Genomic DNA, 288358 nt, shown 5'->3' with positions numbered 1-288358 from the left:
ATCCTCATCCCTTGCCCCCAAGTATCAGTTCCCGGGGTAGCATGTCAGAAACATGGAAATAGTCAACCCAGTGACTTCAAACAAGCTATGAAAAAAATACTTCTGACAACAAAAGTCTCATCATGTGCAAACTGCTGATCCTAGAAGTAATTCTAGATCAATAGGCTTCTTGGCAATTTCTGTTCTTTGCCCATTGCGTTCTCCACAGGAACACTTCAGGCCTGACTTTTTTTAGCTCTAGTCAAAACCAGAAAGTATGTACAACCCTGACAAACAACAGCCTCATTCAAAAAGTTATGAAGGGCCAGATTTAGTTTAGCACAAAACACAAGCACTGTTTGCTTGAACTAACTGCAGTTTATGAGTGCAACTGAACAACTGTGTATGTATATTGACATATATCAAGTAACCATTTGCTATTGGGACTACAATCTTTCCAGCCCACTCAACAGCCTAGTCATGCTCCTGGTTGGTCTTCACCATCTTGCTGAATGTTTGAATTCATGTCAACAGGAGTGCTGCAATACATTTCTTACCCTGCACAGAAAATAATATAATCTTGAAGGAGGGCATTTTTATTGAAAATCAAAGCCAATACAACACTTGGTCTTTCACATCTTGCACAACTGTAATGCCTCTGTAACAAATGCAAAAGACAACAGCTTCTTCCTCCAGCCATATTTCCAGTAACAGTGGTGACAGCTACTGCTGACATGCATTTCACATTAACATGACTCTCGTGCTTTAAGATTTTTTTAGAATTAAAATGTGTGAGTTTGCTTCAGTAGTAAGCTTTAGGATCTAAATTGATGGACTCTGACAGACATTGACTTTTTCAGCCCTTCAGAGAACAGCATTTCTTAGCATGTATACCTTTGGAACTTCAATTTCAGTTGAAAAATATCACACTCTCTAAACACAGTAAACTTTCACTTCTGTATTTGCAGTGCAGAATTTCTTGAAATACCTGGAAGCGTGTTTTCCCCCCATTACTCCAAAGCTCTCTTTTTATATAACATGGAAATGTATTTTCATGCTTCCTGAGAGACTGCAACTGTTCTCCAAACAGTTGCATTACTTTCTGAATTATGTTCTGAACCTGTAATACCAAGACAAAAACCTCTTTCCTGCTGAAGTATGAGGGTAACTAGTTCAGTCACAACCTGCTACTGCCCACCCAGCAGTTCATAAAGGCCAGTAACAGATCTATTTTTTAGACAAGTTTCTTTGTAAAGAACATCATGAAAGATCTTTAACAAAAACTAGGAGTAGCATCCATGGTTAAATCATAGCACTGGTTTACACACAATATATTCACATTCTTCAGAATTGTTCTTTGTAGTACTTAATCCAGTCACTGGAACATTTTATGATACATACAGCATTTTAATAAAAGGGAAGTTCCAGTTTACAAAGTAGAGAGGCTAAAGAAAGTCCATTTCTGAGCTGTAAAATAGAACCTGGGTGTCTGTTCTGCCTTTATATGAGACATGAAGAAGAAATGTCTTGAAGCCATCTTTTTCCTTTGTTTACACAAATATTTAAATATATGAGCCACATACAGTGCTCTCTTGCTATTATGCTGAGCTCAGAACTCTGAAGCTCACTGTTTTACAGATAAGATTAGATTGAAGTCACTAATCACATAATCACAGTAATCTTTGGTGGAGTTTGGAGCTATATCATAATCAAAAGCAAAAAGAGTATGATCAGCAATGCACAAATTAATTAAAAGTACAGTTTGGTTTTGGAGAAAATATAAAGACTGACACAGTAGCATAAGGTCACTGGCCTATAACCCAGCCCTACCCTTGATCATATTTCATATTCTGAACAAAAATAAACCACTTCCCTAAACTTTATTGCTACTAAGTATTTGTCTAGAAAATGCAGGAAAAGATTATTGAGATACATATATTTAAGTGCCCAGCCATGTTTGCAATTTTATCCCAAGACATATAGAAGAATCATGCAGTAGCAAACATGCCAAGTCATTTCAAAACTGTCAGCAACCAGTTTATCTGCATTTAACAGGGATACATCTCTCTCTTTATATATAGTACTATAAATAATAGTATTTACATAAGACTATTATGTTTACGTTGGCACCAAGCCTTAACCACTCCAAGCTGAGTTCTACTGGCCTAGCCAATTTTAGGCAGAATAACTTGAAGACAAGCCACAAAAAAAAAAATACACAGGATAGGTGAATGTAACCCATGGCAAAAGCATTGTTGTCACCCTGATCTTTGGAATCTCACTGTAATTTACCATCATAATACAACTTGGCATGATTATCACAACTGGCACAATGAGATTGCCATGGCCATACAAGTTAATGATTTATTACCATCCAGCTCATTTAAAGATCAAACTTCAACGTTAACAAGTTTATCCATTTTCAGTGCTGCGAAGCTGGCACACTGGAGAAAGCCAGGAAGCCAGTAATACACACCCTCAGTTCTCGTGACTTTCATGCAACCATCAACACTAAAAACTAAGATTTACAATGCACCATTTAAGTGAAATTGTAGTTTTGAAAACTACAAAAGGAAGAGGTAGACAGAAGACAGAAAAAGGTTGTGGGATATTATAACATTTAAAAAAAAATCTATAAAATCAATTTTTAATTACAATTTTAGGAAGAAACTCAGCTTTCATAGGAACTCAAAAGCACCCTGAATAAATTATATACCATGTGATTCTAGTACATGTAAGAAAATTGAAACCAGATTTTAGTGTGTTCATCATTCTAAGTAACCCATGTAAATGGTGAGGTTAAAAACATGGCTGCTTGTTCTAGCACTGCCATTCCATCAGTCCTCAGAGAAGAACAGTTCTTTATGCTGTCAACACTACACCAATACAGAGACACCAGGAAACTCATAAATATTTACCACTGGTGGAGATTCTTACATAACTGACAGATCTGTGGGGCTGATCTGAACAGGATCCTAAGGGTTTGTGCCCAGTGAGAAGAAATGTTAAGGAAGGAAAAAATGAGACAGAAGCAGAGCAACAAATTTTAATGTGGAAGTCAGAACTCAGATACTTGCAGCTCCTGTGGTGAAAAGGTTTGGAATTGGCTGGTTAACCTGACTTCTGAGGGAGACCAAAGAATCACAAGTAAAGAAAAGCAGAGATAATGAACAGGATGAGCACATCTGAGAGACCTTTCTGTTATTGAGGAATCATTCCAGAAAAAATGTTGTAGTAAATCTGATGTAGAAATTCATACTTAATTTGCAGAATATCCCTACTCTGAGGTTTTTTTTTTCAGCAGTTAAGAAGATAGACTAGATTCAAAGAAAGTAGTCAAGAACATTAGTTTTTTTAAAATATATAGACACTACTTCGGATACCTCAGCATTTCTTCAATTAAATGAATCAGCAAGTTCTTGGAGAAAATGTAGAACCCATCTAAAAAGTAGAAAAGCTTTCTTAATATCCTCAATATCCTGATTGTTTGATTTCATCATTCACATTATCTCAGGCCTCAGTTATCTACTGGATACAAAGTGGTTCAAAAGTTGTACTACACCCCTGTCACAAAGAACCCTTATGCAAAGACTGTAACGAGAGTTGATAATTTTGTTAAGCAACAATAAATTGGATGAACTATAACCAGACATCAGGGGGGGTTGTTCATGTATATATACTAAATAATTAATATAGATTGACAATGATAGCTACTAAGGTCAAGATACATTCCAATGCAATAAAAAGAGATAATGCAACTAACAGAAGCTCCTCTTGCCCATTTTCTGAGCTGGTTGAAGGGTAAGGTGGACATGGATGATTAGCATAGCACTGGACATAGGCTACGACACCCATTGAGACTTTCAGATAGGATTCTTCATATTCCCTTCACTTCCCCACACAGTTGAGACAAAGCCCCCAGGTTTGAAACATGCTGTGCAAGAGAAGGTGGCTTGCTTCAAATGAAATTAATTCAGAAAGACTCATAAAATTATCTTTGTTGACAGATCTGATATAACCTCTGCAAATTACTTCTGGGAGAATCTTGACCGGAATAGCTGTAGTTGGAACACAAGGTGTTCACAACTACAAATGACTAGCTTGCACCAAATCCCATCTTCCAAAAGACCAAAAGGTCTGTCTGGAAAAGTTAATTTTAACTCTTAACACATGGTCAGCTCCTTGCACCCTGTTTTAGCTGCAGGTATAGCACTTTGCCCTACATCGTCTGCAACATTTTCATTAAGTAAGAAATACTTGTTGAGCTATTTTTCCTTCTCCAGTCTGTTAGCCAGATTACTATTGATTTCAAAGTGAAGCTGATTGGAGCGAAAAGCAACAATATTCTACTGTCACTAGCAAAGCCCTGAATGTACAGTTACATTTCAGTAAAACCGCTTGTTTCAGGATGCAACTTATAGGTGCACAAGATTATGATAACATGAGGCACTGTCATCATTTGGTAAGTACAGCACAACCCATCATGTGTGTGCTAAGCAAAACACAACTAAGTGTTGAGGCTAACAATTTTGAAGCTAACAAATAACAAAGCTGATGCCAGTCATGTGAACAGAATAATTATAACCCTAAACTTGGTCAAAACAAAAGCTGGGTCAATAGTTTTGCTCAGCTTCAAGCAGCACTAATTACTGAGGAAGGAGAGTGGGGAAAGAAGCAGCTAAGTTAGGGGAAAGTAATTTTCTGCGCTAACCTGGAACTGGGAACATCTAAGTTATATGGAAATCAACCACAATGAGTAAGTTCACTTAGCTTGCGTATTTTCTGTGGTGGGAATGGGTTTGATGCACATAGCATTCACTGAATGTGTTATAATGAAAAAAACATGTAGAAGCTGCCCAGAATTTAAACTCTATATTAAAGAGTGAGTACATTAACACAAAGTATCATCCCAATTTTCATTGCTCTGCACTAGACAGGAAGTGAGTGGATAGTTGCCTGAAACAACCTGCAGACATTCAGCAAACCCTCTGCCTCATACTTATGTTGAGCAAAACAGAAGTTGTCTATTAAATTAAAACAAAGTATATTTGTGTTTAGTTTGTTGGGCAAATATATTTTCTCCAGTTGCATAAAGATTCTCTCCCACATGCAGGAAAACAAATAGGAAATAGTCATCTTACTGCTTTCATGAGATAGCTGAATTTTACTACAACTCAAATATGGTGAATAAAATGAATGCATTAGCAGTTCTTTATTAGGATGAGCAATAAAGATAATTCCATGATTTGTGGGCAATAAGGGAGAGATTCTGCAAGCAGTGTGGTCATGATTGGAAATTTGATTAAAGTACAGTAAACTTCTCCTGCCTCAATGACCTTTAGCCAGCCACAGCACTTCATAAATTGCTTTCAAGATAAGCCAGTACATAAATTCTCTTTGTAAAGCTTGGCTACTTCAGACTGGTTCCACTACAGAGAGAATCATGGCATTTAACGGTACTTGGAAAATAGACAGAAATGAAAATTATGAAAAGCTAATGGAGGCGATGGGTAAGTCTTACTTTTCCAGTGCCGTCTAGTGGGCTAACACGCCTATGGCTGAATACAGACTCCAGCAGTCTGTGAACTACCTTCTGGTTAACCTCTCCCTGTTTGCTGCTCTACCCGTGCATGGCGTGCTGCATTTATTTTCCAAAGATTACAATAGAGGGTGAGGGGTGTAAAGATCCTGATAAATGTTCTGATTTTAATTATGTTAATCTTAAGCAATATATTTCAGCAGAGGAGAGAATCTCTAAGTCTAACTTCAAGGAAAAAGCAAGAGCATTTGAATGATAAATTTTAAGCAGAATTTAACAGCAGGAAGCCTCGTTTGGTAACATGAAACTAGTTAAAAAAATCACACAGGAAGGAAATCATCCTCCTTCAATTTTATAGAAATACGATTCAAGTAATTTTAACATCCTGATACTTTAAGTTTGTAAAAAACATGTGTTGTAGGGATATAAACACAACCATTCCAGTTGGATAGTGGTTTGCATTGTATTAGGACTTGTAAATACGGCCTTAATAAAAAGTGAAGAATAAATATTTGGGTCAGAATGCTGCAATAATCTCACTTGACCACATAAAAGTCACTAAAAAGAGACTTTTAAGTTGTTTTTTTTTTTCTGATTGATGCTAATTGATTTTTCCAGGTGTTAATGTAATGAAAAGAAAGTTAGGACTCCATGATAATCTGAAGATGACTATTCAACAAGATGGAAACAAATTTATCATCAAAGAATCAAGCAACTTCCGTACTCTAGATATTGAATTTACTCTGGGAGTCAATTTTGAGTACAGTCTGCCAGATGGAACTGAAGTTTCAGTAAGAAGCTTTCCTGTATAAGCATATACTTATGATATGATAATAACTTTATGAAGTATGGTTTCAAGATGAATAATTTCTCTTCCTAGTTTGTAATTTAAATTGCATATTTAAAGTGTGACTGTTCAGCTTATACAAAAACATCAGTTAGGTTTTAACTGTTAATGGCTCAACACAGTACCGTGAAACTCAGGATTTCACAGAGAGCCCAAAAAGTAGAGTATGTAGCAATTTGCACATGATGAAACCTTGGTGACTGAAGTTTTGCTTCTTACAATACTCAAGTCCTCCACCTAGATGGCAGAGTGGGTATTCAGAAAAAATTGCCTTTTCTCTTTTGAGACAATTAATTAAAACATGATGTATTAAGAACTAAACATGTAATTAAATAAACTAGTGGGATTTTATGAAAATTCCACTTTTAAAGCTTTTCCATGAACATTAAAAAAAAGGCATTATTACAGTTGTAATCTCTTCTCACTTTTAGGCATTTTTAAAATCTCTTCTCACTTTTAAACATTTCTGCAGTCTTTAAATCAAACCAGTGTCACATCTATTGCAAAATATTGGAGGCTTGTTATCCTATTACAGGGTTCTTGGAACATAGAAGGAAACAAACTTGAAGGATCGTTTACCAGGAAAGATAATGGAAAAGTGCTCCAAGTATGCAGAGAAATTGTAGGTGATGAACTTGTTCAGGTAAGTTAAGCAGTCACTTACATATAACTTTACAATATAATTAACTGTATAACTTTTTAAAGCTATTCTGAAAATAGGAAATATTCTTTTCAAAGCCAAATATGGTTTATCTTTAGTTAATTTTTTGAGTAAATTATCAAAATTTAAATCTGTGATTTTTATGCTTTTGTACCAACGTGAACTGTATCTTATCAATACACTCTGAAGGTGGTGAATACAAGCTTTGTACAGAAGAAAGAGAGAGAGATGTGTTGTGGCTGAATGCCCTTTTCCAAGTGTGTGTCTTGTAAAAGCCCTACCACAGGAGCTTTCTACAGGGCAACACTGTTAGGGGCTGAAAAACGTCCTTTTAAAACCAAGTTTGGGGCTGGGGCAGAGGTGATGGCACAGAGAGTTAAGTTTGTGACAAAAGGGAAGTGTTTCACAGCTCTGCAATAAACCCAGAAACTGAACTGAAGTCCACTAGCAGGTCACAAGTTTCTTAGAAGAATAAATAAATAAATAAACCTCATGGACAGGTGTGAGATTTGAGGTACGAGAAACATCCAGTCCAACCCGGCAGTACTTCTTTGTGCTTTTAATAAAAGCAGACCTACAGATGAAACTTGTGAAGAAGTGGTATTGGGAATACAGCACTTCAACACCTGGAGGTTTTTCTAAAGCACTCAAGAGCTGTCCTGTAGTGGTTCAAATGTTTGCATAGAGAATTCATGCTTATCGACGACATGCCTTTCCTCAGAGCCTGCCCAGGGGCTAGTAGGCCTCACATAACCACCATTCACAATTAATTACATCACTGTTGACCATCTCTCCACAGCAGCTGTGAAATGTGAACCTTGTAATAGCAGCCACTGATTTTTCTTCTTAATTTTTAACAGACTTCAGTGTATGAAGGAGTTGAAGCCAAGAGAATCTTCAAAAGGGGCAGAGTACTTCACCCAGAACAGCGTTAGAATCAGAAAACAACAAAAAAAGACTATTTTCCTACATATCCTCTGCTTTTTTTTTACCCCCTTTTATTCATGCACTGCACCTCCTAAGGTGGAATTACTTAGCTCTGTTGAAAACACAGGCTAGTTTCTTATGTTTACTGTTTTGCCTTGATAAATTGATAAAAATACTAAGATGTTATTTGTACCAAGTCCTGCCTGAGTGCTGTACTGCAGAACCCAAATACTTTTGGAACTGGTTTTCAAATGGCAACCTAGTTTCCCTACCATAATATGTGTTATGTAATAAGGACCTTGTTTCAGTTTCTCCGAGTAGTTGAATATGGTACAATTAGGATGAGAAAACCTAAAACAAACCTGACAATGCTCAAGCCTCTAAGACTCCTCTATGTAAATATAAATATGGAATAAAAATATGATGTGATAATACAGTTCACTTGGAAGGCTTGAATGATACCCCATTGATAGCTTGCTCATATCAATAGGAACAATACAAAGCACATACTGATGAGATACACATATCCCATAGAAAGTAATTTCATTGTGTTTGTTTCTAAAAGTATGACCATGCTTTTAAACACATAGATTTTAAGTTGTTCCAGTTTATTAGGATTTCAGTCATTCTGTGTGAGGAAGAGTATCAGCAGGCCCTGAGTGAGTTCCTTTCAGGACATGAATAAAAATACTGAAGGTATCTTAATAAGATAAAGAATGATGTCAGAGTAGGTTGACTTCAAACACTGGTGTTTCTGATGGGTGACATTATGCTGTCTCCTAAGGGCTGCAGTAAATCTGCCTCTCTAGGGTCAGTGCTAGTTAAGATCTGCTGAGCCCTTCTAATTATGCTTCTGGGTGATCAGCTACCCCTGTCCCCATTACTGCTTTCTGGCCCTGGACCCTTTCTGACATATCAGCAGAACAAACCTGTGTGCTGCCAGCATTCTTGTCCTTCACCAAATATGCCCTGAGTTTTTTTGGCTTCTGAGCTTTTTGTCCCCATGCCTCTACAGCTGTAGTTAGAAAAAGACTGATTCATGTAAAGCTTTGCTAAAAGGTCATAACGTGGGCCTAAGGAGAGCCCTGAGGTCTAACCCAAGATATGAATACAGTGATATCTGTCAAGTCTCACAGCACCTCAGCACAGAGTTCCCTGACAATGGTGAACAGCTAGATAATATGCCCAGAAGATTATTCACATGCTGCTACAGGTCCAATTTCAAATCTAATTTCTGAACTGGTATATTCACATTATGTTTTCAATGGTTGTTTTTCTTTTTTAATATCTCACAAAATTTACTCGCGTTTTCACGGCTCTCCTTGATTCTCTTTCCGGTGGCCACAAACACAGAAATTCCTATGGTTCTCAGCGTCTCACAGCTCCCTCTACTGCCGAAATGCTCCGGACACAAACACTATTTGAGCTAGGAGTAGGTCAGACCACAGCTCTCCATGAATTTCCTCCCGGAGGTATTGATTGTACCCAACTTTCAGCGTAGGTATTCTTTCCATAATCATCTTTCAGTGGATAAATATACCATATACATCACAGTGAAAAGAATACAATTTTAGTCCTTCAATATTCAACTGCAAAGAGATCTGAAACTGAAAAGCAAAGGTCTGAAAACATAAAAAAACAACCAAAAACATCACACACTGTAAAATCCGGAAACAACATCATTACAAAATTCTGTTAATCTCTAGGCCATTTTCTCTAGACACTAAAACCTTTAAAAGAGCAAGGGATAAAGAATACCAGCTTGCAATAAGCTAAGTGAACAGGTTTTCAGCTGAGCTACACACACTGAAAAGTGAGACTAAACTGTAAGACAGAAGCTCTAGCCATTGAAGTGGTGTTATACAATTTGACCTTCATTATCAGCTGCTTAGCGTTACACTTCTAAACTGCACAGAAATATCTCAACAATTACATGTCAAAGGTTTCATGAAAAAGTGGAGCTCTAGCCCATGCCTGATACCAGTATCTCCACCACACCCAGCTCAGTAATGCCCTGATTTATGCTTATTTTGGTCTGCTACCAGATTTCTTTGATTAATTTGCTACAATAATGAGTAGGGCTTGGTTTTTTTTTTTTTCAATCAAGTATTTCAGAAATTATTTTAATTAATTCTGCATTAAAATCAAGGCCACAAACTAAAAGTAACATGATAATTATTTATGTTTTTAAAAACAGAAAAGACGGGATCTCAAAAGTATTTAACAACTCCAAATACTTTACACAGATGCAGTTCAAAAAAGTAAGGAAAAATCTTTAAAGAATAAGTCTCCAATACTTGAGGTAAATTCATCAGTTAAACAGATGGAGGAGAGTGGTACAGTTTCTGTAAGCTAATGAGAGCATTACAGTAGACAGTGAATTAGATGTCTAGTAGATTTGACTAGACTTTTGCTTCCTAGGCAGCAACATCAGAATTACATGACTTTGCAACCTAATAGGAAATCGTTTGCTCTGGAGAAACCTGCAGTGCAGTTCCTTTTCCTCAAATGAGAACATGAAGGGGAGGTATTGCCAATGTTTCCTGCAAAAATCTTTATACTTCACCTAACACATTCAGGCTTAACTGGAACTTGCTATATGAAGACAAACTCATGTTTATCCTTATGTCTAGTGATAGAACTCAGTAAGAAAAATAGCTACCCCTAACTGCATGCTTAGAAGTTCATCTGACTAGATCCATATGATCTTAATTCTGCAGCAAGGAATGCCTTTTTTCTCAGTATGAGGCTAAAAGGGCCTTAGAGCTACAACGAGGAAGCCTTAATTTAGTATGTTTCTAAGTTTCTGGTCACTGTTCTAGACACAAAAATAATTGGGCCCATTTCAATACTGAGTGAACTGGCTGGACTGAGGGTAAGCACAGCACCGGGTTGTGCAGCTTCTCCTTCTTATGCAGCTGCGTATTATGAAAATAAAGCACACAGTATCTACTGCCAACGTGAACGTTCATGTTTGTTTAGGGTGTACAAGCTTCAAGTAACCTTCAAGTGTATCTTAAAACAATGTAAATTGTCCGTATCTTCATCACAACTGGATTTCTCAAAAGGTCTTTTAGTTTCTTACAGGACATCATCTGCTCTCCAAGAAACCTCATCAGAAAGAGCTTGTGAAGGTTTATTTCCACACAAGTCGCAGTATAGCTTAACAGAACCAATTCAGTTTGACAGGACTGACCACCTGCTTTTCCCCACACTCCTGGCAGAGAGCCTCCACGGGCTCCACTCCTCCCCACATCAGCAAAAGAAGCGGGAGCTCCCTCACCTTCGCCATAGAGTCCGGACGGCCCCTCAGCAATGGGCGGGAAAGGCGCCGCTGAGACACGGCAACCCCGCTTACACACAACCGCCTTCAGCCGCCCACTGCGGGCGGAGCGCTCCGCGAGTTGCCGAAGGCGGTACCGCCGTGCGTGAGCCGCTGGGCGGGGCTGCGATGCGTATAGTCCGCTCCCATTGGCTCCCTACCCGGAAGTACCGCTGCGGCTGCTTGCGCGCTGGGCACAGCCAACTCTGCGCCGCGGTGCGCACCTGCGGCGACATGGAGGTGGCGGCGCGGCGGCGTGAGCAGCAGCAGCAGGAGGGGGAGCATCCGGGTGTGGTGGCGGATAGCGGCCAGTCGCTGTCGGGAGAGTCTTACTGGCTGGACCTGTGGCTCTTCATCTTCTTCGATCTGGCGCTCTTCTTCGTCGTATACTTCCTGCTCTGACGGCGCCGGACCCAGGTTAGCTGCTGGGCCCAGGGTCCCGTGCGCTGCCCTGGAAAGGCCGGCTCTCAGCAGGGAGGACAGCTTCTGGGCCGGCGCGGCCTTCCACCCGCGTGTGGGCGAGCCCGAAGGGGCGGCGGGCGGCCGAGGGGTGGCCATCTGGGGCAGGGGCAGTTCCGGCTGTGGAGCTGTCGGATCTGGGCCTCGCCGGAGTGCTCACGGGTGACTCCCGCGGACGAGCTGGGTAGGAGGTACGCGCTGGGAGCAGCCTTGGCTTTCCTTGCCTGGAGCGTCCCAACAGGCCTCAAAAGGCCTAGAAAGCACTTGTATAGCTCCGAGGAAAGGCAAAGCTAATTTCAAAGCACCAGCAGCTTTAGTATTTATTACTTATTTTTACGAAAAAAGAGTGTCAATTCTTCGACCAGTATGCTTGGTGCTTCTTCCATGTCTGCTGCATCTTCCACAGGCCTGTGTTAGCAGTGCAAGAGTAACCAGGCTTTCTCTGTTCTCTCTGTAGAGCCACTATGAAATCACAGGATGCAGCTTCTGGAAACAGGCAGTGGCACAGGAGCATTTGTGCAGCATAACTAAGAACACAACTCCCTCGCCTCTAAATTCAAGATATATACATATATACGCTGTATCGTAATATATCTCTGGCTGTATTGTGTTCCCGTTTTTACCTGTGTCCTGTTTATGCATTCTAAACTATGCCTTAAAGGTCACATAAGACAGCTTGACTGTGCTTTTATAATTTGTGTTGAAAGGTTTGTTAAGCAGAAATGAAAATACACAGTTTGAGTAAAATCAGCTGTAAAGATAGACTGTAGAGCAGCAGAGAATAAAATCTCTTATGTAGACTGATGTTGTAACTCAGATCTTTTCCCTCAGTACATGAAGCTTACCCAACTGTTTTACTTTAAAAACGTTCATGAGGATTTCTATATAAGATTCTAGCTTCAGCAATACCTTCTGAAATGTGCCAGTGTGTAACAGAAGGAGCAGCCTACTGCTGTTCCTTATTAGGATTTTAGATAAAAGAGGTTCTGATTTCTCTGCTGTGAACACTGAAGGAGTGAGCTTACAGGAACAGTTCTTGAGTAGCTGGCAGGTTAGATGTGAAGTACTGTCCTTCCAGGGGTGACCTGTAATAGGTTTTAACATCCATGTGCCCCATCATAACTTCACCCTACAGGCAGACTTTCCAGTGTTAAATTGAGGAGTCTTTTCTAGTCTCAGGAGGAAAAAAGGAAGCCAAGTACACATTGAGTAGGCTTTTGACAGGACCAGGTTTTGAGGAAGACAGTCTTCAGCTATGGCTGGGGGTGTGTGTGTATGTCAGTTAAGTTCTTGAGTGTTTTTATATTGTGAATACTAGTTCCTAATTCTGAGAGGTACAATTCATGCTTGTTGTTTTTTCTTTCAGGAATAAAATAATCATATTTCAGACACTGAAGTGTTTCTAACACATTAAATGAAACAGGGCAGTATAAGGTTAAATAGGATTTGGGAAGCCAAAGTGGGCATGTAATCTTTATTTTTCTTTTAGAGAAATTCTTCCAGTGACAGGGGCTTGCATTCTGTACCAGACTAGCTCTGCTTTAAGAACTGGTTGTCTTTACCCTGCTGGCATTTATAACCTTGGGTACTGATAAAATAAGCAGTTTTGGAGTTCTGGACTCATGGTGCAGAGCAGCACTGAATTGATTGAATTCTCAGAAGCAGAAAAATGGGGTTTCCAAGTGAAGCTGTTAAGAGAGTTCACTCTTTTTTCTCTAACATGGTTTCACCAGGGAAAGCTCAAGGGAAGAGCCTCCTAGGAAAGCATTCTAATGTTGTTCCATTTCTGGTTTTGGTAAGGAAAACAGGTGATAATGTCTTGACAGCTTTTAGAAGATTAAATTTCAAGGTACCTTCTAGTAAATTAGTTTTCTCTTTCAGCCAGATCTGACATAGGTTTTACTTACCTCAGAAAACTTAAAGCTAACAGTGCAGGCTTGTGATGCACTAGGCTCAAAAGTATTTCGTATGCTCTCAGAGCACATGAATATATAATTCAAGCAAATTTTACTCATCTGACAGAGCAAAGGTCATAAGGTAGGAGGATGGCCTGTGTAACTCCGTCAGTTGTTACCAAGTCTGTAGGATTATGATAGTAAAATTATAATATGCATTTTATAGGTATTTAAAAGGCTAAATCTATTTAACAGCTTTATAAACAAATACTTCAGAAGGTGAGTTTTACTGTTCAAGAAAGTAACAACTACCATCTCTGCAAAATTTTCAATCATTAGCAGCGATATCTGTCACAGTTTGTCCTTCTGGAAAGCCCACTTTTTCAGAAAAATGAGTACAAAAAGAACAGAAGACAAAAAGATACTTTACATTTTTATCTGAGAGTTTGAACAAGCAGAACTTCGCAAGAAAATAATTCTGAAGACTGAAAAATATATTAATTACAAGACTTGTTAATGTCTTTACTGTTACAAAAATTGGCTAGGCTCTTATACAAATCTATAGTTGGAAGGGGACATTTATAAAAAAAATAAATAGGCACCCTAGGCAAGTTAAAACAAGTTATCACATATTAGTTTGAAAATATTACATACATACATGGAGTGCAGAGTCAAATATAAAAAGGAAGGTGCCTTGATTAGCTGTCTAATTAAATACCTGGTAAACATGGGTCACATAGGAAGATGAATGATAAGATTGTTTCAAGCAAAGTAAGGAGACTCAAGTACATCTAAGTTACTGCAGCTACTTCAAAAATAAGTTTACCAGTTGTGCCTACTGAAAGCCAGATTCATTGGTATCAGTAATAGGCATTCATACTGCTCCTTGGACAGAAGTATCAACATTGCTATGCAGGTTTAAAAATAAGTGGTCTACTATCATTCACAGTTGTCGCTGTGCTGTTCATACATAAAAATACTGTCATTTCAAATACAAGATCTTGGCAAAACATTTTACAAATTATACATTATTTACAAATTCCAATAGTCTTTGTTTTCTTACAGAAGTATTAGACAACAGTTTTAATTTACTGGCTATGCATATTATGTAACATTACTAGATGACCTAGAAAAGTTAAATTTACAGGTTCTGAAATGCCTCAAAAATACTACAATCAGGAATTTTCCATTTGCAGGGTTCTTTCTCTGTATTCAATTGATTTCCTTACTAAAGGATAAATTTGAGTTGCTGTTTACCAGCAGCCACACTTCAACATGCATAGTTATTTGCACTACAAATTAGAATTAATTTTTTAAGAAGTGCTACAACAAGTTTTGATCAAGAAGGTAGAAGTAAAATTCCTCTGGTTGGTTGCATATATCATCTTCCAGTTCTACTGTAAATTACATGTAGTTTTAAAACCCAAACCACTGTTTAAATGTATACCTTGGATAACTGCTAAACAATTACCAATACGTGGTTGAAGCACTAAAACTCACATAAGGTTTATAAACATAAAAAACCTTTCTGACTAAACAGTGCAAGTAGAAGCATGAGTGTTTATTTGCACTATTTTCATAACTAAAAGGCATTGATCTTTAGATGTAAATTAGCAGCACCTCAAGTTAATACTCGAGTGTGAATAATGGCAAAATTTAGCCTTTTTAGATTGTGTCAAACTTTGCTGACATGAATTGTAATTACACATTGTTCAATGTTAGGATCTAAGACTGAAACAACTAACTCCCTGCCATTGACAACACAAGACAGTGGTTCCTTTCAAATGCTCACGTGAAATCCTGTTCTCTTTCCTCCCCAGCCCTCTGTAGGCCATGTGCTGGCTATCAGTGCTTGGTAGACAGTTCTGTGCACTGATTTAACTCATCAAATAAAAGCCAAATAAATTCTCTTTGTTACGGAAAACTGATGTTAACGAATGATGTGGTAAATACCAGAGCTGCCAAAACTGCAGGGCAGAGTGCTAGAACAGAGCAAGAGAGAAACCTCTTCTTTACATGCTCCCTCAGCCACCACAGCCTGAATGGCTGCAGCTTCACCCAGCCTGATCTGCTCATTTAAAACATGTGCAGGACTGCTCCAAATCAGAAACTCTCATCAGGAAAATCAAATGTCTGATCCCCATTAAACATTGCTCAAAGCCAGCAAAAGACAGGAAGGTCAATAAATATCTAAACCTTGCAAATATATCTAAAACCTTGCAAAATTAGTCTTTCCTAGTTGCAGGATAACTCTGCATTGTAAAATGAGCCATCCTATCTTGCTATATCAGTTTGTAGCTTATGTGGTTAAATTTAATTGTAGTAGGTTTACAGGGTGAACAGATCCGATAAACGTGTTGAAAAATGTACAGCAGCATACAACAGGTATGTTAATAGGACAGACTATTACTGCAGCTTACTTGAATTCCCTTTGAAATAAGTTAATGTTTGCAAACCAGAACCATTTTACAATTATTAATTATTATTATTATTAAGGCTTTTCAAATAAAAAGTTAGAAATTCTCTGGGTAAACTTGTATTAAAGACACTTGAAGGTTTGTGAAAGCACAGACTCTCAGAGAAGTCAGTTGAAAAAGAAAAACAAAAAACCCATGTCACCTCCTGCTACCTATTGGGACAAATATTGCTCTATTACAACTATATTTATTGCATTACATGTAGTAATGTGTTTATCCCTTTTGTTAGTCCAGGTATGTAGTGACCACAGTCTGAAGGAACACTTTTTAAACTGTAATTAAATCTTCTTACAAAATCAGTAACATCTAGCTCATCCCACTGCTGAAGAGGCGTATGCCCAAAGGGACCATTTTTAATACAAACTGTAGAAGACAAGCTGGCTAACAGAGGTAAGCATTAAGGCAACTAGTGTAACAAATCAAAGAACCAGAAGTTTAGCACCTCTTCTCCTCTGTTTGCATATTCATTTAAGCAGTCATAACTCCTAAGCCAAGTACAGTCAACTGGGTACCTTGTTATCACACAGAGGCTCAGAGTTTGTGCCCATTTACAGACTGCATGAAATGCAAAAGTCACATCTGGATTTTATGGGATTTTGAAGAATTCATCTACTGCAGTGGATGCCTTCAACATTTGCTTTGTATCTTTGCTCAGGCATGGGATGCCTGGGCTCAGGAGCATGGTATGTTGCAGTCAGTTCTCCAGCTGACGGAGGATGCTTTTCCTTGTGGAAGTTTCCACTATCTGTAAAATACAGCTTGGGTCTCTGATGATATTTCATCCTGTACGTGTCAGTCATACAACTATCTACTGAAAAATAAGTTGTTAGGGCTACACTATCATTTCCATCCACGTAGCCAGGACTTGGTCCCATATGGCGAGATCCTTTCTTGAGAAAGTTTTCAGACACCATCCAGAAGTCATTAACTGGTAAGCGAGATGGAGAATCCTGTTTGTGAACAAACAGCTCGTTCCCTTGCAATGGCTCTTTAAGCCTTTGTTCATTTGTAAATATGCCTGCTTCTGATGCAGATTTCAGAGGTGCGCCGGTTTGCCTCTGCGGGTTATTGTGCAACACTTCTGCCCATTTCACATCAGCTGCCGAGTTATTTTCTGATCCTGGAAAAGTATTCAGGGCATATTTCTTTGGTGGTAAAGGGGGAGGAAGATTCTGGTACACTGCTTCAGGTACCCAAAGAGCATCCACCTTTTGGGGTGGGTGCCCGGCATGCTCACCCAGAGGAGGGGGAAGTACCACAGGCCTTTCTGACAGGTTCTGTGGCACACAAGGTGCCAACCCCATCTTGGGACCAAATGTTCTTGCATGATGAGGCTGTGGCTGGGAAGAGGAGTGAGGGTCACTGTTGATTGGCTTCCTTCCACAGAGAGTATCTGCATAGGGCTGGGACACGCCATCAGCGCTATAAACTGACACATTCATCTTCTCAGATTTGTCTGGATTGAACCACTCTGAAGAATTCTGTTCATTTACCTTACTCCTACTCTCTGACTTAATAATCTCTTTAAGAACTGGTTGTAGAGCTGACGATGGAAAAAGTTTCCTGCTGGTGTCAGGCATTTCAACTCTAAAATACAAAAGCACACAGGATGTATCCATCCATAAAAACAGAAGAAAAAGCTCAAATAACTCAAAGGCTTTTTTTCCAAAGACATCCTCAGTAACATTGCCTACATATTTGAACTGACTCCAGAATTGGGAGCTGCTTACCCCATAGCCATTTGATTAAAAGTTGTGTTAAATCACTCCAAGGTTTCTTTCATTTGAAACACAAAGTGCATCCCTCCCCCAAAGCTCTGCAGGAGAGTGAGTATTTGTAAGGTGAAACAAATTCCAATATTCAGGACTGTCAAACATGACCTCTCCTCTCTTCTGAGCATACCTGTTGCTGAGTCTGATACAAGTCTAATATTTGAAAACTGAACATACTGCTAAATTTGTATTTAGATTCTTGATTTTTAGGAGGTACCAAACACTACAGTTCAGATTAGAAACAACAAGTATGCAGCAGCAGCTTCTAAGCAGAAGGTACCTTTTCCTTCCCTTCCAGCCACACTTTTCAATACTTTTATGAGATTGCTGCACTGACCACAAATTGGTAATCACTGCCTGTTGTAGTACATGAAGTCAATATAGAAAACTCCTAAAACCCTTTGCACTGCTAAGACGATTTAAAACAACGCAAGCCAGTTGGTGCCCCCCTGACAGCACCAAAATTACAATAAAGACAGAGCACATTTAATCCTGGCACTTATGTAAAACACAAAAGGCTGTGTCTGTCAATAATATTCAGTGCATTGACTTTTGCATGCTGAATATTGATTACTCTCATGTAACAGAATTCAGTAGTTCTGAAACTGTTACACAGTAAATTAATGGGAGTATAGGTTACCTTTTCACCAGAGGGCTGGGCACCTGCACATGTAATTCTGCTGGGAAATTAACATGAGGTCTGCAGTTAACTTCTGAACTGATCTGGTCTTTCCTCAGGTCTGGGGATAGAAAAAAAAATATTTCAAAATAAGTAGGCATGTAGTCCAAGTCCTTCTTTCTAATTCCTCAGAGGTTAAAAAAAATCAAGACACACAATAGGACAATTAATTCTTTTCAAGATTTGACATTAATCAAAAGTAACTATTTTGAAGACAATTTGTCACAGGTCAGATCTTGTACTCATCTAGAATAATCTGGAGAAAATGTTCTCTTTTCTGAAATGTTACCTTAAAAATAGGTAATTGTCACAATTTCAAAGTCCTAAAGATATGTTTTCGAGGTCATCTTAACATTTCATCTAATTAAAAGCAAATTTTCAAAAGCAGCTTTTTCTCAAAGAATATTTATTCAATCATCCAAAGTCATATGAATTCTAAAATAAAAACTGTCTAGCTTTTCTGACATTTTACATGTAATAATAATTAAATGGAACAAAAAATGTAGGGATTGGGGGCATTTGGGTTTTTTGTTATTTGTGGGGTTTGGTTTTAAGAAATGCATTATGCATTGTTTGAAACAGATGTAAAACGAGCAAACTGCACGGTTCAAAGAGGTGTGGAGCAGACAGAAAATTAGAGTGCCTGCATTGGCATTGCTACACTCACACTCTAGAAGCTCCTTTTATTTACGGGCAAAGAATCACCCTCTAAAAATGCCTAGTTTCTGAACATTGCAGCTTCTAGGTAACAGTAAATAAAGGATGCATTGAAGTATTCATGTCAGCACCACCTAAACCGAAACATTCTCTAGGCAAGTGACAAGCCCATTTGTCCAGAGACAGATACTCTAAGTCTTCTCAGTGCAACGACTGGCCCAATACAACCAGTCACCTCCTCTGAAGCCATTCAAAGAAAATCCACACAACTGCTCTTTAATTCCCCAAACTGCCTGATGTGAACATTACAGACTAATGTTTTAATTTTCACTCCAAGCCTTTCAGCCCTTCCAGAGGCAGTAGCACAAGTGGGTCAGCAGGCGGCAGCAAAGGCTTAAAGTTCTCCTGCCCGTGAACACAGCACACTCAGCCAAAGCTGCTCCAATAAGACCAGGTGGCTTGTGCCTTCAGAATTCCAGCTAACTTAAAAATAGATGTGTTATTTTCTCTTCTGCTGACAGGATATCCATGCATGGTTAAAACCAGATGCAGACTCGATTGGGAATTTTGGCTCAATGCTCTTTGCAAACCTAAATATGGGACACAAGCACCGTGCTCGGCTGCAGACAGACATCCCTATCAATGGCTCATAAAAGCCTACCAACAACTCAAATGTAACTGTTTTCTGACATAGATCTTTTACATCTGTTTTCACATCTGAATAGCCAAGCTAGACTTTCAAAGATTACATAGCCATTCTACAGCTAACAGGATAGACAAGTTCCCCTCTATTTAATCTCGCTTTACAGGTACACATTTCCAAAAATCTGCAAAGCCCAATTTCTGAGGGGGTGGGAACCATATTAAATTCCGTTTCCTTCTAATATGCTATAGCTTCATGTCTCATGTATTTTTGATTACCAGATTTTATTATTTATTTTTTGTTAAGTTGCAAATAGAAACCCAAGTTATAATACTTTCTGTAGCAAGTACTGTGACAAATTCCTCTCTCTGAACCCAGACATCATCTTACCCAGCTGAAACGACAAACTTACTGGAAGCTTTCAAAATGTGGAACAACAACATAGCTCCAGTCATATATGTATTAGTGGAATTTTTTTCAATGGTTTTAACAACTGGGAAAAAATAAAAATTAGATTCTGTAGATTTTTTTTTTTTTGAGTGATGGTGCATACTTGTATGTGTGTGAGAGTTTCACTAAGTTCTGAAATGAAGCAATAGCTGACAACACCAGCTATGACTCTGCCTTCAATCTGCTCTGCCCATCTCAAAGTTTCTCAGGTCTTTGTTTCTAAATTCCACTCCTGAATGTCTGCATCATCTACTTTGAGTTGCAAACTTCTCACATTAATAAAGGAACTACAAATATAAGAGCACTTTACATTTCAGTCTTCACATGCTGCTTGTCTCCATTTGGAAGCCTTTAAGTTGGGTTGGGTTTGGTTGTTATTTTTTTTTTAAACCAGTAACTTTAATCTATTATTTATAGACACTCCAGAAAAGCATGTATTTTGGTTCTGTTTCATATTAAGTGAATTAAGTAGCTGCATGCGTTAACTCGCTATTCAGTTCCAGTTAAAACTGAGGAACTGGTAAAGCAGTTACACAAATGGTGAGCACAAATAGAAGTCTAACATTATTTCCCTAAAGAGTCTTCCACACAAAAAATTACCCAGAGATTTTTTTTGAAGTTGGTATGAGAAGCTACCTAAAGTCTCTTACAAACCATTACTCTCTCAGAAAGGACTGGGCATTCCTTTCTTACAGTACTACTTTCTAGGAGTCTATTTGGTATTTACCTACCAATTCAGATCTTGTTCATAATATTCAGAGATACAACATAAGGTAAAACAACTGATACCTGCAAGCTGACTGCTATTGTCTCCTTGCTAAAGAGACACTTTTTTAGAGAACCAAAAAATGGATTCTGATCATGAATGTGAAACAATCAAATTTTTCAGATAGCTTTTTAGTCCATTATTTCCACTAAAACTATTGTTTTCCAAACCATGCACACGTGAGAGCTTCACATTTGGTTCAGAATACATACATTTGTTATTCAGAAGCTCATTACTAAATTAGAATAATTGAATAAATGGGATTTTCACATCAATGTTTTATGATCACTCTAAGGGTCACCTGTAATCACTATGCTTTTTTTAAACAAAACACATGATACATGCTGAAAGGTTTAAGTACAGGACATGGTTCTCTCTGGAGAATATTCATTACTAAGCACAAACATTGTTTGAATCTATCTATTTTTCATTCACATAGAATCCCTTACGTATTTTTCACTGCTGGCTTTTTTTTTTCCTTTTTTCTATCCAAGTGTTGGGGTTTTTTTTCCCTCACGAGTATAATAAGCATAGCACAGAACTAAAGCAGAATAAAAATCATGCTAAATGTTCTTTGAATTCCATGCAAACATCAAGCTTGGATTTGTGGGGTTTTGGCTTTTTTTGTAGTCAAAATAAACAAGCATCATAACAGTTGTATGACCAAAACTTAACTTGGAATGATGACAGAAAAGATAAGAGATATGGCAACCCCTCCCCCCAGTTTAAGCCTTAAAGGAAACCATGCTATACATTATTTGAAAAGAAGTTCGGTATCTAGAAAAATCAAACATTTCCTGGGGAAGTGGCCCAATATTTATTGCACCTCTTTGTAAAGCACCATTCCATTGTTTCAGCAACATTAGATAATGATTTTGGCTGGCCTCATGCTGACCTGTAATATTTATATGCCAAGGCATTTATCAACTTTCTAAAAACTCAGCAGACATATTAGTATGTAAAAGGAAGTAGATTTCCTTATTGCTAGTGTTTCTTCCTGATATTGCTTCATATCTTGAAGGAAAACAAATGGTACTAGACATTTAAAAGTCTTCCTTAATGTCCACCAAGAAATCTCATGGAGATAAATGCTTTTGGGGGGAGGTTGTGGGGCTGTGGGGAGAGGCTGGGAAGACACATGCATACTTGGTAAAAAACCAACATTCAACTAAAAAAATATGTTCTCAAAGCAGAATACAAGCAACAGAAACGGAGACCTGCATTTAATCATTTCCATCAAATTAAAAAAAAATTTACAAAATTAATTATACTGGATATTTTATGTCAACAGTGTGTCATCCAAATATCATAGAATGGTAGAATCTTTGGGTTGGAAGGGACCTTAGAAGATCATTCAAATCCTGCCTCGCACTGCAGCAAGCCGGAGCATCATGAGCCTTAATCAGGTTGCTCAGAGTCCTGTCCAGCCTGGTCTTAAACATTTCCAGGGATGGGGCATCTACCACATCTCTTGACATTAACTTATGCAGCAAAATTATAACATAAAAAAGGCTAACTAGAAACCTGTTCATTTCATGTAATATTAGTAAGTTAGTGTTAAAATTCGAGTACATCAAAATTATTTTTAGAAAGCTTATTCTTTATACAAGTTAAAGTTCTTACCATAAAAATTTCTGTTCTGCTGTGATACTGAATGTAACACACCGTCAGCTTTTTTGGTTGACAAGCTCTGTTCACTGTAAAAGAAGCACATGCATAAATTGAAGGGTTAAACTATTAATGTACAATCACAAACTTTATTGCCTTGAGTGCACACAAGCATAAAAATTTTGACAATGTGAAACTGATTCATTATCAGCACTGTGACATATTTTACTAACACACAGACTTCAGAGAAGATACCCAGAGTAGTGGTGGTTCTTAATACTTTTAACATTGCTCCTATACACGACAATCTGTACGGATGCAGAGAAATATAGGATGACCTGAACCCTTTAATACAGATGGACAAAAAACCCACAGTCTGCAAGGCTGGTGTTCCCAGTTTGTTCTGGAAACTGGGTGTCCACTCATCCCAGCCTTACTCTGGAGTACCATAGCAGAATGCCCAATATGCAGCACATAAACCAGCACATCTTCTTGATCTTAATATCACATCAGCCTGCTTAATAAAGGTCTCCAAAGATATAAACACTAGAAAAGTTGTGTGTCATCTCTAAGAACCAGTGCTTTCTCTCATCGTAAACTAAAGAATTCGATAAAAGTTTCAAGTAGTACTTACTAGGAGATCACCAAGAAAGCTTGACAGTATTGAAAACATGCTTTGTATCATGGTTTTCAAAAGGAACAGATACCACTTGTCACCTAATTCAATTTATTTGTAGGCTTTATTTACTAGACATTGTTCTGAAACTGTAATAGTATACAAGATTCACCTATTGCCATTTACATAGCCCTATCTGGGGCCTGTCTGTATGATTGTTACAGATACGATTTATATAGACACTTGTATTCCATTACAGATGACAGGTTACTCACAGTCTAAAAGCTCTGTAACTAAAGAAGTGCAGCAATTATTTCAAATTAACACACCCTGCCCTTCAGCAGGGCTTGGCAGTTCTGGCTCAGTGCCAAAACAATGTGACTGAGTGTCTTCCAAAAAGAGCTAGTGCTGCAGCCTGAAGGTGAAGGTACAACGTCACACGTCATTTTTAACATCCTTATGTCTAGATATGTTCCTAGCATTCTACATACCTGGACTTCAAGCATATTAAGCTCCAAAGAATGTTTTCTTGAGTTTTGAAAGAACAAATGAATGTTAGAACAAACTTTTCTGTAAAGAAAATCAATCAGTTCCAAGAGCATTACCTGCAGGAAGCACTTTCTTTAACGTTCTTGACATCTGCTGGAATGATTCCTTCAATTACAGGTGAGTCTGGATTTGCAGATCCATTGCTGATATAATCACTGCTTTCATATCCAGATTCTGTCCTCTGAATTTGCCCGTTATCACCATGAACTTTCCTTTCTGTAAATCCTTTGCTTTTATCAGCGTTCCCTTTGCCCTCTGAATCCAGTGAGCTTCGACTTCCTGTATCCTGTTTTGTTTCATCTTCATATATAGTCATTAAACCTTTCTGAATATAGTTCTCCTTTGGCCAATGGTTAAAGCTTCGCTCCTTTTCATGCTTAGATTTAGTGCTGGGATTTGCCTTATGCTTTGGGCTATGCTGTTTTTTCTCAGCCTCACTGAAAATGCTGTCTACGTTTAGTGTCTCTCGCATTGGTTTCCAACCTTTACTTCTGCTTCTGCTGCTGATACTTCCTTTGTCCTTTGAGTCTTGACTGGTGTCTGTATCATAGCCAGTGACACCATCAGTCCGGGTCCTGATGACTGGCTTCTCCCCAGCAGGAAAAGCTTCTGGTTTGTGTGATCCAAGCCCCTGTGCAGAAAGCTTTGCTTGATGAGGTGCACTGTCATGCTTACAGGAGCCTTTTCCCTGGCTGCTGTATATGCGCTGATCAGCACAGTGCCTAAATCCATTCCCAACCGGAGGAGATCCTGACTTGACACTGGAACGATCTTCCCCAATCAAATCTTGTGACAAGAAAAACAGAAAAGTTCCATTGAAGTCCTCATTAATATTTAACTGATACTGTTACAACATTTGTGTCTCTTACACTATCCAAACAAATTCAGTATGTATTTCAGAATACTGAAAACTAGCAATCTCCAATCTTACAGTGTGTTCTCTTGGAAGGAGAGGAAACTCCACACAGCTGGTATTGATGCTAAAAGCTACTTAACCCAATGATTTAAAGATGTACCTCTTAGTTTTCCAGACTCTTTTCTTGGTCCTCTGTCTGCATCTTTTCGCAACGATGAGAAGCTTTTCATATCAGCAGCTTTCTGAGCACACTCTCTGGATATGTCTTTTAGCCTGTCCTTTTGATCACTGTAACATAACTTAGCTGCAAAAAATACTTACTGTCAAAGAACATGACTAAAAAGTCATCAGTCATTAAAAGAAAACTATATTTATGTACCGTAACATGAATGATATAACACAAGCTAAGGAAACTGATGTCTAATATAGATTTACATGTATAGGTATCTCTGAGTTCACTCAAGTAACCAAAGCAGCAGTATGTCAATCATGTCTTACAAACACCTCTTACTAAAATTGAATGCTCAAGCCATTTTCAAAGCATATACTATTTACATCACATTTTATGAATTATACTGTAAAAATGAATCTAAGTTTAATCTTGTCTAATTGTGAAGGTTTTTTTAAATAGAACAGTGGAGACACTGGTTATGAAAAAAAAAACTCCTTCTATTTCTGAAAGGGTAAACACTGACCACTTTTGAGACACCTCTCCATCAAGAGTAAGCTACCAAGCTAAGCACTGTCTGTTTTAAAAAGAACTCAGCAATAAAGACAGAGGAGAAATTCATCTCAAGAGAAGGCAGCATCTCTTCACCTAAAAAGTATGCAGAGCTCACAGCAAAGGCACTGGCAAGTAATGTATAAGTCACTGCCTCATGACTTCTTATAGCTTGGAAGTCTAGTGTACAGATAGAAAGGATTTTTAAACAGGTAAGACTTTTTTTTACTATTCTTTCTGAACATAAGATAAAGTCTGTTAATACACAGGACTACAAACAATGCTGTATATCACAATACTGCCAGGGAACGACATTCCTCAAATAGCCAATGATCCACAAAGCCACCATCTGCTCCAAAATATCAACTGGCTTCAAGTTTCTAATGTGCCTTTTAACCAACATCATAACTGGAAGGTATGATGGACAATGTTTAAGAACCAGATCAAGGCCTCAAGAGCCACTTTATGCTGGAAAAATGAGGAACAGTAAAGAAAATTTTGCATTTACAGTTCTCCAGAAAAGTCAACATTCCATGGCAGCCATTACTTAAACGTCAGTTGCTATTCAAAGATCTGTTCAATTCAATTAAAAAAAAGGATTTCCTCCTTTAGAAATAATTCTAGACCTGAGGTTAGCATACATCAGAAACTAGTAACTGAAATATTTCATAAACAGAAACATTTGGGGATCTTTCAGAAGTGGGGAATACATACCTGGACCTCTACCACCACTAGCTTGAATATGGCTTCTACTGAATGCTGAATTATCTGGCTGAAGTTTTTTATTACTCCTTTGATTAGTGTGGTCTCCAGTTCCATTCTCTTTCATGTGGTCTGATTTAGGAGCAGCATGCTTTTCAAATCCTATCAAATAACATATGTATCTTTAGAAATTAAAAGTTTCCTAATTTAAAGTTTCCAATACCTAAATTAAAGAAGGAAGTATTTTAATTTGTGGATTAAAAACAATCAACCAAGCAGAAAACATCTCACTAAAACCCCAAACCACATCTCAATATGCTAAGCAATAATATTCTCTAACATTTTATATACTGTTGTATTTATAGTCATACACTAGTGGAATAGTGTCCTCAGTTCTTTCTTCCCTGAAGCAGCCTATGTCCTATTGTTACTCACCATGTGAAGAGGAATGTGTCAAACTCAATTGGTCTACAGAACCAAAACACTGGACTCTTACACATTCAGGTTTATGCTATATGAATCTCAAGACAAAAGAAGTTTCCCTCAACTCCTTTCCTATTGTTTCCAAAGCTCTCAATTGTGTTCTCTGTGTGCGTGAGTACATATACACACATACACAAACACACCTCCAAATTTATCTCCATATTTGTATGAAGCTTTAAAATATCTTCTCACAGCATTTTAAAGGAGTTTTCAATGTATCAACACACACATATTACACAAATATACTATGATTTTCTTCCAAAATTACTGAAGTTGTGTAGTTATGAATAACCTGCACATTTTTCCCCATTACCCAGAAGTCTCAATTTATATTCCCTTACTAGACACAAAACAAACACTTCCAATACTGACTATACACACAAATCTCTTCTTTTGAGACCCTTTAGATAATTTTTGACAAAGGTATTCAAGAACAAAGTAGGCAATCCATTAACCTTCTCCTCTATAATCCCCATTTCAGAAATATAGTCTATACTGGTATTTAAACAAACAAAAACTCCATTACCCAAGTCTTCCCCATTTCCTCCTGCTGCTTTGCATTGAGACCAGTGAATAATCTGCTTTGGAGCATCTTCTGGAGATACAGCTGTGCCATTTGGGTTAGCATAAAAGAGCAACAATGGCTGAAAGTGACATCGAATGCATCTGGAGACTACATCTTTCCATTTTGTTCCAATCTAAGAAAAAACAACAAAACAAAACCCCCAAAATTATCACCAGCATTGAACCCAATTATAGAAAGAATAATATGAGCAACACATACCAAATGCCCAATTCCACAGGTACATTAAAATTAATATTTTGGTGCACAAATTTATATAATTTGCAGACAAAAGCTAGAATCAGTATTACATGGGCCAAAGAACATCAGCTCTATGATTACAGCTGCCAGTAATTAAACGTCTTTCATTAAAAGAAGCAAAAATTAAACACTTTGGACAGCAGAACCTTAGTGAGGTCAATTCTGAAATTCATTTGTGAAAACTGATTTACAAAACTAAATGTTCATTTTAAGAAATATATTTATTTGATTTAAGTCTGGTGTCATTAGAATGAACTCTAGAAAAGGAACACTACAGTTGATAGCAGGAAACCAAATATTTACCTCTTTTACATTAGCATCATCAAACAGGACCCATTTGCAACTCTTGGTGTGAAAGGCAAAGGCACAGTAATGTCGGCTTGTGTAGCAAATCATTCCCACAAGAAAAAGTTCACTGTTTTTGGCATTTTCATCTGTAACCCTATAAAACAGCTGGGAAAAAATTGTTATATTTTAAAACACATGTAAAGCATTTAGCCTCAGTTTCCAGACCTACTACTGGCACTTCACCGAGGCAATTGGTGTTAAATATCCTGTTGCATTATACACCTTTTCATGAGTATAAATAATGATTCTTGTACTTATTAGGTCTATTTAAACACTTTCATAAAGTTGAAAGGGTAAATTAATAATGCTGTGGAATAATTCCACAAATTTCAAACTGAACATGATATTCCTAGATTTTCAACTAGGAGTTCAGCTATATTCATCTTTGTACTTAGACGTAAGACCAGCACTTTTTTCTCTCACAGAAACTACATCAAACAACACATTATTCAAAATGGTAAAGTAGACATAAGCTTTGAGGTTAAACTGTGCTTTAAAAAAACACCTATGTATATATAGTTCGTATTTTGTCTATATTTACAGATACATAAAATATAGTAAGCAAATAGTAAGTTTTAGTCCAGATACCCCAGGAAGATAAAGCTGTGTTGCCAGATTCCGCATGACCTCTTCCGTCAGGTCAGAGTGCTCTGAATCCCAGACTAAACCAATTGTGACAATCTCAGGACAATTCATAAGAACGCGACGGATTTTTATTTTTTGACCACAGTTACTCTAGAAAGAGAGCAAAAAAATGTGATGGGAGGGAAATCAAAGATATCTAAAAAATGGAAGTTTGAAGTTGAGTTACTAGACAAGTAACAGTGCAGCAAAACAAAACTTCTTCTAATTTTCAGATTGCATTACAGCACCTGTTTCTAACAATTTAAGGATGAAATTCCTCATCATAAAAGCTCTCTGATGAAGACTACACAAACTTCTACATCCAATCACCACTCTAAAACAGGATTCTCTGAAAACATTCAAGTCACCATCACAATTTCTCTTTTGTTCCCTCTCCACTTCATCATTTAAGCTTGAATCTGTATGTTCTTGTGTACTTTGCTATGCTTTCTAAACTAACAGAATTTACACAGACCCATTTAAGGAAGAAAGGAATTACACAGAACAAGGTAAAAAAGAAGATACTTTTTTTAATAGAAATGCTAAATTATTTCAAGAGAAGACAATGTAATCAAGCTATCACGTGTATATGAACTAAAGCTGCTCCACTCAGAAAACAGAGCTGCTCCAACTAATCAAAACCACTGAGCTCAATGTTGAGCCCACAATGAAGAACAAAACACAGACCTAATAACATCACCACTTGCACCTACAATACCATGTTTCTCTATAACTGGAGCAATAAAACATAAATTTTAAGGGCTTTTCTACCCTAAGATGACTGTACTGATGTGACTATGGGTAATCCTAGTCTTGGGAGAACACTTTTAGTCTGATTTAATATCCTAGAAAGTTCTCCCTTGTTTCTTGAAGCAATGCAACATTTTTGTTTACTTACAGGACACTTTCTGTAGTCATCAGCAGTATTTGCTGCTTGCAGCAATTCTGCAAACATTTCTGGCTTGAGACGTTCATGCCTCTCCATCATTCTTTCTACTTCGTTACTGTAAGAAGACAAACGTAAACAACTGTGGAACTCCCTTCTTAAGAGCTAATCTATTTCAATCAGTTCGCAATTAACTGTATCTTATGACTGAAAAGTAAAGGCACAGAGGCACATCAGTATCAATGCATACTTTTTGTCAAGCCTTCTCTACAGCTTGCTTTTCAAAGTCAGTGTTACTTTTAGACATCAAAACCATATCTTAACAAAGGAATACACATTCATTTTTAACACTTAGAGAATTTCTCTGGCATGCTTTGTTTATTATTGGAAGGATGTGCGCAGAAAAGCGAGAACAAGAACAAAAGCTCTTACCACAGGGCTGTGGTAGAAATGTAACGCACAAATTCTGTAAAAGGCAACGGGTCTGATGACGCTCCACAGCTGCGACATACACACTACAAAAATAAAAACACTGTTATTTTATTTACTCAGGACAGTGGAAACAAATTATTTGTTAAAGCAATCAAATAAAGGTCTGACCTGTTCGTACAGCGTCATAGCAAACTTCTGGTGAGAAATGCAGGATTTTGAAGTGCACATATCTGTTTCACTATTTGGCACCAAGTGAAAATGAATCCTCTCAAGGATATTTTCCTATAGAAACATAATAATGTGAATATAAACTGAACTGAGGAAGTCAGAATAGAACAACGACATTACAGTTTAATATTCCAACTATGCCCCCTTGGCTACAAATAGTCCACCTACAGATTTAATGTGTATTTAATTCCATCCCTATTCTCAACCCAGTGGATCAAGGTTTCCAAACATCTTCCAGAGTGCAGTCTCCTTTGAAGTGAATCTTCCAGGAAAATTAAAAAAGCTGTTATTAGACTAAGACATAGTATTAATGTCATTGCATGCAATGACTGAAATATCTTTTGATCAGGCCTCTCAGTTGTTCTTCACTGCTTTTTCTCTACATATCAACCTTACCAAGTTTAGCACATGCACCAACACAAGTACCATTGACAGAAACAAGGAAGAAGCTCATAGACAGCACATGTATGATCCCAACCCAAATCTCACTTTTTAACCTTAAATGAAAAGGGAAAAAAAAGTTACTATGATTGTCATCAGTTTGGTCCTTGAATGAGCATGGCCATTTTTCCTTTTCCTTCTTACTCCATGTGTCTGTTCCCTTACATTGGCATAAAAAAGGTCAATAGCATTACATCATTTGTATCCTACCTGTGGGTCTGAAGCTACTGAAACAACCAGTCAGCTTGACATCCACAGAATTAATGTAATTCTACTCAACTATCACAAAGAATACATACAAAGCATTCTGCTGCATCATCCATGAATCCAAGCTGGAAACGCTGCTCATCCTTAAAACTTTCTGCCAGGGCATGTCTCATATTATCTGACGGGAGTGCTTTTTCTCGACTGTGTTGGAATTGGGAAAATATTGCCTAGGAAAGAAATACTATTACTTAGCTTCATTAGCCATTGACCAGAGACTGTGGGTCTACACAAATCCATCAGTTCTTGGATTATGGTTATAAACATTTACGGAAACAAACATTTATCAGTCTATGTAACTTAAGAAATTACTTAACACTAAATAACTTAGAGTGACTTCCGTTCTCTGCTCCATTACTCATTCCCTTATAAGAAGTTATGCTACCAAACTGAACAGTGATCCAGTAGAAAAACAACACAGTAGTATATAAAAATCCAAGTGATTTACTCAAGCCCCCAGATGCACCACAAGCCCTGGTCTGGAATTACACGGCTTTCTTAAGCTGGGCACTTGAACAACAGTTCATGCATATGTATCTTATCTTTGCAGATGTTTGGATTCCTTAAGGCATAACATAGTATCACTTGTGTTACTTTAACACCCATCACTTATTAAATAATCTAACATTTACATATACTCCTGTCTAAAATAGTAGTCTTTATTAAAATTAGATATATAAAAACACTCCCATAAATTAGATAGAATACTGATAATCCTTGCAATTAAATCTGCTCTGCTGAACCAATACACACAATGCAAGACAACAGGTCCATATCTGCAGTTCTAGAACATGAGAATAAATTGCACTTGATTTTTATTTCATTTCCCAAAAGATAGTTGACTACTACGTTTGTTTTCAGCAGAGATAGGTATGCAAGGGACCTCACTATTTAGCAGGTAAAGGAGGTAGATTTTGAAAGCACTGAAAGTTAAAAGCTCTTAAATTAATGAGAAAACATTTCCAGATATTAAAGGGTGTATTCCATTGCCAAGAATTCTAAGTAAATCTTCTCTCTAAAGTAAAGAAAATGAGGGCAAAGCAAATCAGAAGCAGCCATGTAAAATATAGACATCTTATGATTAAAAAATAAAATAAAATTTAAAAATCTGTAGGACAGAAGGCAAAGATACAAATAAGAAGGGTCAAAACAGCCAAGATGACAAAAACAACAATACAAACAAAACAAAACACACCAAAACCACCCCCAAGTCACAAACAGGTTACTGAAATGCATCCTCATCCAGCATACACACTGTATGAAAATCAGAAAACCCCAGGTTCTAAACAGAACAAACAGAATCATCAACCAGTATTTCTAAAAAGCCAAGAAAGCAAAACCAGTAGCATACCTAATGAGTGAGGATGGATACTTCCAAATGACTTAACCACAGTGTTTTGAGTTCAGCACCAAGGCCAATGGGCATGTAGTTACACAGATCGCAACTATACTGTTAATAACTAACTCCATTCTAACCAATGTCAAAGCAGGCAGCAGTACCACTTCTTATCAGTACTCAAGAGAATATGCCAAAATAGGAAGACATGATAGTTCAAGCCAGGCTATACATTCAGGTACAGCAATTCATTTGGATAAATCACACAGGAAGATGCATTGTGAGAGTTACCAGCCCCTCAAGAACAGACACTTGAAATTTTCTTTCAAGACCTACATTGCAGCAGCCTTAAGAAGCAGCTGAAGATAGTGTACTGCTTTGGAAGGTGACTTAGTCATGCAAAACCTACCTTGCTTTGTAATGAAGCCCCAAAAACTATACTAAGAGATAGGGTATTCAGGTACAGCAAGTGGTGTGTCTAGCTTGAAAAAAGGAAGCAGCTGGTCTTCACAAGTGCACCATCAGAATGGAACAACTGATTACTTACAAGTTCAATTGCAGCACACCGTGAGTGCTATCTTCTTCATGTTATGAGTACACTGATGCTACCACACTGTTTTTTACTGTGATTTCACTGACCTAGCTAGTCATTAAGAGCATGCGATGTTGCACAGATTCCAGGAAGTCACCTTTCAATTCCTCTTCATTTCTTAAAGACAGTTCCAGTGCAGCATTGAACAAGACTGTACATGACCAGGACATCACATGCAACATGAGTCAAAGGAAAAGGTGATAAGAGTTTACTCTGTATTATGACATCAGATAGGAGCATGACTTCCTATACACACAAGCCAAGCCTCCAAGAAACTAAAGCTATCATCCTAAGAAAGGGAAAAGATTTTATCTGAAAACATAGGTGTGCCCAAGTTATGCTCTGGACATTATGTATGAATGCAATCAAGCATCCAGCACACAGAAGAACATGATCTACATCAAAACACTGGTGAAACAAAAAGTCCCAACAAGTTCTGTAGAGTCAAGAGCTTTTAAAAAGGTTGGAATAAAAGACTCAGGAAGTTAGTCTGAATCTGTGTAGTCTCAAATCTGGGGTTTGTTTGGTTTTTGTTTGTTTTGGGTTTGGTTTTGCTTTTTGTTTGGTTTTTTTTTTAACCAAAGAAATAAAATGGAACCTTTAGAAAACACTGTTTGGAAAAAGACAGACACATTCAAAGCCAACTATACCATATTGCAATAGATGAACAGTAAAAATGGATCAAAACCTACACAGTACACCTCCTGAAAGATTAAACAAATGTCTTGTCTAAGAGACTTATTCAGTAACAGGGCTTAGTCTGAAATTCCCTGATGAGAAAACTCTAAAATTCTTGGCTCATTCTTGCCTACAATTTAGCATTGTCAAAAAACACTTCCTCAATGAACCACATTTTCAAACAGTGTTGTCCCTTTCAGCTCCCACCAGATGAGTGATTCCCAGTTCTATCACTGTACCTACGACTGTGTTTAAGTATACATTCGACAGTCCTATAATAGAATCCCCAAAGCATCTTTTATAGTCGAATTGCAGTTCACACTACTAAAAAAATACCCCTACACATATTTCATTGGTATTTTTACCCTAATGAAGCAGAGGTATCATGCCCACAGTAACTTATTACCTAGTAACTGCAGGCAGCCAAAATAGCAGTGGTAAAAGCAGTAAGAACCTAACAGAATCTGACATTTGTTTACAGACTTCAGATGAGTTACAAAACTGTTTGAAGAGCAAGTTTTTTGCATTAAGATACGCAGATGTGACTTAGTTTCAAACATTAAAAGGTGCCATCTTTCATTAGCTTTCCAGTTCCACTACTTGCAAATTGAACAACTACATCCCACACTGTTATTAGCAATTACTGAATCAAAAGAATCTTAAGATCTTAACAGACAGGAATGCAGTCACTGTGTAAAAAGCATAATCAAACTCTATAGGAAAGAACAAAAGCATATGCATGCAAATAAAATTTAAAAAAAAAAATCTTTGAGAGGTTAGATGGGTGTTTTTAAATAGGTTACACTGTCTTATTTTAAGAGAGAAAAGTCTGCATGATGCATACAGTTTCTTCTCTAAACACAAGAGAATATTTCTGTTAACAAGTTAAAAACGTCCTTAAATCTATATTGCCTCTTTACACAGGATAAGTGACACAAGCATATGTATGATAGGAATATAAATGAGTAAAAAATTACATTTTCCTATCATTTTAAAGGATGATTCTTCCAAAAATTATTTACCTTTAAAGCACAAAATATGCAGGCATCTCCCTGACACACATGTCCAGTTAAACCTCTTAAACTTCGGCGAAATATGTCAAGTTGCCATAACACCTGTAAAAAAGTTTTACAGAAAGTAAGTAATGAGTTCTGAAGACTCTGTACTTCACATAGCAACATATGCGAAATTTAAGAAAAAAAAAAAAGTAATCTATAACACATACAACTTGAGCACCAATGCTCCTACAAGAACTGCAGCCTTTTTCCATTAATTTAGTAAATTGTGAAGGTGGAAGTGGAAGGGTTGCATTCACCACCCATAAAATTTGGATCTTTTTAAACATTTTGAAAAAAGGTACTTCACGTGGAAAAAAGGGTTGAAGTACTCTTTATCGAACAAGCAGGAAACAAGCAGCAAGCTTAATTTGTCATAGTCATTATGGCTTTACATAAGAGGAAGGCAGATATGGGGTTTATTTCATTGTTTCCTTCTCTCTCAACAGTTTCTTCCAAATAAAATTTAAGAAATTAAACATGAAATATTAATTGCTAGGTAAAATGCAAGCATCATTCCAGGTCAAGTCCATACTTCCTTATGGTCTCTTACTAACAAAACAATGTCTGAAACACGTCCTTTTCCATGTATCAAAATAACCCTGGTATGTTTCTACCTTTTACTGTGTAACTACTCTATATAAAGGTCATGTCAGGTTGGCTACACTACTGCTTTCAGTATCTACTATCTTAGGTACACAATCAGTGCAGCAGTTTAGAAAGTTGACCATTAAAAAAAATAAAATAAGAAAGCCCAAAATGAGCTCTCAAAAGGCACAGTAACAACACAGCTGCAAATCCATAAAAAAAATTAAAATCATACCTCTGAATATACAAGCTACAACTAATTAGGATGCATCTGACAATGAATGTTGGAACCTCTGTTCTGAAGGTTGAACAGAGGTCAAAAGAGGAGAAAAGAAAGGAACACATTCCTCCTTGTACAAGGGCAGTTACGAATCATCAGCCCGTTGCCTGATAAACAGCAGTAGGTTGTGAAGTAGTAGGACTGTCTGAAACCATAACCAAAAATGACTTAGGGTTTAATTTTAGGGCAGCCTAAGGGAAAATAACAATTCTCTCTGCAAGAGAATATAGGTCATGTTGTTCCCATTGAATTTAAAACAGCAAACTCATTCTACTAAATCTATTGTACATTTTGAAACATATTTAGATGCAATACATACCATGCAGATATCTCTCTCGTATCTCCTATATTTATATCTATACCATTTTAAAGACCTATGATTTTAAAGTCTACACACCTATGAAGTCCCCTGCCAGTTTGACAGGTAATTCTGATAGTTTGAAAATGATCAGGTCCAAAATCTAAGCGTTACAAAAAATACATGTATTTTTCTGCTATTTATTTGCACTGTCTAGAAATTTGTTAATACTAATTTCTAGATTTAAAACAGACTACAATAAAATCTAAATGGTATTCTGACTTGCATACAATGTGGAAAGGCTAGCACTGCTCCGTCACAGAATTAAGTGGATCCTCACATTCCCTGTCACAAGGTGGCTTGTAAAATCTCAGTATTTTTTTAACATGCTAATGTCACTGTACTGTTAAGCTAGACTTGAGAGATCTAAAGAGCCAAGATGTTTTCAAATACAGCTCATGTGAAAACAGCACAGTGCATAGAGAAACACACACCAGAAGCTGGTTGGTAATACACATGCATAGGAGCAAACAGTAAAAAGAAATCTAAGTCGTATTTCTGTGGTATCAAGTGTACCTCCTACACTAATTCCACAAATATTTCCTGAGATCAGAATTAAAGCTTTCAACTATACGTGCATCTTCCAATATGCCTCAGTATCACAGACTTGTGCTGAGTCTGAGAAAATAGTACTTTAGTCAAAAGAGTCCTATTCAATACAAGTAATACTACCAGTTGCCCCACATTAAAAAAAGTGTCCTGTGAATTTTGCCAAAACTGTTGTTTAACATTCGTTTCAAAATTCAAGCAGCAAGTTTTAAAGTTGAATCATAAGCTTCCAAATACAAAAGGAAAGTTTTCCTGATGTTCTTAATGTGTGAAAACAAATTAACATGATTTTTTTTCCAAAAATGAAATATATAATCTCAATCAATTCCTTAAAATTAAATGCTAAATAAAATTACACGGGTTTTTTGTTTGTTTGTTTCTTTGTTTTTAATCTGTGACTGCCACATTTCTTTTTTTTCTTTTTGGAAAAGTCCATTCCAAAAAAGACATGCAATTTTGTCTTACTTGGAATCACTAATAAGTTTGAGAAATTAACATCATTTTTAAATGTGTAATACATGTATTCTGCAGAAAAATACAACAATACAAGTGGTAAAAAAAGCACTGTTGAGAGAATGATTTGCCTACTATGACCATCTAAGCTGCTACAAACCCAGAACTGTTTAGTAAATTTTTTTTTCTTACCTGCACAGCACTATTAAGGAAGCAGCTGTTTTGTCCTGGTTCATTCAGCAAGCCTTTGGTAGGGGCCAGGGACAGTATACTTCCAGGCTGATAAACTTTTCCAAGGTTACCTCCAGGTTTCCTTAAGAATTTCACCCATGCCATTATTTTTTAAACTTTATAATTGCAACTATTTACACTTAAGTATTTAAGGATATGATGGGTGCAAGGCAAAGAAGAAGGTCCTATGGGAATTGCTCTAAAGTCATGGCATTCCATCCACCTCTGTAGAAGAGTAACCATTCATGGGTCCATTTTCCATGAGCAGCTGCCAGCCACCTATCAGCATCAGACTCAGTTAAAATACAGCTGTACAAAGTCTTTAGCTCTCAGACTTAAAAAAAATAAAGTGTGTCCAGTTTGGGTTCAAACATGTTAAAAGTTATTAGCGTTCTTATTAAAAAAGTAACACAGTAACTGACTTCTTCCAGGGATACCAATAATCTATTACTATAAATCATTAGTTGTGTTATGTTACAAGTTTATATAAATATCACAAAAATGAACAGCTCTTGATGGGCGTTATACTCCTGTTCTTCCACTTTGTTCCTTCTTTTTACTTTTGACCGTGACCCATGAAACATATTCCAGTTTAGACGACTCCATGCTTATTTCATTCTCTTTCCAGTGAATCTGAAATAGGAAAAAAAGAGAAAATATAAATCCGGGATTTTTTAAAATTTTGAAGACCTTCTATATCAGAAAAGATCGTGGCCAAAACACCTGTTCAAGGTCATATTGGATAAGGCCTTGAACAATCTGGTTTAGTGGAAGGTGTTTGAACTAAATATCTTTAAATTCCTTTCCAATCCAAACCACTCTATGAAAAACAATCTCTTTATCTAAAGGCAGATGCAATAACCAGAGAAGAGTAGCAGAAACAATTGCCACCTAAAAGTTAGTTTTTCTGTCTCAAAACCCTTTTAACTGTCATAATAAATTATCTTTTAACGTGCTGTACACCTCTGAACACCATAATAAAATTACCACAAAGGTTCTGCTAAAAATATGCAACAGCTTATAAAAACACCATAGAATTATTCAATTTTGGAATCTCTAAGTCTAACAAAGAATACCAAGAAATAAATATTTTTTTCAACACTTGAAAGCATAAGATGTTTTTTATTTCAATATTGCAGCAAATCACATAACCGGTATGTATTTCTAGGTCTTAACCTTACTAAGATGTTACAGATGGATTCTCAACTAGTACTCAGCTTTCAAATTTTGTACTACCTAGTAAGCAGATCACCAATACATCATTAACCTTGCTGCATTCTTAAAGCATCCAGAAAAACGTAGCAAAAACATTCTTGTAGCTGCTCCAATAACTGACTCCAAGATTTTCACATTCCAACAATAAGAATTGTTCCTCTCACTGTTGAAGTTACATATTTAAGGTTAAATGACTCATCACCCAGAATACCACCACAGGCACATGTAAAGCCCATGCAGCAATCATTTAACAGCAACGGCACTATCTGCATCAACTTTAGAAGTAAAAGCACAGAACAGAAAGAACAGAATAAATGTAAATAAACCAAAGCAATTAAGGCTGCATATTTGGGAAAGAAAAAAAAAAACCAATCCCTGAAATTTGGGCCTCACACTACAACCAAGATACTCACCTTAGATTTTACATGAACATAAATACTAAAGAATATACTTGAAAACTTGCACTCTTCTTATGACAATTTTTTTCCACTGTGCAAGCCTTTCAAGACTGGTGAGCAGCATTTAAAAGGTAAAAACTAAACCAAAGCTTGTATTTGGAGTGCTGTATAAATTGGAAGGGAACTTCCCCAGCTCAGAACAACCAAGCACACATTCACATCAAATGATTCTATAGCTGTTAAATGCTGTCCAGCTGGAATACCACAGAAACTGACCACACGACCTTCAAAAATAGGTGCAGGTAGTCTTACACCCTAAAACCATTCTCCTTTATTTGAAAGAAGCATTGGTAATTGCTTGTATTTAAAAAAAAAAAAATAAAAATCAATAACTGGAAGCTAACCAAAAGTCCCTTTTGCCCCATGCATAATCAGATGGGTTTAGTTTGTTTACTGATGTTACTGCATCTCACCCGTAAGTAATTTGATTTAATAATACTGGAAACAGTAAGTGTGATTTGTGACAGCACTGAGCAAGGAGTCTGAAATCTAACTGGAAACTGACCTTGGCAGAATATCATGTGATAATGTTTTTTTCTTTATGTTTACTTAAATGAACCCAGAAAGGGGAAGAAAAAATGTAACAAGTAATTGGAAATGCACAATGTGAGAACTTTATTAAAAATAGCAGGTGAAGGTAAGAATGCAGCAAAGATTAACAGAAAAAGATTAAAGATTCTCTGAAGTCAAGTATGCAGAAGTATTAACGTGATCTGTGCAGTGCAATTAAAGGAAATATTTTTAAGAAGTATTTGCACTAGGAAGTTTCAGTAGAGTACATAAATAGAAAATAATTAATCACTGCAGTAAAGATTAATAAAGAGAAGCCAAGGAAAAAAAAACCTGAGGTGTCTAGCTGTTTATAATTAGGTAATGATATATGCACATATACAAAAAATTCATGTATATATATTCAAGAAGCCAGTATTAGACATCAAAAGAGCTTAGTAATATGAAGCATCATTTGGCTCAAAGTCTCCCACTGTCACAGGGAACCAAAACTTTTCATTCCTATAAATACTATGCTTTTAAAAATAAACAAATCCCAGAAGAATCTTACCTTCAACTCTTTCAACCATCAAACACTTTTAACTGGTTTTTGATTTACTATACACATGCTGAAAAACTGACTTAACACATTTTTGTCACACAAAGAGTTTGCTCCTTCACATACCAGAGAAGCTTCTTGAGCTCCCATTTTTCTAGCAACAGAGAGTTCTTGATTCTTCTTTATATAATTTCCCATATGGACAATTATGTATGGTATGTATGATTTTCTCCACCCTCCTGCTGCTGTCCCAGAAGCCAAAACTGAAGTTAAGATGAACCATTTTTGGTACTGAGGAATATCAAACTCAGTACATTGAAGGGAAAAAAAAAAAAGCAGGAAAGAGACTGGATTTGGAACACTACAGATGGCCTGTGGTAGCCACAAGGAAATAGATGGAAAGGTAGACTGTATGCCAGTGGTAAAATACAGAAGTTACTGGGGAAAGACAGGTTTCTGGTATTTAAAGTTCATCTGAAAACAGATTTCACATGCTCAGCTGTGAGGTTTGACTAACATTGGCTATTTAAAGAAATCCAAGGATAGACAGAAATGGCAGGATTTATTTTCAACCAAAAAAAGAGAGAAGTTGAGTCCTTGCTTCAGAAGTAAGTTATTTTCTCATCTGAAGTGTCATGATAGACGCAAAGTCATGTTAAATTTGGGAAACATTTGTGTTCTTTTTTTCTTTAAATGTTAAGAGTTTCACACCTGTGAAACCGACCACTGAGACCAGCAGATAAAAGTTATAAAACATGCAGAAAATTTTTACTTCTGCAGTTTTCACTGTCAGCTTCAGGACTTACTTCTAAATAGTCGTGAGGGTGGAAGAGATTCCATCAACTTTTGTATTTCTTTCTCACCATACTTTCAAGCATGATTTCCCCATGTTTCTGCACAAGAGATTTATGTGTTAATCTGGTAGAGGAGAACCCCTGAATTTACCTAGTCTGTATTTTGACTGTTAGGAAATACACACGCCGGTTTGGAAATAAGAGTTCTTCCAGAACAATTGAAATCGAAGAGCATTAATTCACTGAGAACTTCTAGAAAGTTATTTTGTCTTGTGTTTCAGGGATGTCCCAGAATAAGAATCCTACATACTAAGCACTTGGCTGTTGGGACAAGTTTCAGGGGAGTTACGCTGAGTCTCTGCAAAAACGTAATACAAAGTGATTGTGGAGCAGCTCTACATTACTGACACATTACATTAAGACATTTGCTGTTTAATTTCTCACCCATAAAGTTGTGAATACAAATCTATCACACCTGGTAAGTGCACACAATCTTTTTCCAATAAATGGCAGAATACATTCATTGTCCAGTTTTCATATGTGGGCCAGATACTCCTTTTCCAAAGCACTGTGATATTATCCCTATATGGCTTCTATTAACTATCCACAACATTAGCACACCTTTTCCCAAATATTTAAATATGACACTATACCCCAAAACAGTCACAGCCAACCCAAAGAACAGACAGTAGCTGTGAAAGAATACTATCTTGACACACAGTTCTCTGGCCAAGGTGACTAGCAAGTTCTACCCTGGAGTAGAAAGTTCCAGTACCTCTCCTTTCTCCACTGATCTATGTCAAATACTTCGGTGCACAGCTGCTTATTCACTAGTAATAAGAGGGGCACTGCAGATGAGCCTTCTGATGGTGCCATACACAATGGGATTAACTCCTCTCATTTATTTGTCATCACAGCCTCTCCCTAAGGTGAAAAAGTTTATAGCAGCATCTTGTTTTGAAATTTACTTTGAAACCAAACTTTGAGATACTTGTACAGAGTCTTGGGTTCTTTCGAAGAAGAAAGAAAAATGGCCAAGATCAAAGAAAAGTGTTGTGGAAGACGCTGACAAGGATGAATGCTCTTTAGTCAGAGCAAATTTTTCTGGATCTGGACCATCCCCAAGAGCATTTTTCCTCTGCTGGCAGGTCTACCCTTATTGTAGATTTTTCCATGAACCAGAAGTGATGCAGCCTCTCAGCCTTGATTCTTTCCACCTCCCAGAATGTTTGGTTAAGCTGGGATGCAGCTCGCTAAACTCCCTTAACCTAAATTCAATACTCTATAAGATTATAACTAGGAACTGAAGACTTTTCTTAAAAGTCTGTGGTAAGCCAGCATTGCTAAGAGCACTATAATAACTTATTAGCCACTATGGTTTACCAGTTCTTTGTAAGTTCTTGGTTTGATTAAGGTGTGGGTGACTGATCCTAAGTCACTGACGCATACAGTCTTCAGCAGGTGCAATTGTTCAGCAAAAGCAGTTATTTCACATAGCCTTACGGATGTGCTGTTTAAGATTCTTAGCAGCTGAGACTTAAAGAAATATTCTTGCCCTTGAGATTAAAGAGATCAATTTTGGAAACTGTTCTCAACCAAAGATACTAAGCAAGGGCAATGAATTTTCAAACCAGCATCTATTTATCAGCCTAAATTCTTTTACCTTGCCCAGATTCAGTCACTTTTCTTCAGTCATCAATGATCTCATCAAGCTCCTGGCTCCCCTTAGTTGTACAGCTTCACAGGACAAAATCCATGCCTGAAACAAATTTTGGAACTTGCCTCTACAGCTTCCAGAACAATAAGTACACAGATCAGCAAAACTACCTGTTGTCACCTGTTTTGGCAGTACACCATAGCACCTAAGTAGCTGCATCTGGTACAGACTTCTTGAAGCAAGAAGTAATGTCAGTAAATTAGCTTAGAAATCAGGGCAGTTACCATTCTATCAAAACAAATCACTTTCTACAAGTACATTTTAGGCTTTGATATTAATTTAGATGAAATTTATGAGATAAGTTGGTTCTGTGAATACTGGAACTCTTCAGTGCCTGGCTCTGAATAGTTTTACGTCTCAGGGTTGAGCTCTCACAGTTTACTCCCAAGTTGGGGCATATGCCAACTCCACTCCTTACATCATCTTACAAGGTCTTTCTCTCCCAGCCAGCTGCCTGTTTTCATGCACTCTGTAAGTACATAATCATCTTTAAGACTTCTATCCCTTCTGTTGAATTGGCTGGAAACCTGCCAGTGGGCTCAGAAATTGTTGGTTATATGTGTCTCTGAAAACTGGCTGAAGAATTTTACTACTTCTCAGCTTCGTTTTGCAACCACTCTTAGTGTCTTGTAAGGCCAAAATTTTCTCATGTCCAATGCTAAGGTTACTTTTAAGCAGCACAGTTTTTTGCTTCTGCTGGTGGTTCATGCCTCTGTGCTGAGACTGCTAACCTACCCAATAATCTGATAACCCCAGCAAATCAATTCCTGAACTGATATATGTATAATTGATTCTCAAAGTATAAGAAGACAGAAGAAGTTGAAAGGAAAAGTGATTAAATATATTGCAAGGGAATAAACTTATGATGGGAAACCACTAGAGATCTTTGTGGTGAGACGAGTGTTTTTAGGACTGTGGTTACTTTCTCCTCCTCAAGAGAAAGAAATCTATCACAAATTCAGCAACTTACAACTGTAAGAATCGGAGTGTTTTCTGCAGCTCAAAAGGTTGTAATTTAAAATTGCCAAGTTTTGTCAACAGAACAAAAGTCTAATTTGTACTGTGACAACGTGAGGTTGCAGTGATTTTCCCCTGCATTTGGAAAAAAAAAACAAAAACAAAACAAAAACCCCCAAACCAACCAAAAAACACAAGAAATTTATTTTAAAACACAGAGATTGAAATTAGAAATTAATGAATTCTTACATCTACCTCAGTGAAAGTGATTCAATTTTTCTTGGTCCCTGCACAAATCCTGTCCCCTTCCACCTTTACCACTGTGCTGAAGATATGTCTACAGATCTCATTTGCCATAAGATACTCCTAATGCTTTTTTAAGTCTTAGTATTAACTTCAAAAGCCGTCACAGAAATGTATTTACAAGAATGCATACTCTCACTATTTGAAACATCAGATGGAGAAAAAAGAACCACCTGCATTAATAGCACTTACTTGCGACACACAACATGAAACAAGAACACCACTCAGACAAGACCAAAAAAACAACTCAACAAAACCACATTCCGAGCAGTGACAATTAGCCTTGATTTTATAGGCGATCTGCAAGTAAACCAGCTATTGGTCTGACACATTCCTTCTGCCTTCTGTCAGTGACTCAAGAAGTCCCTAGGAGCCAAAAGGGGTGTTTGTCTTCTAGCAATTCTTCCAACCGATCCCCAAAGATTTAAAACCCAGTCTTTAGCTATTTTAAAGTTGCCTATTGTCTCTTTTCCAGCCCTTTTCCATTTACTTGTCCCTCATATGCCAAACCACCGCTCCTGCACGTCGTATTTCTCTGTGTTCTTTCAAGATGGGAGAACCAGAATTGTAGATGCTATCCCAAGATGGCTTTTGTGTAAGTATACAATTTTTTCCTTAAGCTGTTCCAACAAAAACTTTCCTGTTTGTGTCAAAAACTAAACAACAGGTTCACAGCTCAGCATCTCTAAGCTGTTGCAATTAGAAACCAACTTTAGAACTAGCTACAATGGGAACTCTGAGTAAGGACCTTAAAGAATATGCATTCCGAGCCCATGACACGGGGCCAGCATTTACAGTGAATCATCACAGAGAAACTACAGAGAAGGAGATTTTTGTGTCCCCATCTTCCTACTCCTTTACAAAGTGCTTTGTTCAAAGATTACCATGTACTCTTTCTTAAGCCTCAAAAAGATAAAACGTATCTTTACAAGGATTCATTCTCACACTTGCCTTTTTATCCCACATTAACCACACGTCCAAAGTGTAACATTTTCCCTTCCAAGTTCTGTTCCTACCCAAAAACCTTTCTGATTCCCTAAGTCTCCAGGAACTACTATGTAACTAAGTTATAAGGATAGGCAACATATGCATCATCTTTAAGCCCACCTATACTTTATAGAGTAGACAAAATATGCTCTGATTTTTACACATCATATATTTCTTCACTAAAAAAGCTGTATAAACCTATTTACAAGCATTTCACTCAGACTGGATCAGAATTTTAAATGTCTGGACTATCTCCCTGTTAGAGCCTCAATTCACTATCATTTAACCTGTCTCCAACAAACTCCAACTTATTTCCCCTTAAATTGTAAGGATGTTTTAGAAGACCTCTTTGAATGGTCTTCATGACCCTCACTACATCACTCAAGCATCTACACTGTTTTATCAAGAGGCATTAAGCAAGGGAAAAAATTACTAAGTATTGAGACCAAGATCTTGGAAAGCAACATAACTGAAACACGTGATGGTGCTAATGTCCTGACCCTGAAGTCCTGTGGGTCTCATACCCAAACAGTTCTGTCAGTAGTACATCACACACACTGTATGACTGGAAAAGATTCTACACTATCAAGTTCTGATATGAAAGTCAAGTGCATATTTTAGGTGTTTTTACTGTCAACATCCCACTGATTCAGGATAGTAACTTTTCATACAAGCAATTTGGTATTTAAAAACAAGGAAAAAAACCCAACCAGCAGATACATCTCACTCTGCAAATATTTTTTAGGGGAAGAAAGGATTATGTATCATTTAATGAGGCTAACGTTTGGATTATAATGTGATAAAAATCATCCTTTCACTTTGCAAGAACACTTAAAAATAGTCACTCGAGGTAATTTCCATTGCCATGAGGGGGAAGGGGATACTGCATCATCAGCCAGACATAACACTATTCATGCAATTCAGTTTTTGCTCTTAAAATAATCCTAATAGCTTCAAAATTAAGCAAGAAGGGATTTTTCTTTTTTACATGCAAAACAAAGTATTAAGTAGACATGCGTGAAACATTTATTTTGGAAAGGGAAAAATACATGTCAAGAGAACAAGATGTGTTTCCTCTGAAAAGCTGGTATTAAGATATTTGCATTGAAAATCAAACAGAGCAGACGCTAAGCAGACAGTTTGCATACATCTACCTACGTGCCTCTAAAACTCCGTATGAAACTCGCAAATCACACAGCCTCCAAACGCTGTAAAGTGATTAAATTTCAAACAGCTCCACACTACCTGTACTGGCATTTCCTGTTCCAAGCAGTCTTTGCAAACACTCCAGAAGAACTCGCTGCCGGGCATGTGCCCCCACGTTAAATATTAACCTTACACCGGCGCTCGCAACCCCAGACACGACAGTCCCTTCCCTCTCCGGAGCAGCTCACCCCTCCACTTACAAAACGAGTGGCTGACCCTCACCCACGCCGTCCACAGGAGGGATTTCACCCCAGCGACACCCACCGCTGCACCGCATCCACGCGGGGTCCCGTCGCGAGTGGCCGCCACTCCCCGGGGCAGCGGCCGCTCAGTGGGCTCTGCGCGGAGCCCTGAGCAGACGCCGGATCCCGGATAAACCAGTCAGGACCCCGTCCCGGCCGCCGCCAGACGAGTCGGCAGCAGGTGAATGGCCCGCGGCAGATGCCGTTTTCCGGCGGCTGCGGCCAGGCACACCTCACCTCACCTCGCAGGGATGAAGAGCAGGTCCCTGCTCCCCTCTACCCAGTACGAGACCACTGCTGCCTCCCCCGCCGCCCCCCCGGGACATGACCCTGCCCGACCTCCGCCGGCACCCCGTCACTCACCTCCCACCGCCGGTGACCCACACCGCAGCTCCTCTCTCGCCCCCTCCCGGCGACGACTCCAGGCACCGCCCCGCCCTCACTGCAACTTTTGCTCCCCCCTACCCGCTCCTCTCCCTTAGTCTCGCGCTCCGGGTCGGGAGGCGGGAGCGGCCCCGCGCTCCTCCTTCCCGCTCCTCTCCGCCCTCTACCGCCCGGCAGTGCGCCTGCGCACCGAAGTGGCAGCAGCGGTGTATCCCGGATCTTCCCGAGCGTTCCCGGTGCCAGGAAGAGGGAGGAGGTGCCGAGGGAGGGCAGCTGGAGAGGGGGAGAAGCGGATTGGAGAGACTGGACCAATCACATCGCCTTCACCTCCCGCTGCCGCCGAAGCGGTCCCGGTGGGTGGGCGTGGTCGCTTCAGCTCTCGTGCGGGTGCGCGTGCGCAGGGGGCGCGTGGGAGGCTTCACCGCAGACGTTGCGAGGGCTCGAGGCCGGCAGTGCTCTGTAGGAGCTGGGTCTGCCCGCGGCCCGCCCGGGCTGAGGGCGTGGGGGACTGCGGTGAAGTAAAGTGCAGCCGCAACCCCCGGGTTCCTTCATCCCTGTTCCAGCACTGGCATGGGCTGTGTTTGTCCCGAGTGTGTAACGTACTGTGGTGGCACCTCAGGTAACTGGGAGCAGTTCTCAAAGTTGTCTAGGCACGCCCCAGGAAGCCTTGGTTGGGGGTTTTCCAAACCCGGTTAATAACCCGTTAAAATGAGCAAGGCAGTGGTTGTTTTTCCAGTAATTGTTTTCTAGTGTTCACCTCAGGATATCTGTCTACGCACATTGGCTTGAGATGCCTGAGTGGCACAGGCACGCAGGCGTCTGGTGGCGCGAAGGCTGCTTTCAGTCAGTTCTCACAGGCTGAGTGTATATACATCTCAAAGCTGTGTTGCGTTGGAGTTCATGCTGCCCAGAAAGATCATATGCTATGTATCATCGTCCCTCGGGGTCATAGCCCCTAAGACATGTTCCCTATTTTCATCTGGTTTATTACTTTGGGGAGGGAGGAGTGTTTCCTTTCGTTTTGCAAAAGAAATTAGATGTTCATGAATGCTCATATTTCTAGTTGCTCAAGTACCTTCAATATTTCACTATTATGAACACCTTCCTGGATAAACATTTAGTTACTAGAACAGTAATGCTGTTTTAAGTATTACCACAGCCAACATGAGTCCTTGGCACAAGCTGCTGAATGTAACTTCTGTATTCTCTTCCAGTTGTGTTTTTTAATGTTTTTTCCAGAGTGGAGAAGTGCTTATGTGTGTAAAACCATATTCAGTTTTCCAATAGCATTTTCTGCAGCAGTAAATTAAATAATTTTCCTGTAAAGTTCCCTTCCTGTAACTCCTTTAGGCTGTCCAGATTGCAGTAATATTTCACTCCAGCACTGTGAAACATAAGAGACTGCATCAAGAGACTGCTCATTTTTGTTGATCTTGTATCCTTTTTCATTAAAAAGTCAATTTTAATACATTTGGATGAGATTATTGTTGGTAGTGTTTCTTCCATTATCTTGCTAGTGTAAGAAGCCCACTGGCAAAGGCAATTTTCAAGTGGCCAGCTATTTACTTTTTAAAAAAACGAAAAATTCTTTGGGAATGTTTTCATTACATTTTCCAGGCTTTTGTTTTATATATGTGTATTCTGGCCACACTTTGATTTGGATAGGCATTTTACATTCACAAATTGGAGTTACTTTATACATGATTTCTATAAAGTGTTTTTTCTTGAGGCTTACAGAATTTCTGGCCAGTAATTGACATGTAAATACTTTTTAATTTTCTAACAGATACCGCATTTGTTTGCCTCTCATTTTCTAAAAAGCTTCCAAGGTTTTGTGATTTTTGAAGGGAATTGAATATCTGACTCTCTCATCCTAAGATTCATACAGTATATTGGCACAGTAAGCATTCTTAGGATTTTTGTGTAGTTCTTTCTTAGCTGTTTATTGCTAGTATTTGACTTTCTAGTTCCCACTAGGAATTTGAAGACAAACATGTTGAAAGTCGGTATGTTAACTTCGCCATTAAAAATCCAATTTTGTTTTAGTGGTGCATCTTGTTATTGTGTATTTATAAAATCATGTATGATTATCTTTTTGGTTAGTGTCAGTTTAGTCCTTGATCCCTACATTACTTCTTTGCAAAGCCAGTCAAGCAAAGGCATCTGTGAAGCCCAAAGTAGGATTATGACCTCATTCTGATTATGACCTTGTTTTGATATTTTTGCTTCTCCATGGACTCTGTTTACTTGTTTGCCTTTCTTCGGCACAGATTTGTTTTTCACTGCTAATCTTTTAGAATTCTCTTAGGGATTTATATTGGTTTCTTTCATTCCTTTTTTCCTCAGAGTAAGTGTAGTCTGTGAGCTTTAATTATGGTATATTTTAAGATTCTCTGCCAGTGAATCTTAACGGAGTCTTCCACACAGTTCTGAAGAGAATGACACAGGTGCGGCACAGGAAGCCATGGATGAGCTAAAAGAAGAATTTTAAAATTAGAATAAATGGTTCAAGTACAAAACAATGCTACTAGGGCAAATGGTTTCCTGTTGCAGTTATTGTCAGTACAGGATATGTGTTATGCATGATGAAGGGATGCAGAGGAATGTTTACATGATTTTATTACTGATGTTTTTATAAATTTTGGTAGTATTAGTAACACGTATTGTTAAACTGGAGAGTTCACTAGAGAGGAGGACACATGTTAAACTTGAAGGAGAGGGATCCAGAGTAAAGTAAAATAGATTTTTACAGTTCTGTTCGCTAATCTGAGTTCAGCTTGCCTCCAAGCTAAGAGGCCAATATTAAGATTTTCAGAAGGAAGAAAGAACAGTGTGGCATAGTGGTCAGGGAGGGGCAGTTGGGGTGTGATGCAAAACAGCTTGAAGAGAATGAAGGGAGGCACTATCTAGGGTGCTGTGGTTTTGCACATGTCTAATTCAGGTTAAAACATAATTATGGAATGTTATGTGCCAAAAGAAAAATCTTAACACAAGTAAGACATCAAAAGGTTTAAAAGTAATTTCATTAATTTTTTCCCCCCCATGAAACTACAGACATCATTTTCATTGATAAGTGAGCTGCAAATCTGTGTTTCACAGCTGGACCCAAAAGGGTTGATTTTTGTGTCAAGAGTTTTTCTGTTCCACTATCATCTATACCATTGTTGCCACAGGCTAATCTGTAAATAATTCTTTTTCATTCCTCTGAAATGATTTTACTGCATCATGTATTTTGTATACATAGTGTTACTAAGAACATTTTCATACCTATAGCTGTTGCGGAGTACTTCTTTATTTTATTTCATGTTTCTTAACACTTAGAACATGCTTACGACACCCTCTTCTAACAGTCATTATCCTCTTCATATTAAAGTGATTCATAAAGAAATTATGTTTGCTTCAAATCTTTTCAGATTGGAGAGGTAGAAGACTACATTTTTATTTTTTTTTTTAATAGATCAGTTAAGTCATATTTTATTGAGTAGCTAATTGAATTTGTCGTTGTTCCTTGTTCTTCTGCACCAATATTTTTTCCTCCATATAAGCTAATAATTATGTGAAATCAACTTCCATACTTAGTAGCAACTGCGTCTGTACTTAACTGGAGGATTTTACAAAAAATAATTAGCAAATTTTGACTGAACATTCCTCATACTAATGCAGAATTTAAAGTGTGTTTTATTAGGTTGGTTGGGGGTTTTTTGTTTTGTTTTGTTTTAAAGAATTTTCATTGAATGTTATTCAGCACTGCACATTATATACTGCCTGGTGTGTTCCAGTGTATTTTACTAGCCTATCACGCAGAATGTTACATGATCAAGTACCATTTTTCACTGTCCTTGAGACACTTGTGGGACATTCTCATTCTAATTGAGAAGTGCATTTAATTTCAGTATCTGGGAACTGCTATCATGATTTTGTGAAGTAACTACTGTGCTCTGAAGAGTGTGTCGGGGGGCTGTGCTACTCTACTCAGATGAAGCAGAATGAAGAAATTTTTTCTTCTGTAAGAACCTGCAATTTGAAAGATACCAAGGACCTGGGCCCTATTCTGCATAGACAGTAGCAGGATAAAGTTTAAGTAAGATAAGGGTTACCTAAGAGCTGTATTGCTACACTACTTAAGAATACATGACTTTCCTTGTTTCTAAGCCTCTGGGGCATCACTAGGCCATATAGTTAAACTTTTCTGCATGGAGAGGAGAAAAATCTTTCAAATTCCAAGACACTCTTGTGGTTGTCTTCAGGATCGGTGTTTTTGTCACTGAGCAAGTTGGCTCAATGTTACCTTCAGGAGTTACCCATAATAAGGAAAACAGATTGGTTGGGAGGGAGGCCACAAAGGAGTAAAAGAACGTGAGAAAAAGTAAACAGTTTTCAACATAAAACACTAATAATTTACATTTGCTAGGGAGACTGAAAGGAAGCCCCAAGAACATTTTAGTCCAATTTCTCTGGGTCGTGTGCTCAGCTGTGTTATCACAAAAAGATGCAAAACAAGAGCAGAACAAGTGAAAAATACATCTTCGGCTTGCAGTAAGCAAAGTTAGGACACGTTATTCCCTGGGTAACTTCATTTACTCATATTCCAGTCCTCAAGTCTCTCCTGCCATGAGTACCTATTTCCTTTTAAACATACTCTAGCAAAGTTTTCCTTAGGTAGCCTATAGCAAGCAGTCACATGAAGCTTAGTCATCTGATTGCTGTCATTGCCACATCCTGTATAGTCTAAAATGTGTACACACATCCACATCCATTTTCTTCTTCAAAATAGGTTAGTGGAGCATTTCTTCAACGCCTCATTCAGGCAGACTCAGGCAGACATGTTCAGTGAGCTAGTTTCCTGCTGTTTTTTCATCCTACCTGGGGCACTAAATTTTAAAGCATTTTGTGCTTTCTGGCTGCGCTGCTGTGGGCCTGCTCCATGTGCACTGGGTCTTGAGAAGGGTAAGCAAGAATGAAATAGAGTTGAGAACAGAAATACAATTTAGAGGAGGATATGGAATAATGGTGACAGAAGGGTGAAAAATCAGAATAAATTAATGAAACAAGGATTAGTGTCAGCAGGAACTAGAAAGAGGGAAAAAAAAATTGCAGACATAAGACATGAATAAAAGGAGAAAACTGAGCCTGTCTGAAAAAGCATTACTTTTTTTGACCGTAAAAGCTCTAAGTTAAGCTTCAGAAGCAATGACAATGTTAAGAAGTGTTGGTTTGTTTTAGGTATGTTTAAAAAAAGTGATACAAAGCACAGGAGATCACAAGACAGTTTAAATAAAGTGGCATTACAAACTTAGAGGGAGGAATCTGCTGTAAGATTGCTCCCATGGCCTGAGATTCTAAACTTGCAATTTCTGTTCAAGCTTCTTCTCTTTCCTCCTCCTATCTATCAACTGTAGAAACACTTTCACAGAGAGTTACCACTATTTTTTGTGTTCTTCCCTTAGGTGCAGGAATAAACACAATATGGTTTGTTCTTATTTTTCATTGTGTGTTATCCTGACTATAAATTTTCCCCAGCACTTTTTCAAGTGCTAAAATGTTCCGTGGGGTGGCAAAAGCAATTTCATTGAAGTCATGTAGAATTTCACCCTGAGAAAAAGAAACATTGATTTTCATCCTTCTCCAGCCCTTTTGATGATAATAGGCCTGGAACAAGATCTCTGTGCACATGATTGTGTTCATTCTCTAGGAGCCAGGGAAAGGGTGGGGGTTGTGTAAATCTTGCAGATGAATATTTTTCCTCTTTGATAATCCACTTTCCAGTCCAATAATCTACTTCTGTGGAGCAACAATGCAACTGAAATCCTTTCCTATTTTTGGCTGTTCTGTTTTAAAAGTTAGTTTCTGGAACAGTAGAAGTATGAGAAAATTCTCTGTGTGCTGTATACATCAGGCTCCTTTTTGAACCTGTGTCCTCCTCTGGGTACTCTTGAAAACTAATGATGATCTTTGTTTGCATTGAATCGGTCTTGCACAATCCTTTCAGATTTGCAGTTCTGGTTTATTGCTTTCTCTGGATCTCTACAATAAAAAAAGAAAATGAGAGAGAGGTTCCCATAAAAAGTCTTTCCTTCAATTTGCATAGACAATTTCTGTGGTTAAATTGAGCTTTTTGGGTGAAACCCAACATAAAGTAAGGTGAAGACGAAAGAGCAGGGTTCAGTGAGTATAAAATTAGGAGTAATACAGTGGTTAACATTACATGATATATACTCTGTCTCATTAAAAATTGAAAATATATGAAACAAGCTTTTTGTAGAGGAAAGGCACTTTTTAACTTCTTACTGTAGAGATTTAAAAATAAAACAACAAAAACACAAACAAACAAGCCCACAAACAACCCACCCCAGGAGGAGGACGGAAAAGTAAGGACTTTGAAGTAAATAGGGTAAAGCATGTTTTTCCATAGACAGAATGTACCAAGCTTTCCTGCTTTCTTTCTGTGATATAGTAAATGCTTTTCTAGACAAACAAAATTGGTAAACTGAAGAAGAGGGGAATTAGTACTTTAATTGTCAGATAGGCAGAGATACCTCAGAGGAAAAGGTGGCAATACATTATGTGGAATGGCAGGGGCAATTTGTTAGAGCTCTGTCCAAAAACTGATATTGAAACTGGTGTTGTTTAATATTTTCATTAGTGATCTTGGCACAGAAACTAGAACTTGCTAATGAAATTTGTTGGCATCAGAAAGTTGGGAAACAATCCCTGCAGGCTTTTGTCATGCTGGAGTAATTGGATGACCTTGAGGAGCAGAGAAATAAAATGGCATAAAGTAGAATGGTACAAAGTACAAGGTCATGTACTTGGGGGGTAGTAGGAATTGGGCTCTGATAAAAGGTCAAAGCTTTTTGGATGGAAGATGAGGGAATTTGGAAGATCTGAATGTATAAGTCAAAGAAAGAGTGACTGACCAGGAGCCACTGATTGATGTTACTGTGGAAAATGTAAATTCAGTGCTAGCCAAATTTAGTCCTAGGTAAATTAAGCCCAGTATTTCTTGTACAAATAAAGTACTAATGCCATGTATGGTACATGTGGCTGGTGAAACTTTATCTCTACAACTGAGAACAGAACTGGAAATCTACATCTAAGAAGGGCTGGGGCGAATGCCTGCAGTCATCTCATGGAACTGTAGAGCTGCAGGTCTGCTTTACTTCTTCCTTTCCACTGATGTTTCTGATTCCCACATTTTCTGTTCTCTGATCCTACTCTATAAGCTATATATAAATGAATAACAGTGTCATCAAATATATGGAGCCTTTTTTTGTTTGAGTTGTATGTGTTTTCACTCTTCAGAAACAATACATCACAGCAAAACCCTGCTGGAAAATAAGCACATTACATTTAAGTTCAGTAATGTTTGCTGTAACTGCTCAGCTTGCTTTTCTCCTTCCTATTTGAACAGCATATTATTATTTCTCCCTTGCCAGCAAATAGTCAAAGTGTTGTCAATGAGAACTTGAGGAATGACATATTTGTAGAATTCAACCGCCAGAATTAAACCTTACTTGGCTATTTGACATACAGTAGACCAGCCTAGGAAGAGCCTGTCATGCTGCAAATGTTTGTTTATAATCATTTGTAGTTATCTTGCATAGTCATCTTTCAGTAATCTTGAGTATAATGACTACAGTAACTACTGTTTAAACTTGGTATTTTGCCTGGCTTGAGTGACTTGGCCCTCCAGTGAAACTACAAAGGGAAAGGAAGTAGAGTGATACTGTCTAGACTGCTGCATGGCTGGTCGCCTTCCCACCACAAGCATTCTTAGCCTGCTGCTCTAGATACTACCCAAGATCTCCTTCCTTTCTCATTGTCCTTTTAAATCCTCCTCCTTTCTTTTCCCACTCCTACTGGATATATTTTCTTTTGCAAGAGGGTCCTGTCATGTTATATGAGGAAGATTTGAATGTCTTTCTGAACTCCAGAGAAATTAATTTCTAAGTTATACCTTTCATGCAAAGCAGCCTGAGGACATTCCTGCATTAATCAGTAAAGCCGGCTCTGAACTGACAAAGTTCAGGCTGTTCTTTGTACAAACTCCATTGAATATTTTAATCTCCGTTTGCTTTGAAAGAATGGTTGGCTCATGATATTCAAGCTTAGTTTTACTCTTACAGAGTTTTTTTTTTAATCCTCTGCCTCTTGCAAGTGTCATTTCACTTTTCTTACGATGTCTCTTTGGAATAGGGAAGCATTGCAAATGCTGGGCCAGGTGTTTCAAATAGTTTGTTCACAGGAAATGCAATTGCCATCTGAAAACAAAATATTTGTGAATTCATCCTGACTTCAGTTCATAGTTTTGGCCAAAAATAACTGTAAGGAATAAGTGATTTGGACTTTTTAAAAACCAGTGCTAAATCTTTCTATTTAAAAACATCAAATACTAATTTGTTGATGTTTTTAGCTGTTAAAATACGCCCACTCTAGAATTAAATGTCTTATTTCAAGTGAAATGAAAGTAGAAAGTTATTCTACTAGTAACAGTTCTTATATTCATTATAGGCCATAGCCTGGATTATTAAGCAAGTGCTCATGTACAAATATGTTTTACTTTCTTTATTTTTACCATGAAATTTCTTGGTTTAAGAAAAAGACAAACAACAGAGAAAACAACAAACTCCAAAACCCAACAAAACACAAACAAAATCCCCAACAAACTCCAATAAACAAAACTGAACAAAGCAAAACCTATACTTATACAGCCTTCATTAGTATTTCTATTCTATTAATGGGGAAACTGAGAAATAGATTTTTATATGTTGTATATGAAACCCACTTGTGATAGACCTAGGTACAAAGCTTAGCATTTTCAGACATTTTTACCCAAGGCTCTTCTTGTGTTCTAATCAGTAAAGAGAAACTTTATCCATTTTCCTTAAACTTTGTATAAGCATAACTTACTGAAAATTTCCTCTCATATGCTGTGAGCTGGTCTGTACTAAACATGTGAAACATGGTGAGTGTGGACGCAGGAGGGTGAGGTCTCGCTGCATAGGATCGGGAGTCTTGCCAAAGGCGTAGCTGAGGTTAGGCTCTTGTGTTCCCTGCAGCACCCATGCTCTGAGGTTTTCAGTTAACCTGGACTCTCTGTAGTTCTAACTTAAATAAGAGTTCTCATTCACATTTGGAAATTGACTTTCCTCTAACTGCTCCGAAAATGGGTATTTTGGTGTAAGTTAGTAAACATCTGCACTAAGGGCACTTGCTAGAGTTGTCATAATGCTTTAACACATGGAAGGCAGCCAGAAAGTATTCACAGGACTGCCAGATCCTTCTTTTATTGATCTTTGACAGTGATCAATAGGACATATTTATAGAAAGACATCGACTAAATACGTGCTGATCATTCTCACACAACTTTCTGTTTTCCAGTGGTAAACCCCAGATTCAGATCCCATAGTAGCCATTATCCATAATAGGCATGGTTACCACTAGTAATCCATTCAATCCTGTTAGCAAGCTATTAATAGTTTTTGACCCATAACATCCTATAGTACCAGATTCCAAACCAGATTTTAAACTTGGTTCCTTATCATTTTATTAAGAGTCAGTTTGTTCCTGTGTTATTGTTCCCTCCTCATCTTCTCCATAGCATTTGTGGAGACCTCTGTCATAACTTCCTTGGTTTGTGTTTAGATAGCCTAATTCCTATTTCCTTGCAGAGAAGTTTTCTTTGTCCTTTTTTTTTTTTTTTCCCCTGCGAGTCTCCTCTGTTCTGCTCTTAAGCCATACCAACTCTTTTGGAGGGAAAGGTTATAGCTCTGTAGTAATTTTTACTTACTCTAAACACTTAGCCTGCAGGCTATTTAAAGTAATAGATTCTTTCATTGAAATAATTTAGAGCACCGTGTTTGGGTTTTGAACAACATGTAGCTTCTGGGAGTAGTAAAGGGGCCAGCATGATGTGTCTTGTCAGCCCTATGGATCTTCTGCTATTTCTGCTAATAGTTTATATGGATTCAATATTGAGAAATTCTTATCTGACATGTATGGGACTTTGTATTCCAGAGTCTTACTGTATTTCAGGAACTACATTTTAATTCTGTTGTCTTAGGTATGGCCCAGAATATTTTGTGCTGGTTACTTAGGCCATCTAAGAACTGAAGCAGAGTACAGGTCTGAAAATGGTTTGCATGGCTGGTCTGAAAATAATGTTTCAATTGCAAATACGCATTTGAGATGCTGTAAGTGCCGTGAATAGTGGAATTCCACCTGCACAGAGGTCAGTGTCAAAACCCGTGTTTGATTTCACCAGGGTCAGAATTCCATCTCTGTTGTGTTTTTTTCTGCTTTTGGTGGAGACAAAGTGTATTAAATTAATTACAAAACAGACATACTTTGAGACAATAGAATAATAATTTATCTCCACAGTTGTGGGTTGTATGGATTATGCAGGAGGGAAAGCAGCCCAGACATGCTGATATATTTGAGACATCTAAGAAAGGAGTAAGCAGTTACAAAAAATATACATCTAAAGTACAAAATTAGGTATAAACAAAATGTTTCTGGACAGTAATAAAGTAACAGCATGACTTATCTCCTGGGGCTGGCGCATAATCTCTGTTACACAACAACCAGGAAACAAATCAACTGCAGGTTTTTTGTTGAAACTGGGAGAGAGACCATATGGGTTTTTATTACCCCATTCATGCAAACATACCTGGTACCAGACATAAGAAAATAGTACACCATCAGAAAGCAACATCAGAGAATGTGGCTTGCTGGATTCAAGAATAAATTTCAGCTCATCTAGTCTACTGCTGAAATTATTTCAGGTCTGCCAGTGAAGGACTTGCATATTAGGGTAATTTGGCCTGTTAGCTTACCTAAAAAGGAAATATGAATATACAATTTTTATGAATCTGAACAAACTATGTGAAATAGGAATGTCATAAGTCACACCAGAAAGCATAGTTCAATTTATCCTCAACAGTGCAGACAATACAGGCCATGAGCTCTGGCCTTTCTTGTCAAAAGAGGTTTAAGGAGCTTGTATTTTAACCCCCTCTTATATTCATAGAGGCGCTCAGAAGTGTACATCTTACTTCTTTTTTACATACTGTCACCGCAGAGTATTTTGTGTATATTAGCAAAGAGGTGCTATATTTCCTCAACTCCCCACTTTTTTAAATGAATTTTCAAGTTCCCTCTGCAATGAGTACCTTAATATATATGAAAACAAGGCCAAATAAAATTTTAGGAAAAAAGACTTTAGATATTTAAAACTATATATTTACTTCCACCACATTTCTGCCTTTTTATCATACCCTACAGTCCCTTTCTCTTTTGAAAGCAGATATGAATGTCTTGCGATTAATCGGGTAATGTGATATTATATGCACATTTTCTGAAATATTTATAGATCTGTGTTTATGATTGTGTAAAGCTGCTGCTCATGTGTGTTTCCATTTTATCTATGCTTTCAGTTATATTCCTTACAGCTAAAAGAAGCTTTTAGAAGCACCAATGAAAATGTATAAATATGTATTTGTTGATTGCTCCAGACCTATAACTGAAGAAACCTTTATTTTCTCACTTCAGAGACATCTCTTTGTCTACAAAAATTGACACAAATCTTGACCTTTAAAGCTGTTTGTCATTAGTTACCCCAAACCAGTTTTTCATCTAGTTATACAATAGGTTCCAAGTGCCATGTTAAGAGTCTCACAAAACAAATGTGGTGCTAAAACCCATTGAAGTTAACAGTCTCTGGATTCCCAACCTAACAAGAGATCTTTCTCTGTGGCAAAGGAATCGGTTTTTTTGGCAGAGAGATTTGTTTATTGCAGTGAGACTTACACAATAAGGCTACATCAAGGCTGATGTAGCCAGGGAACATTCCTGGACACTGGCACTCAGTCCTTGGTGCTTCTGAATGCTTAGTACATTGCGCAGTCCCAGCGACTGCCAATTAACACTCTCCCAAACAGTTTCCAAGCATGGTTCAAGAGTTGATCATGGTGAAGGGCCTGCTCCCAATAGGCTGTCTGACAAAAGCCACCCATTACAGGAAGTTTAAAGAGTCTGGCTGCTGACTCCTCTCTGACAGCTGGCCTCAGTTTTAAAAGAGCGATGCAGGCACATCTGCTTTATAGTGTATAAATAGCTCTGTGGTAGCTGAGCTAGAAAAGCAGGAGGCATAGAGTTTTTACTCTGCCGCAGCAGTTGGTAACTGCATCAGAGTGTTGAATCAGGGCTACCAGTTTTGCCATGACACAGTTTATTTCAGGCATCTCATCCAGAATTAGGGGATTTAAGAGCTGCTAGTAATTTCCAGCCAATCTAATGCTGTTATTTGGGCCATCAGCTGAACACGTGCATAGCAATCTCAGTACTTTGCAAACATCTTAAGCCTGCTGAACCCATTCTAATGCCAGTGGATCCATTTATGTATAGGAATCTACAGTTCCCATCGTGTCTGGTGTTTAAGAAAGAAGGTGGTGTGCTTTGCATGTATAGGTTATATTTACAAAGTATAGCATAAAAATGATGTATCACTTCTTCACAGTCGTCGCTGTGTATATGCTGTGCACCAATTTCCTCATATTTCTGTTCAAATAGGCTTAGGAATGCTTATGCATTGCTCCTCACTATAATTTTTTTCTTTAGCCTTTGAATTTTTATCCTTGAAGAAGATTTTTATCATTGTCCATATAATTGTTGTACCACATGTACGGTTAGGGTCCCCAAACTAAACCCTTGCTAGGAAAGTGTTCCCAGTCAATGACATTGATTTTTTTCTTTTATAGATTTGTTCAAGACATGCATATTTGTTTGTGTGACAAAGTAAATTAAAGAAAATAGGTGACAGAATTTCCTTTGCCAGCTACCTGTCTTGAAACCAGATTTGAAACATGGAAACCACTTTTATAGACACAGATTACTGCCATAAAAATATAGACAAAGATTTGTTTTAATCTTTCTGCTTTAAATCTCACTCTACCATTCTTGTCTTCAGATACTAAGATTCTTTCTGAAATTCTTTCATAGCTCAACACGACCAAAACCATTAAGAAAATATCTGGAAAAACATATTTGCTTACCATCATTCTCTTCTGTGGGTTTCATTTTCAGATAAACATGTTGACATAGAGCTTGCAAAATTTATTAATATTCTGATTTAAAGAATAAATTAGTAGCTGAGATACTCAGAAGTCTCTTGGATGTTGCATGCACACTTAGAGATACCCTGGAGAAGCATCTAGGGTGTGTGAGAGTGGCCTACTGGTTGAAGTTAGGAAGTATCCAGCCTACATCTAGATGTTGGATAGTTCTTAAACATGAAGGCATTTCAAAACAAGCAGTGATTGAAGAGAAGCTTGCCTTTTGCTAGAATGTAGTTGTAATCTGAAAAGTGACACTGAAAACCATGTCCTGACAGATTTTTAGCTTCCCCTGTGTAGTTACAGGTGCTTAATAAGATTCTGATAAAACATCAGAGCTTGACAGTGTATGATGAGCACTGAGTTCCAGTGTATACAATGGTTGTAGGGGAATAGTCTGTGAAATGTCTTTCTAATAACAAAAGCATTTGTGGTAACATAACTCAATGGTACTAATTTGGTATGTTTAACATAACCAGTCATTGGTGAGTTTTTTAGTTGTGATTAAAATAAACATTCTAGACTTACTCAGGAAATGCCTCTGCACATTTTCATACCAGTACATAATCATTGTCATTGCCAAACGTACTGCATTTTCTGTACACATCTCCAGGTAACATGGATATTGACATACATAATTAAAGCTGAGTAAGTGTCACAAAGGAGGAAAAGGCTCTAAACTTGCTGTCACTGAAGTAATCAATTCTTAACTGTGGCTGAAAGCAGGGTTGGGAAAAAAAGGTTGATTTGTCAGAGCTTCTCTTGAGCGGGCAATACCTGGAGTGTGCTGAGTGCACTGTTGTGGTGTTTCTTGGTTGTTTTACCATAATCAGTATACCTAGGAAATCAAATAGTATTTTGATAGTAGCATCACTTTTTTTCCCCCTAATAACACTTGGTCTTAAATCACAAGCAAAGATTTTAGGAAATAAAAGCAGGAAAATAAGACATGCAAACACAAATAGAAAATATCTCAGCCACATTTGCCAAATCACTTTATTTATAGTGTGTTTACAGGTGAAACTATGTGCCAGAAAAGAGACACTGCATCAGGCATTATTATTTATACCCCAGCTGCCAAGGAAAAGCGTTGTCAGTAGCCTTTAGTAATATTTGGACCAAAAATACACAGATGTGCAGCATTCAGCATTTTGTATGATGCAGAGTGCAGCTTTTCTCACAGATCCTCTGTTTCTGGAACATTGTTGGAGTCTGAAGGTTGAATGGAATCTGAAGGCTGAATGAACACTACAGGAATATTCTCTGATGTCCATCCTTTAGGAGTCCTATTGAAGGATCTTCTGGTAGCAAGAGGGTTTGCAAGGATCATGAATCTGGGATCATTTAGCATCAGTAGATTAAAATCTGGTACCTTGAATTTAACCAGCTTTGATGCTTTCTCGAAACCACCAAAGGGAGTGGCAACTCTGTAGATATTAGAGAAATAAAAGTAAAATGTGATTTTTAAGATGCCTGTTTTCCTCCCAGGAGCTGAAAAGAATAGAAAATATTTTAATAACACAGATTTGTTACAGTTTCTTGTATACATTTTCAAGCTTGTGGGAAAAATATTCTGTTTGTCTAGGAAATTCTCTTTAAAATCTAATTTTTTTCCCATAGGTAAAACCTTCAGACATTGTCAATTCAAATGGTCAGAAAAGCCAAGGGAAAAAGATGTTGGAAGAAAACTTTGTCATGGGTGAGTCATAGTTACTAAACTTATTTTGTTGGAGATAAGTAGGTAAGTCTGAAAACTCAGTTCAGCACATTCGCTGTAACAAGTAATTAGTTTAGGAAGTTCTCACCCCATTTTCTCCTGTCCCTAGTTGCTTGTTCCTCACACTGCACTGTATTTCAGCACCGTACTGTACCAGTTAGAATGTATGTGGGTTGTGCTATAAACTTGGATCACTTATGTGATCTGGATTAAACAAAAGACCCTTCAAAACAAAGGAGCATTTTAAAATCCACATTATTTCAGCAATCTGGTTTATATCACTGTGCTCAAACAATTGTAGTGAGGAGGCAGTAAAGCCTAATGTGAAGCAGAAAGGAACAGCCAAACACAACAGGCTCTGGAAAGGAGGAAAATGGGTGAGGACTTTGTACTCCAGCTTTGTTTCTGAAGAAAATGTTTATGTAATGAAACCTTGAAACGCTGGCTGGAACTGGCCCCTAGTCTTCGGCCAGTATTTTTCATGTTATTTTAAGTAAATGTCCCCTCAGGCAATAAGCCCCAGAAACTAGAAGATAAGAAATATTAAGTATGAACTGACTGTTTTATACATTTGCAAATATTTTAAAACAACAGTGTTTCTAGATACCTCCCATGATTCTTCTAGGTTTCTAGGCTGAACAAATAAACAACCTCATTTTTTTGGTGATTTTTCTCCTTTATTTAAGGAGTATAATCAAATGTGACCGAATGACACATTGTATGTGCTCTGCATTTTGATCAGCTGCATAACTTTGCCTGCTAAAAGTGTCAGATTCTTAGCCTACCTGAGCACCAGGTTTCTGCAAAGATACATACATAGTGCCAAGAGAAAGTGAAATGGAATTTCACCAGATTTTGTGTTTGATATAAAGTGAGAGCTCTGCTGGTATGTATTTCCAGGGGCTCCAGGTATTACAGCAGAAGCCTAGAGAAATTAATACCAACAGAAACTAAGAGACATCATTTGAGGATCTGGCTAGGATTTTCAGCAAGATAGCTATAGATAAAACAAAACCTCAGGAGAATTAAGTACACACACACATAAAAAGAGATAAATTCAGAAAAATGAATCCCTGACCTAAAAGAAATGAAACTGCTGTGTCATTACAAAGATAATTCCCTGAATTTCAGTACAAGCAACATTTACTGAAGGAGATTGGTGTTAACTCCAAACGGTCAATCCTGTAAGATACAAAAATCATGAGAGTTCTGGGCATGCGTTTTTATTGAGAGAAGAGCACTGCTTTGGATTAAGCTCTGAAACTGTTTCTCAAATGAGACAAGATTTTGCAGCAGCAGACAGTCCAGGCATTAAACTTTCTTGAGGTCAAAGGAAATTCTTTATACAACGTGCCTGTGGTATCAAGCTTTTCTTGTGAAACTGTCTTCTAGGTCATGATGTCAAATTGGATACCGTATGATACTGATTAAAAATAATTGCTTGGTAATTGGCACAAAGTGAATGTAGTGATCTACATCTTACAGGATAATAAAGATTATTTTAATTGCTGCTCTAATTAAGATACACATTCTCACATTGCTGCAATATTTAATTCTCATCAATATGTAAGTTCAAGGGATAATCGATATGAACGGGACAATGATGATAAAGTGCAAACCAGTTCTAGTCCAAAACTTCCTCTTTGTAGTATTTTTGGATTTGAAATATAGCATGTTTCTGTAGGTAACAGAAACAGGAGGGCGTTTCATGGATATTCATGGATATCTTCTCTGGGAAAACCCCCCATGTGGTTCCTATACAATGCCTGGCCTCAGAGAATGATGCATTCTTGCATGCTAGGCAGAAGCACAGGATGATTGACATAAAGGAGAGTACAGTAATTGGGTAATAGATATTCATTTGCTTTTAGTGCAGCAACTTGTCTGACAACATGGTGTTATGCACACATCAACTGTATCACTTGAGGTCTGATTCATTGTATGGAAGCCTGAAACTCGTGTGTAACAAATTCCAGTAGTCATTAATCATAACAAGGGTGGAAATGCTGGTTCAGAGCCATAGTAAGTGGCAACAGGAAGTGTAAGAGATTGTTTAATATTCACTTTGCATATTCCTAAAAAGTAGCTGCATAATTTAACAATAGCAGGCCCAGTAACATTTATTTTTAGCTGTTGTTTTAGCAGAGCTTCTCTCTTTTTTTTTTCTTGCAGTCTTTCTTATTGAACGTTGTATTGTGTCAACATAGGAGACTACTTGTAGCTGATATATCTGAAGATATGTTTTAACTGTGTTAGATTAGCACCTTCAATAACATAATTACAAAATAAAAAAAGTGAGTTTCACATTTCAAAATGAGACTGCCATTCTTCAAACGTTCTGCTTATTGCTAATTATGTGCAAAAAGGAGACATAGCTGCAAAGAACCTGACCCTGAAAAATGCTCAGAGCTTCATGGTAGCTTAGTGCAAGAGCTAATGCCAGTTTCACAGAAGTATTTAGGTGCTAAAGAACTGGCTAAGCACCCTGTTTCCACTAATCTCACATCACTTCAAGTTAGCACCCAAAAGTCCTTTGAGGATCTGGATCTCAGCATTTTTCCATTAGAGTGCAAAATCCATTAATCAATAAAACCAGAGCCCAGTCCAGATGGACTGGATTCTGGTAGTGGTTTTGAAACAGTATTGGGAATTGAGAAAGCTAGGCACAAATTTATCTGGTAGGAGAGGAAGAACTCGTCAGACTTGCTTGTCTTGTGTGAGTAAGGTGTAGTAAGATGTATGTAACTCATAATCCTACCTTTGACATTTTGTCCTGCTCCAAGAAAGCAGATTAAATAAAGATACTAATTTATTTAATATTACAAACTGCTCAACAAATGTAGATTCGTGCTCTCTTTCCCACAGATGATTACTAGGTGCTTCCCCACTGGTTAAAGAGGCAAGAAATTTTTCACCAGTAACTAGTTCTTCAATCCCAATAGGAGTTAATCTCCAAGAAAAAAATAGATGGCCTGGCTATGTTCCAGAAGGAAGAAGGGTAGCCTGGTCTGAACAGTCTGTTCAGAGATCCTCCATTCCCAGTTTCTCTGATCATGCACTCTGTCTAGTGCTGTTAAACTATTGCTGGCTGTCTCACAAAGCCCTGCCTCAGAAGGAAAATGTGCCTGACATTTGCTGCACTGGTTTTTCCCTCATTGACCTGCCAGCATCGCAAGATTACTGCAGCATAAAATGCCTGCTAGACACCAACTAAAACCTCTATGAATGCCCTAATTCTGATTCTGCTACTGTTAAAAAAACAATACTGCTATAGAGTTGAGAGTAGCCACTTCATTGCTGCTAGTTGCAAAAGTGATGCAGTTTAGTGCTGAATATACTTTGAATATACTTTTAAGCCACGCATACGTGCATCTATTCCAACACCTCAGACATCCCTAGCTACTGAAGTTGTGATGTTTTTACAATTTATTGTGTAACAGGGAAAGCTGGAAGGAACTTGAATACGGCCTGTAAAGTCTGAGTGCTGTTTTAACAGAATCTGCTGTAAACTGGGAAGAATCTCAGGCCCATTTCCTTTGGGAGTCCTATGCATCACACTTACTGTTAACCACACCCATTCCTGACTAACGATGACTGTACCAGTGTTTTGCAGGAGAACAAACATAATGGCACTTTAGTGAATGATGAAGCATGATAGAAAGCCTTGATTGAAACCTTCAGTGATAACAAAGGGGTGCCATTGTATCACACTTTGTTTAATACAGTATCATTTGCTTTCTCTCCCCAAACTGCAATTAGTCAAGGATGCTGTGACCTAGATGCACAAAATAACTTAGTAGAATCTAGACACAGAAGTCCAAAGAGATATCTCACCTTATGTGCAAAGCCCATAGGCTGCTAAATTCCTGAGACACCTAATGACCTCTGAATACAAATGCTGGGATCTGCCTTATCTTAGCTTCACCTATCTCACAGCAGTTCTGTTTGTGATTCTCTAATTAATGATCTTTTGCCTAAACTTTGATGCTTGAAAACACACATAATATGCTTTGAGCAAAATAGCATATCAAGTAAGTTTTGAGCAAAATAGCCTATCAAGGCACTCAAAATTCGTGGCTGTTAGTGTTCAATCTCTGTGTTAAATAGCAATATGTCTGTGACCAGAGATGTTCTGCAAAAGGTTGGATTCTCAACAGCCTGAGAGCATCTCTTTGTAAAAGTGGACATCACTGCTCATATGCAGACAAAATTAGGTGCTGATGGCTTTAGCAAAGAGAAATCACATTTAGTCTTCTCTGTAACGATTTCTGCTGGTTAGCTTGGCTTGAGGTGTAGTATCTGTTGTGAATCCCATTATCGGACACCCCACTCTCTTGCGCATTTTTAGGAGTGTAAACACCTAATTCATGGATGTACAATCCTCTCCAAGAGGTTAGTATCTTGAAGTTCAATATTGCACATTCTTCATAGCTTTTTTGATGTTTCCTCTTGCTAGAAACCATAAATCTGAGTGTACTGCATGTAACAGTTTTTCTGGATCCACTAAGCATCCATTTATTTTCTTCTGGATGTGAATTTTTTCCATGAGAATGAGAGTTGTGGTGGATTGTACTTGTATGCTTTGTGTTTTGAATTTGCCAATTTCACAGTCTAGAGCTGGGTATATGTGCCTGATGTAGATTTTTATGGCAGGGAGAATATTATCCTCTCCATTATATGCATGCCCTCATCTGCAAGAAATTGGAACTGTGCTGAGCTACAGTTTTGCCATGTCATACATAGAGAAAATATGAATAGAAAGAAATCAAAGCATTTATTGTTGTAAAGAATACAACTAACAGAATCTGGGACCACAAAGCAGCTAAAAATCCACAAAGAAGCCATCAGATATCATCTCAAGATGGTATCAGATACCATTTCCCTGTTAATGGAGCCTCTGTGTCATCTCTGATCTTGTCTTTCACAGTAGCAGCTCATATGCTGGACTCAGAATCTCTCTTGTGAGTGGGAGAACTGATTCTGTCTCTTTTCCATGTGTATATATCTTTGGCGGGCTTTGTTGTTTGGGTTTGGGGTGTTTTTTTGGTAACAATAACTGTAGTACATAAACTGTGCTGCTACTGTTCCAGTGTTAGCAGCTGTGTCAAATCTCATGGCAATGTATATTGTTGTTAGGAACTCAGAGTAATGTCTGCAGTGCCACTTTTGATGTGGAATTGTGTAATTTGTTAGTCCTTACACTCAGAGTTGAGGCTCACCTCAAGGGCAGGAACAGAAGTGATGTTTGACGTGTGTTTCTCTATATTGTCATGAGCCATTTTCTTTTTTTAATAGAGTGCTCTCTGGTGTTTTGAGGAAGGGTTTTGGTTTGGCTTAACTCTCTGGTACTCAGCAGAGGTTGTTTAGAGGAAAATTGTCTAATACTTCAATAAATAAAGATAATGTGAATGGTTTTAAGGAAAGCAAAAGACATCAGTAAGAAAGTGTTTCAAAGCTTCCAAAATAGTTCAAACCCTAATATTATCCATATATCTGGAGGTTCTGCTGAAAGACTTAGTATACCAATTAATACGTAAATAACTCACTCTCGAATCCCATTCTACTTTAAATGGATTTTAAGTATGCTTGTAATGTTTTCTCCATTAAAACTTTTACCAAAGGTCCTTGAAGATAAAAAAATACTAAATGCAATAAAATGTTCAATCTGCTAACTATTTGGTGTAGGGATTGGTTGAGGGATAAAGTTCATTGTACTATCATTGCCTGAATACCAAGCCATGTGGGTTGTATTAAAAAAAAAAAAAAAGGAAGCATTGCCATAGTCCATGTTTCCCATTTATTGAGTATGATGGATTCTGATAATTTGTTTATTTCCTTCTTTGAATGTTTTCAACAGTTCATCTTACATTCCTATTTCTACAGTTTAATTTTGGGTCCATACTTTAGCAGGAGACTAATTTCCTCCTTGATGCTCGTGTTTGCCACTTGTGATCTATGTGCATGTTCATGTTTATGCATAGACTTGCAAACACAGGTGGTAGGTTTTTTTACAGCTGGTGGAAAGATTTCATTTCATATTAATTTTTCTTTACACTGTAAAATTCAGTGACCATTCAGAATTACCTGTTAAAGCTCCTGTAGTCAGGCAGTTCTGGCTTTGCTTCAGGTTTAAAAAGTTTAGGATATAAAGCTTCCAGTAGCTCTGGGTCATCCCTAATGGCTTCTATCCAGGGAGACTGATAATATTTTGGCACGGAAGTAGTGTTGAACTTTTCAGGAGGAATTTCTTTCAGTGGTCCAGAATATCCTGCAGGGTGGTCAAGACAAAACCATTTTAATTTTACTTTGCTTTTTCTGCTTCCTCACTACTGTCCTGTGTAACCAGGGAGTAATGTACCATCATTTCACAGTAAGGCAAAATGAACAATTGGATCAAGTCACCTGGCCAAAGCTATCCAGAAACAGAAAGCTGGCAGGGAGAATTTGTGGCCTTTTAGATAACTGCCTCAAAGTATTCCACCCTATTTTGAGGCTATGTTTACTCTAGTTTTAGATAAATTTGTTTCTATCATTATGAACATTTGTTTGAAACTAGATCTACACACCCTGGCCTGAATTAATAAAAAGATTTTTAAACCACCCTTTTGGTTAAAGACTAAGACAATTCTTTAGTCTATGGGTGAAATTTTCAAAAAGTATTAAAAGGAGTTAGGGTCACATTTATTACAGTGGAGTTTTTGTCTTTGCCTCTGCCTTAGATGTTTTAATGTATCCTACCTACTTGGTTCTGTGGTCCTTTTCATCATCTGAAAAAATGAAGAATCAGTTGTTTTCTCTGCATAATCATATGGGGATCAGGCTCTGTTCAGAATTTTATGAAATAAATTCCATACTCAGTGTGATTTCTTCTACAGCCAAGTGCAATATGGCAGGAATAAATATTGTGTTAAACCAGCAAGGGATTAACCAGTTATATGAGTTACACTATTTATTTGAAATCCATGGGGAATCTATACTACTCTTTTACCCTTCAACTACATCTAGCTCTTTAAATTAATACTATATGCTTAAACCCTACTGTGGTTTAATACCTACTCCTTTTACCAGACCATTTTGCCTAAAGCAAGGCTTGAAGATTTCTATCATGTCTCAGCCATGGAAATTACCTCTGTTTGCATTGTATGTGACCAATGGATGCAGAGAGTCTTAGCAGTCACTAACAGAGTGGCATTGACCTAGTTTACATAGACAAGAAAAGGTCTGCACAAAACATGCATTGAGTAATTCTGAACAAAGAATGAATTTGTGAAAACCCCAGTCTGCTCATGGATAATTCATAAACAGGAAGAAGGGCTATATCACTGAATAAATTAGTTGAAACAAATTAGCCTTCTCTAGGCTTTAAAGAATACAAACTAAGGCCTTCTTGTAGCTCACTGCTTTCAATAAAGACAACAGTGCCCTCACAGTTAGGGACTTAAAAAAGAACAGTTTATGTAGCCAAAGGCAAATCCCTTTTCAAGTTACTCCTCTGCAAAGGTTTTTAGCAAAACTTACAGTGACTTCAGACTTGCATTTATGGGTGATTAATTAAACTAAAATAGATAACGTTCAGACTGTTGAGCAATGTGTTGCATATTAGAAAGAAAGGTTTGGCAAAGAAAAATTAGTATACTAATTTGTTTTTAAATCCGAGGATCTGTTTCTCAGTGTTTATAACACCAATAAATACAGGAGTCTATTCTCATATGAATCTATGTTTTCAGTTTGGGGAGAAGTAGTACAAAGGCATATCAAATCATTAAAAATGAAGAGAAGCCACTTTACATTTCTGTGAGAGATTCTATTATCTGACTCAAGTTTATTGTTTCTTACTCAAATTGTTGTTCTATAAAGAGACCCTTCCTCTGCTGTGTAACGAGAACTAAATATATTTAATATGTGTAAACTCATGTATTACCTGGGGCAATGTTGTCAGGGTGTGGTGGACTCCGGGGATCAGGTGTATTAGGAGGTGTCATTGGGGCATGCTGGGGAATTCCTTCCACACTGAGGCCGTCCATTTTAACACTCTGCATAGGTTCTCCACGCTGCATCCAAATAGAGATAAATATTGACAGCACAACAAAAAAAGGCTCTGTGATTCCCTCTGAGACTAGTAGTGATATTCTGCTTTACAGCCCAGATCTGAGACCTGGGATATCCTATCTGAAGACATCCTGTCCTGCAGTCTGGTGCTGTGTGTGCAGGATAGCAGCCCCAGGATTCTCTGGCTGCTAGCCACAGCTCTCTTAAAGTAGCTGTGTAAGCAAAAAGGACTCCTTTTTTGGTGTTACGAATGATAGCCCAGCACAATGCTAAATGTCTCCATTGCAGTGTGTAAATACTTTATTGAATGGATTGGAGGTGTTGGGAGTTAGCTCAAGATGACTCCTGAAGCCTTATGACCATCCAGCTAAGTTGTCTGGCCTTTTCCTAAGGGTGAGGGTATTTCAATATTGATATGCAGTCTATGAAGGGAGTTCATCCCATCTGCTGCTTACACCAATCACCACAAAATCCACCTGGGCACCTGGGCTGTGTGGTTTACAGCAAAGAGTAGATCTGGGCACTTTGGCAGCAGGGCCTATGAAATGTGTCCCTTGGATCACTGGACACTAGAAGCTGTTATGTGCCAGACAGAGCATACTTGCTACCCAAAAATTCCTGAAATCTGGCAAGTTTGAGCTGTTTGAGTTTCAAAGCACTGATTCTTCAAAGCGTCTCTTCCTGTATCAGTCAAAAATTCCCTGCATTTGTTGAACTTCTTTTGTTTGGGATTTTTTTTCCCTTCATTTGTAATAGAAATAAAAATTTCAGTGCAGGTCAGTTTCTGGAGATCCATGATATGCTGTTATTTTCCACCCTCCTATTAGGTCATCAGTTCTGAGGAAACATCTAAAGGCTTAATCATTGTTGCATAAATATAGAATTAGTCTCATAAGAAGTCAGAATCTTATTTTAGCTATGACACATAGGCTAAAAGCAATTTAAATATAGACTGGTTTAGAGAAGAGTTTCTTAAAGTAGGAGAACAAACAAATAATACTTGTTTAAACTTGAAAGAAGAAAAGATCAAGTCACAATATTTTCTACCCATCCTGAAGTATGTCAGAAAGACTTTTGGCAGGCAGAATCATGAAGATGATGAAGACAATGTCAGTGGTGGCTAGATAAGCATTTATGGGAGTGGAACAGAAAACAAAGAGGCATCGTGCATTTGCATGTCAGAGTGTAACACTCACTGCCAGTGTGTGTGCTCTGTGTGTGCTTGTGGGAAGCAGGCTAGAAGGGAACTGATCTGTCAGACTTCACAGCAAAGACATGGTACTGGAAACAGAAAATCTAACAAGATTGATAGTGTGCTCAGAATTTATCTGTGCAGCTTCTAATGCTTTTGTGTATGGGAAATGTGAAGGCCACGTAATTACAAATGTGTTTACAGCCATCAAACAGAGAGAATTCCTTCTTCAAGAAGGGAACAAAAATGTTTTGGAGATTGGAATAAAATACTCACATTTCTTGGCTTGTTTACTACATAATGAGAATTTTCATATGTGTATTTGTCAGATCTCCGCTGACGTCTCTTGAAGAGTCTTGCTCCTCTGTTGCTGAGTGTTGACAGTTCCTCTACCATGATGTCTCTGGGGGTGCTGACCTTTTTTCCAAGGTCTAAGCTGGGCGAAACTGCAATACAATGGATAAATACATACCTCTGTTTTTCTTAAATGCCTGATGTTGCATACCCTACACCTGACATCCAACAACAGGCTAATGCACGTTTATCTAACACAGCATATCTTCGTATTGTGTTAGAGAAATTAATCATGCTTTCAAAGTTTTGGAGCAGAGTATTGAGCACCACAGACCTGTCTCTATGTAGATGCTTAACAATTCATGCTCCAAAGTTATTTCAGTTGAATGGCATTCAGCTTATTAAAATAATATCCTACACACCGCCTATCATAGCAGACTAGTTAAAACTGGCTTCTGCTGAACCCAGGAACACTCCAGGGTTCAGACATCAAACCTCCGGTTAACTTTGTATGTCCTGCATTGGAGACATTATCAGGTAACCCCTTTTAAAGCAGTTTCTTATTGCTTATAAATACTCTATTCCTCATATATCCTTATCATCTACAGGATTTAAAATTCTGAACGTTGGCATCTATTTTGATACACTGAAATGAAAATATACACAGTAAGCATATAGGAAACCCAGTTCAAAATTAGCATTACACATGAATTAAGTGCAAAAGGTAGGTGATATCAAGTGTTAATACTGCGTATGCAGAGTTTCTTTTTGAGTAAATCACATGCTCAGCATGGCATATGTCTCCTAGTAACTGTTGGAAAACCAATGGGATTTGCTGACATATAGGAAAGCTTAATTGAGATAGGTGTATTAAATATTTAGCTGAACTTGTATAGACAAGAGTTCTCCATGTAGTAAATCAAACAAGTCTATGGGCCCTGGAGTGCATCACTGTTGGTCCACTTGTGTTCAGGTTGATTTCAACTGAATGTTTGTAATGTTAGCAAGCTAACTGTGTGGTGAGCTGGGACGTGCACTTCTATCTTAAAAATAGTGTGCAAAGAATCCTAACAACCTCCTGTTATTTAAGAGGGAACAACAAAACAGGGAGAGTCAGTGACAGATAGTGGTGGGTTTTTGGCTCTCTGATTGAGATAAGTGCAGTAGTTATTGGCCTGTCACCTGAAATTTGGACCCCCAAGTCATATCTTGATTGTATCATTTTGCCACATTGCTAGAGGAGTACAGAGTGTTGGATGGGTTTATATTAGAAAGAAATCTATCCCTTAAATCAGCAACATTGTCATGTAGAAAAAGCTTTTCTTCTTTGTGTACAAGTGGGCAGTATGTACATCCTTAGAGGCTAGGGTGCCAAGATGGCTGCAGATCTCTGTCCAAACAACTCTGTTCATCTGGAACATGCTGGATGTTATCTATTTTGGGCCTTGCTGTTCCCTTACACACATACTGTTCTTGTTAATGTTAGCTGAAGGCTCCAAGGTACTTTGTAACCCACGTTGTATCCAGGCAGCATCCCAAAAATGTAAGTGTGAAGTTCATTTGAATCCCTTGCCAACTAACATCTAATCATCTGTCTAGTTTTATGATGTGTCTAGGGATTGTTTCAGTGTCAGCTCAGAAAAGGTGAAGAGGAATGAGAAAAGGAGGACATTTAGAGGATGATAGAAAGAGAACATCTATGTCTTAAATGGACATTGTAAATGAATACTGGAAGTTTAATTCATAGTTTAACCCTAATGTTAACCTTTTAGCTTTGTTTCTTAATTTGTTCTTGCCAAGTATTTCCTGTCTTGCATTTAAAATTGTGAAGGACTGTGTTTCAAATTATTTATATAGTTCCTTCTGCATTCAATGGCTAAACCTTCTTTAATCTCCCAGTTTACAGTCTTCTAAAGACCTTAATCTGGATTATAAATTTTAATAATGAGTATCAGTATGTTTGTTGTAGCATCAGAAAAAAGACTTTTTTAAATATAAAGTGAAAGTAGCTAGTGAAGAACGCATTTAAGAACTAGTATAGAACTGGACATGAGATTTGAGTATAATTGAAGGCTAACCTGATGAACTCCAAGGGCTTCCTTATATATAAGTATTTACATATGTTTACCTCTGCCAAGTAACCTTAGAAATGTTATGATTAGTCCAAATCTGCCAGTGAAAAACCAAGGGATTGAGGAGGCCACAATATCTGTACACTGACTTTAGCCTCTGTTCTGAAACCATAGAAGTGTTTATAGTTAGTACTTGTTTCTGCAGCATTTTATGACATGTTGAACTTCTCTAAAACCCAAAGTCATGTCCCACAAGCCAGCAGGAGATGGTACTTTCAGTCACAGAATCGCAGAATTGTCAAGGTTGGAAGGGACCTCAAGGATCATCTAGTTCCAACCCCTCTGCCAGGGGCAGGGACACTTTCCACTAGATCAGGTTGTCCAGAGCCACATCCAGCCTGGCCTTAGAAACTTCCAGTCATTAGTCTTACCATATGACTGGTAATCTTTGAGACAGTGGTAAAAACTTGGCTGATTTTGTATCTTATCAACACCTATTTCTGCTATGAATATCATTTAACAAGGAATTTGAGATTGTTTACCTGAATGCATTTATAATAAAATAGGGCTAAAATAGTAGTGCAGTAAATTTGCTTTCTGTGAGTCACACCAATCTTCTGTTATTGTCTACCTCTGTTAACAGTTGAGAGTTTTGTGGGTCCATGAAACTGCTTGGAACAGTACTTTTGTTTTACATGGATGCCAGGTACAGGACCATCACTACTAAAAGAGATGCAAAACCTAAAAAGACAGCAGTTGCCCTTCCAGATCTCAGATTAAGCTTGTTGAATTAACATTTAGGGAGAAAATAAAATGTAAAAAAATAAAAGAGCAGAAATTAGCCATTTAAAACCAGATTTCTCCTTGATTTTTCCAAGAGCTCTTCAGATTTGGTCCCAGAGAGGCAGCATATATTTTTGTGATTACAACTTTGGTTATCCTTCTGTTTCTTAACTGGTTTCACTGAGCTTGTACAGGTGTGAGTTTACTCTTTTCAAACCTAGTTCATGGAATTTCATATTTTTTTAATATTTAAAAATCTCAGGCATCCAAAGAAGATGCAAAAGTAGATGTACACTTAAAGAGGTAATACTGCCTTCAGTGGCCACGTATCACAGCACAAGCACACCTTGTCAAAAATGTTACGTCTATAGGTATGAGTCTAGACAGCAAATCTGCTAGTATGTTCCTAATAAAAAGGGCAGATTATGTGAGGCAAATGCCAAACATCAGCACAGATTATCCAATCATGACAATGATTTCAGGGACTGTGTAATGGAATTATTGCAATTATTTACCATGTGAAATACCTGGTTCCAAAACCCATATGAAAGATAATTGGGGTTCTTTAGCCCTGAATTGCTTACAGGCTGTTTCAGACATATATGGGTTTACAATACCAAAAAATAGTGGAGTTGTATGAAATCAGTAAGGGCATACTGTCTTTCAGACTTAAGTGTATGTGCAGTGGAGAATAGAAAGAGCAAAGAGGGATTTGCTAAGGAATAGAGATTACAGGAAAAAACACTATGGAAGGACTGGGACCGGGTGCTGAAACTTGTAGCTTCTTTTTCTAAAAACCTTATGCCTTTTGTCCTACTCTTCATGCAATCACAGTGATCAGTGAGTGAATAAAGAAACAATCCCCAAATTCTTTGAAGCAAAAGCCCACAAGAAAGGTTTCCAATACTGGAATTTAATGTTCAGAGATTTATCCTATGTGAGTGTTATAGTTTTCATAAATTCTAAATATCAACGGAGCTCCCTGTTTCTTCAAGTCAGGTTTGTGAGGTACTTATAAAAAGATTATCTTTTACATAGGTGGTAAAAAAGTCTTCATGAGAAGGATTGGAACGATCTCCAGAAGCATCCAGAAAATACCTAATGTAAGCCAAGTGGATTTGTATTCCCAACTGAGTTAATTGCTTCTTAAGGTGTTAGACTAGAAATGTAATTTTAAGAACCTATTTTTGAAAATCAGACTGCCTTCTCCTAAGTGTCTGCATTTTCAGCAGTGCAACAACAGAAAAGTAAAATTTCTTCAGATAAGATTAATCGGTGGCTGTGCATTAGTGGGAATTACCAAATGCTAGTAAAATTTGTTAGTTGCAAAGATAGAGAGGAAAGAACAGAGATGTAACATTTGTTTCAATTTTTTTTTTATCATTCATAGAAAAAAACCCAGAGTGAAACAGAACAAAAAAAAAAGAGGTTACAGATCATCACGTTTCTCAGATGATAGCCTTTTAAGATGGAATGAAGTCATGTTATTAACCCCAAATAAAATTCTGAAAGGCTATCCTAGCAGAATGTACATCAGCTGCTAGATTACTTCATTCCTCCACAGCAGTTGTTCATCTGAAAATAGCTTTCAAATGAAAAGGGGCAACTACAAAAGGATTAGTAACCATAGGCAGCATGATACTCCCACAAGATTATTTATGGCAAAACACCCAGAGACAAAGCTGTAACAGAGTTAAACTCTATGATTAAAAAAGTATATTAGGGAGGACTAGAGGACATTGCATATACAGTAAGCTGGGTTCAGTGCTATACCATTTCTGTGTATTTCATCCATAATGGCTGATGCTGCTTGTTTCCTCTCTTTGACCATGGCAGAATGTGATAACATTGTGATTTTCTGATACGATTTTTCCTTGCTGAAAAAAAACAACACATTTTTACATTGCAGAGCCAGCTTGCACAATTCAGCCAACTTTCATTTCGACCAGCCTGTTTAGAATGGCTGAATAGTGAAGTTAGTTATCTCTGATTTAGGAAAGGTGCACTTCTAATGGTGCAAAAATGCACTGGTAGTTCTTCTTGCAGGCAGATGTTAGGGCATTTGATGGGCAGAAGATTTGAAGGAATGGGCTTCGAGTTGGCTACATAAATTCTGTATCAAAATCAGTGTCAAGGGTCTAGGCCTTCTCACATCTACACATTATATTAAAAGATGGAAATTCATAACTAGTATTTTAATTACATCTTTGGCTTATGATTTCATAAATGTTACATTTTGACATGTCTCAAATAAAGATTTTGAGGAACTAAAGGAGATGCTCTGGCATCTTTAAAGAAAGAAATTGCATTTCTGCCTAAGTAAAGAAATAAACATTGTTTTAGTTGCAGAGTTAAGAGATTACATAAATGTCTTTCATATGACAGTTTGAAGGACAGACAATGTCAAAATATTTCAGGAAACAATACACTTACCCTACTGTTTTGGTGTGCAGAAAAAAGGCGATCTCAACTCCTTAGTTGAAGCTTCAGGAGTTAGTTATGTATGGGGATGACCTGCCTGGTCCAGGATGGTTTCTACCCTTGTGCTTGGATCTGCATGGTACCTAATGCCGAGGCAAACTGGGGGCTGATCCTCTTCAAAGGAATTGGCATCCAGCTGACATCAACTAGTTATATATAGAATCAAACACTCCAGCCACTCATATCTTCCTGGCGAAAGAAGAGAACAGAAGAGATTCAACTGCACCCACAACAAAGAGAGTTTATATCCCTGTCAGAGCTTATTGGCAGATTTAATAGAATGCTGCCCTCATACTTATACAGATCATCTCCTCATCACCTCTGAGAATAATAATCTCTACGTTATAACTAGGAAAGAGACATTTAAAAATAAGGTGTTAAATATATGGATGGACAAGTCTATATCAGATGAGAATGGCACGGGCTAATCCTTTAGTGAAAGATGAAACCGTGCTTCAGTAGGAGCTGATGCCTAAAGTTGATGGCAGATGGCTGATATGCAAAGTCTGTGCTTGAAAAGGAATGAGCAATTTTTCAGTGTTATATGTGATAGGGAGTATTTGCTCATCAAGCACATGCTTTGCTAACATTATTCAACATCTCTTAATTTTCTTTGTGCATTTGGAAACCTGCAGTAAATTGAAGCTTGGTAATATTGGGCATTCCAGAACACTGTTGAATCAGTTTATAAAAGAAATGTGTGATACGTAGAGCATGGGTATTTTATGGCAGCAACCAACTTTGGACAGGAAGGAACACTGGCAGAAAGGAACATTCCCCCCTTACCCTCCAGTCTCAATGCAACTAGCTGATGCAGTGTCCTGAAGTCTGCTTGTCCAACCAAAATGCTGCATTATTTTTGCCTCAAACTTTCTGTTCGTAAGCTATGCAAACCTTTTTTTTCTGAGACCCTAGACATCTCTGCCCCAAAGAGGTGTTCATTTTAATTGTCACTATCACAAATTGCCGGCTGCTGTTACTCATTGGAAATTCTTTTCTAGGTTGTGTGTTTGAATCATCCTCTTTCAACAGTAGCAGTCGTGGATGAATCTTACCTTTTCAGCTGAATGCCAAAAGTGTCCTCAGTGGTTCACCACCAAACTGTCAAGTGGGATTGCAGCAGGATCTGTCAAGGATTCGTGCTACTTAGTATTTTCATTACTAACTTCAGTAAAGAAGCAGAGAATGTTCCTTAAATACCAAAGTAGGAAAATTAGAAGTGATCTGCAGGGAAGAATTTGAATGTTAAATTAATTTGACAAACTGGTAAAAAAAAATACAATTCATTAAAGCTACATCCAATTTAAATTATACACTGGGCAATCAATGACTGGCATCATACTTGTTCTTAAACTTGAATTCAGGAGGAAATATCAAGAGGCATCCCAAATGGAATAGTCCTGAGTTTAGTCTATTCCACTCTCCATTAACTAAGTACTTGATAAAATAAAAAATACACTAGTAAGCTAAATTGTATTTTTTCACAGCCAACTGTTACTTCTGGATGACTCTTACCATTCAAAAATTGTTATAATAATAAGAAATGAATAAAATTTTAAAATAAAATGCAAAGTAGTTGCACATAAGGTGGAAAAATCAATTATAGAGAAAGAAGCTAAGGAATAATTGCCAAACCCAGAACTATATTAAATCACAAATTAAATATTAGTCATCATTGAACACAAACATTGAGATGTTCAGAAGTTTTATGGATTCAACCTACTTATTTGTGATATTTGTGTACAAGTCCAAATATTTACAGCAATATCTGTGGTTCAACAAAGTGCTTCAGATTACAGAGTTTTAAGAATGTTTTTCAGTACTTTTTCATTTTTATTTTGAAACAATTTTCTCTGTTATCTGTTGTCATTTACTCCATTGCTTAACACTGAAAGTACATTTTATTCCAAACAAAAAGCTGTGACAGCAACTTACAGATGACACAAACTGAAACTTCAGTGACATATTTTTTTCCCATAAATGTTATCATTTAGAAGTTGAACTTTAAAAAACTTTGTAGAATTTAATTTACTACTAATTAGTATGTCAAGATTTTGCCACTAACTGGAAATAAGTGTATGTCATTGCAGCTGAGCTAAAGAATGTTTAACTGTCAAAGCTTCTGCACAACTAGAACTGATGTTGTTGAAAGCTACTACCCTTTATAATGCTCAAAGAAGTCCAGGGCTCCATAAAATACACCAAGTTATTAAAACATTATTCACTTATGCCTGTGGCTAATACAATTCTATTGTAATGAGTAAAGGTGAAAGAATTATAAATGTGACATCATAACAAATCAAATCTTGCACTTCAGTGAGAAATATTATCGAACAAGTGGCAGATTAGGATGATTAAACCAGCCTGTGAACAAAGACAACATTTATCTGTCTTTTTCCTTTAGGTCATTTTTGTTTAACCAAGTGAGATTTTCCTTTTGGTCTTGTGTTTTTCAGCACCTTGCGGGATGTTTCCCACCACCTCTGCTTCCTCTGAATTGCATAACTGACCAGAGAAAAGGCCCAGGCTGGCAAATGGATAAAGCCTGAACTACATACAGTCACCCACTTCTGTAACTCGATTCTCCCTCATTTTCTCTCATTTTCTGTCATTTGCTTTGCTTTACTTCTTCTCTTTTCACTTCTCTTATTAAATAATACTTCCCCACATTGAAGTGCCTGGTTTGGTAGGTACTGGAGGCTGTGGTCTGTACTTGGCGGAAGTTAAATAACCCATAATAGCAGGTACAAGAACAAGGAACATTTTTTTCAACAGCCCTGAATTTAGGGCAGGCATATTAAAAACATATTTTCTGCACAGAGGTGGTGATGGAGTAGAGCTTCATTCTCTTCTGGAGGCACAATCACCCCTTCTCCTCACTGAGAAGGGTACAATTGCCTCAGCAGCCCCAAGGATGTTGTGGTATGCTGCAGGGGTGGCTGTAGTCTGGGTGACAAGAATGGCAGATTAGGGGTGACTTCTCAATATTTGTCACCTATGGTTGGCTCACACTTTCGTGCTTTACTTCCAGTCTTTGAGAGCTGAAAGATTGTCATTTTGAGAAAACACAAAACAGAGCTGAACTTAATCCCAAGAGCTATGGCCACAATCACAGGCCTGTACTGTCAAAGACTTCCTGCAGCTGGGCAGGAAGCTCTTTAATTCACTGTGTACATTTTCTGATGATCTGAAAAGTGTAAAATCCTCTTGGCAACTCTAAACTTGGTCACCAGACATAAAATGTTGCTCTAACTTCTATAAATTTTGTGTTTTGAAACTAACTCAGAAAAGAGAAAAAGACTTATGAGAAGGGCAAAGGTCTTTATATATTTGTTTTTAAGTCAAGACAGTGTGAACTCTTAAAAATAAATGGAGTAAAAATTAAAAAGACGAGTAAAAATCATCTTTAAAATGGTAAACATTGGTAAAAATAGTCAGTAGGGAAGATAATTTGTGTTTATAGAAAAAGAAATTCCTGATCCTACCAGTATATTTTATATTCAATTTTATGTGTTCTTGGTTTGCTGATTGCTGGGGGGGTTAGACTTCTAAAGCAAGACTGGACTAATTGATGCACAAGTTCAAGAACACTTCAGAAGAAGTATGGTCTCTGGGACAAAAAAAGGGGGCTTCTAGAGCTGTAAACAGATTCAAACAGAAATAAGAATATTTGAACTATCTTTCTTACATCCAAGCATGGGCAAGCCTGTGTTTATTAAGTGTGGCTTTATATAGCTTTTCATACAGAAATAATTTTAAACTAAACGTAAAAGCTGGCAAGATGAGAATGTCACCTGAGTGTAAAGGCAGAGTAGCTGAGATGAAGTTGTGGCTAAGGGGGACCACTGTGGCATGCACTCACAGGAACTCTGTTGGCAGGAAATAGTCAATAAAAATAAAAAAAGAGTCAGGTGGCCAAGTGTTTTCTTAGGAAAAAAAAAATGGCAAGAAAAGACTCTTGTATAAAGAAACCCAGTACAAATAAGGTGGAAAAGCTTACTTTAGTGCTTCCTTTTTTCCACCCTAGAGAAAGAGAACAGTTATCAACATTTTGACTCACTTCAAAAACAGGCGGTCTGGCTGGCAGCCATGGGTAGCCTTGCTGAGAAAACATTTCTGTGACTGATACTAATACTTTTTGGTAACCATTACCATCTGGCAAGAAGCACTCTATAGGAGGTTAATACAGTAACTGGTTTATTGCTGACGTGTTTCAATTATTTTAACCACTTTTTCCTGAAGCAAATATATGAAGCAAGCGTGTTTTCTGTAAAACAGGAAAATAAACAGAGTAATAGAGATGACACAAATAAAAGAAGCAAGACACATTGGTTTATTCATGTTCCAGGCACATTCTTCTGTCTATATGAATATAATCTAACATAACTTCTAATTACTGCTTTCATGAGACCCTAGAGTCTATCAGGACCCACTTTATTATAACCATTAACTGAAAAAGATTTTGCTATGTTCCCTTGAAGAAAGTAACAAATCCTTTTTTTTTGCTAATTAAAAAACACCACTTCTATCTGTTTTATGATTACTCCTTAACTGAATTCTTCCCAGGATTAGAAATACAGAAACCAAATCATAACACAGTCTTGCAGCTTCACAAGCACCTGGTATGCCATATCATAAGTACATAGCTTAAATATAAACGTGGTTTATATCGGCAAATGTTCCACCAGAAGAACTGATAATCTAATGTAGCAGCTACTTGGAGCTTTCATAATTTTTTTAATCAAAATATTCCCTATTTTCTTTTACAATATGTCCAAACAAATTAGGACAAGTAGGTGAAATCATTTTCATAAATGTAGTAAATAAATTAATTTCATATCTGACATACTTTCCAAATGTACTTTCTAAGAATATTTTAGAAATGTTTTCTTCTGTTGTACTGTTTAAGAGTCAGCTAGATATCTTACCAAAGGGATGCAGTGTTGTAAGCCTTGTATATCTGTGGGGTTTATGGGCGTTCTGAGTTTTGGAACGTAACAGAAGTATGATACTAAAAACACTAACAGATTTACTTGTAGAACTTCAGACTGTGCCATATAACTTAAATTTCCTTCTTGGCTGGCAAAGCAAATGTTTTTTGTACTTATTGCCAGTGATGTAGGGGCTAAACTTGTGAGATGCAAAAGCTTAGGCTGTGGGTTCAAGTTCTGCCTCCTCTGGCATAGGAAGTCATTTGTGTGTGGTGAGGAAGTGGGGCATCCAATACATCTGCCATGGTGGAATTTCACTGGACGAACCCAACTTCTCTCCATGCACATAACATTGTCTAAATCCCCTAAATGGGATTTAGGCTGTAACCTTGCAACAGATTTCAGGGACAAAGGAGTTGTGTTACCCAGAAGCACAGCATCTCCAATTCCCTCCTTTATGTAGCAGTGATGCAATCTGTAACTACTGTGTCAATAAGAGACCAGCCTTCTCTGTATCAGCCTGCCTGTGCCCCCACAGGCCCTTGCTGGTGCCACAGTCTCAAAGCTTCTCTTTCCACACTGCCATGACAGAGGAAGGACGAAGAACATCACCCCTCTGTCTTCTTGCTGAGTTGCAGCCTGTAGTAGAAAGTACCTAGATAATTTTGCATCCCTTTCTTAGGTCACTGCTTAGGCTGTAATACAGGTTTGAAAGGTGACTCCAGTGAGCTAAAAATTATGTTTCTTAATTCAATCTTGGATGAGCACCTTTGATCAGGTTCCTAATCCTATTTTAGAAGAAAAATTGAGAAATTATTCCTGCTGCCCTGAGTTAAAAAATGCTGTGAAGATGTCTTACAATCCCTTGAACTGAGTCTGTCCTGGAAACTTTAGCACTATTCCAAAAGAAGTGTCATCCTGGGTAACAGTGATTTCTTTCCATGACACTTGTTCCCCTGGTACAGCTGCTATTTCTAAGTGGTTCAGACTAATGGCTCAAAGTCTGGAGGAGCTGTCAGTCCTGACACAGGGAATGTGTTAACCTTGCTTTAGCCTGCACTGTTTTGGGCAAGGCAGCTCTTACACTTGTTGGTGTCACTGAGCTTCAGGCCTAAGTGTCACAGGGATCAGGTAGGAATACATCATGCAGCGGATAGTCTGATATTTGGTGTAGTAGTTTTTAATTCTTCTTCCTTAACATATCCCTGATGCAATACAAGAATATTTTACTGCAAATTAGAATAAATCAGGGAAAATTACTTTGTGGTTTAAGAACACTGCAGCATCAGTGGGAGAGCTCCTGTTCAGAGAGAGCAGGATTGTGCCTCCTTTCAGAGTCATATAGAATATTTCAGTAAGCACGTGTTACATAACTTGCCCCACATTTCTTTCTCTTTTTAGTATTCCAGTGTTATGAAAATTACATTCCTATTAGTCATTCTAGCTGCTCATCTTTTTCTGTGAAAATAAATTCCCTTCTGTTGCTCTTCCTGCACAGGAACGTATTTAAATCAAGCCACATCTATAGGCAGGATTGGCTCAGAGAAGGGAGGGTTTCATACTTCAGAAGTATGAAACCAGGATTTGCCTCTGCACTCAGTGGATTGCAATGCTGGGTGGTAGTGTCACTTGCCAAATAAGATTTCCCATTTAGCACATGAGTTGCTTCTTTGAATGCTTTGGAAACAGTGTGCATTCATTACAAGGAGACCTGCAGTTGAGTCTTAAGTCTAATAGTGAATGCTGCAGCCTATTATGTCCTATCTACAGCTGAAACGCTTCGGCTGGAAAAGCAGTACTCTCTAGAAAGCACCTGTACAACTGGGAAAACCCAGCAGGCCTCAAAATGCCTGTTTAAGGTTGTCAGCAACTTTATTGAGACTGGTTTTAGAAAGTAATTAAAATCTAGATGTCTAAAATTATGTATGCAGAACCATAGTCAGGCTATAAACCAGTGGCTGATTCTAAGACTTGATGGGCACGTATGCATGTTATTGTTTTCAGGTCTCAGTGCTTCTGAAAAGTAACTCATTTTTATTTACATGCCTTGAACACGGATGTAGGCACTTATCTCACATTGTAAATATAGAGGCTGGGTTATTTTTATGCTTCACAGTCCGATACTGGGCAAAAGGACTTTTGAAACAATGCTTAGAAAACCACAAACTCGTGCCAACATTTTTCAGTACCTATTTCTTTTTATTCAGGATATTATTTGAGAAGACTGAAATAGCAAGTTAAAGGTTGGTTGCAGATGATCCTCAGGGAACAGATCCTGTATTTAGAGCTCAGTTTTCTCCAGTGAAGAGATCTGAAGAAGGTTCATCCTCAGGTCAGGTTATACTTCCTTTTAAAGTATATTTAAAATTAATTCAGGATTATTTGTACATGGAAAATGAGTTTCTTATTTAGACTCTGAAAAGAAATGAATTTATACTGGTCTTGTGGAAAAGCACATGTTATATTTCGAAAAATAAATATGCAATACAGAAAAGCCTGGAAGTTTTAGGGCAAAATAGGTTAATTTCAGTCAGATAATGAAGTACTTAGGGATCAAGCTTCCCTGCTGAATTCCTCAGTTTTGTGATGAGAAATGAAATCCTTACAAAGTGGAGGTAGCAGAAATTCAGAAGTCATCTAACTAAACTTTCTGGTCATCTTCAGCTGACAATCATGTGACCCAAACAAGTGATGTTCCTTTTGCACCCATGACATTATAGGTATTATGTGTCAGTTAACATCCAGGCTTGTGAAGCAGGGGCACCTGGATGAGTTCCAAAAGGTTTCAGAGACTATTTTTTAAAATAAAGTAGCAGAAGGACTACTAGTAAGGAAACACCTCTAAAGCTTAAGTCTACCTCTGGCATGTCAAGGTTATTTCCAAGGTGTCTTTGTATAGGCAGACTCAGTACTAGAGAAAAAGAAGGGGCTGTTTGTTCTGTGTTTTTTCTAGAATATGAAAGGAGATGTAGACCCTATTTTTGAAGTTACAGTCTGGCTGAACTTGTTTTCCATTTTGGAGTTTCATTATCAAAGAAGCTTAAGAGTTTCTGTCATATCACAGTTAATTTTGCTGAGGAAAAAGGTATGCCTTTGCCCACCACCAAAGCAGCCTCCATTTGAAAATGCTGATTCTTCTTTCAGAAAATAAAGCCCAGCCTTGAAAAGACTGAACAGTATTGTTGCCACCTTTAAAAAAAAAATCCATAAACTTTCATATTTGGGCTTTTTTCTTCAATGTCTCATATGTAGGGAACTGATTTCTGCACTTAGTGGTGCAACACATTAGCACTCATCTTCAGTGATTTTTCACTACACAGTACTGTTGATGTTGCTGTTGTACCTTGTGACGTTTCCAGTGTTTGGGTAATTCCTGTTGATCCCATTAGCCTCTGAGTTCAGTGCAATACTTCGTGGCTGAAATGTAGAAAGTTGGGCACCTGTTCCTTTTGTAAAGTTGGTGTTAATTAGGAATACCATTTCTTCCTTGCTGTGTCATGACCTTTATCTTTTGAAGTGTTAACATTGTTCCTGAATCCCTTATCATTAACTTATTAAGTATAAACTTTAAAACTGTAGCACATCAGGGGGGGTTGGCTGACACCCCATCAAGCTGTGCAGCCATCCAACATGACCTGGACAGGCTGGAGGCTTGGGTGCATGCAAACCACGTGAAGTTTAATAAGGACAAGTGCAGGGTCCTACATCTGGGGAGGAATAACAACAGGCACCAGTACAGGTTAGGGGCTGCCCTGCAGGAAAGCAGCTCTGCAGAGAAAGACCTTGGGTGCTGGTGGACAGCAGGTTCTCCATGCAACAACAATGTGCTCTGGTGGCCAAGAGAGCCAATGGGATCCTGGGATGTATCAAGAAAGGTGTGTCCAGCAGGTCGAGGGAAGTTCTTCTACCTCTCTACTCTGCCCTGCTGAGACCACACCTGGAATACTGCATCCAGCTTTGGGCTCCCCAGTTCAAGAGAGACAGAGACCTGCTGGAGAGAATCCAATGGAGAGCCACGAGGATGATGTGGGGACTTGAGCATCTCCCCTATGAAGAGACACTGAGATCCCTGGGGCTATTTAGTCTGGAGAAGAGAAGACTGAGAGGGGATCTCATAAATGTGTATAAATATCTGAGGGGTGGGTGTCAAGTGGAGGGGGCCAGGCTCTTTTCCCTGCTTCCCAGTGATAAGACAAGGAACAATGGGTTCAAACTTGAACATAGAAGATTTCACCTCAACATGAGATACTTCTTTACAATGAGGGTGACAGAGCCCTGGAACAGGCTGCCTGGGGGGGTTGTGGAATCTCCTTCCCTGGAGGCTTTCAAAACCCACATGGATGCATTCCTGTGCAGACTACCCTAAGTGATCCTGCTCTGGCAGGGGGGTTGGACCCAATGATCTCTTGAGGTCCTTTCCAACTTCTGATATACTGTGAGACTGTGATACATCACAACTGAAGAAGTGTTATTATTAGTATATCTCAAATACATCTTTCAATGTCACCCCCAAAAAGTGAAAAATATTGCAGGAGTTTTCATTGAGTAGAGCACATCTACTATGCTACTTGTGCAGATGTTTTGGGGTCTAAGTTTGTGATTAATTCTTGACATTTCTTTTATTTTTTTTTCCTTTAGCTCTTATTAGAGTCCTGCACAGAAACCTCCCACAGGGAGCAGATTGTCATAGTAAGTATGTATTGTACAGTATTTTTGGAAGATGTAAAATAGGTCGGATACTTTTTTTTTACCAAGTATGAGCAACAGCATTGGTAGTAATCTGTGCTTGATTACTTTACCCAGATTACACCATGATTAATCTGTCCCTTCGATTTTTTAAATAAAAAGTAATTTACTATATCCAAGTAACTACAAATTGAAGTATATAACTCTTAAACATGGAGAACCAAAGACCAAATTTTGATCCATAGTTCTCTCTTAGCATGAAGGCTGTAAGAAGGAAGAATATCTCACTCTTGAAACATTTTTAGTTCCTTCTTAATGTTTTTGCTCAGATTTCTTTCTTCACAGATTTTCTTACTTTAGAAACATTCCACTACTGGACCCTTGTTAGATGATTAACAGAAAACAAAACTCCAACCATCTTGTATTTTCCACTTTCCAAGAGTCCAACCATGCCATAGATATTTTCCATTCTCAGTCTTGATGCACTGCAGATGTTGAATTAAAACTCCTTACACTATATGGGAATGAAACATGGAACTGTGCATGTGTGTTTTACTGCATGGAGTCATTTCTCCATTGCTTTAGCTATGCCAGGTGTGAGCATTGTGCCCAGTGGGATAACATGTGCTATACCAGCACTTTTCTACGCCTTAATTGAGATAAAGCTTATCTGTCAAATCAAATAGAAACCACCATCATTTGAAAATTATTTACTTTTTCAAATTCCTCTTTTGCTTAGGATAGTGAACACAACTAAAAGGAACAAGAAACTATTGAATACAGAGGTCTGGAACTTCAATTTGCCTTTATAGTTCCGCACCCCTTAGAGCTTTGTTAATGGAGAACTAGGAATGTAAAGCTTATTTCCCCAGAAATGTGGACTCCCATTCACCTGAACTGTGGCAGATATTCTTCAATGTGATTTCACAAGGAAAAAAGAATATTTATAATATAGAGAGTACATGCATAAATACAAAGGCTGAAAGGTTTTTTCCTGTGGACGTATTTATCTTGATTCTGTGATGTTTGATTTAGAACAGATAGCCATGATCTGTAGCCATAGGAAAGAAGCATGGGTGAGTCATATCTTAGGGAGAACAGATACAGTTTTGGTTTTTTCCCTGTGTTGGATTTACTGTTAGAAATGAAATTAAAATAAACAGCTATATGATATTGTCATTATCCTATTTGGAAGTGGAGATAACCTGAGCATGCAGGGCAAGGAGGCTGGAAACACTAAAGTCTGCATGATTTTTTACAGTCCACATAGTGCATTTTTAATTAAGCTGACTTTCTTCTCTTTCTCCAGTCTGTGTTGTGCCACTTACTCTTAGTATCTTGCATAGAAATGGCTGGTGTATTCATGTGAACTTACTTATACCTGTGTTAGTTATCCTAAGGCTGTTCCTTGTTCCTTTGCTTTTGTGGAAGCTTCATGAGCAATTGGTGTGTTGTTTTCATGTATAAAAGTCTTTTCTAGATTTCTGTTTCCAGGAATTATCAAATTGCTAATGCATTAGAACAGTGGGGTTTTGGGTTTTTTTAAAGCTTCTTGTTTATATAAATACTGTGCCAGCAAACTGCATTTTGTCTGCCACCTGTTTAGAAGCAGAAGTTAACTGTTAACTCCTTTGTTAGCTTTGTTGAGAAAAAAGTGACAACTTTGACAAATTCTACTCACTAAATTTGAAACTAATCATGCAGCTTCTTATTAAAACAGTTTGCAAGGAGTCACAAAAGAAACTCTTACACCACCTTCCGTGACATAATTTTTCATGTATGTCACCTTCTGCTCAGGTTAATGGAAGAGACTCCTGACATAAACATGCCTTCATTTGATGCCTTTATATATGGCTGTGCTATTCTTTTCACTTTGGTAACACAGCTGAGTACCTTGGCAGCAGCTGAGTATCTATTTTGCATTACTGTTAGGGTAGATACATAAAAACATGTGCCTTTTAGTAACAGACATCATCAAGACCATGTAACTCTTAATTTAAGACTAAAGACATTGCCAGTGATAATTTGGCAGTGGCTCAGGAGGAAACTCAAAGATTCTGTTATTTTGGATGGGGTTGGTTTGCTTTATTGTAGACTTCAGCTGAGACCAGAGTGGGGACATGGGAGAGGACAGGTGCATCCATTATGATGGGACAAAAGCAGGCTCATCTTTTATTTCTTCCAATTTTTTGAAGTAATCCTTCTACTGCCCTTTGAGGTTAATCTCTATTCACTCTGCTGTGGTTACTATCAGTAAACAACTTACATTCTCTCTCATAGAATTTTTTGGTTTATGTCTGGCAGCACCAGGCCATAACTGGATCAGTTTCTTAAATTACTAGATTGTTTCTTCAAAGGATTTGGAACTTCCTTGCTCTTTCTTTTCTGAGCTGTAAGAATGTAATTGCACTGGTTGTTAAGTTTGCACTACTACTATAAATAGGTGTTGGATTATAGGTGAAGGTAAGAGCTAGAAATGCCTGAATTGACGTCTATTGTTACCATTGTCTCAACAGCCTTGAGCAATTCACTTGTTCTTTCATTCTCATATTTTCTTCCATTTGATAATGACATCTGTCCACCCCATGGTATAGAGGTCAGGAATAATTAGCTAGTATCTTATTAAGGAGTGCTACATGAGTATTTCATATATCATCTTATTCATTCCAAACTGCAAAATTTTATGGCATTTGAGTTCTTTTTCTGCTGCAGTATATATTTAACTGGCTGATAATTACCTCATTTGGCCTCTGCTGGCCAGACTGATCTCCTTTAACTGTACCGTATCTTCTGTATTGAAATAGAGACCCTGTCAGGGAGAGCATACAGTGTATTAACATATAGGGATTGTGTGCCATTGCCCTCTGTTGGACAGCACTAGGCTTAGTTAAAGTGTTTATCTTGGTTTGGGCCTGTGGGTCGGACACTGGAAGAATACACTGAACATTTCTTCAGTAGCTGTGCTCTTCAGCACCTTCCACTTCCTCAGCCATTAGCAGAGATGAGATCTTATTGGTAACAGAGATTTGCAAATGATTTTAGATTCCACTGTTCATGAATATTGACTTAGCAATTCAGCAAGCCTGAGTTTTGTGTATTTTTTCACCTAAGGAAAGAAAAGCTTCCAACACCTACAGCCTACCCCAACAAAAGAGAACTCAAGGTTTGGAAAAACATATATTCTCTAAGTAAATTTGAAGTGTTTAGTGACAAAATTACCATCTCTTAGCAGAAAACAAATTACGTTCACTAGCCAGTTTAATTATTACAGCTAACTAGAGGACTGCATAATAGGCTCTTCTCATTGCTGAGTGTCCAAAACTTGCTAGTCTGCTTAGCTTTGTCATAAAAGAGAATAAAAAATAAATATTATCTCTTTGATTTTATTTTTTTACTTCTGTGATGTGCCAGTATGACTTGGTCAGGGGATGAAGTCTCCAGTAGCAGAAAGATACTGTGGAATGGCAAGTCTGTTTAGAGTACTGCTTAGCACTGCTGCCTACTAACTTGTCTTAGCTCTGTTTTCTTGTACTCCCCAGCTGTCTTTCTGTCTGGGCTAGGTACTGTGTGACAGGAACCAGGGTCAGGTGTTTCAAAGATTGCACAGTACCTAAAATGCAGAGAGAAAAGAGAAGCATGGAAACCTACCATGTCCTACAGTCTAATCTAATAGTATCTTTCTGCTTCACTGTTAACACATGATTCCTTGGACTTTATTCCTGCTCACTCTGCCTGTCTCATGTCTTCTATGGTCTGTGAACATTCTGTGTATATTTAGGTGAGTGCTCATTAAAATGCTCTGGTTTTTCAGGAACTATCTATGCTTTGTCAAAAGTTATAATGCATCTCATTCACACTCTAGGGTCTGAAAGGGAGATCATGAATAACAGAAAAACGGTAAATGGGGGAAAATTAATAAATATCAAAATAAGACACAGTCAAATTAACATCTGGGGAAAAGGTTACAACATGCCCTAGAAATGCCCTCAATTCTCGTAGTAGTCAGGAACTTAATCCTAAAGCACTTTGTATTCTCTGCTTTCTGATACAATTTGTGGCAGAGCAGTCAAAGGAGTTGAAACTATTACAAAGGTCACAAGGAAGAATGAAGCTACTATTGCTATTCTCTGAATGTGTCCATCTAAACACCTACCAACTATCATCCAAACCTGTATTTATCCTGCTATTCATCTGAGGTTAAGTACAGAGGAGTCACCTCTAACTCCAGTAATGCCCATCCAAAACACAGTGCTCTGTATCTCATTCTGCCAGGGTAAATAACAGCTCATTAAAACACAGGAAGGGATGACTAATGGTCTGTTCCTTTGGGAAACCTCCATGTCAATTTTGAAAAAGTATCTTTCTGAAGTTCAAGGTCTTTATGGCTACTGAAATAACAACAATCAGCTCTTCATTCCCCTTCAGTGGATGATCTGATTTGTTGAGGATCTGTGTCAGAAGTACAGAACTATCCAGTCTGACCTCTGCAAACTAGATGAGTTTGGAGTGGCATAAGGATAAGTCTGGGGTCCTGGGACTTGGTTTTTCATACCAGATCAAGTCTGGATGAGGAGCAAATTCAAGTGTGGTTCTGCATTAACTGGGTTATGTGGCTTCTGAGACTGAGCTTTGTATGCCCAGGCAGCATGGTTCAGAGTTGTTAAGTCCTCTCAGAATTCATTGTACCACAATATCACAGAATCACAAAATTGTTAGGGTTGGAAGAGACCTCAGAGATCACCTAGTCCCAATGACTTAGCTGGAATCAGGATTTTGCTCTATGTGGTCAAAATATTTTTGTCGCCTTGTTGTTCTGTTCTTAGTGTTTGTTTGAGCTGCATTTTTTCTCACGGCAGACTGATTCCATAGGTAGACTTCTACATTTCTACACTGATCTTTGTATTTTCTTTTACTACCATGTAGAAAATTTCATGGGGTTTTAAACTGCCAGAGGAAGCAAAGAATGAAAGAGAACCCCAGAGAAATAGTGAAGAATAATATCAAACTTTCACATGACACCATAAAATTATGTGAATCCATAGTGGGGAGTTTCTTGAGAACTAGAAAAGTTGTCTATTTGTTTCATGTCTTCTGAAGCTTCTATTTAAGCTTGGAGTTTCAATATACAAACAACTTAATAGGCAAGAGATTTGCATTTAGCTGTAGATATTAGCTGTCTTGAACAGACCTGAAAATCAGAATAGCTGGTGAGCACTGGATTAAAAATACTTTGTGCTGTATATGCTTATAACCTTTTCCGTTAGAAAAAAATTATTAGTTGAGCGTATACTCACTTTATGTTGATTCTTGTTTTCCAGAAATAGTAATTTTCTGAGATTAAACTCCTATGCATCCATTAGTAAAAGGAGGTGAATTGTTAAAACTAGGATGGTTTAACAAATTGTAATACTACTGAAAATTGGCAATTGTCTTACAACTGCCATAGTCCTGTGAGGTCATCAATGCTAGGCAAGGATACCAGCGTATCTGTAATTCTGATTCTGAGTGCTGTAAAGCAGCTTGTTTTCTATCTTTACTTTGGGCAAAATCTGCTTTTCTACAACCTACTTAAAATTATCGTTTGCGACACACAGAATTATATTCCCAGCCACTAGCATATCCTTAGGTTTCTCCATTACCCTTCTTTCTCCAGAAAACACCACCACCACCACCACAAAACAACAACAACAACAAAAAACCACACCAAAAACCCCCACAAACCAACCAACCGACCAACCAAAACTCCCCACAACTTAGGGAGGGCATTTTGGTTTGAATAAAAAATATTTGAGTCTTTTTTTTGGGGGGGGGGGGGACTGAAAATGTGTGAACAGCCAGCAAACATTTTACAGCTTATTGAGTGCTGTTTCTGACTCAGCAGCAACACAAAACTTCTCTTTGAAATCCACTCATACATCCAGTGAATAATGGAGAAGCACCAATGTTCAATTTGGGGCAAACTGAATACTGGCCTGGAAACATCCACCTTTCTGAACTTAAAATTGCTCATTACACCAAAAATTCATTCCACTAGACTCACATTCAGTAATCGGGTAGTTTGCCACACTGTAGTCATTTTAAAATGCTCTTTAAGTGTGGATGAACATACCAGAAAATCTAGGGTGTTTCAAGACACCCAAAGTACATTCCCTGGAGAGTGAATCGTCACACAAACCCCATCACTGTTCGCCTTGGAGTGAGATTTTTAAGCTATTGCAAATAACTGAAGTCAAGGGAGTTATGCCAAACTGTGAATATGGCTTATGTTTACTTTCTTTAGGATGTATTTAAGAATTTACCAAAGAAGAATGAAAATACAACCATGAAAAGGAATAACACTGAGTCTCCTAATGTTGTAAACCATTTGCGAAGCGAAGCTACTCAAGCTATTGTCAAGCTTTATCAGTTCCCCAAATTTTACTTGCATCAGTCATTTTCTTTGTATTGGGAGCAATATCCTGCTTGCTTTACAAATGCAAAAGCTGCTTTGTGATTCATTTCACATAAATAGTGAAAGATTGATCTGGCTTTTCACAGATGGCTTGTACATGCTATCTTTATTTCCTTAAAAGCTATTGACCTAAATGACCTCAATAGTGTGAAGACTGAGATCACAGTTCATTCTCAATATTTATTTATTCTTTGAATAGTATGCTTCAATTAAGAATAAACAGCAAGAGAATACAGCAACGCAGGACCAACCTACAGGAACTAAACAGAGGTTTAGGTGCACAGACGGTAGACAAGGATTTGTAGTAAGTAGATGTTAGTTGCAGCTTTTCACAGTGGGGATGACAATGTCTGAACACTAAAAACTGCTCTGATCATATTCTTTTATCTGGGTGGATTGTGCTTCACTGCATTTCCTTCCTCTGCTTAGTCAGTATTAAACCAAAATTCTACTGAATTTGAGAAGTTGGTATTTGACCTGATGTTGATTTAAGCTTCTAGAAGCTCATATCAGCACGAGGTCACCGTCAGGCAAAGTCAGTGAATCTAAAAATGGTGCAGAAAAAAAAGATTAGGCTTTACTTGGCTTCAGATTATTTAAACAGACAAGAATTTAGGGAAAACAGAATTGTGTTTCTCATCGGATTGGTCAAATCACTTTATTAAATGATGCAATTTACATCTCTGCATGCACTCTCAAATAAAGTGTCCTCTGCAGTGAGCAAAAAGTCTTTAGAAGTGAAAAGCCTTTTATAAAGAGAATACATTTTTTTGCTACTAGGCAGAAACACAATGTGAGTAGATATTTGGTTGTATTAAAGCAAACCAAAATGAAAACAAATTATGAACAAGAATTGTGAATATCATCATCTAACATAAGAAACTAAATTTTCAGTTATATCGTGTATTCAAATACCCTGCATATCAGCAGAGACAGCTCTGAGGGTGAACACAAAAACAGCGTAACTAAAATACCAAGAGATTTTTTTTCCTCTTATTTACTGAGCAGTTCTGTGCGTTCAAAAACAAATGTAAGAAATATTTGCATTAATATATTCAGAACTCACACGCAATAGTCACAACTATATGATAGAAACATGCCTTGATAGTGGAGAAATGGGGTGAAGAACAGAAAGTGCAAAATGCTGTGTGGTTCTTCCTAAAGTTCTGCCAAAGGCATTGGTGGTTTTTTGGTAGTGGGGTCCTACTGCTTCCATTGAACTTAGTGTACAGTCTCAATCTGATTTTAGCCTGATTTCCTTTGTGATCAAAGTTGTACTCTGTCTGCACGCCTCTCTGTGACTGTCCTCCCATAAGAACTTTGAAAATGTTCATTTGATTAATTTCTGTGTCGGTGGAATAGATCTCAAAGACAAACCATTGCCCACAGACTTTGTAAAAATAGACAGCTGGGTGGAGGGCAGATACACTTACCAGTGTTGCTATTGAGGGAAATGCTGCAATGTGAACTCATTCCTTATTAGAGAGGAGAGAATCTATATGGGAAAGAGGGCTAGTAAATCCTCAGCAGGAGGAAGAAAAAATCTGGAGGAGATCATGTTAAACATCCAAGTTAACCTACAACAGGATACAAAGCCACATGAAACTCAACAATGGTCATTTTCTTGTTCACAGAAGTATTTAATGATTAATTTCTTCTTGTAAATAGAAGAAAATCCTTAGGCTTTGTTTCTTTTGGGACACTGGCAGAAGGGCAGTGATTCTGTCTGGAACTCTTGTTTCTGCCTTTCTTACGTGTTGGTTGCATATTTGAGGGAATGAGCTAGAGACTGATCCTAGAGTATGCTTCCCTGTATTGCTCTGTGTTATCACAGCATTAAATCCTTTTTCAGTTCACTTTTTATCATAATTCTTTTTTTTTCTAATATAAAAATGTAAAGATTTTTTTTAGCAATTTTTAATTAGAATGAAGCAACATTTCCTTCTGGTAGGTGTACAACCTTAGAATTCACAACATTAGTTTCAATGAGAATTCAGAAGGTAGAGATCTGATTCTGAGAGTTAAAACAATTATATCGTGTAAAAAGATGCCTTAATGCAAACACATTTATCTGTTTTCCTGTTTAACAAAGCGAAGGCAGAGGTTCAAAACAGAAACCTGAACTTGACTTGAATACAGGGAATCATTTTATTATGGCAATATGGACCACAGTTCAGCAAAGTAGATAAGCATGGTGTCAGTTTCAGGCCTTCTGCGGTACACATGCACCAGAATTTCTTGAGGAGTTAAGGCATTGGTGACTTTGAGTTATAAAATCCACTGAATTTCATTTTGAGTTATGATTTCATTGAAATTACGTGAAAAGTTGACATGTGTTTCCAGGGAGATGGGTCAGGATCCAAAGACAAGCAGTTAAGGCTAATGAGACTACCACAGTCCCATGGTTTTGGTGGGAATATTCCCAGTAATAATGAAAAGGAGACAACATGGGACTTTGCAGAGGAAAAGGTAATTTTTGCCTGTATGGCAGACAAATTTACTCCAATGATGTGCATGTATGGCTCTGAGGTGCAAAGCTGATTTTCAGGCATATGCTGGCAGCCTTGTTCATGTAATTTTTCTAAATAATATTTTCTCTGTAATTTCATATTTGTGAAATCACTTTGTAATGTGCTGCAGCAATATGATCCCAGTTTAAAGGTTTATAATTCCCATGTCATCATTTCTTGCTTGGTCAATATGATCAGATGATTTCAGGGAGGCTTCTGTTTGACTAGATAATTACTGCCAACTTAAACTCATTGCGGGTATATTTTTCATCTAATTATTTATTCTTATGGCAAGTTCTAGCTCAACTGACCTTGGGTTTAATTTTCCTCTTCCCTTTATACCAATTGTATTTTATAATTGCTCTAATGGACATGGCCTTGCAGAGGGTAATGTTTTGTAGTGTATTCTTTCTTATTGCATATATGCTTTAGTTCTTTCTAATCTAATCACTTTACTCACAGTAGACAACCTTACTGAAACTAAGCACAGTTTACAATGCTGCTGCAGTGATTTTAGTTGACTCTGCATAACAGATCTTTGAAGAATGCTCCACAAAATGAGAATGCGGAGCACTCTGTAAAACTTGGGGTTTTCATTTAATGCTTGAACAACATCTAAGCTACCCAATAAGCTTGGAATACATAATTTTTTAGCCACATATTTATATTGTTTAAATATGCTGTAAATGCAAGATATATATCACCAGCAAAAATTATTTCCCATCTCTTCAGATCCCTCAAGATAGTTTAATTGTAACCAACTGCCCCAAGATTTGCTACTCGTACTAGACTCATACCATGTAACACATGTCATAAACCCTCTGTCACAATTCAACATCTACATAGAACAGGTATTTTTCTTGAAAAACAACTAATCTTTGTCTTCCCAACTGAGAATGCAACACTGTACCTTGAGCTACCTAGATACTAAGAGTAACTGCCCAGCCAGTCAGATTACCAGACACTGCAGCAGTAAATGCTCAGCAAGTAGTACACTTCACAAAGAAATGAAGGCTGTTCAGCCTTGGACTTGTTCGATAGTTTATTACAAAATTAACTTGCAATCCAGTTTAAATATGGTCTAAGTATTTCCCTCATCCTTTTTGCTGTTCAAGTATCATGGTACTGATCTCTGTTAATAACACCTTTCTTCCTGTTGTGTTCAGATTATTTGATTGATTACAGTGTAAAAAACATCATCAAAACTGTTTTGAAATCCATCTGGGATGGATGACTGCATAGATGGTGTACATCTAGCGTGTTCTAGAGAATCAGGTACCATGCCCACAAACATGTTCCTACTTTTGCCACAGTACTTTCTTAGCTCATTTTAAAAATGCAGTAAAGAAAACATATGGCAAATAAGCCAGTGCTTCCAACTATTCCACTTCCATTGGAACTTTCCCAAGTCTGGTTATATTTAGTACCTTGGAACTTAGATGTCAAACACCCACAAAACCAACAAAAGCCTGTAAAATACTTCTTGCTTTAAATGCCCTTGTACTGTCTCCATCTACATCCTTTATAGGTTTTTGTATTGAGCATTAGTTGCCCCATTTTCATGCCACTCCTCACCCCAAGAATAAGTATTTTTGCCTTTTGACAAACAGAACAATCTTAGGTTAGGTGTAAAACTGAGTCTATTCTAGAGGCTGCGAACCCTGCAGTCATGTGATAACTGTGCTCCATTCAATTTTGCCCCCTCATCTCTTTAGTTCAGAGAGCATTAAACCAGCAAGAAACTTTCCTTCTCCAATTCAAATCTAAGGATTTTAGAGTTGGAAGAAGGGAAAATGCACCAGGCCCTTCAGCTGCTCATGTTGGACGCCTCCATCCCCTTGGCTGTGGATTGTAGTTTGAATCAGCTGTTGACAAGCAATAGTCAGACCTGGAATCCATGGACATTATATCAGGCTCTGTTCTGGACTGTTGAGTGCAGTAAGCATACTGCAGCTGAGAGCCAGCCTGCGTGGTGGCACTTAGGGCAGACACGGAGCTTTTGCGGGGTGATACAATACTCGCTTGCTTCCCTCCTAACAAAGCTAGGCTAGGACTTGGGGCTGGAGGCTCATAAGAAACTTTTTGTTTCCATTCATCTGGTGGCTCAGGAAGTGTTTTCCTGCGAGCAGCTGATACTACATTGGCAGCAATGGATTCCTGCATACTTTGGGGCCCAAAAGCTTCATCCACTAGGCCGAGAGGGGATCTTGCTGCTGCTTCCCAGGGAGTCAGTCTCTTGACAGGCTTGTCAGCCACTGTGTCAGGCTTGCTGAAGTAATCAGGGGCAGGCTGAAATATAAGAGGAGAAGTAGGAGACGTGGCTCGAGAAATGAATGAAGGTGGTCCCCCAGGAAGTGATAATGAGCGTCCACTGCTTCTTCCCTAGGAAAACAGAATACCAAATACAGTTAAAGTTATCAGTCAACCAAGAAAGTAGCCCCTTCTCTTCACTTTCAAGCTGGAACAACAGACCCTGAAAGCGCATGACATGCATGTCTGTGGTACTTTTTAATACTGTAATTTAGTGGAAAAAGAGGAGGTATTAAAGAGGAGGCAGACAAAGAAATAGGAACAAAGACAGAACAAATTGAATTTTTGAGGAAAGTAAATTGATTAAAGATAGGCTTTTATTGAAAAGGTACAATTATGTTAGGAGCTGTGCAGCTTTCCCTTTGCTCAGCTAGTGTGACTTGTTCTGAAAAGACCATTCTTAATAATGAAAAAGGAAGTCATCTTGTGACAGTTCTGTGTTTACAAGATTCTTTCAAACATGCAAGCACAGCCTAATTTATTTGATAACAGACCCTAAGACATCTGTCTGAGAACATACCTTTGGCATTTCTTACTCTAATAATTTTAGACTTATGCTGGTTTTCACCTTTTGGGGCACAAAAATGAACAAAAAATACTAAAGACATTAATGCAGTCATTCACTTAATACCCTTACATGACGCTACTTAACCTGGCTTCTTTAAAAGGCAATGCCCTCAAAATTTCGGTACATTCCGACCCATTTATAGGATCAATCCATTCATATTTGGCAAATCCTAATCTTCTTAGTAATGCAGCACTTTGAAACAAAAACTGTGTTGATGAGAAGATTCTGCTGCAACAGTCGTTTGGCAGTGTATAAAACAGGTACAGCCATTTCCCCAAGCCAGAGACAATCTCTGAGTGGCACAGACAAATGACATTGTGCTCTCCAAGTAGTCTCTATACACGTGGTTCCTAAACTCTTTGATTTACATCCATTGATTCATATCCTGAGGTATAAGTGCCGTTACTTCTGAAATCCCGTGTGAAATTCCAGGCTTTTTCACCAGAGGCTTTGCTAGAATTAAATTCAAATATTGGCCTGTGTTACTCTTCTTAATTAGCTTCCAAAACTTAAAATACTGTAAGCATGATCTAGATACCAGCCAATATGTATCTGATCATACAAGGTAGAGCTGTTCTAGCAAAGAGTCACATGGAAATGTTGTGTCCTACAGACTTTTCTGTCACAGTATCTTACTGCATTTAAGAAACATCAAAGATCTCTGCTTCACACAGCCTTTTAAGTTCTTTTTCAATATCAGCCTTGGATGTGAGAGATGGAAACAGGAAGTGACTACCGATTTCATTGTTTTCAGTCAGTTTGGTGGTGCTTAGTCTGAATCAAAAATAGCACAGAGATTATGTAATGAGAGTTTTGACAACTTTATAACAGGACTATTCTTTGAAATCATAAATTCAGCATGTAAGAATTGTTATAGGAAAAGCAAAATCTCAAATACTGATAATCCAAAGAATATGATAATATCATTTGAATTTGTCCTTATCAAAGGGAGATGCAGTTATTTTGAATTACATTCTTCCTAAAATTCACAGTGGTTGTCATCATCATGATGTACATTCCCATAAACCTAGACAGAAGGAAATGAAAATTTATATTATTTTTATTATCAATAAATCTAGGAAAATTAAGGAAAATTAAAGACCGTTTTGGGATTGAAACAATTCCCCTACGTTTTGTAAAGTGGTTGCAAGTTGAAGCAGTTATTAACCCTTTGGATTGAGGGGAATATTTTTCTAATTTTCACATCAATTCACAGATAATTGTTGAATTTCTTTCATCGCCCATAGAAGAAATGAAGTGAATGCATCAATATTGTACAGTATGCCATCGTGCTTCAGTGTTTACCTCAAGGAGGAGAAATTTTGTCTGTAAACCTGCTGACTGCTAAGACTGTTGTTGCAACACCTGTCAAAATAAAAGTAATCCAACAGTACAATGCACAGCAGATTTTTGTACATTACGTAGCAACTTACTTTTGCAATAGTTTATTGGGATAAAAGCCATTATCTCCTCCAATGTTATTCTGAAATTGATTCAGAATATATAATATCACACATTTGTTTGACACTCCGTGGTAAATAGGTTTTAAGAACTTGCAGAAAAGTATGATTTTTGCTAAAATATAAGCATATCTCAAATGCAGGAACTGAGAGATGCTCAATATTGCCTTGTTTTTGTTGCAGCTAATTTTTATGGGGGTAGTGGTGTTCCTAGGCTGAAAGTCTAGGTCTGAACATTTTTAAATTCAAATCAGATCTCTGGTTGTTATTCATATACTGATTTCTGTCACTGCTTTGATGCTCAGCCCCTTTAAAACTAAGAAACATAATCTTTGGAATTAAGGCAACATTTAGTCACTAGAATTCATCATTCGTTTACTGGACTACAGCAGTCAGGTGTTGTGATCCTTTATGTTATTTTCTCTTCATATTTAATTTTTGGAGATTCATCTTTTGACAAGATGTGAAAAGAGTACTAGAAAGAATGTACAAACCTCAGCTCATAAATGAGACAGTAGGAAATATGAAGTGCAAGTAAGGGTGGTGAGACACTGGAACAGATTGCCCAGGGAGATTGTGAATGCTCCCACTGTGGAGGTGTTCATGGCCAGGTTGGATGGGGCCTTGAGTGACCTGGGCTAGTGGGAGGTGTCCCTGCCTATGGCAGGGGCTTTGAAACTAGATGATCTTTAAGGTCCCTTCTAGTCCAAACCATTTTATGATTCTATGAAATAGAGAATAATTGTTCTATTCTCTCTCTCCCTTACGCTACAAGAAAATCATAAAAAGAGGAGTAAAGATTTTCCATTCTTCTCCCAGAAATCAAAGGAGATGGGAAAGAAGAACGATATCCTGCCAGTATTATTACATTATCATGTATTATGTTACTATAATCTTGTTGTAAAACAACCATAATGCACCAGCACTTGAAGTACACTGCAGAACAAACCAGAACCCTGCAGAGTGATTAACTTCTTGTTTGTCATTGCCTTGTGAGAAAAGTCTTTTCTACAATAGTTATTGAAGGGAAAACTATTTTTAGATGTCAAGAAGAGGAAAGGCACTTCAGACCTGTCCATTGCAATCAAAATGCCTGTGTTGAAAGGAAAGAGAAGGGTGCTGCCAACCCTGGCATAAACTAGTTCCTCAGCTAAGTCTACCCCCCTGTAAATGAAAGAAAAGCACTGCTTTCCATGAGCATTTAATCTTTAACTGTACATGGTTTTCAAAGCACAATACAGCTATGCCTGTTAAAAGCACATGGCTGAAAACTTTTCCAGGCACAGGCATCTTAGCTTTCCTTGGAGTAGTTAATTTCTTGTAAGGAGGAATATTTGCTGCCACCTTCTGGACTGTCTATTGCATAGCTTAGAGGAAGATGAAATACAAAACCTTGTGAACAAACATTTGAAAAACAAGTGCAAAGCTGGTCCTAAATTCTGGCCTTGCTGTTCTGTATGAACATTGCAAGGGTTTTAAGTTGATATAAAGTAAACGGTAATTGTGGTTTTTTTTTATCAAATAAAATAAGTATTAACTATATTGTAATATTTGAAGGGGAAGGCACAATTGTTGCTGAACATATCCAAACGAAAAGATAAATTGCACAGTTTTTTATATATTTTTGTATAAAATCTTTTCTAACTGAAATTTTCAGTCTTAACTGTTTGGGGTTTTTTCTTATTCACTTCATTCCAAGTGATGCAACCATTTCAGATTCATTTCAACCAAATGAATCTATATAGTTCAACTATATCAAAGAGTGAGAGTAAGGACAAACATTTCTAGTATCTTTTGCATTGAAAAGTGGTGCCTTTCTAAAGTGCATTCTTTAGAACCGGCTTGAGACTGATCTTTGTATCCAAAGTTTCTCATATTTCCATGGAAACTTGCCTATATAGATTGAAGGGTGTATGTGCCACACCAAGACTATAGGAAGAAGAATAATTGCACACAGATGCCCACACTGGCTTCTGTTCACAGTGTAAAGCTGTGTACCAACAGCAACCTGCAGTGAGACTGTAAGTAGCCTCCTCACAGATCAAAGGAAAAATCAGTAGCAGTTATTCATGGGTTTTGGGGGGAAAAGGGTGCATTTCTTTTCAAAGTCGTTCTTTAATAAATTGAAAATATTTGTCCATAGGTTGTTACTGTAAGGAACATTTTTTCTTCTAATATGTGTACTATATTCCTTGCTTTGCAATCAGTTAAAGCTCATACTGAAATCAAAGAGCATTCTGCTGCCTGTCAGCCTTTGCAATCTAACGTGTTACAGTGGTTGGGAGCGCGTTTGATTTCTGTAATGTTTTTTTTTTCTGTTTGTTGTGCAATTCTTAAATCAGTTAATATCTATTATTTCAGATGCAGATGGAAACATCAAGAGAAACACTCCCTCTGTTCAAGAGTTGAGTCTTAACATCTGATTAGAAACAACCTGGTTACTTTCATAGCAGCTTTTCTTTAATTGCCTGGAATTATAAAGGGACTCCCTGACCTATCTGTCTTAAAGACATTAAAAAAAAAAAAAAAGGATTCTTGGTGAAAACACTTACTATTGTTATATTTATTATCCCACACAGGAAGCCTTCATCCAGATAGTCAAGCATGGTTCAGGAAGTTATTTTCCTCATAGCTGAGTTTCCTCAGCCTAAAGCACTGTGAGTGCAGATATTATGACATACTACCAAATATGTCTGTGCAGGTTTCACATGCACTGAAATGAGCAGCAGTTTGTCAAGATCATTACAAACAGGAATAGATTCTTTTTCCTTTGAAAACTGCAGAGGATAACAGGAGACTTGATTAGCATGCTGTATAAAGACAAACTCTTTGCTTGCCTTACTCAAGGAAGCATATGTTAAAACCGTGGAAATATCATCATATGGTTATTTTTAGCTGATAATGGAGGAGTTAAAGTGTGTTTCTGTAGAGGTGTTTCCAAGAAAATATTTCACTGAGCTTCAGGATTTTTTCCTAATTTTAAAATAATTTTATAAAAACGCTAAAGTGCCTCCTGTAGAACAGCAAACAACCTGGAAAGCACTTGTCAAGGAGCTTGTGAGTGATTCCAGTTCCTTCCTTGTGTATTCACATGCAAAGGTAATGTTTGCTATAGAGTAAGAGCAGTCGTTGTCTCGGGTACTAGGAAGTTGTGATGCTGTGCTATGAAATTGTCAGGCTCACATTTTCCCGAGAAATCTACCAGCAGGGAGTCATTCAGAGCTTCTGAATCCACAGCTTTCTGAAGATCTTATTATATTTCTTCCTTGTATAACATTTCTGTTTCAGCTGAGTAGAGTCATTACAGAATATCATTATGTCAAGCCTCGTAGTTAAAAGTTGCACTTGCCATGCTGAACTGCCAAAGCAATCAGTGGAATCCTGGGTATTTGAATTCAGACAACAAAAGTTGGATCACATTTTGTTAAAAGGCAAGACTGGAAGAGTGGGTCTTTTTAGAACCAATAGTTTCTTATTCTAAAACCTACGAAATTCGTAAAAATATCCTGGAAAAAGAGAGGAGAGAGATTTTGCAGACTGTTAGTTGTGAAGAGTGCTGTTGTTTTCACTGGTTATTTCCCTACCTCATGGCATACAGAGGGTTCCCAGCAGAGATGCGGGAACAGCAGAGAGTGATGGCAGGTCTGGTCCTTTGTTGAGGTGTTGTCCTGGATACTTGATAAACAGTGCTCCTCCCACATCACATCACCTACTGTCAAGTTCTCTTTGTAATTGCTAATACTCTTTTAGCAGAGTTCATCTTAGTACTTCCATGGAGCTATCTATGATAATGACACTGTTGTTGCTCAGAGCAATGATCTATTAATAGGGCCTGATATTTTTTTAAAGCTCACTTTCTTGTGTTTGCTGGGTAGTAGCATTTTGGTTCTTTCACAATATCATTTTGTAAATAGTAGAGGAAAAAAATCATGGCCAGTGATGCAAGCACTCTGTTAGCTAAGAGCAGTCTAAAAAATTTCAACGAAAGGCTAGAAGCACTCAGCCATCTCTGTGCAGAATAATTAAACCCTTCTTGCTGATTGCTTTCTTTCCCTGTACCTTCAGTATTTAATGATCCCCTGATAGGTATTTGATCCTGTGCAGTCTTTGCTTTTTTCTGGAGTTTCCTTCCCACTCCTTGGCTCCCTTTAATCTTAGTACTTTTTCCTCTCAAAATTGCTGCTTTGCCACTTAGCACTGATTTTCCTTTCCAAACCACTCATCAACCCCTCACCTTGTAATTTTTGGAGCCTCCTAGTGTTTCTTTACTTCAAATACAAATTTGTGTAAATTATGAATATTTGTTTTAGTGTGAACAATAACTGAAAACTGAAAGCTGTTTTCATGAAAGGGATGTCTGGAATGTGATATGCAAACTGGTGCAGTATAATACCTCCAGTATGTGCTGTAATTAAATGTGCTAAAACCAACATAAACCACTTGAATTCCTCTTTTAACGTGAACATACTAGAAATATTATTATTAGGGGTGGCCTAAAATTTACTGTTGAATATGATTACAGAATCAAAATAACAAATGTGTCTTGGGAGACTTGCCATAATGTATTAAAATAACTCTAATAGCTTTGTCAGAAAACCTTTTACAAAAACTCACTGTCCTTTCAAAGTGAAATTTCAGATGCTGTCTCTGTACCCAGACCGTCCATTTTCTTGACGTTTCGGCTATGTTTGACATCATCATTAGCTTTTAATTTGGACCCAGGACAATGAACAGCTCAACTTTTCTCTAAATACCTGCTTCACAAGAGATTCCATGTTGGAGAAAGCTGTTACTTTTAAGTAGACTGCTTTTCTGAAACATTAGGAAGAATTACAGACTTACCTGATCAGTAAAGAGTCTTGAAGCCAAGCTGGATCCAAGCACTGTGCATGCAGAATGATGTGTGTATACATGGAATTGGATTCCCAATTGGACTTGGAATGGGATCTGAGCCAAGTTAAGAGGACCAGTTCGCTGGGACTTTTGCTCTTAATTCTTATCTGTGCTTTACAAAATCCTTCTGTTATGCTATAGGCCACATGAAATACTTGTATTTGTAACAGAAAAGAATCCAAACCCCAGATTTTCAGCTCAGATGTGCTTCCTTTGCTTCTGCACAAAGTCAAGAGAAGAAAGACTAATAGATATATTTTACCTTGCTATCACAGCAGCTGACCTTTTGCTTATCACTGTAAACATGCTTATGATTTAATTGACTTGGGTTGTGCTAAAATGGGTTGTGCTAAAATGAAAGAAATGGCAAAATTATTTTAAAGATGACAATTATGCATTTCTGACTTTCAGGTGAATTTAGTTCCAGACAGATGACTCAAGGAACTGAAATATTCTGGTTTAGGCCATAGCTTCTTTTAACATGAGTCTATTTTTTCTGGAGAGCTAATTTCCTTTGCATGAGAATATACCATAGCTTTACCTCTTGTTTCTTCTGCTGATAATTAGAATATTAATGTTATTATTGCAAATTTGTATGCCATAGAGGCATATATATGCTAGAAGTTTGATTTCAGTAATCCCCATATTTTACTCAGGATGCTCAGCAGCTGGGAATGAATTCCGAAAGTTACTGACCTGTGCCATGATATGTAAGCTGCTCTTATCTTTTTAGTAGACACATGCATTAACATCAACAGTTGTGGTGGAAGTAGAAAATTGCTTAAATGTCCTCATAAAGGAAATATTCTTGAGGCAGGTGGGTGAACAAGTACAGAAATGTGATTATCATTTACAGATGTGTTTTACAGGAGGAGACTGTGAGTAAAAATGTGTAAGGCAATACGAGATTGGATTTCTGTGTGTCTCTCTAGCAACACTACTTGTCTTTGTTAGGGTTCTTTGTTCCATGTAGATACTGGTATCTTAAACTTCTACCTAAAATAGTGTATGCACCTTCAAATAAAACTTTTACTAGAGGGGAGGAGGGAGGAAAGAGAAAGGAAGGGGAAGGGGAAGAGGAAGGAGAAGGGGAGGGCAGAGAAAGGGACAGGAGGGAGGAGATCTCTTATTAACAGGGTAGCATAGAAAATAGGTTTCCCCTAAAGTATACTGTACATATAAATGAAGCAAAAAAATAACAACCAAGCCAAAGGAAGGAAAAAAAATCAAACAGGCAGAGAGGAAAGATACAAGTTTAATGACAGAAGAAAAATACAGATAGTGACAGTGGAAAACAGGTAGAAGGGAGATCTCCAAAGGATTAAAATATTGCTACTTTCTATTTCCAGGTAAATTCAGTGTAATTCTTTCTTGAGTTTTCCAAACTTTTCTTTTTTACAGATTCACAGATTGGTTCCATCCCCCCCCAATTTCCCATCATTCTCCCGAATTTTAATGGGATGGTCTTTCTTCAAATGCAGTCAGTACCCTAATACAAAATTTAAAGGAGAAAGTAGGATTTTGGAGGCCTAAAATTAAGAGTGATTTTTATTGGCTTGATTAGACTTTGATTCCAAGTCTACTTTCTTCATGTACAGCCAAATGCATTCTTCTCAACTTTGAGTGCAGTCTGAGTTACCATCATGGGACCAAGCTAAGGTGATTCTGTTCATACATGGGGAATGTTTTCTTCATCAGGATAGACCTGTAAAAACTCCTCTGATATAAAAGATCCGTATCTGGTCTGTAGCTAGTTGAATGATAGTTTAAATGAATACATCAACACATTCTGCCATCTTTACTCACTGAGTGATGCTTTTCTCTGTAGTTTCACACTTGGGATGGATTTTGGTATTCTTAGTTGTGTGAAACAAGACCTTTTTTTTAGACATAGCATCACTGATGTTAACAGTGCTGCTTACTGAAAAATACTCTAAGCTATTACTTGATTTCAGCAAGACTGCAGTGATATACAGCAGGTTTCATGAGCACAAACACAAGAATTTTCTGCAATAGCAGTATTTCAATCCTTAGTCCCCAATACAAGTAAAAGGTGAAAGTATAAGACCAGAGTAAAAAGATTTCGAGAGGGAAGAAGCACCATAAAGCCCCAAGTGAAAAGAATAAAAAATGTATGACGGACCAAAAGGAAGACGTTGTATTTATGATTTACTGTTAAGTGCTACCTTCTGTGGCATATACTACTCTGGTTGCAAGAATCAGTACTCTCCAATGTATGCATCCCTTCAGTTCTCAATCACTGTGCTTTCTCAAGAAGCTGTTGCATTACATTGCAGCTGCATAACCCAGCTCACCTCTCTGGCTGTTCAGTAATTTTGATTTACTGGCTTCTTTCTTACTTACCGGATTCAAGGCCAACTTTGACTAAACATGTCTGCACTTGGGATGTCAAATTTCCCCAAAATGGGAAATCTTTCCAGCTGTCTTTCCACCTCTTTTAGACTTCAAAACACTCTAGCATGTCTTATAGCACATTCTCTGTGAAATCACAGAGGCAGTTCATGATTTTGGATCACAGCTGATCCACATAGCTTACAAACTAAATCCCTGGCTGATCAATCAGATTCCTGTGGAAGGACTTTTGAGCCAGGACAGATTCTGATTGAGTTCTGTGAGGCTTGCACAGGCCAAAGGTCTATCCAGTTGTATTCTGCTAGTGATCAGTCAGAGTATGTATTTCCTCTATGTATCTATTTTATGCTGTGCTAGTAATACATGTTACTATCTATTAATATAATTTAATAAGGCACTTTTTTTTTTTTTTTTAAAAAAAAAAAGTCCTCAAATCCCTAGGTCATTAGAACACAGATGGAGAGGGGGGCAGAAAGAGAGCTCTTCTCTATTAATTCGATATACCAGGAATATGGCTTACTGTTGTTGGAGTCCTGAAGCAAAAACCTAGTGTCCTGCTTACTTAATGCAATGGTATCTATTCATTTCAGGATGTTCTATGTATAAAACATCTGACAATAAAATTTTTATCTATTTTGATTCCTTAAAAAAGTTCAAATATTTTGGACCCAGATTGGAGGTGATATATCTGATACCTTTGGCACTGGTTGTGTGCCAGGTTTTACCACTGCAAACAATTGATTGCAAGCAAAATGGACACTAAGTTTCAGCTATAAGGTTTACTCTTCAATAGTTGATGGCTTCCACACCTGTGCAATGACACCAGCTTTCTTTGCTGAAAATTTTGGCCTCGGAGCAGTAAACAAAGAGGATGTCGTGGTGGTTTCTGGCTTAGAAAATGCAGAGTAGCCTGTAGGTGAATAGGATTCATTGACTGGGAGAGAGGCATTTGACTGGAACGAAGGTTGTGTGCTGTAGGCTGGCACGGAGTACACTGAAGATGCCCGAGCATGAGGAGGAGAGCCAGCAGGAGGTGGTCTAAAAGGTAGAGGTTGCTTTGAAGTGGACAGCTTCGATGTCTGCTTAATAGCAAAGCTTTCCTTAGTACTAGGAGGTTGAAAAGTAAATAAAGATGCATCAAGTTGATAAGGTTGATGTTTCATAATATCCAAAGTATTGAGACCTTTCTTAGGTTTTCTTTTTGTATTTTTGGTAGCAGCATCGGACTTAGAAGAAGGCTTCGTAGCACCAGGAGGATAGGATGGGCTGTGGATGGGATTATAAGCAACAGGTGGAGGTGCTCGGACGTTAGGTGAATATTTCCAAGAGGCTGGTAAGGATGGAGTTGGAGATGAGGCTCGTGCCATGTTTGCTTGCACAGTCTCTGAATCTACCACGTACTTCTCCATTCGGGAGTGCCTTCTGGCAAATAACTGTGCTCCTTTTCCACTCATTGCTGGTGGCATCTCAAAGGGTGGCTTTGTTTCTCCAGCAGCTGGTGTGACTGGTGTCTTGGGTGTGTGGTTGGGACTCGCTAGCATTGCTTGAGGCCCTTTGAAAGGACCAGCTAAGTCAAGAGTACTTGGGGGACGGATAGGAGAATGAGGATCCTGTGGAGATTTGAGTGGTGCAGGATATGCTGTCTGAGGTGAGGCTGGTGCTGGGAAAGAAGGAGCCTTGTTAGGAAGTACAGCTGAAGGTGACCAAACTGGTGAAACTGGAGTACCAGCAGCAGGAGGGATCTTGAGTGAAGGCTTTGGAGCAACAGGAGGAGGTGCCTTTTGTTTAGATGCTTGAGTCTGCATGAAATTGCAAGCTTCTGCTCCCAGACTGAGGTAGTCTTCTTCAGGTCCTGACTCAAAACCAGCTCCAGTACCTTTTTTGCCTTCTGCATTGTGCACAAGGGACAACAGGGCAGGATTAGGACTTACTTTAGGTGCTTCTTTGAAAGAGAACATAGGTTTTGAAGTGCTTCTTCTCTTTGCCTCTTGTAGTATCCCAGTTCTCTTGGCTGGCACTGCGATCCTTTCATCCCTGGAGGCTATGCGCTCTGTGGGCTCAGTGTGTGACCACACAGAGGGGGCAGCTCTGCTGGCCACAGGGGCTGAAACAGGTCTGTACAGAGCCTCTGGGGGTGGGCTAATGGAGCAGTAAGGAGGTGGTGCTGGTATATCTGAAAGAGGACTAGTGACATTTCTTACAGGTGAAAATGGTGCAGCTGCTCGGTTTTGAACCCCAGAAGAGAAGGGCTTAGCTGTTTTATTCAAAGATGCTGCTTTTTGACCTTCAGAGGTCTGAAAAGAGAGGTTTGTGTCTGGTGCTAAGCCAAAGCCATTTTGTTGTACCATTTTGTTATGATTCTGGCTCACATCTGTGTAGCTTTTGCTCACACAGGTCTGCTGTCTTGACATTTCTTCCTGTTTTGTTTGATAGACTGAAGAGCTTACTTTCTGGAAGTTCTCTGACATGGTGGCTTCCCTTCGTTCCTCGGTGTGAACTGTGTGTGTCTTCATCTCCTCCTGTTCAGCTGTAATCTGATCCATCCTCTGCCTCCTCTTGGCAAACATGAGGGCCCCTTTACCTGTGCTCTCTGGAAGCGTCTGCATCTCCTCTCCACTTTTTGTTTTCTTTTCAACCTCAAGTAAACCACTGTCCCAGTCAAAAGTCACAATCTTACCGTCCTTGTCAATGTCAGAGAAGAAATCTTCATCTATTTCTGATTCACTTGTTGCAAGCAAACTCACTTCAAAGGCGTTTTCTTTATCTCCCTCTTCACCTTCTCCTTCTTCACCCTCGTCTTCGTAACGCTCTAGCTCCCCAGTACCGTAGCTGACTAAAGTATATTTCCTAGCCCTTTGACGACGCTTCTTGAACATCAACACCCCCTTGGAATTGGGGTTGGGGGCTGCTGTCAGCAGCAATGCAATACTTTTACATTTAGATTTGGCTTCTTTGACCTGCTTCTCTGACAGACTCTCACTTCGCCGGAGCCCTATGGCAAGAATCAAAGCACACAGTTAATTGCATGGAGCCCATGAAACTACAAGGAGACTAACAACAAATAGTTCTGCATTTGTCTGTGCTGAAATTTACCCAGTGTCCTCTTCCTCCACCTTAAAATATTTATTTTCTTTTTGTGGAGAGTTCATTATACTTAAGCTTTTCCCACAATATCAACTGTATTGTAAATTCCATACCCAGCATTCCTTAGAGTCACACCCATGCAAGTTCAAAGGCTATATCACTTTCATTAGGACATCAAGAACATTATGTGTGTCTTTTTTTCTAGCACTCCTGATTTTTATTCCCATAAGTAACCTCAGTAGTAACAGGCAGATGATATTTTGTCATTTATTCCATTTCTGTGGTCTGGTATTTACCAAGTGTTTGACCACAGTTCCTAAGCTCACAGCAGATGCTCCCAGCCAGCCAGGCCCATGACTAACATCTAAGACCAAGTGAAACTGGGTGTAATCTTCCTGACAGTGGCAACAGTTTCTGACATTTCTGTGTTTATTTTACTCATATGAATTACAAAATGTGTGTAGCTGCTGAAAGTCAGTATGCTTCTTTGTACTATCTATTTAAAAGCAAGTATATATCCACAAAGGCATACACAGAAACTGTTAGCATTAACTTTCAACCCTTGGAAGACACAGGATTTTGGCTATGATGCTCAATGAAAGTGAGTTTTGATCTTGTAACAACCCAAAACATAATTAAAAATTGTGTAGGGCAGTGTGGCTAATTGTATAGGAAAATCTGGCAAGAATCAATACACATTTAAGAATTAAGCTCAAGAGTATCCATGAGCATATATAAATAATACATATTTCTTAAAGCCTAAATTACTGTTTTTCATCAAGTCATGTGGAACAGGACTAGATGCAGCTGTAAAGCTGAAAGGTGCGCTGCAAACATCAGCATGACTGCTTCCTTGTTATGTGACACAGAGAATGTGCCCCATGGGGCAATGCTAGTCAGGTGGAGTCCCTGTTATTCCCTTTCCTTATATTCTACATTGCATCTCATGAATAATAGCCTCCATAGCTTCTCCCTTTAAAAAAAACTAAAATTTAAAGCAGTTACTGCCTAAATCAATGGTCTCCTTCCACTTAGTTTCAAAAGGAAGAAACGTGCCTTTGATACATGAAAATAGAAGAGTAAATGATGTGGTATCTTTTGTTAGCATAAAGCAACCTCTTTAATGAAAGCCATGTGTTGTATTTTCTTTCTATTAGTGATCCTTTTAGCCATGTCAGTAGGTGAAGTCTAATACTTCTCCTATTAAAGACAATTGGACTTTTGCCATTATGCCAGATGACAGCATGACTGGACCAATGGTTCTCACAAGAACCTACAAAAGAGAAAAGAGTGTGGCATCCAAGCCAGCAATCTGTAGTGTTCTGTTGTGTGAGGATCAAATCCCAAAATCCTGGGCTCAGTCCTTTGACAATCCAAACACTTGCATCAGTTGCTGAAGAGATTTTCCAAGAGTATGGGGTTCAGTGTTAGAGTGCCTCTGCAAACAGAAAGCCTGTAAATTCTTTGCTTTCAAACAAGCTATTTGCATCAGCAGTGTTTTTCTGGGAAGCAGGTTCTGTCAGTACCGATACAGTTCTGGGGAAAGCAAAAACTGAATTTTCATTTTGCTAGCATATTTTTTCTTAATTCATCTGTAGTTAGTTAATCATTAGTTTCAAAAGAAGGCAGAAGAGATGTTACCTATTCATCTCAGTATAATCTGATGGCTAGTTACAGAGAAAGTTTCTGCTAAAGAGATCAAACATCTATAACAAATTTCTTCTCTTATAGACTTAAATGCCGCATTATAACTTCTAATTTAAAAGAAATATGCATAGTACTTGCTGCACAGAGACTCCCCTATTCTTGGCAATTTGTTTCTTCCAAAGTATATATAGAATTTTGTAAATAACACAAATATTAGTGATTTTAAAAGCAAACATTGTTATAGGTGAAGTTGCTGGCTCCTAAAGATAATGACCTGCTGCTAGAGCAGAAAGAACTGAGATTGCCATAGCTGAGATAGGAAAAGGACAGAATCTGTCCTACAGTTCATTCTTTCTACTTTTGCCTTATCAGACAGACATTGCAAGCAATTCTCTAAAAAGACAGGCACAGTCCCACAGTTTCTCACTTCACAGCCAAAATGTAAAGCCTGGGAACTTTTCATTTATGCTTCATTTAATATGCCAAAAATATGTGGATTGCATACAGACACTCAGGCACAAGTAACTGCTTAACCCACTTGCCAATAAGATACAAATGGTTATCATGCTAAAAATATGCTTACAGAAGAATTAGCAGTGGGTTAGCAGACTAATTCCAGCACTGCATATGAAATAGCTTGTTGCTACAGTATATCACTGCACACATTCAAGCACCTTTGACATACTGCTGCTAAATCCCCAGACAAGATTCTTGACATTGTTGGGAAAGAGCAAGCAGCCAATAGAGAGGTCCTGAATGAATAAAATAATGAATAGATAAACAGGTAAATAAATAAGTAATATATATCTACACTCAATTAATTAATATTGGTTCCAATTGGAAATTTACTTTCATGTAAACTTCTCAGACACATTTTGGAGCTGACCTCTGGGTATGGAAGTCAGAAGAAATAGCATGTTCACTTTACAGTCTAGAGAAGACTGACTAAACTGAAAGGATCACGTAACAGTTAAGCATATGCTGGTGTCTGTCAGAACCCCTTCTGCAGGCAACATCAAACTTTTATACTACCTTTTTTTATTAACTTTTAAGAGCAGTTGCATGGCTTTGATTTTAGATGATGGGAATGGCAACATAAAGTTTTTTTCTGTAAAGGAGAAATTCATAGGATTCACTTCAGACATGTGCAAGTAACTCGGCTGTTTTGTTAATATTTTACAGATTGCCTCTTGAGTTAGAAGACCAGTGGAATTCAGCTCTTTCTGAAGATGTAAGTGTTTTTATTTGGATAAATTCATGATTTAATTTCAAAGTGGAATTCTACTAAGCAAAGTAATTAGGCACAGTTAAGGCATGGGTATACTCTTGGCTCAACACCAGGAGCAGTGTATTACACTGAAAAAATATGTAAAGCAAGAAGGAAAACTACTTTTAAAAGAAAAAAAAGAGAAAGTTAGAAATCTGCAGAAAAAAAAGCCCACAGAAACCTTTTTTTCCTAATGCATTCTAAATTCTGAAATTCTGTTTCAAGTTACAAAAGATACCCTCAGGCAGTGCAAACGATTAGATGGGACATACTTACTTGCGTGCCTTGCTCTGTGCTTGAGAGGTCTGTGATCCTTTTCTGAGTGCCGGTTGTCCTCTCCCTGCTCTGTGCCTTCTGCTGAGATTGCAAAGGAGGGGAGGGAAGGAGGTGCTTCTGACTGCCCTCCTTCCACTTGAGAATCAACACACCCCCTCTCAGCTAGAGACCTGGGTGCTTCCTTTTCTCTGTCCGAACAGTCCAGGATCACCTCCACCCTGGGGATAGATGGAGCTGCACCTTGGATCTTCTTGACCTCTTTGCTACTAGAAAACTGGACTACTTTGTTTGACCACTGGATGTTGCCCTCTTTCACACCCAGGGGAACTGAGATTACAGGGCTAGTCCCATCTTGTACACTGGGTCCTCTTCCTGAAGGGGTGCATTTTTCTGCCCCTAAGAGAGTCACAGCAGGACCACTGATGTCCTTATGCACGTCATTTGCAAAGGACAACTGCAGTTCAACCATAGTACCTGGCTTGCTTTCTTCTGTCTTCCCTCTGAGAGCAGCCTCATCCGTCATGAGCACTTTGGAGGTGCCTATCACTTTAGAAGTAATTCTGTGGCTTTGTGTTGTCTCTTGTTTCGTTTCAGAAAGGTATGTGTTGCTTTCTTTTGCTCCCTGGTGAGTCTCACTGCAGATCTCTGTGATGCATAAATCTCCATGGGGGATCTCTTTAGCTGTGTTAATTTGCAGCGTGGTGCTCTCTCTATAGTCCTCCTCATTTTTTATGTTCTTGTGCTTTCCATTTTCAGCACTCAAGCTTTCATTTATTCCACTGGAGGATCTGCACATATATAAACAAATAATTCAAGAAAATAAGCCTCTGTAAACACAGCAATTGTAAGTACAATTACAAGTACAAGTTACAAAAGCAACTTCTGAATAGTATTTTTTCTCCTGTATTAATTGTGGTACATGCTAGCAGGTCCATTGAAGAATTTTTGCAGCATATAGAGGTCTTAAATTGAAGCATCTTTGTATTTTTCAGTTCAGTAAGAGGGATATTACACTACTGCACTAGAAATATGTTCCTACTGCCATCCTTCTACAGTGTTGAATTATGTCATTCCTAACATCAGTATGTTCTCACAGACACTTTTCTATTACAGTGTTTCCTGACAAGTGCTGCTGAGACTTCTGGAACAATGCTTCTTCATATTTCACATGTGTATGAGAAAATTAACTTTGCGTGACACCAGAAGAGTGGTTTATTCTTTGCTCTTTGGCTACTACTGCAACTGTTTTAGGCACCATCCACACATACAGGTTCTCTCCCAAATAGTTTACTCTGTGAGGAATAGCTAAGTACTGGGTAAGGATCAGAGGGAGGGGAAAAATACTTAAAATATGCATTCAAAGATTTCTGTGAGGATCATCATCCTTATATATCACAGAATAATTAAAACATTCTGGGCCTATTCCAATGGTCCAATCTAAAAAGGCAGTGAACCTATACAATATTCCCTAGTCATTAAAAAATTATCTATTTCCAATTGGAAAATGTTACTCTGTCTTCCTGAAGCATACTATAGACCTCCATGTAGCTCTTTTAAACTATTCCTTTTTCTGGCCCAGTTAGGCTGTTTTACTGGTGTTAGGACTCCTAGTGTACTCTCTAGCTTCTTTCAGTACTCTGGGACATATTGATAACTATTAATTTGACAAGAAACCATTTTTTGTACAGCAACATTGCAGCATCTGATGAAGGCTTTCTGCTGACTAGAAGTCAGCAAATCACTTTTTCAATAAATGTGGGGATTTCTGAAATCAAAAGCAGTTCCTGGGTATATTGAGACTTTGGAATCCCCTACAAAGAAAGGTTGGAAGATGCAACAGAAGAAATAAATCTGTCAGTGCACTGAAGAAACGTCAATATCGCTTGCTTTACTAGACATGCAGCATACTGTTTGTCACAGTCTGAGTCTGCCTCAGATAGCACAAAATGTGTAACATTCATTAAACCACATGGGGAGCTACGTAAAGGTCAGACATTTTAATTTAGGGAGCTCCTTGTGAGTGCTGCTGGATTCCATCATATTATGCTCTTTGGATGATCAATTGCACTGCTCTGAAGTACAGATAAATTACAGAAATCTGTAAACATTTCCTTGTAAGATATGAGACTGGGGGCTGGGCCAGCTAAATGTTAGCCTTTATTGGTAGCTGAATGATTGTGTGTATGTGTGAGAGAAAGATTTCCACCTTAAAAGGCCCTTGTTACTTATGGATATATTTCTACTCTATATAGACATAAAAGCCTATCTGTGTGTCAGGAAGCAGAATACTGGGTCTGATCTCTATTTTGTCGTTTAAGATTCTGTTTTGTCAAATTATTATTTTTGTTTCAGGTCTTTCCAGCTTGCTGCAGGAACAACACCCCTGGTGTAATTCCAGGAAGGAAGCAGAACTCATGCAGTCAGCACGGCAGGGTTTGTCTCAGAGTCATGTTTTACTCCCTACATGGTGCATTTCATTTTGGTATGCACTGAGCACACTCCCTACTTCCCCCTAGATACTTTGTTTCTAGACTCAGCAGTAGCCCCAGAGTTGCTAACACTGATGCAAAAAGGGCAGGCTAGTGTTTCTGTTTCCGTCTCCACTCTCCATGTTTCCTGAACACATCTGTTCAGCATTTGCTGGGAAGGTCAGTAGGATGCTCCCCCACATGGCATCTGGAGAGCGCCCGCCCTGCAGGATGTCTCTTTCCTCTGATCCTCTAGACCAAAGATTTTGTAGGCACTGCTGGGCAGTAACTGACTGTGCTTTGCAGGGGATTGAAAACACTTTTTGTAGACATCAAATGCCAGCTATCATTTTTGAAACTACTTTACAAGCCAGATTTTCCTCCCAGTAAGCTTAGTAAGAGCAGAATTAGGGCAACAACAAATGCCTATGGAAATCTCATCCTTCATGAAAACAGTGTAGGAACGGTTAGAAGCTTCCTAAGGAGAAATATTCTTCCTTGCTACTGAAAAATGCTTGGATACAAAGATCACCACTGGAACACCACTTTAATTAGGCAGTATTCTTTCCACATGATTTCCAGTATTTTCTTGAGATGGCTACTAACAAATGGCTAATTGGGAAAGGAAGAATTTGCTTCTTGTTGCTCTCTGAGGGTGCTAAGACACTTCCTGAAAAATCCTTGTGGTGGTATTACTGAGTGGGGCTACTACCCGCAAAGGAGGTGGCAGGGGAAGACAAATGTTCTATTTTATTCTCTTGTACCATGAACCATATTGACAGGAGGTGCTGGGAGCTGGGTGAGGTGAACTGATGAGCAGAAATTCAAAGATTCTCATGGTGAATTCCTGAAGAACATTTCAGTCACTCTCTGTGTGTTGAGCAAGTACAATTTTTGTAATATTTATAACAGACACACTTTCCTTCTGAGAGACTCCAAATGATGCAGGCTAAGCACTCTGGTTTGATTCTGATTTTCAGGATATGTCTTGCTGCTCATCATCCATTCAAGCAGGGCCAATGGAGTGAATGGAAGATGTGCTGTCACTTTCAGGTAGAGCCTACTGTGGCCTTCGGACCCACTGAAGTACCAGTTATAGAGCAGCAATAGGGAGGAGTCAAAGCACATGGAGCTATTTCTACGGCTGCAAAGAAGACAGCTGGTCAGCCACAAATACCATTTTTACAAGTGCAGTTCCAGTAGTCATGCTGTGAATTAAAAACATGAGAATGCAGATATCACATGAGGAGCATTCAAACGGTATACTGCTGAATTAGAATCAAGAGTTATGAACTATGGAGAAGGTAAATTGTAATCTCAGCTATCACTGTTTCCCTGATCTCATCACATTGATCCATTACTCAGCCCAAAACAACATACACAGACAAGACATACAAAATATCTGTTATAAATAAAATTAATACTCCTTGAGAGCATGTTAGTTTGAAGGCAGATTGTACCTGTGAACTGCTAGACACGTCAGAAAAGTTCCTTTGCACAGAAGCCACAGAGGAATTTCGTGTGCTCTTTAGATATCCCTGGTAACCAGAGACAAGTGTCTTTTGTTTTTTTGTTTTTTTTTCACCAGAGTCCTTTCAGCCTCTCTAGTGACACTACTGTGATAGCTGTTGTGATGATCCTGACCCCTCCTATCCTCCTGGTCCTGCCTGTGGGAGAGCCGACACAGGGAACTGCAGCAGCTCAGAGGGTGTCATAATGCCTTACAAGGATGTGGAAATCTCAGGACTTTTGTTCCTCTTCTTACCCACACTGAAAGCAATTCAGAGTTCACCTTGTTGAATTCACAGGGTCTGGGGAGATGTGCTTGCTGTAGGTGATTCTGAACTCCAGATAGCAGAGATTACACTGATGACAATTAGAGAACAGTCCTTGGAATAGACTGATGTGCAATAAGCAGGAATGCTGGTTTGCTGGCAAATTTACATGAAGGTTCTCTACGAAGCTTGAAGCATTTTTAATCGAAACTAAAATCCACTATCATTATTTTATAAATGGAGAAGCTGAGACCCAGAGAGCTGTTACTTCCCCCACCGCATCTAGTGTAGTGATAACAGCTACAGAAATAGAATTCATGACTTCCAGACCCTCTCCCCCTCCTGACTACTGACACATTTTGCCACCCAAGAAGACCATTTGCCATGTCATCATAAAGGCATATCTGTGTAACACACTTTCTCCATCTATGCAGCCTTTGCTTTCTGTAAGCCTCACTTCCCTATCTATGGGGAATAACAACACTTCACTACTTCAAAGGGGTGGAAAGAAAAATTGAACTCAAGACTCTGCTGTATGAAGAATGGCAGTGGACACATTGTAGACTGTACTCTTAATTCTGTTCAAATTACATACATTAATTCCCTCAGATTGAATACTCTAACTTCCCTCCCTTTTCAGTACAGACAAGCAGAGTTACAGACATTAATAAAAGGACTATCAGGAGCTCACAGCAAAAGTCTGCAAAATGAGTGCATTCAAAACCAGCATTTTCCATGTGGTTCACTTAACAGAATTGCACCAAAACATTCTGAGCATTCCTGTACCTCTTGATAAGCATCTGCAGGACGTCAGTCAGGCTTTCCATCAGAACAATAACTTCAGCATAGGATAAGTCTCCACAAGGCTTGCCATTGATAGATATCACCTCATCTCCCTCACACAGTCCAGCCTTGGCTGCTTTGCTCTTGCTGCGGACCTACAATGAGTCAAACACAAATTCCAAATTGCACAGTTAGTGTTCAGTTGAAAACAGCAGCAGCCATGTCCTCAACTTACTTTTGTCTGTACAGAAAAAAAAAGGATCAGTAATTGATCATAAATACAAATTAATAACCTGTCCCAGTAGAGCTTAATATTGTTCTGGCCAGTATTAACAAATAGAAAACCTTTTTCTTTACTAAGCTTGTGAGCTAGGTGTCAAACAGGCTGGAATGTTTTGTTTTTTTTAAAAGGAAGACACAGAAGTCTGGGATAATGATCAATTGGTCAGAGTTTAGCAGAAGTGCAAAAGTTCTCATTAGATTCTCCCAAAATGAAAGACTACCAGGGCTATAATTTATGCCAAGATTTTAGAATAAGGATGTCTAACTTCAGGCTCCTCTGGGCAGAATGTCAGTATCTACATGCCTTCAGAGCTGTAGGGACATGGACCTCTGCTATGCTGGAAACTTTTCCTTAGATGCCCAACTGTAGGTTTAGTTGCCAAGCTATAAACATCTGAATCACTGGAAATCCTAAATCCATGTTTAGTCATCTGAGTAAGCACCCTGATTCATTAAAGTCACACCTCTTATGGTTTACCCTGCCCTATTAAGTACTCATTCAAGAATCTTCTGCAGCTCAGTTTTTGCTGTTTTACTTCTTTTCCCACTGTCAGCATGTTATAACTTATGGTCTTTGTATGAGACAGCTTTAACACCACTCCAGGTATGCCATACAGTTGACAGTATGTTATATTAACCAGGATATTTGCAGGAGTCTATTTTAGAATAAAAAAATAAAAGGGCTGTCCTTGGATTCTTTGCTCCCAATCTTCCACCTGTTAGCGTGGGTACTTTGCCCTTATACTATATTCAGTTGATGGGTTAATACTTTATCCTTATTAATTCTCATAGCATTACCTTGAAAATGCTTAAAGTTGTGTAGTTCTACCACACAGCAGCAGAGTCATCCCTACTGACTCCAGGAAAGTTACTTCTGATAGACTCCAGACTGGAGCGTGTGTCTGTCCCACATACTCATGGAATTATCCCCAATATAGTATTAGGACACTGGGTTGGTACCTAAGATGCATCTCTGGGGGCAGTTCTGAAGAGTTTCTTGAGGTCAGGATAATAAGTGGAATAAAGAGTGAGATTGCACATTTCTCTGTGGTGGGGCCACCTGTCTTTGTTTCAATTTATACATATTCATGTCATATTATGGCTTTTTGAGCAGTGAAGAAACAGAAGCCTGGTGCCTACAGAAGCCAGTTTCTACCTTGCAGTTAACATTGACAAATATGGAGTGGTATGCTGCTCTGTTTATCTCCCCTTAGGCAAGAGCATAAACATCCTTGTACTTCAGGAAGAAATGACAGATTAAACAGTGTTAGAATGTTTTGTTTCATATATGTGCTAGGATTTGGGCTGAGGGGTGGTTAGTTTTTACATTGGAGACTTTTAGAAAACATCTTAGGCCTGGATGTAAATATTTCATGTAGATGCTAAGAAAAAATGAGTGTCTCTTTTTCAAAAACGTGAACTCTTAAGTGGCATACTATGATATCTAGACTGTACAGTAAATTATAGCAGGCTGATGCTAGGGTAGAAATACACCATCATCATTTGTGTCATTTTAGCCTCAGGATATCACCAGGTTACTCAGCAATATGTAGACTGCCTTGCCAGGCAAGCTGTAGTTGTTTCTGGTTTTGTTTGTTTGTCTTCACTATAAACCCAGAAAGTGAATAAATAATTTACTCATGTAACCCAAATCTTTTCAGATTTCTGAGAAAAAAAATAAAAGAACAAAAAATTTCCCAAGAAGATTTGTGGAAATCAGAATCTTCCTGGTAAAATAAGTGTTTAGCAGATAGTTTTCTCTCAAAAGAAATTTTCACAGAAAGCCTTTGATGAGCCCACTGGGAAACAAAAATTGTTAATGTTAGCAGAAATACAACTTGATCATGCAGGGTACAATAAGAAACCTTTATCTTGGGAATTTAAAGAAAGGCAGATTTGGTTGTAAAGCAGAAGAGACTCTTTTGGAACTAGTGGTAACTTTTGCCTTACAGTGCAGCCCAGTTCCTTGGTTACTTGTTTCTCCTATCTGCCATGAGCCAGAGTTTCCTTTAGGAAGAAACATTGGATTTTCCTGTAAAACTTTTGAATGAGAGCCCACTACTAAAAAAAATACCCATGGAAAGATTTTCTTAGTTTTTGAGTGCTTGCAATATTGGTATAAACAGCACAGCTGAGCCTGCCACCATTAGTGCTGATCCTGTCAAGAGACCAGCTGATTCTGGGGCATGCACCTGTGGGGCTTTTCTGCTCCCCTTTGGTCAATCCTCTTCCTTTTTATTATTCAAGTACTATATCATGTATTTGTTAGAATGCTTCAGTTTGCTTCAAATCACTAAATTTGCAAAGAAATGGCAAAGGAGATATTTACTCTGGATACTATATGGTTTAAGGAAAGCTTTGAGCAAAGTGTGTCAGCCCTGCAGCAGTACTGACCTTAGTCAATCCTGTGCATGCTCTGCCCAGAAGGAATTCTAGATTTCTGATCTTTTAACAGTATTGAAGTGTTGTATACAAATAAAATCTAAGGTCATTCTAAGGCATTTGTTACAATATTCTCTAATTTCAGGTCTTTAGATTGCTGTTGCTAGAGGGTGTGAAGAGCAGTGCTGGATTACTTGGGCAATTTACCTGAAGTATGTAATTTCATTTTGTTTCCAGATTACTCCTGTATCCAGAATTTCCCTCTATCAGGAATGCCTCTTGCTGCTTAAAATGTCAAGTGCTGAGCAATTCCTCATTCCAGTACTTAAAGGGGGCCCACAGGAAAGACTGGGAGGGTCTCTATCAGGGAATGTGGTGATAAGATGAGGGGTAGTGTTTTTAAACTGAAAGGGGGTAGATTTATATTAGATGTAAGGAAGAAATTCTTCACTGTGAGGATGGTGAGATGCTGGAACAGGTTGCTCAAAGAAGTTGTGGGTGCCACCCCCCTAGAAGTGTTTGAGACCAGGTTGGATAGGGCTTTGAGCAGCCTGGTCTAATGGAAAGTGTCCCTGCCTGTGGCAAGGGGATTGGAACTAGACAATCTTTAAAGGTCCCTCCCAACCCAAACTATTCTATGATGTCCATGGAGATGTTAATTTTAGGGGAAACTTCCTTTGTGAAGGATGCTCAGTGTTATCTGAGCACTGTGGAGAAGCCAGGACCCCACTGTGAGGCTGCACAAGCAACAGCAGCACTGCTCCCTAGAACAGAAGGGCACGGGGACTAGTGAAGGGCTCCTCAGCCCCTTGCCTGGCATCTACTTACAAGCAGCAGCTGCAACAAGGCACTGGGGGCTGGCCAGAAGCTCTTCAGATGAGCTTGTAAAGACAGGCTGGAAACCGTGAGTAAGATCTGGGTGCTGTGATGCACTGGTCTCATCCCAAAGGCACAGGTATATAGGGGGGAAATGTGGGGCAGTAACACACTGTGGTTGATGGTAGCTGTGGGATGCTGCTGAGGCTGGAGTAGTCATGGGTGCCTGCAGCACATGGCAGCTTCGGCAAGCTCTTTAACCAGGGAAGATAAATAAACTGAGGGGTACACAGTGGCTATGCTTATGCTAGTGTGGGGCAAAGGAAGGGCTTGTAAAGCAAGCTAATGCTGAGTGCCCAGCCTTTGTGCTGTGTATGCTGTAGTGGTCTTAGTTTAAGTTGGCTCTAGTCTACAGTTACCTGGAGACTCCTTCTCAGGTAGCAGGTGTTGGATCTGCTCCTTTGGTTTCATATGAAAGCAGTTTAACTTGTACAACCTGAAAGCATTTTGTGGTATGAAACAACATCCAGTAAACCAGGGTAATAGGAAAACTCGCTTCAAAAAATATCATCCTGATGAAGCTACAAAGCCAAAGTAGATGCACCTGTTACTTGTTGTGGCTGCAAGTGGCTGGACAGACAGCAGCTGGGGCTCAGCTTACCAGCTGATGATCTTGGTTGTGTGTGTGAGCCCTATAATAAGCAGATCAGAGAGCTGAGGTATGTTGAACCTGGTAACAAGGTCAATGAGTTGTAGTTTATAAGTGAGGCAAATGAACTTGAGGACGCTCTCCAGTCCTGGTTTTGTACAACTACAAAATTATTGATATTTCACAGTCTTGCTTTTACCAGTGACTTTTGGGAAGCACCTAATAGATCTTAATCTTATTGTGGTGTGCTGCTAGGAGTACATAGCTGTATCTGGGATGTGGGTCTAAGTGGTATGCTTCAGATATAGCTGACTGAGAATCTGGCTCAACGATTGCTGAGACTAAGCAACTAACCTGAGAAAATGAGCAGTTGGAGCATAACCAGGATCCATGCAGCTAAACCTTTATCTACTGAAGTAAGACTTCTGTGGCTTTAAAGTAGACATATACTTGTATACTTGCACAGAGATATTCTCCATTCAAAGGAAGCCTTCTAAACCATGAGTTATTCTCACAAGTTCTTGCTGATCCTTTTGCTCTTTCCCAGCAGCTTTTAGACAACAGAACAGGAAATACTGCGCTGGATGCAGTGGAAATACATTTCCCTACTTTTTAAGGTCCCTTGCACAACAGAATAGTTTCTTTCATTGAGGGCTCACTGGAAGACCCTATTCAGCTGAATGTCCTGATTCCTAAAGCCTCTTCTGAACTGTTGTATGGTTCTCAAGACTTGAAGCTGGTTTCAGTTTACCTTATTTACACATCTCTGTCCTCAGTGTGTTAGTCCTGAGCCTTTGATGGCTGGCCTTATGTTTTGTTATGATGAAACATATTGCGCCAAATAGCACAGATGACCAGGCAAACAGGACTTCTGTAGATCAGTAGTCCATCTTCATTATTGTTTACTACTTTAGTTATGTCAGTTGCAAACCTTACTAGCAGTCACATTGTGTTTTCTTATAGACTAGTAATTAAACATCAATAAAAAAGGGTTGAAGGATATGTCCTTTGACTGCCATTATGCCCCTGCTGAATAATGATTTCTAAATGAAGTTTACCTTCTCAGACCAAACAACTAGCCAGCTTTTAAAGCAGTATTTTTTACCACTGTAGCAAACTGCATTTAAGAAACTAATGCCAAACTGTATTTAAGAAACATCTACTAAATAGTGCTTTCTAAATAAAGTAGTCATTAACTTTAATCATGGGTTTACAACCCTTAGTGTGTACAGTCACTTCAGTCTCACCAATAACTAATAAAAAAATCAAAGTGTTTAAATGTGCCTAGTGGTGAGGTATTTTACATTTTTCCTCACAAAAGCAGTGGCCTATTTTCTGTTTAGAAACGCATTATCAGCTTTCCCATTATTAAGCCTTCCATAATACAGAAATTGTGTGATTTATTCTTTTTATATAAGCAAGTTCTATCTCATTGCAACTTTACATGATTTTCTGCATGCAATACTAAGATTTTGCTATTTATCTTCATAGATTGGTTGGCAGATACCTGACTAACCATTAGTGGATTTTTGATACAAGGAGGTTTGTAATGGCTTTTTTGCTCATTTCTCCAGGTTATGGCATGTGATCTTTACTCTAAATTTGAGGTGGGAATATGCAAGTGGAAAGCACAGTTACAGCATCTCACTTGATGTCAGCATATTTGAAGAACAAGTGTCAGTTTTGTCTATTAGTGTTACAAAACGTTTCTGGATACAGAAGTATGTTGTGAATGAAATTGTTGTTATAACAGGGTTTTTAGTGAAATGAATGGGTTTTAACTTTAAACCCCCTTGATCCAGTTGCCAAAAAGTTTCTGGTTTTACTTACTAACTCACAGCTAAAGCAAAACTCTGCTCGTGGTTTACTCCTGTAAAACTTCATAGGACATTCTTGCAGAGAGGTGCTAGTACCATCTAGTTATTAATTTACATGTTGTTTAACTCTGTCTAGTCCACCTGTTGCACTGTACATGTGAAATCACACTTCTTGAGTGCACTGTTTCGATTTGGTAACTGTTGTCTTCTCTCCATAACATGAGAACAACTACCATAGAGGTTCAGTTCTCTTCATACTATATTCAACAAATGCAGTTTGGTCCAATTTCTTGCACATACTGTTGTGGGAGGGTCAAACAACACATCTGAGCATTTATATATTAACAGAGCACTTGTGCCATTTGGAACCAGAGAGCAGACTGATCTCAGTGAAAAGAAAAGCCTGCTCAAATTCCCCCAAGCTTTGCTAATGTGCTAGTATCATCTTGCTAGTGGTTGCCTTTCTCTGGCAGAAATCCAGAGTTAGCAGCTGAAGAAGGGATGAGATAATGACCTCTGAAATATTGATCCGGTATGCTGGCGACACAGCAGATTTCCCAGTAGTGAGCCTGGGTACAGCACTTAAAGTCTGTTATTCATTTTGCACAACACATCTAGTGGCTATGGATTATATTTTTTATGTGCAACTTCATACTTGTAGATGATGTGTCAAAACTAAAATGTATTGATTTTCTTTCTTTACCAGTGCTGCTGGTGAATAGGTGAACATGTGACAAGAGGAATGATGCTGTTGCCTCTCAGTAGTGTGGCTGTGTATTGTCTGCTTTACTTCCATTCCCCTTTCCTTCTTGCCCTGCTTGAACAGTGACTGGCTATGTGCTTCCTGGCTTATTTTTAAATTCCTAACCAACTCTGGTTTCTCCATGAAAATTGTAGCTATGTTTCATTTCTTTTTTCCCACCACTCCCTGTGCATAGAGAGAATGGAATTGTCAATATTTCTTTGGGATTAAGAAAATAATGCATCTTTACTGAGTGCTTTAGTACACAGCATTAAAAGTCTTTTAACTACAGAATAGCTTATGCCCTGGAGAAAAGAATTTCTGTGATGATAAGTTTCAGGGACAATAAATAGAGAATAAAAATATCTCTATTACCTGCTACTGAACAGTGTGAGGCAATGTTAGAAATACTACATCAGATAGTCCTTGTGGTAAGCATATCCACTGCTTGATCTTGGGTTGAACTTTTGTCACTGATGCAGCACTGGAGCTGCTATATACTTGCACTATTAGTGTGGTTCTTAGATCATCATGCACTAGGTGTTTCCCATAGAAAAGTGCACAATTCTTATACCAAACATCAATCAAAAGACAGGTGAATGAAAGGTAAAAAGCAAAAACTGATATTTGAAAGTACTTGTCCTCTAACTTGCAGACAGTTAAAAAAAAGAACAGCATTTCTAGCCTTTCTAACTGGTTCTAGCTTGCTGATAGAAAGTAGCAAAGGTGTGTGAGAAGTAGCTAAAAACTGAAATGCTTTCAGACCTGCACTTCAGTTTCTTAAAAAAACAAAAGGGAAAAAAATAAAGAAAAAAGAGTGGATTCTTTTCCTGTTCCTTCACATAAATGAGAGGGAAGGAGGAAAAGTGGCTGTATGCTTCCTGTTTTTTAACTGTGAGATAAATGGATGTGAGGTATATTTTAGTCCATTCTGTGGAGTTTGTATCACATCATGGAGTGCTGTAAAACAAAGATGTAAGGGTTAGTTACAGAACTGGAAAGTGGGATAATAGAATGAGGAAGATACTGAACAGATATGCCTGAACCATGCCAGCAACTGCCATCCTCTTGGAGAAGGAGTTTCAGGTGCTTGGATGCAAATGGAATCTATTAATTTGCAGTTTTCTGCTAGGACAACTTTTGGCTGCCCTTTGGCACAGAGGTATAGTAGAGTTTGCATCATCTCAGGAACATCACTGGGAGCTTCAGACCACTTTCAGCACCTTCCTTACTGTAGGTCAAAAGTAGCAAGAAAGAGCCTATTTGAATAACACTATCACCAGCTGGAAAGCTGCCCGGTGCTGTGATAAGAACAGTGCCGAGGTATGAAAGTCTGTCTTGGTGGGCAAATGGTGAGGTTGGAGGGAAAGAGATTGCTGGAGACCTTCGTGCTTTCCTCAGTTTAGTCCAAAGCATTCTTGGGTAATTTGATGATTTAGCCTGTGATCTGCCTTTCAGACTAAGCAATGTTTGGGAGGGGGACACATGAGGGGTGTGGGGGGGTTTGGGTATGACAGGGCTGGAGGGATGTCCAGATTCTTAATTAGTGACATACAGACCATAAATCCATCCTACTAGCAGGCAAATAAGCCACTCAGCTACTAGTGTGCACTTTGTCAAACTCAGTCATTCCTAGTTTCATATCCTGTATCAATTACTCTGTCCTGTGTGGCTCCCCTGTCTCATTTTCACTCTGTTGGTCATCTGCCCAAATTCTCTTGATGTGGGAGGATAGAGAACAGGCAGAGAGGGAAAGAAGGGAGGGAAGGTTCTCATTACAAATCAAGGTATGAGACAACACTTTTAATCCTTGAGCAAAACCACTCCAGTGACAGTTAAAATGAAGTTGTTGTTCAGTCTCCTCAGTCCATTCCCTGAAATGGTATTGTTTATGATAGTCTCCTAACATTATGTCATGCATTTGCAAATACACAAGCATGGCATATGATCATCCTCCCCAAAGAAATAGCAAAGGCAGCACGAAGAAACCAATGCCGCCTTGCAGGTTTCTGTTGCAGCCAGGGCTGCAGCTATCACTGTCGGTGATGTCAAGGTTATACCCAAATGTGTGCCTGGTGATGTATTTCTTGCTGCTTGCCTCACTGCCAAGGCAGCAATTCAGTCAACATGAGAAGGATCATGAAGAGGTAACTAGAAGCGTTGCCTCACCTCCATTGGAGAAAGCAACTGTGTTTATAGTGAGAGCTTTCTGCACATACAACGCTCAGCACAACTGGGCCAAGACTGAAAATTACAGGGTGTGGGGGCTCTGGGGGCTGCATTAGCACAAATGAGTCAGGTTGTTCAAAGAAACCAAATAACACAAGCAGCTGGTAAATGCAGCATGTAGATGATATACATTAAACAGTTATTGTGTTGTGCACAAATAAAATGCCAATGCCTGATCTTCAAAGGAAAACACAAAGCTCCAAGTCATTGGAGAAGTATGAATCAAACAGTGACCCAAACTCAGATGGGAGCTCAATAAGGACTGAGTTCCAGCTCCTATTGCTTGCAGTCATCTGTTCAGATGAATACAATTTGCAGTTAGACTAAAGAAAATGGTCCTCTCTCAAAGCTGGTAGCTTTAGGTACCAGGATTTCACATTAACTCTGCCACATTCTTCTCTCTTGAACTGTTTTCCATTTCTTTCACTTCTTGAAATAACTCAGCTCCTCTTCCCTGGGAAGTTCTCTACTGACCAAGTTTTAGAATTGCTTGTTTCACTGTTCCACCCAATTTCACTATTCCCTGGCATTTCTCTACTTGTCTGGCTCCTCATATCTTAGTTTATGGACAAATTTATATTGGCTAAAGCCATTGGCCATGAAATAGAGTTTCAGAAAAATTTCCTAGGACTCACTATTTAAATAAATAAAAAAGCATGCAAGCTCAGTTGTCAGTCTCCTGATTTACTTAGCATTTACTTCACACTTATGGTGTGATGTTATGAAACAACCTTTTAAAAGCAAAGGCAGTATCAGGCCAGCCCATCTTGGTGCTTAGAAAGGAAAGCTCTGCCAAATCAAGTGAACATTTTGTGAACAAAAATACGCAGGTTCATGCAGAGGACCTCCAGTGTTGCCTGGCTGCTGTCCTGGACAGCTCCTTTTCTATGACTCATCAGAGAATGTGGCTGTTCAGCAGCCTCACATCTCCCTGGTGGCCCAAATAAGGCTGGCCAGGAAAGCAGTAATGATGGCTTGGAGGGCAGATATACACCAAGCATATCCATGCCTATCACAGGAAGTGAGTGGTCTTCCTCTGGTTTGTTCTCCCAACAGAGGAGACTGGATGCGCTAGAGCCCCTAATGAGGGGCTGGAAACTCTCAAGAAATATTTCCCAAGCCTTCAGGGAAAATAATCTTGGTGGTGGTGGTGTTTTTTTAGGCTTAGAATATATTCGGAATGTACCTTAGTTTAGTTTGATCAAGCTTTGAAATGGTCATAATCGAGCTGATGCAGTCAGTCACTTAAAATTGTGACTTCTTTTTTAGTGTCTTGGTCTGAAATGGCTTTAATCCAATCTCATTATAAAATAAATAGGAATAAGCATGTCTACTGCAAAGATTCACTTTGTTGCCCTCTCAGTCCTTCCTGGTGTAGGCAGTTCCTGAATCCATTGTCAGTTCGTGCATGTTTCATAAAACTGACATGGGGGTTGGAATTCATGAACTGCCTCTCAGCTCTCAAATAACATACTGTGTAAGGCTGTGTAGCAGAATTTCAGTGTGGGGCCAACCAGACTAGATCTTAACTATCTTGCAAGAAGAGTGTGAGATTTGGCCTGGAGTTGAAAGCTGAGAGATTCTCTCTCAGGGTAGGTTAGAATCATATATCCATCTCCTCATGTAGATATTAAGATCAGTACTCACTTGTATTTGTTAATTTGGAAATAACAGCACTTTCGTGTTAAATATGCTGCCAGGGAATATTACAGTGATGGAAGAATAACTTTTTTTGGTATGGCAGATAGATGTAGAATGGGTAGTTGTAGTCAGAACATTGAGGAAATACTATTTTACTCAGACTGCAATTGTGGAAGCTGAGCCAGAATTCTGTCCCCCGTGTCAGTTGTCTGTGGCTGTTGCCCTTGCACAGTCATGGCTGAGCAAGCCTGACACAGAGGTGCTGAGCTCTGTTTAATACTCCTGGACTTAGTGCTCTGAAGAGTTAGACCTTCTATTCTTACAGTCTTCAGGCATGCTGGCAGAGTTGGCTTTTTGTGTCCCTGACTTTCATGAGAGCAATATGTCAGCATCCTCAGAAGCTGATGAAAGAGGTTTTGTGTTCCTCCTGTCCTTTCCTTTCTGTGTGTTCCCAAGAGGAATGTTTGTCTGAGAACCTGGAAAACTGCTACACTAAGTGTGAGATTTCTCTTTACTTGTTTTCATCAGTCCTTCTGTCCCCAGTGCAAGTGTTGGGCTTAACTCAGGGTATCTTGCCCAGCCAGGCAGTCTGGGAAGGGCTGGTAGTTGTGTATGAGGGTGGGGGTGGGGAGAAGAAAGAGTGTTATTTTTACAGAGCTGTAAATCCAGCCCCTTTTGCCAGTGATGCATTCTTTTTTATGGCTTGTTTCTAAGAAGGTATTGCTGCAACAGCACTGGGTGCAAACAAACTCTCATTTACTCAAGGTTCATGACATGACAGGTCATGCATTTTGCACGTTTGTGGGACACTTGTAAAGGAAATACAGAGTGCACTTTCCAAAAGCTTCAGCTTGAAATGCAACAGTTTCCATGCTGCCTGGAGCTTCAATGTCAAAGAGATTTCTATTTTTAGAGAGAGATTCTACTCAAAGAGCTATATAAGGCTGTGCTGGGAGACCATTACTATTTTATAATATATGAGAATACATGTTACTTAGTGAGGGAGAAAAAAATCTATGTAAAAGTGGAAGCCAGAAAGAATTTCTGACTTGGATTTCTTTTTTGGGAACAGGGATATGAGATGAGGACTGCAGACCTACTATTTGTTTTTTAATATTCTTATTTCTTTCAAGTTCTTGAAACAAGTGCTTTAAGCCAATAAAAATGTCAAAGAATGCTCTTTATCATGAGTGATGATGCAAGAGGGAAGAGAGTTCCAAGCACAGTTTGGTGCCAAAGGATGTCCTATGCTAACAGGTGACAGCACTGGGAACACCCAACAAATTACTGTCTGGTCCTTCAAGGGAAACTAGGTAAAACTTGATGATAACAGATTCAGTCTTTCCAACTACAGTTTTCGTAGTTATCCTGACTACAAAGTGCACCTAAAGTGACTGGGTGCTGCAGAGAAACAATCAGATAGCATGGTCGGGGGTGGCTAAGAACAGTAATCACAATTAGTGACAGAATGGTGCAGTGTCTGAAATGCTGGCTTGCGAGGGAGCTTTCTTCTGAAGCCTGTTTTGTTTCTCACATAGAATCATCAAGCAAATGCACACCTGTTACCTTTCAAGCCCTATTTTTATATGAATATATAGGGGAAAGGTCTGAGCAGATCAGTTAAATCTTTGTTCTCAATTAACTTTCTCCATGTCATTTCTACTGCAGTTTTAAAAGGAACTGTTTGGCTTCCAGGGAATAATTTGCCTATGTAGCATGTGAGACTTTCTGGTCTGGTTGAACTTTCAGAGGCAACCCAGGTAACATTGGCTTTAAGATCTGTTGTCAATGTTAGCACAGCACTTGGGGCTTTGCTTGTGTAAGGACTAGATGAAGTAACAGAGCTAAATTAAGGACAGTGGATCAATTTCTGCTGTAGTCTGACACATCTGTGATGAACTCTGGCTGTAGGCAGGACTCAACTGATGCTGATCTTAACTTCTCTTGGGTTTCTGCATCTGGTTTTATATTGTCTAGCTATCTGTTTAACTTCAGGAGAATAAAATTGTTAACAACTCATCTAAATAAGGGGTGAAAAAACCACAGCAATTGGAAGTGATGTCTGTGTTGCAGTAACATAAAGCAGTCTGGTGGTGTGCAGAAGATAAGACAGGGCAGACTGGTCAGTGTCAGAGCAGAAATACAGGCAGTAATTGGGGAACAGTTTGGAGTAGGGAAATTCCTTCATCCATTCACTGCATTGAAGCAGGAATAGCAGGAGAAATAACACTCTCTACTTTAACATTTGTTGTTCAAAAGAAATAGAATTTTTGAGATTGAAATGTGCTTTTAGAATGCTTTTGAATATGTTGACATACTAGCACTGTCTTATTACTAAAAGTATGAGAAGCAGATATTTTGGGGAACTACTGCTTTAGCCAAACTACTGTGCACACAGATACCTTTGCAGATTTATTGGTGAAATCATCTTTAATTCCTAACTGCTGGTTTTAAATATAGGGCAGAAGCAGAACAATTAGATAGCACTGCTGGCATTGTGGACATTGTTATAGTGTAAGTACTGGGTCTGCACCTAAAAAAAGTTTATTGGAAAGGTGAACTGGATTGGAAAGAGGTGGGATAGCTGCAGGGGCAGGTGAGCTGTCCCGGCTTCCCAAGTAAATGGATTGGAAAGAGACGAGATAGCCGCAGGAGCAGGTGAGCTGTCCCAGTTTCCCGCGCTTTTACCAGGGCAACACCGCCCCGAAGCGGCAACGGCCGAGAACTGCAGTGCTAAAGGGCCTAGAACTGCAGCGCTAAGTGTGAAGGGGAGCCCAGCGTGAGCTATAAAAAGTTTAAGGTAATTTCAGGAATGAATCACTATAAACTGAAGGAACTTAGTCATAACTCCACAATATGGTTCTGCTAAAGGCCTTTTACAATGTCATATTCTTTCCTGGAGCAGTGCCAAAGAAAACAGCTCCTCATCCTTCCTAGTCTGTGTCGAAGCCGTTAACTCCGCTTGGAGCTGCAACTTCCCGCTTTTCTGTGAAGTACCTCTACACTTTCTTTCGGCTCACTGAGAAGGCACCCAAGAAACCTTCCCATGGCTGCCCTTCTTCCTTCTTAAATGTCATCAGTACTTCTGGCTTACTCTGCAGCACAGATATGTTCCTAACTTGATCTACTTTGCAGCTGTCTCAGGCAGGAATCCCAGGCTGCCTCTCCCTAGTTCCTGAACAGTTTCCTTCTGGGATTAAACAAATCTCTACACTGCTTCCCAAACAAGTAACTGCTTGAGATTCTAGATGTTAATTCTGACTTTTGTTGGTGATGCATTCAGGTGGCAGTGAACCTTATCCTTGTCCTTTTTATTAAAAAAAATAGTAATTTTGTGATATTCTGCAAGATTTCAGCAAATTTTGTTTCACGTGGTCAGTCAGTTATCTCAATGTATTCTCTGTTAACAGGGTATTTTGTTCTGAGATTTTGCTGAAGAGTTCACTAATATATTCAGCCATACAAATACTAAATGTTTGGACAGAGCATCAAAGTTTCTTTATATGGACGAAGATATTTTCTATTCTGAGAACTGTGTTAGAAATCATTCAGCAATGTGTCACCAGAAATAGATTACTACTGTCTGTGCAGCACAAGCCTCAGGGTGGGGAGTTTCCTCTAAATGTGTTTGAGACCACCAAGATAATAACGGTGTTAATAGTTGTGTGTAGGTGTTTGTGGCCAGGATGGCTTTGGTCACTGTATGGTTACTGTGTATAATAGTATATGCATATAGAATCTTACGTTAGAGGTCTGGGTGCTAAGCACATCTATACTGTAACTGACAGGAGGACAATGACTGACCTCAATTGAGCTCTTTAGGTCTTGTGTCAAAATAGGAAGTAGTTGAAGTAGCTGATAGTGATGATGAAAATAGCTGAAACTGCATTGAGCAGCCAGACATACAGCAAAGACAGAGTAACGTCTAGAAAAAAGGCCATGAATTTGACTAAGACAGTAAAAATAGGATCTGTAAAGGGAGAAAAGACTCTTACAGCTACCTAGCAGGGAATGGGCAATGTTCAGTGTGAGGGAGTGAAGAGGATTTTCCAGACACAGTCTGAACATGGCTGCTTAAGAAACAGCATTAGCAAGGACTCTTACAGAATACAGTGTATGATGGCTGCTTAAAATGAAATCTGTTTTGACAAAAAAAATATAGAAAACCAGCCCTCAGAGCAGAGCACTTCCTGATGATTATGAACTGGCTGGTGTTAGCCACCTCTTTTCCTCATCAGTTTCTCTTGGCAAGTTTCTGTGATCCCCAGAACATCTTAAGCTGCAGTGTGATGCTACTTGCATATTTTGGACAGAGTGAGAAGTGCTCAACAAGCTGTTGAATTGGGATTTGCATATTTACCATGTGGAATTACACTATTGGGATAGGCATGATGATATTGTCACCAGCTGCTGACTTGAGATAAAAATATACTTGCTATTTTCACCTTTTTACTGCCCTTGTTGCTGTTCTTATACTCGTGAACTCAGTGACCTAAGTACCGTTACATGATGCCATTACATCTTAAATACATCAAATATTTGTATATGTCATGTTTTTTTCAGTACAGTATATGCTGTGCTGAGAATCTCCCTGTATATTAAACACAGTATGAAAGCTGCTTGCACTTTTAAAATCTTGATCTATATTCCATGTTGTCACAAGAAGGCCCCGATTTTTTTAAACAGGATAGCTTATGTATTAAAAGCAGGATGGAGCCATATTACCTTATAGTAAGGTGACATATTACATTATTTTAGTAGATTTTAAAGGGCATGTCCAGAGCTGGAGCATGGACATTCTATTGGGAATGGAATGGACTGTATGGATACACACAAAGTCTTGATTTCAGTTGTGAACATCTAATTGTCACCCTAAAAATCAAGCCTTAAGCCTAACTTATTACTCTGAGCTTACATTTCTCAACCTCACATTTCAAAAGGCCTCAACCTCACATTTCAGAAAGTTTCAGCCTCTCATTTAAAAAATAAGGTTTTGTTTCCCATGAGCTCACTACCTGTTTTGAAATATCTAGAAAGTTTCTCACAAGCTGTAGAATAAGACTGCTTCTTGAAGATGCAGTTTTTGATCTTTTTCTTCAATTAGTGTGTGAGTTAATACGTAATAGGTAGGAGGAATAACTGTGTTGGGTAGGTAGCTCTTGTATAAAAAAACGCAAAAACTTCTCCTCAGGACCCCCTTGCACTTTTGGGAATGATCCTGCAAGGGGTGCCTGTTTAGCACTAAATACATGGAAATACCACTTCTTGCGTAAGATTTTTTTTTTATTCTGGCCCCATGATTAGTTGATTAGATTCTAGGTACCTTTATAGTCAGAGATGACTACATCTCAACTTTAAGTTAATGCTCCTGTTTCGACAAATTAATGTATTGACGAGTTCTTCGTTTACTCTTAGATCAGAAATCTTCAGAAGTACTGAATATCCAAGACTCTCCATTTATTGATAATGAAATTTTTGGATTCCTGTTGCTTGGGTGCGCACATATAAAGTACCCTTTATACAAAGCAGGATAGTGTAGTTCAGACTCTTTAATCAGGTAATAGCAAAGACCTTCACTCTGATTGCATGCTGTTATAATGGAAACCTTTACTGCTAGTACAAAGTTTAATTCTCCTTAGGAAGCAGATGGGACTACAATTTTCTTATTTGAGGTTTTTCAAGTCAACTTATATTAGAGATGGCTTGTTGAGAGTTGTTCCTTAATGGCTTTGTTCCCCTCTCAAGCAGTAGAGGGCAGCGAATCCACTGCACAGAAAAATAAAAATGTCTGATTTAGGAAAGTCTCTTTCCCTACAATCCCACTTCCTAGTCAGTCCCTATCAGAATTGGCCACTGCAGGGTACATGCAAAGTGAATTACAAACCTGTGAGGCATCAGGATTATGTTGGTTTTTTTTCATTTAATGGAACCAATGCAGGCACAATTAGAAAAACTTTTTTTTAAAGTAACTGTTACTTGCAGTCTGTTTTGCTGTTTGCTGCCCTACATAATAGTTTAAAACTATCCTATGAAGTTTGAGGTTTTGTCTTGATATATTACAAAAAGGAGTAGAGGAACAAGGCAGAAGGAAAAAGAATGGGAGATAAGGCCAAAATTAAAACTCGGGGAATGTAGTACTGAGGTCACAAATAATATAGTATCTGCAGCTACAGTTCTGGGTTGCTTTTTTGTAATTTTCCCTATCTGAATATTTTTTTAACAGAAGTGAAATATGAACTTTTCCTCATCGGAACACAGACATTCTCCCCAAAACTGCTGAATTTAAAACTAATTTTTTCAAAGAGGAATATTTAGATGTGGAATAATCAAGTAGCTGTATTGAGAACCATCCAAAAATAATTTGTGCTGAAGGTATAGCAGGTTCACATTGCACATTAAATGTATTGCTACTTAGTACCCTTCTCACATCTCTTACTATGGTTTGAACAGTCTCTTTAACAGCAAGAATCAGAAGTTGGGTATAACCGAGAGAGGGACATTTCATGGGTTTTTTGTCCTCACTAAGTCTATTTTGAAACAGCATTTTTTGTCCTTCACTGTCTTCTCACATATTGTTTGATGTGGGGACGTAAGGATTTTCACCAAACCTCTCTAGACAGGAATAAAATCCCCACGGGACTGAAAATTGGCTATTATCATTAATAACAAATCTCCCATGAGCTTCTGTAGTTCCTTACACAAAGCATACCACGCTTTATTGCTACAAGATTCCATCTCTGATTAGAAAACTATTAATGTTGTGCTCATAGACACCAGGGAAGGATTTTTCTTACAAGACTTTCAAGGTATTTATCATTATTATCTGGCTGGACTTAGCAAGGTTAGATCCTTTAGAAAACAGAACGTGTCTTGCTGACACCAGTTTCGCTACAAAGGTTTTGAACAATGCTTAGTGTGTTTCTAAACTAAATAAGGAAAGGCTGGGGCAGGAGGTAGGTGGTAGGGTTTTTGTTGTTCCTTGGGTTTTTTTCTTAAGAAAAAGGGGAAACATGATCCTGGACCATATTAAAGGGGCAGCACAATCTGTAGAACATAGGAGGCAATTATTAATTTCTGTTTGGCACTGTACTTGTCAAGTTCAGAAAGATGTGTGCAAATTGAAAAGGGTCCAAAATAGATCAGCAAGTGTTGTAGAAGAGTTAGAAAGCATGACCTATAACGAAGCTGTAGAAGAATTTAGTGTATTCAGTCCTTCTCTTTTGTTTAAAAAAAAAAAAAAAAACCACAACTGTAGAGATGGGAAGGAGAATTTAACCTCTTCAGCACATGAAATGATTATAAGAAGGCAGTACAATTATTTATTTAGGTTAAAAACAGCAAGAAGTCAACTTGACAGCAAAGAAAAATTAAGCTTACTTACTCAATATTTCTGAGAACCATGAAAGACTTTGCTAAATTAAGGGTCCTGGAAACTCCTTCATTGGAGGATTTTAGATGAGTTTAAGCAAATTTCAGTCAGGAATTGTGTAGGCTTACTTAAACCTCAGGCTAGAAGCTGCTTTTCAGTGATTCTCAAGTGAATTTTTAGATACGGGTTCAGTCTGGCTCAAATCAGTGGAGCGTGTAATCTCTCAAGGTGCAAGCAGGCCCACACATCTATGATCAGTGCTAGCAGCCATCTAAATAACCTTATAGGAAAGGGGAAGCACAACCAGAAGGCCGGTTCAACAGGACTTTACCAAAGCTGCAGTTGCCACAGTGACTGAAAAGGCCCATACAAACATGTCTTGAATTGTACTCTAAACACAGCCATGTTTCATCTCAAACATATTTTTGAGGGAAAGAGTGCCTTTAACATGAATCCTTGAAAATGACAGCCAAAGCAGGACCACTTTACCTCTGTGTCTGAGAAAATGACATCAAAGAAGAGAAACACATTCCTTTCTGGAGCTTCCTAGACTCCATAAGGTCCAGACCTGCACCTGGGTTGGAACAATCCTCGTTATCAATACAGGCTGAGGGATGAAGTGACAGAAGGCAGCCCTGTAAAAAAGGACTTGGGAGTTCAGGTGGATGAGAAGCTGAACATGCTCTCCAGGTTTTGCTTAAACTCCTGTTAAGGAAAGATGACAGAGTCCACGTATTCAAAAGTATAGCATGTAACAGCAAGAGACAGGGAGAATTTGCTACATACAACCTTAAGCACAGATATTAAGATGTTTTCTTACAATTAATCACTGAATAAGAAGCATCTGGTTCTGAGTGAAGTAAATTTATGAGGGAAATCAGAAATGAGATGACATCTTAGAGCAAGGCTATATCTTAACATAAACAAATAACTCTTGTATTTCTTTTGGAACTCTGGTGTTCCAAGCTAGATATGAGAACAAACAAGGCATTAGTTATATTTCCCAGTATGAAAGTCCCTTTAATCAGTCTACTGGGAAAAGTGGGTCTGAAAACCACTGGCATTGTTTCAGCCTAAGCTATTGGGGTCGCAATGAATTAAAAAGGGTAACATTCTAATTTTAGTAGAGTTTTAAGTAGACTTGTGAGAACTCAAAGGAGGATTGAGCTTGCTTACTCATATGGAGATGACTGTCCGTTGTTTTTTTTTCCTTAGATTCAATGGATATTGATTAGGACATTGACACATACCCCGCTGTCATATCAGCAGATAAGTAGATGACCAAGAGAAGGCCTGCAAAAGGCAGATAGCATTCCTTCTAGCCCTCAGTATGGCCTGAGAGAAAAGAGCTGCAAGTGCAGTTCTAGCAGGGAGCTTGACAACCATGATGATGATCCTACAAGCAGTTTCCTTGCATGTTATGTGCTCCTCCACAACAGACTGCACCCCATAAGTACATGAGAACTCCTACTCCATTCTGTCATCAGGAATTTATGTTAGAATGTTAGAATGTAAAGGATGATAAGCTGGATTTTCTATGCAGCTGGAAGAGGCATTGGCTGTAGAAGCTAAATGTAATGTAGATACCGACAAAAAGGCTAAGCAAAAGAAGTCTCTTTTCACTTACAGTCTAGGTAATGGCCACCACTGTCAACAGTCTTGGATGTTAGGAAGAAGTTATTCATCATGAGAGTGGTGAGACACTGGAACAGGTTGCCCAGGGAGGTAGTAGAAGCCCCATCCCTGGAGATTTTTTAAGGCCAGGCTGGATGTGGCTCTGGGCAACCTGACCTAGTGTGAGGTGTCCCGGCCCATGGCAGGGGGGTTGGAACTAGATGATCCTTGAGGTCCCTTCCAACCCTAATGATTCTATGATCTGTAGGAAAATGTCCCTATACTTAGATTTTGCTTGCTAGATCAAACATCTGCCCTACTTTCCACTTAGGCCATCTCTAGCTCTAGGTTGTTGAATCAGCAGTATTTGCGTTGTTTAAAAGAAATTAGTCAACCCCATAACAAAACATTCCTCACTGTTTTTCCTTCTTCTGTTTAGCCAAAAGTGCAGGCTTTTTCTTCAAGCACAGACTCCAGCATATCCAAAAGCTAAAGGTCAGCCTGAAATCTCCCAGCCTACTTACTGCACAAAAGCCAAGCAACAAAATACTCAGAAAGTCTTTGGAGAGCTTAGCCTAACATGTAAACTTCCAGCCACTTCAATCCCATGTGCCTCATGGCTTGTCTTTTTTCTTTTTTTTTCACAGAACATGTTATTAATAGGAATTTCTTCATTTCCTGGAATCTCCAAGTGAAACACACTTAAGAGATCATTTTTCTAATTCTTCCTTTTTCCGCAAAGAATGGAGATACCAACTTTGAGATGAGACTCTGTGGGCTGTTTTAAACAGGTTAGATTGTTGTTTTTATTTAATGGTGAAATGAGACTAGACCTTTCACTGTATTTTGCCATGAAATACCTCTATTGATGTGTTCATAAGGTAAACAGACGAGGTATTGAATACATGCTTTAATTTTCTATAATTACAGAGCATGGTCTTAACAGTGCTGCCTGTCCTTTGTAATGCTGTTTTCAGAGAACACACTGGGATCTCTCTACGCTCAATAGGCTCAAATAGGTGACTTACCCTGATAATAAAGATATTTATTGATATTTTGGCTTATTTATCACTGCTTGAAGCCATCAGGGAGAGTTCCTCACTGAAGTATAGAAAAAAAATCAGTGTGTAGACACCCACACATTTTCAGATGACAATTGTTGCTGAAAAGAAAATGCCTCCAACTGCTGATAATTGGACCTGACTCAGTGCTGACTCCTCCAAAGGATATTAAGAAAAAAAAGATACCAATGAGAATCAGAATTGCTCATACTCTACTATGAGAGAGTGGAACTTATTGTTTATTATCCATAATACTCTCCACAGAAAGGTGAAAACAGCTGTACAAATTGATAAAAGAAATATCTCAGGAAAATTGCACTCAATGCATCTCAGTAGCACTTGGACAATGTTTAGTGAAATGGGAACTTGAACAAAAGAAAGAAGACCCCCATGAAACTATTGTCTAAATATGGTGCAAACAAGTAGTATTCAGTTTGATTGGAAGTCTTGTTCCTGGTGGGTGCACTAAAGCTAAACAGCAGGAGGTGAATCTGTAAATCACGCCAAGGAGTAAAGTAAATTGGAAAACTGTAAAGTCATAGTGTACAGAAGTCCTCACCAGCTCACTAGTGGGTTTTCGTTGCGCTTTTTGGTTTGTTTGGTTTTGGTTTGTTTTTTCTTTTCTCTCCAGGTCAATCACATATAAATAGATGTGCAATATGGGGTCAGTCTTGCAGTGGCTACCATGGGAACAGAAACCTTGCTGTATATAGTGGTTTCACATTCTGTTCAGAGACTATAAACTCCTCTTTCCAAACTTTTGTATAAGCTTCCACTCTGATAATTTTAAATGTTAGACCAACTGTAGTTAACAGACTATGTTGCCTGTGTTTTCATACGTCACTGCCCTTTTGGTACTCAGTATCCTCTGAAAGGATTGCCCAGAGTTATATCCTCAGCATTGCTCAATAGTCTCTGTGTGCACAGGAATTCTGAGCTTCAATTCAGCTCAAGCTACAGGTTTTTGAGTTCCCATCACCATTGCTTTAAAAGATAACTTATGATTGGCAACCAGACCATGCCAGCCCAGATCTGGGATGCAGCACTCATGTAAATCCACAAGGAACCAAGGCTCAGCCACACAGGCGGCTTCCAGACAGCAGGCCTGATTCTAGTTCTCTTTGATGTAAAAATCACCAGATGAATTCTGTGCAAAGTGATACGTGTATAAGATTAAGGCAATAATTTTTAATGCTTTACATCTATATTACACTTCTAAAGTTTAACAAGACTCAGAGTTTTTCTCTCTCCTTTGATCATTAACCAGGGCTCCTTGTGCAAGGCTAAGGTTATTAACTCTTACAAGTTTAGCACCATTATATAATTTTTACCTACTAAAGTCTCCTGCTGCTAGAAAATCCTTCACTCAGCTCTATTTTCCACTTTTTCCATGCTTATCTTTTATGTGGGTACCTTCAGGTTATTTTAAGTTTTACATTCTGATAAATATATTGATATGTAGCATAGAGCTCTGTGCATGAATCCATCTCTGAACATTAAAGAGAAATGATACAACCTTCCTATTACTGTTCTGATGAGCAGGCTATGTAAAATGACCGTTGTCATTCTTTACAGTTAATTTTTTTCCACATTTCCATTTCTAAATCCTGTGACTGGAAACCTAAACTCATGGCACTGGTAACACAGCATCTGTACCTAGCTGGCTCCAGATCTTAACTGCAAAAACCTACCTTTTCTGTTGTTTTTGGCAATGGGACTCAGCATTTCCCCAGTGGTCTGTGTACTTTTTGTTCTGTCCTATTCTTTCTCTAGTTTATGTAGAAGCTGGACACTTGAATCATTTTAGCAGATTAAATTTAGAACTCAAGTTACGATTCTCTTGCAGAAGGTAAAAAAAAAAAAGGTCTGTTGGTGCTGTGAGGGTGTGCTTTTTGAACTGGTATAACAAATACCACAACCATTAAGTTGAGTGTCTCATATGGTCATATGAAATCATTCAGTTTCGTGGCAATGGAATCCATAATAAGAAATTTTTACTTCTGTGGGCTCTATTTTATATTTCACTATGTTCGCAGGAATGTGAATGTGTACTGCCTGACAGCTGTATGTGCTGTGGTTCAGCCAACTATCCCAGCAGGAATCTAATTATAAACAGATAGCCTTTGTGTTAATTAATGCCTGTATATTTATACAAATTATGTGCTTGAGCACTCTGCTGGGTTATGACTACTAGGGCCTGTCATATGCTACTTCTGGCTGAGAAGGTAGATAGGAATCAGTATTTATGAGTTGTAGATTGAGCCCCAAAAGATATGAAAAACAAAACTTCAACCATTTTGGAGAAAACTGGTCTCTCAAATGGATATGCAAAAGGTAACACTTTGTTGATTAGCTGCACATATATTGTTGTATGGATATTCTACAATTGCTGTTATGTAGCCTGTGCAAAGATGCTTGTTCTAGGAACGTAACTGATGCTAATGTTTAAGAAAACAAGTATTGTGTTAAATTGACACTAGTAGCTCTATATTTTATGGAAGTTTAGAAGAGGAAGGGTACTTGTCCTTCATTTAGTTATGAACTCTTAAGTAGGCAGCTTTTACACCTTCATGTTTCAAAGTCATAAGCATGGCTGTAAAAACTTGAGTTCTGCCTCCTGTGTATATGGCCATGCAAATTTAATTATGAACTTCATTTAATTATGAACTATTATTATTAGTATGTAGCTTTTATAGCTTCACATTTCAAAGTCACAGGCATGGCTGTGAAAACTTGAGTTTTGCCTCCTGCGTATATGTCCATGTAAATGGCTTATATGTTTGGAAATTCACATTGAATTTGAATTAACTAAACCAAATCTCCTTGGAAAACTCAATTAAAATTGCTCTGTTTCACTTGGTTCCACATGAAAACTGAAGAAACAACAAAGCGTTTTCAGGCTCATTTGAAACTGAGGTAAGGTTCTCCTAGCTTGCTTATTTGTGAAAGGGTTTGTGCTACTATGTACTCAAGTCTGCTTGGGTTGTTTGGCATTCCTTCAGGGGATCCCCACAGGAACATTTGCTTCCTACAAAAAGAGAAACCACAGTTTTAAAACTGATATTAAATAACTTTTCTGCTTTTAAAGTATTTTTTACTTTTCTTTTTCTTTTTTTTTTTTAAATGTATCTTAAGGCAAGGTTACAAGCTCTCCACAATTAGAAAATTTGTAAGCTTGAATTGCTTTCCAGGGCTTGTAATGAGTTCCTGTCTCATAATTCAACAAGCAGAACTATTTTTGCAGCTAGAATCTGAACTATTAGAGATCAACTAATTTTATGCACTGTGTTGTAACTGTAGTGGGCACATAATGCTTAGGATTTATTATATGAGGAATTTGGTTTTAGCTTGTGGGCTAATTAGCACTTCACATGTTGAGAAAACATACATACATTTCTGGACAGAAGAGAAATCAGAAAAGCTGTTTTGGTTAAGTTCTATCAGTTGAATCTTCTGTCTGTATCTTTTTCATAAAGAAAAGGCCTTCATGTCTGACAGCTTTTGTGGGGGGACCTCTAAACAAAAAAATATCAGTGTCGATATTTCCCCACAGGGAAAGAGAATTCATAAAGGGTGGTCTTAGGTACCTAAATGTGCTCTGTTTCAGTGTGACAATGTGGCTAGGGTCATGTTTGTCTTATGTTGTATAGCCTGGTACCATATTTATTGATCACAGGTAATAAATGCAGAGTAGTTCCTCACAATTCTTCTTTAATAATTGTACAGTTACTAGTGATGGCAGTTGTGTGTTTGTATGCTGTTGTTTTTTTTTTTTTTTCATATGACTTATCCAATTCCCCAAAGAGCTCTGTTCCTTCTTTTTCCCTCCTCTCCCTTCTACACAGTGACTTTTGGGAGGGACAGGAATAGCCACTGACTTGAAGTCGATTATTTCATCTCCTTATAACCCCAGGGAAGATAAAAAGCGGTTTACTTCTGAAGAGAAAGAGACTGGGAGATCTCATCTTATAGGAAAAGATGTTCTTGGTTTTAAACTGAAAATTACTCTGCTTTGCATTTAGAAAGGAGTGTTTGTGATTGTAATAACTGTCCTCGTTGGCAGTACATATTTTTGATGTAGGAGAACACAGAGGGAGATACCTGTTTTTCTAGAGACAGCGCTGAAAGGTTCCTTCTCACCTGAACTCGCAAGTCACTACACAGGCTCCATGCTGTCTGCTCTGCAGAACAGTCTTGTATACAAAGTAAATCAAGAAAGAGCAAAGTAGACAGTTATTACTCTTTAGATACTGAGATTCTAACTTTATAAATGCTAGGATTTTTCTGTTTTGCTTAAGAAATATATAGATAAAATGCATATAATATATATAGAGAAAAAGGTTTCAAAAAACCTCTTTTTCTTAGAAGAATAAATGTGTCACTCCATACTTCATTCGTGATCTTGGTTTTGATCTAGCTGCTAGTGTACTTCACAATTCTGTAACTGGTTTGGGGATTGAATTGTGATAGACAAAGTTTACAAAAATACGACAGACATAAAGATGTTTAATGTAGTCTTAGTAAAGGCTTTCTGTGTGTTTGAGGACAGCAGGCAATACACTAGTGCAGGGTTACAACGATGAACTTCTTTCACGTGGCTTTAATCAAATCTGGGATGTTTGGAATTAAGGGTCACCACCCTGCGAGGCACCTTGAGAAGAACTGCTGTTTCAAATAAGGCCATTGCTGACATGAATGTGGACTGAAAGTTATGCTTTGTTAGAAACCGGGCATAACAACCAAACCAAACAAACCAGAGAGAAAACCCACATATCAACAGAATATCTCAATTTGTATTTGACAGTAATTTACAGTACATTAAAGAAGGAAGATGGTTTCATTGTCCAAGAAAACAATAAACGTGACTTGTTCAAGCACATCTGATATATTATACAGCAATGATTCTCAACAGTTCTGTAGCCAAGCCATACTTGAAAAGAAAAACTTGGCAGGATGTGTTCTCTATTATAGCTACTTCCCCCTCCTCCCAAAGTTGGCTGTAACATCCTCCTTGCCTCTGCTGAGTGCAGCAATAGCACTGAGCTTGGGCTAATAAATCTGGTTACACCTAACTGTCCATGACTGAGTGGCTCCTGTATGCATTGATTGTGCTCCCCAGTTTTTCCCTTTCCAGAACTGTGAGACAGGAACAGCTGAATCAACCTTATGAAGTGAATGACATGACAGCTCCATGGTATGCCTGGAGATGATAGACCCTCTGTGCAGAGCCACGGCTCATCGGGTACCACAAACTTCTCTGGCAAGAGCTCATTTTCAGTAGCCAATAGGTCACAGTGCATTGCCCTCAATGTATTCTAATGAGTAGATAAAGGTTGATCAAAAAAATAGATCTTCAGTTGATGTGAGTTAGGTGAGACAGGTCTGAGTTAGGGTCTGCAGGATTTGGATCAAAAGTTAAAGTTACCATTGTTTGTGTCAGTGCACTGGATAAAGAGGTGAAGATAACATCAGAATCCCAGGTTTGGTCTAGATTTTGCTTTCATCTTCTGAAATAAATGAAAGCTGGACATGTACAGCTTCATACAGTGCAGTTTTATCAGGTCGTGAGTGGTTGTTGTCCATTTATTGCCTAGCTATCCTGAGTGCAAATAAACAAACCATCCAAGGTAGGAATAATTCTCTGTGGTGGGAAGAGCTAAAATCTTGTTCTGGAAGACTTAAATAAGCAGATGAAAATAGGTTCTGACACATTATACTGGGCTGTTCTGGCATAAAACTAGCCTTGGGTTTTGGCCAAAATTTATATCAAAATTGTGTTAGCATTAAAAATATAAACCCATCCAAGGAAAAAAGCTCAAAGATAAGATTGTAATAACATATGACAGACCTCTGTGTAACTTTTCCACCAAACTCTGCAGTGCCCGTTTATTTGTAGAAGAGGGTTGTTGGATTTTTCTGTGAGGATGGGAGCAATCTCCCTCACAGTGACCACAGGAAAACTAACAGCACAGTTACCAGTAGGGCAGGCTTCATATAAAAATTTCTACCTGCTTTATCCATTGTGTCCTTCTGAGAGTGAAATGCAGGTTTTAACAGAGTACTGGAAGCTTGAAGTTTCCAGTTAGTTCACTTGACACAAAAGATTTTGTGATGAAGAAAGAAGCGCAGAAAAAGGGAGGAAGGAAAGGAAATATCTGTGTGGCCAAAAGATAGCTACACGTGAAGTTCATTTGAATCTGAATCTCTAACAATTTAAAATCCAATACTAATTAAGTATTGTAAGGGAGCTCTCATGCAGACTGCTGAGAAAGCCCCAGCCATGTCTGGGTGTTCTTTGCAAGGAATGATGCTGCCAGTGCTAGTGTGAGGCAGCTAAACTGTGTTCACTTCAGCGGGCACCATGAACTCCCTGGGCATATGAAAGCCAGTGGCTTATGCCATGGGACAGCATTGACCTGACTTCTACTGAGTAGTGTAATGATCTTGGTACAAGCACATAAAACACTGCAGAGCACATATGGGGTCTCTTGCTTTCCAAATTTAGCTACACAAGAGGAACTGTAATGTTTTAATTTATTTTTTCCAGTGTATTGAATTCAATCCAGCCCTTCCAAACTGAATGCTTAGAACATTGGTGTTGCATGAGAATTTGCTCCACTGTCTTGAAATTTATGTATGTTACAATTTTGTGTACAGATGTAGTAAACCAGTAATGCTAGCAAACTGTCTGAAAGGTAGCTGCCAATAGACTACTCTCTTTAAGAGTCTAGCAGAGCCTTTACAATCCTCTTCCTGGATAAGCAATGAAGTAGCATCTGTGACTGCACACTCATCCTGCACTTGGAACGAAGCTTACTGTCATTTTGGATCAGCTTGCAGTTATATTATTGAACCCAAACAAAGAAATCTAGGCAAAAAAAATTCCTAAATAGGATAAGATGCTTCCATCAGTTAATGCTGTAGGATTCAGTGTGCTGTAGTTTGCCAGGATATGAGTGTATTTTTGTTTTTACTTCTCCCTACCAGACTACTTAAATACTGATGCATACTGTAATTGGACATTGCTGTTTGCAAATATCTATAGGTGATTTTTGCTGGGAATTGGCAACTTCTATATTTCCTATCAATGCTTTCAAAGATGTGTTTGGCTGATGGTAGTTTGGATATATAATACATAAAACAATCCAGGTTTTTTTGTGTGTACCTGGAAAGGGATTAAGTAATTGCCCTTAACTAATAGGCCCTACCATGACAGTACCATGCTATTTTGTGACCAGAATGGTTAAGGAGTTTGTGTATTGAGTCATAAAAATGCTTATGTGACCATTCCCAATGCTGTTCACATTTGGGGTTTTTTTGGTGTCAGGGATAGAAGTGATATTAGGATTCCTTTAGAAAAGCCATAAGTTTATTAAAAAAGGCCAACGAACCACAAAAATCCCCAAACAAATTTGGCACATCTTCAAAGCTGTCTCAACTATACAGATGTGTTCTTGTTATGCAGTCCAAATAGTTTTCTTAGACCCCCCACTCGCTGGCTGAAGTAAACTTGCTCAGCTGCATAAATGAAAAAGAATGTCATACTGAGTATGTTTGAAGGCTTGTGAACCAAGTTTAATCTACTGTCATTATCACTTATATCTTCTTGTGCACAGTATTTGTAGCAAAGCAGTTAATGCATTCAAATTACTGCTCTTCCATGTTTGATAGCCCTCACAATCCCAGGAACCACTGTAATCTTTATTGCCTAATATGGCTTCCCAGTACCTCTACCCAGAGCAGTTTCTTTCAAAGATGCTTTTCCAATTCTTTTCTTTAAAAGCCTGAGAGACTGGAATAAGAAATGTCAGGAGAGATGCTTATGTGCCAGTGAACATGAGGGAAGCACAATAAAGCTGTTTCATATGGTAGAAATTTCCAAAAAGAGGACCCTAACACCACAGTGTTATGAGATATATGAGGAAGGGTAGAGGAAAAGGCTTGAAAAGACAAGGTGAGAGTAGAAGAAAATAGCTGAACACCTGGTTTAGGATGTAGCTGGCTCTAAGCAATGTAAGATGTTTGAAGACATATTTTTAGAAAATTTTATTTAGAAGTGGATTATGTGATGTCTCTGTGTGCAGAAGGAAACAAGAGCAGCACACTACAGGTGTTAGAGTCTGAGGAGGGACGAGGAAAAAGTGAGAGACTACTTGAGACTATGACTGTAAAATGTGTTCCATTTAGTATCTCAGATGTGATGAAAGGCAGACTTGCAGATAAAGAGCAGTAGTTGGAAATCAAAAGTCTTAAATAATCCCTGAAAAAAAACTGTATCTGACTCATATGGGACTATTCTGTGTTGACTCTTAACTCATCCCTACCCCTCATCAGCTCTTTCTATCTGCTGCAATAATCACTGGAACCAGCTCTGCTACTGGAGCTGTTCAGCGTTATTCCATTGCCATGTCCTGCTGATCACATCCATACAAGTGCTGAACATCTTTATAAAAAGAGTTTGCTGGAACAGCCCTGGGCCCAAGCTAAGAATTTGGTCCTGGCATCCAAACATCTCAGAATTTTTAAGTGTGAAATTTTACAGCCATCTCACCCAGAGTGCAGAAGGTTTGAAACTAGCCATGCTTTCCCTTGGAGCATGCTAAAAGAGTGGTTGTTTACAGATGTAATTATATCTTGCTTGTGTACTGTCAAAACTGGACTAGATTGCCATGTAGCTCCTGGCAAGAATTAGGCATTTGTCAGCACCATTCGTCCATAACCAAAAAAGGTATTACTTGGAAGAAAAAAAAAAACAACTTTGAACCATTTTCAGTTTCTGCTGACGACTGCAAAAATAAAGAGAGCAAAAGAACATTTTAAATGTGAACATGGAAATTTTCCTCCAGTAGAATAAGCTGTTAGGTTTTCATAATAATTGGTTTAAATCCCAGTGCTTGGTAAGTTAACCTTCATATATAAATTCACATTATATAATGGAACCAGTTTAAGAGCACATTTGTACTCATTAACTTGAACTAATAGAACTATTCTCCCCTGTCCTCACACATACTGAAATATACACTGAAAGCCTAGGACTGGTTTTATTGCTTTTCTCAATTGAAGAGTTTAGGCCTCCAAAATCCACCAAGTTGGAGTTCTGCTGGTGCTGTGTGTAATTTTGTATTGCTGTGAGCTGCTAAATAATGCATAAGGGAACTCAGAAAGCTGTGGAATGGCTCGCTAAGAGGAGACAGCAACAGGAAAGGGACTAGTGAATAGGGCTTAACTTTCAAACTGTATGTTTGACCTCTGTCAGTCATTTGCTTTGCACTGACAAAAGTATAAATTAAACCACTGGCCTTTTGCAAACTTTGAGAAATCTGTTTTGCAAAAATTTGCCATTCTGAACCTTGGAGGGAAAGGTGAACTTAACCACAAATTCCAGAACAGTCTGAGGTAACCTTTTGTTATAGACTATCACCACACTTTCTTTGAAGTATTTTTCTCTGGATACAAAATGTATACTTCTTCCTGCACAAACCTTTTTGAGATGCTTGTTTCCTTCAGTTCCCTTCATTTAACTCATTCAGCTCAGGTTTTTTGTTTGTTTGGTTTTGTTTTTTTTTAAGTAGGAAATCTCTAATTCCAGAATACCACCCAAAACCAAGTTACTTTTTTTCAACAATAAGGATCTATGTCGTCTCCATAGAGAACTGAATATATGACATAACAATCTCTTGCAATATATGTCCTCCTCTTAACTATTCTTACATATCAGTACAGTTTTCCACTGTGATTTTTCACTCAAACATAACTATCTAAAAATTTTATTCAATCAAAAGAAATCTAAGAGGGAGGAAAATATATTTCTACATTGTTCAAAAAGCCTTGTCTCAATTACAAGTAGTACTTTGTCACTTACACCCAGTTTCTTCCCAACTCTCTGGCTTTGGTATGAAATGCAATGCCTGTTATAAATTAAAATCAGACATTTACTTACTGATAAATACCTGCACCACTGATGAACAAATTAAATCTGCAGTTTGCAGGAAATGTTCAGGATACTTCCTTTTAAGTGAGAAAATCTGTCTTATTAAATCAGTTAGTTAACAATTAGAGGAAAAAAATCCAGAGTATCTGAAAGTACTAGCATATTGTTGGGTGATTTCTACTGGATTTGGCTTAGTGGTTTGGTCAGGATATTTTTAAAATCTGGAGTTGTTCTTCTAGAGCCCTCTCTGCAGGTGGTCATCATGAGTCCTCAGCAGAAGAGGGAAGCAAGAGTTTGCTCTCTGTCCTGCTCTCTCATGCTGTTGCTTCTGTTTTCCTTTCATCCACAAATTAAGGCAGCAGCCCTCAGACTGTGGGCAATAAGAGCCTTGCTATGGATCCTGAAAAATGACCAATGTCAGCAGGGCCAAGGTGGGCCAATGCCACGTGTGCAAGGCTGTACGTAATCACATCCTGAGCACATTTGCAACTGTGCCATGCACTGTCTCATGCTAGACAGCACTAATAACTGTCTAACATGTCAATATACCACAAAGCAAGTCTAGAGTGAAGACTCTGATGTCTGTGGTCATACCCAGTTCTGATTTAGGGGGCCTGTTTATTTTAATAGTTCCCTTAGTTCTACTGCTGCACTCTAATTGAATTCAACTGAATTATTTCCCTGTCTGCTGCCAGCCTTCTCCCTCCCACAGCTCTCTGGCAACCATGTCCAGGAAAAGCCTTTAAAAGAAGCACAGACCCTCTTCTGCAGTCTTGTGCAATATCAGTTCCCTTGCTACCAGGCAGAGCACTAGATAGGCAAAGAAGATCTTCTTGGTCCACCTGGCCTTCCAAATACTAACCTTGCAGGTCTCCATACTGACCAGTGTTGTGTAACAGTAGTAGTAGCAGCAAGAGTTTCACTCATATGTGTATTTTTAAATGCATTTAAAATATGCAAATTCTATTTTTTTTTTCTATCCACAATCTACTGCAATGGTTAATTGTGGCTGCAACTGTAGATCTCTCAGCATCAAAAATAACTCACAAAGCATAGTATAGCTTAAGACATACTCTAAGGCATAGAGTCATCTGAACTTAATGCAAGATTCTTGGGTTTGCAAAAACCTGCATGCTTGTGATACATTCATAAACCCTATCTGGCTAGAACGTTCTCAACTGATGAAACATTAGACAGGTGGAAGGGGAATGGAGAGGGCTTTGAAGCATTTCTTCTTTCAAAATTTCCCTTTGAAGACTACAGGTTATTCTACATATATCCAGAAGATTCAAATGCAGTCAGTCTCATGACAATTTTAAATGTTCAGAGTTTTCCTGAAAATTTCATAGGAATGGGAATTCAGGTACGTGCAGTCTTGGCAAAATACTGCCCTGCTTTTGCTTTCTAAATGTGAAACTCCCACTGAAATCACTTGGTCGCTTTCTATTAACTTCAGCCTCAGCTGGAGCAATTTTAGGAGGAACACTCAGGGTAAAGTTCCATAGCACTACAGGCAAGAGAAAGTTTAAAAATAATAAATAGAATCCTACTTTGGAAACTTTAATTTATATAAATGGCCAATACTGGACACATATTTTCACATTAAAATGAAGCCACATAATGGTCGTTTGGTATTTAAGGAGACACAGAATATGCCTTGGCTACAAGTGATGTATGCAGCCAATTCCTTTACAATAAGGTCAAAAAATAAAAATCTTTAAAAATATTAACACCTTTGCATTGGGACTGACAAGTTAGAGTAGGATTATTGTAAATTATTTATTCATGGTATTCTTTGGACTGCACAGTAAGAAGTGTCTTGACTTACCCCATGAAGTTTTATTCCTTTAGGGTGGTGTATAACTTTAAGGCAAAATAATGTTTTTGAGTAAGCTGTGTTTCCAGATGGTTTCTACAGAATTTTGGCAGCCACATGCAATGATTAGTGTGGTTGCACTTTTAATCGCACACACTTTGCACAGACAAACCATATTCCTCCAAAACTATTACAGACCATTCAGCAGATCTTTTACTATCAAACTTTGACTATCACAGTAAATAGAATATCCTGACCCTATTGCTTGGGGGCTAGATAAAAACCTCTAAGCACATAGCTATTTAAAGAGAGGATTATATGGTTCATACTCTTGCTAGAATAGCAGTATGTAAACAGCCAGTGCTGTCTTACATGGAACATTTGCTAAAGAGACAGCATCTCTCACTTCACAACTTTTTCTATGCATATTCTTGATACTAACAATCCCAAGCCCTACTAAAACCTAGCTTTGGAGACATGGCACCTGTTTCTCTCCCTTTTGTAGATGAAAGATTCCTGCAACTGAGTGTTGCAGGACACAGAAATGCAGAATTTTAAGTGGCATGTAGGAGACCTGACTAAGACAGGTGTTGTACCAAAAGGATACAAGGATTATTTGAATACTGCTTCCTGCATTCTGATCACCATTGCCTTTGAATGGCACAGTGAGCAAAAGCTAAAAGGTATGAGACTACCTCTTTCAGGTCCTTATTTCATGACAAAAGTTTCAAATGCTGAATCATAAACAAGAACAGAAGTTTAAGATTTAAAGAGGCTTTTTCTGTCCTAACTTTATTACTGTACTCTTTTTAAGACGTTGAGGGGAAAGCAATACAAGGAAGAATCTTGTAGCATTTGCAGTTCTAATGCTCACAGCATGGTTGCTTATTGATGTTGGTTTATTTGAAAAAATTGTATTATTATGAACAGTCTGACTTAGTGTTTTGAGGAATTTCCAAGTAGCTGAAGTAGGTGGGGTGCAGTAGAAAAGTAACGTGATCTGTGCATAGCTAAGTGAGTGATGATTCCCAAGTTTGGGGTTGTGTTTTTAGCAGTCAGTGCTTTGCACTGGTGAGTGCTGGAGCTTGATTCCAGGCCAGACCAGAAGAAAGTAAATGTAAAGATTGCTTATGAAAGGATATTTCTGTCTTATCTACAGAACTGAAACTGAGGGTAAATGTTCTATTATTTTCTGACCTTTTACCCCTTCCCTTTAAAACACTACAGTATTAGGTTGATTTACAGCATTCTGAAAATTTTGATATTTACTCTTAAAAACTATCTTTATCGTGCCCAAAACAGAAGATAATTTGGTTTGGTTTTATTAAAATCCTTTCTGAACTTTTTATACTGTAGCTATTCTTCTCAAATGAGTCATACAATAACCATTCCTAGTTTGTAGCCAGTTCTCCAAAGAAGCAGATGAAAAAAGAAACAACTTCCTTTTAAGGGAACGAGACCTGTTTGTAATGATAAACCTCTTTCCATTTCTATTTGAAGACATTCTCCATAACCCAAGAATTGATAGCTGTAAAAACACTACCTACTTTATTTGGATTACAAAAATGTTCATAGCTATAGAACATTGTTTAATGTTAGCCTAAAGCATCTGTATATACAGCCACGCATAGGGGTACTGTTGAAAGTACACATGGGACATGTCAAGCAAGCAGCTAGTTTACCAGAAATCTGTAAGAAACATCTTGGAAGTTGTTTAATTTCAAATAATTTAATATTTTAAATAAATTAGTTAAAACAAAATTATTTAATCTTGATGTGGAATGAAAACAGCTCAAGAGTGTGTAATTGTATAAGTAAGCTAACAATTTCTACTGAAGTGCTGCATGAGTCCCACAACTCAGCATACTGCTTGAATGCTATTCATATGTTCTTAGAAGTGGGAGAAATATCTGCATGTCACACATGCTGCAACAGTTTCTGTAATCTCTGAAAGCCACTGTTATTTTAACAGCTGTGTTGTATATCTACTGTCCACAGAAACTCTAATAGGTATTTAGGTACTTCATTGTGCATTTCCCTCTCAGACTGAGGTCCTTCCAAGATTCTTCCATTAGCCCTGCACTAGTAAATAACGGGTTTTCTAGTACCACATGAAAAAAAGGGTTTAAACATTAAGAACTTGGGATTACTTGTTGGGTTTTTCTGTTGTTGTTTTTTTGGTTGGTTTTTTTTTTTCCTTTTGTGGGTGGGATCATTTTGCAACTCAGAATGTCCAGAAATGTATTCTAATTTTAGTGAACTCAGGTAAGAGCCAGATTTCAATATCTGGTACTGTAAGGAAAATAGTACATGTCAAGAGACTCCCAATAAATTTTAAAAAGTTGGCCAGATAGCCATGGTTACTTTATTTATCTTTTCTAAGATGCCAGACTACAGGTTAAAATTTTTCAATATGTTAATTTTAAATGAGTGTTACTGCATACAACTTAAAATATTTCACTGGATGTGTTACTTAGATATGAAATAAGAATAGAGTTATAAACTAGCTAAGTATTGAAGGGGAAAAAACCCTGATATTAAATGCAGATGCAAAAGCAGAGATGAATTGTCTAAGTTGTACTGCCATCCATTTAGCCCTGAACCCCTGACACCATAGTTTATTAGAGAGATGGAGACAACAGAATTCTTTGTAGCACAGATTTATATTACCAGAGGAGCTACAGCAGGCTTCTTCTATGTTGTTAAAATAAATTAATCAAAACCAGCAGGGGAGCGTCCTTGAATTACAATGGTTGCATTATTCAGAAACTGTAAAGACTGAATTTTTAAGGAAATTCAGAAGGCATGTAGCTTGGGAAAGAGCCAGTTGGTTTTTAATGCTGCCATTTTTAACAGTTCTTAATATAAGAAACTGAGTATTGTTTCAAACACATCTTTGGCATATATTTTCCATGATTTTATTTGTTATTATGTATTAACCCAAGCATAATATGGCAATCCCTTGTCCCAAACAGATTCTGAAGTATTTTAATGACCTTTGGCCCAAATTTGTGCCAGCTTTAAGATATGTTGGCTAAATCAAGGATGCAGTTCTCTACACAGAAAGCCACAGCCCACACAGTCATCAAATACAGCAATGCTATAGCAAGAGGACCACTGTCTTTCTCTTGTAGGAGGTAAAGTAATTTTTTTCCTAAAAAAACTTGCAAGAGGAAAGGGCTACAGAGTAAATAATGTAATCAAACCATGGGCACAAGCTGGAATTTTGTTAGAACACTAAAAATAGTCTCTCTCCAGCAAATGGATTTACACAAACTGAAATCACTGCCAGTGGTCAGAACCCCAGGCACACATTTTTTGCTAGGATCACTCAGGGAATGACTTTGCAGGACCACAGCCACGTACTTAATGCACAGCATTAACTTTCTGCAGCACTCTGGTTATGACAAGAAGGAAAGGCCTTGATAAACAAAATCACAATTTTAAGTGGTATTATTTTATATTTGATGCACACTTTTAGCATAGACAGAGTTTTTATAAAATCATGCTACTAAATATGACAAAAATGTATCACCACTGTTGCTAATTCCATTAAGTGATGCCTAGCTCACTGTCCTGGTTGACACACAGGTGTGGCATATCAGGCAGCTGTGGCCTAGTACTGAGATAGTCACATATAGGAGATACATGGGCACGTCTCCATTTCCTGAAGACAAGGAACTGAAGTGTGAAATTGTCAGTAGCTTAGATTTTTTAATAATGGAGGAGCACATGTAAAAAGCTTTGTGTTTTTTAAATCCATCATATTTCCTGTGCCTTATAATTTCACTAACCTACATGTACATGTTAAAGTCAATTAGTGGAGACAAAACCTAAGAGAAAAACCTACTTGCTTAATTAGTTTAAATAAAGTCCTGGATAATTAGTTTGAGTAAAGTCCAACCCAGGGAGGCTGTGTAAGCCTGCTCCCTTGGGGTGTTCAGGGCCAGGATGGATGATGCCTTGAGCAGCCAAGTCTAGTTGGGAGGCGTCCCTGCCCATGGCAAGGGGGTTGGACTAGATGATCTATAAGGTCCCTTCCAACCTATGCCATTCTATTAATCTATGATTTTGCTGCTATCAAACATTCATATTTTGAAAACTTAAAGATCTGAAACCTGGCATAAGAGTTGATAGTTCTGAAGATATCATGTCGGTTGTCTCAAATTTGAGTCATATTCTCCCATGTAACCTTTTTTTATTCCCCCTGAGCTTCGTTGAAAATGCACTGCAGTCCTTCTAGCATAACTCTCAGTTTCTGGAGAGTTATGTCACTCTATACAGTGTAAATGAAATCAATGTTAGAAGCAGAAGTCATGCTAAGCTTCCATTCTTTTGTCTCTTCTTCCAAAACTATAAATATAAGTAAGGATTAAGAAAGATAGTTGCAAAATGCTATGGGACTAAAATAGAAAAAAAAAAAAAATCACGTCTCACTCAGATGTTAGATGATAGTAAGTCTAAAATAATTTCCTAAAAAATGACAACAGAAGAAACAAACACATGCAAATGAACAGGATAATCTTGACTGTATCAAACATCTGGAAAGCATAAGCACACATAAAAGAGCTAATAATTTTGAGGATTTAATTTAATAACATCCCTTTCAAGAAGATTAACATGTGGCTACATACTACATACTTGCCATCAGAATATTTCACCCCAACATAGTTGTAGAAAATGTTCTGACAGCCCCAGTAACTTTACTTTAGGACATCATTCCCGTTCATTCTGTGTGGCTACTGTTGCTCCAACTTATACAAGATGTCCTGCCTATTTTCCAACCATTAAATGATATGTCTAACTCAGTTGCATTGGTATGGCCAAGTGGAACCTCCAAGTAACCTTGGTATGGATAAAACCAAAACTGTAATAGATCTTCATGAGTATTTTTAGAATGAGCACTGCCCTTACTAGATAAGAAAGCAACAAGCAACTGTGTCTAAAGACCCAGTTAAGAGAGTTAAGAGGTGCTCTTCATAAGTACTTCTGAATTAAGGCTCTGACAGCTACAACCCCAAAATTCTCCATGTAGTATTTCTCTTTAGATGTATGCAAAGTGTTTCAATGCCCAACAAAGGTCAAAGACTAGATTAAAAACACAAGATGTGTGCAGAAGATGAGATTGAAATAATTCTCATATGAGAGAAAAAATAATCTGAAGGAATATCTGACAATATGACAGCACAGTATTCATGAATGATTGTTTGAAGGAGTGTCAAGAAACCTGTGGGAAAGGTGAAACCAACAGGCAGCCCTGATCTGTGGCACTCTTCCAAATGCCAAGCACTGAATAAAGGAAGTAGAGGCTAGAAGGGACTTGTGAATGCATGGCTAGAAACAGAAAAGGCAGTTATGTAATTTTGTCAGTTATGTAATTTTGTACTTGTTTCCTGAGCGATTGCTTCCTTATGATTCACATCACTATATTCATTGGAAATTGATGGGTGATGTAAGCTACTTAGCTTGTGGCACTGTTTATACCTGTCTGTATAAAAAAACTTTGCAGTCAGATACAAATTTCAGCATACTGGTGATGTAAGAAGTTATTTAAAAATCAGCTGAAGATCAAGAGTGACATTTTAAGCAACTGAATAGGAATGTAGAAATGTACACTGCTCTTTTTCATCTTGAAGAAGATAATCTGCCTTGGATTGCCTTAGATGATAGAACTTTGCTGATACCTCTCTTATTAAGATAGTTTTGAGGGAAAGATGCTGTTACATGGACTCCTTCTCAAGTTTCCCTGGGAAACACACTTTTAAAACATTGCGTAGTCTTTAAATGTGTATCACAGGTCAGCACCTTCATAAATTAAATTCAGTGTCAGCATCAGTGTCCAGTTTCCTTTTCATTTTATTATTTTGCCCTGAAACTTACCTTTTTCTCAGTAATTTAAAGAAAACATGCAGTGAGAGCTGCATATCATCAGGGGTTGCTTTCCAGTTCTTTTCCTTCTGCATGGAAGAAACCAGAAATATGTACACTGAAATAAACTTTATCTCATCCTCTGTGACTGAAGAAAGAAGCCTTGATGCCAGAGATTACTGCAGTTTGTGAGAAGAAAGAGAAGTCCAACCTCACCTCTTGCACGCCACCTGATACTCCACACTCGCTCTGTAGGTTTTTACCTCTGTGAAAGTGTTTGTCCATGACTGACACCATAGGAGCTCAACAAAGCTCACTGCATTAAAAAGAAGAGTTGTCCAGAGATGGACAGCTGCAGCAGGTTTGACAGACACATACTTGCTTCACAGTACTACTTGAAGGATCCTAAGAGGATTTTGCCTTAAAGACTCCTTAGCTGTATGCTCAGTCCAAAGGTATCACACAGATACATTTCTAACCGGTAAAGCACAGTTATGGCAGGATCTGTAGTTGAGATACTGCATTGGGTTGTGATTTGATATGTTGAAATGATGAAGAAACTAGAGGTACACAAGGGAGCCAAGTGAAATAGCCAGAATGAAATTTGAGCACACGTAAGTATCATCTTGCCTAAGAGTATCTTACAAATGTAAAACAAAAAAAAAATCGAAAAAGTTCAAGGAACTTTTTAAGTGAAACTAAAGGTACTAAAGAAAAAAAAAAAAAGTTGGTTTCAGAACAGTAAAGGGTTTTAGAGAAAGATTTAGTCTGAGCTTAACTGCCATGCTGTTGCCTGGAAAGAAAATATTTTTTTGTAAGGGGAAGGGTTTCTTCCCACCCTTTTCAGCTTCAGCTAAGACTGTCCTAAAACATGATCCCATTTATGCCTTTCTATTTTTATCCCAGGATCCAGCAGCTGATGAATCATGCCAGGGTTTAATTCTTGAGAGGCGGATGATGCAGGAATCCAGAAGGCCTGCGTTCAAGCCTGATTTGAACAGGCCAATGCATCTTTAGTTTTTGCTTGACTCAGTTAGCACCCAATATGTATTTGTGCTAAGTCCCAGTCTCTGCAACTTTTCCAGGCCTCTTATGTAAATCAGGCCTGGAAGCAAAGAATAAGCAAATGACCCAGAAGGCTGGTATGGGGCTGGGAACCATTGTTCTCAGCCTGTGCATTTCAGTGCTCCATTTGTTCATGTAGTACCCCTCAAATAAAAATGACATGCTACAAAGATAACTATCTCTTTAGGCTTAATTATGGCACCCTTTGTACAGTTCTTGCCAGTGCTGTTTGCCAGAAAAAGAGGCATTCATGGTCCTTTCACTACGTTTAGATTCACTGAATTGTTTTACTTTGTTTCTGTGATTATAGAGAAAGAAAAGTCTAACCCTGAGAGTTCAAAAAAATTCTGCTTTTGTTGGTTGATGAGGTTTTTAAGTCAAATTCCTAGTCACAAATTGTGTTATGAAATCAGAAATCTTGGTAACATTATCCTGGTGATCTGGGAAATGGCTTTCAAATGTAGCACACTTGGAGCAGAATCAGGGCCTTTCAAGTACAGATTCAGTTATGGAAAAGAGAGTTGGATCACACCTGTACTCATCTGTTAATTCAAAGTCATCGACTGAAAATGGGTTTAATCTGCAAAATGTGGGTATATTTCCAACACCTTAGATGTTCAAGGATGCATTCTTGAATTTGGTTTTGGTATACTTTGTAGGAGTTTATTCTTAATCCGACTAGTAAAATAACCTTGTTTTAGAAAAGCTAATATTACAAACTGAACTTATGACTGACAGTGTATTCAATAGCCATGTGTAATATTACTACGGAATGTTCGTAACAATGTGTAAAACAGGTGCAGAAATATTTTTTCCTTTTTTAAAGGACTATGACTGCCTTATTCTTAAGACCTTCTGAAATACTCCCTTTTTGTGGTTTTGAAACCACAATCAAACTCTAATACAAATTTATGGAGCCTTCCTAAACAGGATCACATTCTATTCATATGCAGAGAATAACAAGTAGAAGTGAAAGAAAGATATGGAATGATTAATATTATTATTTTGATTAATTTGTTGATTCTCAATGTGGTTTAGATACATATTTCCCATGTGATCTACTCTAGGAGATCCTGCTCTGGCAGGGGTTTGGACTAGATGATCTTTTGAGGTCCTTCCAACCCCTAATGTTTTGTGATTCTATGATTTGTCTTGAAATTATCTGTTCCAGGAGGTACTAAGCCCAGCAATAGTTAGCAGCTTCAGTAAGAAAACGTTAAAGCTAGTAGCCCAAATTTCTCCAAATTGTAACTGTCTTTACATTCAGTTACCTATGATTTTGGGGATTGGGAATAAGAGCACCATCTAGTGATAATCAATAATATGTCCATGTCATGAAAAGGTGATTATTCAGTCTGGACATAAAAACACACTGCTACTTCACTTAGCAAAGGGATTTGGGGGCTTGAAAGGAAACAGTGTTCTATTTGTGATTTCCACTTCAGTTTAATGGCCATTATCCTCCCCTAGACACTCCTAAACATGCACAGCACATATTAAAACTGACTTTGGCTGACAGTATGGATACCATGTGATAACACTTTAAATCTAGCATTTTGTTCCATAAACCAATGATGTAATTTTATTATGTATTATTGTAACAAATGCCTCCACCTTTGTGAATGGCACCTTTGATCAGCATAATATACTTACTCCACTGACTAAGAATTTAGGTAAAACCATTCTAGTTTCCTAGGTATCAAGTTTTTTGGAAAGCAAACAATTCTGAAACTTGGGGATCTTTCAGTGAATATGTCAAACAGCTGCTCCTCTGTAAGAACCTGAAGCACTAAGTAGTATTAGGTGTTGGAGTTTTCTTAAAGCATCCATGTGTAATGAGAGTTGTTTTTCTAATTTGAAAAATTCAATAAGCAGGTCTTACACTACCCGTTCTGCAAGCATTATTTCCGTGTGTAGGAAGATTGTTATGCATATGTGATGATATATTAAGCTATTTTTTCCTTTCAGTTTATTTCCATATGCATCCTCTGTAATCAAATCAGTGGCTTATGGCAGCTGGTCTTTGTAGTGATCTCTGCAAAACAGGAAAATGCAATTTGTGGAACAAAATGCTCATCAGCCACATCTGCTAAGCTCTAGGAGTTCAGAGATTTCTGTGATGAAATTTCATGTAAGGCAGAAAGTTTCCTACATTTCTTTCAGTACAAAGGAAGTTCACTGGGAATGATGGGCACTATTCTAACCAAGTAACAAGGTTTGATAGCTGAGGCATTGTTGGCCCACACTTCTCAGTGAGTTTCACTGAAAGTGATATGTAAGCAAGTATCTGTACTTGTGTATTTAAATAAAAGTACTACCAAGAGAATGATAAGAGAAAGCATAATACATTGCACAAATCTCCACGTAGATGCTTTTCTTCTGCTGGGTTTTCTTGCAGGACCCTTAGAGCCTTTCTAATGTGAGGTCAGTTAAGCTGAACAAGATGAATGTGCCAACTGAGGAGTTACTATCTAACTTGTCAGGCCACACCTGTGCCAGCTGAAGATGTCACCACACACAGCAGCTCTACACTCTCTTTCCTTCTCCCTATCCTGACCTAGAGGTTTCTATCGTTTAAGAAATACCTGCCCAGTGCAACCAATACAAACCTGTCTGTTTGCAGAGTTGAAGAAAGCAAGAGGCCAGTTACAACTAGTCCCCTCCACCACCGAACCGCTGGGAGATATGTCCACAGTCTAAATTTTCTCCTCAGCTTATACGTTATCAGTCCTTTAATAAATGGCCTCTAGTTCCTAGCAATGTCATTCTAGTACCTATTATTAGCAATCGTTTCACACTGAAATGCCTTAAACTTAATTGAATATCTTTGTTCTTACAAAACCTCCCAAGACAGCTTGGAAATTAAATGTACAGTTACCAAACAACTTGGAAAAAAGTTACACTGCACAACAATGTTATCAGCATACCCTGAAGGGGATTTTATTCTTTTGAAGAGAATGACTTCTGCTAGACACAGAAATTGTAGTAAGTAGATCCCTAGCAAAAACTGCTACACCCTTCCCAATGAGGATTTTTATTCATGATATCTGCTTCTAATTAAATAACTGCACTATATTATGCATACTAAGACCCAGTCCTTTCCCCTTTAAAACCAATGGCAAAACTCCCATTGTGTTCATGGGAAAAAATGTAAGAACTCCTTTGTTAAGATTTCCCTTATAGTAATTTCAGCTCTTAGGTTTTTAAAACAAAGATTCAGACAGCAAGCAGTTCCTGATGCTCCTTGTATTAGGCAGAGAGTACTATGAAGGGGAAATTTGGTCTTACTAAATTATGTTCCACTGTCATTCCGTTTGTTTTTCTTTCTGTTACTGTAAAGTGCTACAATGGACATGCAATTGTCTTGCATTATCTTTATTTTTAGAAACTTTCTTGAAATTCAATCTTATAGCAATTTATACCATACATATCATCTTTATTCTACAGAGAACAGACAAAATGAAAACAGCAGTGTAAAAAGCCATAGCTTACCTACTTTCTTCATGGTTTTGGCCCATCACCAGTTCATCTGCTAATGAATTCTAATACAAAACATGTTTACAAAACCCAAAGCACCCAGCTTCCTGTCTGGGACCATGTTTCTAAAATACACTTACAAAAAGGCAAGTTTATAAAATAATGATTCTACAGCTAAGCAGTCCAAGATGACCTAACTCTTTTGAAGCATTTGATGTCCCATCTCAGATGCAGGAGGAGATATCAAAGACTCAAAGGATTCAAAATACATTTCTGTGGAAGCAGAAAGAGGGCTTGTAGGCCATGTTTCCTTGCTAAACAAGAAAAGAATATTCTGTTCTGTACCCAGGGCTGCTGCACATGATAAAGAGCTCAGGGGACAGGCCCATTGACCCTGAGCTTAGAGACAGGTTTTCATTATAATTTAGCTTCCACATAAGCAATACATAAAGCAGCCACTTCTTCACTGTTCTTAGCACCCCAGTGAGAGCAAGGTGCTGAGGTGTTTTGAAGATTTTTGGCTTTCATGCTCAACACCATGTTAATTGGCAGGTAACCAAAACCAAAAAAAGAGCACTTTGATTTTGGTGCACACTGAAGTGTTTCAGTCTAAATGTGCATTAGTCTCATCCTAACATCCACACTGAGTAGAGTCTACAGATTCTAATGAAATGGGACAGATGGGAAAAATTACAGAAAAGGAAAAAGAAATCAACTGTGTAACTTGTGTACATTAGGTCTGAAATTTAAAACCTTCAAGCTGATATCCAGTTGTTTTTTTTTTATTGTCAGTTTCATTCCAGACAGTGAATAGTGCTCGTAAGTGCTGGTTGCAGTCTAAATTTTATTATTTTTGTCCAAGGTTAATTCCATGCACAGAATTGTTCCTTTCAAAGTTAAAGCTATCTCTGCAAATCAGTCTTATTTTGTAGAGTGCTAAGCATGAAATATGGTCCCTGAAAGTATTTTCAGTGCTAAATATTTCTGCTATACATATGAAGAACACTGAGTTTTGTAGCTGGAATAAAGCCCTTCCATGATATGCAAAAATCTCTATCTGTCTCTTCTCAAACAATCTGACACAAGCCTAAAGGGCTTTGTAAACAACATTTCCTGTTGTGATATTTTAATGCCGACTTGGCCCAAAGTCTTGCTATTACATTCACATTCACAATATGAATGCAATGGCAGAAAACACAGAACAATTAAATAATGTCATGCAGTGTATTTTAAATGTTCTCAGCAAAGAAACTAGAAAAAAAAAAAGAAGCAAAGGTTTATACAAAGCAGCCAATATAATTTAGTAGGAATACACTGAGGGTTTTTCATTTGTTTAGTTTCAATCAGTCTGAATTATGTTGTTCATTCTATTTCATTGAAAATTCTCCTGCCATGAGAGCCGGAAAGGTATCTGTTGAAACAAGTACAAATGAAGGCTACCATATATCCAAAGCATGCTTGTATTTGCCTAAATACTGTGGAAAGCATGCCAAAGCCAGCTTGGTGTGTAGTTCTGTATATCCAAAACAGGGTATACAATCATGCACTAATTCAGCCTGCAGTTTCTAAACAACTAGATGGGACTTCAGTACTAAACATTTCCACTGGCACAATAGCTGCAAAGAAAAAGTTTGAAACCAGCCTTTGGAAGTACATATAAACCTTTGCTGCTAAAGGAGTATGAATATTTTCCCAGATTATTTTCCTAACTAGCAATGGCAGATTTTAATGAGTATAAATAGAACATTTTCTTTAGGTTTCAGAAACTTCAGTTTGTTCCTTTGTTTTGTGAAATAAATTATCCTAACATCCATAAAGCTCAACCTCTTCCCAGTTTGTCAGTGAAAGTTTTGTCATTTGCTTAAGTAGAAACTGCATGAAGTCATCTAAATATGTGCAAAAATCTATTGGTTATTAAAATGGGTCAAAGCTCATAATGCAGTAAATATCCCTTCCAGAAAAAAAAAGATAAACCCAGTTTTCCACATAACTCCTAATGTGAAAAAATATGTAAATATGCCTTACAAGGTTTTCTGAATATCAGCAAATACCAGCTGTGTCAGATGGCCTGAAGAGTGAATTTGAGAATAAGAGTTTGTCCAGGCTGCAAAAACAAACTATGTTTGGAAATGTATTAGCCAGCAAATTTAAACAAACAGTTTTAAATACAGTCCAAGTAAGGCAAGTTGTGTTTAAAATCATGTAGGTGAACTCTGAACTCCTCTCCTGTGCTGCCAGAGTTCAATCAGCATGTTTTAAACATGGTTTGTTCTGTCTTCTGCTATGTGTGAAGTCGTATTCAAATTCTGTTTAAAATGTTAATTGATACAAATGAGGAAATATCAGCAGGGTCATGTTAGCTCAGTACTGATCCTTTACACAGCATGCTGAGCATCTTAATTTCAAATACAGTGGCCCATAGTAAGATCCTATGGATTAACAAGCCTATTTTCAGAAGCAGATGGCAAGAATGCATCAACTCAACTCCAGGATGACTTCTAATGTCATCTGGAAATGATCTGAAACACCAAACCATCCCTTCATCTTACTACAAGGATGATTCCTGGGCCATCAGTGCAGAGGCAAGCAGGGGAGAAAAACCCCACTGCTTCAGCAGCCATGGGTTATGCTTCTCTGCGTGACTTTACAGTGAAGTGAGCCAGGACAACAGGTATAACATAGCTGTACTGGTCAGGTCTGAACAAGAACGTGGTGATTAGAATTGCAGCTTTTACTAACCTAGATTTATGCCTGAAATTGTGAGCATTTGCCGATGGTGAGAATGTAAGAGAAAAACAGGAACTTGAAAAATGTTCCTTAAACCCAGCAGCTTTGATGTACCTGGTAGATGGGTCAACACACTGCTCACGTGCCTCTCATACATGACAATAGCATGGTTTGCCTTACCCAAGGATCAATGCTACAACTGTGCCAACATATCCTACCCCCTTTTTTTTTTTTCCTTACTACACAAAGTGTAAAGGTCAACTTGGTGGAAACCACTTTGGGTTGTTCTGCACATGTCCAGTATTCAGAAAAATGCAGGGAGAAAGTGTGCTTCCAACATTAAGTAATCTTGTTCAGACATCAACGTTTTACGCTGTTGGTTCATGTTGGTACCAAGTCTTTGAGTTTCACTTTCAGTTTCAGGTTCCAATGAATCCAAAATGATGAAACTGAGACTTGAACTGAAATCTGAGCATTTTGATGGACAAGTGCACAAGTCTAAAAAGACCAGGCAGCCATTTGGCACATGTTGAGCCAAAGCTAGAACTACTATTTGTGCAGCAGCAGCAGAAATGTATTCAGAAACTGGCAAAATGGTCACAAACTGTAGAAGTTTTGCATGAAGCCTCCTTGAGATTGTTAGTTTTGAATCCTGAATTATTGAAATACTTCATAGGATTAATTGGGACTATAGTTAAAATTTACTAGACAATAGAAAATTGCATGATATTTGGCATGTTTGGACGTAAGACAATGTTCATAGCATAGCAAAAGAATTCAGGGTGCAAAATCACATTGATAAGAGTTTTAAAATATCCATTAAGGCCTTTTAAGTAACTTAATATGTGAGAGCATAGGCATTATACCTGTAGTTACGCACTGGAAAACTGGCATGGTACAAAATGAAGGCAGGCAAATGTTGCCCTTTCGTTTTTCTAAAAATTTAGTTGAAAAAAAATTAGTTGAAAAAGTACAGCACTTAAAAAAATCCTGTGTGTTTTTCCTCATACATCTACATACTGTTCTGCTGCTGAATTGGGGAGACAGGATGAATGCTCTTGTAGGTATAAAGTAAGACAACATGATTCCCTTTGAGGGGAATGTGTGTAGAAATTTCTTTGTATATACTACATACAGACCAGAGTACTTCCAGAACTGGTATGATCTGAATTCAGTAACAAGTGAGGCACCTTGTTGCAATTTACCCAGTGTCTCAAGTATGAAAACCTCCAGCACAAATGCTCAGATGGATTCTTAAAGATGGATTCTTAAACATCTTTTCATTTTTACTGATCAGAAAGAGAGGACTGAATTTCATTTGAAGTACTTAGAGGTCTGAGTCATGGAACTTGACTACTAGAACTATTTGTTAAGTTCTCAAACTTAAATTAACAAGACTTTGAGAGATACAAACAATGAGTTCATCAAATTACTGCCTGGTTTAGGTAACAAATATGCTGTGAATAACAAACCTCCACTGCAACCAGATAATTTAATGGACTTACATCATGGTTGAATTATTGATGTAAATCCTCTATAGGACCGCTCCATTAAATTACCTGTCGCATAAGAAATGCTTCTTAAAGTATATAACTTCATTATATATATATAGCATAGCTGGTAGTGTTAAATGTTAGTAGAAAAATTCACAGGACTTTCTTTCAAATGCTAGTCCAGAAAACCATCTGTTATTTTGTACATACAGGTTTAATAATTTTTAAATTAAAAACAGCAAAGAATTTTACAAGAAAAAAATATCTATGATAGTTATTGAAAAAAAGCATTCTTTTATACATCTCACAGTGGAAAGAGAAAGGACATCACATGTCACTTTGCTCTTATATACCTTGAAGTCTTAGCCATCTAGGGTCGCTGTTGTGATTTCCTGACTATCTCCAGCTTTGGGAAACTATCCTACAGCACAATACTGAAATGGTTTAGTGTCTTGGTGCAAGCACAGCACAACTGATTTCCTTACAGCACACTCGTTTTCCTTAGATTTATACTCCTGAATGTATATTTTTTTGCCAGTAACATTCATTTATTATATATCCTTCTTAGCACCACATATCTTTTGAACAATATTTAAAATAGATCTTTTTTTTAAGTCAGTATGATATGGGTGGACAGAATACAGAACATGCAGGTATATTTTAACTGAAAATAAATTTCTATGAAGTATTTACAATATTAGTGGACATAATAAAGTAACTTGAGGAATGAAGCCAGGGTCAGAAGGAGGAATAATGTTAAGCAGTTAAATAACTGCACAAAACAAGTCAAATATTTTCAAAATTTACTTATTGAATAAGAGTAAAATATGGACAAACAAAAAGGTACTTTGTGATACATTAAAAAAAATAATCCTTCTGTTGCAATCTCACATGTAACAAATTACTGAAGTGTCTTGAATCTAATTTAATGGGTTGGAAAATTATGTGCTGATAAAAAAATCTTATTTTTTGTGCTGGTGAGAAAAGTTATAGAGATATTTCTTAGGAAGGCAGAAGATCTGTCTCTATCTCTGTTAATACTTTGCATAATGATGGAAAACAATACTTCATGCTACAGGCAAAACTCTCATTGATTTTACTGTGAATGCTGCTTGCATATATGGTTTTAGAACTAGGCAAGGAACAACGAGGAAGTATGCACCAGTGGAGAAGCTGAACCTTATGTTTGTGGAAAAACAAAAACACCCCTCCCTCCCCCCCCCAAAAAAAAAACCCAAACAAAAACCACAAAAAAACCCAAACTAAAAAAAAAACCCCAAAAAAAAAAAAAAAAAAGACCAACCCACAAGCCAAACCAACCAACCAACCAAAAACCCCAAACCAGTTTTACTGTATTTAGGAAACAATTTGGATTTTAGAGCCAGTAGAAGAATTACTATGCATTATTAAAATTAAAATCACTAAACTTATTTTTTTCACAGATAACATTAAAAGCTGAAAACATTTCCTCTCCCCCCAAAACGGTCACACACAGTGTAGCTGCAGACCCCCCACCTTGCCATGCCTTGACCTGCTGGTGGTGCCTGACCTGGAGACCCACATCTGCACATCTCTGCCAGAGCCCAGACCCCTGGGGAGGACAGCGAAGCCTGCTGACAGTGTGAGTCTCAAAGCAAGCTGTGGCCTGTCAAGTCTGAGCTTCAGGTTTTCAGCCAGATATTCCTGTCAATTTTCAAATCCCACTGATCTTTAACAACTCTTAAGTGTGGAGAAAGGAATGATCTGGAAGTCATAAAGCATCCAACCCACCACATTTCTAAGACATATACGCTGATATACATGTACCCTTACAAAGGGAGTTCTGAAGTATTGTATTATGTGGTTATTTGTTGGGTTCATTTGCCAGAAAACAAACTCATGTTCTTTGATTTTTTTCCTAAAAATATATATTATTATTTTTCTAAACTTAAATATATTTTACTGGTGGATTTTCCCGTTAGAAGTAAGGTACAACTGTTAACATGTATCTAGTTCTCATGTCTCAAATTGTAGTGGTAAACCAGAACCCAGACTTAAGTGTCACAGCCTATAGTGTGAATATGAAAAAAAAAATAATTGTATAGCCTATTGTCATCAGGAAAGCTAAAGCTTAACCAGAATCTTGTGTTCGAACTACTGTGGTTTTTTACTTTTGGTTTTACCTAATCAAGGCCATTTGCCTTTTACTGTTAGTTACAATTTTTTCAGTTCTAGCTACAAGTGTTCACTAGATGGCAGAATTCCACTGGCAGCTATTACCAGGGGCTTAACTTCCAAAGCAACAGTTGCCCATCGGTAGGAAAAAAATAAGTTCAAGTTTTGCAAAGTACAAAAACAAACAAAAAACTTAACAGTGAGAAAAAAATTATACAGGCATTTAGTAAATCATAGCTCTGTTACTGAATAAGATTAATATTATTGGCTGGAAATCACTGAAAATAACAGTGAAAGATGTTCTTTTCTTGATAGAGGAACTAAAAAACCCTTCTTTTATAAAATGAGGTAGACTTACTGCTTCTGCTCGCTGTGGAAAAGTTACCTGACCCAGTAAATTAAATTTAATTAATAAATACACTGACTACTTAGGAAAGTTAGAGCTTAAATAACTAAACTACTGATCTAAAATACTGTATCAAAGTACAAAAATTTAACACAATGTACTGCATTACCAAGATACTAAAAGGTGATAAGATATATTTTAACCTCTCTCTCTCTCAATTTAACAAGGCAGCATTCATTGTGTGATGATCAGTCCTAGTATCATCTCAGCCAGTGGTATTTTGCTGACTTCAGGGTGCTGGACAAAATTTGTTCCTCTTGTCTGTGGGAATAGAATGCATCTCCATACAGTTACATAAGCCTTAACAACCCTGACAAATCTTCATTGTTGCAGCAGTGGAGAAGCTGTTGCAATAGGGTGAGAACTGATTTCTAACAAAACTACTTTTAACTATTGTTTTTGCAGTTTAAGGATAGCAATTCTTTTCCATCTCTCTCTCTTTTATTTAATTCTGAATTTTTATTATTTGTTTTGCCCTCATAGTAATTTTTAGTGTTGCTTATTAAATATAAGAGGGAATTTTTGGCATCCGTTAATGCTGCTTCTAAGGCTGGATAACTTTCCAAAACCAAAGATAACTCAGTGTAATGCTTTCCAGAATTCTCAAAATAGTAAGAACATTTTCTCATGATAAATCTGTATTTATTATGCCTAGAGCAGAAAAAGTATCATAAATAAATGGCTGAAACAGGATTGCCTAATAGGAGATTCAGTTTTGCGAAATGCTGACTGCATTCAAAAACATACAGTGAATCAAAGAGGAGCAGAAAGACAAACACCATCTCACAACTCCAAACCTCTAACATTTAAGAGGGTGTATGTAATACTCACAATCTACCAAAAAATAATAATTCCTTTTTACTGAAACAGACCTAATCTACACCTGTAGAATTTCTGCAAAACAGAGAGTTTTAGCAAAAGCAGACATTCTTAGCAAATTCAAAGAAGCACCAGAGTAAGATGCGCTCTAATCATTTCCCTGGAAGCAGTATATGTTTAAACAAACTGTTGTCTTCACACATGTCCACAAAACATCAATAACATCTTTCTCTCATGATCCTACCTTGGCGATTTGCAAAGGCTGCTTTTGCTCCTTGCCACCTTGCAATCTAAAGCCCCAAGGTGCCCCTCCGCTCATCGCAATGCAGAGATAATCCCCCGTGCCCATTTTCCTGGTGCAGTTAGGCAGCATTCATTTACAGAAGAACATGTAACAGTTTGTCTTGCAGATGTTCAGCAAGCTGGAGATTTGTCTGCCAGGCAGAGCCGGAGACCCAGAGCACCACACTGTTGCTGCTGCTGTGTACTGCACTAGCAATTGTAGTCATTCAGAAGACTGTAAGCACTCCCTCCAAGGGCACAGCCCACTCTTTCGTCAGATTTCTATGCTCAGCCCACCTTCAAAGTAAAGTAAGTAACGTTGAGGGAATGCTCACAAAGAGCCTTCACCATGAGGCAGAAAAGGCTGTATTTAAACATGATTCTCATGACAGCTAAATTAAAACAACAACAAAAAGAAGTGTACATTTCCCAGTGACAATTTAGGATGTAAGTTTACTTTAGTAAATGGTGCCAGACATTTTAAACTCTAATTTAGCCATTTTTTGGCCTTCATACTCCAAACAAAGAAGAAAGCAGAATCTTGAGTGAAACATCATGTACATCATCTGGGTAACTGATACACTTTGACTAAAATCTAGGCTTATGATTTTCATCTCTACCCCACATGCTTTTTTGCAGCACTGCAGGTATGAAAAAAAAATCTAAAAAAAAAAGAAAAGTTTTATAGTTTCCACATTGTGGAATTGTTTCTTTTGTTGGTTCTCTCTGACCTCAGTATAGTTAAATGTGAACTGCTATTTAGCAGTGACCTGAATTATTATTGGACTCTAATAATACCTGTTCTTATGCAGCCTGTTGCCTTTCCTCCCAGAAAGGAGAAAAGGATTAGTGGAATGAAGTGTCATATCTCTCTACTGATGCTATCAATGGATGATTTGCATTTTGTTATTAAAGGGGAACGTTTCTACAAGCATGTAAAAAACATTCAGTAGGAAGTTAATTTGCCAGTGCCTTACAAGATCTGGGTTCAGGTCTGTTCCCCTTTGCTGACTAGTGGTAATGCAGACTGTAAACAGCTGAGCTCCTTCATGTCTAGTTGGAGTGGTTTAAAACTGTTCATCAAGGGATGAATATTCTCATAGCTGAGTGTTAACAACTGACAGCGTAAGTACCCCTACTCACCTCAGCCCAAAGTCAGTCTGCTTGGCATAAATCACATGTCATTTTGAACTAAACTGGTTCTAAAGGAGAGTGTTCAGCAGGTGGGCAAAAATATCTTTAGCAGATAGACTAGTTCCTGAAACAAACACCTTTTGCTTTGAGATCCAGGTTGCTGGGGGTTGATGTAAGATTCCCACAGCCTAAATTCCACTGAGGTTCCTGTATGAAGTGTTTTTGGTTGGCTGGTTCTAGGTCTTTAGAGATGCCAGGGCAACAGGCAACTCTCAGCGTTGAAGTTAAAACTTTGTATCTATGTAGTTGGTAACAAGTGAGGCTTTAAACCGAAGCCCATGTGTCTGTTGATTAAGTGTCCCTGGAGGGAAACCTCCTTACACAACAACAATATTCTTTAAAGACCATTAGGCAAACTATCAAGGTAGACTCAGGGTCTTCTGTTAAACTGAAATATTATGGCTAGAAAAAGTAATCAGGCTTTTAATATTCTACTGGCCTCTAATCTGTGAAAGTTACATGGTTCTCTAGAAGTTAAATCATCATGTGGAAGTATTGGCAACAACAATAACATGATTGCTGCTGTTAGATGTCTGCTCTCCAAAGAAAAAAATATTTTCCTTTTCTTCTGTATTTGTATATACCTATATGTAGTACTAATTACTCCAGAACAAGTTGTGAAAAGAATGTAATATTTAAGAAAAACAACAAACAAAACACCCCCACCCCCGAAATCCAAAACCTTTAAGAGTAGCCCAGTATAACAGCAAAGCTTTGGGGACATTTAAAGCTGGTACCTTTCAACTCATGTGGTACTCTAAACCAGCCCGAACTGTGGTGCTGACAGGAGAATGAAAGTAGGAAACCCAACATTTTTTCTAGTCCCTGTGTTGAGAAGGCTTTATAACAACAATGCCAAAAACATTACTGCTTTTTCTTTTGAAAGAGAATTTCTTGCTTGCTCTGTTGTAAGAAAAACATTTAAGTCTGCAACTAAACTATTCCCATGATGGGGAGACCCAAAGCTTCCTATGTCTTAATCTAATAATCTTAATCTAATAATACTCCATAGACATTAACAACTCCCGTTTGCTTTATATAACTTCCTTTAATGCTTATGCCACAGCATATCTTGCTTTTTAGTACTAGTTTTATCTTCTTGTACATTCTCTGCATCCTTTGGGATTTCTGAATGCTGGTCAGAAACTGGCTATCATGATAAAAGTGGAGTCATTCATGGGGTTTATGAGATTTTGGTCTCTGTGGTCTCCATAACATAAATAAATCGCATACATTCTGAGATTTTTTTTTAATCCACTGAATAATTTAATAGCAACCACAGTGACTTAACCACTGGCACCATCTCCATCATTTCAATAAACCTAAAGATCCAATTCTAGGCAACAGCTGATAAAAATGCTGTGTCACAAGAAATAACATTGTACACTCAGCAACTGACAAATGCCAGAACTCACACAGCATCTATCTGTGCCCAAATACAAGTAAAACTGTGGCTTCATCCTGATCTTTGTGTGATCTGTATGAAAAAATTTCCAAGTCCAACCCCAACCTGGTCATCTGCTTTCAAAAACTGCCAGTCAAAAAATCCAACACATGAGCTTTGACAAGCTGTCATAAACCAAGAGCAGCCATACTTGGACCAAAGTGAGGACATCTACCCTAAAATGTTACCTTTGGTAGTAGGTGGGAAATGGTTGCTTAGGAGAAAAAATAAGAACATAGAAAATGCATATGACTTTCCTCAGGCAGCCTTCAGTGACTTCCACTCAAAAACTTCCTAAGCTGGATGCTTAGGAACATAACTATGACATAACTATGTCTGTTGGACATAGTAAGAGTTATGAATTTCTCTTCCATGAATTTTGCATGTGTTTTTCTCTTGAGCCTATTCCTTTTGGTATCTGTAACTTACCATAAGATGTCACTCCTAGCTACATTGTGACAAAAAGAATCATGTTTTCTTCTTTGAATCTGGATCTTACAGACTCATTTGATGATCCCCGCTCCTCTGGATCATATGGAACGGATTCCGAGCCACAATTTCCAGGCAGTCATCTCAGTCATCTTTTTTCAAGGGAAGAACAACACAATAATTAGTCACATTTTCTACAGAAGCTGTCTCATGCCTTTCATTATCCTTGTTGCCTCTATAGTTCTACAGCCTTTTTCAGTTGGAGGACTAGACCACCGCACAGTCCTCAAGCAGCTGGCTAAACAGATTGCAGATACAGTTGGGATTTATACAATAACATGGTATCGTCTATTGTGTTTTCCAGTTGCTAATCCAAACATTGCTAACACCTGATTTGCTTTATCAGACATGGCTGAATTGATGTTTTCATGGCATTATCTTTTAAAATCTTAAAATCTTGTCTGATGAAAGTCACTTCAAAGCTCATTGTTTTATAAGTGAATTAATAGGGTTTTCCCCAATGTGTATCACCTTATACTTCTAAGCCATGTTACGGTATGGCTGCTTAGTTTTTTTAAAAGCCTCTGGTGAAGGAATTTGTTGAAAGCCTTTTGTAAATCCAAGATCAATCAGATCACCCGTATCCACGTGGTTTTTGATCCCCTCAGAGGCCTGCCTTGTGTTTGTGAGGCAGAACTTCCTTTTAACTCTTCCCAGCGAAGTCATATTTATCCAGATGTCCACTGTTCCTTATTATAGTTTCCCTCTATTTGTTTTTCATATATACTAGGCTGACTGGCTTGTTTCTGAATCTCTCTTGGCACACTTCTGTTAAAAAATGGCACTCTGTAATTTCAGGTAACAGTTTTATGTGAGAGTCAGCTCTTCCAACCTTGAATTCCTTTAAAGCTCTGTGTGGTCTTGGTGACTACTTAAAATAATTTTCCTCATCTACTGTCACTTGTCCATATATTTTCTTTTCTTATTGTAATAATCATTTATGATTCTGCACAGTTTTACTATATTTATCTAAAATCTAATTTATATTGTGTGGTTCAGCAGCTGAGCACAGAAGACATTCTACAACTATGAGAAGAAGTAAGACATATGTTTGTCTTTCATCCAGCAATTAAAGCAAAGCTGTTATTTCACCTACAGTTTCCTACAGTAGTATCTTAGGTCTGTGGATTCTTTAAAAATGCAAACCTTTCCACCCATTCTTTAGTAATGAGGAAGAGAGAGAGGGAAAGGGGAGGTGACGATCTCTAATTTGTGGGCAGCATTCTACTGCTGTAAATACCTGTATGGTCTGATTTCCTCCTTTTTATGCATTGCATTTTCTTTTCCTATCTGATTTTTGTTCACATGATGTCAACATAATCTAATTCTCAAAAAATGCCTGGTTTGACAGCTTTCTGGTAGATTCTAACAGTAACATCTGTAAACAATTTAATAAACTACCCAATTTATTGTAGGATGTGATTTTAGCCAAATGGGTGGATCAGAAGTGGGAGGAAAAAAGGACAAAAAATTGGCAGTGCTTTTTTTTGTTTACTAATTACATGGGAAAAAACCCACTTGTAAATACATAGAGAGTTTAATGGGACAGAAGATAAAATCACAGTCATGCCACTTAAGGAAACATGACATATAATCTCTTCCAAATGAAAATGACCTCTTCTAACATAGCCCTTCAAATTAGATTTTTTTTTTTAAGTGGCTTTTGCAAACTGGATAATGCAACATTGCACATGTTATTGACCAAAATCCTTCCCTAAAAACATTCCTTGATTTGTAGTAGTAGAACTCAGTAGTTGTATAAGGTAAAAGAAAATTTTGAAGGTGAAGCTAAACATGTTTTTTCTCCAGACCTTACAGAAGTAGAAAAGTACATTTCTATTTGATTCCATACTCTTAATTGGTTTTTTTTTCTTCTGACTTTAGAAGCAATAAGGAGCAGAGACACATGGAATGGATTTAATTTTCAAAAAATGTATAAAATGACAGACAAAATTAATTAAATATATTAATGGGAGTTCCAAATGCATGGCTCCAGCTAACGTTCATTAAAACTGATTGCTCTTCATATTTTCCCATCTAATTTCTCTTGTCCTACAAGAGAAATCAACAGAATCCAGATGTTTTGATTGCATGAGGAACTTTGCAGTGCACTACCAGCTAAAGATGGTTTGCTGACTGAAAGTATAGACATGGAGTGTTAAAGGTACTGAAAAGCAGTTGTCTGTTCCTCCTAATGGTAGACTTAGCAATGGTCACAATCATGCCTTTTGTTATAAAGACTCTCTGTGAGTCCTGCGCTGATTGCATATGCAGTTCACAAACAGGCATTGTTACTTGACAAGAGTGTTAGTCGGGTCAGACTCACAGCACTCATGGTTCACTAAGAAGACAATCTAAGTCAGTTGAAAAGATAAAGCTTGCCATGTCACTACCAGGAGGATATTTCTTAGCACCTATGTTAGTGGGTGTCATCCTAGATGCTTGTAATGGCTTTATCGTTATGGTTTGGGGTCTGTCATGGGGGAAAAATCCCAACAGGTGAAAGAAACCACTTTCCTCCAAAACACAGAAAGAAAAGTTTATATTCTTGAGCATTAATAACTGATAACACAATAAACAGAAATTGATGTAGAGAGAGTTCCCCTGTAACTCTACCATTCATGATGTCAGGATGCAGATTAATGAAGATATGCTCTCTAAACATGTGCCTAGAAGGAAACATGTCACCAGCCCTCTCTAGCCAAAGACCTCTCTCTCTCAAATACAGACAGTAAAAATGTATGGAGAACTCAAGCAAGGAGCCAAGAGTTTGAAGAACTCTGATATTTCCTTGGTGTTTGTCCTACCTGTTCCTACCACAGTGAATCCCAAATACTCAGAAAAGACCTACCTGAACTACTGGCTGAAGATAAGTAGACTTTTTTGCTTCTTGGACATCCCAGCTGCACACTACAAGAACACCTTCCTTTCTCCCACTCCTTTGTATGGACCAAGCACTTTGGAAGTGCAAGTAGTCGAAGACCCAAGGGGTCTTGGAAAAGGGGCCAGGCAGTAAGATATATGAAAAGATAAGGATTTCAGAATGTGTCTAGGAATCAATATGCAAAATAGCTACCAAGGCTCCCTAAAATTTTGTTGTGAGGAAAAAGTAAAACGCATTCACTCTAAAATTTATGAACATGGAGAAATCTTTGTGACACTGGAATAACTACTTGTTTTCTTCTTAATCTTGAAGTAAGGGTTTGGGATAGAGTTCATGTTTCCAGGTGTCACACCACTCCTGTGTTTATTTACAAGTATGTTTTAGCAGGCAAGAACTAATTTTCTCCTGCAGCTTGGGGACAGTCTTAGGTGTCTACTTCCATTTAATTTTGATTCCCAGGAGATGGGATGACTACATTTTTGGCATCAATAGATGGGAAAAGTCTGATGAAAGATTCTAAAGTAAAAAGGAAATGTTTTATGTAATATTTTTTTCTGGTTTTGGCAGGGAAATGTTGAATTCTGTTCTTCTTAATAGAGCCTGCAGGGATCAAAATTTATCTTCTGTGCAAATGCCTTTGAGCCTTGAATGGAATGTGCATGTAAGTAGGTGTTCTATGTTCCTGACTCTGCTCTTTGAATTGTCATTTTAGGGTGATGGTTAAATAGCACAGCACCCTTTTTGCCTACCTGTTCACCTTAGTTTTTATGATCTTCTCTCTTCCAAGTGAAAGAACCTAGTGCAAACATTTCATGTCTACTTATTGGGCTAGACGAACACACCATGCAAGACTTTCCTCTGTTGTACTACAGTGAAATGAGTCAAGAGTAACCATACCATATTCTGCAGGAAAATGTATTTTGATCATAGCTGAGCTATCAATTAGGCCCAAACAATCTACTAAATTTGGAAATAATGGCTTCCTGTTAGCTAGCATTATTAGAAATAGTGGGTTAGTGTACAACTCAAGATTGAAGAGATCTTGAAGTTTTAACATTAGCCTCATGATCTGCATCAGATTTCATCTTTTAAATGTTGTTTATTGTTAGCTAGCATAAAAGTGTTTAACTCCCTTTGACTTGTTGCTTTTAAAGAGCTCAGTAACTGATTACATGCATGGCAGCAGTCCAGCATAAAAATCACCAATTTTTGCTTTGCAGTTTAAGGTATTGTTTGTCACTTGGAAGGCTCATGAGATTGAATTTATTAATAACTGAAAACAAGAATGGGAGAAGCAGGATAACTGTTATAATACAGTACATGTCTTGGGAAGCTTGGCTTCCATTTTCACACTTGCAAATGCACATTTAATTTTTGATCTGGGCCTGTGAAATGGGGAAAGTAGCCACTACACCATGTAACCTTGGCAAATATGCTTGAACTTCTGAAAAATCTGTTCGTAGTTTGATAGTTTGAATCCTACTGTAGTCCCCTGTTCTTCCCTCTGTCCTACAAAAGCAGCAAGATTTTTAAAGCAGTTTCTAACACTGACTTCACAAACACGGTGAAGCATTTTGTTCTGCGTCTGCCCCAGCAGTCTGATGTTGGTGGTTTGAGCTATAGCATCCAGCAAAAGGACAGGGCATAAAAAGTTGCTATGGCATCTGCAAAAGGCTAAACTTGCTCTTAGTATCTGGATGTTTCTGGTTAGATTTTAACCAGAGAAACAGTAACAACAAAGAAGATACAACAAGGACTTCCCTGCCTGAAATCTTACTCCCCCGTGCAAATAACTGCAATAAATTAATAAGCAATCCAGATATCTTCATTCCTGGCTATAGGAACAGGAATTCCAACTCCTTGCTTTAATAACTAATTCTTTGGAGCAGATTATATTAGAAAAGCTTGCCCTCCAAAAACACTTTGATGTTTAACCCCTGCTGATCCTACATCCTCTCCTGTTGTGCTGCATCTTCCTGCCAATTTCCAGACTTCTTAGCTCCTTCTGTCTCTGGTACAGGCTTCTGCTGGTGGTGGCACTGTTTAAATGGTGTTGGCATGGATCTGCCAGATTTCCAGACAACTGCCAATGTGTGCAGATCCTGGACAAGCAGGTTTCATGCCACTGCAGAACAAATCTAGTATGAGTGATGTGACACCAAGTGTGATGTAGAATTTTGCTCCTGTTTGTTATTTTCATGCCAGCTGCATCTCCTGTACTGATACAAATAATGTGATGGATATGTTTTACTTATTTTATTTAGTTCTGGTGTATATTTTTGTTGATGATAGTGGAGGCATCAATTAGTTTATACTAAAGGTATCCAAATGCCACAAAACCATACTGCCTCTATTATTTTTCCATGCTCGGATAGAAGACATTTTATTTCAGTGTGTAAAGCAGCAGCACAGTGAATGTGAGTGCAAATAGAAGTAGTTGCATCTTAAGTAACTTCAGAGTGACTTTGAAGAGCTGCTTTTCTTTTGCAGCAGATCAGTTCAAAAGTTATGAGTATTTGTCAGTAGTAACAAATAGAAACCAACTTACCCTGTTTGTCATATCAATTGATCAGAGAAAGGAAATAATGCCATAAGAGTTGTAGTAAACAGTCAGTTATGCAGAACAATCAATTATATGGACTTACTAACAGTAGGACCATACTCACAGTATATTGAATGATCACTAGCACTCGCTGAAATACAACTGCATCATTAATTGGGCTGTCCTGGTTTTGCTGGGACAGAATCCTAGGCCAGTCATGTTCTGCAGGCCATTAGCAGTTTGGAGTCAGCTAGGGCAACTGACAGGTGTTGGCTACAGGTGTGTCCCAGACTATAAGTATCACACTTGGGAGAAGTGAGTGTTGGTGTCCTTTGCTTGAGCTTCTGCTCTTCCTGGTCCTCCTGCTCTTTGAGGACTGCAGCTGACAAGAGTTGGCTACAGGTGTCTCCTTCTTGTATCTTCTTTGTTGTTACTGTTTCTCTGGTTAAAATCTAAACATCGCATTTGGTGTTGGTGTCTTTTGCTCGGGCTTTTGCTCTTTCTCTTCCTTCCTTGCTCTTGAGGACTGCTTTCCTGTATTGTGTGGTCACTGTATGCTTGTTGGGCTGAGTATAACTTTATATTGGCATTGGTGTTAGTTTGGCTCCTTTTCCCAAATCCCCTTCTCTGCTGGGGAGGGGTTGCTGGGTGATAGAGCAACTGCTGAAGTTTGGCCTCGGGTATTAGCTAAATGCAAACATAGACAAATGGAACAAAACACTGTAAATTCATCCTTTGTTTTCCAATGAGAGAACTGAGTAAGTCAGTCAAATAGCTGGTTTGTTATGAAAAGTTATCTCAAGCAGTTACTTTTTTAAAATGCTAGGAAGCATATTTCAGTACTTTTCCTCAGCAAGACTCTGCTAATGCATCGGAAATTTTATACACAGGCAGGAAACATAAAATGAAAGCTAATCAATCTAAAGCTACTTCAGATGCTTTAGAATGTAAAAGTGAAATATATCTGAGAAATTTCATACGTTCAGCAAGCGAATATGGATCGGATCATGTAACTTTCTGCTGTTCTTTCTCAGACGGATGGTTTCATGTTTATTCCCAGTGCTTTATGTATTATCCATTATTCATCAGTCTGCAATGAGTTCTCATCTGTGTTTTGTGTTGCAGTTTGTTATGTAGCAATTATGGCAGGATAATCAAGTCCAGGGTTCTTTTCTTTACGAACTGGTAATGCAATCTTCCACTCTCATGCATCTTAGATAGTACTAAATTAATTTTAAAAGATAATTGAAATTCCCCAACTGAAACATCACAGTGGATTTCTCAGAACACCATATCTGAATCCAGTAAACATTCCAGATCGAGTTGTCAGAATGTTGATTTCATTATAAAACCAAAATAGCAATCAGTGCGACAGAGCAGAGGAGCCTCACAGTTTGCAGATACTGAAAAATCCAGAGGCTTGAACTAGCCATAAGGCTTATGTAAAGAAAGCAGCCATGGTCAGCTTTATAAAGTGCATTTGCTTTTGTGATGCATAACTTGCAGACAACTTAACTACATGTGGACTGTAGAATATTTTATAATTTATTTTTTACTGAATTTCAGGGAAAGTGGTTCTAGCTAATAGAGACCAACCTACACAAGAAATCAGAAATCTTGGCTTTAAGGCAAGAGGTCTTTTCACAGTGTCTCTCCTAGACAAATAATAGCATTAAATACTCTTTCACTCACATAGAATTTTTCTTCCCTAAATATTACTTTTTGCTTTGCAAATATGCCAGCAAGCTTTACCAACGCTCCAAGGTAGGAAATTAATACCCTCTGTGGCAGTTGATTCTTGCTCAATCTTTGTGGGAGTTAGGGGCCATGAAGATAAAATGATCTATCATTGAGGGCTTACCAGTTGCCAGTGATGTTTAAAAGGGTTGGGGCAGGCTAGGAGTCACAGGGTTTTAACATTACTATGTTTTTCCTGCAAAACAGCAGATACACCAGTCTAATATGCTGAAACTTCTTTGCTCTTTGTATCTTCACTTGATACAGGGCAGTGTTTGAAGGGTGTATTTCAATAATAATAACTTCTAATTGCCACTGAGACTGTTGAAGCAAAATATCAGTATCGCTCCTGTTGTACCCATATATATGTTTCTGTGCTGCTTGGGTTTTTACATTAGAAATGTAACTGAGTCACAACACTGATGTAATTCTTCTTACAGTAGTGTTCTGTTTCCTGAAATATTAGAATTATAGGATGGTTTGGGCTGGAAGGGATCTTTAAAGGCCATCTACTCCAACCTGACATCTTTCCTTTTAGATCTTTCCTTTTTCTGCATGTAGCATTTTATCTGACCTCAGTCACATTATTTTTAAATTATTTTTTTTCATAAAAACATAATCCTTCAAAATTTTACTACTTCTTTTATTACCCAAGTATTTACTTTCATTTTAAACAAATACAACCTTTGTAAATATTAATTTCCATTTTGCTTGTAAAGTGCTTTACAGTAAACTGTTTTCCTTAGATCTTAAGTATACAGTAGACAAAACGTTTAATAAGTTTTTAGTGATTATATATAAGCAAAACAGGAGAAGAAGATACTATTGTTATGTAAACAGATTTTAGGACCCTTCTGATGTTGTACAAAAACAAACCTGTTGTTTTGTCTTCAGGGCATAAAAGGAGACAAACAGTTTCAAGCAAAGAAGCCTTTTCAAGTGTAGAAACTGTAGTTTTATAAACTATCCCTTGTGATTAAATATTTTTTTTCTTCAAACAACATACCCAATATTGCCCACCTCTTTCTCTAGAGAATGGTTTAGGAGATATTTTGACTTTTTAAAAAATTCATATACTTCTCTTGCTACAACTGTGAGTTAACACAATCAATGTTAGCTGCTACGAAAGCAGTTCTATACAGCTGTCATTGTGAGAAATACATTCTTGTAACTCAAATGCATCACGGTGGTGTTCCAGTTCTTCCTGGCAGCTTGTGCTGAGACTGTATTTTAAGGATAGACTCTAAATGAAAAGGTGAGGTTAGGATTTAGATTTCTCAGAATCACGCATTGCCTTAATGCAATGTACCATGAGACAGAGACAGGGAGTTCTGCACTGTCTGTCCTCAAGGGTTTTTTATGGACCTCTATTAGTCACTTCAGGGAATGGATCGATCTCAAATGATTAAAATAATAAATATTTTGATATTGGTCTCTGAAAGATTTGAGTTGGCCTTCGACAGACCCTGTGTTTGTCCTGTATCGAACAGTTTCCCAAGATGATGTCTGACTGTTTTATTTGTTTCAGAACTAATAGAAAAATTTTAGTGAGAACTTTAGAAGTGAGATTTTAGAACCAGAGGTTTTGCTGGGGTTTTTTATATAGATTTAGACAAATTCCTCTGTTTACCTCACCAGTGCGAACTCCAAATTATGTTTGAAGTACATGAAATCAATTTCATTTTCAGCAGCACTGCATAGGTACAACTTTAGGGGAAATTGATTAAGAAAGGTAATTTAAACTACAAGATCTTTATTACTGAATATAAAATAGAAGAAACCAGTCTCATTGTTAGATTTTATGATACAGTTTAATTAAACTGCAACCCTGCAGTCTCATTTTAATGAAATTAATTTGTAGATGAGGAATACACTTAAATCTTTAACGATGTTCCCATATTTCTGAAACAGAAAAAATTAATTACTGTCCTGGGTTAACACAACCTGCTCTCACAATCCCCACTCTCTCTCCACACAGATGGAAGGGAAAGTAACACAGAAAAACCTGTCTGGGTTCAGATAAAGGGTTTTTACTGGAAATGATACAATATACAATTACCTTAGCCTACTTGCAGAAAAGTACAACAAAATGCAGAAGTGGCAGCAGAAGCCAGCAAATCCCTCCCACTCCCAACCTGCAGCCAGCCCAGAGAAAAAAGATTAACACCTCAAAACCCCAGAAACTGAAAGCAGCAACCAGAACAGGAAGCCCCTCATGTTACAATCTGAACTTCAAGCACCAAGATACTTTGCTTCAGCCAGCACTTCCATTTTGAAGCTGGCATGATGGTAGCACATCAGCAACAGATTCAACTCAACCCATGACAATTACCTTTAATGTCATAGGTTGAAACTGTAGGTAAACACTACTTGTAGTTCCAAAACATCCAGTCTGTGACACGTTGGGTGCTTTTTATCTCAGTTTAACAGGCTTAATAACAATAGAAGCAAAGCTGCATTTTGAAAAAAAAGAAGCTGCTTGATGCATTTCCAGAGCAGGCCTCAAGCAAGGGAAGGGCTGACAATGCAGTAGCTTATTCTTGCTCTTTTGATCTCATCTTTCAGTTTCACCAGAGCTAATTTCAGGAAAGAGAAATCTGATAGTAAGTATTCAATGGCCAAGCACCATGCATGGTCCTTTAGTGCTGAATTTTCCATAGCTGCTTACCATTAAAAGCAATGAGCTAGAGACAGTAGGACTGGTAGGACAGCGACCCACCTGTGGCCACAGCAAAATAGGGAATGTCCAAACTTAAAGCTGTTATTTTCCTAAGTGAAAGCATTTTGCATAACTGAAGGTAGTTGTATGTGTCCTTACAACCAGCAGGAGAGACAGGAACAATGGGTGAAACTACAGCACAGCAGTGACGCAAGGTGTTGTTTTTACATCCTGCTTATGAAACGGTCACTGGTACTTTCACAGACAAAAGCACATCCACTTTAATTGATGCTTTTACCTTGTGGACTAAATTTTCTATTCTGATTAGACAGCTGTGAGGGACCTAAAAGGTTTTTGATTTTTCTCTGACATTGATCAGTATTGGCTCCAACAGCATATAGAAAACCAGCTTATGTTATTTGGTGGAGAATCCAGGTCTGGATAGCAAGAAAGAAGACAGGTCAAGACTTTTTCTCACCCACTTTGTGTTGCTTGCTAGGGCTTCTTGTGTGTTTCTCATGTAAAGGATTCCTCTCTCTACCTTTTTGCCATGTCTTTCAAAGGTACAGGGCTTTTTTTCATAATTACTTTGTCTAGTAATGAATACTTTTGACAGCCCTGTTCTGAGTACCCATTACTGAGATTTAGCACCATGTAAAACTGTTCACTACTTTCAAAAGCTTTGGTAAGGGTGTAGAACAAACACTCAAAGGATAAGGAAGCCTATGGAGTTCGACTCATGAGTTATAAAACTGTGTTTGAGTGATTATTGTTCTCGCGTACAGCCATAGAATCCTTTAAGCTGGAAGACTGTTTAAAAGTCCTTTAGACCTTAAAGATTGTTAACTAATGTTTGGGGTTTTTTTGACTGGAACAATCACTTTACCATTACACCTTTCTCATGTTACTTCCATGTTTCTACTTCGATAATGAGAACATTAACTCTTGGTTACCCCTGTAACCAAGGGTAGTATTGTTAAATGTGCTTGAACAGTAACTAGAACCAGAGTATGCAAGCAGGTGAGGTACCTGTATCATATTTCACTTCTGATATTCGGGTGGCATAGTTTTACATATATATAGCCTGGAATGAAAATGTGGTTTTAAAGTTTCATTTTTAGGTAATTTCTGTGTTTAATAAGGAAATTTCCCTATACTATAGAAGGAATGAGATGATGATGATGATGAGTTACAATCTGCATGTGCCATGTGTATCTAGTTTCTAGTTGGTCTAATTGTGCTGCTCCCTGTCTCCCTGGGTTGCCCCTTCAGCCCTCTGTGCTGCCAGCTTCTTCTGGAGCCTTTTGCTGTTCCTCAACAGATCTCATTGTTGCACCCAGCTCTCCTGCCCGGCATGCAATGGCAATGCAGCTCCCCTCAATACAAGAAAGACATTGAGGTGCTGCAGTAGGTGCAAAGAAGAGCAATTAAGCTGGTGAAGGGCCTGGAGAATGAGTCTGATGAAGAGGCTAAGGGAAGACCTTCTATAGCCACCTGGAAGGACAATATAGAGAGGTGGGTGCTGGTATCTTCTCACAGGTAATCGGTGATAGAAAAGAGGGAATGGCATCAAGCTACACCATGGTAGGTTTAGGCTAGGCATTAGGAAAAAAATTGTCAGAGAGAGTAGTGAAGCATTGAAACAAGCTGCCCAGGGAGGTGGTTGAGTCACCATCCCTGGATGTGTTTAAAGGTCTCTCAGATGTGGCACTTAGCGATATGGATTAGTGGTGAACTTGGTAGAGTAGGGTTAATGGTTGGGCCTGATGATCACAAGAGTCTTTTCCAACCTGAACGATTCTCTGATGTTATGATCCCCGTCGCGTTCGGTAGCGGTGGCTGCCACGGGCGATACTAGCACGGGAGGGCGTGGAGCGGCCCTGCGCCTCTCTGCCCTCAGGCTCCGGTCTCATGGCCGGCACTGCGCAGGCGCCGCCACGCGGGGCGGAGGGGGCGCGGCGCGCGGGGAGGCTCAGACGTGGCAGTTGTGTGAGTGCCCCGCGCGAGACGGGTTCTGCGCGCGGCCCCGGTGAGCGGCGCTAACTGCCTGCCCGGGCGCGCGCTCCGGCGCTACAGGGGCGTGCGGGAGGCGGTAGGAGCGGGAGCCGCGCCGGGTGCAGCGCGGAGGGAGCAGGCCCTGCCAGCGGGACAGGCACCGGGGGAGCAGCCGGGGGGGCTGGGCGGAGGGGTTGCGTCGGCGCTCTCCTCTGGGGGGGGTGCCTACCGTTAGGGCAGCCCGAGGACCGGTGGAAGAGGCAGCACGCAGGTGCTGCCGGCGGACCCCGGTGCTTGAAAACGTATCCTGCGCCGAGCGGGGTGGTGGTACCGAGCGAGAGGTGAAACCTGTTGCGATCTTCTTAGTGCGGAAAGAAGTGTTAACTATTTGCAAGTTTTGCTCTGAACTGGAGTAAATTTAAGATTATTCCAACGTGTGCTGCTAAAAAACCTCACAAAAGGTAAGTGTGTAGCCGTTTCCATCCTCTGTGTGTGTGTGTATGTATACGTGCACACTATCTAAAAGTTAATTGCCAAATTGAGATTGCAGCGTTTCTTTGTGGGGACATCACCTCTTCCTAGACGATCTGTTACTCAGCACAGTGTCTCTGAAGAAATACAAAGTTAATAGTTCACCTTCAACTGGGTAAGAATGCGATCCTGTAATGTTGATTCCGTTCTTCTACATGCGCCTAGTGGAGTTTTGCACCTTCACAGAGGTCTAGCACAGGTACAGTAATCCTCTGGAGAAAATAACAACCGGTGCATTAACAGCAGTGAGTTACATTGTGGAAAAGCCCTTGTATTAGTGTTCCTCAGACTATGTGGTGTGAGGTAGACTTGTGTTAAGATAGGCAGAAAAAACCTTCCATGTCATTCTGTGTAGTGACATTTATAGTAAAAAAAAAAATCCAGAGAATGATCTCGGTTTAGCAGATCCTGTGATTTCTCATGCAATTTCCAGAGTGAATCTGTGTGCTCTTGTTGGAACCTGGTGGTGAAAAGCTTGGGTGTTCACTTTCTATTGATATTCTGGGTGTTGCCTCCAAACTGTTTTCATCCTGGGTTGGTATATATGCATATCCTGAAGGTATTAAATATACTCAATGTTAAATCGAATCTGGAACTGTTTGATAAAGCTACATCATTTGGCTTATGGTTGGCGTTCATGTTTCTTTAGCACAATCTCTCTGTGATTATGCTGTCTGTGGGACGTTTGACGTGGCAATATTTTTTTTTTTTTTGTGTGTGTGTGTGTATGTAAGCTGTGGAGGAAGTCATTTCCCCTGCATGCTGTAGCAGCTAAAGGTGTCAGCTGTCACTGCTACCTCAAAGTTACCATTTCTTCCTTTATATAGATGTAATATATGTATGTCTATGCCAGGGTGTAGGTAATTTAGTGCTAACTTACTGTCTTTTGGAGCAACTAAAGCTCACACTGCCACGTCTTTTCTGATGAGGGTGGAGGAGGGAAGAAAGTATGGCTGGCAGCTCATCTGTTTAAACATTTTTTCCATCTCCCTATGTTTACCTTGTTAACAAATAGAAGACAACTCCCTAAGCTTACTTCTTCGAAGCAGTTTAATGCTGCAACTGGGAGATCTTATGCTGCATTGAAGAGTGTGGTTTAGAGGGTAGCACAGGCCATATGTGAGGAGGGCTGGGCCCTGCACCCAGCTCAAAGTAAGTTCTTGTCTGATGTGGAAGATGGTAAAATGTTTGCCTCGTTTGGGGTTTTCCCACAAATGTGTGTCTAATGTGAAAAGCCTTGAGATAGGTTTTCTGATAAGGATAGCTATTCTCCATTGACATGTGCCAGTGCAGTATGAATTTATCTGCAGTGTTCTTAGAGCTGCATGCGGTTTTGAAGTGCTTTTGTGCCGGTTGCTGGAGTACAATCCCTAGTTTACTTTCATCTGGTTTACGTACTCAAACATGACTCCATGGCTGAAGCCTAAGAATGTGAAGTATAGGTGGTTGGGAAAGCTCTTTCAAAGGAACATGTAACATCTATAATGCTAGTTTATATTGTGTTCTATGGGGGTGCCTGATCTATGTACTTAGGACTTTACAGGAAGAGTAAGTGCTCATCCATGATTTGGATTCTCAGCATTCCTCAAAACAGTTTTAATTTGGGCATCAAGAAACTTAGCAGAACTCTGGTTTTGTAAAATTCTGTATGAAAAAGGACTTCCACAGTTCATAGCCTTTAAAATGGACAAAGAATGAAGAGTAGTAACAGGTGTCACTTTCTCTTTTGCAGATTCTTAAAAGACCTGATACAAATACGTGGAATGAGAATATTGCCATCATGAGTCAACAAGGTTATGTTGCAGCTCCTCCGTATTCCCAATCCCAGCCAGGAATAGGAGGCTTTTCTGCACGTTTTGGACCACCAAGTTCTTCACTTCATTATGGGCATTATGGGGACCCCAGCTCCTCCTACTCAGCACCTCAACCAGGTACAAATTTTTCTTAGAACATATTTTCAGCACCTAGTCTTGCATTGATTCTTTTGCTTACTTGTGCTGGCACAAAATGCTGAGTTTTACACTGCTGCTTGTGACAGGATCCTATGCTAGCTTTGTCTGTTATTGTTGGTGCTCAGGTGTTGATGTAAAATGTGTGCTAGTGAGTATCTGACCTTTCTGTGTGAATTCAGTTATCCAGGAAGCAATAAGCACTGGTGCTCAATGCTGTGTTATGAGAAATACCTAATGCAGACAAATGCAAAAGGGGTGGTTTCTGGAAATAGAGAAATGTTCCTCATCTCATACATGTTAATGGCCAGCAAGGTCTCAGAAATAGAACCTTTACCCTGCTGACTTCCTGTGCACAGACTTGCCTATGATTATGAGCTGGTGTTCTCCTACTTAAGCTTGCTTACTGGGTGATTTATTTGGATAGTGCATGGTAAGTAGAGCCTGTCTGTTTTCTAACCACTCAAATATATTAATATTTTTTAAATAATCTGTGGTGTCCTTGATTTTTGTGTTATGAAAACAGAAAAGAAGAAATTTTACTATTTCTCTAAAATGTATTAAAGACAGCAGGAGTTGTGTTACTTTAAGTGCTGAATATAATCAGAAAATAAAACTGCTTCTGATAATTGGCTCATTAGAATACTTGGCAAAAAATACCAGTTTCAGTACCAAACAAAGTTTTGATGCTGGACAAGTTTAAAGGAAAAATAATTAAACAAGTACAGGTTGGAAACCTATTTATTCTGTTCACATAAATTGTAGTCTCTTCACAGTTACTGTTCTAGAGCTGAATTCAGAACCACTTTCAAGACAGGTTTACAGATTCCGCATATGGAGGCTTTTTTTTTTTTCTTAAGGTTGTTCCAAATTTTCTTTCTGATCATGGTCTCTGAAGTCAAAGGGACCTCTTGCTTCCATCTGTAAAGATAACCAGATGACAGGGAATTAGCAGTGTCTCATATTGAATTGCAGAGTGTTCATTCTTGCTTGCTTATTATTGTCCCTCTTGAGTTCTTTTGCTGGAAAGTTACAAGCTACTTACAGTATGCTTCCTTTCTACTGTGTCTTTAATACCTGCTTCTATAGCTGGCCAGACTTTATGGAATCACAGACTGAGGTTGGAAGGGACCTCTGGAGGTTATCTCATCACCAGCCCTCTTGCTCACCTAGAGCTGGTGGTGTGATTTCTAGAACAGGGCTGTGCACTTGTATTTCTTGGTGACCTTGTACTTTCTTACAGGGTTCTTACATAAAAGTGCTGCTTCTTTTGCAGGTGTGTCAAAATCAACTGTGCCTTTTGGATCTTCAGCTCCTGTTGAGCCACCACCACCCAGTACACATCAAATCAGCCAGACCAACATCCAAAATGGGCCCAGTACACCAGGGCAACAGCCACATAGGTGACTTTCAAGAATTAATACATGAGATCTAAGCTATTTGACCTCTGTTACCTCTCTCTGACTGCTTCACTGGCAGTATGGCATCTCTTTTATCTTCAGTAGTTCAGACTTACTCCAGTTCTGAATTGGATCTTCTGGTTCCCTGTGTTGAACTGCCAGATCATACATTGTGATCTTTGATGTCGTTAACTTCCATTTTACAGCAAGTCAGGTCTTCATCATGCATTGTTGTTTACAAATAAAACAGTCACAGGAAAATGAGTGTAGATCTTCTCTGGGAGACTGCCTGAGGTCTTGTTTTTGCAAGGTGAAATAGTTGGGTAGAAAATATCTGTAGAAGCCACATGTCTATTACTAATTTCTTTAGTTCTTTTCCTTGCATTCAAGTTTTTCTGTATTTGATAATCATGAAGCAGTTTTTCTCTATCTGCATCATCTTTTTTCCTCTACTACAAGAAACTCCTTAACAGTTTCTCACTTAATTTTCTTCTCTTGACAGTTTTTTCTCCTAATATTCACCCATCCCTGGTAGGGAATCTTCCTTTGTAAGCATGGAAAGGAGATAGAATGATGCGATACATTCAGAATCTTGTGTTTCCTAATCATCAGGCCTTCATATAATTATTAACACTCACTTTGCTGTGGCTTACTCAATCTTCTTTGTTTCTAACAATGGTGCAAAAGCCTTGTGCTGTGTTTTTTGAGTTTTTTTTAAACCTGTGCTTCATGACTACTGTATATGTTTTCTGAGCAGAAAGGTGAATTTTTGTCCATATTAGTTGTTTCAGCACCACCCTCATGAAGGTGTGAGACCGCCTAGAATTATGATCAATTGATGTAATTTTTTTTGTGTAACTGCACTGATTTTTCCGTTTAGGTTTCAAGGTCCTCCACCTCCAAGTAATACAGGACCTTCTTATCCTCCCTACAGTCAGCAGACACAACCAGCTTACTTAAATGCTGCATCCACTTCATCTACAACACAACTTGCCAACCAGCTCAGCAGCATGCAGCTAAATACCTATGGTAATCAGTTTGATCTGATCTGATTGAGGTTTTCTCAGTTAAAGCTATTAAGGCTATGATAATTAGAAGCTTATTGAATATCTGTATAAACAAAACATTAAGTCTTTGCTCAAGTTCTTAGATTGGTTTTAATCTCATCCAAAATCAGTAATCTTGGGTTAATTCTGAATTGATATTTGATAAACTTTCCATAAAAGTCAGCTATCTTACCAGAGTTTCTCTCTGGTTTGAAACGATCTTATTATTCTTTGTCCAAATCTTAGAGTTTAGCTTTTCATCAAAAATTATTTGCATTTATTTTGAGGTTGAAATATCTTGAACCTAAGATATGAGGTAAAGATGTCATCATATAATTCTTCCATGTAAATGACTGCCCACCACAGATTTTCTGTTTGATTATATCTGCTTTCTCTGAGTATTCTCTGATGAAATGTACTATTTAATTTAAAAGGAGTGGAATTCAGTTAGTAGCTTGGTTTGCTGAGGGTAGTTGTTTAGAAGGATGATTTTTTAATTTTTATTTTAAATGAGGATGATTTTGGTGGTTTGATACCTTTGTAATGTGTGTAAAGGTGCTGCACTGATACTGCATCTTTCCCTACCTTGGCTTTACAAATTGCTGATTCGACTGGAATGAAACCTGCAGAGCTACCATGGGTCTGACCCTCTGTTTGTATAATCATTTGTGAAACGCTTTTTTTCCTTCCTGCCTTCAGCAATTATGTAAAATGTAAGATCCTTGCTTATGCTGCATGCTTCAAGGCTGAGCTACCTTTCAGACCACTGAAGATGTGTATCCTTTACTACTCTGCCTCTGTGTTGGTTTTTGTTCATATTTTTCCATAGCTCTAACACTGAGCTGGTGTAACTTGACAGAGTGCTGAAATTCACAGCTTGTAAAGTTCCTGGAGTGATGTTTGTACCAGCTGAGAACCTGAGCTAGTGTTTTGCAAGTGAATTTAATGTGTCTGATAGAAGATACGTTTCAATATTTGTATATTAACACGTTTTACTCCAAACCTAATTTTGCTTACTTTTTTAGCTTTCTTGAAAATTATTTGGCTGTAGATCTTTGGAGAGGAATTTAACTTAAAAAAAACGTAGATTTTGTGAAGTATTAAGTAGTTACAGATTGTAAGTGTCCAAAGCAGCCCCCTGTTTCCAAGGTCCTTTTAATTCTCATTGGAATCTGGATCCTATAAAAACACAAACTATTTTTCACCAGCTTTTACAGAATAATTCCCACATTTCATCTTTTGGCATCAAAACCATAAGATGCTTGTCATCCAGATAAAATGTGTGGATTTATCCTCCATTGAACCTGTCATGGTGAAATGCAAACATCAGACTAACAAAAACATGCCACAAAAGGTGAACTGATTATTAATCAAAAAGAATGTTTCACATTATGAAATGTTATTTCAAAAGCAAATAGCATTTATGTGTATTTGAATCAAGAATTGTCAAAGACTGGCTTCCCTCTCTCCATCCACCCCAGCTGCAGGGCTTTATTGAAAATAGAGCCAAAAGAAATCAAGTTGTATATTTGAATCAGTTCAGACTTCAACTGTGAGGTCAGATTTGTTAAGTGAACAGGCATTTAGAATCCCAATAACCCAGCATTGTCAGTATGGGATACAGTACTGCTTTTATAAGTGTATCGAGCAAAAGTAGAACACCTTGCACACAGAGTTAGTAAGTTAGCATTTTTGACTCAGCTGACACAGTTTCTTGCTCAGGTCCTGGCACTGCTCTGAGTTCTTGCACGTCTTCTGGGCATCCAGCATCTTTTCAGGGTCCACAATTACTGCCACCAGCCCAGCAGCAAAACACTTTACCACCTGGACCACAGGTTCCTCCACCTGCTGTTAACAGCCTTTGTGCTCATCCATCATTGCCTCCTATGGCAAGACAAGATGGGATCCCTGGATCTGTGCCCCCAAATCCTAACTTGCAGCAGCCTCCAGGGCCTGGATATCCTCCTCAGCAAGGTAAGGAAGGGATTTTTGGTATATAATTGAAGGAAAAAAATGTGCATGGAGAACCATTGGTGATTTGTCAGTTAGTGCAATCAAGGCCAGGCTATGCTTTTACTCACAAGTTCAGCACTCCGAGGTTGTAACAAGAAAATGAGATTAATTTGGATCATTAATAAAATTATTTGGTTAGTAATGGGTAAAGGCACAAGACACTACAGAAAGTAGTTTTTCTTCTACTCTGTAAAGGCATAGATCGCTGTCTTATAGTAGTGTCTTTTGTAGGCAGCTTTCAGAAGTGTAATAAAGAATTTTAACTGAAAACAATTATTTCATCTGACATAGGTGAGTAAAACTGTTATTTTGACAACTAAAAAGCCAGCAAACTAGACCAGTTTCTATTGACTAACATGTTGGGGGAGAGATTCTCACTAATGCAATGGCCTGGTTTGAGTAGCTGTGGCATACCTGACAACTCTGGAGACAAAGTTGTCTTATGCAATCTGTGTTTTAAAGGTAAGCTTGAGCCAAAGTAATCCATTTCTCGTACTTCCTGAAAATAGTAGAAGAAATTTCATTTAGCTGGAATGATTTGTACGGCGAAAGCTGTTGTTAAAAATTGATAACTGAACTGAAATTGTCATTTTTAACTGTGCAGCAAACTATGGTCCTCAGATGGCAGGATCTCAGCTATCTTACCCTGGTGCTTTTCCTGGGGGTCCAGCACAACTCTCTGGTCCACTGCAGAAGAAGCTTGATCCCGACTCTATTCCAAGCCCAGTAAGTAATATGGTACTAATTGTTTATAAAAGTAAATATCTGCTGCATTTAAGATACAGAGATAACAATACTAATACTGTATTTATTTTAGTTGGTGGTACTTTTTGGTAATAAAAAGTTGCACTTGGTTCAGAAGATGTGTTCCAAATTTGCATGTTCTTAATTCCATGCAGTTTTGTACTCTGTGCTGTCACTTTGGATAAATCAGTACATAATGTTAGTTTTGGTATTGAAGAGGCTTTGTAACTGTTATCTCACATGGGACGTACCCATGAGCTGAGTACTTCAACTCTCAACAGGATTCTTAGCGTGACAGTGAGCAGTACAGAAGGATTAGTTGCATTCACTGCAGCTAATCACCTTTCTTTTTCACTCCAGAAAGTCTGAAAACTTTGTAGCAGGTAGACACCTACAGTAGGATTTGTGGAGAATACAGGTATGGGAACTCTAAAGCTGCAATCCTGGAAATGCTGAGAAGTCCCATGCTTAAAAGCCACCTCACCATTTGATTTCAGGAGTTTCCCAGGCAACTAGAATTATTTGCCTTAGCATCCTTCCAGTTCCCACAGCCTTGTAAATATTTCAGTAGCTTGGAACATACTTAATGCTTAAGCTTCATAAAGGTTGAAGAGGCTCAGCTGTTGAAGCATGCCTGTACATGCACTGGTGGGACAGTCTTTCTTCTTGGAATGGTGTTAGAGAAAGATGGACACAACCATACCCTTGTTTTCTTTCTTAAATAGTCTTAATTGTAACCCATGGGGAACAGCTGGGCAGATACAGGCTGCCTTTGAGAGCAGCTGATTGAAATAGAGAGAGAAAATGTGATGAATTCATGGGGAACACATGATGCACACACCTGTACTGCTTTTGGCAATCACGTGGCTAGGTCAAAAGGTCCTCAGAGAGTCAGGATTCTTGAAGCAGGCTGTCCCCTGCATGTTTGACCTAGAACTTTCTACTTAAAGAAGTGTATTAACTGCTGTACTGTGATTGAGTCTGGGTTAAGGAATCTCCATTCTGTGCTGGGGCAGGATTACTGTAGAGCAGAGAATTTGTGTTCCACCAAGGTGAGGGAAAAGCATTTGTATAAAAGCTTGATACTGTAGTAGGGAGAAGCTCTGCTTCCTTAAATTAAGATTTTTTTTTTTTTTTATCCTTCTAGAAAAAGTTCTACTGGTTGGTTTTGATGTAAAATCCCTAAGATTTTGGAAAAAAAAATCTTGTTGATAACTTGAAGGCTAATGTAACAGCTGCCTTTGTTAAAGGCAAATTTCAAGTTAAATGTAAATGAAAACTATCATGTAAAAAAACCTGAGTGAGTGGCTGTGTAATTAATGAATGCCAGTCAAAGGTCAGTCATTCCTAGTGCTTGAGCATGGTGATTTTTACATAAAGAAGGATAAAATGGTCTTGTCTAATTTAAAAAAAAAGTGGAGGAGGGGATGAGGGTGGAGGGAAAAGGAGGCCTGGCATGAAAGCCTGGACTGATGTCTTGCCTCAATTGCACATGTAGAATAAACAGCCTTGACTGTGACAGCGATGTTAAAATAGGTTAAAAGGTTTGTTTAAGCAGCACAGAGGGGATCAAAATGACGTGTTTAAAAGAGGCATGATCTGGGTCAATGTCTGTAAATGGCAGAAAGCTAATTCAGAATGAGGAATAAGTATGACCATGTGTATTTTTCTTGCTCTAATTACATTATGTAATTTCAGTAGTGTTGCCAGATAAATTTACTTCTTATCTGTAACCATTGCTGTTTTATATTTTTCTTACATGTGTTAGAGGCTGATATGTGCTCTGACAACATCTATGAGAACTAACATCTGGGCTTTGTCAACAGTTATTTCCAAGAACAGTGATATATCTAGGCCAGTTGGCTGCAGAATACCACAGTACAGTGATCCTTTGCAGAGTTAAGTCTGAAAGTGGTTTGCTTGCTTCAGCCAGTGGAGTGGTTTAGAGCAAAATCTTTTTCTTTCTAATGCAAAAGTAACAATGACTATAGAAGGCAAGGAGGCAGGGAAAAATAATCGAGCAGAAGATACAAACACATTCTTCAGAGAGCTTACGTTTAAATTGCAATACAAACTTTATGAGGGGAAAAAAAGAAAACTTACAGGCCCCAGATTATTTCCAGTGTGTTAGGAAATACCTCTTGGATGATGATCCATAGACTCTGTGACTAATTTTATTTTTCTTCTTTGTTTGCTTTCCAACAAAGGGTTCTGGACTTCCCTAGCTATTATTAGAAATTTATGTACAGTGTAAATATACAGTACCATGGGATACCAGCAGCAGTGGTGAAGCCAGTTTCATGAATTCTGTCTCATTCCTCTTGGCTCTCACAGCTGTTTGGCTTAGATTCCTGAAAAGATAAGTTCTTCCAGGGAAGAGGAGGAATAATGGTATCACCATTGATTATGATGTGGAACAAAATACAGCTTTATATAACTTCAGGTCTATCCTGAAAAGTTATCAGTGGTGAGGAGCTATGTAGAATTGACAGGGGCACAAGTGTATGGGTGAAGAATTTGTTCAGTAGGGAAGCCAACCTCATTGTCGATTGCTAAAAACTAGGCTTCAGCCAGAGGAAAATACATATGACCAGAACTGCCTCATTTTAATAAAAAATTTCTGTGATGGCTCTCCTTTACTGTCTTCCTAAGAGGAAGCTCACAATATGGTAGTCTGCCCTAGAGAATGAAAACCCTGAGCTCCAGTGTTTAAAAGCTACCTAATGGCCAACAAGGCTGTCCTCAGGTGTTTAAAGTGCTGCTTTCTAAATGGCAATGCTGAAATACAACTCAGTCAGGGATAATTGTTTATATCTTAACCACCCATGCATGGAGCCTGGTCAGGAGCAATGACTAATGTTTTTCCTAGCTGCTAAGTGTTGCTCTGTATAAGACAATACCAACAGTGTTACTTGCTGTAGAAGTTGGGCATACTTTTGTTATACCTGTTTATGAATAACTGAATACATGGCTTACCTTCCTCATACTGTTCTTGCTCCTTATTCATCAGATTCAAGTAATTGAAAATGATAAGGCCTCAAGGGGAGGGCAGATCTATGCTACAAACACAAGAGGACAGGTTCCTCCTCTTGTCACCACAGACTGCATAATCCAAGACCAAGGTAATTCCTTATTACTGATTTGGGAAATCAAAATTTTTTTGTTTGTTTTTGTTTTACGAAACCAAAAGACCAAATTCTCAGATTTCTCATCTGAAAGTGATGATTCTTATTCCAAATTGGACGGGAAATGCCTTTTGAAGAGGGGGAAAAAAAAAAAGATGGGCAGGAGCGGGAGTTGAATTCTTTACACTTTAGGTTAACACCTCCACTTCCCTTCCTGACCTTTAAAATAATATGAACAGTTGAGACAGCTCTTCTTTTTAACTTACAATTTTTCAAGGTTCTAAATTTCAAGTTGAAAATCCTTTTTGGGTTCTTCTGAAGTTTTGGAAGATGGATGCTAGCAAGGGACTTGCACTGTTATGTTTTAAGATAAGAATTTGGAAAACTCTATTCAGTCACTGGGGGAAGCATACAAACTGTCTAGCTGACTTAATTTTTCCCTTTGGACAGTGTATCTACCTTTAGTTCTGCCTAGAGCCTTGTGCTACTCTTGACAGCAGACTTGATTTTTTTTTTTTTTTCAAATACAGATTAAACTGGTGGTATAATTAAGTCCAGTGTTAATTTATCAGTGCTTGAATAAGCTGTATAAAATGAGCGAACACATCAAGATTTCTTTTTTGGCATCTGAGAACAGGGTAATGCACTTCTGAAGAACAAAGAAATTCCTTTCAAGAAACTGAGCAGAGCTGCAGCTTGATGGTAAAAAAAAAAATAACATAAGGAAGCCAATTTGAACTTCTGTCTCCTTTCAGTGCTCTTGTCTGCAGTGCACATCACAGTTTCTTATTTAGGGAACTGAGCTAAGCATGCTACAAAAAGTTGTGTGGTGAATTCAGCACACTGCATTTTGCAAGGTAAATGAGCAGGGTGATGTTAACACAGAGTATTTTGTGAATCAGAGCCAGCTCATTAGAGCAGTCTTAACAGCAGGTACCAGCCTGCAGCATTTCTTTATATAGTGTTGGCATTTTCACTGGGGATTTGATTTGTATTATTTTATTAAAGATCTTAGATGTGTTTCAAAATAATCTCTATTCAGATTCTTATTAAAATAATTGTGGTAATTTTCTTAATATGTTGAAATCTCTGCTTTAAACTCAAACAGTAAGATTTACCCCCAGGGACAGGCAAAGGGCTGATATATAAAAAGCAGCAAGGGGCAGAAGATTGCATGTGAGGAAGGCAAGCATGTATTTAACTTGGTGTATGCACTTGTTGTTTTCTTGTTGGTTTGATTTTTTTTTTTTTTTTTTTTTTTTTCCCCCAGTTTTTTGTTTTGTCTGTGTTTGGGACAGGTGGGTTCATTGTTACAGCCTTTCATTCTGCATGTTGTGTTGGGTGTTCTAGGCCATGCCAGCCCTCGGTTCATCCGATGTACCACCTACTGCTTCCCTTCCTCTTCTGAGATGGCCAAACAGGCTCGCATTCCATTAGCAGCTGTCATCCAGCCTTTTGCTGTTGTTCCACCAAATGAGGTAAGGACTAACTGAATAGTAGGCCTGTGTGATTTTTGTCTCCTAAATATTGCAGAACTGTTCTTCTCTGGGTTAAAGGTCAGGGTGTTTTACCCCTGACTGAGAGAGTAACAGTGGAGTGATGGCAGAAGACTTGGGTCGTGGTGCAACTTCAAGGGATCTTGGCTTAGAAAAGGTACAAAGCATGATGGCTGTATAAATCTGAATCACCAGGTCCCTGGTGTTCCTCTGGCTGCCTCTAGTTTATGCCAGCTTTGTCAATCACTTGCTCTGCTGGAGCTCCACAGGTACGCAAGTATTAAGAGGACAACCAGAAACTGTCAAGTTAAAGATGTGGACAGTAACATTCAAAGAATGACATTTTTCCATTTAGTGCTATACAAAATAACTTCATTTCACAGCAGACTGAGAAGATAATTGTATTTTGTACGTGGATGAGCTAAGTCACAGGAAAAAAGGCAAATATAATCACCTATTTGGGACGTTCTCTTGGAGGCACTAACCCAGTCAATTTGTTTTCTCACAGCACTGTCTCTAATAGCTCTTCATGCTCTAAACACATCCCTAGTTCTGCAAAATATTCCTGCAGGTTAGCAGTATCCTGTAGTCTTAAGACAGTTACCCAGATATCTCAGCATGAGCTGGATTTTTATCAGTAGTAGAGATGAAAACAGTTTAAGTGGAGCATCTGTAGAATGATCCTTTATTTTGTTGTTTTTCAGCTCCTGCTTCCTTCAGTGCACAGCTTCCAAATTGTGCAACAAAGGTCTGCAGAATGCATTTGCTTTTCATGTGCTGTGTTGGTTTCCTTTCAGAGAGCTGTTTGCTGGGGCAAAAACCCTGAGATTTTATCAAAGTTGTAGTATGTGATTATGTCTTCAAAAACTCCTCATAAAATGCATGCACAGAAAAGCCTAATTAAAATTGCAAAGACTTTCAGTGTTTGGTTTTGCAGGCTTTGATTTTTCTTTAACTTTGTTTTATTACTTGTAAATTCTTAGGAGTTTTTCCAAAAATATGGTGGGGGTGAAAAGCAGATGTTGTTCTTTATCAGGATGGATGACTTCCAATCCACCAGACCTCTCTATTTTAAATTAAAGAGTATTTTATTTTAGCAGGGTAATATGTAGTTATCTTCTGTGCTCCACAGGGAAATAGGATGTATTACTTACAGTTCTGCAGATACTGAGTATTACCATTTGTCTGCTAGACAGCAGTTTGGGGTTTCATTCCAGTTCTTGATGGGAATGTACAGACCTGGCTCGTTGCCCCCCTCCCCCCCATTTTCATCTAGATGAAACTCCTGCTCCTGCTTCTCCACCCCTTCACTTTACCAGCCAACTTTACTCCTCTTTATCCCAGTTTTTGTGCCCAAGTGGCATTACTCATTCTGCTTTCATGTTGGTTCTTCATTGGTGCATCTTTCACTTTTAGTTTGCCTTTAGTGCTTTATGTCTGTTATGGACAGCTTCCCTGTCTGCTCTGTAGCGTTAGGGTGATCAATGAGTTGCTAAATCTGAATCTCTTCAGTGTACATAAATCAGCAGTATGCACAAACACTTGTGCTTGGCCAGGTTCAGGAGGGTTTTCCCAAGGCTGGCAAAATGGTATGCTTAGTGACCCACCCGTCTGAAGCATTAGTGCTCTCAAGCTGTTAGAAAGGTCAGTGGAATTCATTAATCTGTAAAGAGCAGTCTGTTTTTTCCTAGCCTGTTCCTTGGAAGAGACTAAAAAACCTCTGAAAATGCCTTCAAAAATTGGCAGAAGTCCAGCATGGAAAATTTTAGTCTGAACAATTTTAGCTTGGTAAAGTTACAAGAACTTGAAGAGATGGTGTTACAGTAGGAAGCACTGAGCTTTCTTCTGAAGCTCTGTCTTAACTGAGGCAGCTTTTCCAAGGTTTGCCTGTGCCCTTTGTCTTCACTGTTGCTGCTTAAGATCTTGTTCTTAAGATTTTTCTAATAAAAATGATCTTCCTTATGGGATTTGTAAGAACTTTAATTCTGAAAAGCCATTTACTTTCAAAGTGGTGGCTTTTCTTATAGAGGTAAAATACATTCAGAGGCTTATTTATGTTTCTGCCTACTATGGTGCATTCTGCCTGGAACTAGTGGCTACAAGGCAAGAATGTTTTTTGCTTTGGAATATCTACCTTATCTTATGGGTAATGCCTTTTAACGTTGCTTACAGGAGATGCTCCTCACATGTTACAGGGCTCAGTTGAAAGTGGGAATTGTCTACTTTCTCTGTCTTCTCATAAACAGTATGTTGTACATAGTAACTGTTTAAAATACAGACTTTTCTTCTAGTCTTTTAGTGAGTAGTTGTCCTGCATTCATCTTTGCAACTTCAGCTGCAGATATGTCTCTGTTTCTGCTGTTTCTAATATAGTCAGTGTTAGCACCCAGAGAATTTCAGTTCTCTTTCTTTTCAAAGGAGGAAGACAACCAATGGCTACAAGGGCTTAGCAATGAATTACTGAAGTCTACTGACACTGATAGTAGTTATGTGTATGAGAGGGGGAACACAACTGTCCAGACCTTTTCTTATTTTGAAAACGTGTACAACAGATAGCTCCATTTCCAGTGTAGAATGAGATACAAATTATCTCATAATACAATGCAAAATGGTTGATACTAGGTAAAGATTTTAAATGAAATGACTTCATGCATGTCGTGTAAGGTGGTTTTTTTTGGGGAGGAAACCCAAAACAGAGTTTGCCCCTGCAGTGAGAAAGCACAAATTCAAAATTACAGAAATGAAGTAGAATAAAAAGACAAAGGTGCCGTTGTTTGGGGGTTTTTTGTTGTTGTGGGTTTTTTTTTTTTTTTGTTAGAGTAAGAGGACCTAATGCAGCCAAAATGCAGGATTTCAGGTGTAACCTGGTAAAACTGCACAATGAAAATGTTCTAGAGAAGCCATTATCAACATTTAAATAGTAAAACTGGCCACAATGAGGAAAAGCTCACAAAGGAGACTTTACTCCAGTAAAGTTAAATCACAGGTGGGAGCAAAACTAAGACATAAGAGACTATTTAGTAGAGATTGTAGGTTGTGTTTAATATCTCAGGAGAGGCAGAATCCCTGAGAGGAACACACTCAGAGATTTCTAGACTGGCTATAGTATTTCTTAGTAATTACCATCTGGTGAGCATCCTGCATGTATGTCATTTGAAACAAAGGCTGTTAAAACATTAATGTATTCCCCCTTAACCCTCTTCCCTTATGTCTTAACAGCTTTAACTTTATGAAACTTATCTTTACTGAGTCCTTATTTATTATTTCTTAAAAATAACAATTAATTTTTACTCTCCTCATTTGGATAATCTGTGAAAAGTATTTGTTTGTTACAGACTGAGAATACAGTATCATTGTTTGACAGAACTTATTTTTAGTCCACCAGTGCTTTAGCAACAGTCTATAAAAACAAACTAGCTCTCACAGTTATCATCATAGACCAAGCCCTACATGAATTTGTTTTGGAGATGTATGAATATTTCCAGAGCCTGAATAAACCATATGTTCTTGATTTAACATTTAATACTATTTGCTAAAAAAAACGTAGGTAAGAGTTTTTCATGTTGTAAAAGCAAAAATAAACAATTCCAAATCATTACTTGGAGATTTAAATATCTAAAATACTTTCTTCTTTGCTCCTTAGTAGTTTTCTGTTATTCTCTACTATGTGCTTTCCTATTTGTTTGATTTTTAAGTTTTTTTTTTTTAATTGGGAAATATTCACTGGTGAGAATCTTGTCATTTTTTCCTCAGTTAACTAGTTAAAAGATAAAAGGGGAATGGAATTACTTCTCAGAAATGCTGATGATCACAAGCGAGACTGATCTTGCAGTTCTGAATCTGCCTGGACTATGGAGCAGGATGGGTATTTGACAGCCTTTGCTGTTCTGTCAATGCTGTTTTAATTTTTGCAGTTAGGTAGTGCCAGGTTAATGTCTGGGGTTTTGCATAGGTCCTCTGGGATGCCTGACTCCTCCCGTGCCCAGAACTCTCAAGCACTCAGAAAGTTATCTATTCTCTGGAGGCTTGTGCCTGTAAACTATGTTTTACAATGCCTAATTTAAAGGTGTATAAATCCTGTGTTAGATAAGGCTTTCTTTATGGAGTATGCCTTCTGCTAGGCTGCATTTGGTAGTAGAGCATTTAGAATTGGATTGCTTCCCAAGGCTTTATCAGCTAGGAGAAAGGTAGGGTTGTTTTTCTTGTTGTTTGTTTTGTTTTGTTTTTTTTTGTTAGCCTCTTGGGCTGTAACTACACTCTGTGACTAGAATGAACTTTCAGAGCAAGTTTTAGCAAAGGGTTTGCCATCAGAGCTTTCTCTTTTCAAGTGAATGTCTCGGTTTAGTTTTTTTGCCTTTTTAGTGTACTTTTTAAAATATCCTTTAAGTGTACTCTAAAATACTTACGTAGTAGTATTTTAGTAGTGGTACCTTCCATGTACCAGGAGGTAATTCTGAAAGAGATGGGCCTGGTGACTTGAAAATTTGACATTTATATAAACTTTTTTGTGTTATTATCAGAGTTCCTGATTAATGTTTTACAAATTTGAAGTTTAGACTGGGAAAATGCCTTTATAAAGATTTTGTAATTAGTTGCTGCTAAGTTGGAGATTGTTCTTCAGAATGGTAATGGCAGAAGTAAAACCCGTCTAAGCAACAGCACATAGAGAACATTCCCATCCACCTAATTACCTGGCCAACAATATTAATAATGTTTTTTGCCAACAAAAATGGCACTTAAGTAAAAAATTGCTTTGGCTATCACTAGACAGCTCTGTAACTTGAAATAGCTGCTTGAATGGCAACTGCTGTTCTGCATGTGCATTTTCCTTTACAGATTCTGTGTTGCTCTCCTGAAATGGTGTTTGTGGTGTTCTTCTGCATTGCCCAAAGCTGATCATAGCAACAGCAGTAAATGAAACATTAGAAGACTCTGCAAGCTCTAACCTTAAGTTGTCAGAGATGTTACTTGGTTACCTTGGAAACTTCAGAGTCAGAACATGCTGGTATTTAGTAAGTTCAGGAGGAAGAGTTTGTGCCTTGCTTTTTAAACTGAAGTTGTTATTGTACTTTCAGTTTACATGTATTTCCTGTGTATATTAATGCAGTATTAGATTTTGGATGCAATCATGTTAAGTGTGTAATTAATAGAAAATGTGCTTTTTTAAATTTGAAGAGGAATCTGATGTTGAGGCAGGGGTTAGGTGGTTTGTGTTTGGTTTTTGTGTTAAATTAACATAGCGCCAGGTTATGTCTAGGGCCTAATCATAGCAGGCTCTAATGCTGTCCTGTAGAACATGTATTCTTTTGATGCAGAATTTCATCCAGAAGTGTGTTGCTTCAGAGCTCACTCTGCTACCTTTAGATTTATTTACAAACGGAAATATTTGTTCTAAATCTAGAGCTGCATGTTCCATGAGCACTGTTTGGAGTGTTACTTGATTGGCTATCCTAAAGATATTGTAGAGCATGTTAAAAAAGCTGTGTTTGCATTAAATGGTCTTTGACCTTCTAAACTAGAATTCATATGGCAGTTGTATGTTAAAGGATGTGCCTGTATTTTAAACTGTGGTGTTAGGTGTTGTGTTTTTTTTTTTTGTTTTTTTTTTTTTTTTCTGTTAATCTTGTGTGAGGGTAAAGGTAACATTGATGTGACCATACAGGGCATGTAGGAGGCTGCACCTGTCAGTACGTCGGTAATCATAGCATTTGGACACCAAATAATGTCTGCTTTTTTGAAGATCTTGCAGAGCTCTCCTGCAGTGATTTAGAAAATGCCTGAATGAGATGTCTTTAAGAGTTTGACTTAATTCTATAAAATATATTGCTCAGTCTTTTATTTCATCCTACACTGAGTGAATTTTGAGCCAGACTGAGGGCTGAAAATCAAACTTCTAATTATACTGTGAAACTCCTGTGATCAATAAAGCTAGACTACCTTCCTTGTATCATTACTTACCGTTTCTGTAGAGAAGCTTACTAAAATTTGCCTGTCATATGTTAGCGGCTGTGCACCTAGTATGGACAATCATGTCTAAGAATCTCAGCTAGGACTGCAGTGCAGGACCATGTGTGATACTGGTATGTGGGAAGTCGAGCTGTAGATTAGGAGGGGCCTGACCCTGAGTCCTCTCATGTGATTAATATGTGCATGTCACCCTCAGGGGTGCAAATGAGAGAGGAGGTGGAGCACTACGACAACATAACACTCTCCTAGGGAAGTTTTATCTCTTACACCTTTCCTTGCTCTCTTCCTGTGTATGTGCCTGTGCACCAGCTCCCTTTTGCTAGTGAGCATAGAACAGACTGAGGCAGGTCCTGCTTGAGATCTGATTGTTTTAAAGTGCTATAACTAACGTTGTGAAAGTCTGTTGTTCAGTGTGGTTTCTTGATCATCCAATTTCACGCTCCTGCTTATATCATCAGTTAATCCTGGCTGCTGACCTTCACTTGAGATACAGCATGTCCCTAGATCCAACTAACAGTCAGCACTTCAAAGCTGAGAAGTGCTGGAGAGGGATGGCTTACTAACACTTGGTGTTCCTGGTCTGGGATCAGGGGAACTTGCAAACAGCAACAAAAACAACCCAAGAGATTTTTGGGTTTTGTCTTATTCTGCTGCCCCTGTGAGAGTTTGTGGACTTCCATAGGACTATAAACAGACTCCTACTTTATCTCCTGGTACACAGTGACATCTACAGAATGGAGCATATCAAACAAGGCTTTCTCTTTTAGTATCATGGCTTTTTTTAGATCTATTTTTCTTTTAGGTATTCATTAGTTTAAACTTACTGCTTTTTTTAAATACTTTTTAATGTAGTGTATTATCTGTCTTTGTACTGTCCCTGGAAGTCTACCTATTTTTGAAAACATAGTTGCTTCACCCTGACACAAGTTCTTTTGTCAACTGGAAATGCACTAGCAGTTTACACACTTTTTTTTTTTTCGGTTTTACTTCATTGATTTTTTTTTTTTAATAATAATTTTTCCCCCCTTTTAAATTTTGTTATTTTAAATTAATTTAAATTTTTTTTAAAGTTTCTGCAAGCTTATTAGGAATAAAAAATAGCTTGTGCAGGATGAATTTTTTGATGTTTCATGCTTTATCTCTCTGGGCAAGACAAGAGAATCCAGCCTAGTATATGTTTACAGAACATTGCCTGTGGATACTATTTTCTTAAGACTTTTCTTAAGCACATGTTTTAACCTTATGCACTGCACATCATCTCAGAAGCTTCAAGACAAACAGTTAATGCATAAACTTAAACATGCCTCTGAATCTTGGCAGACATAACCTTTAGGTGACTGAGGCTCTAACCCCATATTTCAAAAGGGATCTTGTAGTAAGTAAGAAACTTAAAGGGTGGGGAAAACTAAAATTTCTACTCCAAATATGAAAAAACAATGGAAACACACATTATTTCTGCTGTCTTTAAAAAAGTGATTTGTTAAGTGTGTGTAGGAGTTTAGGCTCTGAACTTCATGGCATTTATTTTTTGGTTAATCTTGTTCATGCTTTTTATGTAAAGGTCTTAATTTTGGTATTTGGAAGTAATTTCTCTTTGCTCTTGAATAACACTGATTATATCAAAACAAGGTTTTAAATTACTAAATCAATGTGTATAAATGCATCAGGAGTTGTTTTAGTCTTATTTTTTTCCCCCCTGCCAGGTCATATACCATAATAATAAGAGCTGCAAACCAGATCCAGGCATCATTAAACTAATATGGCAGAATGATCATCAGAGAATTGCCAAGTAATGAACAAAACCCAGAAGTTTTAAAACTTATTAAGTGATTGTGGCTGATGAGCAGATTTTATAGCCAAGGCTTTCATGTCTGAAAAATGGCCTTGATAGTTTGCCAGCTGAAATTACTGGTTAATTTGTGTTCAACTCAATTTTCATAGAAGAAAGGACACAAAGTAAAATAATATTTCAGTGAGCAGGAGGGAGCACTTAGAACCATGTAGTAAAAATCCACTCATAGGTATAAAATCCTTGGCTAAACCCATGATACCCTTTGGAGAAATAAATGAGTAAAATAATCTCTGAAATATATAAACAAAATATATGTAAGCAGTGAACGCTGGTAGGATGTGAATGATTTTCTAGGTATTCAAAGATCCTGATGCTCTGTTAAAAGATAGTGTGTAAAAGATAAAGTGTGTGTCTTTTCTGTAAGAAGAGACAGAATAATTAAGGAAAAAAATGAATGTACCAGTGGTAATGTTTCAGCATTCAAAGGCTGTCAGCATTTTTCCTCTTGTAGAAATCTGTTGTGTCCAAACTCTGGATTTCTTCCATTATTCTTACATCCAGAGATTTTTAGTTGGTAGTGAAGGAAGAAAAAGACAAAACATAGATTTTCACAAATAGTTGAGCAAACTTCCATTTTTATAGTGGTTTCAAATATGATGTTTCTAACATTAAGTATAATCGCAGGAATCTTTCAATTGCTGCACAGCTATTACTGAAAGAGGCATCTGGAAACTGTCTTCCATTAGCTGTGGGTTTTGGCAGGGGCTGTAAACCAGCATGGTCAGTGTAATTATACTGACAAGTGCTTGAGGAACTGTAGTTGTTTGCTGTATGTACTTTCCTTCAATAAATATTAGTATTTCTTTACATCTCCTACTCCAGCTGCTGACTGTGACAACTTTTAACCATGTAATGCGTTTAAGCATGTAATGTGGCAGCACTGGGGGAGCAGCATTTAGGGCTTTTTAGCAAGTACCTGTTTGAGAGACCGTTTGCAGTAGATGAGCAGTGATAGATTTCTTCAGGAAAAGCTTAATCTGACAGCAAGGCAAAACACCTGACTCCAGCATATTTCTCTTGGTAAGCTGTAAAAACCCTTTGCTGGAGAAAATCGGCCTGGAGCCTTAAACTTCTGATGCTTTCAAAGCTTGGCAGGCTTTTGCTGTCTTTACTCTCTGATAGACATCAATGGTACTGCAGATTGCAGGCAACAAGTTATCTCCTGATCAGGGAATCTCAAACAAGAGCTAAGACCGAGCAGTATCTTTCTAGCGGTTTCAGGTTTGTGATGCTTTTGATAACTTCTCTTCATGCAGACACCTCTTTACGTTGTAAACCATGGAGACACTGGACCAATCCGATGCAACCGGTGCAAAGCTTATATGTGTCCCTTCATGCAGTTCATTGAAGGTGGAAGAAGATACCAGTGTGGATTTTGCAGTTGTGTAAATGATGGTAAGAGATGTGTCTCTGATCTGTCATCCATGCAAGTTCCATAAAACTCAAAGAAATTATTCCTAAAATTATTTTCTTGACTTGCTGCCTTGTTGAGAAAATAGTGAGGTGCAGTAGCTTGGCCTATTTCAGGAAAAATATGTAGAAACATTTGATCAGTACAACTGAAAAATCAATTGCATGAAGAAAAATGTTGATTCATGAAGTCCAGTCTGATACAGTCAAAGCTTCATTTAAAAATATTAGCATAGAATACAAAGCTGCCTGTATTGCTATCTAAAAGCAATTTTTGTGTGGAAAAAATTATTTCCTTTAAAAAATCTAAATATCTAGCAAGCAGATATTTAGAGCCATGTCAGCCCTGTCCACAACTGTGGATGCAGTGGTTAAATAACCTATTAATCTTACTGTCACAAGTGCTGGTTTTCACAGAAGATACCATGCCATATTTGTTCAAGTGTGCTGCATGTGACTCATAACTGTTTTTGTGCTCTTGGCTGAATCCCAAGTCTTTGCCAGAAGTAGCCTTTCTGGACATTTGTATTGAGTTGGATTTCCTCAGCTGGATCTCAGCAGTGCTTTCCCTAATACAGTCATCTTTTCAACACTGAAATGGCAATCTTGACAGACTCCTTCCAGCACAACACTCAGATGTTTGTACAAGTGTAGCAGTTAACGAATTTCGGAGTTTGCTAGCACTTTAAACTTTCAGAGAAATGTAAATGCATTGTGAACATTTTAAGAAAGCCGTTTAAGTTGCAGTGTCATTTTAAAATAATGCTTTATTTTACTACAGTGTCTCTTATCCAAGTCAGAAAGCACTTAAAAAAAGACTTAATGAGGCCTAAAAATGGCCAGCAAAGTAGGTAGATAGTAGGGGAGTTTTACCTACTCAAGCCTCACAGTGTACAAGTGGGAGAACATGGACATCTATAGGGTATTATGCCCTACCCTCCAAAGAGGAAAGGAGCTGATGTTGCTAGAACACTGTTTTGGGTTTGGTTTGGTTTGGTTTGGTTTTTTTGGTTGGGATTTGTTGTGAGCCAGTGTGGGTAAAAACACCTTCAGTCTTGGTGTTTAAAGGCTTCCCTGCATCAGTAGCAGAGGACCCCATCTTAGTACTTTGTTAAAAGAGGTTGTTGGGGTTCCTCTCCTCCCCAAAACATAACTTTCTCCTGCTGTTATGTTGGCTTTTAGTTCCTCCATTCTTCTTTCAACATCTGGACCACGTTGGTCAGCGAGTGGACCACTATGAAAGGCCTGAGCTGTCTCTGGGATCTTACGAATTTATTGCTACTTTGGATTATTGCCGAGTGAGTATTTCCAGTAAGCAAACTAAGTTGCAATTCAATGTCAAATAAAATCCTTTAAATGCCTACAACAGAGTAAAAACACTTGTAAGCTGCATATTAGTCCAGGAACATTCTAGAAAATGTAGACAGATGCATAGAATTTAAGCTTACAACATTATGTGTTGTACTGCAAAGTTTGAAACTAGCAAGTAAAAATAACAAACAGCACAACAAAGTCAAAGTCCTTAAGTGGGGCCTTTGGTCCCAGCTAGCATGTTTTTTTATCGGCTATAGCTGAAATTCTGGTGCATTGTTGCCTTTTAGATCACAGAACCACAGAAAGGTTGGAAGGAACCTCTGAACATCATGTAAGGATTTGTTCCTTACATTTGCATGGTACCTAAACATAGTATGTCTTCTATTGATTTTGAAGACAGATGGACACGCACTTCAATTGTCTTACCAATATTGAAAACCTTAGCAAGGGAATTTGACCTTGTAATGTAATCTTTTCCTGTTAAAGTGGGGTTTGTGTTCTGATAAGTAAGTTACAATGGAATGGGTTCTCTTATCCTAACACAAACTTGCTGAAGAATTCAATCCAAAACCCACTCAAGTCACTGTAAATACTTGTAGTTGATTTTATTACTCAATTTGATCTTCCAAAAGCATAAATCACTTAAGGTTTTCAAACTCTACTTCATCTGTCCACAGTATGGGCATGTTTTTCTGCTTGGGCTGAAATCTGGCAGAATTTTCTTGCTGTCATTGGACTTGAGGTCATAAGGTTAGGAAAGGCAACTGGATCCTATGGTCTTGAAGTAGGTATCAGCAGCTTTCTCAGGCCATCAAATTATTGCTGGCATGAAGAAAATGAACAAGTTTAATTCTTCTTCCTCACTGGTGTTCTGCTCCAAAGTCCAGTGAAATCCCTGAGATGACCTCTTTGATTTTACTGAAATCTAGGTTAAACCCCAGAACAGGAGAGAGCTTTACAGGAATGCAGTGTGGGATTCTCAGCACATGTCCAGCATAGTTCCATCAGACTCATTTAAGCCTTGCAGAAGGCAGCTAAGCTTTAGAAAACTTGGGTACTGAAGGGCTCTGTGCCATTTTCACAGTTCTTTTTCTCTACTCCAGAGTGTAACCCTGTGTGATGCAGTCATCATCACAGTGTAGTGGTTCCTTTCATATAGCTTAAATCGGGGAGTTTCCTTAATAATTTATGAAGTATGGTCTGTCTGCTTGCTGCAACGGCACAGTCATAGACTTACTAGAATCTTAGAGAAAAAAAAAATCTCTTACAAAATGAATGCTCACACTGGAAATGCTGAGTCATTAAGTTTTACAGAAGTTAACATTATTTTATAATGAATTTTTCATTTTGCTGAAAGTCGCAAAGGATTCGTTCTTCTATAAATTCAATTTAAGACCAGAACTAAAAAGTCATTTCCTTTTCTGCTTATCAAATGACAAGGACAAAGAGCTACAAAAAATGTTAACAAATAACAGCTGGCTTGCATTATTGTGCTCCAGCTAAGCGGATGTGGCAAGAGCACAAGACCTCGTTTCTACTATATATTTGTCAGAAATTACACAGGAATTCTTTAGAAATGGTGATGTGATACAACAGCTACAGGTTTGGGAACTAGTATGCAAGTACAGAACAGCTGTTAAAAACACTGCCTGGTTTTAGTTCACGGGAATGAATTCTCTTTTACATGATTGAAACAAAGTCAGACATTAAAGTGTACCAGGGACTGTGGGTAAGTCATAACTTATGGGGTAGGTGATTTTTGTACTAAATAGAGTTTTGGGAGGTTTAGTTTAACAAGTATAATGTGCTTAAGTAGTCAGAACTCTGTATATGAAGGCAGTGAAACAGTACAATGAAAAGCTGGAGTTTGACACCAAGTAACGACTGCTGCTTGTCTTTAATGGGAGTTAGGAAAACTGATCTTAGGGAGTGTGATGATTCCAGTGGCTATGTTCGTTTTATCCGACCTTCATCCTGGGTGCATATCTAAGCATTACATTGCTTTATTTAGAAACAAAAAACCTTCATCTTTTCCTTACTTACAGAGACTTTTGTCAGTAGTGTATGTCACAATTTGTAGGCCACTTACATTATGAGTAAAAAAATCCTCCAAAGGAATCCACACCATCCCCAGTCACTGCTGTGTATGCAGCAGTTATGTACATTAAATGTTGCACTCTCATGCTTTGATTATCTTGCAGAGAGTCAGCTTATTTCTGAAAGTGTAGCTCAGCTGTCCAGAATGCATTGGAGCATGAGATGGCAAGACAGACAGGATGCAGATGGTCACCACTTGGTACTGTTGAGAGCAGAGCTACTTTAACTCTGGTTCGGTACCTAGGTATTATTTGCTAATTCCAGGTGGGTTAGAAATCACTTAACAGTTGTTAGAGGCAAATTCCAGGAAAAACTGAACTTCAGCGTTAACAAGAAGATAGTGCATGATGATAGAGGGAATGCACAACCAGTATAGGTACAGGAAAAAGACAAAAGGCAAATTTGTTTGTTTAAATGCTTAATTCCAGTACAAAATTATGATGTTTTCTCTTACCTAATAAACTATTAGCCTTTTCAGATCTTATTCCTTTGGGATCTTGTATTTAACATTAACATTTTATTCCAGAGGTGGACTTTACCCAATACCTGTCAGCTTTCTGCAGTAGGTACTGGTTATGATCCATAGCATTTTTCAAACTGAAGATTGTTTAATTTGCCTTATGGTACATAACACGACACTGTCTAATTTTCCCTCTGAATGGTTTTCTCCTGTAGAACAGCAAGCCTCCGAAGCCACCAGCGTACATCTTCATGATTGATGTATCGTACAATAACATCAAGAGTGGCCTGGTCAGACTCATATGCAATGAACTGAAGACGCTGCTAGATAAACTTCCAAGGTAAAGGAACACAACTGTCCTTTGCTTAACTGACTGCACTGCAATTCTGATGCAGCTTTGCATATGCAGAGATAAAAACAGGCTCAGAAAATGTCAGCATTTACAGTACAGGCATTTTGAATCAGCGAACAAACGTTAATTTTAACATTGCTGGCAATTCTTCAGCTTTGCTTGTCTGTATTTACTATGGAAGTGGAAAAATCTGTCATATTGACTGCACGTGTAGCTGGCATTCTTCTCCTTTCTTGTAGTGAACTCTAGTGGTACTGTTAGCGAAGTCCCAGCTTGTACATGTTGATGTCACTTGCTGTGATTCTCTTTACTGCAGTGCTGCTTTTTTCAGTAAATGAAACAGGGAAATACCAAAACCAGAATGGTCATGAATAGCAAGACTATGTAAAGCCATAGGGTTGGCTCTTTTATTGTTAGATAGCAAACTTTGAAAGCTTCTTTCTGCCCTGCTGTGTGTCTGGGAGGAAAACAAGTCTTGTAAGCAGTAAGCATTTTATCAAATACAGCCCATTTGCTTTGGGAGCATTAAATACACAGCAGTAGTATTGCTACTGATGAATATTAATGACAGGAAATTATTTTAGTATGGTTTTTAGTATAGTATATTGGTATAATTTTCATTGTATGTGTCTGCATGATTTAAATTTTAAAAGAGCAGTGAAAGACTGGGGAATTAAGTAGACAAGATGTTTCTTGAAGGCATATAAAAATGTTGAAGAACATAAAGAAAATGTGTTCCAAATAACAATACTTGCAAGAGAACAGACTTAAGAAATGGAGAGAGCAAAATGAGGAAGGATGGGAGATGAGAGCTTTGAGATAATCTGGGATATGTTAAAAATCTTTTATCCTGTGTCCTTCTAGGATCTCTGTGCATGAAAGAAATTCCAGTCTGGGTTGGGGGCCTGGTCTGTCAGAAGCCCATGTAAGGCCATTTCTCCAGCGTAATCTCCAAAGACAAAGCACTTGAAACACAAGTGGTTGATATCATCCTGAACATATCTCAGAGCTTTCCATCTGGATTGGTCATGACTGAAGATACTAAAAGGCATTAGTGTAATAACAAAAAGCATTTGTCAGTTTAGAAACACCTGGGCTTTCATAGGGAAAGCTGAGTCAAAAATGAAAGCAAATCTGTCTACTTCACAAAGAAAAGGCACATTAATTCTTCTCCTCACCCGCACGCTGCAGAGATCAGCTGCTAAGTAATTTGCTTGCAGGACCCAAAGTTTTCATGTCTGCTGAAATAAGGCAATTAAAAAAAAAAAAAAAGGCAGGCCCACTGGTTTCTTCAGACTTGTCTGTTGTCTTTAAACAATAATTTAAAAAAACCCACCACAACAACAAAACAACGCATAAGGCATTCCACCAAAACTTGTGGTGAAGCTTTTTTTATTTCGGTGCTGAGACACAAAGGTCACTGTGTGATCGTTTTCTGTTGCTGGACAAGGACACCTGCGAAAATACTCTGCTGTTAGCACATGAGGTCAAGGCACTGTGCTGGGAATTCACTCTGAGCTCATAATTTGGAGAGGAAAGACTTGGGGTAGCAAAACAATCTGTGTCACAAGAAGGCAGAAAGGTCTGTGGCAGGTGAGCCTGCGAAAGTGGCTGTGAAGTGAAGTTAGGGGAACAAAGAAAGGCTTAGGGTAGGTGGCTCAACACCTGGGGTGAAGAACTTGGTGCTTTTGTAGACTTGCAGCACAGCAGAAAACACATTAGTTGCTTCCTTGAAATTTCAAGCTCAGGTGTTCCCAACCAGAGGAATACAGAGCAATGTGTGTATAGAGGTGTGCTAATGAGCTCAGCTAATCAGACTAAGGAGCTGTGCAGAACAGAGGCTGAGCCTGCTCTGTAGTCTGCTGGCAGTGGTTTGCTGCCTTCGGTTGGCTGGGAACTTAAGATACACAGCTGGGGGTGATCTAACAGCTTTGCCTGCTTCCAAGCAGTTCTGTTGAAGCAGGAGATTGACCCATCAGTGTCACCAGCCAACAGTGGAGCCTAGACACTGTTGTTACTAGGCATCAATCATCAGTGACTCTGAATTACCATATTCTAAATGAATCTGATTTGCTGATTCTATCTTGTAACTAATTGTCCTGTTTTCTTCTCCATGTTTTGAGGACAGCATGATTTACTCTTCACCCTGGGGACTTTTGACTGCTTGGGTGGGATGGCCAGTTGATAGGATTGACATAAATCTATATTCTTTCTTAATTTTAAGAATACAACAGTTCTTATCAGTGTTTCAATTTGACCTAAGGCAAGGACTAAGGCCATTGCATCTGCTTCTTCTTGTTTGCTTCCAGTACAGATAATGACTTTTGGAGGCAGCCTTGCATTTCAGAGGGATGCATTTGTTGCATGGGTCAGAATTTCAGAATTATAACCAGGTGATTTTGGTTTTCTTACAGAGAAGATCAAGAAGAATCCTCAGCAATTCGAGTTGGTTTTGTCACTTACAACAAGGTCCTCCACTTCTTTAATGTAAAAAGCAGCTTAGCTCAGCCTCAGATGATGGTGGTATCAGATGTTGGAGAAGTTTTTGTTCCTTTGCTGGATGGTTTCCTTGTTAACTTCCAGGAATCACGATCTGTTGTTACCAAGTAAAGTATACTTTTTCCATATGGGAATGAGATCTTAAAGCTTGTGTGTGGCATGCCTTTTAGTCAATTGTGTAATTGGGTTTTGGGGGGTACCTATATTTATTGCAGTACTTTAGAAGCCAGCAGATGGTTCAGGTCATACATTTCCATCTCTGAGGCAAAGAGAGTTCTACCAACCACCCCCCAGTGCTGAATTTGAAAGCATGTTTAGGCCAAGTGTAAACCATGTGTCTTCAGCACTGTTGCTTCGGAGTTGGGAAGGGGGTTGTGCATGGTGCATGTCTTTCCCCTTGTGATGTATATGATGCACACCTGGATATGATATGCAAGGACTCCCAGGTCCTTACAGTGCACTGCAACTCCTTATTTTTTAGTTATTATTTATTGCATGTTCCTTTATGTTACCAACTTCGAAACAGTGCATCTCATAGAATGTAAAAATTGGTATTTTGTTTTATTCTGACTGGAATCCTAAGGAATTGAGCCATCAAAATTCATGTGTGTTTTTGTTTGTTTGTTGTTGTGGGGTTTTTTTTGGTGGGTTTTTTTAATGTAAATTTGCATGGAAAACATATTCCTGGGTGAAGACATAGTATGTTATAAGGTATGTCTGGGGATTATCCCAGATATGCTGACCAGTTGACACTGATCCTTTGCTCTTTCATAGCTTGTTGGACCAGATTCCAGAGATGTTCGCAGACACTAATGAGAGTGAGACCATCTTTGCTCCTGTTATCCAGGCTGGCATAGAGGCACTAAAGGTGAGATTGTTTCTCTCTGGCTTAGGAGCAGTTCTTTCAGAATAAGACTTGATAAGCTGCAGAAATTCCATTTGCTAAAGCCAGTCGCCAGTCATCCTGCAAGTAGCAGTGGGAAACTGGGAACAAAGAAGTTGCTGATGGCTTCCAGCACTAATGTTCTGTTTTCTAACTGTACATTTGAACTGCTGTAGTCAAAAGCATAACATCTGTTTCCACATCTTACTGAGGGAAAACAGTCCCTAGAGTCTATTCTGCATAGAATGGATGTTTAGGAGATGAGGAGGAACAGGAGTCAGTTTCTCATTCAGCATTTGAGAGAGGAAAAAAAGCGTTTAGTTACTGTAACAGAAATAAACAGATACTGGGGATGTCCTTGCCCACATGAAGGATGGGAAAAGAGTCCATAAAAGACATGGTTTTGCCCTGCCTGTTCTCCTGCTTCTGCTGACTTGTGCAAAATGAGATATTTATGGCTGTTTATGACTGAATCAGGTAGGGGTTGGAGGCCTTCTGCTTAACTGACAAATTCTCACAGTTTGAATACAGCTGGAAATGAATGCACAGGTCAAGATTCACCCCCAGTCACTTTCTGTATGTCCAGGACATCCTCCAAAGTGCTGACGTTTCCATGGAGTGCTGCCAATTAGAAGAATGACACCAGGGTTCACCATCAGATTTGTGGGGGCAGAAAACAGCCAGTGGCCTTTTGAAGGGGGTTGATTTATCTGTGAGCTGTGTATAAGCAAAGGAGGAGCTTTGAGTAGATGTTGAACAACATTTCTCAAACCTGTTTCTTAAGTAACTTGTCATTCATACCTGTGTTCTTGTTAGTCATTCATGCTGCCAGAAGTGTGTGCAAAACCAGCCTTTGGTTACTGCCTGTCAGAAGGCTTTTCCCTAACTCTTGACATTCACAAAACAAACGCAGGCCAGAGTTCTGCATTTCCTTTGATGCTGGCTGTAAAAGCAAGCAGCTCTTAGGTAGGATTTTTATTTTAAAGTTATAATTTGTGAAGGTAATCACCACGAATTATCAATATGCATATAGCTGTGCTCAAGAAAACATTTTTTGTCAAAAAAAGAGATTGTCCTATTTGAGATTAATTTTAACGCACTCCTGAAAATTAGACACTTTTTAGAGAACGTATCAGAAACAGTGTCAGTAGTTCCTGATATGTCATGACAAATAGGTACTTGGTCTTTCAGTTTTCAGCAGAATGCTTCTTGAAAGGAAGTGAAAAAATTGGCATTTGTGATTAAAGATAACCATGCTTGAAAAATAGTAGAGATGAAATTTTAGCTCTAGATGCTCTCTCCAGTTGCGTTTCTGCCATAGCAAAGAGATTTCTGTTTTCCCCAGAAGAGATAGCTTACTTTGAACTGAGAACACCTTCATCTTATGAACTTCTGAAGATCTGAAGGGGAAGGAGTACCAAAGCTGATTTGTCTGTAGTCTTGGGTGTTGCAGCTACTCTCTTCACTGGAATTCTGGGATTTCTGTCAGGAGTTTGTCATATCATTAAATAGCATGCTCTTGTTGGAGTTGTAGAGAGGAATGGAAAACTTGAATTCAACTGGCAGTTACTTAATTTCTTAGTGACAGAAGGAAATGTTTATCACAAGTTTTGATACTCTTGTATTTTAGTGTAGATTTGAATGTGGAATCTAACACAGGAATGGAATTGTTGCCCGTCTGTAAAATCATAGTGAACACTAGTGTGTCTGAACTGAAAGAAGCAATTTTTCTTGCCTCTTACCTGTACCTTGCCTCTTAATTTTATTCTGTTTAGTATTCGTATTTTTGGTGCTTGAATCCTAATGATCGTGTCCACTTGGAAAGTCTCCATGAGAGGTACTCCTAGTTTTGCCCATCAAGATTTTTGATTCCTGTGTAGAACTACTCTTGCAATGCATTAGTGACATAGAATTCCCAGCTTGTTTCAGGACTTATTTCCATCAAGTTTTGAGTCTCTAAACAGGTTACTTAGCCCTGAGGATCTTGCTGAAAGTTTACACTGTTCTCTGAGATACCAGAGTGTATGAACATTTATCTTAGCAGTAATAAATATGGCAATATGGTGTCTTTGAAACAGGCTGCAGAATGTGCTGGAAAATTGTTTATCTTCCACTCTTCATTGCCAACTGCAGAAGCACCAGGAAAGCTGAGAAACAGAGATGACAAAAAACTACTCAATACAGATAAAGAGAAGGTATTTTATATTCTAAGTGAGCCTTGGTGGTTTGGTTTTTTTCATTTTCTCTTACAGAGCTGTGTTATAGCTGTAATATTCTCTGGTTATGTAGGGATATTGATGCTGCCAATAACTGCACCCAGCAAGAGCCTTTGCTCCTGCGTGCTTAGCGAGTTCACTCTCGTTGGAACGTAGAGTTGGGTCCCTGCGTACCAGTAAATGGACAGGGGGAACAGGTTCTTCATGGAATTCATGCCTCACTTGAAACTTCCACTTCAGCTTTTTTTGCTCAGGGAGCGCTGGGATTGTGGTTGGCTACCAAGTGTCTAATGTTATGACATTTGTATTTTAATTTTATACAGACACTCTTCCAGCCCCAGGTAAATGCTTACGAGGCCTTAGCTAAGGATTGTGTGGCTAACGGCTGCTGTGTCAACTTGTTCCTCTTCCCAAATCAGTATGTGGACATAGCCTCCATGGGGCTTGTCACAATGTACACTGGAGGAACACTGTACAAGTACAACAATTTCCAAGTAAGTGTCCTTTCAGACAGAAAAGCCTCAGGTTTCGTTAGTTTCCTTTTAATTTCAAACTGTGCTCCCCTGCTTAATATAGAAGTGACTCTACTTAAACTCCAGGACAGAGCAGGCTCAAATACGTATTTTGCAACAGTAATAAATTGGTTGGTATCTTAAAATTGAATACCCCTAAATTTGCTGGCATCTGAGTAGGGATGTTAATTACCTCCTGTACACAGTGGTAAAAATGCCTACGCTAAAGGCCCCAAAAGCTGTCACAGCACTTAGTTTTGACATTTGCTGACAATTTCTCTGTGGGGTGGGGGATTTCATCTGTCAGCACATGACTGCAGAAGCATTTTTTTGAGAAACCAGCAAGACTGCTCTGTAATTTTTGAGGCTGTGGCATGAAATCCTACCTGGGCTGCAAGGTGAAGAGCAAGAACCAACCTTACTGGAGCTGGTTCGATTGGCTGGAACTTGGGGATATCCGAGCCTAGGGATGGATTGGCAGGCACTTGGGTGTCTGTGTTTCTGTGGACAAACGCAGGGCCAGAGCGGTTTCTTAAAGGAAGAGCTGTGAAAAGCGCAGCTGTGATGCTAGGGCGGGGTCGTGGGGAGGGAGGAAGGCTGTGTTTCTGCTCTGCTGCTGCCACCCTGTGGTGATCTGCAGCTTTGTTTTGCGTTGCGTTACTAGCTCGATGCTGACAGCTCCCAGTTCTTGAGCGACCTCAGGAGGGACGTCGAGAAAAAGACCGGATTTGATGCCATAATGAGGGTTCGGACGAGTACAGGTAACAGCACCTGCTAGAATCAAAACAAACATGGATGCACATGGCAGCGTGGGGTTTAAAATAATATAGTGCTCTGTAGCTCACTTGATGGTTCAGGCTGGCTTAGCTTCATTGTGCACTTCTTGAAAAGTAAGTGGATAGACTGATCCAATGCCGGACCATGCCCTTCCTATGTCTGTCTCCATACTAATTATCAAATGGGAGCAAGGCTTCTGATGATAATTCATGTACCTAGGATTGCAAGGAAGTGGGATACACAAGTGTTGCTGCTGGGCACTTAGATGGTCCTCTGTAATTCAATGACATTACTGTTATCTACTTGTTATGCGTTCATTCTTAGCTCGGCTGCAAGTATTTGAGAAACATACACACGCAGTGGCCAAGTCATCAGTGCAAAAGGTTCTGGTGCTCTGAGTCCCATCACAGCACCATGGCCCAGGAGCTCTTTCCTCTCACCCTACTGTGAAAAAATGTCATTGGCAGGGACAGCTGGTAGCACCCTGAGGATGCAAATCCCAGAGCGAAAAGGGGTTCCTGTTAGTAAGCAAACAGACTGGCCATAGAAAGAAAGTAATGAAATAATGTCTGTTTTATTGGCCATTTTAGAGCAGCAGCTTATGTTTGGTTTGGTTTTGTTTTAATGGGGCTGTAGGCTTTAGGGCTACTGACTTCTTTGGCGCTATTTACATGAACAACACCACAGATGTAGAGATGGCAGCGGTTGACTGTGACAAGGCAGTGACCGTGGAGTTCAAACATGATGACAAACTGAGTGAAGACAGTGGAGCCTTAATTCAGGTAAGAACATCTTAATTACATGTAAGGTCATGAAAACATTCATGATATAGGACTGATGGGAGCAAGGAACAGCTTGCCCAGGCTCTGACATAATGCCTGCCACTAACAAAGAAAGGTTTTAACTAGCCAAATGTTGCATCTTACCTCATGAGAGGTTGTTCTTACTTCTCTAGATGTTCAGTCATGACTTTTTGCTCGTTCAATGACAGAGAATGTTACAGTGTGCATGGTTTTAAATGTAAGGCATAGAATTAGCCGAGCTTCTTATTTCTAAGCCCATAGCAGATGCAGGATATGGGGATTGGCAGGACCTCATTTCACCTCATCCACAACTTATTCATGTAAAAATAATCACTTACTTTTCAAGATTAGGAATTTTGGTTTTTTGCCAAGAGATAATGTGATGGGCAGAGCACTTCTCAGCAAGCTTCTCACCTCTTGTGTAGTGCCTCTTCAGCTACAGCCATTTGAACCACTCAATATTACACCAAGTGTGACTTAGGAATTGACAGTAGTCACTGGTCTTTTTTCAAATGATCCCATCAGTGTGTAGCAAATGAGAGTAATAAGCTTTCAGTCAATTATACTATTGTTTACAATTTTAAGATGGGCAGGCTTTACAACATCCAGTAGACTGCCATCTTGATACAGGTCTGTTGGTCCTGTAGCTGCCAGGAGCACTGAAGCAGCACTGTAAGGCCAGACTGTCTTCAGAAGTAATTAATGTGCTTCTTACACACCAAATGGGTGGCTCTTGCATGTTTTAAAGTAACAATAAATGGTAACTTGGTGCTCTGCTGCAGTGTGCTGTCCTCTATACCTCAGTGAGTGGACAAAGACGACTTCGCATTCACAATATAGGCCTAAACTGCAGCTCTCAGTTAGCTGATGTCTACAAGACTTGTGAGACTGATGCACTCATCAACTTCTTTGCCAAGTCAGGTAAAATTGTAACAGACTGATTTTTGTTTGTTTGTTTGCTGTTTTACTGTGGGGTAGAAGAAGGGGAAGGAAAGGGAGCTGAAAGGATTATCTGGTGGGAAATGATGTTTTGTAACTTGCTGCCCCAAGCCTGAGCAGCTCTTGCAGTACTATAAAACTGAGATTTTGCATATTTTGACATACTGCCATGAAAGTAATGCCTGTGAGGGTGATGAGAGAGGTGATTCACAAAGCTGTAAAAATGGACGTCCTAACCATGTTAGAGGCTTGGGGGGGGGAGTAGGAGGTGGTGTTTGGGCAAAGGTGATTAACATTCTCCAAGAAGTCTAAGAGACTAAAATCCAGCAGCTATAGAAGTAGCTCATATTAGTAGCAGAAGCTAGCAAAATGTAGATGCTTTCAGTATGTCCCCATCTTGAACATGCTCTTTCCTTCTGTATTTGCAGCTTTTAAAGCCATTCTCAGCCAGCCCCTGAAGACAGTCAGAGACATCCTGGTCAGTCAGACAGCTCACATGCTGGCCTGCTACAAGAAGAACTGTGCCAGCCCCTCAGCAGTAAGCCAGGTAAAACCCACCCCAGCTCTGTCCTCCCCAGCCAGGCTTTGCAGCAGATGAACAACCACCCCTGCACTATCAGCCATGCCAGGAATGAAAAGTTCAGGACAAGCTTCTCCCTTCCTTTGAAATGTGTGGGACTCATGCATAGCACTTGCAGCACATGGAGGCTGTTGTTCTGGTGTAAGCGGCACTGTCAGTGAGCAAACTGATGATCCTATTCACACAAGGGAGCTCAGCCAACCTTTTTCTTCCTGCTGCAGTTATGTGCTGACTCACACAGCTTTCCTTTTTTCTTGTGTTGTTAAAAGATTCTGGTATTCCACTTTCTGACAAGTAAGACTTATGAAATGAAAATAATATTTACCTTAGCAAATAATCTGAATTTGCATGTGGGTGTCTCAGGGGTGGTGGAATGATAAATATCTCATGTGTAGATAAGGCCAAACTGCTAGAGGGGAGGGGAAAAAATCCATGGTGAAGATAAAGCAGTTACCTGCTTTATTTGCTAGAGGCTCTAAGAACCTGGTCACTTATTCCCCACTACTTAAACATTGTCTCTGTTTAGGCCATCTCATTTTCAGTGCTTTATGTCAATGAAATCCCTAGCACCTGGGCTGTATTACCAAGCTTTCTCTGCCTTTTAGCTCATTCTTCCAGATGCCATGAAGGTGCTGCCAGTGTACATGAACTGTCTGCTGAAGAGCTGCGTGCTCATGGGCAGGCCAGAGATCCCAACTGATGAGAGAGCTCACCAGCGACAGCTGGTCATGTCTATGGGGGTGGCTGACACACAGCTCTTCTTCTATCCCCAGCTCCTACCAATTGTGAGTATAGTGCACAACTGTCTCCAGCATGCTGTGACACTGTCGTTGACAGGAAGCATTCTGCCTGCTGGGCAGCTGTTAAGCTACACCATGCTGGATTACATTATTCCTGTGGTGGAGTTGCTGGTAGAAATAAAATGAGGTGAGGAAGTAGAAGCTCTGGCTTAATGGAAACTGGGGAGGTAATAACATTATCAGTCAGACATGAGCCTCCTCCAAGAACCTCACTGTATTTTCAGCAAGGTGCCAGCTTTCCTGAAGGTCAGCACAGGTGTGCCTGTGCACAGCAGGCCTCCCTGTGCCCAATGTGTTAAAACTGAAAGTCTTGCTTTCCAATTCCTGTAATCTGGAAAGGAGCCACTAGGATGGACTAACCCTTTCAGTACTTACTTTTCCAGTGGCTAGAGCCTACAACTCATGTTTAAATTTGCCTCACAGCACAGCCTGGATCTGAAGAGTGATGTGGTGCCAGCTGCCATCCGCTGCTCTGAGGAACGTCTCTCAGAAGGAGGAGCCTTCCTGCTGGCCAATGGCCTGAGTCTCTTCCTGTGGCTAGGAGTCAGCACACCCCCGGAGCTCATCCAGGGGCTCTTCAATGTGCCATCCTTCGCACACATCAGCACCGAGGCTGTGAGTAGATGGAGACTGATGGGTCTCTTTGGAATTTACAATTTAAGTAAGGCCAGGCTGCTCATCAGAGAAACAAGTGGATTCAGCTAAAAACAGGACCAGGTAACCAGCAGGACGTGTAAAGCCACCAGAAAGGTTTTAACATGCAAAAAAAATGTAATAAGCTTTTACACTCTTACAAGTGAGAAGCTTTCACAATGGTTTTCTAACCTTCTTAAACCTTCAGTTTTGCAGATAAAAGTCCTATTGACTGTGTACTGCTAAAATGGGAACAAAGCATTTACAATAGTTAAGTTTCCCCTGAACTTGTCATATACAATGATAATTCTAAACTGAAAAATGGCTTAGGCAGAGGAGTCTTTTTAAGATGACAGGTGAGACACTTCTGTGAAAGGAATAGCATTTCCCAGTTTAGAATGAAATCCACAGTAACTTCCATCAAGTAGCAGCTCCTCTTGTGTGAGTGCTCAAGAGCCATAACTGGACCTTAACACCCTGCCATGCTGTCATTTGAACAGACATCACTGCCTGACCTGGACAATCCATTTTCTAAGAAACTGAAGTCAATACTGGAGCATCTCCAGAGCCAGAAGCCCTACACTATGAAGGTAACTCCTCCCATACCTGCTCACAAGAACAGTACTGGCTATGACAAGATTTACCTGTGAAAACCTTTACTTGTCAGCACTTGCCCTGTATGTCAGCAAGTTCTAGCATGCAGTGTGGGCACAAGCACCCCAGAAGTGCTCTATTCTTAAGAATGTTCGAAGATAGTCATGGCCAAAGGTTACCATTTTATTCTGCAAACCTTAATTCACTCTAGTTCAAAAACGCAGCTACTGAAAAGGTGGACATTGATTGAGTTGTTGTCTACCCCCAGCAGATGACAATACCCAGAAAACCTATAGTGCCAGTCTGTGATTGTTCCTCAGTGTGATCTTTTACCTTTCCAGCTGGTGATAGTGAAACAGCGGGAGCAGCCAGAGATGCTCTTCCGACAGTTGCTGGTGGAAGACAAGAGTAGTTACGGAGGAGCTTCCTATGTGGATTTCTTATGCTGCATTCACAAAGAGATCTGCCAGCTGCTCAGTTAAGGAAACTCAAACACAATTTCTTAGTGTCTTTGATTGTTGCAAGAGGGACAATCATTGTCTGTGGCCCACAGCTCCACCGTACCTGGGCATTCTGCTGTGCTTTAGTGCCCCTTTTCTGTGCTCTCTTTGTACAGTTTCATTTCACACCACCTCTCATTGAGCTTTCTTAAGCTGTAGAATAGGAAGTTCTGCCCTCAGGTATTCATCTTCTGAGAGTCCTGACTCTTTCTCCAAGTGAACTGCCAGATTTCAAACTGTCATGGCTTTAGGAGCATATGGTATGCGTTTATTAAAATATAATTTAGAAAACAGAACTCTTTAATCATTCCTTTTGCTAGTCCTAAGTTATACAGGAGCCAGGAAAGATGCTAAAAATCTACACAGAAGTGGAAAAAATGCAACTTGCTGCTTTTCTAAGTGAGGGCATCAAGTGACTCATACTGCAGTAATGATGTAGTTCAGGCCAAGTACTTTTAGAGGAAGGATGTTGAAATCTCCAAAAAGTGAATCCCCTTTTCCTGGAAGGGGCAAGCATTACCTTCTATAGAAACAGTGCTGGGTGACCTTCCACACCAAGGGCTGTTTGTAACTGGACTTCAGAATAAATTTAGCCAACAGTATGGACCACAGGAACAATAGCACTTGCACAACCCTCTGGGCCAAGTTTGGCAGTCAGTGCCACACACTATTAGGGTACAATTCTCTAGTGTTAGGGGCAGCAATTAATTTAACAGACATTTAATTACATCTTCCAAATTGAAATTTTCTTACTGCCTTTGCTAACTGGAATATTCCCAAGCCACCTCAGATAACTATCTGTCCCTCTAAATTTCAGTGGCAGGTCAGCTGTAAGACAGCTGACACATTAACCAAAGGTTATTTGTGGTGCTATTGAAAGCAGGCCTCTTGTCTAATACCAGCTCTTTTAGTGACCTTGCATATGGCTGATTTTTTTCAGCAGCCACTGCTCTGAAAAACAAACCTCTGCTTATACAAATATTTAAGGCAGATGTTAGTAAGCTTAGAGTCTTTGGTGGCACTGTTTACCTCAGATACTTCAGCAGTTTGTGCATCTTTAGGACCAATGCCTCCAAACTTGAAAAGCTGTTTTAACAAAAAACAGTTTCCCAAGAACACAAACCCCCTCAAAAGTAAGGATAAGAGTTGGGCCTAAAAAAAGAAAGTGCCTTTAACCATGTTAGTGTTGCTACTTGCGTTAATCACTTGAACTATCCAAAATCAGCAATCAAGATGCATGTTTTGGTTTGACAGTTCTGTCCTTGTGCAGTGACTGAGAGCTGTTAAATAAGTGGCTACATTACAAATGAATCTTAAGACTGAAGTCAGCTGCCACAAGTAGCACTTTTTAGCTGATGTTACCCTGTAATTATTGCAATTCCAAATCAGGATACTCTGTACATGTCACCAGCAACTCTCATGTAAAAAAATTAAGCAGTTATTAAATATAATAATCTTGTGTGTGTTTATTTCCTATATTAAGTTTTGAAGTTTTTAATGCTGTCAGCTGCTGCCAAAAGCTATCCACCACCTCTTGAAGAGCAGCACCTACTCCTGGAACCTGGCTTCAGGGTTCATGCAGCTCCTCCTCCCTGCCTTGCCCTGTAAGCACTGCAAGGCACCAGGAAGTTCAGTACAGAGGGAGTGTGGGAAAGAAATTAGCAAGGTTTGTTCCTACACAGCATAAACAATGCCACACATCCCACATCTTGGTAAAGGCTGCTGGGAGGTCACCTTTGCTACTCTGACTTAAAAGAGAGGTCAGCTCACCTATTATGATCTATTTATTAAAACAAACAGAACTTTCAGTTCTTACACTTGCCCAAATCAGGTCTCAAACGTGCCAAATTAGCCTGACAGGTGAACTGTTTTAGTAAGATCACTTACCAAGGGAGTTGGAAAGTGAGAAGAATCATTTCCAGACTCCCCAGACAGCTCTTGCCAATCCACTCCTGCTCAGATCCATTTCTTTACCTTACTCCAAGGCATCTGCTGATGGCCCAAAGACCACTTCTGCACCACAGCTCTGTGCATCTTCTAATCGGCCTGGTCAGATCAGGCAAGCAACACTGATGAACTGCTTTGGGGCAGCCTGGTTTACACCTACAGTTCTGGAAAAAAGTGTGCTTATCACTTACCTGTGCACTGGGGAGAGCCTACAGAGAACCAGGACTCCAGGCACAGAGGTGCTACTCAGCATGAAGTTGTAGTAAGAGCTATTTACAGCTGCATCAGTGCTTCAGGCTTTCACATGCAGGTAATTTTATATCATGAAAACATCATCATGGCTGAACTAGCACCAAGGTACAGACACAGTTGCAGCAATCAAAAATCATTAACATGATACTCAACTGAAATTTAGGCTAGCTAGGCTTTATTGACTTTGTTTCACTATAGCTCTTAGTTACTGCTTGCTTTTTCACCTGTAAGAACAGCCTTGTGGACCTTTATCCCATTACACTGGGCAGTTTTTACTGCAGTGACTTCAGTCTGAGAAGTAGAGATAATTTTCTGTTGACAGAAACAGTCTCCTCCTCTCTCTTTCAGTTACTCAGTGTATCCTCAGCCATGTTCAACAAACAAGACTTACAGCTGTTTCAAATGTAAATTTATTCTTTCTAGAGTGCCTTCTGGATATTTCTACCCCCTGCCAAGGATTTTAAAACATCTGGGTTAAAATGCCATTTAACTCCCACTGTCAGATCAAAATCGTTCTTTGCCTAAATGCCACTGCACTGAAAAAAGCATTCAGTATCTGTGAACACCCACAATGAGCCTGTGGTCATGATACTGCACGAGGGAAGAACTTCAAACCCCCAGGTCACATCCAGCACTTCAGCCAACAGTGTCTGAAAGTAGGAACCTTCTCAAAGCAATGTCAGGATCTACACACAATGATTGACAGCTGACCAAGATCTTAACATCCCTTTGAAGCTAAATGCTGAGGCATCCCACGTATCTTTTATCAGTGCAATTGTCAAATCCTTCACTTAATTCCTAGAGGGTGAAAGCTATTCAGAGCACTGTAAGCCTCTTCCAGAATGGAAAGATATGACAAGATCTACAGGCACCAAATCAGACTGGTGCCATTATGTATTCAATACAATTGGAAAGGAAGAAACTTGTCAGGCTTTTTATCTCCAAGGACAGCATGCTCCAAACTGAGTCTTCCTTTACTTGCGGTAAATGAAATATTCATCAGTTCCCTGATTATAAGCATTATCCTCCTCCTCTTGTTAAGAGTTTTACAACTGCAACCTTAACTGACAACCCTTAATGAAATTAAAAGCTTTTCAGCTCTAGACACCACTTCAAATACAGTCCAAATCAACAGTGATTAAAAAAAGGCCGGATGCTTTTAGTGTGTGATGCAGGAGAGTGGATAGTATCTCACTACAGCATTTTCTAGCCATCACCTCCACCACCACCCAGCCTTTGGGTATACACACCCCCAGGCACTGCTCTCTTACCTTTACAATCTCTTGCAGTTGAAGCCACCTTCAGAGTAGGACTGGCAGGTGTCTGTCTTCATGGAGGACACCTAGAAATCTCCATTTCCTTGTCCATTAACCTCCAGCACAACAGTGAAGTCAGTTCCTTGTTAACAAGATGTATATTACGCTGCCCAGGGAAGTTGAACTAACCAGCTAGCTCAGCAATCTCTGGAGCTGTTTCAACTTTGAGGGGGAATCCCAAGAACCCAAACTCTGCATTCCCAAGGGGGATTGATCTGGCAGATTTTTTTTTCCCCACAAGACCACATGCAATCAATCTCCCAATTTACTGAAGCCTTGAACAGCACCCCAGGCCCTACAAACTGGTAAAGATACACATCTCAACCAGTTCTTTACGAGTCTCCTCTTCAGTGTAGCCTAATCTTCTGCTAAGAGCAGCTCACACACTGAACCACATCAGCTATGGACATATAGTTAAAAGGGGGAAACAGGAATGAATATTTTCTACTAACTGAGAAAAACAAAAACCGTTTGTCACTGGCACAAAAGCAACTTTCCTAAGGTTACATCTCCAGTAGTTACTTTCTGAGGAAGAACCAAAAGAATGCACCAGAAGAACAGTTCCTGCCTGCTTCTTACACCAGTAGGGAGGAAACCACAGTAAAACAGTAATTCCCAAAACTCAAAGAGAACAAACCCACAAAACATTAAGAAAAATATTTCAACATGAGCTTTGATAAACAAGTTTAATAATTCACTGCTTTACAAGACAGTTACTTAAAATCTAGGCTTCAACAGTGAAACATTATGAGACTTAAAAGCCAATTTTCCAGCACCTAAGACTTTGAGACTTCAGCAATCCTGTTCATTCTACCCAGAACTGACCAAGAAGTTCAGGGCTGAGGTCTGCTGAAACCACACACTGTACACACCACAGCAAGCTGCTTCCTTCTTGCACAGCACTTTGGAGCTGATCACCAACAGTCCATTTCCATTTGCCTAACATCCCCAGACAAAGCAAACTTCCGTTCCCTTACTGTGCCCTCCTTACCCAGCTGGGTATTTACAGGAGCTCTTAGAACAGCACCTCACATTAACAGTGCCTCCAGTGAGGCCTTTCTACTACTCACACTGCAACCACTCTGCAGTAAAACTGGTTTTCCCTACCAAAGAACAAGGCTATTCCCAATGACGACAATCCCTGCTCCAGAAGCAATTCGGACCTGTGCAGTTCTGGACTGCACATGGACACAAAACTTCCTGCTCTCCATGAAGCACACCACACAACAGCACAGATTTAATCCTCTCCCCAGTACAGATGAGAAGTGAGCATATATACACCACAAATGAAGGACAGATTTGTTCCCTATTCCCAGGAATAATTTGGGAAATTCAAACCAAGTAAATAAAAATAAATTCTATTTATTCGACTTGCTCCTTGGTTTAAGAGAAGGTAAAGTAAGTGTCAGTACAGACACAGCACTTTTTCTTCCGTGACAGTAAGCCTGCTATGGCCATGCAGTTCAGAACTGCATTTCATACCCACTCCATCTTACTCTTCAAGTCAATCCAACCCCCAAACCCCATGGAAGGAAGAATAACCCATGTTTTGGAGAAAATGACAGTCAAGGCAGCCCCCCACAACTTGCAAGTTTCATAAGGGAAGAGTCAACATCTCCACTTTGATCCTACCCATGGTTTGAAGCAGGGGTGCTCTCTGCTTGGACAAACAGCAGCTGTCAGGAGGCCAAGCTCAGTGCTGTCAGGTGCAGGACCTGCCTGCTGGGTGAGGTGATGTGCCAGGCTGGTCACTGGAAGGCAGGTTATCTGTCACTGCTTGCACCAAAAACAATTTCAAAAGTTATCTAGCTTCAGTCTCAGAATAATTCACTTTAGCAAAACAAGACTAAGAAAAAGATTCAGAGAGGAGGCACAGGACTAGGGGAAGAAGAATTATGTATCAGTCATCAGCGGGTGGGGAAGCCTCCTCTATGGGTACCTCCACGTCCCCCTCTGAAGCCACCCCTCTCACCCCGGAAGTTAGTTCTGTTCCTCTCTCTGCCCCTTTCTCCTCGCCCTGCTGACGTCCCTCCTCGTCCTCCTCCCCTGGGAGCACCACCACCCCGGTCAGACTTGGACTTGGGTGGTGGTGACTTGGGCCGAAGTCTCTCAATTTCCTCAGTGCAGCCTGTCAGGTGGGAGTTAGGAGCTGTGAAGTATGAAGAGTATGTTTCTGCGTTGAAGTTGCTGTTGGTGAGGGTGGGTCCCACAGTCAGCCAACCTGGGGAACAAAGGCAGGGTCAGCAAGAGCAAACATCAGGTTTCAGGGGCCTTGTCCTTTGCCTAGTAAACGACAACTGAAAGAGACACTTAGCTACATATCACCTGCACTCATCAGAAAGGGCACCTCTAGGAAAGCCAGAGGTGTTGAAAAGTTCAGATTTTGAGTTTGATATTCGTAAAGGCTTCTTTTGTTTCTTTTTTTTAATTATGCCTGGCTATGGGAACATTCACTCTGTGGGTTTCACAAGACCCCTTCTGCCTCCTTCCAACCTGTTCTTACACCATAGCAATGCTTTCCAGCCCCTCTGTGACCAGACTAAATCAGATCAGCAGCAGAACCCCCCCATCAAGTGCCCTCAGGTGATGGAAGAGAGTATTGAATTACAATTTACATATCTGACAAAAACCAAGTTACCTGGTCGAATTGTACTGTCCCTTCCAAAGAGATGAAGACGTCGCCGTCCAAGGCAGAAGTGCTCAATGATGTGAAAAATCTCCACAGGTTTTTCTATGTTGCCAATCTCAGGCTCCTCTGTGATGATCAGGTCAATATCAACATTGGCATGGATAAAGTCTCCATCTGTGCTGCGACGCACAGTTCCCTTAATGCCCATGAGGCAGTGCTCCTGCACATGCACAACAGACAGCACTTACCACATGCTGCAGCACCCACATGGAGTGCACCATGGAGAGAAAGAAGCTCTAGGCAGAGGAGATCCTCCTCTTGTACAGAGAAGTCTGAAGCATGAATATGAAGAACAAAACAAGCTGGAGCTACCAAAAGAGTCTTTTTAAAGCAATGTCAGCTGTATCTGGCTTAAACTATGCTATTAAGTGGTAAAACTTAAACAGAAGTTTTGGACATGGACTTCTCCAATTAGTGTAATGTTAGGGCTTTAAGCTGGAAATGCTAAGAAATCACCATAAGGAAAGAGAACAAGGTGCTGGTAAGGGTAAGACAATAGTGATTGTCATTGATGCTTGTATCAGCATTCTGATCTTGCCTTTATTCACACAAATAACTTCCACAACTCTCAGTGAACACAAGATGTACTTTTCATCTTGTACCTCTGTTACAAAAGCAGCCTTCACCATCAGACCTTTCTAGAAGGTGCCACTGTATCAAACAGTTAAAACCAAACTGCTATCAAATTGTAAATGCACTCTCAGCCAACTCCATCAGCATTTAAAATGTTCTTAACTGCAACATGCATTGCTTTCCTTTCCTCTAAACCACCACAGATCATTTTAAATGACTAGTACATAGAATCCATAAATGAGACATCACTATAATTTGTACAGGATGTACAGAGGGTTCCTCATACTCATTTCAGAGTTCTGTTCCTGGGAATGTTAAGCTCAGATGAGCCATTTTTCCCAGTATCATAAACCACTGATTCACTAAACACCAGATGGCTCAGAAAAAGCTGCAGACAAAATTATCATTCCCAGATTTTTGAGGAGAGTTTTAAGAGCTAGTGAATAAATATGAAAGGCAGAATAGGTGACCTACCAAATGTATGCAGGTGGTCAACTGCACCCAAGCTACAGAGTTTTCAGATCTTTATCTACATAAAAATACTAGCTACCCATCAAGCAAAGCCCCATCTAGTATTTAGAAGAACTATCTAGAACACTTTATTTCTGTAAATCATGGAATGTCATTCCTTAGTACTGTAGATTCTAGAACAGGTGGCAGAACAAAGCATCCACCTAGAGATACCGGAACACAGCAGCACAGCATCTGCTGTTGGAATCCCTGGTAAATAAACGTTGCACAACAGACTATTTATTTAGTCAGGATACAATAGCTCAGTTTTCAGTGTTTATTGTGAATAGTGACCTCAGCCCAACCCTTGCTCACTAAAACAGAGAAATTCTCTAATACCAGAAACTATTCTCTGTTAAACAAAGACAGAAATTCCTCCCCAGATCCTTCTGTGTTAGTTTTAACTTCTCTGGTGAGTGAGCTGCACATTTGCAACACTATATGCAGTAAACATACAGTATTTGTGTTTCTAAATATTTATAACCAGTATAACATGCTTTCAAACTTCTAATTAATGTAAATGCAAGGGAAATAAAGACTCCAGATAGCTGGAAGGGAAGCTTACACTCCTAAAAACCAGCAAATCTGAGACAGGGTTGAGGATGTTTAATATTAATGAATGATTAATGAATGTGGAACGAGTCCTGAGGTCAACGGCACTTCAAATGATTGTCACCCAACTCTATATTCAGTAAAAGTGCCACAGTTACACCCATGTACACCCAACCTAACTCTTTATTCATCCTATTGACATTTTAATGGTTTTGAATAGCATTGGAGTCTCTTAAAGCAGAGGACTTTATAATCTACATTTTAGAAGACTTCTTTTGACATTTAGTCACATTCTACTGCCAAGTTTAGTTCCATTCTATAGGTGTTCCTCCACCTGCAAATCTTCTCTCTAACCTAGAAAGGAGCTTGCTAATAGACTAACTGCTTATTTACCATTTATCCATAACTGGAACATCTGCCAGGTCAAAACCACTGCCATATACAGTAGCATTTTCTATTCAGTTTCTGTTTCATTATTGTTCATCAATCTCTAAACCCTCCTCAGGTACCCACACTTCAAAGCAGCTCAAGTTAAGTACCACATTTAGAGACTAAAAATTCACCGACCAGTGTTAAATGAAGGTGACATTTCTCTGTCTCACACTGACTGAAGTCTAAAAGGGGACAGAAGTTCATCCATCATCCTGTGGGACACTGGGTGTTTCATTAGCATGAAGAGACAAGATAGAAACAGAGGAGAAACTGAGCCAAACCTTTACCTTGGTTCTTTGGAAAACAGCCTTAGGGTCTAGAGTCTTGGTCTTTCCAGGATTGTTCTTATTGGTTTTAATCCAACAGATGTCCTCACATCTTCTGTAACCCCATTTGCGCAGACACTAAATGTTGTAGACATAAAACAGTTCACACTACACCAAATGCTTCAGTAATCTAAGCTGAACACTCATGTAGGTATTTGACTTGTAGCTGCAAGAGAAGTGTCATAGAATCACAGAATGGTTTGGGTTGGAGTGACCTCCAAAGGTCATCTAGTCCAACTCCCCTGCAGTCAGCAGGGACATCTCCACCAGATCAGGTTGCTCAGAGCCTTGTTGAGCCTCACCTTCAAGATCTCCAGGGATAGGGCCTCAAATACTGATCTGGGCAACCTGTTCCTGTGTTCCACCACCCTCATGGTAAAAAACTTGTACCTAACATCCCTTCTATAATTTCAAACCATTGCCCCTCATCCTATCATTGCAGACCTTTGTAAATAGTCCCTCTGCAGCCTTCTTGTAGGCCTCCTTGAGGTACTGGAAGGTTATTAGATCTCCCTGAAGCCTTCTCTTCTCCAGGCTGAACAACCCCAGCTCCCTCAGTCTGTCCTTGTAGCAGAGGCATTCCAGCCCCCTGATCATTTTCATGGCCCTTCTCTGGACTTGCTCCATCAGGTCCATGTCCTTTCTGTGCTGAGGTCTCAAGAGCTGGATACAGTACTCCAGGTGAGGCCTCACCAGAAGCAAAGTGGCAGAATTGCCTGTGTCAACCTGCTGACCACACTTCTTTTGATGCGGCCCTGGATGCCACTGGCCTACTGGACTAGTAAATGCACACTCTTGGCTCATGTCCAGCTTCTCATCAACTCATCTGTGTATCATTCTCTTTTCAGTAGCTTTTTAATGGAACTCCGCACTCATTTTTGCCTAGTGACACAAATTTAATCAGAATCAGTCCCTGTCTCCACTAATACCTATGCTCTGGTAGCTTTTCACATCAATGCAGAGTTCTACAACCAGGAAGATAAACAGCTAAAAGCCACTGCTACCATTTTGTGGTGTTTTCCTGTATCTGTGAAAAATAAAATTAAAAAAAACACCAACCCACAAACAAAGCCAAAACAAAAACACTACCAAAAAATACCCCAAACTTAGATGACTCTTGAGTTCTTAAGTCCTGTGAGTGTAGTCTTGGAAAGGGAGGAAATGAGGCATTAAGCTCATTTGGTTGTTGCCGCATTCAAGATCTGCCCAGCCACCACAAATATATCTGTGACCAAAATCAATCTCCCTGAAAACAGCTACTTTAACCAACCTCAGAACCAACAGCAGACAAAGCAAACATTAGCAACCACATGTGGTCCTCTAACAAATGCCATATTGTTTCAACAGAAAGCACTTCTCAAACGAAGCACAGAATGTTTCAGCAGTGCAAGAGATGGAAATTTTTTTCCACACACCCCCCCCCCCCCCAGGCCAAGCAGTGCTACCCTGGCACACAGAAAGACTACTGTGAAACTCCAAAATCTTACAGGGTTATAAAACTTTGTAGAGCACTAAACCTAGAGCACTTTGTAGCACTAAACCTATTTAAAACTCCAGGTTTAAATAGATTTAAATAAGAAGTGCTATTGCACACAATTTTATCTCACTTGATGAAATAGCAGCACCTTTCTACTAGCATGAGTATTTCTGGCAGAAAACTATTAAGATTTCTGTTAAAAAGAAATAAAATGTGAATGCACTCAACATGGCAACATCAAAACCAAGAGAGAAGTACAGCTTTCTAAACTCTGTAGGACCATACTTCCTCATACTCAGCACCACATCTCAAAACTAAGTTATCTAAACAGTTAATGCCAGATACAGTTATTTAAGCCCCTCAAAATCCTGTATCCTCTACCACATTAACAAAACATCCCTCAGCAGTTACTGTTGAGAATTCCATACAGAAAAAGTCAACGACAAAAAAGAAACTCTTAAGTCTCTCCCTGCTAAACTGAATTAAAACATCACCTTACCACTCGGCCAAGATCCAGACCCTCGCCTGAGCCACACCATAGGAACACAAATGACCTTGAGGCTGCAATCTCTTCAATTTCCAATTTCATGATCTAGTAAAAATAATAGTAGTAAGTGTTTCTGGATTAAATACAAATCACATCAGGAAGAATACTTAGTAAGTCTTGAAGCATTATCCCAGAAGCCATCAGGAAGCACTTCTATTAGTCAGTCTGTATACCACTCATGGCCACACCCCCAGAATTGTTTTCCAGAGTATGTTGCGTAAGTCACCTTATCAGTACCCAAGAGCATGTTTTCCACACAGCTGATGACCAGTGTAATTGTTCTTTTTTACCAGTAATTCTGTCTGTACAGAAAATTCTAGACATTGAAAACTAATACAACCCTGTCCAGGTTTCAGCTGGAAGGAACACCGATGTGATTTCCACCCCTGTAAATCCCTACTTCATTTTGTCATTCAATTGGTAGGGAAAAGATGTAACAGCAGAGCCACAGTGCTCTATTTCTTGTCAGCCCCTGAGTTATTTCTGTGAAGACACATCATAAAACCCCAGCTTATTTCTATTGCTATACAGGAAAGACATTCTCTCCGTTTTCACTTTAAGGAAAAAAGCAGCAAGAATTTATCAGGACAGTGGTTCAACAACAACAAATGAGTTACATTCAGGATGAAATAACTTCAGATGCAAAGCATCTGTTACTCATTACAAGTTGAAAAGACTCATCTGTAACTTGCTAACACATCAAATCAGGCTTCATTCTGTGCTGCAGTGAAGAGAAATAATGCAGCAGAAGCCATTCTACAAGAACATAACTCCCAAGTAAGATAAGAGGATGGCTCCTGCCTCCAGCCCTTACAGTTCTGTTAGGACAGAATGTTTTTTCCCCAGGCAACACTGCTAGGCATCATTTTTATTGGGTCTAACTGAAGGCTAACACAGAAGCTATCTATTCCTTAACACAGTTACCCAGTCTCTGATCACAAGCATAAAAATGCCTTTGATTTCACATTCCTTAAAGGTGGGTTGAATTTTCTCTTCTCATGATCCTTTACTTTGATTCACTTGTGTGCAGGTTTCAGCCTGACAAACTAAATCTAAAGCAACACCATCATGCCCTGGCCCAAACTGCATAAAGCACAGGTAAGAAAATGTCAGCCATAACCCATTCACTTCTGTTATGACCAATAACACAGTCCATTGTTCCTTTCAAGTAGGGTCTCCCAAAAATAGGGATTTATTCGTTGCATGTTCACACCCACAGGCCTGAACCTAAGAATTCCTGACATGGTTATGCCAAGATTGTTTTAATCAGCTACTGCTCTCTACTATAGATTGTCCTACTTTCTGAGAGTGGGGCTGTTTGTTGTCTTAGGGTTTGGAGGGCTTTTGTGGGTTTTAAATTAGTAAAGTGTAGATGCATTGAGTAGAGCAAATTCATTGCTATTTGACATTAGCATTACAAGTTTTACTCAGTGCTCAAGTGAAGGAATTAGCCCATTCAACCTTGAAAGCCAGGGCAACTTGGCAGCAGGCTTTGTATCATCGAATTGTTATGCTTGATGACAAGTGGTTTGATTAACATTTCCTACCCAATCAATACTTCCAGAAAGGAGGTATGTCAGTGAAGCACACTTACCTATTCTTCTGACTGAAGCCCAGCATATTAAAAAGCATAATTGAAAAACATCTTTGAGAATTTCAAGATACAAAGGAATATTTACACTGAAGAGTCTGAATTTCAACAGCAAAAAATACAGGAAAAAAACTCATGGAATGTGAAGGTAGGGAGAAATCCCACTACTGTTTCAACAAGTTTCAACAAGGCTCAGGGAGAACGAAAACATATATTTAATTCATTAAACTCCTCCAAACAGTCTTTTAACACAAATAGTGTAGGCATGTATACAAATACAAAGCTTATTTTTGGTAAGAACCAAAAAAAAAAAAAAAAAAAATCCATTTTTCCTTAAACCATATCTCTAAAATATTTTGACACCAAGTGAAATCCTCTATTTGCTTACAAACCTGTATGAAATACTTCTCAAAGCAAGAAAAACACTTACATCATCCCAGGTCCAGCACTTTTCATTGGCAGTAATGCCAGTCTCTCGGTAGTACTCTTCCAGTGGTGGTTCCAGGAGAATCACATCAAACTTGGACTTCAGTTCCCTTATATCAAAAGCTTCCAAGTCTGCCTGCAAGTACCTGTTTAGAGAAAATATGATAGATAGCATGGACAAGTTATAGCAGTGGTTGGAGATTACACTCCACACAGCACTTGTGTAGCCAGTGAAGTCATCCCCTGTGCAGTTCATGCAGCTCAAAGGCACTGAACCCAAAAGAGATGCACAATGCATTCTCACCTAACCTCAGCTGGATGCTGCTGCATTAGATACTTTTAAATTAGTCTCTCTGAAATAGTTTTTAGGATTCTAATTTAGCAACCAGGGAACGTACAACAATATCTAGTACAGAATCACTGCATTTTCTATACATCCATGAACTATAAGGAAAAAACACCATCATTTAAAAGCAAACACTCACTGCTTGGCTGACAGATTTCTGGTTTGCTTCACCTTAAAAAAAAAAAAAAAGATTGGCAGACTACCATCATCCCCTTCCTAAGAAAGTGTACAGAAGAGATGATTATTCTGTAAGTGTCTTTGGTGTTATCAGAAGGCAACATTTGCCTAGTTTTCCCCCTTTTATGCTTTAGGATGCCCAAATCCATCTAACTTCAAAACAGCCAGCTGAGTTTTGCAGTCTGTAACTCAGCTGTTCAGACAACCACTGCAGCTTTCATGTGACCATCACGAAACAATGCTGGTTTTACTCAGTACAGGTTAGGACTACGGTACATTAAAGTCATTAGCTTCACATTCAGATATGTTCACGTTCCTGGGAGTACCACACTGCACACCCATACTGTGTCTGATGCTCAGCAAAAACTAAGTTAAGACAAATCACTTCCACACAGCATAAACTTTCTTGGTCTTGAACTGTAAAGTGACATCTGATTGATGGGCACTAAGAGAAGAACTGAACATTGCACCAAGTAAATCTGGTACAAGAACAACTAAGGTTATATTAAGAGGCATTTTTTAAGCTTTCATGCTATTGTAAACTGCATGTATCATGAGAATCACAACCAATTTTAATTTAGTTCCCAAATTAAAACCTGCAGCCCCATCAGTTGGGCAGCTTGGTCTTAAAAAACAAAGCTTTAGATACTATAAATAATCACACACTGGAAGGAGAAATCTAGTTTATATACTATATTAAATATCTAGATCAGCAAAACCAAACTGATTTTATTCTTCTGAAGTTTCAACTGATTAATTTGTATATATGAACAGAAATAGAAAATGTAAATTCTGAGCAGGTGCTTAAGAGATTTGCAAAGCAGACAGCTAACTTGAAAACAGGTCTGGAGAAGAAAGGCATTTTCCACAAGAACACTTACATGGGAGGAGTGTTAGATTTAGATATCAGCTCATCCTTCAATCTGATGAGCTCTCTAAGTTTTGGATATTCTTCAAACCTATCTGCTAAGCCTAAGAAGAAGAAAACATGAAGTTAACAACTACTTGAGAGTAAATCTGTATCAATTAAGCACTATCCAGTATTCTAAATAGGTCCAAATGGTTTAATACTTCACCCAATTTTTGTTAGCACAAACCAAACCCTTCACAGCAGTACTTCAGAAAAGCCTCCTGCCTTGGCCCAGAGAATTAGGGCTGCAACTGACTAATCTCCTCTAGAGCACTACAGTGGTCAGGAGTTCACAATTCCTTTTTCCAGGAAAAGCAACCTTTCATTTAAACTGAAAGTGCAAAAATGAAGAAAGTTATTTTATAATCCCTCCCCTCTCTAAGATTACATTCAGATCTAATTAACATTCATTTACAGAATACTCTTATTTAAGCTTTGAAAATGATTTCTATGGCAGCAACTGTGGTATTGCTGGCTCCCTTGGACACCCCTTATACAGATTTGGTACACTGCTGTCAGTCATGAAGATTTGAATACATGCATATTTATTTATTGTGTTCCTATATTTAGTTCTATGATGTTAATTTTCAAATCTTTCAAATGTAGAGAATGTAAAAGGGAGAATCAGACTTTCTGCAGCAAACTTAAAAAAAGAACAAGGACCAGCAGAGTATTATATTCCCCCTTCCAAAAAGTAAGTAGTGACAGTATGTTTTTGTTTCTGCTAGCAGGAGGCTCAGTGCAAATCAAAACCATTCCCATCTCCCAAGCAGTATATATTCAGCTTTAGTAGGAGTTATTTACAAAGCTTCATGTGCATTTAAAATTTTAAATGGACCTAACCATGTAGGACAAAATGCCCACCCAAACCCACAACCCTTCATATGCCTTTCCATTCTTCAATTCAAACTTCCAAAATCCCAACCCCAGATCACACTGGCAAAAGCAAATTTTTTAGCATCTACCCCTATTATCTCTTATTACGTGTACATAATACTCAAAGATTATTTTCATTCTTTTGCTTAAATACATAACATCTTAAACACTGCAGCGTTCTTCTGATTTCCACTGCTGTGCTGCTTCTAGCCAGTGCAAGGCAATTATTCCCAAACAGCAGAAACAGAAGCCAGTTAGTCAGTGAAAGAATTTTCAATCAGGATGACTTCAGTTGCCTTTTTTTTTTTTTTTTTTTTTACAATAAAAAAGATAAAAATGAATGAAACAACCAAAACAAAACCCAGAGGTCTCTCCCTCTTCCAACAGCAACATTAAAGAGCTGTAACTGGGTGTTCTGGAACCACTACTACACTATGGCTTTTTGTAGGCCCACATCCAGTTAGGCAGTAGCATACCTCATCGCTGATGAGGGGTCTAGACTAACTGCTGCTGACTTGTGTAACAAGTTGTTCTGTCCCTCCCCAATTCTTTATGCAGCAGAGAGCTAAAGCCCAGATGCTCTGCAGATGAAGATGTAACTGACTTGAAACAACCAGTTTTTCATACTCAACATCCAACTGTGTTTCTCAGAAGCATTCACTAAATACAGAGAAGAAGCAGAGACTACACTGCCTCAACAGGCAAATAAAACTGCCGTGGGCTGGCATCTATAAACACAACACTCGCCCTTCAACTTGATGAAATACAGAGAACTGTTGCAGAAAACTGCAGAGGGAGATGTCCTGCTTGTTTTAAAACAATGCATTAACTACCAGGCCTGTGTTCTGGGAAACAGGGCCAAACCATACCTTAGTTTTAGAAGATTAAATTCAGGCCTAACAAAGTGAGATTTCAAGTACAGTGATGGCTGGATGAACATAAACTTAAAAAAGTAACATCCTCTAAACACACTGTGTTGGGCCTGCCTGTGAGTTGTCAAGCAGCTGCGTAACCAAGCTGGTAAATATTAATCCATATTGCTTACCAACTTAAGTCTTTTCCATACTTTACATGCTACATGCACACCCAGGAGAGTCCAGAGAGACAAAGCTATGAAGTACATGTATCTGCATTTCCCAGTAAGTGTAAGGAATTAAAAAGGGCAAGAAAAACGTGCTACTAAATATACTAAGTTACCTTCAAACAGTCACTATGACTTACCAACATCTCTGATGAAGTTCTGGGGTCTGTGTCCTGTGTCCACAAAGTGTTGGCAGTAATCGTTGTGTGGATTTAAGCTCTGAGTACCCTGCAGAACACAAGGGAGTTCAGTAGAAGCAACAGGGAGATAACTGGACGTGCACGCACACACTACATGTTAGTCTGACAAACGAGAAAGTAAGAGTATCTTTTGTTAATTTTTAACATGTTTCTATAAGCTACATCAGCAAAATCTCTGGGGTTTTAGTTCCAAAGCAGGTCCACCATTACTACAGCTTGTTGTAAGTTGAGCCAGATCTTTAGTCAGATCAATGTAAATGCTAGTTGCAGCCACATCTTTCACAAGAAACTTCCATACTTGTGGATTCTTGTCAGCCCCTTCAGCCTTTAAAGCTCTATCAGTTGGACATGATGATCTTAGAGGTCTTTTCCAACCTCAACGATTGATTCTATGACTCACAGAAATAGTTTAACACAGACATGCCAGCTTTGACTACAGGTTTAAATGCAAAAACATCTCACCTTTAGAAAGGTACTGGAGTCTTTGTAAATCTCTTCTTCATAGGGCAGGTTCTCTTCATCTTGCTGCAGCTCTACGTCATCCTTGGAAACAAAGGAGATGTAAGTACACAAGACTGTGCTGTTTCTCTCATTATGATTCTGTTTCTTAAAGAAGCAGGCTGTCAAGAAAAAGAAGTCTCCTAAAGCAGCAGATTGTGAACAAAGCCAACTCCAGTTTTGGAGGGGGGGGGGGAAAAAAAACCTATTCCAAAAAGGTCTGCCTCTTGTTAATGAGGGAAGCATTACTGGGAAAGGCCTCTGAGAAGAAGTCAGAAACCCTAGACCCTGACAGTGTAGGCAGTGCTTCACAAGGCACCATGAACTTTAAAATTTTGTCCCTCCAAAATTTCACTCCTTTGACTAAAGCAAACAATACATTTTGCTGAAGGTCCTCTGTAGCAGAACCTCTGAACATTTATATCCACTCAGTCATTTCTGTTCTAGCCTCAGGAGCTGAAGCCATCTTCTCTATACAAATTTGCTGTAATTTTCTTTGCAGAAGCAACACATGCTACACCTAAGTGCCTATTAAGATACCTATTTCTCAGCCATCCCAGTTCTCTTTATGCCTTCATAAAGTCAGTTTCAAAAAGCTCTTGTGGCCACAAAGAGCCTACACTACCAACTTTCAAATGGAAAAAGCACAGCCAAAGCAGAGACAGAATGAAATTAACACTAATATGCATGCATACAGTTTTTCAAGTGACTAGAGCTATATTAAGCAATTATGATGACTCAGCCAAGGAAGATGTTTCCAGCCTCCAGAACAATGGCATGGAAGCACTCCAAGCTTGCAGGCCATCTCTTGCAGAAACGAAGCACAGCAGGGCTGCCCCAAATTAGGCTGGCAGCAAATCTGAACCACAGGTGGTTCTGTACTTCAAAGTTAGGACTCCAGCAGTGTTTGCCACAAAACATTGTTGATACCAGACACACAGGTTCAAACAATTGAGTAAATGTACCTGGGGAAAGGGAGGGGTGGAGCAACACTCACGGCTCTCAGCTGGCTACAAAAAGCCTGGCAGGGGCAGCAAATAGTCACTTCCAAATACAGAGCAGGAAGCTCAAATTAACCCTAGTACAACTGTTACAGGTCCACGAAACCAAGAGCATAGCTGAGTTTCTTTAGAACCACAACAATTCATCTTTCTGACCTTGAAACAGCCATTAATGTGACTCTTCCTATGTCTGCAAGGCAGTCAGGCCCCAAGACAAGTCAAGCAGCCTTGCTGCTCTAGTTTTTGGTCTTGTCTCAGCCTGATGCTTACTAAAGAATCATCACTATATACTTATGCTTACCCTACAAAAAAACCAAAACAAAGCCACAAAAACCAGCACCTTTTTTGCATCAGATACTCCTAAAGGGAAGATTAGCATATTTCATCTTTCACCTCAAAACCTGCTCTCACACTTCCCCACATAATGAAAAGTCAATGTCATTGTTCAGCCTTCTCTCAAAACAGCATAAGGCATTTAAGTGTCATTAGCTCATTTCACTTTCCATCTGGAACAGTAGAAACTACAACTACATTTTGAGTCCCCAAGCCCACACACTACCATTCAAGTATCTTATAACTTTTGTTTGAGGAATATGAAATACAATGCTATAAGGCTTGCTACCCTTGATTTTTGTATCAGTTCACATTATGAGACTAAATTTAAACTGGCTGCAAGTACTAAGGAAAAAGTTACATAAATACAGAAGGGATTTTACAAAGTCCTTATCTCCTTGCCAACAGGGAATTAGCAATGCCTACAGAAAACAGCTGAGGACCACTATGAGGGTTTCAAGTTTCTTAAATCTATTCCTCTGATCCAAACCAGTATTATTAAAATATTCTTCAATTTTAACATCACAAGAGCAAGTGGCTACAGCCCACCTCAAAGTAAGTCTTCTTCATGCTAATGAAGAAAACGCTAATGATAAGACTCATGTGTTTTGCCAACTGGAGTGACTTATCCACATGTTAATCCACAGAAAATAAATTAGTTGTTTAACCACATACTTGGTGAAGGAATAAACCAAACTTCTATGAACTGATAACTAACATGAGCGCAACACCCCCACTTCACAAAGAGCATGTACTCTGCAAATCTCTCCTGTGAGATTGTGACTGAGTACTGGGCATCTTCTTCAGCAAACCAAACACTCAGCATGTTAAGAAAAATGTCCATTTACAGACAGACTTTAAAAAATAGACATCAAAAAAGGTCCGGGCATATGTTTTAGTAAGATAGAAAACTGATGTTATTACAGAAAAATTTACAACCTGAACGCAAATGTAACACTACCAAGGCCCCATATTTTAAAAGACTACTAGTTGTTAGGTATGCAAGAGAACAGCAGACACAACATTATTCCATAAACGCACTGCCTCTGAGTCTGCTTAAGCATGGAAGCAAGGTTGTTAGGATAAGGTAAAAAAGGAAAGGGAAGATATGTGCTGCAACACGATCACAAAGCAGATCAGAAAGACAGCAATATGGTAATTGTGCCTTTGTTTAACCTTGCTTCACTAACACACTTCTTAGCCAAAATATCACATTAGATATGAAAGAAGAAAGCTGTCACACAACTCTCAGATAAGCATTTGAAAAAGGACAGCCACAATTCTTCAATGAGGTGTTTGGGTTTTTTAACTGAACTTACCCTGGATATCTTGAATACTTAAGCATACCCCAAACCAAGCCTCACAATTCCATTCCCTTAGAATCCTTTATTTCTTCCAGAATTCCATTCCTCTGCAGTTACAAGGCAGGTTGGAAAGACACCCTCAGCCTACCTGCAGCTCATCCAATAGCCTGTGTTTCTTGCTAAAGGCAAACTTTCCTTCTGACAGATTCTGATCAAATTCTTTTTAGTGTACCCACTGCAGACACATTTTACCACTTCTCCCTACCCAAGACAGCCAGCTACACCACATTACCGTTCCCTGTGGCCACTATCACATAAGTCTGCCTCTTCCTAGAAGCAGCACTAAATTAAACCTCCAAACACTGGGTTCTGGTACAGCTCAATGCACCTCAACACCTGAGAAGAACTACTTAGCATCTCTGACACCTCTCAGACTGATGTAGTGGAAGACCTAAAGGGAGATGCCACCAAGATAGCATATTTTAAACTATCCCTACACATTTTTATGTCTTTATACATACACACTTATGAACACGAAAGAAAAGGAAGTTATTCATTCCTTTTCTTCTTACCTTATATTCTTCAATCTCTTCCTCATCAGCTTCTCCCTCATCTGGGTATTTGCGTTTTGCATTTGGTGCAGAAGTATCATAAGCAGCCCTTTAAATATCCAGAAAAAGTCTTCATATAACTCTTTCTCTCTCCAGAGAGAGCCTTTCATAAATCTCTGATAATCTGCCTTGACCACATGTTTCTGTCACAAATTTGAAGTGATTCTGAAACTTCATATACAACAAGCTGCTCCTTGCAATGTATTTGAGACAAGCACAACTTCTTAAGGACAGGAGTCTTGAAAACAGATATCCTGCTTCCTCATTGTCCTTGCTCTATAAGGCACAGCTTGTTTTACCCAAATAAATACATTTTTCACAAAGGAAAGTTGCTGTTACACGTAAGAATTAACAAGCACTAGCTATTCCATCCTAAATAAGTCTATTCTCCCTAAGAACTTTTTAAATTGCCTTGTAACTGTTCTTAGGAAGGGTATGAAGGCCGTATGGCAACACAGGTGGCATACTCTTAAATTCAGTTTTGCTCCACCGTAGCTTTTTAACAGTGGAAACAAAGGTTAGCCTTGATTTCCAAACTGCTCTTAGAAGTTAAAGACTAAATGCTACTCACCTTATTTAAAGTTCAGATTTCAGTGACCAAAACATTACTTTCACTGACTTCCACGTTTACAGATAAACGGCAGGATTTTATTTTGCTCACCCCGTTTCACAGCTTTGCATTACTATTAACTAACCCCGGAACAGGAGCGGCAACCCCATACTGACCTACACATCTCTCTCGTCTCGGCAATCTCCCGCTGGTCATCTTTACTGTTCAGCACGGCCCCAATGCTGTCTGCGTTTTCCGCTCCCAACTGAACAACGAACAAAGTAAATTCGAGCCACAGTTACTGCGGACGGAACCCGCCTCAAGTGGTGTCAGTCAGGCAAAGGGCCAGGCTGTACAACCCGTCCCACCGGCCCGGCCCGCCCGCAGGCTAGCTGCAGGCCCCCGGCAACCACTAGCTGTGCAGCCGAGACTGCAGCACCCCGACACAGCAGCTCAGCTCGGCTCGGCCCGCCCTGCGCCGGGCCGGCGGTGCCAGAAGTACGGCCGCTCTCTCCCCACGCCCCGCTGCCGTTACCGGGACGGCGGCACCTGCGGCGGCACGCGCCCCTCACCCCTCCCCGCGGCGACAGGGCAGGGCCCACGCGCCCCGCGCCAGCCGCCGGGGTCCGGCCTGGCGAGGGACAGCTTGGGCTTACCTCAGCGCCCCGGCCCTCCTACCTGCTGCGCCAAGAGCTGCCGCCGCAGCTTCTGCCGCTCTCGAATCTCCTGCAGCCGGCTATTCATCGCCTCGCAGTCGCGACCGCCACCCCGTGCCACTTGGCTCCCGCCGTTGCGTCACTTCCGAGCCCTCGCCCAATAGCGCGGCTGCGGCGGCCCCGTGACGCGTGGGTTGCGGCGGTCATGTTGATTGTGGGCAGGGGGACTGTGTCGGGAGCGGGAGAGTTCTCACCCTCACCGCGCTGCGCGGTACCCCTCGGCTGGAGCTGCGTTGAGGCACCGTTTCCTTTCACAGCGACGGGGTAGCTCTGGCCTACAGATAACCGGGTCCTAACGTGAAACGCGTTAGCCGCCAGACAGATGGAAATGCGAATTCCTGACTTTCCAGGAATCACGGAACAGACTGTTTACCAGCTTTAATGTCATTTAAGTGATTGTAAGTGTGGCCCTTCATTTCCACTCCACCAATGCGACACAAGTATCACTCCAGACACCCGGCCGTGCAAATCTCAAGGGAGCTCTTTTCAAGAGGTTTTCTCTCTAGCTATTTCAAGTTCTGACCGCAGCGGTTTGCTGCATTCTGAGGCCCATACCTTAGTTTCACATGCAAGCTGCCTTGGCATTCTCTGTTGAAGCCAAAACACTACTTCTCTCCCACGTCTCTCCTTTACACCTCATTCCATTATCCAATGCAGTTATTTGTAGATTAAGCTTTCTATTTAGCCTACATCTGATTGTTTTAAAAGTTCCATTTACAGGAAGTTCTGCAAAATCTTTAAAGTGCTTTCCATATGATTTTTGGTCTATTTCCAGCATCCTCCTTTCCCTCTCACATTTTATCGTTGGTCACTGAATGTATGTAATTTGTACTGCATGCTGATTTTCACTCTGACAGCTATTTGTACTACAACAACAAAGACTGAAACAAAGGCCCACAGTCTGGATTCAAAAGTTGTACAATAAAACTTCAGTTCCTACCATCTTGCAAAAAGAAACATTACAAATGGTCTCCACAGTACAATTAATGTTTGCTCTCCTGAAATAGACCAATTTTTCCTGTAACTGTCCCATCCAAAGATGTGGACAACAAGCTGTAAGACAACATTCAGCTCTGTTACATGGCAGATCCCCTCTGCTGGGATCTTGCTGCAGACACCATCACACTGGTGGTACAAGCTGTTATTCTCTTTGGCGTTTATGTGATGTATATGGGTACATATGCCAATGACATTATGCAGGTCAAACTTAAAACTGAGAAAGATGCATGAGGAGAAGGAACTCATTCTGCAGTGCAGACTACTGCAGAAAGAAACTGTTTGCAGCTACTCACATTTCTTAGAGTAGAATATCCTAGAAAACTGATGGAGCTTTTAAATGTCAAAAACCAAATATATCAAGAGGTGGTTTTTTTTAACTCCTTAGGGAATACATAATTAGTTATACTGTCCTGTATAGGAAATGTTATGGAAAAAGAAATGCTAGCTCACAGTGCTGCACACCACTTTGATAGTGTTGGCTGTAATCAATACAGTAGAAGTCCCGGTACAGTAACAGAATCACTTCCTCCTGGATGTGACATGATGATGTTTGTAAGAGCCTGCATTGCGTTTTTAGAACCGGTTGCTAAGTCCAGACGAGCTAATCTTTACAAACTCTAATGGCTGTGAAAAATGTTGCACTATATACATACCTTGTTTTAAAAATAGTTTGTGTTTTTCAGAATGCTGCTTACTTTTGCCAAACCTTGTGGTTTTGGCTCTCTGAGTCTTGTATGTGCTCTGTGGCCAGTAGGGTGTCAGGTAGTGATAGGACTGGGGGAATGGAGCAAAACTAGAAATGGGTAGATTCAGATTGGATGTTAGGAAGAAATTCTTCACCCTAAGGGTAGTGAGATGCTGGAACAGGTTGCCCAGAGAGGTGGTAGAAGCCCCATCCCTGGAGGTTTTTAAAGCCAGGCTGGATGTGGCTCTGACAAACCTATCTAGTGTGAGGTGTCCCTGCCCATGGCAAGCAGGGTTGGAACTAGATGATCCTTGAGGTCCTTTCCAACCCTGACAATTCAATGATAGTACCTCCAACACCCAGTGCATGCATTTCTACCTCTGCCTTTGGCTGTGTGCCTACAAGATGGCAAGTCTGACTTGATGAGCATATTGCAAAAAACACTACAACCATCAATCCACACCACAGCAATTCAAATTTTGTTGAAAAATCTCCTATAAGTCAGTAGCAGCTGAGTTTTCATTAGGACAGCACTGCTTGTCCTCAGGAAGCTAACCTGTGGCCAGCAGAGAGCCTTCATAAATGCACCACCATCTGCTCTGGATAATTTGACAGACATGTGCTGCGATTTCACACTTCATCTAGATCGCATTTCACTGCCATTTGATCCAGCATTGTACATGGCCTTTGTAATGGACACGAAGCCTTGATGTTGCGTGTTGCTCACAGCATGAGAGCTGCTCCCTTTGGCCCTGGTGATCACAGCTTCCTTACTAACATGAAGGTGACTACTGAAAGGAGTCATCCACATACCTTGCCAACAGTTACATCCTTATTTTAACAAAGAGATCAACATATTCTTTCAACAAATTCAGTCAATCACTGGAATTAATTGACAATCCTCCTTCTAAATAAGTAACAAAATTAGCCAAAACAGTCCCCTGAGCCCTCAAGTCACTCTTGGAGATCAAGCATAACTGGCCTGCAGTCACCTTCAGAGAATGTGTTAAAATGTAACTGGCTTTTTAACTGAAATGCCTGCATATATGCCTGTACATATGTTGTATTATGTCTAGCCCTGTATTTGCTCATTCTAGTTTTAACACTGCTCCCAAATCAGCCTCCTTTCTCGTTTTACCACCCCTCCACTTAGTGAGGCGAGAGCAAATCTCTAGTAACTATGTGAACTTCAATGACGTTTGTTCTAACTGCTGAGCTGAATTTGACCTGCTCTCTTATGGGCAGAACAAGTCTAATTGCATGACATCTGCTGGCTTTATTATTATAAATCAAAGTGTTAAAGAAGTGTGAATTTGTTATGCTTTGAATAACAAACATGTTCCCTACACCTTACTGACTTACAGACTTAATTCTGTAAGTACTGAGATCAGAACATACTCTGTATCCCCTTCCTGCTTTCCCTATGTTTCTCACACAAGATGTTAAAATTATACTGCCTGTTTTATCTTGCAGTTAGAAAATTCTGTCCTATCATGCTTGCAAAACAATCCCACACATTTTAATGTTTCAATATGGTACTTGTGCATATTTTATGTGGTAATAGTATCCTTGCTTTTTCTCATAGCTGTTTTGTACTAAATAGCAATAAGGGTGACTAGATAATGACACTATACTGAATATTACAGTGTGGTAGCTTTGTACACTGACAACCTTATCTGCCTGAAGTCCTTGTATTCCAAAATACATATCCTTATATATTACCTCATATACTCAGTGCTTTTCCATTTTAGATTTGTTTGCAATATTATTTAATGTTTTCCTGAATAGCTCCATAGCTAATTAGAGGATTTTGCATCAGCATGTTATTTGAACAGAATATTTAAAAACATATCTCTGAATTTATTATCTTCTTTTCCCAGTCTTCCATTTGCTTTCATGTTTTCCAGAGTGTTTACAGTGTCATTGGATAACTGTGGCTTCTATCAATACTTTCAATAACTAGATCTTAATGCTTTCTTGTTTCAGTTTATAGCATACCAAGCAAATTGGTACCTTATTTCTACATTCTACATTCACGCCAGGTCACTATCCATTGTGTTTTCTGTGTGGCTGTGCCACCAGATCAGGATAAAGATCTGGCTGATATTTTAAGCCAGAGCAGATTATTTTGCAGCAAACGTGCAACTGCAGCTTCAGATGCACCAGAAGTACAGATGGAAGGCGGTACAAAAAATATGAAGATGGTTTGTAGTTAAATCCTAAAGGAAGAAGTTATTCAGCTGCTTTTTACTTTTCCTGGGCTCTAGGAAATTTAAAAAGACGGTCCAGGAAGAAAAATCTATGTATAAATAAAAAGTGGACAGATGGACAGGTGCTGGGCCATCTTGTCTAGACCATGCTTTTGACAAGAAAGATTGGACCAGATGATCCTTGAGGTCCCCTCCAACTTGTGATTCCTTGATCCTATAATTCAAACTGGAAGTTCATCTCCCTACAGCTCCAAGCAGAAGATACTGATTTGATTTCTAAGGGACAAGCAAAGATTCTATTGAAACTAATAGCAAAACTCTGAGACCTGTTACCAGAAAAGGATAATAATAATAGAAAAGTAACAATAAGAGATTAGCAATTTTATGATCAATAATCTTAACAGTACTTCTAGTTAATGTAACTAGGTGTTTGGTCCAGCAGGATTTAGTTACATGCTATTAGAATGTATTGGGTAAAACACCAATATTTAGAAGTCTAAAGTACAAAAGGTAGTGTGTACTCTGACATAGTGTTTATTTACAAAAATAAGTGGCATGCTAAGCAGATCAATATAAAACCAGGACAAGTCACTATATACCTTTTGCATAGCTATATCCATAGCAAAAATCTGTGGCTCTTCATAATCCAGTGAGTTTAATTTTAATTTTGACACATTAGTTAACAAATTACTATCCTAGCCAAGATGACTAATTATGAAAGTAGTAAATCGGAATGTGTAATTCCACATCAGCATTAGATTATGAAAAAATAGAAATGGGGAAATCATAATCATGGGACAAGAGGGATCAGAAGAGTTAAGAAAGAGACATTGTCAGGATTCAAGAAAGAGTAAGGGATGTTTATGCCAATAATGAAGATTATAAGTAAGTGATTTTTTTTTGCCAGTAGTTACATCAGTGGATCTTGCCTTCTTTGCCCCCTTTCATCCCCCTGCTCTCCCTGCTGCCCTTCCTACAGTTCCTGACATTTTCCACATTCTGTGGTAATGAAGGCCATCTAACTGCAAATGTCTGTTACAGGTCTGCACAATGCCAGTGTTGTTCTAACTACAAGAGTCATAGTTCAATAGTGCAAAGTCAACTCTGATTCCTTGCTGTACAGAATCTCCTTGCAGTTGTAGATGTTATCCTCGAGTATCACTTCGTATTAATCAGTGTGAAATAGCTGCTGCTCCAGCAGCAAATACCAGTAGGTATTTGTGAAAGCAAGCTAAGAACTACTGAGCTTTGTAGTTCTTTAAATGTTAACAATATGGGCAAACTAATGCATGTGTTCATCTGCACAAGATCTACTCACTACCCTGAGAAGACTCACTGATTGTAATGAAATTACTAACTAATACAGCCAACAGGACATGATTTATAAACAACAATATACTCCCTTCCTTAACAGTGACCTGTAAACTAATTGAAACAAGTAAAACATTTTTTTAAATTAGTCCTAATGCTTCCCCAAAAGCCAATACAACCCCAAAAGAGAACACATAAAGATCATGTATTATGAACATGTGCTGATAACTTCCAAGACATCTTTCACTACCCTTATCAGGTAGGAATTTACATTTCTTAAATCTCTTCTTGGTAGCACAGCATTCAGTTTCTTGTGGTAATTATAAATCCCATCCTCTTTAAGTCAAGTAAATATAAACTGGATTTTTATCTTTCTCTTCATCAAGTATAAGAATATGTGTTTCTTTGAAACAGTAACAATGTTCTTACCCAAAACTATCACTAATGATAAGATAATGCAACTCTAGATAATGTTAAATAATGGCTTCACGGACAAAACAATTCCTGCTCCAAGCAATTTTTTCTCCCCTCTTTGTGCTTATTTTACATGCTCTAATACACTATATTTATAGAATTGTGTAATATGCCCTTGCATTATTCCTAACTGTAAAAACATAGCTGTAACTGGCTTTATCCTTTCTCATTCCCGGTAACAGAGTCTTACGATAATGACAATAAATCAAATACTTGAAGGATCATTGCATGTGCTAACGTACACTGAAGTAATTCCTGCATCCCTCTGAAACTTTTGGGAAAAAGTCCTATTAAGACCTTGCATGTATGTTGCTGCTGGATTTTCTGCAGGACACTGGGAAATTTCTGCAGGAAACATTAGAAGTGACTTGTTTCATTACTGCTAATGGGAAGGTGAGACTTGGGTTAGATGGAAGACGAAATCACACACCAACCCTGACTGACTTAATCATTCTGTGGTTTGTGATTTTCATTGCACTTGCACTTCACAACAGCAAAATGCAAAGCTCTGAAATAGATACTATCAGGAAATATTTTCAGCAGATGAAGTCTGAACAAAGAGAAGATACCTGCTGCCATTCCAGATATAAATAATTGCAACAAAGCTACCTGGATTATTTGTGAGAGAAAAAATTAAAACAACTGCATTTATAAAGTACTGTTTACCACAGGGAACCTTCCACACCGTGAATATCAGAGGAAAGTGTAGAAGGTCATATATCTCAGCTCTGTGACCCAGTTGTCCTCACTAACAGTGGATGTTTTGAACAAATAAGGCTTTAGCCTCTTCTGCAGCAAGCTTACCTAATATTGACTGAATTAGAAGGACCGTGTTCTACATGAAAAAGAGTCCAAAATGTTATGTTTTACGACAAAGACACACATTTTTCCCTTACCTTTTCTCTCTTAGACCTAAACCAAAATGTTAAACATTTCCACAAATATTAAGTATTTTTTAAAAAGCGTATCCTGCCCATTGATTTTTTTTTAGTAGGTTGTTTCACCAGCAGAAGCACAGAATGAATCATGCCCAGAGCTTCCTTTAAAGGACAAACTCAATGAATCATGTACCAAACTTGAGGTAGTCAGGTTCAGAACAAAAATTCCATTTCTTAGCAAAAATTTGTTAAGACTTTTTGTCAACAAATATCATTTGCCATTCCATTTCGTCAAAATATACTTTTGGCATATTCTTACCTCTTTAAATATGCTTATTTATAGCACAGCTACACAAACTCACCTTTCGCCTAGTTCACAGACTGTAACATATGTGATGCAGCATCTACTTCCTATTCTAAGTATCAGGGACTAAAGCAGCACTTCTGTTGTACTTAGTCATGCTGGGGCACTGCTGCTGTCACACTTGAGTCTCACTCCCCATGCAGCCGCATGGCATTGCACACTTGAAATCTGCAAGAGGAACATAAAGAAGTGCTTGGCGATTGTTGATGGAAACAATATACAACATAACTTCAAACACCATCACATTGCAACTGTGTGAACTAGACTGTCTGTTGTGCTAGTTGTATCTTCCTGGGTGTTAATGAAATAGCAGCAACAGCATGAACAAATCCCATGGTCTCAGGAGTACCCATGGTGGTCCCAGGAGTATGCACGGTGGTCCCAGGAGTACCCATGGTACTCCTGACTTTATATAGGGACATCACAGTGTGCAGGACTTCGGGGTGTCAGTTGATGAAAAACTCAACATGAGCCAGCAATGGTTGCTTGCAACCCAGAAGGCCAACTGTGCATGTCCTGGGCTGCATCGAAAGCAGTATGAACAGCAGACGAAGGAAGTGATTCTGCCCCTCTAGTCTTCTCTTGAGACCTCACCTGGTGCACTGTGACCAGTACTGGTGCCCCCGGCATAAGAGGGACATGGAACTGCTGGAGCAGGTCCAGATGAGGGCTACAAAGATGATCAGAGGGATGGAACACCTTCCCTATGGGGATGGCCTGGCAGAGTTGGGGCTGTTCAGCCTGAAGAAAAGAAGGCTCCATTGAGGGCTTATAGGAACCTTCCAGTGCCTGAAGGGGGCCTACAAGAAAGCTGGGAAGGGACTTTTTACAAGGGCTTGTAGTGACAGGATGAGAGGGAATGGATTGAAGCTTTAGGAGAGTAGATTTAGACTAGATATTAGGAAAAAATTTACAGTGAGAGTGGTGAAACACTGGAACAGGTTGCCCAGAGAGGTTGGATGGAGCCTTGAGCGACCTGGTCTAGTGGAAGGTGTCCCTGCCCATGGCAGGAAGGTTTGAACTAGATGATCTTTAAGGTTCTTTCCAACCAAAGTCATTCTATGAAACTGTGAATCTATGAATATTAAGAATAAGGATACATATTTAGAGAATTAGAACCTCTGGTGAATCCAGAATTTTTTGTTTTGTTTTGTTTTCTAAAAAATACTTTTCACCAAGTATCTCCACATTTCACTGTTATGCAAAAATCATAGTTTTCTGCACAAAACTGTGGTAGTATAAAAATGATGTATGGTTACTTTGAATTTGGCAAATCTATCTCTGTTGAAACAATATTTTTTTTGGTGCTCACTATATTAAACAAAAAGTATTCAGCAGTTTTGTATGATTCAGCTTAGCTTTCAGTTTTCAATGCAATTCTTTCATCATGTCTGTATAACCCAGTGTTGGCACCTATGCATCTATGTACTGAGTTGTTCCAGGAAATCAAGTTTCTTATTGCCTTCTATTATGAATTCAGCTTGTTGTACAAGAAAATACTTCACACTTTTAAGAAGGTTTTTCTATGATCTCTACTGTGCGCACTGTGTTATGTGGTAATGGAAACCATCAATTATAGGCTGTTCAGTTACATCCTGTGTAATGGAGGGTCACCCTATGGAGCTCATGTATAATTACAGACAAAAGGCCTATTCTCTCCCATAAAAGCACAAACCCAAATTAATTTTGAGTCAGACTTGATAGGATTTCAAATTTCTGCCACCCATGTTTGCTATAAAGAATGATATTTATTAACAAAATTATTTTATGAGAGCACTGACTTCTGTCCTAAAAATGTTGACTCATTACAGCACCTTTTCTATGGCCAGTTTTGCACATGGTAATCTGAACGTGAAGCCTTCCTCTGATCCTTCTGCTGCTGTTAGATCTCACTCAGTGCTCACTAGGTCATGGACATAATTTTTTCCATTGATTCCAATGGCTGATTGGTTCCAGCATAGTTGATTATGTGAAGAAGTAACAGTAAGAAATTACTACATGGATTACTGAAAACGATTTCATGACGTGTTGTGCCTGGCTGTTTGGCTGCATTCTCTCTGCTTTGTACTTCTACTTATTTCCCAGGGGAATTTCTCAGATATGGCATTGCCTGAGGTCAACCCTTGCCTTGATCTCTCACATCTACATTGCTCTTTGACTTTAACCTGTTCAGGAGGGAATGCAGAAGTGAACACCCTGGTTTAGGGCTATCAGTGGCAGTAAGATGGGACCGACTCGGGGCTCCACTTGTCAGTAGTATTTTAACTGCATTCCACCAACAGCTGGAAGTGCTCAGCTTTTCTAAAATCTATGCTGAGAGCACACTGTATGAGCTACTTGAAAATAAAGGTAAGCAGCTTTACTGAGCACAGGAAGAGCCTAATCAGTGAATTTTGCTATTGATTAAATGGGAACAGAATTAGACTGATTCTCCAGATGAATTTTAAATGTCTGATATGAAAGGTTTTTTAAATGAGGACTACTATTTTTGCATGCACAACCTGCACATCAGATATTGTCACCTATTGACAGAAACCATTCACTAAAAATTAGCCCTCCAGTAACTTGTACCCTCACCTCCCCACACAGTTCATGCAAAAGCAGAGTCAGGACCAGGCAAGAGCTATGCAGTGCTTTTATGAAGCTATTAGGATAAAGGAAGCTCATTGTGTGTTTCCTTTTAAGCCTTGCATATAGGAATAACCCAGGCTGCTGCTGTATAATGCAAGTATTTAAAATCTTTCTATTTCTCAGGTACCCTGAGGACTCTATACACAGAAATAGAAGAGGGGGGGGGGGGGTGTTGGAGTGGATGGATCAGTTCATACTTATGAATTATTAATTGCTTTCTGTTTTAGCAACGGTCTGGTATTGGGGCTGTCAAATACCAGGAGAGAAAAAGGCAGCCAATCCTGTGGAATTGTACAGAAATTAAGAGCTATTCTAGCAGATTATTTCCTACAGCTGCTGCCATGGCAGCTGTCAGGTAGGCAGCACAGGTTTGCTGTCTGCCACAAGAGTTGTTCCATGGACTTCCATGGGACTGCTCCTGATAGGAGCTAGTATAGTATAATACATATGCACTATATATATATAAAATAAAGGAAAGAAGCCTTTCTTTCCACATGAAAATGCAGGCCTTGTCAAACAGATTGCTAGATTCAAATCCCACCCTGCTGCTGCAGGGGCATAACTAGCACAGTTTCCAAAGATTTATTATTTTCTCAGCATTTTGTGACAATTTTTTCCTGAAACGTTGGATACTGGAGTTTCAGAATCAAAGTTGTACATAATGTCTGGATTCATCGAGACCTTCTGAGGTTTCCAAAGATGTACTTGCTTCTTTTCCTATTTGAGCAAACTTTTTTTTCTCTTTCCTTTTTCATTTCCAACTCAACAGTTTTGTACAGCAGAAACAAAACTTTTTTAAAGGCAACCAAATGCACTATGAGCATCTCACATTAGGCATATTTTTAAAGCTCTGTCAGCTATATCAGAGTAATAAGCCTTTGTTTCTTGTTTATAAACATGCAAAGGCAAAATCTACCCTTAAAAGATAGTGCAGTTTCATTTTAGGCACACTTGTAATTCTTACTGTTATTTTAAGTGTGATGTCCAAACGAATCAAGCTTGTTAAGAACATGCTGTCTGTCTCTGCAACTACTGTTTTTCTTTGCTCTTCTCACTAACTTTTGATGACAGAGGCAGAAGTCACACAGACAATGAACTCCTACAAGCATAATAAAAGTAGTAAAGCAGACAAGAGTGATTTTATACATGGCACCTGTAAGTGCCACAGCCAAAAGAAAAATGCAACATGAGCTCATATGGATCAAACACAAGACGAACCATATGGGGGAGATACTTGCAAATATTCCATCCAAAACAGAAGCTGCAACCAAAGTGCAAAGCATACATCCTGGAAAAACAAACTGCATCAGTTCCAGTATTCCTTAGAAGAGGTTCCCTCATGCTATACAGTGAAACTATTATCAATATCTGGAATGGAAGCCAAACCAAATTCCTGATTTGTAAATTCTAGCAAATGAAATATTTCCTGTAGCATTAGCACACCTCACATCATACTGGAAGCTAATTTACAGTTATTAAAATAAATTAAGGATCTTGCTCCTTATACAATTACATGAAAAACAAAACAAAACAAAACCCAACAATCTTGATAAAAATTAAAATGTTCAAGAGTGAATTTGTACATGTGGATCATTAAACTAAACCTGAACTCTATATTGGGAGGGAATTACTATGATTACTTTTTTTATCCTTCTTGATGCTTCTTTTATAATTCTAGTTACTTTCAAACCTTTTATCCTGTGTAACCCCTTTTCCTTCCACCTCTTGCTTAGTACCACCTTGCAACCTCAAGCACAAACCCCTCTACTCTACATAGACAAAGGAAGTTCACTGCATGCAAGATTCCTGCTAGCCCACACACCTAGGGCAGACAAATGAGATCATCATACATTAAGTACCAGGCTCAAAGCTTTGCCTGGAGTGTTTTGCAAGATTCATCACACTCATCTGTTCTCCTCCTGTACTGATCAGCAGAACTCTTCCAGGATGAGGGAGGGGGAAAGGGGGAGGCAGGGAGGAGAAGAACTTAGGTCAGAGAATATGAAATATTGCAGTTACTGTGATGCCAAAAACATGTTTACTGGGCAATGAAGGAAGGATTAACCATCTAGGCTGAGCATGCTTTTAACATGCCCCTCCAAAGGATAAAAGCAACCAACTTGTCACAACAGCAACAGTTCTTCAGAAAATTAAAAAATGGCCATAATGAGTTGCTTTCAGGCAAACATTTTGTGCATATTCAAATATTTTGGAAACAAATTAAACTCTTGACAGTCTTGACAATTTCTAAGGTGATGCAGATACATATCCCAGAAGAAACCTCAGAAAGAAAGGACAATTCGTGTGCTTATACCCACACAGAAGTGCAACACACATGTGATGGAAAAGTTACCATGTAGCTGTAGATACCCCAACAGAGTATTCTTTAACTTTGTGCTTAAAATACTAACTGTAATGTTGCAATAATAAATTAATTGCAGAGGACAAAAACTAAAATGACTACAGGTAATACCAAGCTCTTTAGAGATGCTTCTCCCTAGCACTGGAGCTTTTTTGGTCTTACAAACAAAAGCTTAAATTGTTAAAGTTGCATTTTGCACTTTCGGAATGGTTTGGAGACTACTGAAGGAAGGATTAGTGGAGACACAAGGGGTACTGCATGGAAAGCAGAAAGTACACGCTTTCTCTTTTATAGTCTGGTCACAATGCAAGGTTGTGGAAATACTGATGTGCTCACCCAGAAACCAGAGCAACACTTCTCAGCCAAAAAAAAAAAAAAAAAAAAAATAGAGAGGACAAAAGATCCTATGGAGAAGTGAAACTACAGACAACATTACAGACCAACTGCCAAATAAAGGGTATGTGCTCTGTCAGGCAGTGTGAGCCTTGGCAAACAGCGTAGACTAAAAGGTAAATTAAAAACCAGTAACTAACCCAAACTAACTACTGAACAATTTGCGACAAAGAAGCAAAACTAACTGACAGCCACCCTTGTAGAAAAGGGAAATCAAGAGATGATCAGGACATGCAGAACTCCGCGGTGGCTGGGGAAATAAGCAGATTACTATTCAGAGCACATGGGGCTGGGCTGAAGCTAAACCCTCGAAGACATTTCTCTTCACGGCATTTGTTTCCAGCCCCTTTGTTTCTCGAAGACGCGTCTGGTGCGCTGTCCATCCCTCTGCCTCCCCAGCCGCTGTGCCAGTCAGTTTAGTCCCTCTGTCCCCCGCCCCGGGCCAGACTTTGCCCCTTCTGCTCCCTGTGACGCTGTCAAGAGGGCTCGGTGGAGCAGCAACTGCGGGACCAGGGCAGCGAAAGTGGTGTCTGACAGGAGAACCCCAAAGTGCGAGAAGGAAGCGAACAACACTGAACCCGGGAGCGGCGGGGGAGCAGGAGCCGGGGGGGGGGGCGCGGCGACTAGGTCGATGCTTGGTCCTCTCCAAAGCGCCGCCGGGGCTGCCGGAACGGTTGCCGCATGGGGTCGGGCAGCAGCCCAGCTCTCCCTCCCCGTGTCTGAGAAGACTGCGGCAGGTAGCCCCCAACGTCGCTCGCCGCTGGCCCTGCCCCCGCAGGCAGGGGAGCCGGAGGGAGGGCGGCTGGGCAGTGCGGCGTGGGGGATTAGTGGGACGCCGCGGCCCCGCCTCTCCCCCGTCCGCATCCCGGGCGCGATGAGAGGGGGAGATGGACCCGAGCCGGCGTGACTGGCACCATGACATTCGCCGGCTTCGTGGTGGCGCTGGTGATAGGAACGATCCCCGAAGCCCGCGGGCTGGGGCAGGTCTCCGCCAGCCTCACGGACGCCTGCTCCCCACAGACGCCCGCCCCGGCCCAGCCGCACCCCGCCGGCTGCCCCACCGGGGGCTTCGCGGTGGCCCCGCGGCCATGGCCACCCGCAGTGCCCGGCCTCCCGCGGCGAGGCACAGCGGGCCGGGGGCCGCGGGGCCGCCGCAGCTCCTGCGCCCTGCCCGGCGGCGGCCGGAGCCCGACGAAGCGGGGCCGCGCTGACTGCGAGCGAGGTGAGCGGGGCGGAGGCACGGCGCGAGCACGGGGCGAGTCTTGGGCGGCGGAGCGGGAAGTGTCTGGCGCTCCGCGGGACGGAGGGGGCACAGGGACCGGAGCATGGGCACCTCCTGCCAAAGGGACAGCAAAAGCGGGGTGTCTAAACTTTTACATCAGCATCTGCCTCGGAAAGCGAAGGTGCTACCTGGGTTTATCCCGACGCTGCTTTATCCGGCGGTAAATGGCGTTACGAAACTGTGCCGCCGGTATTCTGCATGCTCTGCACTAGGCATTCCTCTTTTTCTAACCGGGCGCGCTTCCCTGAGAAACACTTGGTCTACAGAACAGGCAGAAGGGAAAGCAAAAAGATGCCTTACCCTCGACACCAACCGCTCACCTAGTATCTCTCGCTTTCCCACCCACATCTTAGGATAATGGGGTTTTGCAAGGTAGCGCTGGTGCCTGGGGACATCTCTGAACCCAGCCAAGAGACCTGTGCTGCCCCCACACACTCCCGGCTAAACTCTGCGACTTCAGTGGAAGTTTTCAGTGCACAAGGACTGAATAGGAATTTCAGCTTTCAGCCTTTGAGGAGCTGATCAGCTTTATGCTTCATCAGTGTTGGCATTAAGTATATTTATGTATTTGAATGGCTAGTTTTATCCTGCAGTGCTCTGCTATTAACTCCTACTTAGTAAGAATTATGTCCTGTCTATAGCTACAGTAAATATAATCAAGCATAATTATTGCAACAAAAATAAAATTCCCTTATTTGTTGTCCATCCTTTACATATTTTTTAATATCACAAGGTCAGCAAGGAAGCTGATCATTATTATTATTATTATTAATTTTGGTTTTGTGAAAGTTGCTTTTGGGTTGGTTTAGGTTTTTATTAATTTACTTCTGGATCTCTTAGAGGATTGCTATCTTCTCTTCTAACAACAGCCCTAGAAGTGTTTGCAAAAAAAAAGATGGTAATTTGAACAATGTGCTCATTATACATATCAGTATAAAATATCACATGAAGAGCATATGGAAGCACCAAGGTCCATACTCATAATTTCTGCATTAAAAAAATGCAGCTTCCAAAGCTCTGTTCAAGTCCAGCGTTGCACTCCAGGAAGACAGAATGATGTTATGCAATACAGATGTTTCCCTGGAAAGAATACCAGGCAGCTGATGCCATAGAGGAGAAAACGGGTAACTAGACACAGACAAAAAAACCCAAACCAAACCAAAACAAAAAACTCCAGAAGACCTCATGCCCTTTAAGGAGTCTCAGTTTGGGAAAGGATCCCACAGCTGCTTCTTCAATTTAGCCCATCACTCTTTTTTTCACCATTCTTCAGTCTGGTTCCCAAAATACTTTGTGAGGGCTTGTCTATGTTGCAGTGAAGAAGGATGTGGCATTTTATTGCTAAGTACCCAATCTTGTTCTTACTAACCTAAATTCCAGAATCCCCTCTAAGTTCAGCACAAATACGATAGAAGTAAAAAAAAAAAAAAGCCAAAACAACTACTTGGTTTGGGTTTAGCTGCATTTCTTGAGTCTTTTCAGAATGCTGAGGGCTTTTTTTTCCCCAAAATGGAAATCCAGGTTAACCCCTATTAAGAGGAAGGACACAGATACTGAACAATAGCCAATACTGTCTAACTGAAAGGTCATCTGCTTCTGTCTGACCCAGTGGTAAAAACCCTCAGTGACAGTGACAGGGCAAACCTCTGTCCCAAAGCATTTGTGGAGGTGATAGGAAAGCACTGGAGAGTATGTGAGATGGCTTCAGGTGGAGCATGGACATAAATCCAGCTGTTTGCTCAGAAATAAACATTATTCTAACATTTGCCCTGCAGTACGTGCCTTTTCTTACAAGAAGCAAAGAAATGTAAGGAAGGCAATGGTGCAGGTTATACCCAGAGAAGGACAGACCATTCAGAGAGAAACTCACTGTACTGTTGCTTAAGGACGTGTGCTAAGGAAGTCTCTGCTCAGTTATTAGGCACCTGCAGTAACTAAATGTAATACCATGTTCAAAGCCTTAAATGTAAATCTCCTGGCTTTCCCAGCTTAAATGTTAAGACTTATCTGCAAAGTTACTTGACTACACTTTGTGCATGTCTATATATTGAACTGTTTGGTATTTAAATATTAACAATGAAAAATTAAAGGAAAAGTGCCTTTGCAATTATGCTACATGGTACCAGTCTAAAATTAGTTTTGTAGTTCAAAATAAGAGATTTTTGTGTTTAATTTCCTTCTAAAATTAGAGACATTTGGGTATTATTTATTCATGCCTTGAAAGCAAGTAAACCAAATATATATAAATTACCATGATTAACCAAGGAAATTGTAGAGGAAAATGGGGTAAGTGAGTACTCTGTACACATAGCCTGGGTAACTCCAGCAGAATGGAGTATTTTAGCTACTGCTATTAAGAACTTACCTGTAACATATTCGTGCTTCAAAAAAGAGGCCTACCTTAGTATCTAAAAGTGGGTTTACTATTTTTCTTTATTTTAAAAAGGGGAAACAATACAAGAGAGGTTAAGTGTCTTTGCCAGAGGTCACACCACCAATCAGCTGCAAAATTTGAAACACAATACCCCTCTCCAGAATGGCCAGATAGTAGACTATTTCCATTTAAACTGCTTTTATTGCAGGTAATTCTACTAGTGCAAATCAAATAATGCTTCACTGAACTTTTGTGAGAGAAGAGCCAAGCCTCTGGCTTGTAGTCTAAACATTAGATTCTTCTCCCCACCTGTTATACTGCAGTGCAGGCAGTTGATGGAAGGTCTTTTGGGATTTGGGGCTTTTTAATAGCATAAGGTTAAAGAAAAAAAAATGATGAAAATGAAACATGAGTGTCTGCTTTTCCTTCTAAGCTTTTCTGGAACCATTCTTATTACAGCTGCCAGCATGAGCCTTCTCACATTCTACAGCTCTGTGCTACATAAAACAACTACAGTGCTTTTAAGCCTGTTACCTTCCTAACACTTCCTTTTATTTTTTCAGAGCCTTAAACCATTGATCAATCTCACTGCTGCAGAGGAACCAATTCAGCACATTACACACTCAGTACATGCAATATTTATATTTATATTGGGTATGCAATATTTATATTTATTCATGGGTATGCAAACTTGCTATTTGCTAAAGTTCTCTAGATGGGTCTTAAAAAGTACTGATGGATGCATCTTTTTTTGTCAAGGTTAAAACACCAGGAGAATTTAATTTTATTTTTGGACTTAGGAAAGTGATAGATCAGCATTCACGGATCACTTTGAGCATCATCCATAATTTTGCTCAAGTCAGTAAGATTAATTTTTTTTATTTTAGCCAGGCCTGATTCTGGAAGGGTAGAAAAGTTTCAGCTGATTTGAACAGGTGTTAGGTTTGACCTGTATTACAAGTATAGGTACAAGTCCTTCATGCAAACTGATGAATTAGTTTGATAAAGAAACTGGGACAGACTCTCTTACATGTATTATGCATGATCCACTGCTTTTCTGAAATACTGTTGAGTTACAGTGTGGTTGCATTGAACATACTGGGTGCATCACTGGCAGACCCTCACACTTTGTGTCAATTTGGACTTACCTAACTGTCTCCATGGCAACCATGATGCATTGTATCAGTGTAGGGCCTTTTTTTGTTACTATCCCATGTTGGAACACCTTGGAAATTGAAGCATAAATATACATATTTATTGTTATAGAGATGTCCAAATTTCAAAATTCTATTGTTTTGCTTTAAATCTGTAATTTCTGAGCACCCAGCACCAGGGTGAAAGGCACAGGCAACCTCTCCTTCTGATTCCTCTTTTCCAAATCTACATTTAGAGCCAAACAACAAACCTTTGGACACAGGTGTTTATGAAGAAACTGCTGGCACGCCTTTAGGCAACACCACAAACCCCAGTGCTGCAGCACATATGTATACATATGGCAGAAGTGGATTCCCACTGTATTTGCAATTCAGCCATACAGAGTAACAATGCTTGTTCTCAGTGAACTGCAGAAAATGAAACGGGGTTTGAAGTTACCCACCATCTCTGGAGGTGAGAACGGTATAGAAAAACAGGCCAAGCACAACAGCACAATTCCTTTGAAGCTCTTCTGATTTTTGGAGTTAATTAAAAGTTGGCTGAGAGGTTTTCCTCTCCTGTTCTTCCTGTATGTCTCATCTTGAGCCTATATGGCAGGTGTTGCAGAGCAAGTCTCAGCAGCACCCGCTGGATACCCTTACTTCCTTGCATTTGCAAGTATAACTTAATCTCTTTTAAACAGTGAGAGCAGATGGGAAAGACTCCAACTTGGGCAGATACCAGGGCAACTAAAATTATCCAACTGCATGTAAACAACATGAGCTGACCGTCTGTAACCTTGGCTGGAACAAAGTTAGAAGAAACAGAGATATTTTCTCAGTGTGTATGTTGGGAGTTTCTGTCAAGACAACATTGTATTCTTCAGTATAGACCTGAATTAAGTCCATTGTGAGACTGCAGTATGTGACCTAGAGCTGCCTAGTAGGCTCACTTTGTGGTCCTGTGCCCTTGTTTCTCACTTTCAGGGAGTCAGTTCTCTCCTCATCCTTTCTCTTACCAACCTGTGCTGAGGAGGGCATGAGACCCATGAGCAGTATCCCACACGTTCCCTGATGCTGAGCTTGGTGTTGAGGCAGCAAAGTCTGATCAGCACTTTCAGCAGAGGATTGACACCATACTGAGTTGGGAGAGAGGGAAAAGAGCTTGAGTTTCTCAGAGCATTGCATACAATGAGTTGATATTACTCATTGAGTAATTACAGAGTTGATATTACTCCGTAAGCTCTGCTCCCATCAGCAACTAAAAGAGCTGAAATCTTATAGCTTAAAAAATGGAGATGTTACCATATCTACAACTCCAGAAAGCTAGAGCTTCCATGTTTTCTCAGAAGTTATTCAGGTGCACAGGTGTTGAGATGCCATAGGGGCTTGAGGTGTTAAAATATAATAGTAGGAGACGTAACCAGTGAAATTAAGAGTTAGCTTCTCATCCTGCTAAATATTAGTTTTCTTGTTGCCTGTCAAGTGAAAGAGTGTTTCCTGGTCATTTTAACAATGCAAATACTGATTATATTGCAGTTAAAAATATTAACACACTCTTTAATAACAAAGACTCAATCATGAGTAATACAACACTTGGTGATACAGCATAAACATACACCATAGCAGATGATGTTGGTCATCTTGCAATTCCCTATGATCAGTTTACACATGAAACACACATCTATGTTTCATTGTGAAGTAAGAGGTCTAGCTAGTATAAAGACAAAATAAGCTACTGACATGGAAGTCTATATTTTGAAGTTTATGTCTGTGATGTTTTAGGAAGCATTCATGTTACTGCAACTAATGTATCTCTTGATCCAGTAACTCAGCTTCCAGGGAATGGAATACCGCAAAGTATTGAGTAAACAAAAAGGAAATGATTTTCTCATTAGTGTGCTCTTTGATTTGTTTGCTACATAATCATGACTGGTCATATGATACAGACTGATACATACTTCAAAGTGTATATGAAATACTGAGCTAGAAACACTTAAGAGTGGACAAAGAAAAAAATATGTTAGAGATATTAACCTTTCAGAGGGGTTTCAGTTCTCACTTTTCTTTAAAAACAATGGTTTTACTTATTGGTTTCCTTGAGGACAGAATGCTGGATTTTGCCTTGGATGGTTTAGGTAGATAGATGTAGATACCAATACTGTCCTATGAGGAGAGGAGTGAGTCAATGCAACCAGTGTGTTAGAATTATTGTACTATATTGTACCATATATTCAGTTAAACAGATTAACCATCTGAAAATCAAAAATAGTTCAAATTTGTTCCAAAATTACCTTTAGTGATCTTCTTGTGTGTTTTCTCTTCTACATGACAGAAACTGGTTCTTCATTGTATTTTCTTGTGAGATGAACACAGGTCACTTAATGAAAGCTACTACGCTTCACAAAACATAGGTGTTTCTATACACAGCTGTCAATCTACAGGAAAAAGGCAAACCAAAATATTTTGTTGAATTCTTTAAAAATCCCCCATTTATTGCCTCTATACATGTCTTTTCCCACAGGCACATGGAAATCAGGTACTCTTCCCTCCAGTCACTTTCCCTTCCTTACCAACTGGTACCAGTAGCGTGTTTTCCCATGTTAACAGGGACCAGAAGTCATTGGGGGTTCTTTAGGGGAGTGGGTGACTAGGGACAAGCTGTTTTCTTTGAAAAGCATGGAGTTCTCACTGTGGACATGAACCACCGAACAAACTTCCTTCCTGAAGCTTCTACCAGAGATGCAAAGGATTTTAGATCACTTACATTTCAGTTGTTGGGAAGAGAGTTGCTGATGTGCAGAAATTATCTCTTGTGCTATCTTTTACGCTGCGTACATGAATGAATTTCACTGTTGTCACTGGGAATTCTGTAAATCCAGAAAGAGGCCATGGAGACTTAGAGGAGAATTTTCTTCTTCAAGTGCTCACTCAAATATTTGAATAGAAATATCATGTAATGTGTATTCAGGAAATGCTGTATTGATTTCAGTAGGTGACACGTAAGCACTCGTGTACAAAAATAAACTTATTTTTGGAGATGACATCTTCAAAATTGCTTTCTGGCATGTCAGGAATCACTGTGCTATGACTGCAGTTGATGTTTCAAGTAAAAATAATAGTCTATAAAAACAGTCTTGTGAGAAACAGAAATAAACAAAATTTCAGCCTCTGTCTGTGACAGAAAAACACAGAGGAGAATTATAAAGACAGATAAAGGATGTGCAACATGTCTCCAGAAGTTATAAATGATCCCCTTATTTGGAATTATAGCTCACTCTGTAACATGAGTTGAATAAATTTTGTTTGCAATTTACTGCACAGTAAGTTACTGCTGAGAAAGTAAATAGGAGGCAAAAAGGAACACACGAACCCAAGTTTGAGGTTAATTAACTCCTCCAGTTATTTGGCAGTCATTTAGTTTCATGGTTTTATACAAGATACTGAATTAAAACTAGGACATAATCTGAGTGCAAGCTGAGAAGAAAAACTGGATCTAGCTATTATTATTATTCTTTACACATACATGAAGACATATACAATGAAATGCAGGCACAAACGTTGACTGTTTTCTACCATTGCTAAACATCCTGCAAACTGGATGATGGTGCAGCTTCTGATTTTAAGTAGATCAGAGAACAGGGGCAGATGGATTAACTGAGATTTCAGGCAATACTAATGCATGCAATTAGGCTGTGTTTGATAATTTATCAGCAATGTATTCTTTCTTGTTGAACTACTGCTGTGTTATGACTGTTCTGCTGCTGCAAAGTTATAGCTATGACCAGCTTTTCCTTCCCCACTTCAACCAGTGGCATTTCACTACCTGCAGGAGCAGATGCATCTGGCATCTCAACTGAACTACTGTTGTAAAAAATGCAGCTTATATTAATTTTCTTGGATTTCTGTGTTGTGTAGCTCTCAAGAAGCAGACTTCTTCTCCACTCCTTTTGGATGATTCCTCATGTATTTAGCTTGTTTTGTCTGGGAATTTGGTAAAGAGCTCTCATGAATTAATAGAACTACACCTAACATTTTTCTGTCTTAGAACAAGTATGAACAAATGCGTTCTTTGGCTAAAATAAACTGCTGATACCCATGACATGCATAATGTTACGTGGGTCAGAGCAAAAGCTATGCAATCCTTGTAGTCATTTTCTGATTCCCTGAAGTTGGATGGAATTATGTGGAAGATAAAATGTATAGCACTCTCTCTCTCTCTCTATATATATACACACACACACATTTTGAAATAAACATTTCAATATTTATGCATATTTTATACGTCAGAAAGATCAGAAATGAGATGTAATTTCAGTGTAAGAAGCAAAATGTATTCCTCATGTAACAAATATGGTTATCTTCTTTTGTACATCACTGTATAGGAATGTTAAATGTGCCAGAGAGCTTCTTAGAAGCAGCTCTCCCGAAGAACACAAAGATGGTAATACATGAACTCTCTTTGCAGAGGGAAAATCAGGTCCAGAGCCTTTTCTCTAGGATACATCAATTAAGAAATAGACTATCTTGAGGACTTGTTGTTTTTTAATTTTCTTAACTAGGGTCAGTAAGACTCCAGGGTGGCAAAAATAAGTTTGAAGGTACAGTGGAGGTTTATTTGAATGGAATCTGGGGAACAATCTGTGGAAGCCACTGGGACAATAACGATGCAACGGTTATATGTCGCCAGCTTGCACTTGGGTAAGTTTCAGTGTGTAAAAATCAGTCACCTTGCTTTCATGATGTTTCTGTACAAAGGACATTCTATTTTGCACATCCTGAAGGCTTTTTGTGTTTGGTGATTGTTTTTTTTCTGTTTGAAAGTTACCAAATGCTGATGTTGTTCTTCCCAGAATCCTTCATTTCCTTCAGTTGTGTTGTACTTCAGAGAGGTTGATGTGAACATCAGTATTTAATTTGAAAGCTGCACAAGGAATCTGGAGAGCAGCAAATCAGTGTAGATGACTTGCTTTAAAAGTGGAAAGTGTGAAGAGGTCAGAAAAGCTTAGGGCAGACAAAAACTGATTTACTAGACATCCAGGAGATGTCCCCAAGGGCAGAAATAAGGGGTCGGATTGTGATCTCACAAGTGTCAGTTAAGAACAGTTCCAATGAGGTTACTGGAGTTATAACAAAAATGTAAATGTGCCTAGAACGATGCTCTACATGGGCTCCTAATCACAGGAAAATTTCTGGTTCTCAGGGCCATGGGGTTACCTGGGTAATCACCCATTCTATCCTGACAAAAAACATCTGGGATTCACCCCAGGATTTTGGAAAATGTAGTATTTTTGTGGTGCACATTTTCATCTAGCTAGATAAACCTGTATGGTTTCCTTTCAGAGTTGCATTGATAACTAAACCTAAACCCAGACAAGCGTTATACTATTATTGGATGGATTCAAAGTCCCTCCACTGTCCTCATTGACCACTACTTTTCATTGCTGTCAGAATGGAGTTAATGAACAGGACCTTTTAACATAATTCGGTCATTAAACTCCAGATAAGGCCTATAGTGATACTTCAATTGCAACAGTAAGATAAAACTCAGGTAAGAAAGAAGAGGCTTATATACATAGGGAATTTTAAAAAGCCATTTCAGCTGCTAAAAAAACTGCTGTTTCAAGTTAGCAACCGTATTGCTTGAATACTCCCCTCAGCACTCCGTTCAGTTTGCACTGTCTCAAAGCAACAAAGTATGTCTGGCTTTATTGCCCTTCTAACATTTCTTTCAATCACATACCAAAGTAGTGATTTGCTACAAGCAGTAAGGGGCTTCTGTAGCATACTTGCACTGTGACATTCCTGATGATTATTCTACTTTTTAAGACTGCTAGCCAGAACTAAACCTAATCTGGTTTATAATGTTCAGTACTAATCTGGACACACCAAGCCAATTTATAAAAAAATGTGAGGATTAGATGAGATAAAAGTTCAGCCATCTGGAGGCTTTGATTTTGCTTATGACTTTAGCTGTATACAGACAATGTCTCCTTTACTAATTTTCATCTAAGTTGTTTTTGCCTTCCATACCTTAAACATCACAGTTAAACAAGACCTCTGTTAGCAAAATAATTCAGTGATTTGGGTGAATGGTTTGGTCTTTTCAACAGAAATGGCTTAAATCTGAATGCAGGACAAAAAGCCCTTTGGAAATGGTAATTGAAAGTTTTTTGTTATGTTTGGCAGAAATTTGGAACTATTCTACAAGGTGAACTTACTAAATGTTACTGGTGCTTTTCAGGTGCTTCCACCTCTCTCTGATCCTTTGATTTTCCAATATTTGAGCTTTGTTTTTCATTTTAATTTTGTTAGTCATTATATGCAAGAAAAGATGGCTTAATAATCGTTGCTGTAGATCCAGTATGGAAAGGAAGGAAAGCTGTTTATAAATGTTTTGCATGGCTGGGAATGGCTGAATGAAGAATGCAGGACATGGGCCTGACTGAACAGAGTATGAGGTGGTTTCATTCATGGTCACAACCATATGTTATGACATGTGCATGGGCAGAGCAGTAGTATGATTGAATGTAGTAAAGGGGAGGATAAGGGTGCAAGGCTCATTTGCATGACCTCTCCTTGAAGTACAGCTGCAGTGGGACAGTACTGTAAATTCATTTATGGACTGTTGATTTTTATAGTCAGGAACAGGGAGGACAGCAGCAGCAGCAGCATAGGCCATTGTACTAGAGTATCCCACAACAAAATGGTGAGAACTGGGTCACATCTGTTACTTTTCTTTGTGCAGAAGACAATTCTGAGCTGTATAAAAATGTGATGAATTTACTCTGCTGAAGAAAGTCTTTAATTTTCTGCTCCAAGGTTTATACAGGAGAAAACGTTCCACTTCCCCACCCCCCACTCTAATATCCTATCCTGATTATTCTTCTTACAGTGAAAAAGGTACAGCAAAACATGTACCGTTTTCTGGACTGGGCCTTATTCGTGTTTACTGGAGTGAAGTGCGTTGTCGTGGTGATGAGGAAAATATACTGCTATGTGAAAAAGACATCTGGCAGGATGGAACATGTCCTCAAAAAATGGCAGCTGCTGTCACATGTAGCTCTTCCCTGGGTAAAGAAAATACATATGGTTTGGTTAACTCCTTCCCTTATTTAAATACAAGTAGTAATAATTACTCATTATTAAATTAGAAAAAAATACTAAGACTTCTTGAAACAGGAAGTTAAACAGATTGAATCATTGCATCATGAACTGAAATCCCTCTGTGCTGTGCAAGCAGCACCAAGGGACAAGCCTATATAGAACCAATTTTGCTCTTACTTTTCTCTAATATCAAGATAACATTTTGGTAAAGAAGTGACCTTTTTCTATAATATTCCGTGTTTGATCACAGCCCCTGTCTTTACTCCGATCCGTCTGGCTGGTGGGACCAACACTCATGAAGGAAGAGTAGAAGTCTACCATGCTGGCCTGTGGGGAACTGTCTGCGATGATCAGTGGGATGATGCAGATGCTGAAGTTGTCTGTCGGCAGCTTGGCCTTGGGTTAGTTTTTCTACATATTTTCTACTCCAGCAGCAAAGCAAGAGAGATAACATAGCTTGGAACTATGTCAAAAGATGCTCCCTTAAAATCACACTGACACTTTGAAGCAGTACCTAAGTTCGTTTATTGAAGGTTCAGATACTATGCCATTACTTTCAACTCCCTGAAACTTTGATTTAGAGGGTCTGGTTTTCAGTGTCATATGATAGAGGCAGTTTTGTCTGTAGAACAAAGGATGTGTCTCAAAAGAAATACTTTCTAGTGAAAACTCACTACAATTTCAGTAAAATTTCAGGGAAGAACCACAGGTGAAGAAAAGGAAGTTGCCTTGACTGTTAACATCCTTACATCCGTTTCACTGAGGTGTCCAAGAGCCTTCTTGCTTTGGAGTAAGAGCACTGCCCTATCAGAAAGGATGCTGTTTGGCATCCCTGTGAGAATCTCTCAAGATTTAAGTCATGACTCTCTGAAGATATTTGCATATACTGAGTAGATGTCTGTTTGAAGTTTTGACAGTTAAGCTTATTAGCAGATCTGTCTGAACTAAGCATGGTCCATAATACAGTCAGAGCAGAACAGGATTTTCTTGTTCCTCTTCTGAACAGCTGGGGTTGATTTTGATACCACATGAAGGACAAGTAGTCAGTAGTTGAGGAAAGATGCTGCAGAAGTGGGAGGTCATGAGGAGAACTGCTGGACCAGAGAGGAAGGAGATGGGGACACTGGGGTGAAAGGCCAGATGGATTGAAGAGGGAGAGAGCTAGGAGCAAGGTGCACAGAAGACCCAAGGAGGAGAAGGGGATTATGCCTGAGATGGACTAGATGAGAACTATGTAGGTCAGTGCAGAGGAGACTGGAAGTGGTACTGAAGGCAGCAACCTTTGTGCCATTAATGGGTAGCCCCCAGAATGCACTTGCAAAGTGAAACCGAGGCCTTGGACTGCTGCCGCCATACAAATCAGATCAAAAGAATGAGAACTGTGCAGTACTTCAGAAGATTCTAGATCTCCTGGTGAGCCACACAGGAATCAACATGCTCCTCTGACATTGTATTTTCATTTTCCCCCAGTTTATTTTATGCTGTATTTCTATATTGCTGTACATTTACAATTGGGAATGCCTAACAAAAAGTCTATGTCCTTACAAGCTTTTTTGCTTTTGAATTGAGTCACTAATAGAGAATTTGGGGAAATTACCAAGCTATGCATTACATTTCTCTACACTAATGTCAAATCTCATGCTCTTAATGTGCCTCTTTACTGATTATACTAAGACATTGATTACTTATATTTAATGCTCATAAACTGCAGTTCTGCAATGTGATTGGATGCTTCTAATTTGATTAATTTTTCTGAGTAAATAAATTGTATTAAGATGGTACCAAATCTTTTTGAAGTATGTCTAGAGCTTTATAGAATTTCCCAAGTAATCAAGATGCCTTAACAAATGTGCTCATTAATATGAATTGAAATTGTACCAACAGTGGTAGTAGAACAGTTAATTAAATAATAAAAAGAATCTAAATTTGCATACTGTTAATCTATCTGGAAACCTGCCACCAATTGTTAAAGTAAACCATCTCAGTAAGAAGCTACCCATACCTTTTCAACTTTGCTATAGCAGTCCTATAAAATTTCAGAATTATTATCAAGAATCTGTGAGATTGCTAATTCTAAATTTAGTATTGTTTTCCTGTTAAAAAAAAGAGAGAACAAAGATTGTTACGTATTTATACAAAGCACTGAAAATTAAATCCACATTATCTAAATCTGTACATGGATTAATCAGTGCCTTAAAACCATGAACTACTGCAACTTATATTAAAGAAAAAGAAATGTACTATTGTGACACACAGTTGCAAAACCAGTTAAGATACCGAATGACTACATCCCAAAATGAAATAGTCAAGACCTGTCATGTTTTCAGTATAAGCTGAACATACCATTCCTATTGGGTGTTACTTGACAACATATGGCTGGTAATGGAAAGCTCCCCTTAAAGAAAATTAATTAGTATAGAGCCCTGCACCCAAATTGGATATTAATTAATTTAAACTAAACCTTTAGGGAGGTAATTAATTCATTATACTGAAAAACTTAAATATACATTTCAGTCTTACAAGTTGAAAAATAAGAGAGATATTGAGAATACTTCTATAAAAACTAGACTGGATAGATGAACAGAGAGACAAGTAAGTGGAAACAAACCAACCCCTGGGGAATGATCGCTTCTGTCTGCCTCATCTGGGTATTTGAGATTTAATTAAAGTGCTCTGAGGACAACAGATGAAAGTCACTACAGAAAGATATATCGGATTATTTTTACTACATATAAACAGTAAATGAAAATTAAATTCGAATCATCATGGCCAGCTCTTTAGGTGGTCCACCTGCTGGTTTAGAAAGCTGGATATGCAACATTTCAGCTCTCCCCGTTGAGTGCCAGGCTCTTCAGCTGGCTTCCTCTCAACTGGGTGTTTGTTACACTCCCACAGGGGTATTGCCAAGGCATGGAGCCAGGCTTACTTTGGAGAAGGCTCAGGCCCTGTGCTGCTGGATGAAGTGCAGTGCACAGGAAACGAGCTCTCGCTAGAGCAGTGTCCGAAAAGTTCCTGGCAAGAACACAACTGTGGCCACAAAGAAGATGCTGGTGTTTCCTGCACACCTCTCACAGGTACTTCAATTACCAACAACCACACAGGAAAACAGTGACAAATGCAGAGCTCACAGCTCTGGAAAGAGCATTTGTCAAGTTTGCAGACCCCACAGTAACAGTGTTCTGGCAGTATCAGACCGAACCAGCTGCTGGCTATGGGAATTTCCAGGGACAGAAATATTAGTCAACACGAAGCCTTGGTTCCTCAGGAATATGCCAACTGCCACTATGTGGGACATGCCTTAACTGTATCACATCTACCAGTGGTGGTAAGCACTGCAGCATCAAAGCAAAGGGGAGATAAGAGAACGGACAAAGATGAGGTGTATGCACAGTGAAATCATGTAACCAGAGCCTACTCCTGTGGGCTTGGCATGTAGGAAAGGGCTTCGGGGATCAGTATCTTCTGCTCCTTCTCCTGCACTTAATCAACTGCATTATGCAACACTTCACAGCTGAGGGGGGCAGTATGGTATTTGTTGGATTTGTTACTAAGTGACACCTAGTGATCAGCACTAGATTTAGTAGCCCGATATGCTGATCAGATGCAGTAAGAGCAATGCTATTAATTTTGTGGTAGAACAATAACTGAATCTAAGAAAAACTGATTCTTATTTTTCTTTTTCATACTTGTTCATGACAGATGGTGCATTAAGACTAACGAGTGGAAAAGGCAGTCATGAGGGACGCCTGGAGGTCTACTACACTGGGCAGTGGGGCACAGTCTGTGATGATGGGTGGACTGAGCTGAATACACAGGTGGTTTGCCAGCAGCTGGGATTTAAGTAAGATTACTTGATATTAGATATCTAACTCTTTGCCTTAACAATGATGACAAACATTTACATGAACCCTACAGTATTCAAGGTTCTGTTTTTTTAATATTAGCTGACTGTGTCATAGGAACTACTGAGTTAAAATCCATGAAAGCCTGCTTCCCTTACTCTCAAAGAGGTATTTATGGATTCAGTTTAGGGAGAAGAAAAAGCTTCAACTGAGGCTGTGGTTCAGCAGCCTTTATTCAGTGAGCTTCTTCCAATCATCTTTTTGGCTAACCAAAATTAATGCATAAGCTACAGAAAAAACCTGATTTGTTATATTGTTTCACTTATAAAAACCTGATTCTTGAAAATATTTGCCTGTTCAATGGTCATTAAAATTCACAGGTATTCTGAAGGTGTAAGTCCTTCTGGATGTAGCTCAGAAAAGCCCACAGTCTGGCCCTTGCACACTGTTATGCATTCAAAAGCATATTTTAGGAAAAAAACAACATTAGAGTTTCATGCATTCCCTCTTCATTGCTTTTCCTACTGGCTGCGGCCACAAAGACATTCTCACTAGGTGATTGTTGTCTTGCCTTCAGATTGCAAAAACTCACATTCAAAGAATTTTGTCCCATTTTGCCCCAGTCTGTGACTCTTAAATGTATCTACAATACTAAGAACATACTTTAAGTCTGTCAGTGGGACAGCCATATGCTTGCATGAAGGGAGGCCTTCATCAAAGGTATTAGATTCTCAAACTTGTATCAATGCAACAGTAATTCCCAAAGAAAGGTTACCGAAGCAGCAGCATATGGTGCTCTCGCTGAATTTAATGCTAACTGAACCTGCCCTGTCATGGTTTATGCTGTTTATTGTTACTAGATGAGAGAGCTTTATTTCTTCAGAAATCCTTTATTTGCTTTCTAGTGCTTAAGTATCACATTCCCTCTGATCACTGTGAAACAAGATGTTACATATACGTATGTATTATGCAGGTATGGAAAAACTGCATCTGAGAGCTACTCAGAGGGAAGCTCTGGGCCCATCTGGTTGGATGATGTCAGCTGCTCAGGGAAGGAGACAAACCTTCTGCAGTGCTCAAGGAGAGAGTGGGGAAAGCATGACTGCAACCATCAGGAGGATGTCAGACTCGTTTGCCATCCAGATAATGACAGCCATAGACTCTCACTTGGTAAGGCATCTCTTTGGTGAAATCATAGCATGAGGAGTACTTCAGTGAGTACAGATCTGAACAAAGTATAGTATATCTAAGAATGCTCAAAATATGTGGTTTTGGCAGATGTGTGCAAAGAAGGAAGAGAAAACAGGAAGGGAAAAAGGTCACTTTTCTCCTGAAGATCATAGGAAGTAATCAAGCTTTGTTTAAAGGAACATAAACAGCCAGAGCATTAAAGGTCACAAATTTGTAAGGTAATAAAGTCAGATCCTGGAGATCCTGTTCTCTCAATCTTCACCAGATTCAGCACTTCCTTATGGTGTACAGCACTTCACTCAGCACTTTCCAAATCCTAAGTAACTGTCTCATACTATCAAAAGTTGGAGACTTAGCCAAACACTGAGGAATATAAATCAGTAGTATATCCTTTCATGGATTTACAGTCAATTAAAAAAAAAAAAAAAAAGAAGATATGGAGAAAGAGTGGAAGTTCAGAGATAGTAAGAAGGAAGGATAAGAAGCATGAAATTATTTCTACTACTACTACTACTAGCTAACGCTTATATTGTAGCAGAGTGAATGGGCCCTAGGTGCTGACCAGGGCAGAACAATAGTGGAAACACAGATCAGAGCCAGTTCCAATATCAAAACCCCTTCAAACTGTATGAAAAAAGAAAGAATAAAAAAATGTCATATAGGAAAAGAAATACAATAATTAACAGTGGCACTGTAGAACAAAAATATATACAAATGAATTCCAAAGATTTCTAAATCCACATATTAATTAAACAAGAATACTGGAATGCAAAATAAAAATTAACAGAGGGAAATGGTTTGGCTCAGCAATTCTGAAAAACACTTTCCTGTAAAAAATTTGCTACATAGAGTTTGTAGCTTGTCAATATGTAGCTTTTTACAAAACTGACACCAATAATCTTTAGTTTACCCAAGTATATTTTAGCTGATTTTGAAATTAGAATTGTTAAGTAGCAAAGTTAGACTCACAGCTTCTGCTGAAATGCAATGGATGTGTGTGCCTCGGTGCCTGAATTTCTCTGGAAATCATAGACCAAAAGTCTACTGTGCAAACCAAGGCATAGATTTACTTCATGACATTGCTACCTGTTCTACCAACAATCAGCATTTCCACGTGTAGTTTTCTATTCTCTTCCTCTTAGTCTTTTTCTTCATAGCCTTCTGACCTCTCACAATCCACTGAATGTTTTATGATTCACTACAGTTTCTTTATGTGTAGATGTCAAATTGTATTTGGTAGAAAGAATTTTCTCAGACGAAAAATAACAGGAATTTGAATCATGACTGCTGCCTTTATAGATGCAAACCATCTGTGTTGCTTTCCTATAAAATAAAATCTTAGCTGAAGGAGGTCTGGTTCAGTTAAATGAATCCATATGGCAACTTTCTCACATCCTCCATTGCCAGAAAGTTGTATTAATTTTATGCTATTAATATATATATATTCTAAACCACAAGATGATGTACTAATAAAATAGCTATACTGTATCATTAATATCCCATGCCTCTAGCTAGGTAATATAATTTTCACCTAAATCATATTCTTCCAGAGTAACTCATCATTTCAATGAGAAAATGAAGACAGTGTATCTGACATTCCCTACAGGACTTTTTGATTGGAAAGTGGATGAAGACTCTATTGTTTCCATTTACTGGGTTTTTTTCCCCCTTCCCCTGTAAGGATGAATTCAGTGGGAAAAATATGAGAAATTAGTAGGTGATATGACTTGAGGAAACACAGACATAAAGGAACAGTAAAAAAGAAATAGAACACACTACAATAACTACAATATTTGTTTAGCATATAAGATGATGACAATGCAGCTATAGAGAAAGTTGGTGAAGTTAATTCATGTAGCTCTCCAGGCAGTATGAACTCCAGTATGAGCTATATGCTACAAATGACATTTGAAGCAAACTGACTTCAGGTTTGGTTTTGAATCTTTCCTCCTTTACTTAATGAATGAAGTCTGATTTAAGTAATTTCTCATCCTTACAGATTTATATAATATATAAATAATATTATATAACGTAATATAAATATATTATACAGAAAATATTAGGAACAAGTTAGAAAGATAAGGAACAGTCTTTCCAATTATTCTAAAATAGAAACTCTCATTAATGTTGTAAGGATTATAAAGTACTACATACTAAAAGATTTAGAAAGTGATAATTCTCACTTAAACATTACAAACAGGCTTCACAGAAATTCATAACTGGCTTAAGGCTCCTTGCATTGTTGGCAATCTAAGAACCAACTATGTACTTTGCCTCATGATTCAAAAGTTAACTACAGGCCAAGAACTGAACAAACCATGACTAATTAAAGACTTATCCCCATCAGTGAGATTTTGTATTATGAACATATCTGAATAAGCACTCAATTTGAATTGATAGAAAAATAATGGCACATTAGTCTAGAACAATGTGCTGTAGAAGATTATGCTATTGCACAAAGTATACAGAGCAGTATGCATAACACTAAGTAATAACCGAAGTTCAACAGTGCTACACTTTGTTTGCTGACATAGTGGTTAAGAGGAGTGGTAGCAACCAGTTTGAGAATGGATATATGAACTGAGGGATAGTTAAATTCACCCATAAAGTCTCTGCAAGGAAAATGGGTCCAGCTTGCACTGCTTTCACATCAAAGCTATCTCATGTTTTCTGCAATTAGAGGGAGAACTGTTCTATGCTATGCTATGTGGTCTAATTCCAAGCTATGTCCCGTATTTATTTGAAATTAAGGAACCAGACAAACCCTGAAACTCAAAATACAGTATATTTCGTATTTGCCTTGCAATTTGTACAAACTGTTTTTTTTTGTCAACCAGGAAAAATATGACTACTTTAACAGCTGATACTAGACTTGTTGAACATAAACATCAGTTGACCCTATATACTGCACGTGATGAAATTGACCTAAAGCACTAGTTCTTGCCTCTGTTGTTTTGAGTTGATAGCAGTAATCTATTCCCAGGTCCTCCCATCAGGCTGATGGATGGCGAGAATAAGAAGGAAGGACGTGTAGAGATTTTTATCAATGGCCAGTGGGGCACAATTTGTGATGACGGATGGTCTGATAAGGATGCAGCTGTAGTCTGTCGACAGCTTGGCTACAAGTAAGAAAACTCATTAAGCTCTTTTTCAAGTTAGATATCTGTTTGCTGTATCTAAAAATGTTAAGTTTTTGCAACCAAATATCATCAACATATGTCTGATAACATTAATATATGCCTTTGAATAGTTGTCTGTTTGGCATTCTTATCAGAAATTCTATCTATTTGTATAACAAGCAGTAGGCTATGTCCTCAAAAAGAGTATTCATTAATTTAATGTAATTGGGAAAAGGAGTTTTAATATTCAAAAGCCTATCACAGTCTGGTAATTGAAATGGCAGTTTACTGAAATTGTCTGGAATTTAGCTAAACTTTCAGAGGTAATGGTGGTATTTTTAAAAATAGTTCTTAATCTGTTCTCATTGAAAAGTTGTAATTTGCATATTGTTAATATTTATCTTTCATAAGTCTTAATGATGACCTTGAAATCCTTACAGGATTGAATATAACTGTTACCATTTTTATGAAATACAGCAACAGGTTAGTGTCCAGTGTCGCAGGATGCGGATATGCTTTCTGCAGATCCAGATGTAGGCACAGCAGTTACTGAATTCCTAGTTTCATGGGGTTTTTAACTTCATTTTTTGACCTAGCTTAACTTGATTTGATGGAACTATTATACCAAGGATTATGGTTTTCACCTGCATGACAGCAATTTCAATATGCTTCATATTGAATTCATATAGATCTGACAGGACAAAAACACCATCTGATTAAAACCACTGCAATGTATCTATGTGTCACTTTTGAACTAAGTCACTTAATCAGGCTTACATCACTCATATGCAATTTTTTTTTTTGATACCTAAGAGCACTAAAGATAACACAACTAGAGGGTAGACATATAAATAGCAGAACGAGTAAGAGCTGAAAATTACTTAGTACACTAATGAAATCCAACAGGAAACCAGTGAAATGTCTTCTCTGAATGTATCTGTAAAGAAATCTGGGCTTATGGAATACAAATCGTCTTATCTGCTTGCTGTATCCAACAATGTAAAGCTTGTGCAGCTGAGTATAATCAAATTATGTCTAAACACATAATACCTGCCTTTTAAAAACTGTCTGGTACTTGTTTAGTGCAGCACATTTATAAATAGTAGATGACTGTAGCCTCAAAACTATAAAACTTGACCTGTACTGTCTTCCACTGAATTATTCATTTAGTCTGCTTATCCTCAGCCTCTCTGGCCTTTCATATGTCTCCCTCAGATGATCAAAGTCAACCCCTTATCCCATTGTTTTTAAATTAGTGCAAGGACAAACAGTTGGCTAGGTTCTCAATTTGCGTCATGTCAGAATGGGGGAGTCAAGATGATAGGATACAACACAGCACATGCTTCCTGAAGGATTAGGGATAGACACATTTTACAAATCTAAAACTAGGTTCCAGAAATTGGGAAAGCTTATTGTACATGTTGGGTCTTGGTGACTCCATGTCTAGACAGTTGCATTCCACAAACCTGACTATGCTGTTATGTGCACGGATGAGCTGGAATTGCTTCTGGGCCTAGGAGATCATGCAGAGGTCTATCTGCTCAAGTTTAAAATATTTTCAGCAGCGACATGACTGTTCTACAGTAAGGCTGTGGCTTCTGGGTTCATGTACCTGAGCACAAGGGTTGACGAAAAATTGTTTTATTAGGAATAAACACATTATGTCCTTCTCCTGGGATTAATTCAAAAAGCATCTAACACTGAAGCTGACATCAGTGTTGATTAAGACTGATCACAAAACTGAACAGCATCATTTAACTCCCTTCACCATGCTGTTTCATTCTCAAGTCTTTCCTACTAGGGAATTACATTCCTTGTAAAAAAAATTATCCATTTATCATTACAAATGGAAGAAAAGACTACCTAAAAATGGAGACTTGTAGCAAGACAAACACTAAGAGAACACACACACCTTTCCTCAAGTACTTATTTACTATGTGATTTTGTTTAACATACAGAAATATTTTGATAGAATGAGTAAACAGCAAAGGAGAGTTTTGTAAGCTCTTCCAGTGAATTCATATAAAGGCACTGAAGAGTCTCTGGAGTTCAGTCTCATGTCAATGCATGATTGCAATCCATACGCACTAAGTTCCCTCCTTCACCTACATCTCTATATGTCTCTCTGCATCTCTTTCACCTAGAATATTTGCATATGAGACCTCAAACCTATCAGAATACTCTTTGAAATTTATCTGTTAAGCCAAGGAAGGCAGTGCCCTTATTATTTCTGGTAAGAGTCTGCAGAGACAATTCTATACTAAACTGCAATAAATACTTCTCTGAGAAAGGCTAAGATTACTGTGGTGGTTCACAGCGAAGTAGTTTTCAATATCCTGAGAAACTTCACTGCAATGCCCTAAAGCAGAAACTTCTGGTTTTTGACACAGATACCAAAATCAGGTAAGAGTCTGCAATGGTTGCCTGCACTGTCTCACTGTTTTGTAGTGGCCTACATGACACATCAGCTGCCAAAAGGTATTGGAGAGCTGGACATTTGTTGTTCATTGTCTGTAGCCAGAGTATCATTCACAATATGAAAAATGTTTGAGGCAAGAAGAGACACATTGCTTATGATTGACAAGTTAAATCATACTAAACTCATTAGGAAAAGATTGTCCTCTACTGGTTCCAAAGTCAGTTAAGGCTTTGGATTATCTGGTAAATACATGCTAGCCATGGAAATTAAAAATGTTGACCTTGGTCTATCAACAGGACTGTTGACCTTGTGGTATCTGTGTCAGATGTTTCACATAATTCCCTGTCCTGGCTTTTTACAATTCCTGCACTCTAACCAACATTGCCTACTTAGATAACCTGCCTTCCTATCCTTCACTATGAGGTAACAAAATGCAAACAGGCAAGGCTTTCTGTATGCTGGTCAAAAAAAGGAGGAAGCTTGTATGAATGACTTTCACATTTTTATATGGTTATGGGCAATTCATGGCTCTACCTCCAGCATGCTGTTACCCTTCTGTATGCATAGAAGTACTCACCTTTACAACACGCAGTTACCACATAGCCTTCAAAATGGAAAGCTATGATATTGGGCAACACTTGAGTTAGTTACTATTCAGTATATTCTTATCACAATAAAATACCAGTAAATTGCTGTTAACTGACTTGTAAACTCGTAGTTCAGACACACTGCCCCACTTCTCTGTATAGCTGGTTGAGTGGTCTCCCACTCCAAATTAATTGTGACTCAAACTGTTGTACACAACAATACATTTATTTTTTTTAATTAAGAACCATTATCCTAAGTAATTAAAAGTAAAAACTGATGACAAAGTTATCAAATGAAATGCCTACATGCAGAAATCATGGGTTTTTATTGTGTTTGTTCATCTGTTCCCTCATTTGGGAAAAAAGTTTATCATTCAAGAGAGGTCATTCAGACAGCTGCCACTGATCATTGCTGAAGCTGCTTGGCAATACATATAAGCTGTAAGGATAAGAACTTCAAACTCTAATAACATATCCTAAGCCCAACATTTAACTACTTAAGTTGCTGCTCATCCTTCTGCAAGCACAGGAATAGCATACTGACCTTCTCTGTAAAGTGCCTTGAGGCCTGTGTACAAAAATTCTATACAAGCACCAAGTTCAGGGTTCCTCCCACAAGGCAGGTGCCGAGACTGAGCTGGGATCAGTCTTTCTCCAGCTACAGTTCTGTAACTCGGCTGTGGGATGCACTTTAAAATTGTTATGATAATGAAATATGTTAATAACTATTAACAACTAATAGATATGTGAATGTGAATGATAGCTCCTACTACACTGGAAGTATATTGCATTTAGCTGGCCTGTCATTTTGAGGGAATCAGACCGGAACAAATTATTTTTAGCATTCACAGATCCTGACTTTAGATGAGGATTAAAGAGATTATGAAAAAGCAGCTTTCACATAGTTTGCTTTATGCATATTTGTAAATTGTAATACTACGTAAAATACTTGTATACATGAACGCTTCTTGAACACTAATGACCTGTGGCAATTTTACTACGCTATCTTTTTCCCTACACACCAGAGTAACAAAGGCAATGAGAAGCTGTCATCCCTGAATCAGGGAGACCGTTCTTTAGGGTAAGAGCACTGGAACAGGCTGCCCAGAGAGGTTGTGGAGTCTCCTTCTCTGAAGAGTTTCAAAACCCACCTGCATGCATTCTTGTGCAGCCTGCCCTAGGTGATCCTGCTTTGGACCTCTCTGTAGGTCCCTTCCAACCCCTAACATTCTGTAATTCTGTGACTTGGAATAACACTTCAATGTATTTTACTGCTCTCTCTGAAATATTTCATCTGAGTAAAATGAAGAATAATGCCTCAAAATGCTTAATAAAATATATGCTCTGTCTCCAGAGGTCTGGCTAGAGCAAGGACAATGGCGTATTTCGGGGAGGGCAAAGGCCCAATCCATGTGGATAACGTGAAATGTACAGGAAGTGAAAGATCCTTGGTTGACTGCATTAAGCAGGACATTGGGATGCACAACTGCCGGCACAGCGAGGACGCAGGGGTCATCTGCGACCACCTAAGCAAGAAGGCCCCGGGGAACAGCAATAAAGGTGAAGCCCTGTTGTGAGTAGCAGACCAACAGGTTTGGATGGGAAACTGTCACAGCAGTTAGAGATGGAGGTACATAATCCCACATCACAGAGTAAACAGTTCTGTCAAGAATTCCATTAAAAAAAGTGGTGGGAAATCCTCTCTGCATACACTGTGTCTGAGAAAAATGTCCTTAAAAAATACCCTGAAACACAGAATAACTACAGCCTTTGTAGTTGTTTTTCAGTCAATCCTCATTGAAGATTGGCTACTTTTCATTTTGAGTTTAATGCTGTCTGCATCTCCCTTTCTGGTTTAGATTCTCTTGCATCTGTTTGTGGATTGAGGTTACTCCATCGTCGACAAAAGCGAATCATTGGTGGGAAAAATTCATTACGGTAAATATTTGGTAAAGACAAGTCTTAATGAATACAAAGCTTCTAAGAAATGTATTTGCCATGAGAGGTTTGTCTAATTTATAGTTTTACTGTAGGTTTCTTTTTCTTTTGGCTTGTCATGAGGTAGCAGCAGAAATATATTCAAAGTATATTTCAAAGGTTACGCACAGCATCAATCAATCCATTTCAAAACAAACAGTGCCTAAGTGGAGGAGCGTCAAAGAACAGTACGGAGAGGGAGCCCAGAAAAATATTGACATGCAGTCAGACAGAGCAAAGTAGGATTACTTACCTCAGTAGTAAGATAAATGAGAGTAATAAATAATGCATTGTACAGAAAAAGAATTGTCTCAGAATATGTGTACAAAGGATACTGGATGAAATGAAACAGTGATAAACAATAGATTGTACAATTAAGTCTGAGCAAGAACCTTGATCTTGAATAACCACAGGGACTTTAGGTGACACAGAAACGTGGGAGAAATCTAATAGTGTACTTATAAATGCTTCAAGAATCAAGAAAAGGAACTGATGAACAATGTCAGAAAAGGACTCATTGTCACAAGAAGTCATTAAAACAACTTGACAAAGTTCTAAAAGGAACTGGATCCTTACATACATACTACAAAATCCAAAGCTGTCTGAACTATCCCACTTAGGAAAGACATGCTGAATCTCATCTTCCAGAATTAAAAAATGTCTACATTGTTCTATGTTTATAGGGAGAAAATTTCTCCACCTGAATTTAAAACATTTGGCACTGGCAGCTCCAGGATGAGATTGTGGGCAGCTCTTGTACTCCAGCACATCTATTTAAGTTGACAGTAGTCAGACACACCTAAGCCTGCCTGATGGTATTTCTTGGATGATGTTGTTGCTTTCTGGTGCATCTCTCTCTCCTCCCAATTCCGTATTTTGCTAATCTGTTAAACGGGAGAAAAAGAATTCACCCTGTCTTCATAGGCCTGCAAATATGTATCCCAGATCTACTATATAAACCAGACAATCATAGGCTAATAAAAGGTGCTTTCTCCAGCTGCCTTAGACCTCATGTGTTGCCAGCTTCCCTTTTGAAACAACACAAAGATCTGAATGCAGACAGGAAAGGATGTGAACTTAAGCTTTTCAAGAAATTCCCTTCTTTCCCCTCTCCAGTTGACAGGAAATTTGTGGTTCGTTGACTTGAATGGTATCTGGCAAGGAACCCATAGAATGTATTTTTGGCACAATGAACGCAACTTGAGAAGGGAAAATTGAAATAATTGGCAGTGGGAGGAAGCACTCAGAGTGCTGGATGCCCAAACAATCTGTAAAGTAGTCCTGACCACTGTTAAACGGAATTCTCAATGCTGCACGAATATAAAGGCATTCTCAGATGCCACTCAACAAATAACATCGTTTGCAGGCTATGTCAGTTGAAAAAACTAAGCAGGATTTAAATTCAAGGTAACTGACAAGCTACCTTACTTTTCCATTGTTGTACCCCAAAGGCAATGTCTCATGTCCTCTTTAGGGGTGGCTGGCCGTGGCATGTTGCACTCCGACTGAAGTCTTCTCATGGTGATGGAAGACTCTTGTGTGGTGCTACTCTCATCAGCAGCTGCTGGGTCCTCACTGCTGCACATTGTTTTAAAAGGTAGGTTCTTCTTCAGCAGTGAAGTGTATTTTCAAACTATTTTGCTGTTCTGGACATAGGCAAAAACCGTTCCAGTTCAAGCCCACTGAAAACTGTTCCAAAGAGTTGGTCTTTCGTTTAAAAAAATCCTACAAACCAACCTCTTTTCTCTTCAAATAAAACTAAAAAACCCCATGCCTAAGTATTGTTTTGCCCTGGATGCTGCATTTAAAACAGTGCAACCTAGATACGAGCATGCAGCTCCAACAGCCTGTGGGTGCACTACTGTTTACTGTAAAGGAGAGAAGGCACCTTTAGCTCTAGACTGGATTGAACTTCTAATGATCTCAGAGTGATTTCAAGGGGATAGGTTTTCAAGAGCTATCTATAGATCAAGCAGCTTCTTCACATACTTTCCACAGACAGACAAGAGAAAGGCCAGTATACCATTTCTCATATCCTGGAAATTGGAACACTGCTTAAGTAACAAAAGTGGGCTCATCTCTACTATAGATAAAAGTTAAATACATTTTTTTGCGCGTTTCCAGTAGTATGTCAGCATTACTCATTTCTGTGATTTCACAGACTATCATTTAAGATCAAAAAGTGTTTGAAGCTGTTTTTCCTTTTATAACCCACCCATCTTATTAGTAAGTGTTGTCCTGAGTGGTTCTGACAGCTATACAGGTCTATATATTAAAAAAACCAACATTGGATAATTAGAAATGAGGCATAGAAAAGGAAATTATAATGACCATGATGCCATTTTGGAAAATACTGTGTTACTTGATCAGTGCACTGTTCTAGTAATATAGCTCTTACTGAAATGTTTCTTTAGGCATTCCTGAATGCCCATGTATACTTCAATATGGCCCTGGTAATTGTATTTTGAGAACTAAGACCATGAAGACAGAAGAACCAAATACCTAGTAAGACACCAGGAAATTTAGAGCAGAATTAAAATTCCTGACACCCCTAAGCTATATTACTTTACCTTTTTTATGTACTGATGCTGTATTACAATATTTCCACATCTGGCAAGTACCAGGTACTACAGGGGAAGAAACAGAGTTGTCTACTGATGAAAAAAATCAGTTTAAGAAAGCCTTATGTGTGTGAATGTGCACAGAAGTATGGTTAAGTCTGTGCAATGATTGCTTATTAAGCTTTTCACTAGAAGCCTTGTAGCTCTTAAAGTTTCATACTTCTGCAGGAGAAACAGCACTTCTCATTGTGAAGTGTTTAAAACCAGTACTTTTAATTAACATATACTTTCCTGAATCTCCTTTCTTCATGATTTTGCTAAAAAATTACCATCATCCATAACACATAAAACCAGGAGGAACTTACTTAAAGGAACTGTTCCTCTTGTCAAATCAGGGACATAGCAAGTTTTCTACTGTACTATCTGATCTATGTCTGACAGGAAAGCACTCCTTTTCACTACTCACTTCAGATGAAAAGATGCTTGATCACAGCCTGCAACTAACTGTCCTTATAAGCCTAGAGGTGACATTTTGCTGATAGAACATCTGATGGAGATGTGCAGAATTTGACATGGAAAGCTTTGCAGGCAACCAGGAACACAACTCACAATTAGAACAAATACTCAGTGGTACAGCTATGTATCGTTCACAAGAAATCTGTAATGTTCCTGCTTAGTCTGCTGGTCCTCTAAGCTTTAGTAGGCTGTGGAGATCAGCACATTGCTAGAGGGTATAAAAAGAACAATCATAGGTTAGAAAGTGACAGGACACCATTAGGGTATTTTCTGCACACATATTATAAATTTCCTGTTGAAGGCTGTGAGGGAAAGGGAGAAGTCAAAGGAAAAATATTTGGGTTAGCTTAGCCAGATTTTAAAATAAATAAATGTACCCAACAGTACTCTCTTGTTTGCATTTTCCTGAGAAGGGTTGTGTCCTGTAATCCAAAAATCTCCAAAGGCATGCACTGAAATTTGTTACTTCAGCCACAGTAATGATCTCCAACATATTTACCACTTAGTCCATGACACGGAAGAAATTGGGGTCATATTGACTGCAAAGCAAGTCTAAGATTTACAGGCCTCCTGTCACTTTGACAACAGGTGCTTGTGATGTATATATGCTTTGCTTTCCTTATTATAATTTCAGTTAGCATAAAGATGTGTTTGTTAAATTATCTAAGCCTCTAGAATTTCTCAACCAACCTACAAAGCAAACTTGAACATTGTTTTCATTTCAGCAATTATTTGGAACATCACAATAATGTTAGTACTCAGGTTTTTATTTTAATTACTGGCAGCTTGTCTCATTCTTACTAAATAGCCTGATCAAATCTGTTTGCAGGCTTAGGATCTGATTTTTCATAAGCCAGCCCTCTTTGTGTTCACCTCAATCTTAGGTATGGCAACAATACTCGGAGCTATGCTGTGCGAGTTGGAGACTATCACACACTGGTACCAGAAGAATATGAGGAAGAAATTGGAGTCCAACAGATTGTGATGCATAGAGATTACAGGCCTGACAGCAGTGACTATGATATTGCGTTGGTGAGGCTACAGGGGCCAGAGGAACAGTGTGCCAGGTTCAGTACCCATGTCTTACCTGCTTGTTTGCCATTAAGAAGAGAAAGACCACAGAAAACTGCTCCCAACTGTTACATCACTGGATGGGGTGACACAGGTAAAAATTTTCAATGACTTCCACCCACCAATCTCATTAATTTCGGCTGCTTATATAAAAACAAAAAGCCACCACCCCTTCAAACAACTCCAATATTAAAAATAAGAAAATGCTCAAAATGGGACCACTTGTACTCTTTCTATATAGGGGAATATTTTCTTTCCTGATCCTTAACCAGGAATGACAACACTTTGCTTGCTGAATTTAGTTTGTGTTTGAAAAGTGGTGATTAACCATGTCACTCTAAACCACAGAACCAGTCAGTAAAACGGCTTCATTAAGCCTGACAAACATGAATGAAAAGCTTATTTGTTGCCAGGCACGCCCTGCACAGCAGCTTATCACCCTCTGCCTCAGAACATAACTGTTAACAGCTCTAATACATTGAAGGTGTCTAAGGTAACGAGTATTTTAGAAAGATTCCTTCAATTACACTACTGCAACAGAAAAATGGATGGAAAATACACACACAATAGACTTTCAAAGAACATCTTTAGTCTCCCTTGTTACGGATGACATTTTCCATCAGCAGTTAGATCTAAATAAGAGAACATCTTGCCAGAATTTACAAGAGTCACAGAGCAATCTGCAATCCAGACTTCTGGAGCAAACTATTTAGTCACCTTTTAGGTCAGTACAAGATTCTTCCTCTTCAAAGGCCTTTGTCTTTTAAATATTTTATAAATTAATAACCATGTTTATTTTCACGTTTTTACGGTGCGGAATACACGGCAAGACAGGAACCGCACTTGAGCCTTTGTTCCCCTGACTCATTCCAACTGGCAAGGAGACAAGGCGGCAAGGCCAAGTATCAGCTCATCCTCTCTCTGTGTGCACAGATGTCTGTGTCACTGTAAAGGAGATAGGACTTGTATGGTAGGGATTTTGCTAAAACAGTTCGTAATTCATTACCTAGCTTTGTCCATCTTTTTACACAGTTCACTGAAAGTTCTGCAATACTGTTTACTCTGGACATCTATTTAAGGAAACATTAGCCACTGCAATAGTTGGCTTTAATTACAGTAAGAAATTACATCATCCCAGTACTTCAGCTGAAATTTCAAACCTACTATATGAATCATAATTACAAGTATTATGATTTTACTTTAAGAAACTCTCAACACTAGCTTTAATTTTTCCATGTTTCCAACTGAAAAAGAAGTGCAAGCAACAGAAAAAAGCCAAGTGATTGAAACCCTGACATTTTACAAGCAGAGCACTGCTTATTCAATCCCATTCGTTCTCTGGTACACAGAAATTACCGGGACTTAAAACCCAACCCTCTATGTAGTACTTCATATTATTTTAAATGCACAGTACATTTTTTCAGTATTTAAGCTCATTTTCATTTAATGACTGACAGGATTGACAGCAAAAATTGAATGAAGTAATATTTATGTTTCCAAGACCAGTCATCCTAACAAGACAGTAATTTGGGTCCTCTTTTCAGGAAGGGCTTATTCAAGAACACTACAACAGGCTGCCATCCCCTTACTTCCCAAGAGGATATGTGAAGAGCGTTACAAAAGGAGATTCACAGGAAGAATGCTCTGTGCTGGAAACATCCAGGAACAGAAACGTGTTGATAGCTGTCAAGGAGACAGTGGTGGACCACTGATGTGTGAACGTCCAGGGGAAAGCTGGGTTGTGTATGGTGTGACCTCCTGGGGCTATGGCTGTGGAGTGAAAGATTCTCCAGGTGTCTACACAAAAGTATCCTCTTTCATACCCTGGATAAAAAGTGTGACCAAACTATGAACATCCATAATGAAACCCAAACTTTGTCAGGAAAGTTTGAGGCAGGACAACTTGAACAGCACAGACAGTGCACAGCTGGGGCCCACAGTGGGTGGAAACACATTTTCCTGATTCCTGTGTTTTTCTTTTTGTTAAATCCAAGCTGTATACACAACCTTTCCAGTTAAGGATTACTATACAGATAAAATCTCTCTGCATTACGGAAGTTTATGTACAAGTTATCATGTATCTAAGATAAGGGGAAAAGTGATAGAGTAACATTGGAGCAGGACAGCTGGAGAGCTCACTGTCAGATTCACTGCCCACAGGAAGGCTGTAGTAGCTCCAGCGTATTTATGTTCTCAGCTTCTCTAGAATTAATTACAGACATCAAAATTAATCTTCAGTCTAGTTAATCAGTTACTGACTGTTGTCTTATTAGTCCCGTGATCTCACACTCAGCCCTGTATTTTTGACCTGTTTCACTGATTAATGAGACCACTTGTAATAAGCAATTCCAAGTATGTACTAAATGTTAAGACAGAAAATAATTGTCAATAATCAGCTTCCCAGCGATTCTGATAAATGTTCTCAGAGCTTAGTAGACATAAAGTACATTCCCAAGTAAAACAGGTAGCACAGTAGTTAGGTTCCCCATAAAAATGCTGCACAGCTGCAAGAGCTAGATCAGAAACAAATGACCTCATTTAATTTCCTCTAAATAAATATAACTTGTCTTCTTTCTGAAATTCAGATCTTTTAGTACCTACAATGTTTCGAAGAGAATTTACTTTTATTTACCACTACCTGTCAGTACAGCATCAGACCAACAAACATCCCAATCTTCTTCTTGCTGATTTTGGAGGGGCTTTATTCAAGTAGCATTAGGAGCCTCTGTCAATCCTATAGCAGAGCGTTAAGTATGTACAGTGAAAATACTGGAGATGCTGAGCCAAAACCTGTCTGAAAAGGTCTATAAAGTCTTAAACTACTATCTTTTACAAGATAGCATTTAGACAACTCTCTCCTGTTTAGTTGGAACACTCCTGTTTAGTTCAGACTGGTCTTAGAGGGAAGATGACAGTTAAGTTTTCAATGACTTCTAAAGTATTGATGCATCTTGATTCGATTTAATTCCTTCCCCACGCTATGAAAACCCTACTGGTTTATATTATAGAAGTGCACTGATAAAAAGTTACTCTCGATGTACAAGACAAATATAGGCCAATATATTATGCTTTTACAAATGGCCACCCCACTGAACTTAGCACACAGAACATGGGGAACAATCACCTTCCTAGCACAATGCTAACAGCTATCATGCTTGAAAGTAGCTGTAACTAACTGCAGTCAAGAGGGAGACTGCAAAGTCCAGTGCTACTTCTACCTTCCCTGTCCAAGGCCATGATATCTGCAAGCGTGCTTTATTGCATGAACAAACATGCTTCTTACAAAGATGAAACAACAGCTCTGTGGGCCATGAAACACTCCATGTGACAAGTGTGGCAGATGTGTTACCTCATAGCGACTGTGCAAACTGTGACCACCAGTGACTGTTTTCCTGTTTCCTATCCCCAGACACCCTGGCTGTGACAGCGTGGTGTGGCTTTTGTGAACAGTGGGATGCTTGTATTCCTTTTGTGAGTGGACAGTCAGTCATTTCTGTGTGGTTGTGTGTCTGTCTGGTGGTGTAACAAAGAGGCAAGACAGCTCCATTTCCATACAGAAATAAGTGGTGATAGTACACAGAGCCCATGCAATTGAAGACATGGCCCTTCATTTCTTTCCGACCTCAAATTTAGCTTTCAAGGGTCACGACTAGTTAATATAACTTGTTGGAACTGGTGCTAAACAAGTACGTGTGGTGCTTTATAATATATTTTCATTCTCTGTAATTCCACACTATTTGAAATAGTGTGAAATACTTAAAAACATGTCAAAAATCATAGTACTGTGACTACCTAGTGTTAGATCTATGTGACACACTCTGCTAGTGAACTTTAAAACCATTTTTGTTTTTACTTATACATAACCCCTTTAATTAAAGGGGAAATAAACCTGTCAAAATGCATCTCTGTGTACCATTGAGACCCATGATTTTGACTTGTGGTAAGTAGGCTATATAGTGCAATACATGTGTTGTGTACAGGGGAAATCATGTTCTTTTAGAATCTGCTACATGGGGTGCGGGGGAGATATCAGGTCTGCATACCTAATGCAGTACTAGTGCAGTAGCTTAGTTTTTTAATAGGATGCTTTCTTAGATTTTAAAATGCTGCACTACTGTGTTTAAGCAGAGAGCATGCCTTTTCAGTCTCAAACATAAAATGAAATTGTCTTTACGTTATGCCATTCTAATTTTTGTTCAATGAGCCTGATGATGTAAAAGTACACAATAAAAACTGCCACACTGACTACAACTTGTATACGTTACTCCTGTGTGTAACATACAAGCAGATGCTGCAGGAACATCCACTGGGTAAATTTCATGTGAGCTTTCTCAAGTGAAAGTGTTCCTGAAAGCATTTTCTTGTAAGTATATGAACTCTGGGACATTTTCTCAGACACTGGATGGAACGGGGTGCAGAAAACCAAGGAATATCTACAAAGGGAAGAGCTAAGATACAACAGGAAGAGACTTGAAGACAGAAAAATTTCTTTGGGGACTGGAAATCAAATTTTAAGAAAAATCATAAAAACCAAGCCATCCTAAGCCACATATTGTATCTCTATTGTACTCACGTAACAAGGCAGATTTCACTATGCTGTGTGAGCAGATGCTGATAGAAAGCTTCGTAAGAAAGGCTACATGACCTCAGTAAGCACTCAAAACAACTGAGATACCCACAGCACACATTACATTCATACTTTTACATTTGACCATAATCTTAAGTTATTTCTTCCTTCTCTTGGTGCAAACCCAGTTTCATCTTTCCAAGTTATAAATATTTGATGAAGAGCTGAAACATTCACAAATCTGAGCTGCAGGCCAGATGAAGCCACTAGGCCAAGTTATTCAGGTCCAAGTATCAGTGACCTCACCACTTGGCTCACACAACAGACTAGCAAACAGCTACTTTGTTCTCCAAGTTAAAGTCTCACACAAAAGGATCCTCCCTTATAGGAAGTAGAGACAGAACAGTTGGTTTTCAAAGGGCAATCAGGTCAAATGACAATAGAGTTGTTATGCACTGAAATTTTTAAAACAGATTGAAAAGGCAGCTGCTAATAAAAGGTTAAAATTCAAAGGAATTGGGTTAACAAATGAAATTTTATCAGTGCAATGCCACAGACTAGCTGAAAAAGAGCCTTTTCAGTATCATTTCAGTAACCACAATGGAAAATGAGCTTCTCTCCAGACCTTTATATTGTAGTCTGCGTTGTTTTAATACATTCCAGATAAGAGTGAAACTGATCCTCACGCCCACTGCAGCTTCCTCCTATTTGCTTGCCTACC

At 38.8% G+C, this 288358-nt stretch overlaps 7 protein-coding genes across 11 annotated transcripts; 3 read left to right on the top strand and 4 right to left on the bottom strand.

Moving 5' to 3' along the window:
• The first annotated feature begins 5422 nt into the window (after nt 1-5422).
• FABP2 (fatty acid binding protein 2) lies at nt 5423-11385 on the top strand. Its single transcript, XM_054392218.1, has 6 exons — nt 5423-5489; nt 6137-6309; nt 6901-7008; nt 7887-7956; nt 10776-10828; nt 11248-11385. The coding sequence occupies exons 1-6, from the start codon at nt 5423-5425 to the stop codon at nt 11383-11385; spliced, it is 609 nt and encodes a 202-aa protein (XP_054248193.1).
• A 4826-nt stretch (nt 11386-16211) lies between these two features.
• Nucleotides 16212-36879, bottom strand: USP53 (ubiquitin specific peptidase 53). Of its 2 annotated transcripts, none has more exons than XM_054392275.1 (15): nt 36736-36879; nt 34283-34375; nt 30690-30824; nt 29890-30003; nt 29722-29804; nt 29302-29407; nt 28368-28514; nt 27735-27884; nt 27135-27306; nt 26138-26287; nt 24863-25006; nt 23903-24632; nt 22697-22770; nt 18519-18624; nt 16212-17693 (listed from the first exon to the last, which is right to left on the bottom strand). In XM_054392275.1, the coding sequence occupies exons 1-15, from the start codon at nt 36877-36879 to the stop codon at nt 16712-16714; spliced, it is 3330 nt and encodes a 1109-aa protein (XP_054248250.1). In that variant the 3' UTR covers nt 16212-16711. The 2 variants fall into 2 exon arrangements, with proteins under 2 accessions (XP_054248250.1, XP_054248251.1); XM_054392276.1 differs by having other exon boundaries at nt 18519-18618.
• Nucleotides 36880-60374: 23495 nt separating this feature from the next.
• Nucleotides 60375-75153, bottom strand: MYOZ2 (myozenin 2). Its single transcript, XM_054392404.1, has 5 exons — nt 75078-75153; nt 70432-70601; nt 68836-68965; nt 66999-67182; nt 60375-60624 (listed from the first exon to the last, which is right to left on the bottom strand). The coding sequence occupies exons 1-5, from the start codon at nt 75151-75153 to the stop codon at nt 60375-60377; spliced, it is 810 nt and encodes a 269-aa protein (XP_054248379.1).
• Nucleotides 75154-96178: 21025 nt separating this feature from the next.
• On the bottom strand, nt 96179-167998 carry SYNPO2 (synaptopodin 2). Of its 3 annotated transcripts, none has more exons than XM_054392331.1 (5): nt 167870-167998; nt 117271-117422; nt 112242-113029; nt 106777-108959; nt 96179-96745 (listed from the first exon to the last, which is right to left on the bottom strand). In XM_054392331.1, the coding sequence occupies exons 1-5, from the start codon at nt 167996-167998 to the stop codon at nt 96179-96181; spliced, it is 3819 nt and encodes a 1272-aa protein (XP_054248306.1). The 3 variants fall into 3 exon arrangements, with proteins under 3 accessions (XP_054248306.1, XP_054248307.1, XP_054248308.1); XM_054392332.1 differs by having other exon boundaries at nt 96179-96737; nt 106775-108959; nt 167870-167974; XM_054392333.1 differs by lacking the exon at nt 167870-167998 and adding an exon at nt 122904-122915 and having other exon boundaries at nt 96179-96737; nt 106775-108959.
• A 17144-nt stretch (nt 167999-185142) lies between these two features.
• Nucleotides 185143-220383, top strand: SEC24D (SEC24 homolog D, COPII coat complex component). 2 transcript variants are annotated; one of them, XM_054392169.1, is made up of 22 exons: nt 185143-185313; nt 186608-186734; nt 187612-187760; nt 189500-189751; nt 190395-190516; nt 193545-193656; nt 195010-195137; nt 204231-204369; nt 205567-205682; nt 208471-208595; nt 211022-211213; nt 211881-211974; nt 214068-214184; nt 214529-214699; nt 215382-215478; nt 216131-216276; nt 217080-217218; nt 217665-217783; nt 218422-218601; nt 219040-219231; nt 219750-219839; nt 220185-220383. In XM_054392169.1, exons 1-22 carry the CDS (start codon nt 185163-185165, stop codon nt 220323-220325), a joined length of 3099 nt encoding a protein of 1032 aa, XP_054248144.1. In that variant the 5' UTR covers nt 185143-185162; the 3' UTR covers nt 220326-220383. The 2 variants fall into 2 exon arrangements, with proteins under 2 accessions (XP_054248144.1, XP_054248143.1); XM_054392168.1 differs by having other exon boundaries at nt 189488-189751.
• A 5359-nt stretch (nt 220384-225742) lies between these two features.
• METTL14 (methyltransferase 14, N6-adenosine-methyltransferase subunit) lies at nt 225743-241612 on the bottom strand. The gene is made up of 11 exons (XM_054392400.1): nt 241547-241612; nt 241045-241133; nt 240280-240367; nt 237034-237114; nt 236512-236599; nt 234386-234476; nt 232986-233127; nt 230917-231009; nt 228902-229018; nt 226497-226707; nt 225743-226079 (listed from the first exon to the last, which is right to left on the bottom strand). Exons 1-11 carry the CDS (start codon nt 241610-241612, stop codon nt 225766-225768), a joined length of 1380 nt encoding a protein of 459 aa, XP_054248375.1. The 3' UTR covers nt 225743-225765.
• A 13194-nt stretch (nt 241613-254806) lies between these two features.
• On the top strand, nt 254807-284922 carry PRSS12 (serine protease 12). Its single transcript, XM_054392330.1, has 13 exons — nt 254807-255113; nt 263243-263381; nt 265576-265754; nt 266038-266188; nt 268683-268861; nt 269487-269628; nt 270603-270799; nt 273804-273945; nt 278300-278505; nt 278805-278883; nt 280397-280519; nt 282884-283164; nt 284615-284922. Exons 1-13 carry the CDS (start codon nt 254807-254809, stop codon nt 284920-284922), a joined length of 2433 nt encoding a protein of 810 aa, XP_054248305.1.
• The last annotated feature ends 3436 nt before the right edge of the window (nt 284923-288358 follow it).

Source organism: Indicator indicator, chromosome 25 (assembly GCF_027791375.1).
Source record: "Indicator indicator isolate 239-I01 chromosome 25, UM_Iind_1.1, whole genome shotgun sequence".
NCBI classification, from domain to species: domain Eukaryota; kingdom Metazoa; phylum Chordata; class Aves; order Piciformes; family Indicatoridae; genus Indicator; species Indicator indicator.
The sequence above is the reverse complement of the archived record's forward strand: the minus strand, read 5'-3'. Positions and strand labels throughout refer to the sequence as shown.

Bases quoted from the DNA above. Each gene is read 5' to 3' on its own strand.
- SYNPO2 (XM_054392331.1), bottom strand. From the start codon at position 167,998: ATGCTGCCTAACTGCACCAGGAAAATGGGCACGGGGGATTATCTCTGC. The intron at 108,960-112,241 runs GTAAGTATGTCC...TTCTTGCCATAG, and splicing joins GCACAGAGCAAGGCACGCAA to GGCTCCGGCGAAGTGAGAGT. The intron at 96,746-106,776 runs GTGTGGAAGCCA...CTGTTTTCCTAG, and splicing joins AAGCTGGTGTCATTGCACAG to GGAAGAAGCAGTGGACGCTC.
- PRSS12 (XM_054392330.1), top strand. From the start codon at position 254,807: ATGACATTCGCCGGCTTCGTGGTGGCGCTGGTGATAGGAACGATCCCC. The intron at 265,755-266,037 runs GTAAAGAAAATA...GTTTGATCACAG, and splicing joins CACATGTAGCTCTTCCCTGG to CCCCTGTCTTTACTCCGATC. The intron at 269,629-270,602 runs GTAAGATTACTT...TGTATTATGCAG, and splicing joins TGCCAGCAGCTGGGATTTAA to GTATGGAAAAACTGCATCTG.
- MYOZ2 (XM_054392404.1), bottom strand. From the start codon at position 75,153: ATGTTATCACATTCTGCCATGGTCAAAGAGAGGAAACAAGCAGCATCA. The intron at 68,966-70,431 runs GTGAGTATTTTA...ATTTGGATGCAG, and splicing joins TAGTAAACAAGCCAAGAAAT to CGTGGAGAACCTATGCAGAG. The intron at 60,625-66,998 runs GTAATTCTGAAT...TAATATCTACAG, and splicing joins GACTACAGGAGCTTTAACAG to AGTTGCCACTCCCTTTGGTG.
- FABP2 (XM_054392218.1), top strand. From the start codon at position 5,423: ATGGCATTTAACGGTACTTGGAAAATAGACAGAAATGAAAATTATGAA. The intron at 6,310-6,900 runs GTAAGAAGCTTT...ATCCTATTACAG, and splicing joins CAGATGGAACTGAAGTTTCA to GGTTCTTGGAACATAGAAGG. The intron at 7,009-7,886 runs GTAAGTTAAGCA...AATTTTTAACAG, and splicing joins TAGGTGATGAACTTGTTCAG to ACTTCAGTGTATGAAGGAGT.
- USP53 (XM_054392275.1), bottom strand. From the start codon at position 36,879: ATGGCATGGGTGAAATTCTTAAGGAAACCTGGAGGTAACCTTGGAAAA. The intron at 27,307-27,734 runs GTAAATATTTGG...GTTTTTTCTTAG, and splicing joins ATGATGCTAATGTAAAAGAG to ATTGGAACAAAATGGAAAGA. The intron at 18,625-22,696 runs GTAAGAACTTTA...TTTTTTTTCTAT, and splicing joins GCAGAACAGAAATTTTTATG to CCCCAGACCTGAGGAAAGAC.
- METTL14 (XM_054392400.1), bottom strand. From the start codon at position 241,612: ATGAATAGCCGGCTGCAGGAGATTCGAGAGCGGCAGAAGCTGCGGCGG. The intron at 241,134-241,546 runs GTAGGAGGGCCG...TTCGTTGTTCAG, and splicing joins GGCAGCTCTTGGCGCAGCAG to TTGGGAGCGGAAAACGCAGA. The intron at 240,368-241,044 runs GTCAGTATGGGG...GGATATTTAAAG, and splicing joins GAGACGAGAGAGATGTGTAG to GGCTGCTTATGATACTTCTG.
- SEC24D (XM_054392168.1), top strand. From the start codon at position 185,163: ATGAGTCAACAAGGTTATGTTGCAGCTCCTCCGTATTCCCAATCCCAG. The intron at 208,596-211,021 runs GTAAAGGAACAC...GTTTTCTTACAG, and splicing joins CTGCTAGATAAACTTCCAAG to AGAAGATCAAGAAGAATCCT. The intron at 211,214-211,880 runs GTAAAGTATACT...GCTCTTTCATAG, and splicing joins TCACGATCTGTTGTTACCAA to CTTGTTGGACCAGATTCCAG.